This window comes from Oryza brachyantha, chromosome 7 (genome assembly GCF_000231095.2).
Source record: "Oryza brachyantha chromosome 7, ObraRS2, whole genome shotgun sequence".
Lineage (NCBI taxonomy): Eukaryota > Viridiplantae > Streptophyta > Magnoliopsida > Poales > Poaceae > Oryza > Oryza brachyantha.
This window is the reverse complement of record NC_023169.2, coordinates 17,891,400-18,167,421: the sequence shown is the minus strand read 5'-3', so window position 1 is coordinate 18,167,421 and position 276,022 is coordinate 17,891,400. Positions and strand designations below refer to the sequence as shown.

At 40.5% G+C, this 276,022-nt stretch overlaps 39 protein-coding genes, 1 non-coding gene and 4 pseudogenes across 54 annotated transcripts in view; 23 read left to right on the top strand and 21 right to left on the bottom strand.

Annotated features, from left to right (window-relative positions):
• The window catches only part of LOC102702114 (DNA polymerase zeta catalytic subunit), a 15,079-nt gene extending 14,405 nt beyond the window's left edge, over positions 1-674 (bottom strand). For both annotated transcript variants that reach the window (XM_006658024.3, XM_040525762.1), the window contains exons 1-2: positions 512-674; positions 291-373 (exon numbers count right to left, since the gene is read on the bottom strand). In XM_006658024.3, coding sequence (XP_006658087.2) covers positions 291-373; positions 512-653 — 225 coding nt within the window. In that variant the 5' untranslated portion in view covers positions 654-674. The remainder of the gene's footprint in view (positions 1-290; positions 374-511) is intronic.
• A 4,564-nt stretch (positions 675-5,238) lies between these two features.
• Positions 5,239-8,726, top strand: LOC102701840 (probable serine/threonine-protein kinase PBL7). 2 transcript variants are annotated; one of them, XM_006658023.3, is made up of 5 exons: positions 5,239-5,560; positions 6,286-6,482; positions 6,594-6,783; positions 7,172-7,563; positions 7,709-8,726. In XM_006658023.3, exons 1-5 carry the CDS (start codon positions 5,455-5,457, stop codon positions 8,258-8,260), a joined length of 1,437 nt encoding a protein of 478 aa, XP_006658086.2. In that variant the 5' UTR covers positions 5,239-5,454; the 3' UTR covers positions 8,261-8,726. The 2 variants fall into 2 exon arrangements, with proteins under 2 accessions (XP_006658086.2, XP_040382122.1); XM_040526188.1 differs by lacking the exon at positions 5,239-5,560 and adding an exon at positions 5,645-6,044.
• A 330-nt stretch (positions 8,727-9,056) lies between these two features.
• LOC102702584 (BTB/POZ domain-containing protein At3g05675) lies at positions 9,057-11,942 on the bottom strand. Its single transcript, XM_006658884.3, has 2 exons — positions 9,898-11,942; positions 9,057-9,395 (listed from the first exon to the last, which is right to left on the bottom strand). The coding sequence occupies exon 1, from the start codon at positions 11,746-11,748 to the stop codon at positions 10,417-10,419; it is 1,332 nt and encodes a 443-aa protein (XP_006658947.1). The 5' UTR covers positions 11,749-11,942; the 3' UTR covers positions 9,057-9,395; positions 9,898-10,416.
• Positions 11,943-13,092: 1,150 nt separating this feature from the next.
• LOC102701367 (lipase-like) lies at positions 13,093-17,457 on the bottom strand. The gene is made up of 11 exons (XM_006658021.2): positions 17,314-17,457; positions 16,966-17,039; positions 15,693-15,772; positions 15,466-15,531; positions 15,181-15,228; positions 15,002-15,069; positions 14,859-14,931; positions 14,601-14,762; positions 14,222-14,416; positions 13,693-13,769; positions 13,093-13,594 (listed from the first exon to the last, which is right to left on the bottom strand). Exons 1-11 carry the CDS (start codon positions 17,316-17,318, stop codon positions 13,393-13,395), a joined length of 1,050 nt encoding a protein of 349 aa, XP_006658084.1. The 5' UTR covers positions 17,319-17,457; the 3' UTR covers positions 13,093-13,392.
• A 6,534-nt stretch (positions 17,458-23,991) lies between these two features.
• Positions 23,992-24,828, top strand: LOC102702306 (zinc finger CCCH domain-containing protein 10-like). Its single transcript, XM_040526343.1, has one exon. It carries the CDS (start codon positions 23,992-23,994, stop codon positions 24,826-24,828), a length of 837 nt encoding a protein of 278 aa, XP_040382277.1.
• A 1,833-nt stretch (positions 24,829-26,661) lies between these two features.
• On the bottom strand, positions 26,662-30,095 carry LOC102702028 (putative receptor-like protein kinase At4g00960). Its single transcript, XM_006658882.3, has 8 exons — positions 30,012-30,095; positions 29,565-29,594; positions 29,355-29,450; positions 28,572-28,753; positions 27,972-28,185; positions 27,375-27,612; positions 27,062-27,218; positions 26,662-26,964 (listed from the first exon to the last, which is right to left on the bottom strand). The coding sequence occupies exons 1-8, from the start codon at positions 30,088-30,090 to the stop codon at positions 26,662-26,664; spliced, it is 1,299 nt and encodes a 432-aa protein (XP_006658945.3). The 5' UTR covers positions 30,091-30,095.
• Positions 30,096-33,495: 3,400 nt separating this feature from the next.
• Positions 33,496-35,416, top strand: LOC102701091 (GDSL esterase/lipase At2g23540-like). Its single transcript, XM_006658020.3, has 4 exons — positions 33,496-33,898; positions 34,084-34,214; positions 34,323-34,571; positions 34,699-35,416. Exons 1-4 carry the CDS (start codon positions 33,592-33,594, stop codon positions 35,176-35,178), a joined length of 1,167 nt encoding a protein of 388 aa, XP_006658083.2. The 5' UTR covers positions 33,496-33,591; the 3' UTR covers positions 35,179-35,416.
• Positions 35,417-35,953: 537 nt separating this feature from the next.
• On the top strand, positions 35,954-42,195 carry LOC102701746. Its single transcript, XM_006658881.3, has 11 exons — positions 35,954-36,192; positions 37,047-37,160; positions 37,376-37,527; positions 38,388-38,481; positions 38,710-38,780; positions 38,853-38,959; positions 39,099-39,220; positions 40,224-40,312; positions 40,509-40,568; positions 40,874-40,978; positions 41,732-42,195. The coding sequence occupies exons 1-11, from the start codon at positions 35,991-35,993 to the stop codon at positions 41,846-41,848; spliced, it is 1,233 nt and encodes a 410-aa protein (XP_006658944.2). The 5' UTR covers positions 35,954-35,990; the 3' UTR covers positions 41,849-42,195.
• Positions 42,196-43,200: 1,005 nt separating this feature from the next.
• LOC102701469 (protein GAMETE EXPRESSED 1-like) lies at positions 43,201-46,388 on the top strand. Its single transcript, XM_040526342.1, has 7 exons — positions 43,201-43,745; positions 43,853-44,440; positions 45,100-45,226; positions 45,357-45,543; positions 45,646-45,802; positions 45,905-45,984; positions 46,165-46,388. The coding sequence occupies exons 1-7, from the start codon at positions 43,201-43,203 to the stop codon at positions 46,386-46,388; spliced, it is 1,908 nt and encodes a 635-aa protein (XP_040382276.1).
• A 174-nt stretch (positions 46,389-46,562) lies between these two features.
• LOC102701193 (probable serine/threonine-protein kinase At1g54610) lies at positions 46,563-51,172 on the bottom strand. Its single transcript, XM_006658879.3, has 7 exons — positions 50,475-51,172; positions 50,077-50,361; positions 49,668-49,985; positions 48,718-48,945; positions 48,128-48,228; positions 47,296-47,413; positions 46,563-47,167 (listed from the first exon to the last, which is right to left on the bottom strand). Exons 1-7 carry the CDS (start codon positions 50,880-50,882, stop codon positions 46,886-46,888), a joined length of 1,740 nt encoding a protein of 579 aa, XP_006658942.3. The 5' UTR covers positions 50,883-51,172; the 3' UTR covers positions 46,563-46,885.
• A 4,950-nt stretch (positions 51,173-56,122) lies between these two features.
• LOC102700815 lies at positions 56,123-57,925 on the top strand. Its single transcript, XM_006658019.3, has 2 exons — positions 56,123-56,598; positions 56,769-57,925. The coding sequence occupies exons 1-2, from the start codon at positions 56,237-56,239 to the stop codon at positions 57,421-57,423; spliced, it is 1,017 nt and encodes a 338-aa protein (XP_006658082.2). The 5' UTR covers positions 56,123-56,236; the 3' UTR covers positions 57,424-57,925.
• A 2,892-nt stretch (positions 57,926-60,817) lies between these two features.
• Positions 60,818-63,436, top strand: LOC102700917 (zinc finger protein CONSTANS-LIKE 13-like). 2 transcript variants are annotated; one of them, XM_015839514.2, is made up of 4 exons: positions 60,818-61,587; positions 61,838-62,092; positions 62,543-62,832; positions 62,935-63,436. In XM_015839514.2, exons 1-4 carry the CDS (start codon positions 61,024-61,026, stop codon positions 63,020-63,022), a joined length of 1,197 nt encoding a protein of 398 aa, XP_015695000.2. In that variant the 5' UTR covers positions 60,818-61,023; the 3' UTR covers positions 63,023-63,436. The 2 variants fall into 2 exon arrangements, with proteins under 2 accessions (XP_015695000.2, XP_040382073.1); XM_040526139.1 differs by having other exon boundaries at positions 60,819-61,587; positions 61,862-62,092.
• A 2,897-nt stretch (positions 63,437-66,333) lies between these two features.
• On the top strand, positions 66,334-68,494 carry LOC102700639 (inactive beta-amylase 9-like). Its single transcript, XM_006658877.3, has 3 exons — positions 66,334-66,669; positions 66,741-67,235; positions 67,320-68,494. The coding sequence occupies exons 1-3, from the start codon at positions 66,415-66,417 to the stop codon at positions 68,196-68,198; spliced, it is 1,629 nt and encodes a 542-aa protein (XP_006658940.3). The 5' UTR covers positions 66,334-66,414; the 3' UTR covers positions 68,199-68,494.
• A 309-nt stretch (positions 68,495-68,803) lies between these two features.
• On the bottom strand, positions 68,804-71,937 carry LOC102700540 (tubby-like F-box protein 11). The gene is made up of 5 exons (XM_040525998.1): positions 71,206-71,937; positions 70,468-70,555; positions 70,255-70,384; positions 69,980-70,159; positions 68,804-69,664 (listed from the first exon to the last, which is right to left on the bottom strand). The coding sequence occupies exons 1-5, from the start codon at positions 71,566-71,568 to the stop codon at positions 69,196-69,198; spliced, it is 1,230 nt and encodes a 409-aa protein (XP_040381932.1). The 5' UTR covers positions 71,569-71,937; the 3' UTR covers positions 68,804-69,195.
• Positions 71,938-75,288: 3,351 nt separating this feature from the next.
• LOC102700075 (sodium/hydrogen exchanger 2) lies at positions 75,289-80,817 on the bottom strand. 2 transcript variants are annotated; one of them, XM_006658017.3, is made up of 15 exons: positions 80,600-80,817; positions 80,194-80,508; positions 79,962-80,080; positions 78,994-79,091; positions 78,817-78,876; positions 78,669-78,715; positions 78,379-78,573; positions 78,247-78,293; positions 78,100-78,166; positions 77,909-78,009; positions 77,693-77,794; positions 77,461-77,599; positions 77,320-77,382; positions 76,832-76,915; positions 75,289-76,150 (listed from the first exon to the last, which is right to left on the bottom strand). In XM_006658017.3, exons 2-15 carry the CDS (start codon positions 80,368-80,370, stop codon positions 75,836-75,838), a joined length of 1,614 nt encoding a protein of 537 aa, XP_006658080.1. In that variant the 5' UTR covers positions 80,371-80,508; positions 80,600-80,817; the 3' UTR covers positions 75,289-75,835. The 2 variants fall into 2 exon arrangements, with proteins under 2 accessions (XP_006658080.1, XP_006658079.1); XM_006658016.3 differs by having other exon boundaries at positions 80,194-80,817.
• Positions 80,818-93,092: 12,275 nt separating this feature from the next.
• On the top strand, positions 93,093-95,806 carry LOC102699797 (protein NETWORKED 3A-like). 2 transcript variants are annotated; one of them, XM_015839509.2, is made up of 3 exons: positions 93,093-93,402; positions 94,276-94,381; positions 94,740-95,806. In XM_015839509.2, exons 2-3 carry the CDS (start codon positions 94,294-94,296, stop codon positions 95,486-95,488), a joined length of 837 nt encoding a protein of 278 aa, XP_015694995.1. In that variant the 5' UTR covers positions 93,093-93,402; positions 94,276-94,293; the 3' UTR covers positions 95,489-95,806. The 2 variants fall into 2 exon arrangements, with proteins under 2 accessions (XP_015694995.1, XP_006658078.1); XM_006658015.3 differs by lacking the exon at positions 93,093-93,402 and adding an exon at positions 93,494-93,656.
• A 1,289-nt stretch (positions 95,807-97,095) lies between these two features.
• LOC107304638 lies at positions 97,096-103,483 on the top strand. Of its 2 annotated transcripts, none has more exons than XM_015839584.1 (5): positions 97,096-97,249; positions 98,571-99,010; positions 99,099-99,312; positions 99,404-99,459; positions 103,180-103,483. In XM_015839584.1, exons 2-4 carry the CDS (start codon positions 98,580-98,582, stop codon positions 99,449-99,451), a joined length of 693 nt encoding a protein of 230 aa, XP_015695070.1. In that variant the 5' UTR covers positions 97,096-97,249; positions 98,571-98,579; the 3' UTR covers positions 99,452-99,459; positions 103,180-103,483. The 2 variants fall into 2 exon arrangements, with proteins under 2 accessions (XP_015695070.1, XP_015695069.1); XM_015839583.1 differs by having other exon boundaries at positions 99,404-99,481.
• A 1,588-nt stretch (positions 103,484-105,071) lies between these two features.
• On the top strand, positions 105,072-118,435 carry LOC102700360. The gene is made up of 17 exons (XM_040526341.1): positions 105,072-105,277; positions 110,621-110,755; positions 112,629-112,717; positions 112,823-112,960; positions 113,036-113,163; positions 113,257-113,532; positions 113,706-113,833; positions 115,433-115,563; positions 115,804-115,860; positions 115,980-116,051; positions 116,125-116,190; positions 116,280-116,399; positions 116,491-116,618; positions 116,694-116,969; positions 117,326-117,456; positions 117,819-117,860; positions 117,935-118,435. Exons 1-17 carry the CDS (start codon positions 105,072-105,074, stop codon positions 118,017-118,019), a joined length of 2,208 nt encoding a protein of 735 aa, XP_040382275.1. The 3' UTR covers positions 118,020-118,435.
• Positions 118,436-122,402: 3,967 nt separating this feature from the next.
• On the bottom strand, positions 122,403-127,433 carry LOC102722783. 6 transcript variants are annotated; one of them, XM_015839709.2, is made up of 7 exons: positions 127,215-127,433; positions 126,588-126,683; positions 124,535-124,610; positions 123,992-124,413; positions 123,730-123,919; positions 123,590-123,655; positions 122,403-123,051 (listed from the first exon to the last, which is right to left on the bottom strand). In XM_015839709.2, exons 3-6 carry the CDS (start codon positions 124,541-124,543, stop codon positions 123,605-123,607), a joined length of 672 nt encoding a protein of 223 aa, XP_015695195.1. In that variant the 5' UTR covers positions 124,544-124,610; positions 126,588-126,683; positions 127,215-127,433; the 3' UTR covers positions 122,403-123,051; positions 123,590-123,604. The 6 variants fall into 6 exon arrangements, 3 of the variants coding, with proteins under 3 accessions (XP_015695195.1, XP_006658077.1, XP_015695194.1); XR_423680.3 differs by having other exon boundaries at positions 122,409-123,272; positions 123,360-123,655; positions 127,215-127,432; XR_423679.3 differs by having other exon boundaries at positions 122,409-123,272; positions 123,360-123,655; positions 124,535-124,602; positions 127,215-127,432.
• A 9,127-nt stretch (positions 127,434-136,560) lies between these two features.
• LOC102700079 lies at positions 136,561-139,873 on the bottom strand. Its single transcript, XM_015839707.1, has 5 exons — positions 139,865-139,873; positions 137,831-138,231; positions 137,101-137,362; positions 136,966-137,033; positions 136,561-136,875 (listed from the first exon to the last, which is right to left on the bottom strand). Exons 1-5 carry the CDS (start codon positions 139,871-139,873, stop codon positions 136,785-136,787), a joined length of 831 nt encoding a protein of 276 aa, XP_015695193.1. The 3' UTR covers positions 136,561-136,784.
• A 3,853-nt stretch (positions 139,874-143,726) lies between these two features.
• LOC102699801 lies at positions 143,727-151,539 on the top strand. The gene is made up of 16 exons (XM_040526092.1): positions 143,727-143,831; positions 145,737-145,825; positions 145,927-146,064; positions 146,140-146,264; positions 146,358-146,633; positions 146,807-146,934; positions 148,603-148,748; positions 148,989-149,045; positions 149,165-149,236; positions 149,310-149,375; positions 149,465-149,584; positions 149,677-149,804; positions 149,880-150,155; positions 150,512-150,642; positions 151,005-151,046; positions 151,121-151,539. The coding sequence occupies exons 2-16, from the start codon at positions 145,747-145,749 to the stop codon at positions 151,203-151,205; spliced, it is 1,869 nt and encodes a 622-aa protein (XP_040382026.1). The 5' UTR covers positions 143,727-143,831; positions 145,737-145,746; the 3' UTR covers positions 151,206-151,539.
• Positions 151,540-154,282: 2,743 nt separating this feature from the next.
• LOC102722508 (superoxide dismutase [Cu-Zn] 2) lies at positions 154,283-156,571 on the top strand. Of its 2 annotated transcripts, none has more exons than XM_006658012.3 (8): positions 154,283-154,433; positions 154,980-155,067; positions 155,154-155,255; positions 155,348-155,443; positions 155,601-155,632; positions 155,737-155,812; positions 155,988-156,041; positions 156,358-156,571. In XM_006658012.3, exons 1-8 carry the CDS (start codon positions 154,374-154,376, stop codon positions 156,378-156,380), a joined length of 531 nt encoding a protein of 176 aa, XP_006658075.2. In that variant the 5' UTR covers positions 154,283-154,373; the 3' UTR covers positions 156,381-156,571. The 2 variants fall into 2 exon arrangements, with proteins under 2 accessions (XP_006658075.2, XP_015694798.1); XM_015839312.1 differs by lacking the exon at positions 154,283-154,433 and adding an exon at positions 154,489-154,599.
• Positions 156,572-157,888: 1,317 nt separating this feature from the next.
• LOC102699523 (momilactone A synthase-like) lies at positions 157,889-159,440 on the bottom strand. Of its 2 annotated transcripts, none has more exons than XM_040525956.1 (3): positions 159,357-159,440; positions 159,163-159,252; positions 157,889-158,919 (listed from the first exon to the last, which is right to left on the bottom strand). In XM_040525956.1, the coding sequence occupies exons 1-3, from the start codon at positions 159,386-159,388 to the stop codon at positions 158,112-158,114; spliced, it is 930 nt and encodes a 309-aa protein (XP_040381890.1). In that variant the 5' UTR covers positions 159,389-159,440; the 3' UTR covers positions 157,889-158,111. The 2 variants fall into 2 exon arrangements, with proteins under 2 accessions (XP_040381890.1, XP_040381891.1); XM_040525957.1 differs by having other exon boundaries at positions 159,163-159,280; positions 159,357-159,376.
• A 3,148-nt stretch (positions 159,441-162,588) lies between these two features.
• LOC121054928 (momilactone A synthase-like) lies at positions 162,589-164,138 on the bottom strand. The gene is made up of 2 exons (XM_040525955.1): positions 164,070-164,138; positions 162,589-163,922 (listed from the first exon to the last, which is right to left on the bottom strand). The coding sequence occupies exons 1-2, from the start codon at positions 164,099-164,101 to the stop codon at positions 163,025-163,027; spliced, it is 930 nt and encodes a 309-aa protein (XP_040381889.1). The 5' UTR covers positions 164,102-164,138; the 3' UTR covers positions 162,589-163,024.
• Positions 164,139-165,575: 1,437 nt separating this feature from the next.
• Positions 165,576-167,436, top strand: LOC102723072 (momilactone A synthase-like). Its single transcript, XM_040525958.1, has 2 exons — positions 165,576-165,658; positions 166,433-167,436. The coding sequence occupies exons 1-2, from the start codon at positions 165,636-165,638 to the stop codon at positions 167,223-167,225; spliced, it is 816 nt and encodes a 271-aa protein (XP_040381892.1). The 5' UTR covers positions 165,576-165,635; the 3' UTR covers positions 167,226-167,436.
• A 2,440-nt stretch (positions 167,437-169,876) lies between these two features.
• LOC102722788 lies at positions 169,877-171,276 on the top strand (annotated as a pseudogene).
• A 559-nt stretch (positions 171,277-171,835) lies between these two features.
• Positions 171,836-173,868, bottom strand: LOC102722513 (annotated as a pseudogene).
• Positions 173,869-177,154: 3,286 nt separating this feature from the next.
• Positions 177,155-178,278, bottom strand: LOC102722235 (sex determination protein tasselseed-2-like). The gene is made up of 2 exons (XM_040526288.1): positions 178,208-178,278; positions 177,155-178,122 (listed from the first exon to the last, which is right to left on the bottom strand). The coding sequence occupies exons 1-2, from the start codon at positions 178,216-178,218 to the stop codon at positions 177,324-177,326; spliced, it is 810 nt and encodes a 269-aa protein (XP_040382222.1). The 5' UTR covers positions 178,219-178,278; the 3' UTR covers positions 177,155-177,323.
• Positions 178,279-181,224: 2,946 nt separating this feature from the next.
• Positions 181,225-182,509, bottom strand: LOC102721946 (annotated as a pseudogene).
• Positions 182,510-189,772: 7,263 nt separating this feature from the next.
• LOC102721664 (momilactone A synthase-like) lies at positions 189,773-191,114 on the bottom strand. The gene is made up of 3 exons (XM_040526137.1): positions 191,001-191,114; positions 190,845-190,913; positions 189,773-190,763 (listed from the first exon to the last, which is right to left on the bottom strand). The coding sequence occupies exons 1-3, from the start codon at positions 191,030-191,032 to the stop codon at positions 189,956-189,958; spliced, it is 909 nt and encodes a 302-aa protein (XP_040382071.1). The 5' UTR covers positions 191,033-191,114; the 3' UTR covers positions 189,773-189,955.
• A 3,069-nt stretch (positions 191,115-194,183) lies between these two features.
• LOC102721383 (momilactone A synthase-like) lies at positions 194,184-195,410 on the bottom strand. Its single transcript, XM_015839541.1, has 3 exons — positions 195,338-195,410; positions 195,119-195,187; positions 194,184-195,001 (listed from the first exon to the last, which is right to left on the bottom strand). The coding sequence occupies exons 1-3, from the start codon at positions 195,364-195,366 to the stop codon at positions 194,200-194,202; spliced, it is 900 nt and encodes a 299-aa protein (XP_015695027.1). The 5' UTR covers positions 195,367-195,410; the 3' UTR covers positions 194,184-194,199.
• A 2,105-nt stretch (positions 195,411-197,515) lies between these two features.
• On the bottom strand, positions 197,516-197,587 carry TRNAP-UGG. The gene has a single exon. It is a non-coding gene; the product is annotated as a tRNA-Pro (tRNA).
• A 176-nt stretch (positions 197,588-197,763) lies between these two features.
• LOC102721099 lies at positions 197,764-202,621 on the top strand (annotated as a pseudogene). Its single transcript, XR_001550649.2, has 10 exons — positions 197,764-198,283; positions 198,426-198,508; positions 198,790-198,841; positions 198,978-199,103; positions 199,198-199,280; positions 199,469-199,651; positions 200,639-200,851; positions 201,582-201,896; positions 201,986-202,129; positions 202,219-202,621. The product of XR_001550649.2 is annotated as an RNA-binding protein BRN1-like (transcript).
• Positions 202,622-210,521: 7,900 nt separating this feature from the next.
• On the top strand, positions 210,522-212,559 carry LOC102720817. The gene has a single exon (XM_015839641.2). It carries the CDS (start codon positions 210,598-210,600, stop codon positions 211,042-211,044), a length of 447 nt encoding a protein of 148 aa, XP_015695127.1. The 5' UTR covers positions 210,522-210,597; the 3' UTR covers positions 211,045-212,559.
• A 49-nt stretch (positions 212,560-212,608) lies between these two features.
• On the bottom strand, positions 212,609-220,739 carry LOC102722230 (4-alpha-glucanotransferase DPE2). Its single transcript, XM_006658011.3, has 23 exons — positions 220,442-220,739; positions 219,639-219,994; positions 219,289-219,406; positions 218,777-218,829; positions 218,548-218,675; positions 218,284-218,413; positions 217,771-217,967; positions 217,599-217,677; positions 217,423-217,461; positions 216,839-216,958; positions 216,642-216,743; positions 216,421-216,504; positions 216,078-216,320; positions 215,870-215,995; positions 215,708-215,782; positions 215,550-215,621; positions 215,226-215,345; positions 214,990-215,087; positions 214,441-214,600; positions 214,265-214,363; positions 213,930-214,127; positions 213,745-213,838; positions 212,609-213,003 (listed from the first exon to the last, which is right to left on the bottom strand). The coding sequence occupies exons 2-23, from the start codon at positions 219,990-219,992 to the stop codon at positions 212,840-212,842; spliced, it is 2,853 nt and encodes a 950-aa protein (XP_006658074.1). The 5' UTR covers positions 219,993-219,994; positions 220,442-220,739; the 3' UTR covers positions 212,609-212,839.
• Positions 220,740-222,940: 2,201 nt separating this feature from the next.
• LOC102720540 (tyrosine-specific transport protein-like) lies at positions 222,941-228,165 on the top strand. Its single transcript, XM_006658866.3, has 14 exons — positions 222,941-223,290; positions 223,400-223,440; positions 223,855-223,947; positions 224,207-224,281; positions 224,639-224,688; positions 224,871-224,960; positions 225,239-225,295; positions 225,628-225,697; positions 226,160-226,261; positions 226,329-226,381; positions 226,622-226,769; positions 226,849-226,933; positions 227,115-227,243; positions 227,833-228,165. The coding sequence occupies exons 1-14, from the start codon at positions 223,002-223,004 to the stop codon at positions 228,021-228,023; spliced, it is 1,473 nt and encodes a 490-aa protein (XP_006658929.2). The 5' UTR covers positions 222,941-223,001; the 3' UTR covers positions 228,024-228,165.
• Positions 228,166-228,437: 272 nt separating this feature from the next.
• Positions 228,438-230,192, bottom strand: LOC102720258 (putative pentatricopeptide repeat-containing protein At5g40405). The gene has a single exon (XM_040525744.1). The coding sequence runs from the start codon at positions 230,169-230,171 to the stop codon at positions 228,531-228,533; it is 1,641 nt and encodes a 546-aa protein (XP_040381678.1). The 5' UTR covers positions 230,172-230,192; the 3' UTR covers positions 228,438-228,530.
• Positions 230,193-230,976: 784 nt separating this feature from the next.
• On the bottom strand, positions 230,977-233,572 carry LOC102721942 (pre-rRNA-processing protein ESF2). Its single transcript, XM_006658010.3, has 7 exons — positions 233,217-233,572; positions 232,618-232,669; positions 232,327-232,394; positions 232,055-232,144; positions 231,834-231,964; positions 231,435-231,569; positions 230,977-231,355 (listed from the first exon to the last, which is right to left on the bottom strand). Exons 1-7 carry the CDS (start codon positions 233,467-233,469, stop codon positions 231,335-231,337), a joined length of 750 nt encoding a protein of 249 aa, XP_006658073.1. The 5' UTR covers positions 233,470-233,572; the 3' UTR covers positions 230,977-231,334.
• A 1,390-nt stretch (positions 233,573-234,962) lies between these two features.
• Positions 234,963-237,057, bottom strand: LOC102721660 (elongation factor 1-beta). The gene is made up of 6 exons (XM_006658009.3): positions 236,871-237,057; positions 236,471-236,587; positions 236,297-236,378; positions 235,685-235,796; positions 235,469-235,582; positions 234,963-235,376 (listed from the first exon to the last, which is right to left on the bottom strand). Exons 1-6 carry the CDS (start codon positions 236,954-236,956, stop codon positions 235,213-235,215), a joined length of 675 nt encoding a protein of 224 aa, XP_006658072.1. The 5' UTR covers positions 236,957-237,057; the 3' UTR covers positions 234,963-235,212.
• A 213-nt stretch (positions 237,058-237,270) lies between these two features.
• On the top strand, positions 237,271-240,013 carry LOC102719976 (pentatricopeptide repeat-containing protein At1g01970). Its single transcript, XM_040525709.1, has 2 exons — positions 237,271-237,751; positions 238,406-240,013. The coding sequence occupies exons 1-2, from the start codon at positions 237,296-237,298 to the stop codon at positions 239,306-239,308; spliced, it is 1,359 nt and encodes a 452-aa protein (XP_040381643.1). The 5' UTR covers positions 237,271-237,295; the 3' UTR covers positions 239,309-240,013.
• Positions 240,014-240,507: 494 nt separating this feature from the next.
• Positions 240,508-242,266, top strand: LOC102721379. Its single transcript, XM_006658008.3, has 4 exons — positions 240,508-240,680; positions 241,589-241,628; positions 241,716-241,816; positions 241,900-242,266. The coding sequence occupies exons 1-4, from the start codon at positions 240,591-240,593 to the stop codon at positions 241,984-241,986; spliced, it is 318 nt and encodes a 105-aa protein (XP_006658071.1). The 5' UTR covers positions 240,508-240,590; the 3' UTR covers positions 241,987-242,266.
• Positions 242,267-243,720: 1,454 nt separating this feature from the next.
• LOC102721095 (E3 ubiquitin-protein ligase AIRP2-like) lies at positions 243,721-248,323 on the top strand. Its single transcript, XM_006658007.3, has 5 exons — positions 243,721-243,928; positions 244,962-245,112; positions 245,196-245,262; positions 245,346-245,580; positions 247,697-248,323. The coding sequence occupies exons 1-5, from the start codon at positions 243,864-243,866 to the stop codon at positions 247,905-247,907; spliced, it is 729 nt and encodes a 242-aa protein (XP_006658070.1). The 5' UTR covers positions 243,721-243,863; the 3' UTR covers positions 247,908-248,323.
• A 6,388-nt stretch (positions 248,324-254,711) lies between these two features.
• On the top strand, positions 254,712-264,067 carry LOC102719693 (DDT domain-containing protein PTM). Its single transcript, XM_006658863.3, has 10 exons — positions 254,712-255,658; positions 255,743-256,354; positions 257,337-258,201; positions 258,295-258,577; positions 258,666-258,790; positions 258,871-259,334; positions 260,347-260,375; positions 260,810-261,421; positions 261,764-263,196; positions 263,760-264,067. The coding sequence occupies exons 1-9, from the start codon at positions 254,712-254,714 to the stop codon at positions 262,696-262,698; spliced, it is 4,872 nt and encodes a 1,623-aa protein (XP_006658926.2). The 3' UTR covers positions 262,699-263,196; positions 263,760-264,067.
• A 9,421-nt stretch (positions 264,068-273,488) lies between these two features.
• LOC102719410 (protein EARLY RESPONSIVE TO DEHYDRATION 15-like) lies at positions 273,489-274,531 on the top strand. Its single transcript, XM_006658862.3, has 2 exons — positions 273,489-273,573; positions 273,701-274,531. The coding sequence occupies exon 2, from the start codon at positions 273,715-273,717 to the stop codon at positions 274,198-274,200; it is 486 nt and encodes a 161-aa protein (XP_006658925.2). The 5' UTR covers positions 273,489-273,573; positions 273,701-273,714; the 3' UTR covers positions 274,201-274,531.
• Positions 274,532-276,022: the final 1,491 nt, after the last annotated feature.

Here is a 276,022-nt window from a genome sequence, read left to right as displayed (position 1 = left end):
AGCAAAAGACAGGAGCATCATATACTGCAGAATAATACATGAGAATGATTGGTTTTTGCGCATGGCTACCTAATACCAAACACAAATGTGTTACAGCCTCACAACATCATTCACATTTCACACCCACGCTCAATTGCTCAAACACACCGACACACACAAGCACGCGGGCATCCAGGCTCAGCGCGTCAGTAGAAGGCTTGAAGCTAAAACCAAACATGATGACCAACAGTAACTCATGCCAAGCATGAACAGACAAAAAACTCATCAGAGAAAAGGCTGGTCATACGCACCCGATGGATGTGGAGGCAAGTCTTCTGCCCCGCGGGAGTGGAGCCATAGATCCTGATCACCGGCACCTCCTCCACCTCCGCGCCTACATCCACCACACATCAAACTCATCAACCGCTCCACTCGAACCACTTTCCGCGGCCACAGAGGCAGAACAAGGAGCGAAACGGAGCTCGAGAGAGGCAGGGCAGGGGAGGGGAGGGGAGGGGGAGGGAAATGCCACCGTGGAACTGGCTGTAGGAGAAGTCGAATCCGGGGAGGGGCGGCGCCATGTAGTAGTCGAGGGAGACGATTCGCACGCTGAGCACCGGGGAAGCGGTCCCCACCGGCGGCGAGGGCTCCGGCGAGGAGGAGGCGGCGGCCATGGTCGCCGCGGTTTGTGCGAGTTGGAAGCTACACGCGCATGGGCTAGTTGGGCCGCGGCTCCTTGCAGTGCAAGCTTCTGCTTGGTTTGACTCGGTCAACAGAGTGAGGTGGCGTTCGATATGTGGGCCGCCGCTCCTTCCAGAGCAAGCTGCTGCTTAGTTTTGACTCGGTCAGCACAACGGCCCATTAGCGAGAAACCGATTCAAGGTGTAATCTAAGTGTGGGCCCATCATCTCTCGGGAGATCATGGGCTCACAAGGGTACCATCTCCTCATGATATTTTGTCACCGTTTAATCATTTATTTTATTGGAGTAAAAATTTTGTGCAAATATATAATAATGTAAGATATGTTTAAAATATATCTAGTAATAAATATAATTACAACAAAGAAAATAGTAATTACCTAACTTTTTTAAGACAAATGGTCAGACATATATAAAAAATCAACTTATATTATTTATTAAAATACAAAGGGATTAGTTAGATACTTCCCAATTCCATATTATAACATGTTTTTATCTTGCTACAGAGAAATATGAATTATATCCATGCTAATGTTGTTTGGAGTTTGTTTTTTAAGATAAAAATTTAGAATACCGTTTTAAAATAACATGTAGATAAAACAGAAATAATATATTATTAACCTAATTCCTAGAAATAACAGTAAGCAAGATAAACGCGGTCATAAGTGACAATGCCCTGACTTAAACCATGCCCAAAATAATCCCTGCGATGAAACAACAATGGGTGATAACAATGGGTGATTGTTTGGTTTTTTATTAGAAAAAGTCAAACGATGTATTCAGCAATGAAAACTAATTTGTAAATACGTGCTCTTAGCGATCTAAAATTTAAGCCTAAAAATAAACTATAATAAAAAATACGAAAATCAACTCTAAATTTAATGTTAAAATTTTAAATTTTAGTCTATAAGTTTAAGCAGAAGCGAAAAGACGAGTTACTAGTCCGCCGCGAACGACATCGATCGACCATGCATACAAAGTACTCCCTCTATATTTTTTTTTGACGCTGTTGACTTTTTTTATTTACGTTCGATCTTTCATCTTATTAAAAAATTATATAATTATTGATTATTTTATTATAATTTGGTTTATTACTAAACTAATTTTAAGTATAACTTATAATTTTATATATTTGGATAAAATATTTGAACGAGACGAATGGTTAAAGGTAAATCAGTGTCACAGAGAACCGGAGGGATTGTTCCGTAGTACGCAAAAACGACGGTCGCTGGATGTGCCTCGATCGTGCATGATCCGACGACTCGACGGGTGAGTGATGCGAGTTACAATAGATCCTGTCACGTCTCATCCTCTTCCTCTTGATTAACAAAGTCATCCCATGCGACTACTCTAATTGACACATTGATTAATCACAACACAGAGAGCTACCAGCGCCGCATGCCGAATTGCCAATACTATACATATTCGTGATTCGTGATTGAAGAAGAACACACAAGTTAAAATGCAATATTGATTTATATAATCTTATCTGAATTAAAAACACAGACAAAGAGTGGTGAAAACATTTAATAATATTGTAGGAAACCATGGTGAAATCAGCCTGGGGCAGCTAGGACTTGCACATCAGACCTAAGTCCATAGTCTCTTTAAATTTATATAAAGGGGTTAATTTGATCCATGTCATCGTAGCTATGCGCATTCAGATAAATGTCATCATAATTCATCTATTTATAACCGTATCATTTAAATTTTACAAAATTAGAACCATGTCATCGTGTCGTCACTTTTTTCATCTTCTTCCTCATTCGCTCCTGAGACTCACCCATCAGATTCATCTTTTTTTTTTACACCCTGGCTAGAGCGAGCAACAGCTTAGTGAAGGGGTCCAACCTCCTTATCAATATGTCGTCATGCTTATCTACTTTCACATCAGCTCAATGTTAGTTACATTCCCCACGATCACCTCAATGTTAGTGACATACCTCACGATCATGCTCGATCTCACGATAATACGGTTGGACGCATCACCGATGTCCAGCAACCACTCCAAAGATGATGCGGGTCGAAGGTGGAGTGAGAAGTATACGGTTATTTTTGTCTAAAACGATATTATGAGTATAACTTTAGAGATGGATTTTACTTTTATTGAATCTATTTCATTGTAGTAGCATTTGAGCGAAACCCCATTTGGCTATGGTGTGTAACTCTATCTCCCACGGTGACACGTTAAGCATTTTCCTACTACTAATAATTGTCATTAGTAGTGAGCTGTATTGTCCAGACAATAATGGAGACCGCTGTTATAATCATGGCATCGTGATTAGCAGGTAAAGCTCCTATCATCTCGAGCTGTAGTTAGGAAGGTAAGCAAGCCACACAGAGGAAGCGAGCTGTTAGTCAAAGGGGCCTGACCAGGGTGGCAGGAAACGGTCAAACCGATAGGTGGATCTGGATGCCCCCAGAAGAAGGCCATTTCATCCTCTGAAAGAAAGCGGCCTACAGAATCTGGTTAGATTTCGATCATGCAAAATCCTCCGAATATAATTACTTCTAGGATTTGAATTTTATTCATGTTATAAACATTTTCAAATATTCTCACTTAATTCAGCATTGTCTTTTATATTGCTAAGAATAGTTTGATAGGCGGTAGACACACCAGTGATAATCCATAATCGATAGCTAAAAGGGAAATAGATTCTTGGTACCGTAAGAATAATTTACCACTTACCAATTATACTGTTCTAATAGCAGTGCACGGATGCGTGTGCAGAGAATATAACATGGGATATGGCCTTCTTCACATGCTAAAGATGGTCATTCAAAACGTTAAACATCATATTTACAAATAAAAAATAATTTACCAATAAAAAACACACACATATATGAGGGGTGTGCGCGCGTGTTCTTAACGAGCTAAAAGTAAATGCTAAAAAAATAAAAAAAATCTTAAAATTAACAATCTTAAAATTAACTCCATATTTAGAATTAAAAATTTAAATTCAGAAGCGAAAAGATGAGGTGAAAAACTTTGTTTTACTGTAAAATCCAAACAACCTTGCTTTTGACTTTCTGTATATGTTTTTTAATGGTGCCTTTGCAGAGATGTCCTGGGTCTCATATCTTAAACATAAATATCGAACTTATTGATCAAAAGTTCAGAACTACCATGCTTTGACCTTCCACACGTTTGCATGTTTCCTGAACCAATAGATTTCGGAATCAGCCAGGCAGCCAGCTCATCTCAAATCAATAATGATCTAGATTATTATTGGCATCAACTAACATTTTTGCACCTGCAACTTGGCTGAAGCAACTTATTGATAAATTAGACTCCATTAAACTGATAAAATTGACTTCATGTAAGGCCTGGCCATATATTGATTGTGCTGCTTCAATTTAAATCTAACTGAGAGTCCGGAGTGAAGCTGTATAACAACGATCTAATCTCATATTCCACTACCCTATTACATTTTTTGAGTGAAGTGCATCAGAGTTCTCTAAACTTTGTGCGTATGTCATCTAGGTCCCTGAACTCTTAAAATATATTTTTGGGTCCCCGATCTTGTCCGGGGGTGTCATATAGGTCCAAACGGGCTCCGACCCGCTCCATCCACTGACGTGGCATACCACGGTGGCGCCACGAGAAGAGAGAGAAAAGAATAAGGAGGAGAGAGATACTGACATGTGGGATCCACATGACACCACCACCATGTAGGCGCCACCGTGACAAGCCACGTTAGCAGATGGAGCAGGTCGGAGCCCGTTTGGACCTATATGACACCCTAGACAAGTTCGGGGACCCAAAAATACATTTTGAGAGTTCAGAGACCTAGATGACACATGCATACAAGTTTAGAGATCCCTGGTGCACTTCACTCTTTTTTTTTTCATTCACACTCCAATCTAGCACTTTTTTTTTAGCCAAACCATTTAGTTTAGCTCCAGAAAAGATGAACCATATCTCATATCTATAGGCCAGGGGACTTCCAAGCAGGCCCATGAGCAAAATTAAAAAAAAAAGGTTTACACCAAAAAGAAAGTCCCCTTTTCTAGTTACCAAAATATACGTATTTTTAGATTACTTTATATTAATTAAAGTTAAAAATAAAAGTCTAAAATATTCTTTAATAAATGAGGAACGAATGGCAGGAGTTGGGAGGATATACGGAGATAAAATAGAAAGAAATTAAATAGAAAGCGATTGATAAGACAAATATGACTATGAGTAGTAAAATACATTTATATTTTGTATACAAAATTTAAATAATATAATCTTTATAATTTAGAACGGATGGATTATTATATACTAGCATTTGGTTTCTACTTACTTAACAATGCAAGATTATATATATATAAAGTAATTAGTAACTGTTATTATCTTTATATTAATCATATTTTCTAATATACTAGAATATTATATTATACGTGATTAGAAAACAGTAAATAATAAAATATGTGCGTTGGAGCTAAATACATGTACAGTAAAAACAGAACACACGGTGATACCACGATACGTCTATACCAGCGCAGCACTTGCTGCTTCACAAGACAACCCCTTCAGTTGCTGTGCTATAAAATAACTAAAAATTTGCCTCCCAATTACCAACTTCACTAGCATCCGGCTGCCCTTGAGGTGGGAGAGGAGGCCTTGACTTCCCCTCTCCTCTCCTCTGCCCAGCACCCCCAACATTTCCCTAAATTCTGCTGCTTTCGCGGCACAGATCAGTGCGCGAGCGGGAAAGATCGAGCCTTTGAACGGGAATTTCTTGGGGGATCGGTTGGCATTCCCAGTTGCTGTGTCCAGGAACCGCGAGGATGAGCTGCTTCCCGTGCTCGGGGTCGTCGGGGAAGGCCGGGGCTGACGCGCAGTGCGTGGCAGCTCTCTCGCCGTCGCCGCGGCCCGCGGCGAGCGCGGCGCCAGGTGAATTGAAATCCGCATCTTAGCATGTCCAATTTCGGCGTAGGCTGGAAAGATTTGGTCTTTTTGGTGAATCCGCGTGCTGTCCTGCCCAAATCAGCTGTGTCAGTTTTGCTAATCGCGATGAGTGGCTCACTGGCTCGTTCGTTGCGGTAGCCGCGCATTGGTGTATTAAAGCGGTAACAGTGAAAAGGCTCTATTTTGCATAGCTTTGATTGTTTATTGACCTTTCCTTGCAAAAAGAGGTTTTGTTCATTTGGTTGTGGTAAAAAAAAAATCACGGCTTTAGCTTGTAGATATGCAAATGTTAAGTCTCATTTTTTGTTGGGACAGTGGGTTGGAGGGGATGCAAAGCGACTTTCTTGGAAAGAAATTGTAATTGATTGTTCTCGTGAGAAGTGGAGTGGAATGGAGAGAACATCTGAAGTGAAGCTTGCCGGTCTAATAACATTATTTTTTGCAACTTTCAGTCTGAGGCAACCAAACAGTATGTCTGATGTGTTGTTTACTCTTGTTATCTCCAACTTATTCCCTGGTGTGGCTAGTTGCTTGCTTCGAGCTCTACTTGAATTACAGTTCACCCTTTGCATAGTTGTTGTAGTCTGAAGCGAGTACTGTAATTTAATTTTTAGCTACTGCCTTGCTGCGCATACAAGTCTGATATATCATTCACGAGATAATCGAATTGAGGAATAATATGCTAATGTTTGCATGTTGGATGGGTCAAGATCGATCAAATTCAAGGGGTGCAGGCATCAAGAAGGATGATTCTGTTCGAAGAGGAGGGAGCTCTGCTAATGGTGGTCCAGCCCAAATTTTCACTTTCCGAGAATTGGCTGTTGCCACCAAGAATTTCAGAAAAGACTGCCTGTTGGGTGAAGGTGGCTTTGGTCGTGTCTATAAAGGACAGATGGAGAATGGACAGGTTTGCTGTTCCTAACATTCAGTACTGTGTACTCTTGTTCATGAGCTGCAATTTAGAGCATGATTATTTTTAGTGTCTGACACCTTTTCTTTTACCTGTGCCATTTACCAGGTTATTGCTGTGAAGCAACTTGATAGAAATGGTCTGCAAGGAAATCGAGAATTTCTTGTGGAGGTTCTCATGCTAAGTCTCCTGCACCATCCTAATCTGGTCAGATTAATTGGCTACTGTGCAGATGGTGACCAGCGCCTTCTAGTTTATGAGTATATGCTTTTGGGGTCACTAGAAAACCATCTTCACGGTAAGCTTCTCGCTATGTGATGTTACCATTTCGGTTATTTATTTGATTGAGGTTCATCATAACATACAGAAGAAGACTTGTGAATTTCCTGAATTAAAAAAGACGTTTAATGTGAAAAATATATATTTAAGTACAGAAACATCAAATCACACATTCTGAAATGTCAATGCACATTAAATTGATAGTGATCAAGTTACGGTTCCAATGAGAAGATTTGTTTTTGTGCTTTAGTTTCAACATATTAAGTTGATTCCTAACCTATTAGATTTGAAAGAGATCTTCTCAACTACCCTTCACCATCTCACTGTTGTTCACTACTGACACCATTCAATTTTCTTTAGACAATGTCATCTATCATTTTATAACTCATGAGGCACTTTCTTAATAGATCGCCCACCAGGCAAGAAACCTCTAGACTGGAATACAAGGATGAAGATTGCTGTCGGTGCAGCGAAGGGTTTGGAGTACCTGCATGATAAGGCAAATCCGCCAGTCATATATAGAGATTTCAAACCATCAAATATTCTTCTGGGTGAAGACTATTACCCCAAGCTGTCTGATTTTGGGCTTGCAAAACTTGGTCCAGTTGGTGACAAAACTCACGTATCAACAAGAGTTATGGGAACATATGGCTATTGTGCTCCAGAATATGCCATGACAGGACAGTTGACAGTAAAATCTGATGTTTACAGCTTTGGCGTTGTCTTCCTTGAACTCATTACAGGCCGCAAAGCCATTGATCACACCCAGCCTGCAGGGGAGCAAAATCTTGTTGCATGGGTAGGTTCTTTTTTTCTTTTCTTTTTTAAGAAGATAAGGGTAGGTTCAACTGTACTAAATTATCACCCTTACATTGGGTGTAGAGGGAATGTTTTCTATTTCAATTTCATCATGATTTGAAGTGTCTTATCCGTATAATTTGCAGGCTCGCCCACTGTTTAGAGACCGAAGAAAGTTCTGCCAAATGGCTGATCCATCACTGCATGGTGGTTATCCCAAAAGGGGTTTGTACCAGGCTTTAGCTGTTGCATCTATGTGCTTACAGGAGCAAGCAACATCTCGACCCCTCGTTGCGGATATTGTCACTGCACTTTTATATCTAGCTTCAAATCATTATGATCCTAATGCACCTTCCACAAAGAGTTCAAGGACTTGCCCATCCACTCCAAAGGCAAAAGCACATCGACGAACGACCAGTGTTCCTGATGCCCAGCATGCTGCCGATTCACTTAACTGGAACTTCCCAGACTTGGGTAGGAAGGAAACTACTAGAGGGGAATTCGAACAGGATCATAGCGAAGGTTACGGAAGTGGCAGTAGCTCTGGAAGGAATGATGGTATCGATGTTCCAGAGCTGCTGGCATTGCATAATGGACAAAATAACAGTGAAGCTGATATATATCACAAGTCCACTGTTAAGCTTGATGCCCATGAGAAACAGAGATCACGGTCAGGCAAAGGCAGCAGGCAGTTTTGAGCATACAACAGAGCATTGATGCAATTCTTTCAACGATTGCTATCAAATTTCCCAGACATCCTCACTGCTTCTGCTGAAGATTGGATACTCTTTGTTGGCACAGTTGCGCACTCTCATAGTCCAGGTGTTGTATTGTTGAATTTTAGTTGTTTCCAAAGGTATACATGAAGACCATGATCTGGTGGAAGCAAGAAAAGAGAGCATGCATTTGATCGGTGTCAGCTTCATTCATCCTGTAAAAAGATTTTACTCTTAATTAGGTCACATAGTGTATTTGTGTATGCCATACTTATCACTCAGGAATTAGGGTGTTTTATAGGTACAGAACAAAACTGTTTTCAGAACGGCCTGTATTATTTATGTGTTTTTACATGTAACACAACGATTTGCGGACAAAGACATACTGTACAGACTATAGAGTATACGATCATATGGTGTGAAATTTTGATCATGTATACTATACAAATAGAGGGGGGGGGGGGGGGGGGGGGGAGGAACTCATGTTCATTGAATTTTTGCATACTTGTTCCTGGATGTCCTGCTAATCTGTGCTGATGAATGCTGTGGTTTTACTGGAGTGGAGTGAAATGAGAAAACTTCAGAGTGACACAAACAGGTTGAGGATGCCAGGAGCTTTTAGAGTTCCAGGAATCCAAGCACAAAAGAATCTCCCAAATTTCTTGTGATTATGATTGATAGTTAAAATTCTATTGTAATTAACTTATTTTGGGCAGCTGAACCTCTCATGCAGCATAGCAAGGGAGGTCTGGGTTCCGTAATTTTTACTGAATTGGTTTTGGTTGTTATTCTGCCATTAACAATAGCTCAACAGGAAACAAGTAATCTGAAACTCCATGTGCCAATATACAACATTCACTGTCAGAATAACCGTTAAGGTGATGCTCATGTTCAGTTTTCAGATAGGTTACAAAATACAAGAGCTAAGTCGATCTACAGGTGCCAACCAAAGGCTTGCTTCCACAACGCTTGTTCAGTCTTCAGTATTTCCGTCGCCATTTGAATCTTGCGTGACCTATCCCTTTGTTCTTCCCTGAAGGCTGAAGCAGTTGTTCTCCTTTTTTGCACTCTTCAGTTCCTTCAAGAGACTGGACCTTTCAACAAGCACCCAAATCCTCTGTGGAAGCAAAGGCACACGACATTAAAGTTAAAAACTTTATAAAACCAAGCAGCAAAGGAAGATGCATCTGGACGGTTGATTATATGATCAACCTTCCATGTAACTTGTAAGTAGATAAAGCAAGACTTACAAAGCTGAATGAAACACTAGCCACTTATATGAGTACAAGCATAAGTGGACAGAACATAAATTGGTCTCACTGATCATTTATCAAGTGAATATTCCTTTAAAATGGTCGAGTCATTAACAATTAGTACGAAAATTGTAGACGATGAACTGACATGAAGTTTGAGATCACCAGTTAGGGTCACGGATGTTTTTTTTTTTAAAAAAAAGATCATGACAGTTGACAGCACAAGAGTTCTAGAGAATTAGAATTTTTGAATTGATTTGCAAATCCTAGATCCTTTTGTACACAGAGCAATACTCTCTCTCTCTCTGTGAACCCCTTGGATCATAGAACATCATTCTATAACACCATACTGTTCTGAATACATACCTGATTTTTATCAAATGCTCAAGAAACCCGATCGCTATGTTCAGTCGAATCAAATGTACCATGTTCAGTTTTTCCAACAACTTTACCCCATTCTTGATGTTCTGTTTGTCCAAAGGTTATTCTATAAGCAGTGTTTCCAGAGCCTTTGTCCCAGCATTCATCCACCTTAACATCAGAACCCTCATATCTTAAGAAAATACATACAACACAAGATTTAAAGGTACTTCTCCTGCCCAGATAACATGTATTCTCACTGGTGTTTGTCAATCAAGCTGTTATGGCAGTCCGGCACCTTGTATATTTGTCCAAATGGCTACTATATCCCGTCAGCTGTGAACATTGTATTAAATTCATATGGATACCCTCTAGCACTCTGATAGAAACAGTTATAAAAGTAAGGAGTAATTGGAATTTCATGATATTTTATGTCAGTCAAAGGCACTTTGTGCTTCCTATAATAAGAGAGTACAACAGCTAGAGCATGTTCCCTGTGTTTGGTTTTGAAGAACAAGTGAAGAATCAAGATAACCTATTGGCGTGGTCCAAGAAGGAGAGCCTACGTTTAGCAACTTTTGATCTGTAACACCATACTTCAAAAGCCTCTGTCAAGTCCGGATATTTAGCATGCTTTGACAGAAGCCAATCTGATAAAATGTCAGCTTGATTGTTTGACGGTAGCGTTAGCACAATTGAAACAATAGCTGATTCCAGGCTCTGCCAGACCTCATTATCTAGGTTGATTTTAGGTGCTTCAGCATCACCGTCTTCATCGTCACGTTCAGGCTGCTCAACCAAAGGCTTTGCTCTCTGTGCAAAGCCAATCCAAACATTCACAGCATCATAACGTTTCTCGGTTGGGAGAACAATATTGCCAAATGCAATCGCCTCCAGGACCTTTGCAGACACCTCTATTACCTTCAATATAGTCTTCAGGCAGTCAATTCCCACGCACACAACGTCGACAGCTTCGACGACATCGGACGAAACCCCAGTCCAGTAAACAACAACACACTTCATCATCTCGAGCTTGCTCAAGATCTGACAGGCCCAGGAGATATCAGAAACAAAAGAATGCAACTCCTGCTGAAGTCCGCCGTCGTCGCGGCCTAAAGGCGCCTCTTTTGGTTTCATCAGGATTGCACTCATGAAAGCACCGAACCTGTTCAGCAAACCTGAAACGCAATCCTTCACTTGGGACTTGACAATGTCGTCGTCAAAGACTAACAATGGCGCGTCGTCGTCTTCGGTGAGCATATACTCCAGCTGCTCCTGAGCTGCAGATTTGAGCTCCGGCGCCGAGTGCATTGACGTCGCGTGCCGGAACGCCGACAGGAAGATGCTGGTCACCGGCGCCGGATCGATTGGCCGGAGGCGCGCGAGGACGCAGTCGTACTGCGGGCCGAGGCAAGGGATGGTCCTCAGGATCTCCTCCTCGTCGGCCTCGTCCCACGGCGCGGACTCCAGGTAGTCGACGCAAGCGGCGGCGATCCGAGCGCAGCCGAGGTGCACGGCGGCCTGGAGAACCCCGAGCGCGCCGCGCACGCCGAACCGGGAGCACGGCTCCGCGGCGTAGAGGAGGCGGAGCGCGGTGACGTGGGAGCTGAGGTCCAGCTCCTGGCAGTAGACCTCGACGCAGTAGCGCGAGCCGAGGATCTGGCACGTGGGCCAGTCGTCGGAGAGGCGGTCGGCGAAGTACTTGCTCCCGGCGGCGAGCACGGCGGAGTGGCAGTAGAGCCACTCGTCGCGGCCCTCCGGCGTCCGCAGCCGCACCACCACGTCGCTGGTCGCCAGGTCGCCGATCTTGGGCCGCCCTGCTGCCCTCCTCGTGCCACTCGTCTGTGAAGCTTCCATGCCGGCGCCGGCGCCGGAGCTTCTAGTGTCGCCTAGGGTAAAAGGGGAGGCGAGGGCGGCTCAAAATATCATACGTGGATTGGATTTTGCATTGGCTCGTAAACTCGACAAACAGGATAGGTTCGCCGGCTCGCCGCCGTGGGTTCGCCGGAGCTCCGCCGTCGACGGCTCAAGGTGGGGATTGGGTGGTGAGAGAAAATAATGGGATATTAGAGGGACTAGTCTGCAAATATCCATCAACACCAGCTTAAACATTCAATCCGGGGATCGGGGCGTATATCTAGATCCAACGGCTACCGGTAGGCTAAGTATCATAAGTTCATAATTACTCTAGATTTTTTTTATGTTTGACAAAGTTTTATATATGTTTAACTGTTTATTTTATTTATATTTGATAAATATATAGAATTACAAGTCAGGTTTAATGTTTACTTATGATAAAACAAATCATAACAAAATAAATAATTTATATTTATCTATTTAATAATACAAATGGTCACACAAAAAATAAAAAAATGAAGTGATTATTTGACCCCGTTGACCGACACGATTTTATCTTTAACCAATATAAATTTTAAATTATAATGTTTTGATGAATGCAGATACTCTAGTTATATTTAGGATTTTTTAGCATACACTTAAATCATTGTGTGTCGTTGCTTTAATCAAACGGATCTGATTTATTATTCTAGCAGCAGTAGGTATAGTAAAATCTTTACAGAGATAACATTGGAACTAAAATATATAACATTATAATAAATTTATGTGTCATATGTTATATTAAAATAGATGAATTATTAAATATATATTACCAACGTTTTAAATAAAATATTTAATATACTTATTAAAATATATTTACTACGCTGCTATCATTACCGTAACATTGCCCTATATTTAAGCTGCAAAACACATTAATAATATGATATATTTTCAAATATTCATATATTTTTTAGAAAAGAGGAGCAGTCAAAGGTTATATATGGATAGTACAGGCCGTAAATTATACTCCGTAACAAGGAACGGAGTGAGTATAATCATTTCATGCTCCTCTGATGGCCCCCACCTGAATTCTTAACCTGAAACCATCCAACATACTCCGTAGATAGCAGCAGAGGTCTCGAATCCCGTATCTTTTGACCGAACATTTCATTTTGTTCAAGCTCAATATGAAATAAGGAAGTAATCTGAAACCCCATAATTCCATACACCACTGTGCAGCAGTGAGGAACAAACGATTAATTCGGTGACCAATTTCAGTTTCACAAGACTGCAATGAACTCCTATTTCAGTTTCCTGCTAAAAGTCAATAAATAAGTAAATATTTTTCACTCATATAGTGGCAAATACAGGTAATTGTGTGGGCATCTATACATGGGTGGAAATATTCTTGTTTTTTTATTTTATATACAAGATGCATGACCAAAGACAACCGTTCATGCATCAGAAAAGGATAATGAGAAACTAAGACCTATGAACCTACCATTCTTATTTACATCTGTATTCACAAGCTATGGAAAGAACCCTGTACTGTACATCCAAATCTGAATGGATTTCTAACGAAGTCTTCATCTTGAAGAGAAGATGAAGGTTCCATCCTTTGCTCTAAATCGTATAAAAGAAAATCGTAGACTATCCAGAATTGCTTCAATATGTTTGTGAACTAGGCTCTACAATAGTGACATCGACAGAGTGCTTTGAGATGATGATGTTGCTGGCAAGATCCTTTTGGAATTGCTTCACATTTTTAGCTGTGATGATCCTACAAGTGCTCCAGTCATCAGCTTCCATATCAACTCCCAGATATGTGAAATGGTCTTGAATGCTCAAACTCCATGTGGAGATGCACCTGGAAAAAAAATGAGGGAACCGAAGTTACAGAACTGTAGTTAGATAGCTAAAGAGAAACCAAATCTGAGCTGCCAGGGAGTTAAGGACCCTTTGAACCTGCAGCAATTTGGATCTTCGCCGCTGTCATCACATATCCGTTCGGTTATGTTGCCATCAGAATCATTGAGCCATACCTGAAATTTGAACAAGCCTATTATGAGTGTACAGGAACGTAACACCACATCTCCAATAGAATATTTGAATATTTCATTTGGATTGAGTATAACTGGCATGTCTAGGTCTTGATCTTGGCAAGAAATGCAGTAGGATGATATGGATCTAATCATTAGTTTTTAGTATTTTAGGATAAACTTGATTGCTAATTCCACTTTCCAGAATGCTTTACCCAAAAGGCGGAACTTTCCAGAATAGTAGGTTTATACACATTGTCACACAGGTGTGAGAGCATTTAACAACTTGCTACACTAGGCATTAATTTTGTATTAGTGTTAAAAGACATAAAGGTGTTGATGCAAAAGTGCATACATTGTGCTGCATAATAATAAAAATAGATAAAGCCAGGGCCAAGTTAAGTGTAGAAGAAAGCACTCTTAATAAGCTTTATGTGCAAGCTTGTGAAGCATACCTCTCTTGGGAAGTGGTGATAAGTTAGATGGGGAAGAAAGGAGAAATAAGGGGGCAAATGTGGTACAATATCATGTCCATGTGTGACTCGAATCGTGTTTGGTACATATTTAGCGAAGTAAGAGGCAAAAACAGCATTGCCAACACGAGGTTGTCCGAAAGTCATGAGTTGAACATTATCGCTTCCAAGATTGATCTGTGGACAGAGTTGAAGAACAAGAAGACATCAGTTTACACAACAGCTAATGATGACAATTGGAAATTTAATTATGGAAATAATTTGATACAGTGATTACAATCTAGAATGTCTTACAAGAATCTGGAATTTGAACACTGGATGTAGTAGTATTAGTAAAACTTTGGGCCTTGGGGGTACTTACAGCAAGATCAAGCGCACAGAAGGATGCCATGGCTCCTCCCATTGAGTGCCCCGTAACTATAACATTGATATCTCCATATGACTTTCTTGCCTTGTGGACAGCACTTGTGATAGCTAGACGTAAAATTGTGTTATTATAGGAGGAGAAAAATCCACTGTGCACCTTTAAACAGAATAACAAAGATATTTTAGAACAAAAGCATGAACATTTGGTCTTCTTTTAAAAGAGGAGAAAGAAACACTTGTTGGCAATAATAACCTTTGCGTTAGGCATGTTTGGGTAGCTCAGATCAAGCTGTCTCCATATCAAGTCCTTGATCCAATTCTGCACACTGAATAAGCAAATCAAGACACACATCACACGTGAAGAGAGGACAGTAACACACTGCAAAACTAGCGTACCTGTTCTCTTGAGTCCCTCTTATTGCAACAATGATGGCATTCAGATTATGATCAATGCCAACAAATGCCTGTTATATTGCCCACCCACATAGTGCATGCAATATAAATAAGACCTTCAATGTACTCAAATGTCATGGAAAATTTATGATAACTCGATTTGAGATTTTTAAGAGATGAACCTGCAGGCAGTTCTCCACATCCACAATGAGAGATCTCATCTCAAAGCCCTATTTCCAAGGCAGCCACATTAAAACTAGGAACACATTTACTATAAAATAATTTTTCCTAAAGAAAAGGAGAACAAAAGTGCTTCTACGATCCAGTAAGAGAACTGGCAAATCTAAAGAATGAATAATTGAGGAAATTTTGCCCCCAACCATCGGCAACCACCTATGCTTTAATCTGCAGTTAATGAATATCCCTCTAAATATGAATGGAACAGAACAAGCTTGAAGGCTTCTTACTTGAGTCAAGTCATTACACCTTGAGCATGTCCATGTGTACAGAGCTGTTAAATCGGTCATGTACACCTGGAGACAACAAAGAGCCATCAACTAAGTCTCTTTCTCGTCTGTAAGTAGCTAAGTTTATTTTGGAACAAAAGAAGAAAAATGACAGAAAGGTGAATGTCTTATTAAATGCAAATATGGAAAAAATGTTGTTCATGTAATAATAAGGAAAAGTTTCTTACAGCAGAAGCATACTCCACAAGAGTCATGGCAAGAGTGTGGCTATAGTTCAAAGTCTGCTCACAATGCTTGACTGAGAGATCTGTTACAGTGAAAAAAGTTAGCTTCAGTTTTTGATTATGAAAGCGTGAGCACAAACAATGATGATCAACTACATCTACTATATGGAGGCATGCAATAGAAGGACCAACATTGCATTCGGTATTAAACCAAAATTCGACAAATGCAAAGAAAACTGATTAATGATATAGGACCTGTTTGGACATGCTTAAGTGAAGGAAAGTTGATTTCATATTCTCAACTTTAATGGCAGCAAACTTATAGGAGAAGTGGTCCCAGCATCACCTTTCTGGCCTGGTAAGCTAATATCCCCCCACCCCCAACCCACGCACGCACAAAAAATAAGGTGTGGCAAGTGCTAACTAAATCTTGGTGGCAAAATTAAGCCCAATCAAAGTAGGTGTGGTGCAGAAAAAAATGGCTCCATCAGTGAGGTTCTTTATAAAGTAGAACTAAATTAACTCTCACCAAAAGAGGGTCAAGCTTGCATTGGTGAAAGCCAAACTAAAGAATACTGTACAAAGGTTTCAACTATACATATTTCAGGACCCTGAGACCAAGTTTTATGAACGCAAAGAATCCACCAGCTGTAATGAAGTGGAGTTCAAGTTTAAGGAAGCAAGGAAGAAGTTGAGGACTCAATCAATAGATATTAGGTCTAAGGTTCAAAAATGTACTTGGCATAATAGGAATCTCTGTGCATAATCATATATATTATCTTTCTTGCCATAGTCCATCAACTTATCTATTTCCAATGTTGTTTTCTGTCACCCACCAACCCTTGGCTTCCTTTTCAGCAATTAGGACATCAATCAGTAACGATAGGGCAGCAAGAAATTCCAACTGTCACCCACCTACTCTTGCTCATGCATCCCTCAATCACAACGGTTAGTAAATTAGTCAACTAGTCCAGTAACTCCAGCTACTGTTCATTTCATCCCTAACCGACAGCCAAGACCAAAACTTCGTAGTGAGATTGAGGAACAGGACAATCACATACGTCAGCCGCTAGATGCCCCTTTCTCTAGAAAAGTACTCATTTCCAGATATTTGCATAAGCATTGGTCTGGTCTCTCCAATCTAAGTAGTTACTACTATCTTGATTGTTACTGTTCTGCTAAATATTAACCCATTCTCGAAATACATTGAGGCAAACTTAGAACAATAACCCAGCAAGCATCAAAACTGATTAGGGCAAAGAACCACATGAACAACCTCTCCCATGGGAAGCAGTGGACAGCAAGAGCACCAGACCCACCACGCTGACGCATCTCCACCTCTCCATGAACCTACAGAGTACAGACACATCCAAACCAAAGCTCCCGTCAAATCAATCTGACTGAATCATAACGCAGCACAAAAAAAAAAGGAAAGAAAGAACGAAAAAAGAACCCAAATTGGTGAGCTTCGAAATGCAGAGAAAAGAAAAGGGGGCGAAGAATCCCAGGATCGAACTGGACAATCAACCAAAGCTATAGCCTTGCATCGTATGAGCAAATAAGGGAAGAAAAAAAATAACAAATTTAGGGGTGAGAAAGGAAGCTTAAGGGCAAAGAATTTGACCTCATGGGGAGGGAGAAATACCTCCAAGATTGCAAGAACGAGAGAGTCCACTGGGATTGATGGATGAACAGACGAGGAAGCGAGCGAACGGCAAGTTTTAATGCGGAGTGGGAGCCTCGCAGTCGCTTTCCCGGCGCTGTGTTTGGTTTGGAGGGAGAAGGCATGAGAGGAGAGAATATGCGGCTCTCGCTCCTCCGGTTATCCTGCCAATGCCAAGGCCCGAAGACGGTGGGACAAAAAGATAAACGTGGAATCAAGTTTGTTTTCTCAAAAGGATTATGCTTATCATATTATAAGTTAAAATTTAAGATTTTAATATTAAATTTAGAGTTGATTTTATAGTTTTATCCTATATACTTTTTTAATATTTTCTATTAAATTACTAAGGTGGTGTTTGGTTCTTTAGTCCTAGAACTAACAATTAGTAACTAAAATCTTTAGCCACTACTGTTTGGTTAGAGGGACTAAAAGAGACTAAAAGTGTATCATATATAGAAATTTTTATTAGAGGATTGGTGTGAAAGTAAGTTTTAGTCCCAATAAGTACCTATGGAAGAGACTAATAGACTAATATAATTTTAGTCACTCTTGTTTGGGTTTTTAGGGATAGAGAGACTAATAGATTAAACCAAACAGGGCCTAAGAGAACATATATAACAATTTTATTTATAAATTATTTTTTATTTATAAATAGATTGTTTCGTATTTCCCCTACAGAAACAAAACGATGGCCAGCATGAGCTTTTGTTGTCATGTGATTAGTATATTGTATTTTTGCTGCTGAATCCTGATTTGTTCAACGATATCTCGCAAGAAAATCGTGCAACTTTCATTAGAAAACAGAGGACTGAATAACCTGAAGGAGTTGCAAACAAATCCAAACAGCGTGTTTTTCATAAAAACTGCTCATAGTATTGTATTAAAACATCAAATAAATCTTTTTAAATTTGCACTATCTAGTCCTTAACTAATTACTATGTGACAATAGTCATTTTTATTGCGTACAGCTAAATTATGTGGTTTTAAATATATATATATATATATATATAAGTTAAAAAACAAATTAAATATATTTTTATGTTCGTACAATAGTCAGCGAGGCGATCGATCACATGGAGAGGGGGCGGCGCCGGCTGTCCGTCGCTGGCAGCTCCAGCGAGGCTCGATGCGACGCGTGGAGAAAGAAACGCCGGCGATCTCCTCTCCTAATCGGGAACGCCACCCTAGGCAACCAAAACATGGCGACCAAGACCTGCTCGCTGATCGCCATGAGATCAGAGAGGCTTGCAAGAAAGAGATTGCCCCCCGCTACCAACGCCTGGTTTCCCCACGTCTTCTCTCCGCCGATGCTTTCTTATTCGCGAAAATTTCGCCAAAATTTTTAGGTTAGATGCTGTATCAGAGGGTGAAAGATTATTTCAACGACTAATTAAAAAAATTAATTATAGAGGGTCTAATTACATAGGGTATAAGAAAATCACGAGATGAATATTTTAAGCCTAATTAATTTGTTATTGGCACATGGGAGTTACTGTACCAATTATGACTAATTATGGACTAATTACGTTTAAAAGGTTCGCGTCGTAAATTCCTTCTAAACTGCTCTATACATATGTCCAAAGATTCGATGTGAACGGTGAATATGAAATTTTTTTGGAACGAAAAACAGGACCTTATAGTTTTTTCATCCCACGGTAACTTCAATTTCTTTTCTGTCTTCGCGCTTAATTTATCTTCGGTTAGGTTAGCTCGTTTTCTTCAAATATTTTATAAAACAAATTATATATATTATTTTAGAAAAATAAATAAATCTAATTTTTAATTTTTGCAATGATTAATAATTAATTAATTGTATCCTAGTTAAGATTATTATTTCGCGTGCGGCTAATGAGCCGAAACTCACAGCTGATTAGAACGTGGTGTTCATCCTTACTAATTTCATTTGTTATCCAAATGCTTTATTTTAAAGTAATTATTATATCGGAGCATGAGAAAATAGGATACGAGTTCATTAGAGTTTAGAAAAGCAGCGAAGTTTATCGGTGTTTAGAAAAGTGAGACTGCACGAGATAAGTTCAGTGGAATTTACCCTCAGGTATTGTTTTTTCTAACGCATGTACTTATAAATAAATATTTTTCCAACTTAAATTTAAATATAATTTCAGGTTTTTTATAATAGTTTTTTTTCGAACATTTTCTTCTAAACCACTATCGATAAATTATTTTAAATAATCGCAAAATAAGCCCAGCAGAAACAGGAGACTGCACGCAACGAGGCCCGATCCGGTTGGCCCTGCGAGGCCCATATCGGAGGGAACCAGTAGCACAGGCTGATGGGCCCACCCAATGCATGCAGTAAGGCCAGACCATCATCTGGTGGGCCGACCCAGAATATAGAGTACTGAGGAGTGAAGGCCTGTACAGACAGCCCACGTCGTCGTTAGTAACATACTGTAACAGGCTAACGGTAATCACAGAGTTAGTTACTATCATTCGTCTTATTTAAAAATTTAGTACAAATATAAAAAATAACAAATTATGCTTAAAGTTTCTTTTGATAATAAAGTAAGTCACAAGCAAGATAAATGATGTTTTCATAATTTTTTGAATAAGACAAATGATTAAACATTGTAACCAAAAAAGTCGAACATCTTGTATTATGAAACGGAGAGAGGAAGTACCACGAGAGGCCATCGAGGAATAAACTTCAGTTAGTTGCGACGATGGTTCGTAAATGAACGTATTATGACAACATGCATATATATAGTTGATAAAAATAAAAATTTATTTATTTAATTATAGTAGAAAATTATTGTCATGGTAGATCTGAAGACCAGGTAATAATCTAAAACGACAATAATTATTAAATCGGAAAGAGTAGCTATTACAAACTTAAAAAATGATTAATATGATTTTGAAATAATTTTTATACATAATATATTTAAAAACACATGATATATGCATGCACGTAGATTATTACTACTACTACAAGAATGCTGCTTAATTAATTAAAGGCGCTTAATTATGGGGACAAAAAAAATGGAAGCTCATATTATGATATGAAACTGAGTATAATTGCGGGACGGTCACGCACGAAACCCGCGACGACGTCCGTGGCCAGCTAGAAAAGCGGCATGCACCGACTGGCTGCAGCGGTGTGACGCAGCACCGCTAGCTTGAAGCATCGCATGCAGATGCAGCCACCACCGGCTACGTAGCGCTGCCGGATGATGTTGCACGCCGATGATGATCGATGACCTGTCTCCACGCCCAACTGCAAGTTAATTTAATTAATTATCATGAGATGGTATATACTTAGAGTATGTACATGTCCCATATTAACGGTGGGCGGTCAATCTGTCACCTATCACAATCAACTTTCTGACAGATGAGATCGTCCTAGTTAATTGCCGAGACGGTATTTTAGTTTATCCTAACTAGCCTAATAATCATAGCTAGTTAACGCGGGACTCATTAATATAGTAAGATGGCTAAAAAAAACAAATTAGTCGAGCTGTTTCTTTATCCACACCCCTAGAGCGGTGGTACAACACAAATTCAGCCTAGAGCGGTGGTACAACACAAATTCAGCCTAGATTTACGTTTTCAACAGAAACCTATGAAAATTTTGAACAGTTTTTGATGAACTCAAATCTGAAAAATAAAATAAAATTCGACCAAAAACAAATCAAGATTTATCAAAAGTTAGCCAAAGCATATGATATATCACAAAGGGGATTAGAATCTAGCACTCAATCGAAAATGCAAACACGCTCCAATTTCTATCTCGTGTATACCACCTGGACACGCACACGCACACGCACGCTGTCAGCTATGTGCACGCATGCGTGTACACGTACGTTGGATCGGCTGCGCGGCGTGGCAGCGGGGAGCTGGTGAGATTTGTCACCTAGCTTTGCTTTGCTTCAATTCCCCAACCGATCGATAGAAAAAAAAAATTGCCACGTAGACCAACGCCACGCGCGCGCACGCACGTGCAGAGATCGATCACCGATGACGTGGCGCCATGTGTACGAACTCATACCTCAGGATCATAAAAGAAAACGTGCGTTAGCTACCTCGCTAGCTAGCCCGATCGATGAGTCAGCTTGATCAGCTAGCTGCATACGTGGCACCTGCCACGTGGCCTGCACGCGTCGCGTGATATATATATCTATCGAGCTGACCGAATCGATCGGTCGCGCCCCGTTTCCAGTGATCGGTGCAGTTCGTGTGTTTTTTCATTCACAAAAGATAAAATATTATTTAATAATATAAAGGATGAAATTAAATATATAAAGATATGATATGATGATAGATTTTCATATATAAATATTTTATAAAAAAATATGTTGTTTAATAGTTTGAAAAGTTTGGGCGTAAAAGACAAATAATATAGGGGAAAAAGAAGATAGCCGAAGGCCGTTTTCAGCTGCTGGTTAGTTAGTGCATGCATGCACATCTAACTTCACGCAATGCACTTCTAACCCAGCTAGATATCTTCGTAGCTACCAACTTAACGAAAAGAAAGTGCCTTTAATTAGGATGACAAAGCATTTTATAAATGGCTTTACATATCTGCACGCATGAAGCTAGTTAAGTTGTGAGGAATTAAGGTATAATTAATTATTTAATGATACTCTTGTCAAATTACTAAAGATGACATAGGTAGCTAGATTAATCACTTGAAGAAATTCTGGGACTTGAACCTTAAGAAAAAAGTATGATCTTTATTCGTGATGAGTTAATAATATATGCCCCCTTTAGGCAGTGTAAATCGGTTTCATAATGTAAGATTTTTGTTTAGATTCGTATGAATGTTAATATATCTATATATATGTAAAATATATACACTCAATAATATTATGGAACACACATGTGTATAAAGAAATTACCAAAAAGAAAAAGTATTATCTCGATGCGATTATGATACACGCATATAGGTCACTAATGTTATGTTGTAATAATTTATAATGCGACAAATAGCATCACGGGATGCACGCAAAACGTCTACCGAGAGATAAATTGTGTGTTGGGTAGGACTCCCACGCGCCAGTGTTGCGTGCCATTACTACCCACATCCACGCACGACTATAAGTAGTGATGATCTATCATTTCCTCTTGAACGTAAATCGTGCATCGTCGTTATCTTTATGTGCCACAATATATCGATACCACGAGGGTGAACTTGATAATATGCCGCTTTGTTCTTCTGAAGTCGCAATCTTGTAGTATTCCCTTCCTATCTCAATTCATCTTATGTGTTATTTATATCAAAGTTCCACACACATAGATCATGAATAATATGGTTCTCCTAGCTATGTTCCGATTTCCATCTTGTGTTGTTTATTATACATTGAATTTTGTTGACGATTTACACTTTCATTCATCTCATATCTCGTTCTAATTCGTATTGGTATCCTGTCCCAGATGGTATCTATGGATCATGTCTTCGGATAATTGCTGGCCCTTAATTATGATGATTTTACTCCTTCAAGAAAAGGTATGCTGCTGTTTTGAACTACTTACAGCTGCATCAGCCAGCACAAGCGAAAGTACATCCTCATATGTATTATGTTGCAAGTAATTTCCTTAATTTCATTTGCACATGTTCTTAACTATGGGAGTATACCCGGTGAAAACCATCGAGTAAGTGGAAACCATATCTAATTAAAGGTTTTATAAATTCATGAATATATATATATATATATATATATATATATATACCGGTTTTCATTTGTTCGATGGTTTTCACTCTTCAGTATATCAATATTATTTTCTCCTCGATTATTTATATCATGTTTGTAATGCAGAAAAAATGGAGGAATTCCACAAGAATTTCATTCAATCCAGACATGATTCAAGAAAAAATGCCATGTTTAAAACGGGGTGTTATACAACTTGAGTTTCGTATAGTTCATATATATTATGTAGAGTTCTTGAAATAATTCAACTATAGATAATTAATTGTTTTATTTGGCTATTTTATCACTAGGAATAATTTTTATAAAGTGATTTTAACATTAATTATTGAAAACTCAAAAAGAAATGGAAAGTGGGGAAAACTAATGGGCAGCCAAAATTCATGATGAACTTTGATTTGGAAGTACATATGTACCTTTACACGTTGCACGAATAAGACACTGTATAACAACAATACATATACATATACCAAGCCAGTTTAATTTGCTTTAATCACATCAAGAGAGGGGTTTGTACAAAATACACATCGACCTTCCTCATTGCAAAATAATTAATTAAGCCATTGCTTAGCCATCCCCTACCAACCACAACATGGATATACACGCTAATACGTAATCTCTCACACAAAAAATCCTCATGGAATTGAGGAAGGGTGTAGATCGATGTCAGTTTAAAGATGTGCAACAAACATAAAGTTCTTATAGTCTTGAAAGTAAAGCACAAAATGGACAAAAAAATCCTACTCATCCAATGCAAAACTCCAAGCACCACATCCCCTATAAATACACATCCACACACACACCCCACAAAACCAACACACACACAAAAGAAAAGCATCACATACACAAGCATTAGTGAGTTCATTAGAAAATGCATCATCATCAATAACAATGGTTCTAAGTTTCTAACATGCGTCTAGTCTAGTTTGTAGCATTTGGTGTAGAGAGTGTAGTGAGCTTGCATAGATTTGCATCCATGGCGATGCCTGATGTGTTTGCACAGGCTAGCATCGCGAGGGTGGTTCAGAGGCATGATCATCAGGTGTTCGTCGCCGACAGCGCCGGCGCCGGCGCCGGCGGGTGGGGCGCGTGGGCGCACCGCGGCCACCGCCTGTGGGCGTCCATGTCGGAGGAGTTCTGGATGCACGTGTACAAGGTGCAGCGGTGCCCGCGGTCGTCGAGCCACGACTGGACGGCGTGCCCCTACGCCCACAAGGGGGAGCGCGCGCGCCGCCGCGACCCGCGCCGGTTCGCCTACGCCGCCGTGTCGTGCCCGGACTTCCGCGCGCCGCAGCCGGGCGCCGTGCCGAGCTGCGTCCACGGCCTCCGCTGCCGCTTCTCCCACGGCGTCTTCGAGCTCTGGCTGCACCCGGCGCGCTTCCGCACCCGCATGTGCTCCGCCGGCGCGCGGTGCCCGCGCCGCATCTGCTTCTTCGCGCACGGCGCCGCCGAGCTCCGCGACGACCCCAACTCCATAGCGTCCGCCATCCTGACGCCGCTGCTGCCGCTTCCGCCGCCGCGGCCGCCGCTGACGACGACGACGACTCTTCCTCCCATTCTCAAACGAGCTGACCATCCCACTGTTTCTGCTGCCCATGACCATCACCTTGATGTACTCGAAGAGGCCATGAGAACTAGGCTTCACTTGTATTCTTCCAATGCTGCCGCCGCCGCCGCCACCACGCCGGCGGCGAACGGCGAGGGTTCATCTGTCGGGAGGAGGTGCAGCTGCAGCCGCTGCGTGGAGGAGGAAGAGTCGCTGCTGACTGGCTACCCGCATTATGATCTCATCATGGACTTGGTGAACAACTAGAGGTGATCAATCAATCATCGATGAAGTGCTTTGATACATGCATGCATGCATATATTGTTATGTACTCCCTCTATATGCTAATGTATAACATTGGCTAATTTAAAAATGAACTAGCCAAAGTCATAAAAAAAATTTAGAGGGAGTAGTCAATAATTATTTTTGTTTTTTCTCTTGGTGTAGATATGAATGCTACATACATACTCTTGGAAGCCATGAAGATTGCCAAAATGGAGTACCTTGAGCGATTTTGGCTTGCTTAATTAAAAGTTGACACTCTATTCATGTATCATGTTTATGTTAATTTTTACTTGCGAAGTGTAAGCGCATGCATGCGTATAGATATTTATAGTATTATGTTGTGATACAAGTGACTATTATTTTCTTAGTAAATATATATAACCGTCCGTTTTGATATTATAAGATGTTTTGGTCCTTCTAAACGGAAGAGTATTTCTTTGGAACTTATGTAACTTATTTTTAGGCATGTGCAGTTGTAAACACATAAATTTCTCAAATTAAGGAGACCATATGCAATGGCGGGTCATCAACAACGTTATAATAGAACAAAACCCCATAATTTGTATCATATGGATATACGGAGTTGTAAATGCCAGTAATATGGCATACGTACTCTATCTTCGCGGGTAGCCGGAGAGCCGGTCAACTGCCTTGGGGAATGGGGATATATAGAGATACGTCAGTCTTAGCCATTGAGTATGTTTGGAATGCGTACACGTCGGAGAATGCTGTGTCTTTGTCGCTAGTATGAAAATGGTTTGCTTTTTTTACGTTGACTAGTACTACTCCGGTCTCAAATGACTTTATTGTCCTTCACTTGTATTACGTTGGAACATATAAATCGCTTTGTTTGTGAGATATATTATTCATTATCAATGGAACATAAGAAAAACTAGTTCAAGTTAACTACTCCGTCCGTAAAAAAAAACGAATTCTCTGGTTTCCGTGTCCAACATTTGATCATCTGTTTTATTTGAAAAATTTTTAGAAAATTAAAAAAAATTAGTCACACGTAAAGTACTATTCATGATTTATCATCTAATAAAAACAAAAATATCAATCGCAAAAATATTTTGAATATGACGAAGAGTCAAAAATTAAAGGTAAAAAGTGAAAAATTGGTTTATTTTGGGATGGAGGGAGTAGAAGCTAGTCCTAAATCAATTTATGTTTAGTAAGAGTTGAGAAGGATAAGTCCTAAAACAGAGTAATAGAATAGTACATGATTAATTAATTATTAATTATTAAAAAATAAAATAGATTAATATTATTTTTTAAAATAACTTTCCTATAGAAAATTTTTGCAAAAAATACACCGTTTACCAGTTCAGAAAGCGTGCGAGGGGAAAACGAGAGATACAAGTTAATTTAGCCATGCTTGCGAACGCGACCTAAATTGACTTTGTCGACGATTGGGATCGACGATAAACTTATAGGGCGGCTACCGAGCTCGGAATTCGATGGCTAATGATGAAGAGGGGAACGATTTACCCAGGTTTAGGTTCTCGACGTGGTGAGATAATACCTTACTTGGATTTTCGTTGCCCTCAAGTGACTCACTTGTATTTGTATGCACTTACCATTTGTACTTGTCGCATATAGGTGTACCTTTATATATGTGATGCATATATGTCTTCTAGTACAGGACAAATTGCCACATTTTTTTCTTTTTTGGTATAGCAACTGTTAATAGAAATTTCCTACTCTGCACATTCTAATTTTTCAGAGTTATTTAGCATGCAGAAAACCAAATCACAAAAAGGGGAAAAAGAATAATTTTGCAGAACATGTATATATTTACACGGCACTGCAAATTTATCTCGGCGTGATCATGCTAATGCTGATGTTGCACGCCGACGGCGGCGCGCCGCCGCCGCCGCCGCCGCCGCCGGGGCGCACGTTGAAGTAGGCCGAGTGGTTGGGCTCCGGCAGGCTCGCCTGCTCGTTGCTGCCCAGCATCTTCACCACGCCGTCCATGGCCGGCCGGTCTTCCGCGTCCTCCTGAACACACAGGAGCGCCACCTGCATGCACGCCCTGATCGACGCATGGTGCCTGCCGTCTCCCAGGCACTCGTCGACCAGCTCGCGCCACCTGCCGTCCTTCCACAGCAGCCAGGCCTGTCAAAAGATTAATTTCAGAGTGATGATCAGATCCAGACAAGTGATCATAGATATTGCACAGCTGATTAATGGATTCCAGGATGATTATACTGACATATGCGATGAGACAGTATAGCTTTCCGTCGTTGTATCGGTATGAACCTCCAGTCCTCTTCCCACTGATGATCTCCAGAATGAGGACGCCCAAGCTGAAAACATCTGCTTTGCTCGAGCAAACTCCATCTAAGGCATACTCCGGAGCTATGTATCCACTGAAATTAGTGAAAACAAATGGTTGATTAGTAATCTTCAGGTTACAAAAACCAATATGAATTACTGGCACTCGATCTAAATTCAGGTGTTGGGTGTATGCATGGATCACAGCATCAGTAATGCTGATCAAGTAGTAACTTGGGACTGATTCTTACATGGTGCCGACGATTCTGGTAGTACTTGACTGCGCTGCATTTGAGCCGAAAATCCTGGCGATGCCGAAATCTGAAATCTTGGCGTTCAGCTCGGCATCCAGCAGAATGTTGCTCGCTTTCAGGTCCCTGTGGACGACGCAGACTGTCGAGTGCTCGTGAAGATAGAGCAGCCCTTGGGATATCCCGTTGATTATGTGGAGACGTTTAGGCCAGTCTAGCAATTCTCGTTTAAATTTATCTGAAAATTTTGAAATGACAAGTATGATCAATCTGATACTGTATGTACATGAAGCAGAAGTAGTTTTTTTTTTTTTTGGGGGGGGGGGGGGACTTCTCATCGTTTCATGCATGGCATCTAAATAATATCAACAAACTTCAAGGAAAAAAAACTGACCTATGCTATCATATTTGATATTTTGGTTTCAACTTACATAGCCTTGAATGCATTATGTATTAGTCATCTTGTTAAATTTTTAATAGCTTTTTGATGATCTGTAAAAACGAAATAACATTCCCCTCAAGAGAAAAAAAATACTTCCTCATACATGAAGGTATACTCAGTGTGCAAATGAAGAAGAGTGGGCATTGAATCAGTACCAAAGATAAACATGTCTAGGCTTTTGTTCGGCATGTACTCGTACACGAGTATCTTCTCCTCGTCTCCTTCGATGCAACAGCCCAGTAGCCTGACCAGATTCCTGTGCTGAAGCCTTGCTACAAGCTGTATTTCGTTCTTGAATTCTAGTAGACCTTGTCCAGAGCATGCTGCAAGCCTTTTTGCTGCTACTTCAGGTCCACCAGGCAGTTGACCCTGGAGTTATAATTGCTTAACATTAGTGCCAGAGCTAAGAGATTTTTTTTTATTTTAAGAAATGGACAGTGTTCAATTTGGTTGCACGTTTGTTTTTGTTACTTCCTCCGTTTCAAGTTACTTTGGTCAAAGTTAAACCGCTTTAGTTAATTAAGTTTGACTAAGTTTATATAAAAATAATAACATTTACGACTCAAGACACACATATTATGAAAATATATTAAATTATAAATATAATAAAACTAATTTGATGTCGTATATATTATTATATTTATCTATAAATTTAATTAAACTTAAAATAGTTTGAAGTCAAAGTCAACTTATAAGTTGAACGAAACGGGAGAGAGCAGTGAATAGGCATGTTTGACTCTGAAGTCTGAACTTACTTTATAGACGGATCCGAAACCACCTTTTCCGAGCAAACTTTCACTTGAGAAATTATTTGTTGCATCTTTTATTTGAGAGAAGTCATACAGTGAAAAGCCCGAGTTGCCTTCCTCTAACCTCCAGAGAGTTATTACGTTCTGTACTGCCATGGACAGCCTTCGCAGCTCTGATCTTACTCGTGCTGAAACAGTTATATGCAGTTGAAAATGTTAGGTGCAGATGCAAATCATAAGTAAGAAAATAAAAAAGTGGACTCACATTATCCATTGAACATGCAGTTGGTGTTTTACTGACATCTACTCTAAGGCCTTTTGAATCACATCAATGACAAATTGAGTAATAGAAAAAACATAGAATTCTGATAGAAATATAAGTGTAAAACAGAGAATTATAAAACACAGAAAAAATGTAGGAAAAACCGTTTAGTGGATCACAGAAAAAACACAGGAATTTAAGGAGAGATAAAGACTCAAAAGATTTTTTCCATGAGATTCTGCCTCTTGTTAAATTTCCACTGAAACTTATATGGGAAGAGGCATTCCATAGAAATTTTATAGAATTTCATAGGGTTCATTTGATTCAAAGGGTTTTATAAGAAAAAATTTTATAGGAATGAAATCCTTTGAAATTGTTATGAATTTTCTTTGAATCAAAGGGGGCCTAAGAGTTCGCATGGAAATGGCACCTAGTACATATACAGTAATAATACAAAAGAGAGCCCTTGTTTAAAAAAGTGTTGGCAGTACTAATTTTAAACAACAAAAATGTATTATGTATGCTACCTCTTCTTCTCCGTTTCTTGACCTCTCTGAAGAGAAAGATGCAGGAGATGCATACTGCTACACCGGCAACTGCAAGGATGATTGGCCATGTCTTGGCTGCACGTAACGGAACGCAAGCCAGATGATCATCGATTAGTAATGGTCGTTTCTTCAGCGAGTGAAAGTGCTATTTTCCACCAGTAAAATTAAGCTAAGTTCAGTCGATCTTACATTTACCACCAGAATTAGGAGCCGGTTGTTCTGCACCGCAACCAAAATCATCCAGGAATCAAGCAACGTAAAGAAACAAATTAGACAGATACTTCCACTTGGAAAAAAAGTTTGCATTTCTGCAGACTGACATGCTGCATATGCATGGACAGCGAACGGATGCCAATTTCTTGAGGGTATGTCCTCTCTTTTTTAAAAAGTGTGATCCAAATAGTTTTAAGAAAAAAAATTAAATTATGACATGTGATATATTCTACTACCATGCAAATCCAAATTCAACATTTACGGGTCACAACAAAAACAACAACTATTTGTAAAAATAAAATTTGAAATTATGTGTTAGAGTGATTATTAAGAATTAATACGTCTCGTCAAATGTTTTCAAAACTATTTAGACGGCATGCAAAATAACAGAAGATATGCATCGGAGAGACTAGAACACTTTACCAGCTGGAGAACTAAGGTTGGGCTGCTTCTGAAGATGCAGCGTCCTGTTGTCTATGTGGAAGAAGGAGTTCGACGACATCTCGTAGCGCAGGAGGCAGCGAACTCCGAGCACTCTCCCGCCGATCTGGCTCGCGTTCAGCATCCGCGGCATCTCGGCGACGATGCGCTGCAGGCAGGCGCGGCAGCGGCCGGGATCCATGTCGCGGGTGCACTGCACTAGCGCGTACACCATCGAGCCGCCCTCCTGGAACCACGAGTCGCCGGTGCCGTACCTGTCCGGCTGCGCCGCGGCGTCGTCGGCGGTCGCGTTCAGCAGCGCCGCAACGTGCTCCCGGAACCGGCCGGCGACGGGGCCGTCGACCAGGTTGGTGTTGTTCAGCGCCCACTCCGGCTCGTTGCCGTACCCGGAGACGAAGTCCATGCCGGAGAACCGCAGCTGGAAGCGGTCGTAGTAGAGCGTCACGTTCTTGCGGAGCTCGCAGAGCGAGCCGCCGCCCGTCGTCGTGGTGTTCGCGGCCATGGCGGCGTCGAACGTGTCCCTCAGGTAGCCCGTGCAGAGGGGCCCCCTGGAGTCGCCGCGGCAGAGCGCGACGCCGTAGACGACGTCCGGCGCGGCCCCGAACGAGCCGGCGGCCGAGCCGTAGTCCGTCGCGTTCTTGATGAGGTCCGCGGCGAGCGCGGCGAGGTTGGACCGGTAGGTGCTGTTCGGCGCGTACGTCCCGTCCACCGTGCCGGGGCAGTGGTAGTAGAACGGGGCCTCACCGCCGGCCGCCGTCGGCGATGTCGGCGCGTAGCATATGATCAGGAGCAACAGCACGAGCTGGATAGCCATCTTGTTCAACCAGCTGATCGAGAGTGTATCATCAAACTAAACTTAGACTATATATATAGCGTCGTCGTCTCGGGATATACCAAGAACACAGAACACTTGATCGATAGCAGCATCGAGCTAGCAAATTATTGTCACAGAGTTGACCCATGCAACATGCTATAGAGTATATACAAATCTAAGCATATCTAACCCCTGGTTTCTAAATCCTGACCGATGCAGGCAGATAGCACAAATTATTGTCTCGACGAAAGCGACCCCAGGAATTGTACGAGAAATTTCTTGGGATTTGAGCAAACCATGTTAGGAACTTCCCAGTTGACAAACTGAAGCATCAAATACTGCACTAGGCCATTCCCGACTTCCCTACTGATCGAGCATCAAACTGAAGTATCAAATATAAGCATTTTTCCTTAAGAAGATAGTATGAGGTATAACTATTTTCTATATAAAATTTGATATCTAAAATACCGAATTTTATATATAAAATAGTGGTATCTCCGGTTACCTTCTCAAGGACGGTAAAATTACTCATCAAATACTGCATTAGTTCGTCCATGATTTGTGATGCTGAGAACAAGAAGTGGCTGCATCGAATGCGTTTGTTTTAAGTTTTGCAGATAAAGTTGCAACGACGCGCCGTAAGTTATCAGATACCGATATATAGGCAAGTAAATAATTGTGTGTACTGTCATCTTATGATACAATCGAAAGTCCATCGTCGACAAGCCGGTCATGGTTTGGGCTTCTGTTCAAACGACGAAAAATTCAGATAAGCTTTCGTACGTGGTTACGCTACAGAGTAGTAAAAAAAAAGGCTGTAATTGGGTTGCTCTTTGAGTTTGGTTGTTAGTTGGGTCGAGTATTAGTATATTGTGTTTTTTAAATCTTCTTTTGCGGGGGAGTATTAGTGTATTCTCGTCCTAGTCAGACATGTTGAATACTGTCATTTGTATATTTAGCCATATGTCATTGCGAGTAAATTGCCCTAGGCTAGTGATCTAGTGTAGTACTACTACATTGTTATGGACTACCACGGAGTTCTGTGTTATGCATGGACCACGTAATTAAGAAGTTGCAAGTGCTTAACATATGAGGGTGTTAAATTGGGAAAATGAAACTTTTGGATGTCACATCGAAGGTTTGATCGGACGTCGAAAATATTTTTTGACAAGAATGAAAAAAATGAATTTCACGGCTCAGCGGGAAACCACGAGACCTATCTTTTGAACTTAATTAATCCGTCATTAGCATATTTAGGTTAATGTAGCACTTATGGCTAATCATGAACTCATTAGGCTCAAAAGATTCGTCTTACAATTTCTCTTATAGTTATGTAATTAGTTTTTTTATTTCATTTGTGTAGAATGCTTTATTTAAATGTCTGAAGATTTGATGTGATTTTTTTGAAAAAAAATTAAGAACTAAACGGGGCCTATATAGATGAGGAGGAAAGTCCATCAGAAAGTCAACAAGACTTTCTTTCTTTTTGAGGGAATTGGTGGTGGGTTGAGGGGCGGGGTTGACTTTCTCTTGCAGAGCGGATCTCTAGGGATCTCTTCCGCAATGCACCTACTCGCCCAATGTAGAAGGATCTGGACCGTGATGGCAAACCAACGTAGTTACCGCAATTTACAGCCGATCCTTACTATTTTACAGAGAACAAGGTTTTTATATATAGCAAAATTGGACAAAATTAGAGAAAAGTGGAGGCTTCTCATATCTAGAGCCATCTGCAGATTAGATTAATTAATAGGCTACGCAACGTAGCATGGTATGTATTATGTTGTAATCCATGTTTACTGCATACCGTATTACCGTGTATGATCATATCTCGTACATTCATTTATCTCCTAAAATACATATGTGCATATAGTTCTTCATCCTACTAATATCTCCGGTCACCGCGGGCTTCCCGGCTTGCCGCTTGCCGGAGTCGTTGAAGAATGAAGACGAAGCCGATCTTCTTGGGCCGGAACGAGAAAGCCCACGTACTCGATGGCACTATCTGGGCCCGGAGCTGGATTATAGTTGGGCCGGCACGTGAAACTCCAGAGCGTTCGCTCTCATGGGCCTACCTAGGAGGACCCACGTAAACTGAAGCCCGAACGCTCGACGACGCTCCATCCCTGCCTCCGCGTATGTACGCCGCCGTCGCCATCGACGCCGGCGACTCGAAGGACGACGGGCGCGACGCGACGGAGGAGGCTTCAAGCGTAAGCCGAGGAAGAAGGGAAAAAGGGTCGCGGCTCGGTTAGCTCAGTTCGGACCAACTACCTGTTACTACCAGCTTCACCTAACACTCGATCACGCACAGAAAGCCAAAAGAGAAAGTACGAACATCTTGGACGCCAACGCACATCAACCCAGGCTGATTCGCCGTCGCTTTTCCTCAAATGTGCAGCTGATGATGATCGCAGCAGGAGTTGAAAATCGAATGATGATTACACTATTGTTTGCTAAACCACCGTATCTAGCTCGCTGACCAGTGACCATGCACACAGAAGCAACTGTCAAACCAGGTTAACCTGCACGCAAACACGTTGTCAGACACCGGTCGAGTCCATCATTTGATCGATCATCGATCTGATCTGCACATTTTAAGAACTTCATTCTCAGTTCGAGATTGGCAAAGCTGCAATGTGTGTTCTTGCTGCTGCTCGCTTCTTGTCCATGGAGCTCCTCGTCGGGAACTAGCTAGTAGTTGAGAGATCGAGCAGATCACCAGCTAGCTAGGTGAGAAGTGTGTGCATGCTGTTGTTGTTGCTGCCCGCGGCTTGGCCGAGGGGAAGCATGGGGCGGGATGCGGCGGCAATGGCCTTGGCGGTGGTGGTGGTCTGCGCGGCGGCGATGGCGGCGGCGAGTGCGGAGGAGGTGTACGAGTTCGGCAGCGGCGCGTCGTTCATCTTCGGGGACTCGCTCGTCGACGCCGGGAACAACAACTACATCCCCTCGCTGTCCAAGGCCAACATGACTCCCAACGGCATCGACTTCGCCGCCTCCGGCGGGATGCCCACCGGCCGCTTCACCAACGGCCGGACCATCGCCGACATCATCGGTAAACTGGAACACGTATCAATCAACAAACATGAATTCCAGTCTCTTTCTCTAATCACCTAACCTATATCTGAAGATCATGGCCGATCAATTGTGCAAATCTTTTCTTGTTTATTTACTCTTATTGTATTACAGTTGGGGTGATCACTAGCTGAACTGAACTTGTTTTGTCGTGTCCGAATTCAGGAGAAATGTTGGGCCAGACAGACTACTCGCCGCCGTTTCTTGCTCCAAACACGACCGGCGGCGCACTGCTCAACGGCGTGAACTACGCGTCAGGAGGCGCCGGGATTCTCAACGGAACAGGAAGAATTTTTGTGAGTGAATTTCTTCTTCAGACATTTGTTCAGATTAACCGATGTCAATTCTGGCACAAAAAAAGCTCATGTCTTTCGTCAAAAATTGTTTGTTTTCGTCGGTTCCAGGTGAACAGGATCGGGATGGATCTGCAGGTGGACTACTTCAACATCACGAGGAAGCAGCTGGACGATCTGCTGGGCAAGGCGAAAGCCAAGGAGTTCTTGAAGAAGAAGGCCATCTTCTCCGTCACCGTCGGTTCCAACGACTTCCTCAACAACTACCTCATGCCCGTCCTCTCCGCCGGCACCAGGGTCGCCGAGTCGCCCGACGGCTTCATCAACGACCTCATCATCCACCTCCGGGAGCAGCTCACGGTGCGTGCGTACCTACATATCCTAGATTCCTAGCTAGTATTACTTCGTGCCGGAGAGACTGAGATCGAGCGGCGGCGGCGGCAATGGCGGCTCGCCGTCGCCGTTGCCGGCGCCGGCGCCGGTGCAGAGGCTGTACACGCTGGACGCGAGGAAGTTCGTGGTGGCGAACGTGGGGCCGCTGGGGTGCATCCCGTACCAGAAGACGATCAACCGCGTGGGGGAGGGGGAGTGCGTGAAGCTGCCGAACCAGCTGGCGGCGCAGTACAACGGGCGGCTCCGGGAGCTCCTGGCGGAGCTCAACGGCGAGCTCCCGGGGGCCAGGTTCTGCCTGGCCAACGTGTACGACCTGGTGATGGACGTGATCGCCAACTACGAGTCCTACGGCTTCGAGACGGCGAGCATGGCGTGCTGCGGCAACGGCGGGACGTACGACGGCATGGTGCCGTGCGGGCCGGCGTCGAGCATGTGCGGCGACCGGAGGAGCCACGTGTTCTGGGACCCCTACCACCCCAGCGAGGCGGCCAACCTGCTGCTGGCCAAGTACATCGTCGACGGCGACACCAAGTACATCTCCCCCATCAACCTCCGGAAGCTCTTCTCCCTCTAGCCTTCTCTTCGTTGTCACGATGAACATCCCCAGGTCGTCGTCGAGCTTCATTGCGTTTGCAATTTGTATCAGATGTCTTTGATGAACTGTGAATTCAATTTTTTGCACGGAAATGGCGAGGTTTTGGCTTGTAATTTGCAGTGTTTAATGTTCGATCCAGTGGAAAAATTGCAGATTTTCCAGACATGAATTTTTTCCATACCTTGTGCGACTTTGTAAAACTTTTTTAATTTTAAGATTGAGCCATCTCAAAACTTTCATATATGAACATTTTGATCAGGTGATCGCGTCTGACGTAGCCAAATAACATCGTCTCATCAATATGGATGAGGGTGACAACATTATTTGGTACAAACATACCACAACACCAATATGTGAAGTCATGATTGTGTTATTTGGTCACACCAAATGAGATGCACGTTAAAGGTTCAGATTTAAAATTATTATTTTTGGAATAGTTTAGTTTTAAAACTAAATATTAAAAAGGTTCAACAAATAATTAAAAAAAAACCACTTGTTCAGTTCGTATGGAGCTGGATAATCCCAATGTGAATCGTGGACATGTCTCTACCGTTCGATCAAAGATCGGTGTGGGAAGCACAGCTCTGCTATTTTGCACTTTTTAGTATACGGCCCATCAAGGCCCAACCAAATCCACTCACAAGGCCCCCGAATTCACTCACAGAAGGCCCATAAAAGTGGCCCAAATCAATAAGAGGCTTTAATCTCAGCCCAACTCGGTCGCTTCGCTTCCCTTTCCCTTGGCTCTCCCTCCCTCCCCTCTCCGGCCGCCGCAACGAGCAGCCGCCGCCATGCAGGCCGCCGCCGCCGCGCGCGCGCGCCGCCTCCTCACGTCGCCGGTGGCGTCCGGGATCCCCGGCATATTCTCCGCAACTAGGTTTGCCGAGAGCGGCGCTCTTCCCCATCTCGATGGTCTCCCGCCAGCCCCGTCTCCGGCCCCTCCGCGCCAGGCTAGGAGCTTCTCCTCCGCCGCCTCCTCGTCTCTCCTAACCCGTGAGTTCTCTGGGATTTGGTCCATAAATTTTCGTATCTGCTTGTGGTGATCTCGCTTCGCCGCGCTGCTTCCCGGTTTGTCTGGCTCGGCATTTCGTCGAACTGGTGGTGGGCGCGTGGAGCTGCATGTCGTCGAACTGTTGGTGGTTGCGGGGTTGGCGTTCGAGCTGTATGGTTCAGAGGGTTGGTTTATGTTGTTAAGCTCGTTCCTGCTGTAAGACCAAGTGATCACGGTGTGGTATTAGGCGATCTCAAGTGCATACGCGAGGGTTTAAGGACTTTGGCATTGGAAATATTATCTAGTAGTGCATTATTATCTAGAAGATGTCAGATGTGGTGACCTGTTGTCACTTTAATGGGGTAGTATTTCAGTCAAGGTGGCTAATTGTGAAGGAATGTTAGGGATTACGAGGCCCATGATCAATTAACAGGTACTTGCATATTTGTTTGAATCTGGGTTTCATACTTAGACGTTCGCGTGTCGAAGCTGAGACTCACACTGCAATTTCTGTATGGTGAACAGCTTTGCTTCGTTCCTTGCACTGGTTTATGTTCATTTTGTGAGCTGATCACTGTTAATCCATTGCACTCTTCAATTTTTTTCCTGCACTGATTATTGAAACTTTTGTGCATTGAACATTCTGATTATAAAACAATATAATCTATAACCCCCCCCCCCCTTATTGTACTAGTTTGTTTTGCTGATGCTTTTATTAACTGTATACTTGCTGCTTCCACCTGACTTAAGTGATCATTAACCGTTGCAATATAGCAACTCTTGTATTGACTGGTTTGTTTCATTATCCATTGAATTGGTTAAACTTTGCTAACTATGGTTATTTTGCATAAATTAGGTAGCTTGCTATCGCCATGTATATCTTCTCAATGGCAGAATGAGAAATCATTGTTCTATCATATGGCAGCAACTCACTTCTCAACAGAAGCAAGTGACATTGATCAACCTACAGGTTATTTTCAATTCTATGTTCTGCACTGGCCTTGCCATTTTTATTTCCTTTTTACCAACTAGTTCTCTCCCCTCTGATACCCTTGTTGACTTGTTCAATTTAAATTGTTAGCTGCTGCGGTCAATATTAGTGTATTTACTATCCTGTCGGTGATTCATACAATGGCGATTTGTTTGATATCATGTTCCCATTTTGTTATGTCATGGATGCCACAGAGGCTGTAGAGGAGCTGTATCAAAAAATGTTGAAATCTGTTGAAGCCGAGACCATGCCTCCGAATGCCTGGTTGTGGTCATTGATAAGTAGCTGTTCCAATAATGAGGACATCAAACTACTTTTTCAGATTTTGCAGAAGCTAAGAGTATTTGTAAGTGCCTTCATTTTCCTCATAAGTCAAGGCTTCACAACGTTTTTTTTGCCTTCTATCATTGCTCACTATTCTTGGCTGTTCTGTATCCAATGTTTGTTGTTTGGATAGTCAGCTTAGACCACTGTATGATGGATTTTCTTAGGTGGTGTTTAGATTGCAAAATTTTTTGGCAAAAATGTCATATCGGACGTTTGACCGGATGTCGGAAGGGGTTTTCGGATAAGAATGAAAAAACGAATTTCACAGCTTGCCTGGAAACTGCGAGACAATCTTTTGAGTCTAATTAATCCGTCATTAGCACATGTTGGTCACTGTAGCACTTATGGCTAATCACGTACTAATTAGTCTCAAAAGATTCGTCTCACAATTTCCCCCATAATCGTGCAATTAGTTTTTTAGTTCATCTACGTTTAATGCTTCATTTAGATTTCCAAAGATTCGATGTGATGTTTTTGGGAAAAGTTTTTGGGAACTAAACAGGGCCTTATTGTCAGAACATATATACACATTCAATGATAGGGCCATCGATGAATGTGCAGTTTGAATATATCTAATCTCTGGTTACAATTTTTTCCTTTATTTCTATGAATCTAAGATGCTTGGACAGCCGAGTTAGCATAGAGATTCCACTATATGATTTTAACTGAATAACAAATATTTTGGATGGCTAAATAGGAAGATTCTAATTGTTGTTGTAAAGGACCGGTTTTTGTGCCTATCTTTATCCCCCTTATAGTTAGCACTAGTAATGCTATTAATACATGACTGATGTTCCTTTACATGTTCTTTGTATTTCTCTGTTACATTTGTTCTGTCACTAAAAGTGATATTTAAACAAACACAATTCGTTGATGCAGAGACTATCAAATCTTCGCATTGATGCAAACTTCAATGATCATCTTTGCATGAAAGTCGCGGAGGCTTGTGCTCGTGTTGGTGCCCTTGACTATGGTAAATAATGCTAATATAATTAGGCATGTGTGGTACTTCCAATTATGTGGTCATGTTAACTTTCTGCATTATCTGGAAGTTGTGCATCTAATATGTGAGGCGTTGAACTTTATCTTTTCCATTTCCGTTTGGAAATTCTCCATTTTAGCCTCAAAACTTGAGGCTAATGGACCTCAGAAGTCAGAACCCTATTTCCCACTATTAATTCTTTTTGTGGTATATATCCAGGACTGAAGGTTTTGTGGAAGCACAATATTTATGGAATTACGCCTACCATTGGTTCTGCTCATTATCTACTGGTATTCAATGATATAAGAAAAATTCTTATCACCCTCAATCTTGCTTGGTATTGATTTTCCCCCTTTCTCCAGAAACATGCTAAAGAGAAAAATGATACTAAACTAATGGGAAGTATAATGCTAGTCCTTCAGAGAAATTCGATGCAATTGCAACCAGGCACTGCTGATATAGTCTTCAGGTAATTAACCAAAGTGCTCTCATTTATTTTTAGTTTTTTTATTTTGTAGGACACAAAGTTATAATTTTATTTTTTATACATAAATCACCCCCTATCCCAAGGAAGTTGTTGATCCCATTGATTTGTCTGTGTCGTGCAGCATCTGCTATAACGCTGATAGATGGGATCTACTCTCAAAGTATGCAAGAAGATTTGTGAAGTCTGGAGTCAAGCTGCATGGTACTGCATTTGACATTTGGATGGACTTTGCTGCCAAAGTTGGTAAGCAGTTTGATTCTTCTTATGTTTTTCATGTTTAGTGTTTCCTCTGTCCCATAGCCATAATATAAGGGATTTTGTGATCCTGAGGCAACACTTTATTTCTCATTCATTAACTTTTGTACTACTTTATACTACCATTAACTTTTGTACTACCTTATTTTTCTGGCTACCATCTTCTGTGACATGACTTGTACTTTTTCTACTTTCTTATTTTTTGCAAAAAAAGAGCATAATCCCTTATATTATGGGGTGGAGGGAGTATATTCTTAAAACTTAGAGTGAAGTGCACCAATGGTCCCTAAACTTGTGTGCATATGTCATCTAGGTCCCTAAACTCTCAAAATGTATTTTTGGGTCCCCGAACTTGTCCAGGAGTGTCATATAGGTCTAAACGGGCTCTGACCCACTCTATCCGCTAACGTGGCATGCCACGGTAGCGCCTACGTATTGGTGGGGCCATGTGGATCCCACATGTCAGTACCTCTCTCTCATTCTTATTCTTTTCTCTCCCTTCTCGTAGGCGCCACTATGGCATGCCACGTCAGTGGATAGAGTGGGTCAGAGCCTGTTTGGACCTATATGACACCCCTGGACAAGTTCGGGGACTCAAAAATACATTTTGAGAGTTTAGGGACCTAGATGACACATGCACACAAGTTTAGAGACCGCTGGTGCACTTCACTATAAAACTTACAACAAACTTAAGCATGTTTCATTGCTGTTCTGGTCCTCACTGAAGTTACAAGAAATCCTGAGTTATGGATGGGTTAAATATTCTCATTTCTTATTCAACTGGTTTGGCTCACAAGTCACAACTGCAGCACTCACCTTCGTGGTTACAGCCATGAGGAGCAGTGATATTGCAAAAACATATTGTTTGTTTGTGAAACATTTATTTCCAGTTGTTTGATGCTCAAATATCAGTTTTCCTTTTGTACTTTAAACCATTCAACTTTGATATGATGTGATTTGGTTTGCACCTAATAAGCGTTTTCTTCTTCAGGAGACTCCCAATCTATATGGAACATCAACGGCCTGAGAGGCAAGTCAGTCAAACGCTATAGTCGTGCAACAGGTTTTGCATGTGTAAAGGTAATCATTCTTACAAGATGTAGCTTCAATTTCTCATATCTATGATGTTTTTTAGCATTTCACATTTATTGGCCATGGTTCACTGCTATAAGTTTGCCTCTTATTTTAGATAGGTAAGACAGTGCTTTCAGTAAATTGTTTATGATGCACACCTCAGATTTCTAATGTCGGACTCATTATGAATTGTCTTGTGCAGGGTTTTCTGCTTGAACGCAAGCCAGAAAGTGCTGCTGCCATGATTAAACTACTTCACAAGGTTGGGTTCGCTATGCTACTTGCTATTACATCTGTATTCCCAAAATAGAGATCGTTTCATACCATCAGCATGCTCTGGTTTCTATCTAATGCTGGGTCTTTCTTACTGTTAAATGATGTACTATTGTACTGCATCTTTGCTGGTATTTTCAACCCTGTTTGTGTCATGTTTGTTGGTGTTCTGAAAGTGAATATATTTTCCACAAAATATAGTGAAGCTATATGCAAATGTTGGTTAATTGGTGTTAATATAAGCTATTTTTGAAAAGACGTGCTTGCCTGATGAAAGTTTGTGGTTGAATGTAGCATACACCTGATGAGAAGAAACAATTGGTGAAGGATGAGCTCCAGAAGCTGGTTGCTGATTGGCCAACAGAAGTGATCAAAAGGCAGAAGAAAGATGACAGGAAGGTGAGATAAAACGGCCTTCTGATTTGTTTCCTGGCAATTCAGGATCGAATTATTTTCTCCTTGCAACACTAGGTAGGCAGCCTATTATATTGCTGGGACATAAAAGCTCTCACACCATTATTCTAGTATGTAAAAACCAGAGGTATTTCTTATTATTTAAAAAATGAAAAGAAGGGCTGGTTTGGCTGGAGTTTGGGTTATTATTTGTTGGTATTTGGTCGTCAAGGCAAAGCCACTTGTTTTTCCTACTACTATCCCATAACATAGGTACTTCTTTCCTTTTTTGGAGAGATTAAGGAACGGGGTGATGTTAAATGAGAGAAAGTTGTGATAAGAAAGGTGGAGATTATATGGGAGATGGTTGTGATCGGCTGAGAGGAGAAAGTAGATGGGGAAGTACCTAATATTATTGTTACTAACAGCCTTGTCTTTTCGCTTTTGTTTATGTTTATTTGATAAACTTTGAATTTTCAATCTTAAATTGGAATAGATTTTGAGGGTTTTTCATCGTAGTTCGTAGTTCATTTTCCATCCTCGACTTTTAAATCGCTAAGAACATGTATATAAAAGTTATATTCACAAATTATTTTTCATTTATAAATATGTTGTTTCCCCTAAATTTGAATGCTAGAAATAGCTGTACTATGGGACAGAGGTGGGTAGTTATTTTTTTTCTGCTTTTATAATAGCGTATCTGTTGGTTTCATATCATTCTACTGTATCATCTAATAACAACATCTGTGTCTTTATCAGGCGTTGGAGGAAGCTTTGATTACAGATATCCCTAGAATGATCAGTTCCATGGGGAAGTCGGGCCTTGATATTTCTGTGAGTTTGGACAAGCTTAACCCTCAATTTGAAGCAGCTTGAGAAGAAACACCTTTGTCCTGATCGTCTGGCAGCTGAAATATACCTGACTACCCTGAAGGGACTGAGTTAAGCATGAGATGGTTTATCTGTAACGGATGCAGGCAGGCAACCAACGTCTCGCAGTCCCAGCCATTATTTGTGCAACATACATTCAATTTCATGGGTAGCACTAGCCTCCCGGAGGAGAATAACATGTACGACGAGGGACGAGTCTTAGAGCATACGTTCTGTCTGTTGTTGGACTTGACAGCTTGCCATGTGCTTTCCAAGTTTCTGTGATAGTTTTGTAGAAACCCTAGTGAAAATTTCACGCATGAAATTCAAGAATGAATCTCGGACATTTTAAACCTTCGAGTATGGTCTTTTTGGGATGTTCTTTACTAGGAGCACATTAGGCCTTCTAAAATACACTCTGAATGTCGTGAAGGCCAGGCCATGCAATGCATAGGTAGGTTGACGACACGTATTAACTCCACAACTGATCAAACTTTCTTGGCGGGAACGGAAGGCTGATCGATTAATTAGCCGCCAAGACGCCTATCAAATCGCCTGATATTATGCACCTCAAAAGATCTGGTTTACTCCCCCCCCCCCCCCCCCCACAAAATTTTTTTCTGTGACTAATATAATTTGATAATGGAATGCAAGCCTACGGATAAAAGAAGCGGTGTTTTTAAGAAACCACTTTGTTTTTTTGGTTTTTTTTAGACTCTGCTTTTAACTGTTAGCGATAATATATTTTGCTTTCTTACATGAATGCTAATAAATCTAAACACACGTATAAAAACAGATTTACTGATCTATAAATTAATCTATATAGGACCAAACTATCTATATAATTTTTTTGACAAGATAGATTAATACGAGATACACCACCTCATATATATACAAATTCAAATTTAACTTCTATAAGTTAAAAAAAATAAACTAAAACTAATATACACACCTTTACATTTATATTTATTATTTTTGTTACAACTTGTATAAGTTAAATTTAAGTTTATAAATTTGTTGAGTGACATAAATCATATTAACCAATCTTCTCAATTTTTTTATATTTTTAATAATTATTTAGATAACATGAACGAAAAAGAGCTTCCCAATTTGTTAATAGCTAGATGTAGCATCGCGTTTCGATTTGATCAGGCATTCACATGAACGCTTCCAATTCAGCGTGTAAAATGAACACATGGAATAAATAGTTTTCTCCATGCATCATGTTAATGATCGATCAATAACCTTTACGACTTCCTAAGATCTACCCAAATTCAATCCGCGCAAGTGTTAAAATGTTACCAAAAGCATTACTGATTTTGCTTGCAACACTCGTTCATGCAAGATATGAATATATGATGCAGGTAAAAAATTTCTCCAGAATTCAGACCGCGAATTGCAGGATGAGAAGAATCAGATGCCATGCTGTTCTTGCGATCTTGGTGATGATATCTTCACTGTGCTCTTCGACCAATGCTCTCTCGTGGAGCATCTTCTCCTCGTCATCCAAGAAGTCATCAATGGCGCCGCCGCTGGGTCTAGACGGCGACACGGTGGCCGACTTCTCCATCGACGGAGGCGGCGAGGATGTGAGAGGCGAGAAGCTGCTGGAGAACGCGCGGCGCAGGATCGCCGGCGGCGGCGCCGTGCAGGTCACCTGCTGGAACGAGGCGTACCGGAGCCTGTTCGCCAGCTGCGCCGACATCATGGCCGACAAGGAGAGGCAGTCCAGGCTCGCGTGGCACCTCAGCGGCTGCTTCCAGGAGGACTCCGGCCGGCCGCCGCTGCCGGCTTGCGACGCCGGCTCCGAGATGGTGCACTGCCGCGAGCGCCTCTCCGACTCCGAGTCCAAGGTGTTCCTCGCCTTCTTCCTCGAGACCAACACCCTCTGCCACCAGCGGCAGTAAGCTCGTCGTCTTCTTCCTGGATTCCGATCGACTCAACTCCATCTCGACCAGTCCGTCAATGGCGACGTGAGAATTCTTGGGCGGCGCGTTGATGCATGTGCAGGGCGGAGGCGTTCAAGCGCAGCACCGAGAGCCTCGTGAACGAGCTGTCAAGGTCGGCGAGGTCGGCGCACGAGAAGCTGGAGAAGATCGAGGAGAGGTCGGGGCAGCTCATCCGCGAGTCCGACCATCTCCGGCGCTCGCTGTCGTCGATCAGAGCGCAGACGGAGCACCTGGCCATGGCGTCGGACGACATCAAAGCCCGCATCGGCGACGTGCTCGAGCGCTCGGCGGCGATCGTCGAGCAGTCGGAGGCGATCGCGAGCGCGCAGGCGGAGCTGAGGGACGGGCAGGCGGCGATGAGGGACAAGGTCGCCGCCGGCATGGCGCAGGTGGAGGCGTCGTACAGGAGCATCGGCGAGGAGATGGGCAGGCTGAAAGAGGAGGCCATGGGCATCGAGAGGGAGGTCAGGGCCGTCGGCGGCGCCATGGCGGCGAGGATGGAGCGCTTGCAGAGCGCCGCCGATGACGTCGGCCGAGTCGTCGGCAGGTCACTGGAGAATCAGAGGAAGCTCTTGGATGGACAAGCTAAAGCAATGGAGGGGCTCGATGCTCTCCACACCTTCCAAGCACAGGCTCTTCAGGAAAGCAGGTGATTGATTCAGCATAAAGTTACAGTCTTTCATCTCAAATTATTATTCCAAGCGACTTTGGATTTTAAAGTTTGAAGCTTTTAAGAATGATTGTAGGCACCTGTCTTCCTAGCTACTCCCTTTTGGCCAAATATATTCGGGGCCTATTTGCAAACGGAATTGTGAATAAAACGTTTATTCATTTTCTTAACGATCTAAAAGCAAAGGCTAGAAAATAAACTACGTTTAAAAAACCCCAAAATCAAGTTCAAATTTAAGATTAAAAATTAAATTTTTGGCTTATAAGCATAAGCAGAAGCAAAAAAACACAGAGGTGTCGATGTTGATGACAATATTTTGTCAATTTTAAAATTCTTAAAATTACAACAATCGGTTTTATAATATTATGATAGTACATTTCAATGCAATTCTATGTATATTATATCATTTGGTTTTAAACTAGTCATTGAGAAATTATTTTAGGTCAGAATTTTAGAAGTTTATCAGATATTGTTATAAACGTCGAACAATTTTTAACTAAAAGGAATATTACGAAAACAAAGCTAGGAAAGCGATGATAAAAACCACTATAATTAAATCTAAAATCAAAATTTAAAATGATCTTAAGATTATACAGATGAAGTAAGTAATGGCTTCTGTCAATTCGGGCAAATTGCAGGGAAACCATACAGAAGCTGGCGCAATTCGGGCAGCAGCAGCAGGAGGAGCTCCTGTCTCGGCAAGAACAGATCCGGCACGCTCATGATCACCTGATGAAAAATTCAGAATCTATACTGGAAGCTCAGGTTTTTCTTGACTCCTCGTCTGATCATTCACATATGCTACAGGCAGCAAACAAAACAAGCAAAAATTTTGTTTTTTTTCATGGCATTTCTTATGCAAGTTAGCTTGCTTTGCTTCTCGTGAACTACGCAGGAAGAGTTCAGAGCTAAGCAGGCGAGCATCTTCGCGGCGCTGGACAAGCTCTACGTCCTCCACAACGCCATTCTCGTGGAGTCCCGATTCATCAAGGCCTTCTTCTTCTACTGCTGCATCACTTTCCTCGTCTACATGCTCACCAGCGCCAAGCAGACATTCGCCATTAGAGGCCACCTCTACTTCGGTGAGATTCAGGCTTTCGTCAGACTTCACACGAAACGTTGCAGAATTTGCAGAAACTTTGCTGAATCTTCTGAACATTTTTCGTATGTTTGTTTCTTGTTAGGCCTTTGCATCACGCTTGTGCTGGAGATCGTCGTCATCAAGCTCGGCGCCGATGACTTCAGCAGGCAGTTCTTGATCATGTCCAAAGTGATGGTCGTCAGATCAGTGTTCCTCGCCGCCGCTGCAGTTCAGATCCTGAACTGCATTTTCACATACAAGTAGGTCGCTCTGATTGAAGCATCAAGCTGTAATCTTTACACATCTAGCAGAAAAAAAAAGCATTATGGCGATCGATGTGATTGGTTCTTTCTTTGCTGTAGGGATTACGAAGTACTGAACCATCAATTGCTGAAGACATTGATGGAGAAAGTCCGGGCTATTGAAGGCAACGCCGGTGGCGGTGAGCACTTGTACACATTCAGACAACGCAATTAATAGCTAGTTACGCCATTGTGGCAGTACAGTTGTGGCAAAGTCCAAAGCTTTCATCTCCTTGTCCATTGTCCTGAGCTATCAACTGCCATTTAACCGTCATCTCAGTGCAGAATTTGACCAAATTTTATCTGCCTCCATGGTCCAGGAGACAAGATGAATCCATGGAGTACTGGGAGTGATGGCAGCAGCAGCAGCAGCATCGGTGACTGCTCATGGGTCTTCGACGAGCAGCTGCAGGATGAAGTTGACAGCAATGTCGACCCGGATTTCGTGCTGCCGGGAGAAATCTGTGGAAATGGCAGCGTTTTGCCGGGAGAAAATTCAGCCATCGCGAGGTACAATCTCCGACCACGCATCAGACCGCGGTGAACAGCACACAAGTTGAGCATATACAGCAGTTTTGTCAGACATTGTGCTCCAGAAATGAATCAAAGTGGAACCATTTTTAGTATCATTTCCAGCTTGAGCGAAGATAACCACATCAGATGAAACGGTATTCGACAGATTGTAAGTACGGTATATAAGCAATTAAGAGAGTTGCAGTGACATGCTAAGTAGAGATCTGAAAGTTCCATTACTGAATCATAAATCTAACATGACATATAGCTGCTTGCCTGCTTGTAAGAATGGAAAAGAGAACCTAATGTACAGAATTTGACTAATTGAGCTCCCTCTCCGGCCTATACACTGCTGTTCGAAAAAAAAAATCCTTACATGGAATGAATTCATGGATCTAGCGAGAAAAAAAATGCATCGTTGCTTGCCTTGATTGCAATTAAAATATCCCACTTCGCAAGAACTGCTGCGAGTATGTTTTTCCCTTTCAGTATCAAAGACTTGTTATGCACCAGACATCATATAATGAATCATCGAGCACGGGCAGTAGCCGGTTGTTTTGAAGAGCGCCCAGACTTGTGTTTTCGCTTTGGATTGCCTGAAGAAGGATCAGCCAATGGTCCAGACCAAGTAGGCACAGAGCCTTTCTCGTACGGGAATACAGTGCTGAACGAAGATGGATCTGGGGGCTCAAATGCAGGTTCCATGTGATTTGAACAACCCAAAGGATATCCAAGTGCTCCATCCTGATGCGGCGGAGGGAACTTTTCACTCTTGCTCTTTGCATTTGCATGCGTTATCAATCTTCTTTTCTGCAAGTGGTACGATTGAGCTATGAGATTAACCTTGTTCTGAGAGTACGTTTCTGACTGTAGTGGATCATGCAAATGAATAAATAAGCAACTGAAATCAGCAAAGAAAGCAAGTTAATTCCACATACATCAATATTTACTTGAAGTTCAGCATTTGCTTCTGGTGCTGGAACAGCCCTAGGTCTATCCCTTGTTCTTGTCTTCCTAGTTCCCTCACCATTAGCTCTACCACCAGCAGCCCTCAACCTGTTTATCATCAAATGAATGAGCCAATTAGCATTATATAGAGTGCAAAAGCCAATAAACAAGCTGAATAGTCTCTGGTCAGGTTTACGAAATAAACATATTTTACAATTAGGAGAATATTTGAAGAGAAAAGTATTGAAAACACAACAGAAAGGGGAACAACTTGTTGTTTGACTCATGATGATGTCCAAGAATTATAGTACTCAACAAGTTCCCAGAAATCCAGGAATCTTGGCACAACAACCAAGACTTTTGTCTTTTGGTACAAATCAGTAAAATGGCCTTGCAGTGTGCTGAAGCTACTTTTCAGAGAACAGATAATTTTTCGTCTTTATAGTCCACTATGGTGAATGCAATTTTGTCATACCTTGATTGCATTCTTGCCATCAAAGTGAGCAATAATGTTCTCTGTTCTATTGCTGACCTAAGCATACTGAAGACGACGACAGCATATCTACTTCAGCTAGATTTTAGAACTCTACTCCTAATTCAACATGATGGTCTATTCCTTCTAGACCATACAATTTCTCCAGAGACAAACTTTTGTTGCAAGAACTTTACCTGTTTATGCTGTATCAGTTTGCTCGCTACATACAATTTTAGATCAATAACATTGTTGAAATTATAGAGCACTCAGTAAGACAACGCAAAAGCAAATACTCTGAAACAGCACAAGATAAGGGAGTGGACTGGTAGGGCAGTAGAGTGACAAACCGTCTAGCTTCTTCATCTCTTCGTTTTGCGTCCATTTCTTTGCTTGGGGGGTATTGGGGTAGACTTGATGGATCACATGCATGAGGTTCCGTTTTAAAGAACTGTTTCATGATTAAAAACAGTGTTAGTGTTAAAAGTATTTCCATCAAAAAGGTTGTGAATATCTTATGTATACTATCAGGAATAACAAAAAATGGATTCTGCTAACGTATATGCCAAGATAAACATCAAAATCCCATGGTGATTCTAAAATAAATTTGCATTATGAACTTATGACCCTATCTGAACCTTAAAATTGTATTTCTGAACATTGTTGTGGTTTCAATGTGATTGCCATGAAGTCTTATTTTTCTAGCATCACAAGGGGCATAATGGAACATTTTCTAACAAATACAAATAGACAGTAAAGCGGTTTATTGTTGATACTGCTCAGTTTTATCTCACTATACAGCATTGAAGACAATGAACTGTAGCTACTTCTTGGAAGAATGGACAGTGACCAACCAAATAAAGGGGCTAGAGAGATAAATATCCTTATGTATGAATATAGTTTGAATTCATAAGTTCTGGTAAAAACTAGAAACACTTACTTCACTTTCTAATGCAGAAGTTGCTGTTAAACGATCAGCTGGATCAATTGCAAGTAGTGTTTCAATAAGTCGCAGTGCTGATTGAGGGAAATCTTTAAATGTATCAGCTATTCGCCTTTTGTAAGGTTGCTGGGGCTTGAATATAGTTGCATGAGGCAACTTTGATTTTTTCCAATATTCTTCTGTGGGGGAACCACACAACTTAAAAATTTTATGCAGTTGTTCCACCTAAAAGAATAAAAAGTATAAGTAAGAAACAACAGGACAACATTAAAAGCAAGCAATTTTAATATATGTTTTGAAAAAAATATTATCATCCCTATAAACTGTAAGTACATAGCGTAAATCAAAGTTATGTTATAGGACAGGCTTGATCTGAAACAGGTAAAGCAATAAGCCATATTAGGAATGGCTTTGCAGACGCTAGCAAGGTAAGAGTCTGAATTGTAGCCGCTGGCAAGGTAAGGGTTTGAGTCATTGACAACTGAAACATAGCAACTGGTAAGTGGAAACAAGAGTTGACTTGAAGATAGATTATAAGTTCCTTTTTCTTTTCAATTGAGATTGTCATTGATTTGACATGTAGCATGTTTCTGGAATATAGCTATATCCTATATGAAAAATACTACAAAATAATTCAATATTGACTAGGTTGAATAGTCTCAACTATTCTGCTCGGGTAGTTTGAAGAGCAGCAATAAGTGATAACAAAGATTTTATGCTTATACAATGCTTCAGTGTGCCAAATAGACAGTTTGAAAAAAAATGTTAACCTCAGTGGCTAAAAGAAAGCATTTTTTTGAAAATAATGTCCATTTCGAAAGTACTGTTGAAGATGACACTTGAACAGAATCAAGTTTGGACATGCTGAACTGAATTTTTGAAAGATACTTGCTCCAAGGTGTCTCAAGCATAACTATACAGCAATAACAGAGCATTGTGTAGCTAACCTCAGTCCGTCCAGGCATGATAGGTTTCCCAGCGAGCAACTCAGCAAGGATACATCCTGCACTCCATAAATCCACTCCTACTCCATAATCCGTCGCGCCCAACAGCAACTCTGGTGGCCGGTACCAGAGTGTCACCACCCTGCTCGTCATTGGTTGCTTATGGTTTGGGTCGAAGAACGATGCGAGGCCAAAGTCTCCGATCTTCAGCACGCCATTGTTATCTAAAAGCAAATTCGACCCCTTGATGTCACGATGCAGCACTCCCCGGTTGTGGCAGTGCTCCAATCCAGACAGCAACTGGTGCACATAACACTTAACCTGCGCCACAAACAACTCAGTCAGTCTCAATCACGCCGCATTTCGCATAATTCGGACAGGAATGCCGTGTCCCGCAAAATGGGATCTTGACCTGGGGCAGAGTGAACTTGATCTCCGGGCTGGCCGCGAGGCCGGCGAGGTCGTGGACCATGTAATCGAAGACGAGGTAGAGGCTGCAGGACATCCGGGAGGTGACGAGGCCGTCGAGCTTGATGACATTGGGGTGGTCGAGGCGGCGGAGGATGAGGATCTCCCGTGCCATGAACCGCACGCTTTCGGGCTCCAGGTTGTCGAAGCGAACCTTCTTAAGCGCCACGATCTTGCCGCTCAGCGAATCCCGCGCCTTGTACACGTTGCTGTACGTGCCTTGCCCGATCTAGAACGCCAAACGAGTCAGAAACAAAGATGGGAATTTTTTTTTTCTCTTTCTTTCTTGCGGGGAGCTCGCGCGCCATGGATCGCGGAGCTTGTGGGTGGGGGAGCGCGCACCTTGTCGATCTTCTCGAACGAGTCGGCGCGGCGCGGGGTCCAGCCGTCGATGGCCTCGCCGGCGACGGCGGAGAGCCAGGCGGGCCAGCCGGCGGCGACCTGCTCACCGCGCGCCTTGTTCGCGAAGCTCCCCCCGATGCGGACCTCCGCGCGCGCCGCCGCCGCCGCGGAGGCGGCCGACCTCGACGAGCGCGACCGGCGCTCCCTCTTCACCGGCGGGCCGGCGGCGGCGGCGGCCGGCTCATGCTGCTCGCCCTTCTCGGCAGCCGCAGCCGCAGCCGCCCCCGCCTCGGCAGCAGCAGGGACATCCGCCCCCTGCTTCTGCGGCTGCACGGGCGGGTGGTCGCGGCGTCGGGAGGTGTTCGCGGCGGGGCTGGAGGTGGAGGGGCGGCCGTGCACGCAGCCCATGGCGAGGCGGCGGCGGCAGCGCGCGTCACCTGCGGCGGCGGCTCAGCATGAGGACGCGGGGGCCAGAAGCAAGGAGAGCCTAGCCCGGAGCACCAGAGCGAGCGCCGGAGCGGAGTGCGCGATCCGGAGGCGGCGGCGGGGGCAGAGGTAGGAGGCGAGGTGGGGGTAAGTAGTAAAGTTTGCGCCTTTGTGGCTCGAGAGAAAGAGAGAGAGGGAACGGAACGGAACGGAAGGGAGGCGGTGGGAACGGAAGGGATTGACTCCGACAGGTCTGCGCCTTCCGTGTACATCAGGTACATGCTGCAGCCCATTCAGGAAGAGCACCCCTTTTGTTCCGGTCCTGTGCCATGTTTGTTGTGTTGCTTTCAAATTTTAAGTTTGTAATTCGAAATTTAAGTTTTAGTTGGACCGTTCTAAAATGTAGGGGTGATCGATTGTTTTTTACAGAAAAATGCTGAGTTGCATATTTGCAAACGAAAAATAATTTAATCATCAATCCGGTTACAGGGAGTGAAAGACCGAATTTTATTTGGTCAATTCGGTTAGTCTCCTGGTTATTTTCAAAATGATTTCAATGCGGTCATTTGTGTATTTGTTTTTCTTGTAATAAAAAATACGGAGTATAAAAAGATTATCAAAATCCTTTTTAGTTTCTTAAAATTTTTATACAGCCAGAGGTACAAAAGTTCATAGTGTTTTTGGATTTCTCCCGCCATTTTTCTCATGTTATATTGTTTTCGATGATCGTATGTGTCCTGCTGATCAAATGACGTATACGAGTTTTCTCAATTCTCCTCTAAAAGTAAATATGAATATGACATGATGTGTGTATGTGGTCGTAGATATGAACATAAGTACGGCTACGTTCGTTTTATCGTATTATCTTTAGATTTTTTTCTTTGACTTTTATCCGCATGCTTTCTGAACTACTAAACAATATATTTTTTAAAAAGTTCATATACAAAAGCTCTTTTATTTTTTTCCTAAAATAGATTTTTCAACTTTGTAATAGTTAATTCATGCATTCATACTATTAAAAAGCTATAAAAAATCAGATAATCTTTTGTCGTAAAAGAATGTAGCTGTAAATGTACCTGTGATAGTTTTCATGGATGATGAATGAGGGACCGGAGTGAAGAAATTGAAAACACATGTGGACTGAAGATGGTGGCATTTAATCAGGTGAAGGACGGTGATATATGATGCCATGTACAGACAGCGACATCTACTGCTAGCAAATATATTGATAAGATTTCACAGCGTCTTAATATATGTATATATAATATTGCTCTCATGGTAATTAGGATTTTTGTCACCCACGTTCCCTCTACATACTATAGCCGCAGGTTAACATTGACTGTTGAACGAAACATAAACTTTTTCATTTGGATTTCTCTGTTTCCAGGGGTTATTGGATTTTTTTTCCTTTATTAATTTTCTCGGTTTTGGAGTACTAATACTCAGTATTGCAAAGATGGAAATTGGGGGACAGAGTAGGGTCCCTGGAATTATAGGCTGCAGATGCTTTAGGGTTTTTGTCTCATGGAGATTGATGCCAGGGTGTGTCTAATCTTTGGGGTTATCTCATTAGGAAGGGAACACAAACAAGAAATTAGGATGATGATATGATGCATTGAAGGGTGGTTAGGCATAGCTCTTCCTATCCTACCTGTGCAGAGAGCAAATGCTGTGTCCAGTTCAACAAAAGGACATCATCTCTCTTCTTTAGTACTGTAGAAATGCAACTTGGAATACACATCTTTTTTCATCCAGTACTGTATTCCATTTTTCAAATACTTTTGTGTCAGCATGATTGAAAGATTGATTAATGAAATGGCTCAAGAACAAAAGGCATGTAGCACAAAAATCCATCCTGACACGCAAGATTGAGTGTTCTCAGCAATTGTCCGGAAGATGGTAGCATTATTTTTTCTAAGACAAGCAATCAAACAAGTGCATAAAATTGACTTGACAACAAAAATGCTGTCAATGGCTTGTACCCATCAGTAGAAAGGGTTCAAGGAGAAGACGACGAGGAGGAGAACATGCAGGACCATGCCTTCTTCTCCTGCTAAAAATATATTCAGATATCTGAAACTCTGAACATGTGTGTGAATCCCAAAGAGGTTAAAAAGAAGAGAAGGGGTTGGTTGCCTTAGAAGAGACGAACATGTCGTAGTAAGCAGCTTCTTTGCTCTCTTGTGGCGTTGGGCCTTGGAGTACGGAGCCACCCCTTAACGACGGGGGACAGCCACAACTTGCTGTATGTGCAGTGCAGCCAGCCATCCAACTCTGCATCTTGAGTGCATCCTCTTCTTCTTCTACTGCTAAAATTATTCAGTTGCAGTAATACTGATGCCATTACCTCCACAGCTTAGCTGTCTGTACTGATGCCATTACCTCCTGTAAAATTATTCAGTTGCAGTAATACTACTTGTAGATATCATCTGCATATTTTACAAGCAGAAGAGCAATTCAAGACACTGAATTATTGATGTTACCTCCTGTAAAATTATTCAGTTACAGTATGCTAAATCATCTGCTGCATTTTGCAAGCGGTAGAGCGATTCAAGATACTCATGTTACCTCCTGTAAAATCATTCAGTCACAGTATACTATATCATCTGCGCATTTTGCAAGCGGTAGAGCAGTTCAAGATACTGATGTTACCTCCTGTAAAATCATTCAGTTAGAGTATACTAGATCATCTGCACATTTTGCAAGAAGTAAAGCAATTCAAGATACTGATGTGGTCTCCTGTAAAAAAATTTCAGTTACAGTATACTGTGCTAGATCATCTGGATATTTTGCAAGCAGTAGTAAAATTCAAGTGCTTGAAAAACTTTTCTGTCACTCCGATGGTCTGATGATTGATCATCATACGCTCCGTATACCGTATTTCCATCCTGGTCTGGAGCAAGTGAGCATGATGATTCAGCATTATCATGAGCAGTATTAAATATTTTGCCTGACACGTATGAATGATGGATCTGCTCGTCTCTTTCCCTGTCACTCTGATGAAAGTCTGAGTTGAGCTCTCTGGGTATATTCTGTGGCACCTTGCTGACTAGTGCCATGGAGTGGACTGAACTGAACCTGCAGATAATAATACTAGTAACTGATATCTTGAGCCGACACAGGCATGAACTAACTTATTTTTCATAATCTTCTTCATTTCCACAACAATAGTACAGTAAACATAAAGAGCAAGATTGCTTGTCAGCAATTTTCAGCAACTGTAATAGTATTGGAGTACTCCTACAACTTTAGATGAACTGACTTTTCAAGGGAATTTTCAGCTTTCTTTCAGGCCAACTACTACAACTACTCCAATAAAATGATTTGCCAGCTGAACTGTTCTTGGAACAGGGACGTGCTCAGCTACACAGGCCCCTCACTCTCTCAGCATCAGTGATGTACTGAGTTAGTTATATGATTACATCAATGGATTAGTTGCTTCAACATGTGAGAGTGAAATGTGGAAATTAAGTTGATTATTTGCCCAAAGCACTGCTTTTGACTTCCTAGGATCCAACAGCTTTTTTAACAATGGTTTAGGTCAATCCCTGGATGGATAGGTTGAACCTATAAATTATTACTACTCCACAAGAAGTTACTGTACATTTACATTTGACTGCCAGCTTGTCCCCTCTTTTATTTTAATCCATTAATTAATTAAGAATTCTTTGGCTGCTAACCAATGCATACTAAGCACGTGGTCCACCATTAGAATGATCATTCCAGACTAATCAAGATGATAAGAACATATATACTATGGCTCAGCTTTCCAAAGTTTACAATTAACGGAGAATTGAGATAATTACTATCTGTTTCACCGTTTACTTTTCAGCCTAGCCTAGAATTATATGGATGCTAATGAATCTAGACATATATATAAATTATATACATTCATTAATTGATAAATTTAGGTAAGGCTAAAAAGTCTTACAATATAAAACGGAGGTAGTAACGATTTTGGATAATCTATTGTGCAGACAGTACTTTTAATTTTATCGTTTTCTTTCAATCATTTGTTTTAATACTATCACATATATCACAAAGCTGAAAATATTACCTTTTGGTGGGAAAGCTGAAAATATTACTTTTTTTCATCAAGGCTGAAAAAATAGTGCTACCTCGGCCCAATATAAACGCATTGTTGGGTGCGAAAGTGTAAATTCTTCCATCATCTTTTATTTGATTTGACGTAGTTAACTTAGATCTACGTTTAACCATTCATCTTATTATGATTTGATTTATTACCATAGGAATTTTAAACATGACATATACTTTTTTTTAGTATATTTAGATAAGTTTTTTAAATAAGATGAATAGTCAAACATAAATTTAAAAGTCAAATAAGAAATAAAGACGGTAGAAAAGATAGAAAAAAACTAGTTGCCCGCCTATTAAACGAGAGATGGTTGGAAGTAACATGATACTTGGGGGTAAAACACGAAGAAATTTGAATACAAAGTGATTGACATGACTATTAGTTCTCTAGGATTGTACTTATTTTGGACACAATTTAAACCTAGAAACGCACTTATTTAGGGATTAAGGTAGTATTAGTTCTTGCGCGTTGTGATGACGTTTTACTGGTCCGTCGGATGGGCCGTTGATTTCGCAATGGGCTACTTCCAAATGGGCCTTATTGAGTCAAATCCTACCAGGCCGAGAAGAGCCGGACCAACACGAACAGCAGATAACGAGTAGGACGCCGTCCACCGCCAGGCTAATTCTACGCCGCCCCACACTTGCTTACTCTATCTATTGCCATAATTCTTATCGTTTTAGATAAATATCTGGTTAAATGTTAATTTTATTTTTATTAAAGATTTTAAAATATGTAGTTTGAAATTACTAGGATGGATGTATAAATGAGTCATACAATGTACTTTAATAAAAAATAGAAAATAACAGTAACCGTATCCGCAAACCTGCTGAAATCTATATATAATAAAAACTTCTATATTGAAGTTTGTCATATCATATTTTTAAATCTTATTTTAAACTTTATATCAGTTAAATCTATCATTTATACCATTATATAGCTATCACACAAATCAAATAATCTTTCATCCATCCCCCAAAAAAAAAGAACACAGGGTCCAGGGCTTTGATTTCGCAATGGGCTGCTGCCATGTTGGACTGAGCCCATGGGCCGGCCCTGAACAGAAGAAGCCGTCTCTGCCGACGCCGGCGACGTGGTCGAACCGGACCAGATAGCAGAAGCCGCGCCCGCACGTGACGCGACTCGAGCCGAGATCCCACTCCATCACCGGTGGCGTCGGCGCGGCGCGACACGCGATCCCCATCTCGCCGCCGGCGGCGATCCACGGCCGCCGACTCCGATGGCGCTGCCGTCGAGCGGCTCCGCGACGGCGCGGATGCTGACCGTGCCGGCGCTCCTCCTCCTCCTCTCCTCGGCCGCGCTCCTCGTCTTCCTCATCCTCCCTTCCCTCTCCCCCTCCCCCGCCGCCCACCTCTGCGCCTGCTCGCCCCCGACCACCACGCACACCACCACCACCGTCACCACGACGACGACCACCGCCTCCCCGGCCCCCGTCACCACCTCCCCCGCCGACGTCGCCTGGCTCAAGGCTCAGCTCGCCTCCAACTCCCTCCCTCTCCTCGCCTCCCACGACGCCTTTCACCGTCTCCGCAAGGGCATCAACCCGCGTACCCGCGAGCAGCAGCTCTTCGACATCAACAGGTATACACCCCCGCTGATTCGTACTTCAGATCACCGCATTTCGATTTAGATGCTTCGCTAATGCCTATTGGTGATGCAGAACTAGACTGAACTTGTTAGGTTACTATCTAGTTAGTTCCAAGTAATGGCAAGTGAAATTAACATCTTAGTAATGCGTGCCTGCGTTGCAGGCACCATGGGATCTCGCATTACCCGGATGAAGAGGCGGCTAACCGCACTGCTCTGCCTTGCCCCGGGGAGCTCCTGGTTGAAGAGCACCACAGTAACTATGGCGAGCCATGGGCCGGTGGCCGTGACGTCTTCGAATTCCTTGCTAACGCCTCTGCGCTCACACCTAGAGACCAAGTTCTTGAAATTGGGTGTGGGACTCTCCGTGTCGGTCTGCACTTCATTCGGTTTCTGGAGGCTGCCAAGTTCCATTGTCTGGAGCGGGACGAGCTGTCCCTCATGGCTGCGCTTCGCTATGAACTTCCGGCGCAGGGGCTGTTGTACAAGCGGCCAATGATCGTGAGAGGGGAAGATATGGATTTCAGCAGGTTTGGGGATACGGTTATGTATGATCTTATTTATGCAAGTGCGGTTTTCCTTCATATTCCGGATAAACTTGTTTGGACTGGGCTCGAAAGACTTGCTGGGAAGCTAAGGCCACAGAGAGGCAGGATTTTTGTGTCACATAACATTAAGTTCTGCTCAAGATTGGGTGGTGACAAATGCACACAGCGGCTTGCAGAATTGGGGCTTGAATATGTGGGAAAACACACTCATGATAGCTTGCTATTTAACCATTATGAGATATGGTTTGAATTCCGAAGGCCAAAGGTTTAAGTCTTGATGGTTGGAAGATAGGTTGTTGTGGCATCTGTTTTGCAGTTTTGTTGGTGTGAAGTGCGGAACAAGCTACTGGCTTGCCAATGAACTTTGACCCGAGATCAAGATAATTGTTTGATGGGTACTGAGCTCGCTTGGACTGTACACAAAAATCATGATGAAAATGTCCAATCATTCTTGAGCCTTCTGAATTACATCTGGTGAGTGGTGATTCAAGGCTGTAGTTTTCATTAGAACCAATGATTGGATGTAATGTAATGTTGCTAATTTTTTGTAAGAGATGTTTTGGTAGCAGAAGTAGTTATACATGTTTTAGAGCACAGTATGCCTACAAAGTTCAAACTAGAATTGTATCACCACACAAGGATTAGTAATCTGTTACATGGATAACTCTGTTATGCTATACTATCAAGGATTACGCTTTCCTGCAATATGGGTGTCCTGGTAAATTCTTTGACGTGTTACAATGAATCATACTCTGTCCGTCCTAAAAATAATCAACTTATGTGGATGTATCTGGACACCTTATATGTCAAGGTTCATTCCCCAGAATTTGTTTTCTTCTGGGACTAAGAGAGTATATTGATAATTAGTTGGATGCATATGCATACCATGAAACTGTTGATATCGTCAATTGGTACTTTCTTGATGTGGTGACTCAATGTGTGCCAGTCTGATCTGAGCTGGGAATCTTGGGGGATTGTAAAATCGACTCATTAAAAAAAGCATGGTTTATTAGTCATCATTAAACCTATTACTGACCCGAAAGATACTTTTCATTTGAAGAGAATAACCGCCATTTCAGCTTGAGCATATGCCTTTTCCGTTATATTTCTTGGGTTTTGCCTAGCTTGGCTTCTGGTCTACTAAGATGCTGACATGGGACCTGGATGGTCCATCCTTTCAATTTCAAGATTTATTTCTGCTTTGTGGGGCTAAGGATCACTGCTCTTTCGATTCTTCTTTAAAGCACGCGCTGTGCATCAGCGGCCTTCATTACTGATCTTCACCCACTGTGTTTTTGCCTGCACATTTGAGTGTTCATCTTGTTTTTCTCCTCTTTACACAAAGTTAAATCTCCTGATACTTCATTCATGTAATGAGTCCTCAAGAAGCCGTCTTGTTTTCTTATAAAACGAAATGCCAAGTCATTTTCCTTTCAACAAATTCTGTTTCACCAAAGTATGGTATTGTGTTGCTAACTTGCTGTTGCTGAATGCTGATGCTGCTGTTGGACTTTCAAATCGGAGCATATTACATATAGTGATGATACATAGATCAATGGTGGTGCCTTGAATTTATTGCCAACTTTTGTTTTAGCCATTGCAGTGCCTGAATTGATCCAGACTCCAGAAGAAGAAGAAGAAGCAGCAGCTGCAGAGGATGAAGGGTGGCCGTCGCCGTCGATTGGCTGAAGGAATCACTGCCGCCGGGGACCCCATTGGTGGCGTCGTTTTGTAGTATTTAGACGGGTCAGTGTAACCATCTTCGAAAGAGACTCGCATCCTCTTCTTGTGCAAGGTCTACTTGAGGCGTCTCATATTCACTCCGTGCGATCTACCAGTTTCACCAGTAACTCAGATGGTTTTCTCGTCACAGTCACAGGCTTCGGTTTTGCTTAGATTTTTTTGTGTTCTCTGAGCTGACGCGTTTCCTTCAAACTCGGAGCACAGTTCCCATGGACATGTCGTCACACCCCTTCTGAGTTCTGAGCCATTCTAAATTTGAGCCACACGCTGTCTGAGTGTTTGTTTATTAGTTCATCAATAATTGGAATTTTGACTCTTTTAGTTTTTCAGTTGATTTTGAGGGGGGGTTCTCCATCTTAATATACTTTTCAGCGTTGGTTTGATCACTAAGAACAAAGACAAAGTTTTTACGACAAACTATCTATGGTTGTTTTGTTCATACTTTTTCATAGGTTATCCACCATAGAGCAACCAATGAGTGTGCTGAAAACTTAGTAATACAAAAACTTTTAACCGTTTTTGCTCTCTTCGATCCAAAAGACAAAGTCCGTAGTAGCTTCTAGTACGTCTAAAAACTGTGGAACGTGGGTGAGCGTGACACACTGACACTGTGTGTGGGTACACAATGACTGAACTGAGGTGCCACTGCTCACGAGTAAAGTATTCTCTGTCTTCTCCATCGAAAAAATAGGTTTCTGTTTGACCGAGTATACAGGTGCAGTTTGTATCAGAAGCTCAAGTTTATTCTAATTTTCAAATAATCTATATTTTTATTTGGTTTGTAAAAGTATACAATTGTATAACCTAGAAAAACGACAACATTTTCAAATTCTCACTAGTTAGATTTTTAATGGCCATTTCTTAAAATTTCAAGCTCCCTAAGGCCCTGTTTAGTTCTTTAAAATCTTTCAAAAAAACATCACATTAAATCTTTGGACATTTAAATGGAGCATTAAATATAAATAAAAATAAAAAACTAATTGCACAATTATAGGAAAATCGTGAGACGAATCTTTTGAGTCTAATTAGTGCATGATTAGCCGTAAGTGCTACAGTAATCAACATGTGCTAATAATGGATTAATTAGGCTCAAAAGATTCGTCTCACGGTTTCTAGACGAGCTGTAAAATTCGTTTTTTTCATTCGTGTCTAAAAACCTCTTCCGATATTCAATCAAACGTTCATTGTGATATTTTGCCAAAAATGTTTTGCAACTAAAGAAGGAGAACAATGCAAAACTGTTTGCAAATCCAAAGATTAATCTTATGAGATACTGTTCACACATGAAAGGTACTATAACAATACAACTATAGCTGTAGCATCATTAAATCTTTAGCCCGGATGGCCACGATTATATACAGTTTTTCATGTGCAGTTCTATCTATTACCGCCCTGAATCTTAATTGAACAGTGACACAGTATCTATCATTAAGGCCCTTGCTAGTTCATAAAAATTTTTACTATCACCCATCACATCGAATTTTTAAACACATATATAGAGCATTAAATATAATTAAAAAATAATTAATTACCAATTTGGAAGGTAGAAATTTGCTAGACAAATATTTTAAACCTAATTAACGTATGATTAATCATAACTGCTACAGTAACTCACTTATGCTAATAGCGTATTAATTAGACTTAAAAATTTATTTTATGGTTTTTTAACACCTTATATAATTAGTTTTTTAATTAATACCAAAATAGTCTTTTAATATTTAGTCAAACATCCTACCCAAATCTAAAAATTTTCAGAAGTAAACGAGCCTAAGTGAGAGGAGTCTCGTCTCGGTGTAGTGGAACGGAGTTAATTAACACGTGGTGACATGTCACGTGGCTGTGACCAGCCCTACGTGTCCGCCCCCTTACTCTTTCCGGTGCGCACCATCGCCTGCCGTTTCCAGCAACCACTGTTAACTCGATCGTCGTCTCCACTCTCATTAATGCGCACTCTTGTCCTCCTCCTCCTCCTCCGCTTCTTATGCTTCGAGCTTGCTGCTGCTGCTGCTGCGTCGTCGTCGTCGTCGTCGTCTTCCTCGCGCTTCACGCTCGAGTAGCTAGCTAGAGAGATCTCCTCGAGCTGTTAAGTGCGAAGCTTTCTTTCTTGGTTTCTTGGTGGTGAGTATCCATGGCGGGTGACGAGGAGGGCGCCAAGAAAGCCGCCGTGGCCGGTGCGGATGGCGGCGGCGATAGAGCGGCGGCGGTGGGGCGCTGTGACTTCTGCGGCGGCTTGCCGGCGGTGGTGTACTGCCGGGCCGACTCCGCGAGGCTGTGCCTGCCGTGCGACCGCCACGTCCACGGCGCCAACACGGTGTCCACGCGCCACGGCCGCGCGCCGCTCTGCTCCGCCTGCCGCGCCGCGCCCGCCGCCACCCGCCGCCGCGGCGGCGCCGCTGCGCGGGGCCTCTTGCTCTGCTCCAACTGCGACTTCGACGGGCTGCGCGGGGACGCCGGCGCCGGCGAGCCGCCGCGCCACGACCGCGCCGCGGTGGAGGGGTACACCGGGTGCCCGTCGATCGCGGAGCTCGCGGCGATCCTCGGCGTCTTGGGCGATTACGGCGACAAGCTGGCCGGCGACGGCGGCTGGAGGTCCGCCTGGGAGGAGCCCCAGGTGCTGAGCCTTGATGACATCATCGTGCCGACCACCTCCTGCCATGGCTTCCAGCCTCTCCTCACACCATCCTCCCCTGAGGTAGATAGCAACAGTACTGTTACTGTTCACTGTCAAGAAAAAAAAACCTACTTTTCTTTTGATCTGACCTCTCTTTTCTCCTAGGCTTATAAACCCAGAATTTCAATTTTTAATTTAAAGTTAATTTTGAAGTTTTTTTTATCGTACCGTATTTTTCAACTCTAACATCGCATATATAAAAAGTTTTATTGATAGGTTATTTTTCTTTTATAAATATACCGTTGTCTTTTTTTCGTGGGACACCTAAAAGACGACTCCTGTGATGTTGCACAAGACCCGGAGTTCACCGGACGGGGAGCTGGACGGCGAGGTACTCCGGCAGCTGGGGGAGCTTGCCAAGTTGGAGGAGGCGGCGGCGACGGCGCAGGCCGCCTTTGTGGGAGCTGAGGCGGCCGGTGATCAGCTACCTTCATGGGCGTCGCCGGAGTTCACTTCCGGGCATGGTGATTTTGGCACTGAGGCTACTAGCCATGAAGCACCAAGCACTACACTACCTTCTTGTGAGGTTTGATGCTGCCACTTGACAAAAAAAAATCACTATGCTATTAATGCTCTTGTTCTTGAATCCAATCATGTTAATTTGCAATTTGGCTTTGCTGGAAATTTGTATCAATTCAATAGAAAAATTATGCAACAAGCACTAGTCAAAACCCTGGATTTGGTGTACAGTGAGCATGTATAGTGATGTCATTAGCACATAGTAGTACCGTCGTACCAACAGAGACATCGAAAGTACTATTAAATCAAGGTTGTTATATGGGAACCTATCGTCCTATCGTCCTGGTAGTGATATTTATATATTTATATATGCACTATTAATGATATCATTTTAATTCAATCCCAATAAATCCCTTTCAATAAGTGTCACAAGGACATTTCAATAATTCATGATCACCACTCCTCCAGCTGGTTAAAAACAGTTTGTTCTGTCTTTCTCATTATGATTTTGTCACAGCATGAAACATGGATACCAACTGATCACACAGACCCTACTGATGCAAACAAGATGGAGATCTCGTGCGAAGAGGTTGCGCTGAGTTCATCCGCTGAGCCATGCCTCTCCTCATTCGTAGAGGTTTCAGAGATCTTGCCCAGCTTGAGCTGCAGCAGCAATGGCAGCCATGATCCAGCCACCCCAGCTCCGACAACACAAGCTCTTCTGCCCAAGAAGGGCGTCTACGACATCGCCTACCCTGACCGGGGCATGGTGATTTCTCGCTACAAGGAGAAGAGGAAGAACAGAAGGTGACACATTTGGCAATAGAATCCTACTGAATTCTTCATCTCCCTGACCAGATATGCATTCATGGCTGCATGTTCTTATCTTATGCTGTTGCGAAATCGCAGATTCGACAAGCAGATCCGGTACGAATCGCGCAAGGCTCGTGCCGATGGAAGGTTGAGGATCAAGGGGCGATTCGCCAAGTCGAGCTAGGCATAATAATTCTTGGTCGGGTTATGTTATATCAGCTTCTTCTAGCATGGGCACAAAGGGACCTTGCTACACAGTTCATCCATATGTATGTATGATGCATTGATCTGTCGGCAGCATTCTGCTCTGATTATCTTTTCTGTCCCCAGCTTGGTATGGTAGCATTGTTCAGTAGTAATAACTTGTGTTGAGGAGAGTTGATCCAGATCCAAACCCTTCTGTTTCGCTGTAGAAAATGTTCAGTGGTGCCAACCTGCTGCCTTGTCCCAATTCTGGTTTAAGAATTCCTTACTGGTTATTGCAAAAGGCTATATCTATGTTACAGAAATCACTGGATTTGCATGGTTTCGAGCCAATAGATTGGGCCAATGCATGAGAACTTGGCAAACATTTTATTTCGAAAATTTTTCGGAGGTATTACGAGATATCACTATTTTCTATATAAAATTTGGTACATACTAAGAAGTACTAAATTTTATATAGAAAACAATGGTATCTCTTGATACATTCACATGATATCTTTTTCAGGACGGTAAAATTACTCTTTTATTTCATAAGATCACTCTCGGGTTGTCCTCGACCCAAATTTCAGAAAGATCAGTAAAGAAGAATCGAGCACATGAGTGATGTCCTGATGAAAATGGCACTACAGTGTATGACAGGATCTACTCCAGTCTAGTACTTCAGTCTAGTAGATTCCAAAAGATACTTGAAAGCATCCTTGATGGGGATGTGTACTTCCAGAATCTCAGGAGAAGAAGGGGTTTCGAATGATTTGCCATCCTCCTGGATGGCGCATTTTGAAACGTTACTTTCTTCATAAACTTTAACTATTTGTTATTTATTCTATAGGTTTTATTGATTTAATGTTACTTTTATCTAGTTTTGTATGATTATAGCTATATAGGATCTTTTATATTGATAATAATAATTTTCTAATTGTTAATTTGAATTTAAAATTTTATAATTATATTTTTAATATAGAAACCATTTACCTATATTCTAAATTGTACTTGTTCATAAACTCTTTTCTACATAATATTCAATTTATAATTCAAATTCCAGATACTTCTAAATTGTATTTATATATTGAAAATTATTGCAAATAAAACAATTGATATTAAAATTGATATTGAGGGAAGAGTCCATCTATAAATACAATTTGTAAACAACTAAAATTTTAGTGAATCAGATTAGAAATACAATTTAAGATTTAAAAATAAAAAAGGGTCCATGTGTAAATTAAGAGAAAAGGTCAATATATAAATACAATTTACAAGTATCTACAATTTAAATTATAAATTAAATATTATGTAAAAAGACTTTATGAACAAGTATAATTTAGAATATAGATAAATGAGTTCCATGTAAAAACATAATTTAGAAAATTTTAAATTCAAATTAACAACTAAAAGATAATTATTATCAAGATAAAAGATCCTGTATAGCTATAATCTTATAAAACTAGACAAAAGTGACATTGAATCAATAAAATCTATAAGACTAGTGGCAAATAGTTAAAGTTCATGAAGAAAATGACATTTGAAAATACGTCTTCCGGGAGGATGGCAAATCATCCGAAGTCCCGGAGAAGAATCCGAGTTCACACATGCTTGAAAGGTCAGTAATTTTCAGAGGTTTCCTGGATACTGTGGCCCCACCAGTGATCGGTGTATTCAGTGGAGGATCCAGATCCAAACGTTGGGGTAGTTACCTTTTTGATTTTTTTTCTTGCCCATTTATCTTATCCAAAATTATGAAAATATCATTTATTTTGCTTGACTTACTTTATTATGAAAAGAACTTTAAGCACAACTTGTTATTTTTATATTTATACTACATTTTTAAATAAGACGAATGATCAAACATTATAAAAAAAAATCAGACATCTTATATTATAAAACAGAGGCAGTACCAGTAGGATAACAAAACCTATTAATCAATAGTTAATGCCACTTGTATTAATGTAATAATGACATCATAATACTACGTAGAGAGATGGTAGGCATGATACTCATGGAACAAATTCCAATTCACCTAATAAGCAAATATACATATATATTAACTGATGTACTACAAGATTACTACTCCTAAGCTGCATATTATAGGGTATTTTAGTTTTGCTTAAATTTATCTATTAATCAATATATATTACCACATCACCACTGTTATGATAACATAACCTAAAAAATGAATTGTTAATATTACTTATATTAGTGCTAATAATAACAGTATAATACTATGTAGAGACCATTCTAAAAGGATTGGGATCCTATAACGTCATTGTACAGGGTGACATAATGAAATAATCACCCATAGGTCCACGTATATCTCTAACGTTACGTCAGAGAGGTTCGTAAAGATACTCATGGGACAAATCCCAACTCCCGGTACATACGTAAGCTAATGTAATAGAACAATATTATTACTTTCTCCGTTTTTGGTTTATAAGATGTTTTGTTTTCTCTATATTCATCTATAAATCAATGTATCTGTCAAAATTCATCAGTATCTATATGAATTTAGCGAAAATTAAAACATCTTGTAACGTAAAATGAGAGCAATACATGTTATAGATGGCCATAAGGCCCGATGGTCTGGCCCACAACACGATCATTTGACTCGGCCAAGCATGGCACAACACGATGGGGTTGGGTTGTGCCGTCCCGGTTCGCTAGTTGGGCTGATGCCTTGGCACAATAGGTTGGCTCGACATAGCCTAGTTCAATTAGTAAGGATGAGAGCCTAAATTAGACTTAATTTAATCATATAAGGCTTAGCCCAGAGGGACGTATGTAAAATAGATTTATTCTAGTCATACAAAACACAACCCACAGAAAGTGAGGAAAAATAGACTGATTCACGCAGCCCAAATAGGCGAGGGAGGAAATATGGACTTATTTACTAAATAAGCACGATGGACTATCATGCTTTTGGGCCGACCCGATACGGCCTAAGTGTTATTGGGCTGTGTCTAGGTGTTTAGATGCAGCCCGTAGGCCGACACGGCATGACTTGATGTGTTGATTGGGCCATGCCGGCCCGATGAAATTCGGACCGGACGGCCCATGTGGCGATCTATAATACATGCTATAGTGTTTTCTTTTCACTTCAAAAGATTTCAAAAGATGGGCAAGAATTTGCATTTGCATTTGTTTCACCGGCAACCCAATATTAGAGCAAAAGCTTCCCTTCCAACACTAAGCTTAGCCCTCGCTCGCCTCACGCGCGCTCCGTGCTCCGCGGCTCGAAATGCGCGCGCCATTTTCTTCTCCCGGTTTGCCACCTTCCCGCGATAACCGAGCCGACGAGGCACGCATGCCCCAAGCTATAGCTAGCGCGGCACGTCGCCTCCTTCTTCGCTTTCCTCTCGATCGCTTCAAATAAGGTCGCCGATGAGTAGTCCGGCGAGCTATCTGCGAACAGGCGCCATGCAGTCGGTGCTGGTAACTCAGGCGCAGCACGCGGCGACGGCGAGGCGCGCCCCGCGGGGAGGGCGAGTGCTCCGGGAGAGTGCCGGGACTGCGCCGGCGAGGGTCGGGTTTGTACGGGCCCCGCGCGGCGGCGGCGGCGGCGGCAGGAGGGACCTGAGCGCCGCCGGGCTCGGCCGGTTGCTCAGCTATGCCACCGGCGATCACAAGAACCATGAGGTGATTCCAGAATGGTAATGGTGATCGATCGAGCGTTCTTGATGGAAATCAAACTGTGGCGTGGCGTGCAGGTGGATGACGTCGCGCCGGTGAGGCTGTTCGTGGGCTTGCCGATCGACACGGTGACGGATGGCGCGTCGGTGAACAGCGCCAGGGGCGTCGCGGCGGGGATGCGGGCTGTGAAGCTCCTCGGCGCCGACGGCGTCGAGCTGCCGGTGTTCTGGTCGGTGGCGCAGCCGGAGTCGCCGGACCGGTTCAGCTGGGCGGGGTACAGGGCCGTCGCCGACATGGCACGCGACGAGGGGCTCAGCCTCCGTGTCACGCTCCACTTCCACGGCTCCCCCGGCGGCAACGTCCCCTTGCTCCCCGTCTGGGTCACCACCGCCGCCGCCGACGACCCCAACATCCACTTCACCGACCGCTCGGGCGGCCGCCACGAGGACTGTCTCTCCTTCGCCGTCGACGAGCTCCCAGTCCTCCACGGCAAGTCGCCGCTCGAGTGCTACGACGCCTTCTTCCGCAGCTTCGCCGACTCCTTCCAGGACTTGTTCGACTCCACCATCACCGTACGTAAAGCACGACGACAGCTTCACGCTCACGCCATGGACGCGTGCTCGAGTGAGTGACACGTGGCGTTCTTCTCCTTGCAGGATGTGACGGTGGGGCTGGGGCCCAACGGCGAGCTCCGGTACCCGTCGTACCCGCCGGGGAGCGACGGGAGGGGGTTCACCGGCGTCGGCGAGTTCCAGTGCTACGACAAGTACATGCTGGCGCGGCTGAGGCGGCACGGGAAGGAGTCCGGCCAGCCGCTGTGGGGGCTGTCGGGGCCGCACGACGCGCCGCGGTACAGCGAGTCGCCGGACGCGTGCGGCTTCTTCAAGGACCACGGCGGGTCGTGGCAGAGCCCCTACGGCGACTTCTTCCTGTCGTGGTACGCCGGCGAGCTGGTCGGGCACGGCGACCGCGTGCTCGCCGTGGCGAACGGCGTGCTCGGCGACAAGCCGGTGGAGCTGTCGGCGAAGGTGCCGTTCATGCACTGGTGGCACGGCGCGCGGTCGCGGCCGGCGGAGGCGGTCGCCGGGTTCTACAAGAGCAACCAGAAGAACGGGTACAGCCCGGTGGCGAAGATGTTCGCGCGCCACGGCTGCACGGTGATCGTGCCGGGGATGGACGTCTGCATGAACAAGCAGCACCGGATCACTGGCTCCAGCCCCGACAAGCTGCTGGTGCAGATCAAGAACGCCTGCCGCCGCCACGGCGCGCGGATCGCCGGCGAGAACGCGTCGCTCGTCGTCACGCACACCAGCAGCTTCTCCCGCATACGGAGCAACATCCTCACCACCGAGCGCATGCGCCCGGGCCACTTCACCTACCAGCGGATGGGCGTCGAGTTCTTCTCGCCGGAGCACTGGCCGGCGTTCGTCGAGTTCGTGCGCGGCGTCGTGTGCGGCGAGTGGGACGAGGACGAGGAGCGTGACGTGGACGCCACGTCAGGCAATGCCAACGCCATGGAGGCGCAAGCTGTCTAGTCTCTGAACTCTCAAGCCTGAACCATCATCAGTCTGCCTCCTTGGCCTGATGTGCATATGTGCTGATGTGATATCATCAGTTTCATTAAGTAGTAGTTTTGAGATGAGATGATCCAATTATTAGTGGATCAAAGTTGAAGTCTACATGCATGTCATGTAATAATAATGATGCTGTGTATGGGATTGCATCCAAATCAAAGTAAACTAAGTTTGTAATTGCTGTCAGTCAATGGATTTACAGATAACTGTGCTGTAGATAGACTGTACTTCTTGTCTGATAAAAATCCCTATTCTTAACAGTTAACAATCCACTCAAAACAGAACATGTACATCAAGATATATCATTTCAACAAAAACCTCAATGAAACTAAGAACATAGATACAAATCTGCGCTGTCAATTGTGGTTATCAAACACCTAAAAGTAACATGTAAGAAGCACATGATCTTAATGAACAATGAGCATTTCATGATTTTTCAGATGCGAAAAAAGTCCTCGTGTACATTTCATGAATTTTCGAAACACGGACAACGACTTTCCAGTAATAGAAGAATGTAACATAAGTTGTAAGTACATCTATGGATTTCCAATGGGACTAAGAACATAGATACAAATCTGAGCTGTCAATTGTGGTTATTCAACACCTAAAGGTAACTCAAGACTTACAAGTGACTGAAATGGTGCAGGTTGAACATATTTCAAGAAAGCTAAATTGCAGGTTACATCATTATCCCTATCCAACTAAAATATAAAATTTAAGAAAACTTTTATTTATGTCTCTATTCTGCAAGGTTCCAAAAGGTGGAAGCATCCTGTAACTCCATGACCCGCCACTAATACAATGGTTGTAAGGTAGAGTCTCTACCTTTTATGCATCAAAAGAAAATGTGGAAGCAACTAAGCAGAGTCCATGGCCAGCTTGCAATGTGGATCATCAGGAAATAGCTCATTTGCCAAACCAACAGAGAGAAACATGGAAGAAAGAATCACACCTTCACTCATTCGCACGCTATTTTGGTATCAAAGCTGCTCAGGCATATCGCAAACGCCTGAAATGCCGAAATAGGATAACGGTAGTCCATGGTGAAGGTGTCCTTCCCAACTTTGCCAAACTGGAGGATCACATCTTCGTGTTCCTGGTTGGTTGGACCACTCTCATCCGAAGCCACGAGCTGAAAGTTCTTCACCGATGCAACCGTTACCCGTCCATGGAAGTTGAGGCACCAGCACTGCAGATGTTCGTGCCACCTCGGGGACTTGTTCTTCAGAACCAGTTTACTTTCATTTTGAGTGAGTAATGAGGCAGCTGAACTATTCACTCGAAATGACTTTGATTTGAAAAAGGGGATTGATGTGAACGATTCATGGTTACTCGAAGGAAATTCAGTCTGTGTTGGAGCTGTTCCTCCTTGTTCAATTGCCGATACAGGGATAGAATCCATAACACAGTGCATCCTTCTCGGTCCCCTATAATGCAAAAAAACAATTAGTGTCACTCCTTAAATAAAATAGCAGAAGCTCAGTAACTAAATCTGTTTTCTGTTGCATTATCTACATAACCATTTATTATCAACTATCACAATGTGTCCTCAAAAGTGTATATCTAAATTTATAAGATTGTGTATTACTACTTATCTATTTGCTTCTGCAGTAAATTAATGCAAGCTAGTAAATTTACAACAGGTTGTTATTAGCACTTCAAATAGTAGATGCTTATCGTCATGGCGTTCACAAGACAAAAGAAACACCAACAAGTTAGCAGAATAGAAGTGACTAGCATACCTGGAACCCAAAACGTTCAGCGCATATGAAATATGTGAGACTGGATAATTCCCAGCAGTGACCCTGGGGGTTACTTGGTTTGAATCAATCACACGTTCAGACTGACTCTTTGAAACCCCATCTCCAGCATAAGGTGGATGAGCATCATAAACAGTAAACTTCGTCCCCAGGAAGTTAGATCTGTTTAATACAAGAAAACATTAGAGGTTGACCTGTCCATTTGATCTCATGCACAGTACAGAAGTATCTTTCAGACATCAATCTCAAAGACTCACCTTAGTTTGCCAATATAGGTTTCACTCCCCTTTGATATATTGTTCATATCAAGCGAGATTAGGTATTCGGTACACATGGTTCTACGACATTTGCGTGCAGCAAGTAGGAACTTCCCGTCATCAGATATTGCTGTGGAACAAGGAACACTTCCGTCAACAACTAGCACATTCATAATCCCAGATTGCATATTTACAGTCAAGTAAAAGACATACCATCAGTCAGTCCAATGTAAAGGTAATATGTCTGAGTAGTCCGGTTCCTTGAAATGAAACATTTGACAGGAGCATCCCTTGGGCCAGGCTGCATTAGAATGTTGTATAAGTGAAAAGGAATATACCAACAAAGCTTTACAGTTCATGAATAAGTAATCAAACGTCATCGTTAATGAATCAAAAGCAAACAAATATCATGCAAAAGCCATACTCATCATTCCGCACAGGCCATAGTGAACTGTTCTTAGCGAAAATCAATTTGTTTTCTGATGTTGTAAAGTTCACGCTAAACACATACCAGCATTGACCTAACGAATATAATTGCATTTTATCAGCTTCCAATACAAGCTGGGCCATCTGGCCTCAGTCTAAAAGAAATACATTGCACCTAACAAAAGGAGTTTCGTGCTACATAAGTCCCACATTGATCCACTTTTCCTCTAGTTTATACTTTATAAAACTCTAAAATTGAAAGGTAATGTATGACTTTTTAGGTACTTACTACCCAGCAAAATTCTTTACACGTTACTTCCTTTGATGTCTTCCTGCCGCTATTTCAGAAAATAATTAATGCAATTGCCGTCACATCGCCATCCAATTGCCATCTAAAATTACTCCCGTGAGGGAAAGATTTGGTGACATCTCAGGAACGTGGTATGGAAGATGAAAATCTTGTCATGGAGTTGTAGCGGAATCAACAGCATCAGCAACTTCAGAAATGGTCAAAAAAGTGCAGACCTGCTTGAGAGAGATGGGGAAGGTGAGCTTCCCGGACGCCTCCGGGGTGCGGACGATCTCCCTGACGACGCCTCTCCAGCTCCGGCAGACGCCGGCGCACGCCACCACGTCGCGCCGGCCCGGCCACCGCCCCTCCGACTCCTCGACCCTCACCAGCACCTCCCTGAGGAGCTCCGGCGGCAGCTGCGTCCAGCAGCAGCCCTGCCGCCGCCGCAGCAGCAGCAGCGCCTCGTCGTCCGGCGAGTCCGCCGCCGCCGCGACCCGCCGGACGCGCCCCGCCCGGTGCGGCCGCGACCGGAAGCTCCGCCGAGAGATGGCGCCGATCTCTCCCTTCACCTCCTGGATCACGCTCCTGAAAGACATCGCCTTTCTTCTTCTCCTCCTCCTCCCGCCCACCCAAATCGGATCCTACGAACCAATCGGAACCCAGAAAACCACCAAATCGGCACTAAACTCGCGCATCATCACCACAAATTGCGCAACAAAATTCCCCTCTCATCCCTCAAATTCACCCAACAAACCACGGCCTCCTGAATTTAGCCATCTTGGGGCAGCAAACTGCGCAAGAACAAGGATGATGGATCGATGAAAAAAGATGGAATCTTTGTGAGGCAGGCTGCACTGCAGAATGGATGGATGGATGGATGGGGCTACCGGCTACGGATTCGTTGCTGTTTTGTTTATACGCGAGAGGTGGAAACTGTGACTTGTCCTTGTGGCTGGAGTTTGGACAGAGACAAAAGAGGCACCCATGCCGACCAGCCAGGCAATCAGACGCTGCATGCAAAGGGAAAAATCTACCACCGCTCATGACTATTTCTTCTTCCATGTTGCAGTAATCTGCACGTACTTAGGCCTTATTTAGTCCCTAAATTTTTTTTCAAAAACATCACATCGAATTTTTGGATATTTAAATAAAACATTAAACATAGATAAACTAAAAAAACTAATTGCACAGTTATGAAAGAAATCTTTAGACGAATCTTTTGAGCCTAATTAGTCCATGATTAGCCATAAGTGCTACAGTAACCAACATGTGCTAATGACGTATTAATTAGGCTCAAAAGATTCGTCTCGCGGTTTCTAGGCTAGCCGTAAAATTTGTTATTTTATTCGTGTCCGAAAATCCATTCCAACATCTAATCAAACATTTGCCGTGACACTTCTTCCAAAAAAATTTCTTAATCTAAACACCATGACCCAGAAAATTGTACTGTCTCCTGGTTCTGTCAGGAGATTTAAGAGGTGTAAAGTACAGGCACAAAGTTCTGGTTAGGATTGTCCAGAAGAAAGATTCATCGTAATTACTCTTTTCCCTTAAGAATTTTAAGCCAAAGAGTATATTATCCTGGAATAATTGTCAAACAATATATTTGTAAAAAAATATATGTAAATAAAACTTTTATATACATATTATTATCGATCTACAAGCCGAGACCGTAAATTAACTCTAAATTAAAGTTAAAAAACTAAAGTTTGGTTTATAAGCAAGCGAAAAGAGGGGTGGTCATTTTGGAATTTGGAGTAGAAATCTAGCTGGAACAAGAGGACTGCTCTCGCTCCTAGGGTTACTTTGATGAAATTATATAATTTCATAATAGTTATTTAATAGTATAAACGATAAAATTAACTATTATAAAGTTACTATAAAATTAAAATTATATGTGTTATCTTTTAGCTTTTTTATAGAATAGCTAAACGACATGTTAAAAAAATAATTTGTAAATAAATCTTTTATATACACCTTATTAGTAATCTAAAGGCAAAAACTTAAAAATAAACTACGATAAAAAACTTCAAAATAAACTCCAAATTTAAGCTTATAACATAAGAAAAACAAAATGATGAGGTTGCTACTCTACGAAGGTAATCTATACTGCTATCTTGTTTTCTTTATTAACTACTTTATGTCTTTTATATTAAAGAAATAGTCTTTCTACGTGTTATTAATATCGTATTTTATCTCTAGAATACAAACTTACCCTCTCGATAAACCGCCACCGATCGAACCGATCGAACTAGACAGTGTTGTGAATGGGCTATTAATACCCATTTGATCACTGATGGCTACGCCACATCGATCGATCTTTTGGCGAACCAACGAGAGGAAAAGGTGCGGTTGCTACAAACAAATCTATTCCATTGTGATGGGAAGAAAATATACTACAGTAGATATGCGCTACGGTCAGACCGGCCGACTGATAAACCGTGAGGTTGGTCGGGTAATCCGGCGGTTCGACCTTTCGTTTGATCTATGCCATGAACTGAGGGCCCGTTTAGTTCCTAAAAATTTTCATCCAAAAATATCACATCAAATCTCTGTACATCTAAATAGAGTATTAAACATAGATAAATTGAAAAAACTAATTATACAGTTATGTGAGAAATCGTGAGACGAATCTTTTGAGCCTAATTAGTACATGATTAGCCATAAGTGCTACAGTAACCCACATGCGCTAATGACGGATTAATTAGACTCAAAAGATTCGTCTCGTGGTTTCCATGCCAGCTGTGAAATTCGTTTTTTCGTTCTTATTCGAAAACACATTTCGATATCCGGTCAAACGTCTGATGTGACACGCAAAAATTTTCATTTCACCCACTAAACACCCTCTGAAAGTAGTAGCAAAAATTGTCATAGTCCGACCAACAGTCTGAAAAGGTAGAAGCAATAGTAGCAGCAGCACATTTGCTTGGTTGATCTTTTCGTTTATGTTTATATAGTAATTTATTTTCTAGTTTTTACATCTAGATCGTTAAGACCACATATATAAAAATTTATCCACAAATTATTTTGTAGTTGCTCACAAGTCATTTCGCTTATAGTTAAAATAAGCTAAAAGATGAGGCTGTTGTCACCTTGTATGTCAAAAATTTAGCTTGATTCTCTCTACCGGTGCCTCTTCGTTTCAAAGGATTTTTACATGAAAACTGGAGGAATTGAACTGTTTTCTCTGAAATTCCTGTAAAATTCCTGTGAAACGAAGATACCCTTGATAGATAAACGCTGCCTTAGAAATGACTCTTCTCATTAATCTGGCCAAGCATTTGGTGTTCTGGCACAGACCAGGCAACCAACCGCTCTGACCTTCAGAGTTCAGATTGCTCTTAACATTACGGGCAAAATCACCACCTTAACACTTCTTTAGTCTATCAATGTTCTAATATTACCTGATTTCTCTAATCCTATGCCTAAAATACGGGGAATACCTATAATTCTCCATCTAACAAATAAATAAAAAAGTTTTGGCTTAGTTGTAAGGACTTTTTTACCATTTTTAAAAAGTCTCTTAAGATATCTTTTAGTGTAAAATTTTAGTACTTAAGATACATGGTACTTTGAGGTATTAAACTTTTACACTAAAAAGTATGATATCCCAAGATATTCTTTAAGGAGGTTAAAAAACTAAGACAATTGCTCAGTAAGAACCGTGTCAAACAGCAATTTACTCTCTATTGTAAGGTTTTGTTCCACCTTACTCCCTCCGTTAATACTTACTGTAAAATATTTACTTTAGAAACCTAAAGATTATATGCACTTATACAACAATCTTAAAACATCCTTTAACAATAATATATTTATTGATATTTCTGTATATATTATAATGGAAAATAGTGATCAAAGTTATGTTTTAGACCATGTCTTATTCAAAACGGTAGTTATTAAAGAACCGGAAGGGATAGACCTCAGCAAGAGTCTGTCGGTGGCAAACTTTGCTTCAGTTTCGTTGAGAGCATCTTCAACAGAGATGTTATATGCCTCTCCTAACTAAATTTGGTAATTTTAATAAAAAATTAAGCTCTAACAGATTTGTCAACTAGATGTCCCAAGTCATCGGACTAGCCAAACTGCTCCTCTTGCTGGCCAAATTTGGCCACTCAAAATAGTCTTTACCAATCTTAGGCCCCACACATAGTCCCCACACCTATTGTCTAGCCATTAGCATTTCAAGAGTTATAAATGAAGATGCCGTTGGAAACGTGGAAAGAAATCTTTTTAACTATTTGGCCAAATCGACAAATGGAGATGTTGGAGATCCTGAGTGCTAGAACTGAAACAGAAGTAACAGAACATTCTTCAGGCGACCATTACAGCTTAAAAACAGCAGGTAAATTGTTTTCTACAGTAACAGCTTCAGAGCAAAACAACTGGCATATTATTTTGTACCAGAAATGAACACCACGGTAAATTGACTATACATTGGATTATTGGAAGTTCTGGCACCATTATATCAACCAAGAAAAATCATTTTACACACAAACCTATTTAGGAGAACTTCATTTTACATGCCGGTGGGCAACTAGGAAGCACCTGCTAGCTAAAGATGCCTCTAGATACAATGGCTGTTAATCTACAAAATTTACAGGTTGTCGGAGCACATCACCCAGTGTCACTCACTAGGGTTCTTCCTGATGAACGAAACCAATCATCCATCACTCTATCTGAACCATTATCAGAAGGCCCTCTTCGACCTTGGTGAGGCACAATCTGAAAGTTCTGAAGAATATAAGCACTATCAACAACTCAATAGCAGCAGCCAAACTCTACAAACCCCCAGACTTGCATTCTCTTTTTTCAGTGACATTTTAAGGTCTTCTCTTCATCAACCATCTCATATCTTCGCACTGTTCATCGTCCTCCATGGACGCTCTGCTCAGTGGGCGATCCAGGGGAGAAGGGCACGAACCCGCGGCCACCGAACATCGGTCGCATCAGCGCGTCGTCGAACTTGCGCCAGTAGTAGTGGACAGTGTGGGTAGGCTTGCTGAGGAGCATCCGGAGGCTGGAAGGCCTCACAATGTGAGCTGAATTCTCGAGATCAGAACCTTGCATGCTTGTGAGGAGAGGAGAATGCAAGGACTTTGGTGATGAGGGCTCAGAGACGGCGTGGCTTGAGGCCGGCAGCAGCAGCCGTATCAAAGGCTTTGTCATCATTCCAAACACCTAATGAGCATTGTAAATGTCAGTATGCTTCAGAAAAAGAAGACATATTTTCACATTTGAGCCTAAGAGGATTCTGGAAAAAGGTTTAGCTCACACCAGTAATTATTCCAATAAAAAACCAGTGATTATGTTCAAGCTATTGTATGTTCAATTCAGCATGATCCAAGAAAACTAGAAGGCGAAGGTAGTAGCAGGCAACATCTATTAAAATAATTGTGCCATCCATGATCCATGCCATGTGGTATAATATGGACGATGACTGGACAGTACGGCAACCTCCAGAAGGGATAAGAACAGGACAAGATAGAAGGAAACAAAGAATATAATTTTGTATTCCTGTCAGTAGTATGTTTTGGAGGGCATGTTTACTTGCTGCCCTCAAAATCGCGCCTGGCTCAGGCGTCACTCTTAGGCATCCGATTTCGGTCGCCTGTGGCCAGATCAACCTGCCTGAGCAAGGGGCTACACCCTAGGGCAGCTACCAAACACCCTCTTATAACTAGTGGATGTTCAACATTAGAAACTTCTAGATTTACTTTTTGTCACAGCTGAGAATTTCGATTTGACAATCGACTTGGAAGAACTTATTAGGTTAACGTTGAGGATCCGTTTAGGGTGAGGATTCAGACATGTGGCACGCTACTCAGATGACATTACACAGAATGCAGCAAGATGACTCACCATAGTGCTAAACAGGACGACAGTGATGGTGCTTGTGATCATTATTGCATTGCCGTGCAGCTGAGTGTGGCCAGATCTTGTAAACTGCAATTGCAACAAGACAACAGATAAGCTTAAGGAGAAGAAAGAAACAATGGAATACTTCGACAGGGAATTCTCTGTCGAACTCAGGTTCTTTTTTCTTTTCACAAACACAAGAGTAGTAAATGACAAGAGTATGTATTATCATCTCTAGCATGTTATCATTTTTTTTGCCTTTTAAAGTTGGGAACTTAGCCCAAGTAGGAGGAACTAGCCCCTCGAATAACCTAATGTGAAATTCAAGACCTTGGATGCTACTTATGTCACTGCTACCACTAGATTACATGTCCTTTCACTCTAGCATGTTATCATAGTTTCAGTCTGTTATACTTTGAATTTGGGACTAATTAATGGAAAAGATGAAAAAGGGAAATCCAGATGTTGTGAAGCAATAGTCTTGCACTGACCTTGTTGTAAGCAAGAGCAATCGATACAGCTCCCCTCATCAGCCCAGCCCACCAAATTACAATCTAAAGTGAGAAATTCTGTTATTAGCAGATGACAAATCAATTCACATGAAAAATGCCTTATCGTACACCAATACTCACTTGCTGTCTCCAGGTTATTTTTTCATTTGGTGCCTTCTTTGTTAAGTTCGACAAGAAAGAAAGCGGGAAAACAAAAGCAGCCCTTCCAAGCAGAACTAATCCTAGCAAAATTGAGCTTATCCCAACAGATTTCCCAGGGCTGCAAATGGGAAAGAGTAATAAAATTGAATCTCCATGTCGATAAATGGAAATTAGGTATGAAGTTTAGAGTCGAAAAGTACATATATCTGACCTGTCACTGGCAAACTCCCATTTTTCAATATCCAATGCATCCATTCCAACATACAGGAAAAGAAAAGTCTCAGCAATGAAGGACAGAGTTGCAAACGCGTGCCTGAGACAGTGAAAGAACAAAACAGACTTGTCAGTTTTGTTTTTTATGAACTGAAGCTAATCATTAGACAATAGAATGCTTATGAAAAGAACATGGAATGAAAAGTATAATTACTTGGTTGTAACTCTTGAACTCTCTGTGACATTATGCCAAGTGTAATGTGACATCACTATACCACAGAAGAATACAGTGAGAATGCCACTCAAATCTAGCAACTGCAAATATCAAGCGAAGAGAGTTTATCAGAATCAAACAATAAAATAAAACTGTAAACAATTTTTTAAAGAATTAAAGCAGAGGCGCACCTCAGCCAGCATATATGAGAGGTAGGCCATAAGCATCATAAGTGCAACCTCACGGTCAGTAGAATGCCTGGAATCAGTCACCAGCCTCCAAGTTAGCATTGAGTATAATATCATTTATTCATGCGGATTTGTTTGGGCTGAACTAACCTTCCAATGTACAACTTCTTGATTATGTATGCACTGAGTAATCCAGCCTGCGGGTGGGAGATAAATATTAAGTTCACCGTGTCTCAACCGTGCAAATAAGATGTACAGAGTAAAACATAAAAATGAACTTACAAATACTCCAAGGAAGGTGCTTGACAAAAACAAATAAAAGAAGTTCCCCAAGAATTTCAGAACGACAGCCGCATCTATGTGAACAAGATCTAAGTTCTGTAGTGCGTTGAAAAGCACAATTGATGTGGCATCGTTCACAACACCTTCACCAAACACCAGACTGTACAAAAAGGGCGTCTCATCCTGATTGAGGACCTGTTTTGGGATTAAGATCATTATATTAGCAAGCTAAGTCCAGGTTTCTCCCGAGGCACAAACCGATAGGATCATAGAAAACAGTGTTAACTAACCTGCAACGTGCAGACAGAATCTGTTGCAGAAAAGATGGCTCCAATTGCTGCACATTCAACGTAACAGTCAACAAGACGAAATGACGCTCACGTGGTGTCAACAATAGTACCAGCATGGGGATCGTGCGGAATGATAGCCATGGCTTACCAAGAAAATCTCCTACATCCAGCGTTCCAATGTTCATTCTGCTGAATATTGCAATGGCAGCTGAAAGATATTGATAAACGTCAGAGATGTAAAATAGGTTGTACGGTACAATAGAACAAAAACGCCTCTATTTGCACTACGATCTCACAGAAGAATTATGAATCAGAAAGAACGTACCAATAGCTATCGTGAAAAAGGATATCATTGTCCCAACGGCTCCAAACAATGTGATCGTCATGAAATTCCGGAAGAACTGCTTTTTCTTTACCTGGAAACTGATAGAAAATGTTTGTGAGGACCACAATAATGGTTCTGCCCGTAGAATTATTCAGTGGCTGTGTTATTATATGAATAAAAAATAAAAGTACGGGCAAAGCAGAAAATATTTTTTTAGTCGAACCAACAAAAAATTGAACAAGCCTGAAAATCGAAAGGAATTGACCACTTTCCAGAGAGATATTCTACAGTTTTAAAATATGAGATCAAACAGGCCCCACAATATTCAACTTTACTCCTACAACCCTACTTCAGTATAACTGAAATTTATGCTGGATGGCCCAAAAACTTTTTAAAAAGAGGTTTAAATGCTCAACCAAATTCATACTAGCATGGCCAGGTTCATTTCAGAAATTGATCACACAACCACTCATGAAAGGACTATATCCTTCCACGCATTCATGGTGTTCGATGGCCAGTACTAAGCCAGTGTAAATTTAGACAGAAGCTATTGTACAGTCAATCAATATCAAATTATCAATACGCAATTAAAAATTAAAGAAACTCCCCCCAATTTCTCAATGCTCAATGCAATGGTAAAGATTACAGTTACTCCATACTACACCAATCAGCAGTTCCAGCTGGCAAGTCAAGATGTGCCAATGCCAGTGAGACTGAAAGAAACAACCATCTCTGCCTTAAAGAAAAAAAAAAGAACCACACGACATGCACAGTTTGAACCAGCCATGATACTGCTAAGTGCTAACTCGACGGACAGCTAGGCACAGAAGAAAACAAGATCGACCGAAACCAGCCACGCGCGTACAGTGTACCAGCAAACAGATTCCCCCACAAAAACCTTGGACGCCATGTGCCAAGAACTGAAGCAAAATCTAGCCGCAAGAACGCAAGAACGCCATGTTACCTACCCGGCGTTGAAGATGATCGGAGGGAGGAGGTAGATGAAGAAGAGATCCTCGCTGAACACGAATATGTGGGAGCTCTTCCCCTTGGTCGTCAGCAAGATCACCACCCCGGTGCACAGGCCCTGGCCAGGCAAAGCAACAAGCAGCAAGCGAGCCTCAGCAATGGCGGCTCCATGGAAAGCTGGAAACCCAGCAATATTAATGGCGGCGGCGGCGGCGAGCATTTCGCGCTTACGATGATGAGCGCGGTGATGGACTCGTTCACCCAGCGGTTCTCCTCGAGGAGGTGGCCGAGGACGATGCAGGTGCAGAGCAGCGCCACGAACAGGTTGATGGAGGACACCGACGCGTAGTCGGAGGTCGTGTTCAGCAGTCCCAGCCGCACCAGGTGCGCCGCCACGTCGACCCCCATCCCGCCGCCGCCGCCGGTGACTACTCCGGCCACCGCAGAGAGAGACAGAGAGGAGAATTCCGCGGCAAGATGCGAGCTTCAATAATCAATCCACCACCCCGAGCTCCCCTTCTTGATCGTGGGGAATGGCCAATTCGACTAGGAGAAAGAAGAAAAAGAACTCACGCTCCTCTCGAGAAAGTGAGGATTTGATTGCAAATCTGGAATTCGATATGAGCAAAATCCAAACCTTTCCAGGCCGAGAAAAACTCCAGCAAAAATCACAGAAAAACAAAAAGGATTCCAAACAAGAACAGATAAACAAAAAATCTTCCGCGAGAAAGAAACCGAGATCAAATCCCGGGGAGGGGGTGGAATCGATTTGCAGAGTTGGGAAACCACAATTTGGGTTTCTTCTCTCGTCTCGACGTCTCGGTTGGTTTCGCGCGAGCGCTACAGAAAAAAAGCTTCTCTCTTTTTCTCGTAAATTTTGGATGCGCTCGTGAGCGAGCCGTATATAAAAGCGGAGGGGGTGGACACGTGGCGGGATCCTAGAGGGGTCGCGTTGGTGCGCGGTGTTTGGTGGGGGCGCACCGGGTGGGGCCAGCCAGAGCGGTGCAGGCGACAAGCCAGTGCCAATTTGGAGTGTCCAGGTGGATCCGCTGCGTCCACCCGTATTTGTAGCTGGGTATGGGGTGTGTGTTTGCCACCTTTTCGTGTTTGCTTAAATTAATTTGTTTTCTTTGGGAAAAAGTTTCTTTTTAGTGAGCAGGATAATGTGATTATTGTTTTTTTCTGTTTTTTTCTTGTTTTACACATGTGAAATGGGGAGCCATTTTCTGTTTAGAGAAATTGCAAAATTATCACTAGCTTAAATCATTATTAAAAAAATATCCATAGAAAATTACAAAGGTGTCACTAGAGCAGTCATATTTGAGATTAACACAGTTGTAAATTTATTGTACAACTCTCCCTTTCTTATGCTATAGATGTTTTTATTTTTCATTTAAGCTTCTAGATCATGTATATATTTGTTAGTGAAAGACTATATTCTGAAGATATATAATGGAGACAGCTCCATGTGTTTCAGAAACAGAAAAGGACACCATGCAACTGTGTATTTACACCGGTAGCACATGATTTATGCAGATTTGAGATCAATCATTTTGGTCATGGATCCTTAAATTTGGCCCTTGAACGCTGCAGGAGTCGTATTAAATTCAGGATAACCGCATTGTGCATATTTCCATTGATTGATCGATGATTTCAGTTCTGGAGTTTATGTTTGGCTGCAGTTTGCAGATGCATCTTTTCGTGCTGCTCCCGCTCGTGATGATTTATCGATGATTCAATGCATGTAGATATCGATAGTGATCTAGAAAGAGGCAGCCATCCAAAACTCACAAGAAAGTTCCTTGATTAATTACGTTTCAAGCAAGAACTTAATTTTTCCCCCTTTCCTTTTCTTTCAGTGTGCTCATAATCGCCTAAGATTAATTTCATCCACCCAATCATCTGTTCATCGCATCTTGCATTATTATCTATCTTCCTGAAATGATAAACCTTTTTTATTTATTCATTCCACGTTTAATTTGTGGGTGTACATAGCTCTCAATTCTCATTAAGCTCTGAAAAAATGACAACTGTTATTACTGTAGTGCCATTTACTAACCTAAGAGATACATGAGCTGATAATCCAGGGCATGTGGGCACGTGTGCTTGGAATCAAACTAAGAGCCGTATGCTAATTTAATTAAGCTAAGCCATGTTTTGGCTAAGCTACTGATGCTGATCAAAGGTAAGAAGAGGTAGCTAGCAGCTCTGATCTTTCTTGTGTGGACTGTACTGTAGCAGGTAATATGTGTCTTGTTGTGACTGTTCTATAGCAGGTAATATGGCAGAAGAGAGAAGAGACACACTGCCTGCTGGTGCTGCAGATGGATGGTTCTAGAATGACATGGTAGAATTCAAGATTACCCTGCTGCTGAAGGAATAAGTCTTACGCTGTTTGGTTTTGGTCTTGTGGTGTCGTACCTTTGTTTTTCAGCTTTTTAGTTGCTAGGACAGCATAGGACAGGTTGTTAGGATGCTTTAGGACAGGTGGTTAGCATGCTCTAGGACAGGTTGTTGAGATGCTCTAGGACAGCATCTTAAAAAGATTAGTAGGCAGCTATAAATATGTATCCAACCCTCCTCCGGGAAGGGCATGACATTTGGTGATAAGTAAACAGAAAATTGCCTTAAGTTTAAGTGTCATCCTCTCACCAATGAGAGTAACAATAGAGATACTAACAGCTGCCAGGCAGTCAGCCAAACCAGATCGGCTGCTTGGCAAGGACACCAAACTGCATCCAGCGTTCACAGTCTAAACTGATGAAAGCCGACAAACTATATCAAAATTTTAAAATTTAGTTTGAATTCTTTTGGACTTCACCGAAAAACCGAGTGTTATGTGTTATAATATCACTGGTTCTGAAAGTCTGAATGAAATTCATGAAATCCAAACTAGTTTTATATCGGTTTTGTAAACCCTGGCCGTAGGTACCCAGCTGGGCATGCAGCAGATGGGTTTGTTACTAGCATTTAGCAGCTAGCTGAATCGGTGTTGGCCAGAGGGCGGCTGTGTGGTCGGTTAATTGTGCAACATGCAATGTGCAGAGCCCACATGCAGATGCAGATGCAGCCAACTGGTTCTGCACCTGGATGCTTATTTGGTTGATGATCGATCGAGTAGCAAGCACAGCGCAGGGAAGGGAAGCAAGCAGAAATTAATCGGTGGTCCATTGCAGAACATATATTTTGCAGTTATGCACCAGCTCAAATTTGAATGATTGAATTTGTCGAGCTGGATACTATAGCCTGCGTGTCTTGAGATTGAATTACTACATGGGTGATTATTTGGTTTTTTCGAAAAAACTAAATAACATATTCACAAATAAAAATAATTTCTAAATAAAACTTATATATATATATATATATATTCTTATCGATTTAAAAGTCAAAGCTAGAAAATAAAATATGATAAAAATAATCCTAAAAATAACTCTAAAATTAAAGTTGGAAATTCAAATTTTATTTTATAAGCGTAAGCTTAAGCATACGGATCTAGCTATTTGAATGTAGCTAGTATAGCTGGATTAGATTTCTTTCTGGGATTATTAATCTCTGAAGAGAGATCGTTTTCACTGATCAGTGCGACCGTGTGTGGTTGCCAAGTGCTAATTAAGCATAACCACAGGCATGCAGCCAGAAAAATCCTCATAAGAGAGACCAAAGGTAGCTAATTTGACAGCCTATGCCAATATAACCGTCCATGCATCTTTCTTGTCTAAGGAATTGAATCGGCATGTTTATGCCCAGTCCAGCAATGTTGTCATGTTACGCAACGAGTCATGCATATCCGCCGCTAGCCGCAGAATACATCGCCATCAGAAAAATTGATGCCCAACTTCTCTTTCCATACCCATTGGTATCCGTCTCTCCGCGGCTTCTTTGGTCTCATCAGGTCCACCCATGGCCAGATCTAGCACGAAGACGGTGGGGCTCAAGTCAAGCTACCATCGTTAAGATGGATTAAAATTCTATGATGTCGCGTTGCCTATGATGTAGCGGCTGGCATGTGAGCCTCGTAACCGTCAGGCTCACATGCCAGCCAAGTTACGTCAGAGGATACTCGTCCCGTTATCACCACGTGATCCTTCTAAAATTTTATATGAAAAATCAATGAAAAGAGAACTACTAATTTGCTCAGACTACTCTGATATCGTTAGCTCATCAGTCACGGTCTACTAAAACATTCCTGAGACAAAAATCAGGGTCATTTTTTTTTTTGGAAAACACTGAATCATGTCAGAATTTGATCAAATTTTATCAAGTTTTTAAATACAGTCTTTTTGTTAACATGATAAAAAAAATTGAGCAGTTTGTGTTCTTGTGTTGGTCCAAAAAATATGGTTACGTGGTTCTAACATAATTGGATAAAATGAAAAAAAATAGTTGTACATTAAATCTAACTCCACTTTAATTATCTAGCTTCGTGCAAAACTGCGCGAGGTAATCGACTAATTTATACGATGACTGCATATATTTTGAGCTATGCATGCATCACACACAACTAGTACTAAACTACTAATTGATTAAGCTACTCTTGGAGAAAGAAAGAAAAGAAAAACTAACAAAGTGATGAATCACCTGTAACAATGATGCAAGTGCCACCCATGCATGCATTCATGGGGTGCAAAGGGCATCCATGATGCATCCTCGGTTTGAAATTGAAAAAAAAAAATTGGCGTCGTCGTCTCGAGTGATCATTGCCATTGATCATACATGCAACAAGCTCAATGCGCTGTGCTGTACGTGGACACCACCGGAATGCACTACAAACATCTTTTGGTAGGCATTGTGATTGCCGGTGGCCGGCAGCGTCCGTCGCCGCCGCTGTTGCACGGTGGTACCTTTGCTGATCGAAGATGTATCGGTCTCGTCTTTTCGTTTATATTGGCTCTCGTAAATACAATTTAAATTTTTAGTTTTAAATTATGAATTATGAGTTTTTTTATTTAAATTTTTCTTAAATCTGTAGTTAGCTTTAAGGGTTTTTAATGTGATTTATTTTTTAGACTTATCTTTTATATCGCTAATAATACCTATATAAAAGTTATATTTATAAATTACTTTTTTTACAAATATATCATTATTCTTTTAAAGAAAAACTAACAATCGCCCCTATGGCCCTATGTGCTGTTTGCTTTCTCTCTCAAATGAAATCTGTGAGGGACAGGAAGGGAGAGAGACGGCGATGGTTGAGAGCAGCGGACAAGGGGAATCGGTGAGGGGTCCCTTCGCTTGCATTCGGCCGGCTTGACGAGGCAGACACACTTTTCTCTTTTTCTGCCGCTGCTTGCTATTACCTCACGTTTCACAAGTCACGAGATGTTCTGTTCAGGTTGTGTCTAAATTTAAAAGGATGATAATAAATTTAGAATTATGTATAATACATATATTTATTAATCCGTATATGAATTTAGACTGAGGTATAATGACTTGTGATATGGAATGAAGACGACACTAGTCCCAAAATAATTATATTTATAAATTTAAATTCTATTCTAAAATAAGTGCATTCCTATATGGCTGCTTATCACATAATTACTTTCCGTTCAAATTTCTCTCAATCTTGCCTCAACTACCCTCTCGCTCATGACGTCTAGTGGCAGATCGAGGATCCGAAGGTTGGGGGCTGGTTATCTTCTTCCTTCCCTCTTCTTCCCCCTCCACTCCCTCTATTTTTTATAGGGGAACCACCTTGTAGAGTCGATCTTATTTTGTGAAACTGAGAGAGTATATTAGTTATAATAATAATAGTAAAAACATTGAAAAACACCTATTCAATTATATATACCTACTACTAGACTAGAATAATTCTTTTTGGCACCGTAAAAAGCAAGCTGTATATGAATATTCTGTCTGTATTCTGGCCTGGGTATAAATCTCGATATGTAAATTCTTTCTCATAATCAAGAATATTTATGGATGGGGCAGTATAATTACTTTATCTACGGCAGTAGAATAATTTCTCTGAAGTTTTAGGCTGGATGCATCCCAAGCTAGATCTGGGTCGATGTACTCGGATAGAGACCATCCTATAGACCTATATACAGCACAAGTTTTTTGTTTTGGCCTGCTGATCTACCTCCTGCCTTATCACCTATCATGCTGCTGCCTTTGGCACCACTCGCCCGGCCGGCGTACGACACCCGGTCCACAACGCCAGATTCTCCGATCCATGATTCACGCCTCCCAACAGCATCCATCGATCCATGAAACATACATCACAATTAGTGCGTTAATTGCATGATCACGTACCCCTCCTAGATTTTACATTTTCGGTGAAAACCGAGAACTTTTGAGGTTTAATTAATTTCTTTGTGACATAAAGTGTATTTGGGTCGACCTTATGACGTATACATCATGAGATTTGCTTCTGTCAAAAAAAAGTAACAAAAAGTATCTCAAGATATGTATCTCGCGGTACCAAATCATTTCTGATCATTGGATCTAACAACGCACATCCTAATCAACTAGATACAATAGTGAGAAATGATTTGGTATCTCGAGGTACCGATACATCGAGGTATTTTTGTTGGACCAGAGCAAATCTTCGTATATCATCGAGTACAAATGTACAACTATGGATTGCATGCTCGTACATTTGTCTGTACATCTGGTGCATCTATCCATGGATTGAGTCATTGAGATTCCATGGTATTATTATTCACCCTGACAGTGACATATCAACCACACGTTGAGGGATAAACCTAGCTAGTCCAACAGCAAGACATATGCTGGTCTATATAATTTTGCTAAAAAACTAACCCACCATAGTAAAATTTTTTTGTTCAGATTCTTGGACTTTTAATCCTAGAGCCTTGACCATAACCTCATGCTATGAATCTGAACCCAACTCTAACCACCACATCAGAGAAATGTTACGTCATATATATATATATTGTACCATGGATGGATATATATCGTGCATACAGCCTCTGGTACATCCGGACATCTGACAGCAGAGGGCAACGTGCGTACGTCGACGACACCGTGGCGAAGTCGACCACACGTAGATGGACCGTGTGTGTATGTGGCACTGCCTACCTACCGAGCTGGCTGTACGTCCGTGGGATCGCGACCTGAGATATATTCTGCGGCGTCCATGTTAAAATAAATTATTTTTTTAATTATTAGATAGATTGTTTGACTCTTCGTCTTATTTAATTTTTATGTAATTAATATTTTTATTGTTATTAGATAATAAAATATAAATAATAACTTTTCGTGTGTATATTTTTTTTAAGTTCTTAAAACATGAGAGATGGTCAAACTTGACACATATACCAAGACATTCTTTTTTTGGATGGAGCAGTATTCTATTTACAAATTTACGTCTTGGGAGATATATACATACTTATTTTCGCTTTCATTTATATTTATACATCAAAATTTGATCAAACTTAAGTTTGGAGTTAATTTTAGAATTTTTTTTATTATGGTTTATTTTTCAACATTAATTTTTAGACCACTGAGAACATATATATATATATATATAAAAGTTTTATTTATAAGTTATTTTTTATTTGCAATCATATAGCCGTACGATCAGTACCATAAGAACGTGTGGTTTGGAGGGAGCTAGCGTGCGTACGTACGTTTCAAGGTGATAATTCGAGCTACTGATCGATCAGATCTCGATCGACGATCTGATCGTGTGCAGTTCTGATCTCCATCAGCTAGGAAGTATCTGCATCTGCATCTGCACACACATGCGTGCGTGACTAATTAGCTAGCTGTCTCTATTTGCCTCGATCGATCTGGGTTATATAGTGCCAAGAGCTTAATTTAATTTGCATTATTATATATATAGGTCGCCATTTCAATTCAGCTAGCTGGGTGAACTACTAATTATTCTGTTTTGCAGTCGTCAGTGAGTAAATTAAACTAGGGACTATTGGGTCGATTTTTATGTAGTGGCAAAAGCAAATTTTTACTCACTCTAGCTACAAGCTTCAATTGCCTTTTTGCTACGTCAAGTTGGTTCACTTCACGCGAGGCCACCATCTGGTCTGAGTTACCCTCGTACCCTGCAACTTCTGGATGATTCTATCCCGTGTAAGGGTCCTTGTAGTGCCATTTCTAATTAATCAGTTAATTGAGATTAGCTACTTTCATTTTTTGCTGGTATGTTTTTTAAACTGTTAAATATTTTTATTAGGTTTTAGGTATTTTGAAGACGATGATTAATGGGTTTTCACCTATTTGAGCGTTTTCACATGATATTTTCATCAGTTTTTACCTATTTTAAAGATGATGACGAGAGGACTTTTTAATATATTTGATGATTTTCACAGGATATTTTCTTTTGGTGGTATTTTGAAGATGATGATGATGGGTCACCACTTCAGTTATCGATTGGTGGAAGTTGAGTCCTCCTTGCAGCTGGGAGCTACTGACAAATCAAGCCAGGGAGTCATCTTTCGGCTTGGGCAAGAAAAAAACGAAACGATTAAACGAAAAATAGTATTTGAATAAAACTTTTATACACGTGTTCTCAGCGATCTAAAAGCCAATGCTCAAAAATAAAATACGATGAACAAAACTCAAAAATTAACTCTAAATTTAAGTTTTAAAATTTAAATTTTGGTTTATAAGTATACGCAAAAATCAAAAGACGGGGGTGCAGGCTGCAGGCCATTTCCATGCACTAATTAATCTTTCACAGCTAGGCAATCAGTCAGCTGATGCCGGCAGCTTCATGATTCTGCCTTGGGTTAGCTGAACATATGGAGCTTTTTGTGCTGGGCTAAGAGCTCGCTGCACTGCAACTGCAAGGAGGAGTTTGTGGGCGACAACTCGAGCGTTCGTTCTGCCGGCCGGCAAGCCGGTGGACAAGATGATGGCCATCATCTATTTGTCTCCTCATCATGCATCACCTCAGTGCTGCCGGAAATGCCGGTTTAAAGCAGCTCGCAGATGCTACAACCCACTCAGCCCTATTCTTTTCATTTTCACTTTTGCTTATATGTATAAGCTAAAATTTAAAATTATAAACTTAAATTGAGAGTTAATTAATTTTATGACTTTTTTATTAAAGATTATTTTTTGGCATTTACTTTGATATCGCTAGAAACATGTATATATAATTTTTATTCGTAACTTATTTTTCGTTTACAAATATCCTGTTTATTTTTTTTAGAAAAAGCCAAATCTTACTTTGTTGTATCGTACGTGCAGTCGACAGTGCAAGCAAAATCAATCAAACTGATCGAGTCACTTTTCTATCGGGATATTGCATCATGCATTGCTGACATTGGTGACGAACAAGAAAATCTCCGTGGATGCATATATATATACTCCCTTCGTCTCTAAATATTTAACGCCGTTGACTTTTTTATACACGTTCGACCATTCGTCTTATTCAAAAATTTTACTTAATTATTAATTATATTTATATTATTTCGTATATTGTTAAATATTTTTTATGTATATATATAGTTTTACATATTTGATAAATTTTTTAAATAAGACGAATAGACAAATACATATAAAAAATCAATAGTGTTAAATATTTAAGCACGGAGACGGTATATTCGTCAACGCGGGTATATACGGATGCAGTGAAGGGAGGGTACCCTCAAGTGATGGCCGTCAATCGTCATGGAATGGCCGACCACCGATGGTGGCAGCCAAGCCGGCTCATCTGGTCGAGCTCCAGCAAAGGTACCCACGCATGTGCGATGGAGTAGGTCCGTCAAAAAAAAAAAAAGATCGTTTTTCAAAATAAATTTATGTCTGATTAATTATCATATTGTAGTTTATAAAAATAATTATAAATATATTATAGATAGATAATGTAGTAAATAATTATGTTGAGATTTAATAAAGTTAGGAGTACTATTCTATTCTTTTAATCTTTTTGTAAATGATATTTTGGAACGGATGAACAAAAGCATAAGAGGAGATGGATATGGTCTTAACACAACGCGATCCGTTCTCTTATTTTCCACAAAAGTAAAGATTTTCCTTAATGGCAGTGAATGGTCGAAAGTAGATACACGAGAAGCTGAAGAATACCCTCACCATTTTCCTTGCCCTCATGATCATCTGGGGAGTGATAATGGACGCAAGATGCAGCTATACTGTTATGCGAATACACATCAGTTACAAAACGCCTCTTATTATATCTTATTAGAAGATAAATTATTTCTGCTTCGATTTGAATTGATCGACGAGAAAGGAAATTGTTCTTCTTTCCAATAGATAAAATTACGTAATAGATATCATATACTACACTGGATTGCATTTAGCTTGGGCTTGGGCTATTGATGCTTCTTAATCTTCCGTCTTGTCTGGGAACGTGTGTTGGGCCTCCCAAAATGTGGACCTGCAGACACCTCATCTGGGCTAGCCAATAGCAACTACACCTATGGGCCGCGAGACGAGCTGCACCAGTCGAAAACACAACTTTAGGAATAAGTTCATTGGAGGTCCCTCAACTTAACGTCGAGACTGACCGATGTCCATTAATCCCAAAACTAAAAATATATACCCCTGAACTTGCATAAATTATTCAAAAAAGGTCACTCGACAGTATCGACTTAGTTTTATTCGATTTTACTGATGCGACGTACAGTGGGCCCCATATATCAGGTTTTTCTTCGTTTCCCCTCTTTTCTTTCTCTTCCCTATATGTATAACTATCCGGTTTGCATGTGGGGCTCTCAACTTAAGGTAGAGAAAAGAGGGGAAAAAAAAGAAAACCTGATACGTGGAACCCACTACACGTCACGTTAATAAAATCAGATAAAACATGAGTCAATACTGTTGAGGGATATGTCGAGGGATATTTTTTGAATAGTTTATACGAGTTTGGGGTATATATTTTTGGTTTTGGGGTTAAAGAGATCTCAAGCAAACTTGACGTTAAGTTAAGCGACCTCTGATGAAATATTCCTAAACTTTATGGTTGTATGCTTTATATAAGTAAACTTTTTTATATACAATTCTATAGTGTACATATTAGAATATTTTCAATATAAATATTTTTTTCTATTATATGTTTTAGTTCTTTTTTTGTTTTTATGTATAAATGTTTTATATACAAAGACAACTTTATACGGTCGTACTTGTGCATGGGGGTTTGTTCATTAGACCTCGCTTATTTCTATAATCAAGTGAACAAGTAGCAATAATGAAAGAGTGAACGAGAATGCATTTTGGTTTTTTGCATGGGTCTTAATAAAAAATATTGGGGTAATTGATTGGGTTTTTATGGAAAAGGATAAACGACATATTTGCAAGAGAAAAATAATTTATGAATAAAACTTTTATCACGTATTCTTAGTATTCTAAAAGCCAATGATGAAAAATAAGTTTCAATAAAAATATCAAAATCAGCTTCAAAATTAAAGTTAAAAATTTAAAATTTGGTTTATAAGCATAAGCAAAAGCTCACTTAGCGACGCAAGAAGCACTACAGGAGAGAGAGCTCATTGGTGGCGTCTAAATCTTGATCGGGTTAGACAAGAACAGCCCTGACGCTAACCCTGCACTAGGAGCATGTTTGGGAAGCTTCCCTTCCTGTTTGGGGAAAAACTGCTATCCCAAACGGTCCATGGCTTCTGAAAATCTATAGTTACAGATTCTAAAAAATAAACTAAAAATCCAGAAGATAGGTTTAGAAGCTTTTTCATATTCTCAAAAGCTAGCTGCCAAGCAGCCGTTTCTCGTAACCTAAAGCTCCCCCCAAATATGCCATAGGTAACAGGCCAAATTTGTTCCACGTCCCTAAACCCAATCAGCACGATGAGTGCTACGACGAGGGCGATGATGATGGGGGCCGAGCGAACGGCGTCGAGGATGAGGTACGGGCTTGGGCGGCCGGCGTGGAGGAAGAAAGCTTGGAGCTAGTACAACGGTCGGCTACAAGATGTGTTGTGTGCCGGAGCCACGCGCACGCCAACTCATCTTCTTCCTTTTGAGCTCCATCCATCCACCTACCTATGCATGCGTGGGACATGGGAGTTTGCAACGGCTACTTGGAGTTCAAAATAATCTTTCCAAGGCGCCTCCCCCTCTCCTGTCGCTCGTCTCCACGTGCCTCCTCCTTGACCTCGTACACAATAATGCACAAAAGTTAAAACCTTCCTTTCCTTTAATATGCTGACCTGGCTAGTGTTGGAATGTGGATTGGCAAGTTATCTCAATTTTTTGTAAAAAAAAAAGGAAAGATAAGAGAGCAATTTGGGATGTTTTAGTTTCTAATTTGGCAGAGTTTTAGTGCTGTGAAAAATCTGCAAACATATCTGCTCTGCTCCTCCCAGTCCACTCTTGGTTGCTTACCTTTTTCACAACTTTCTTTTTTTTTTCTTTTCTTTTTGAGAGGGAGGGGAGCTTCAAAACTGGAATCAATTGTCCAAACAAATCTGCTGTTTTTAGATCAATATATTTACCATTTGGTTGGTTTCTTCTGAACACGGTAGTGGTAGAAACGGGCCCACATGCCAGATTGATTGCCAGTCAGTCATGAGCAGGGCCCCAAGTCTGATTCAACAGTTGTTACAAGCAACTTTTGATGTACGCCCTGGGAAGTCTGAGCTGGATGGCAGGCAAGGAAAATTTACTGCTAAAAGACCCAATTCAAACTGAAACATGGATAGGTTTGACGCCACACTAACATGGATATGATTTGGGCCACCCAGGTTTAGTATCTAGATTTGACAAGCACGTGATGTTTTAGTCGCGTGTTATAAACGTCTACCGTGTCGTCTCAATTTAACTGTATTTATGAATTTTCGCATATAACATTTGATTGTAAGCAATATTTCTGTTTTATCATCTAATAATAATAAAAATATTATCCATAAAACCTTTTTAAATAAAACAAACATTTAAATGTTCAATATAAACAATATAAAAATGTATTCTTTACGAGACGGATGCAACAACTTTGTATCTTATTTTAAGAAAAATGATCCGGGCCAAAACATCCACGCGACAACAGTCAATCTTCGATTTCGAATTCCAAACACAATCCCGTCAATCTTCTTAAACCCTTTCTGTTTCAGACTCCAGCACAAATTCGACAAGAATTTGGCACGAAGAAATACAATCGGTTACTAGCGGAAAGAAATAAAACTGAAACAGATAGAGCAGTTTTTAGGCCAGCAAAACGGCCCACCAATCCTAACCAAAGAGGAAGGTAGTAATCAGGCGGGGATGTGACGATGATCTCACCGAATTAGAAGCAATTAAAAAAAATACCATCTTTGTGGAGGGCGTCCGCGCAAGAAATCCTCGTCGTCTCGTCGCGGAGCGGCACGGTTTGAATCGCAGCGACATTACGAGAGCGAGTTCTCTTGTCCGCTTCCTTCTTCTTCCTCCTCCTCCTCAATCCGCAATCCGCAATCCGCAATCCGCAAAGCTGCGGCGGATACAAGAGTCCAGGAAAGAGAGAGCAACGGGAGGAAGTCGAGAGCGGCCCGCGGCCACACGACACAGGTGCGGTTTTCCACCGAGTCGCTCCTCTTTTTGCTGCTCTCGTTTGTTTCTCCGGTTGATGGGAGTATGCTTGATCTGAGGAAGGGGAGGGATTCGTTCGGGGGGTTTTGTTTGTTTTTGGTTGGTTGCGTCGAGGAAGAAGAGTAACCGGCGCGTCCTGTGTTGCCCCGACGGGATCGCGTGGATGAATCCGGCGAGGTTTCTTGGATTTGTTCCGGATTCGTTAGTCGATAGACTCATTCACTCTGTTCTTGGTAATGAATTTGCTCTGTTTCTGAAGTTCAGGTTCAGTTTCAATCTTTGATTTTTTTTCTTCTTCTTTTCTTTTTCTCTAGTAATAAAGTTAGTTTCAGTCTTTTATTATTGATTGATGACATCAAGGTGTTAAAAAAATGCTTTTCTTTCGCTAGTACAGGATGCGATGATACTGTTTTCGTCTAATTTAGCTTCGCTGATTACGAGCTATAGCGTCGTATAGCTTCCGTTTTTTAAAGATCTTCTGGCTCTTATCTTGTTTATGCTTTCTTTTAGATGCAGTAAATTATTCAAGTCTTTTAGAAAACACTTCTTCAGATAAAAGTATATGGTTTGTCTCTGTGTAATGAAAAATGCAAGTATGTATGTACTCCGTACAAGATATTGAATATATGTTTGCGAAAGATTTTAAGAAATGCTAGAGATTAAGATAATATTATGTCTTCTTTAACTCCTAATAATCATTTTTTGGAACGAAACTCCGACTAGTTTATCTTTGTCATGGTATTATGCAGCCACATATTAATATACAGGATATCCGATAACTAGTTTAATAAAAAAATGTTGTATTACCAGTAATTTATCTTTGCTTTTTATTGATTTTAATTATTGCTACAGGTAAGTGAGGGAGACAAGATGGTGCAGAAGGAGCTGCCACAGGCATGGTGGTTTGACAGCCATAACCTCGCAAGGACGTCTCCATGGCTAAGCAACACGCTTTCAGGTTAGCTTCAATCAAGTTCCAGTTATGACTGCAGTATTTTACAAGCTGACAATATGCTTCAGTTGTTAGCATGCTTCAGTTCGGTTTCAGCTGTGCTTACCATACAGTAATGATTCCTGCAAAAGCTACTTAATTTGTTTTTCTGTTGTGATAAAAATTTCGCATGGAGTTAAAGTCTGTCATGCTTCATTTGAGGTTTAGCTTGAAAGCTTCTCCATGAACATGATCCAAAATGCCAACCATCTTTCCAATCTATTAAAATCTATATATTTTTCAGAGAACAAATACATTAACTACACTGCTTCTCGCAGGTTATTAGTTCTAAATTGCTTGCTAAAAACCTTCCCTTTGACTGCAGAATTAGATGACAAGACCAAGCAGATGCTCAAGATGATCGACCAAGACGCCGACTCGTTCGCGCAGCGCGCCGAGATGTACTACAAGAAGCGCCCTGTCCTGGTGGACATGCTCGGCGACCTGTACCGAGCACACCGTTCGCTAGCAGAGCAGCTCGACCTTCTCAAGCACGGCAATGGCACACGCCACACGGTGTTCGGGCCGTCCTCCTGTACCCAGACCTGGTCTCAGGCAGCAGCAGCCGCCATGGGTGGCGGCAAGGGAGAAAGGAGCAGCAGGTCTTCGAACTCGGCCTGCTCAGACACCTACGACTCTGAATCTGAAGTCGATGACCCTGAGCAAGACGACGACATGGAGGAGGAGATGTCTGAATCCGAGGCCGTGGAAGAGTCACGAAGGCAATCAGAGCTGATGCGTGCAGAGATCGAGCTGCTCAGGGAGGAGAAGAACGCGGCGCTGCAGAGGGCGGGCGCAGAGATCGAAGTGCTCAGGGGGAAGAACGCGGCGCTGGAGGCGGAGCTCGCCGCGAAGGACGAGGAGAAGAGGGAGGCCATCAGGCAGCTCGCGTCGTCGTTCGACATCGTGAGGGAGGAGAATTCTACCTTGCGCCGCGAGTGCATCAAGAACTCGAAGAACTCCTCCTCCTCCTCTCGTGGATTCGATTTCAAGAAGCTGACCAGAGATCTGTTCTCCGCGAAGCTCTTCACAGCGCACTGCAAGGCTACTACTGGTCCAATGGTTGCTCTATGATCGAGCTCGGTGCAGCTGAATTGTTTGTTCATCCAGAGAAGACGACATGCACCACAGTCCTTCCTGACGTTTTGCTAATGGGAATCTCATTCTTGTAGCTCATTTAGTCTCTGAATATAGATATGATCATGTGCCCCTCCCTGTCTGTTCTGTTCTTTCATTATTCAGGGTTTATTCAGATTTAGCCAGTAGATGACTCGTTTGAACTGTCATTGTGAAAATACCCATGTGCATCAGTATTTACTGCAGTACAAGAATTAACCATATGAATGCTTGTATGATATGATGTCCAGATCACTGATGCTGGGGTGTTCCAACATCTACCCTCAGACTTCATACGAGTAGCTCATATAACTATCAACCAAGACTAGTTTCACCACAGTGGTCTCCCTAATGCAAGATTGGACAAATAAACAACTTAATTAATAGGGCTAGACATATGGTCATACGCTAAACAATAGATAGATGGTGCATGGTCAGTGCAAGCTCCTAGGTGAGTGATGAGATTTCTGCCTATTATAGTTGCAGAATAATATACCTCTCTCCTCTCTTTTTCTTCCTCTCTTTTTTCTTTACTTCTGGCAGAGAGAGAGAGGAGGGAGCAAGGGTGCGGCGGCTGGAAGCGGTGGCACCTGGTTGGCTGGGTCGGTTGGCTAGTTGGGCCAAAGGTCAAAATGAATAGAACCAAAAAAAATTGGCTAAAAAAAGTTCACGAGAGTTCACTGAAATTGAAATGAGTTTTTTTTTGTCATTTAATCAAAATATCAGAAATATGTATCCTAAACTTATAAAGTCCGAAAAAAAATCACTCGGCACTATTGATTATTATTATTATTTTTGACCGATTTTGGTGACATGTGTCGTCTAGTAGGTCCCACATATCAGATTATTTTATTTTTTTTCTCTCTCTTTCTGTTCTCAGTTCCTCCCCACTCCCTCTCTTTTTCCTCTCTCCCGTGCATCTATCATTCTGCTCTCCGGTGGATGGCGGCGGGCGCGGATGGCGAACGACGGCGAGGGCGATGACCGGTGAGCTAGGGTGGCGGCGAGCCGCGGATGGCGCGCGGTGGCCTCGGGCGGCGGCGGCGACGACCGGTGAGCTAGGGTGGGCGACGACCGGCGAGCTAGGGCAGCGATTGGGCGGTGGCCGTGTCGTGGGCGCGGTTCTTGGCGATGGCGCTGCTGCTCGTTGCGTTGGGTTTTGGTGGTGGCCACGGGCGCGTGTGGGAGTAAGCACAGGCACACGAAGGGGTTGCGGACGATGATCACCTTGATTACTCCAAATGCTACGAACGATGATCACCTTGATTATTCCAAATGCTACGAACGATGATCACCTTGATTAATCCACAAATTAACTAGGATAATGTGCATGCAACGGACGAGTACGTCAATTACTAATTGGCTGTAGCTACTCAACCAGTGTTCTTATTTAACAGTAAAATTATCGTAGGGCGCTGTCAGAAGTATCTTCCCCAATCGGAAAGGAGAGGAGAGCTCTTTTCTCGTCGTCAGTCCTTGCATGGCCATGGCAACCCTCCTCCAGCTGCTTCACCAGCAGCCCAGCCTGCCAAAAGCTATTTTACTTTCGTTTGACCGGCCTCTCCTCGTGGTGGTAGATGAGGATGATAGCACTACAGCCAGCCCAGCCCTGTGTCTGCTCATCATTCTTCACTACTCAACGCTCGTCTCCCTGTTTCGTCGCGTGAGCTCGACCGATCAGTTCCGCCGCTCGATCCCCACCGGAGCTGCCCTCCACCGGTGAGCATCTGCTCTCCAATGTCATTCTATTTAAACCCCTTTTTTTTTGTTTTTGAGTTTGAGCCCACACTAATCTCCTCCTTACGGTTGGTTTTGTTTCTTGCCTCGTTAGTACGTTTCCCTTGTATCCATCCATCCTTGATATATAGCTAGCGATGATCATATGTTTGCATTGCATGCTCGGTCTCCGCTGAAACGAAGTTTCCAGACCGAATCATCTCCTGAGATACAGAAACAAATCTATTATATATTATATATAAATATAAAGTAATACGAAATGACCACGTTTGTTCTCGTGGGATAGAAAATTCCACAGTAATCAAGAGAAAATAAGAAAAAAAGGAGTTTTTTTAGAGAAAAAAAGAACGTGATTTTTGATAAAAATATAACTTGGATTTTTATGGAAGGATTGGATCGGACATAAAGAAAAAAAACGTGATGTTTGTGATAAAAAAGAACGTGGAGTTTCTTTTTGGTAGGATTGGATTTTTTTGATAAAAAAGAACGTGGATTTGTTTTGGAATTTGGATCGGATTGGATTTTTGAATCTAGATCGATCCAGGAGTTTTCTTAGGAGAAAAAACGTGATTTTTTTGGAATAAAAAATATGAGGGTTTTTTTAATCGACGATGCTGCCATCTGATCCATACGAGGTTATCGTGGAATATTAAACTAAAAAAATTCTCATATGCCTAAAAATATTTAATTTATTTTATAAGTGAACACCATGTTATTTGAAACATGTTATGGACAATCACAAATAATTAAATATATATGAAAAATATGTGATTGAATAAGATGGAGGAAAAAAGATATTATGCCATAAATTTTATACAATTTTGATATATTATACTATTATTCTTAGATCTGTTATGTTGTTAAGATAATATAAAAAGAGTCATTATTCTAATTTGTGTGGAGCATCAAATATAAAAGTTTGATCTAAGTTAGGCCTAGGTTTAAAACTATATCACCACTTTAATAGTTATATTTTATAATGTAATATAAAACTATATTTGATATTATATAAGAAGTTTCATAACGAAGTTCACCGGCAGTCTACGCAGGATGCTAGTTTGCATAAAAACATTAACAGTATGCCCAAATTTTATTTATAAGAAAATGCGTAAATTTCAGTAATAGGATGGAAAAAAAAACTTAATTTCCAACCCAGCCCCAAATGTTACATTTGCACTGAAATTTTAGTCCTTTATATTCTGTAAATTTTGTATGACTTCACATATAAGAAAAAAAATAGCCGATTGATAAATAGCAGTAACGTAGGTTTGTGCTTTACGTCTCTCTTTTTTTTTTTTTGCAGGTTACCATAATGGCCAATCATAGGACATGTTACTGGTGCAGAGCCATGTTCGATGCTTGTAAATACTCTGTGGCACGCTTGGACTGTGGACAGGGGTTCTGTGGCAATGGCTTTATTGTGTTCGCCGGTAACAACACATGTCTCATGCTGACGTGTGCACATGCTGTGAAGAAGGAGGAGAGCAATGGTAGTACTGTTGTTTCCAATGTGAGCGTGAGCTTTTGTAATGGTAAAACGTTCAATGCTCGAGTCGATTATGTCGACGAACATAGAGATCTAGCGTTACTCAGAGCCGATAATGTTGATGATGCCTCTCTTAGTCCTTTGCGATTCTGGGAGGATGGAGATGTTGTTACGGGGACTGATGTTATTTTACTCTCCTTTTTCACAATGAATGGTATGGTTCTTGTAGAACCAGGAACATTTCCCGGCAAGATATTGTAAGTATCCTCTTAGAGTGACTACGTTTTACGCATCTCCTTTTCTATTCATGTATTGACTCACTAATTATGTTCCTATTTATTGCAGGTCTGAACCAGTTGTGTTTCGAAAAGAAACAGGTAAAGTTGAAGAAATTAGATTAGACTATATATCCATGAATGGCACATCAGGTGCACCTGTTCTCTTACCGAGAGTAAACAAGGTGGTGGGAGTGAACGATGGAGCTTTTGGTACAACCAAGACTGCTAGTACTGTTCGAATGATAGAGGAAGCTTTAAGACAGTGGCTTCAAACTGAAGATGTAAATTAAAGTTCCAAATAAAAAAGTAATTCAAAGATTATACCTTTTTATTCAGCTTGCACACTAAATCATTTTTTTTTATTGCTGTTAGGAAACCATAACAATCTCAGGCATGCTAGAGATGATCGCTGGACAATGAAGTACCAGGTATAATCTTCAACTTGAATAGGTAATGTTTTTCTCCGTTGAAATTTTCAATTTCAACACAACAATTTCCGTCGCAATAGGTGGCTTCTACGTAAAGAGTAAGTTTTTTTTTAGAGGTAATGACAGGAGCTTTGCCCTATTCATTAAAAAAGAGATATGTTTAACTATAAGACCAGTGAGGACTGTAAACTCCCGACTTGTTGAGTACATCAGAAATGCAAGGGTAAATACGTGCAACAATACAGTTATGAGCTTCTAGCTAGACAAGTACATATCACCTAGGAACCATTAATCCTCAATAGTGGGAAAGTAATAGGTTGTAACAAACACTCTGCCAAATTAATATTTCCCCCTCCCGTTCTCCAATATCTTCCAGCGTCACTTTTTTTTATTCACTTACCTCTAAACATGAAGTAATCCTGCTAGGCTGCGTTCGTTGTTGGTGTTGTTAACCGGCGAGAAAAACGCGGTAATAGACTAGTACATGATTAATTAATTATTAATTATAGAAAATAAAAAATATATTAATTTGAATTTTTAAATCAACTTTTCTGTAGAAAATTTTCATAAAAAATAACACCATTTCGAAAAACGTGCGTGCGAAAAACGAAGGAATATTAGTTTAGTTACCGGGAAACGAACACGGTCCTAGTATTGTCTATTGTGTCTAAGCCTGCTAATGGACTTCAATACATCGAAATCCACCTCTTCACCAAATAGTCCATCGAACCAACCCACGTCAATTATTCTTCATTAGGATCCAATCCAAACCAATCAACTTGGACTCTAGTCATTTAGTATGTACAAACTCGAACTTAAAATTTTTAAACTCGTGTTCACACAATAAAAATTATTAAATTTGACTGAAATTTGATGTGGTGATTTATTATGTATAAGAGCAACTTTGTGTAAGTTTTGATCAATTTATACATGTGGGTCTCACATTATCCCTTCTTTTACCCATTGATTACCCAGTTAAAAGAATCAATTTGCCCTCCACATGCCAAATCCATTTGGAAACCAAAATCATCTAACCAAATTCGGTCCATAGCAATCCATTTATCCTATAACTCAATCCAATCCAAACTATTTTAAATAGCAGCCCATTTGCATCCAACTAAATATAATCCAAATTAGAAGCTAGTACATTTAGGCTGCGTTCGGCCAAGGAGTCTAAGTTAACTTATGTGTGTCACGGAAAACATAGTGATAGATTAGTACATAATTAATTAATTATAAATTATTAAAAAATATAAAATAGATTAATATGATTTTTTAAAACAACTTTCCTATAGAAATTTTTTGTAAAAAATATACCGTTTAGTAGTTCGGGAAACGTGCGCGTGAAAAACGAGACGGATAAGTTAACTTATAGGGGCAAGAACGCAGCCTTAATCCATTCCCAATCTAGCACATTAGCAACCTAATTGTGTCTTGCGTAGAAGGGTCAATATTTAGTCAATAGTCCGTATTTATCTCTAATCACCACCCCTCGATTCCCTCAACATCAACAAAATTGTGTACATGACATTTCATGAGCCTACTAATTACTTCTGTGCATGCCAAATTAGGTGTGAGTATGTGCGGTGCCTCCCATAAGGCTGTGTGCCTGTGTTTTCAGAAAATAACATTTTGAGGTACCTCCCGATTAACTAAATCTAGTCATTCGTTCAACAAGAGATTACATGGTCAATATGAGTATATATTATACCATATTCAATCTCTTTTTGAAGGATGCGGCCAAACAGCCGGTGATTACATATGGGTTAAGACCTAGGAGGAAAAGAGAAAGGAAGCAGGGGCTGTTGAAACCGGGGGGCGAGAAGAGAACCTCCGGTCCTGCGCCTATTCGTGCCGGGCGTAAGATCAATGGTTAATTCTCGCTTAGATGTTTAGCTCCATGGATTGACCCAGTGTTTATCTCTTCCTTGATCTTATTCACATTTTGATGAACCTAGAGTTCTTCTCATCGAAAACCCTTCTATTTCTCTCCATCCAAAGTTCCCAGGTGATAAGAATCTGAACCGACTGCATCCCCTTAGATTGCTCTTTGGATTGTCGCAAGGCACACTTACCAGTCTTGAAGATTGTCAGCTGTTTGTATATCTTCAGCAACCTGGATATAACCTATTTTTGGCGCTATGGCCACCCAAATTTGGTATGTAATCGGGCATTCTTTGAATAGATGCTGCACCGTTTCTAGATTCCTATAGCAAAACTGACAAAAAAGAGTTGTTCGGCCATTCCCTTCGTTACATCCTGTCGGCCATCCAAATTTTGTTCTGAAGCAGCAGCCATGTGAAAAATTTGCATCTGGAGGGTGACCGTGTTTTCCAAGTTCGTTTGATCGCCCCTGGCGCTTGAGGGGCCGTAAATTGTTGTTCGTATGCTAACCTTGCAGTGTAAGTGCCTATCCAGCTATCCTGGGCCACTTGCAGGAAATGGTGTCGTCAACCCCGTCCGTCAGATTGACAGGATTTTCGGCTAATTTTAACCAAACATTCATGAATCCCTTGACCAGTTTCTGCATCGAGTTGTGTCTAATGTCCTCAATCTAGCTGCCATTTGCCAGCGCGCCGTGCAGTGTACGGCTCTTGTTTTGGGAATGCTTGAAGAGGTTGCTCCCCTAGCCAGGCGGAATGCCCATTTCCTAGCACCACCCTTGTTGCCTTTGCGAACAGGTTTTTGTCACTCATCACAGGGTTTTCCTAATTTTGTGCATGGCTTATGTATGTGGCTCTACCCATTGAAGCCAAAGCCACCGTAGTCGAGCGACCGGGAAAAGATATGCAGGTTCAGAATACCCAGCCCCCCTAAGCCTTTTGACGAGCAGACTTTTAAGACCCGTTTAGTCTCCAAAAATTTTTTTTAGGGAGGGGTCACATCGACGCGTACGATCGTACATTTAAATTATTAAACATAGTTTAATTATAAAATAAATTTTAGATTTCATCTAGAAATCGCGAGACGAATCTTTTTAGTCTAATTAATCCATCATTAGCATATGTTGGTTACTGTAGCATTTATGACTAATCATGTACTAATTAGGCTCAAAAGATTCGTCTCACGATTTCTCTCATAACTATATAATTAGTTTTAATTTTTATCAATATTTAATGCTTTATTTAGATGTTCAAATATTCGATATGATATTTTTCGGAAATAATTTTGGGAACTAAACAGGGGCTTAGCCAATTCACTTTGCATTTACCGCATGTTAGAGCATCCCCAACAGCTCATTCATCCCATTCTCCATCCTAGAAATAGAGAATGAAGAATAAAAGTAAGCTCCAGCAGAACATCTATCTAATCATCTATTTTTGGATATCATTCATATTAGGAGAGAGAACATCTATATTTAGATGTTCTCTCTCCAATCCTTCAAATAGATATAGAGGATGTCATATATAGATGATCTGCTGGAGTAAAAAAGATATGAAGGATAAAAATGTTTTAGATGATCATCCAAATAAAAATATGGATGATCAAATTTAGATGAGCTGTTGGGGATGCTCTTAGGTTTCGGTCCCCTTCCCATTGGAATCTTCTCCCGGCTTTGTCCATGTCCGTAAGGAAGCTCTTTGGTGGTTTCATATACGTAGTAGTACGGAAACTTTTCACATATGCTGTTTTTCAAAAAGATACTTCAATCATTTACTAGTATTCTTCTGATCGAATATATCCCTAATGTTTATTTATACTTCTTGTTTGTTGAAACAGGATTGATGGACAATGATTCGGTTGGAAGTACGATGCAAGTGTTGTTGAAAATATAAAGGCATGCTTTCACTGAAATGATCCATATGTCTAATGCATTTTAGAACGCTATGTTTCAATCGTATGTGTTCGAAGACCTGGCTTTCCATCGTATGTGCGCTAACACTTGGATTTACATGTACCGTTCATCTTTTTGTTTAGACCAACTGTGTTCATCTTAATGCTACATGCTGTGTGCTGGAGAAAACTTGATCATGCATGAACTTTGTTGGTGACCAAATCATTGCGTATCCAGTTACTCCTGCTTGCGAAACTCTGATTGGTGCCAAAGTAAATTTTTTATTTGAGTGGATTGCATCTGAGGCCACCTTTCTCATATAATTTAACTAGCAGCATGGCCCGCACAATTGTGCGGCTACAACCTAAATTTATAATATGATGCAAAATTATTTTTATTTATTTTAAATGGTTATCTTAAACTCTTCAATTTTTTTAAAAAAACTATTATAGTCATATTTTTATTCAATTTCTTTCTATGTTTTTACATAACCTTTTTTATAGATTTGTAGGAAGAAAATTACATTTTGTGTATATATTCTTAGATCAATCTATACCATTATAATCTAGATCTATCACGATTTCACTTTCAAAATATTTTTCTTTTTTTCCGATTAATACGGTAGTTTCTATGCTAATAGAGTGAATATGATGCTTTCTTTCAAAATTATATATTTATAATAAATCTTAGAAACCTTGTCGGATTTCCCATCCAGTGAATCGAGTAATAATGAGAAAGGTGTTTGTTAAATAATAAATCTAATCTTCGTCTAAACATATGCATGTACAAAGAAAATACGACATAGCATACTAAAACCTCTGGCAAAAAAGAAGAAAGGAAAGAATGAATTGTCATGTTGCTTTGCCAGTTCTAACATGCAAACTCTGCTTGTTTTTTTTATTCACTGATTTTATTGTTGCTAGATGTTGATTGCTTCGTTTAATGGCAGTTGTATTGTAGCGATAAGCTGATTGCTTCTTTGGTGCTCGGTATTTCTCCAAAGATATTAAATGTAACTCACAATATGAATCCGACACAAATTCATATCAGGAAATATTTTGACTGCCATGACATGGACAAATACTATTTCTAGTATCCTATAATTAGGTACTACTGTAAGCTAGCTTACTTTTCAAAAAGATCACGGTGTCAAAGATGGAATATGCTAGCTATTCAGCATGAAGTTTCCACTTTTTATTTGATTTCTAATAGTAATTCTGCCGTATGCGAGGCACGGATGGCCATGCTACATGCCAGATTCTGAATGGTTAAAAGGTTTCATCCTAGAGTCCGCCAGTATGGCATGTATGACCATTAGTTTTTTTAAGGGTTAATTACATCCGTGCCATTACAATTATGCACGATTAGAAAAAATACCATTACAATTTCATGAATCGTATATATGCCATTATAATTTATCCAAAATAAGTTGGATGTCACTGTCTACGCAACTACTCGGTTTTGACATACCGTATATTTGTATGGACATAATAGCCCTCGGCTGAATCGGTTGCGTGGTTGCGTTGTCAGCCGACGCCACGTTCGCCGATCACGCGCGCACCACCGCCGGCGAGACCATCATGTACGGCTACCGCGGCATCTTGCACACGCCTGTACGATTGGTTCCTTGAGCAAATCCTACGGGAACACGAGGTGGCCAAAGCAGCCATCGACGACGACAGCCAGTCTGCGGCGGCGTGTGAAATTGGTCGACGTGCTGCTCCGTCTATCCGCCGAGGAGGGCGTCGCAGACTCGGAGTCAAGGCTCACACGCGACGACATCAAGGCTTTCATCCAGGACATCATCGCTGGCAGCAAGGAGAGCTCCGCGGTGACCATGGAGTTGGCGATGGCAGAGCTCCTCCGCCAGTCCGACGCCATCACCGCCGCCACTGACGAGTTCGACCACGTAGTCGGCCGAACGCGCTGGGTGACGGAGCGTGACCTCGCCGACCTCCCCTACATCGATGCCGTCGTGAAGGAGACGATGCGGCTGCACCCGGTGGCCCCCTCCTCGTCCCGCACCACGCCAGGGAGAGCTAGGTGGTGTCCAGCTACAACGTCCTCGCCGGCACCGCTCGTCGTTGTTGACCCTAGAGCCACCGTGCCGGATGGCTTGGTCCTCCGCCGTCGCAGCCTCTGAGCTCTTCAACGGGGAAAGGGAATTTTTTTGGTGGCCTAGCACACCCTACCACCTCTGCAAAAGTCCATATGGTTAATGCTCGGGGGTATTTTCGACAATAGAAAAAATTGACAGTAAAAAATGGTCAACACAGCCGATTTCAGCGTAGACAGTGGTATCCAACTCATTTCGAACGAATTATAATGGCATATATGCGATTCATGAAGTTGTAATGATATTTTTCTAATCGTGCATAATTACAGTGGCACGGATGCAATTAACCCTTTTTTTTAATCGATTGCCTTACGCTCGGTGGAGTCCAAGATGGCCTGTATGACTGGTTCTTTCTTTTTATCCGTTGACTTGCGCAGATTGCGTGGCTAAATTATATTTATATATAGTCTTTTATCTATTTTTAAAATTGTTAATTATTATTTATTTTCTAAATTATATTTTTGAATGTAACATCATTTACCGGTATTGTAAACTGTACTTGTGCATAAAATCTTTTCTACATAATATTTAATTAGTAATTCAAATTTAGATACTTCTAAATTGTATTTATGTGTTGATTCTTTCTCCTAATTTTACTTATTTTTAACCGTAATTTTAGATGTTTCCAAATTTTATTTATAGATGGACTCTTCCCTCAAAATCAATTATTTTAAAAATTCTAGTTCAAAATTTGGATTTTTCTAAATTATTTACACATGGAATCTTTTTATTATCTTGCTTTATTTATAATTCTGAAATTGTATTTATAGATGCCTCAATATCAATTATTTTAAAAGTTTTAATCCAAAACTAAGATTTTTCTAAACTGTATTTACACATGGACACTTTTTATTGTTTTTCATTTCTAAAATAATATTTCTAATCGGATTCTTCCTTCTGTCCGATTGACTCAAATTTACTACGTAAAACAAATCATAAAACAACGTGATGTTTATTTCGTCGTTGCTATGGCGTGGAGCCCTGTATGGCTGGCACTTTTTTTATCAACTGCCTTTCGATTGGTAAAGTCGAAAAACATAAAACCATACTAATTGGAAATATTGCTTTATTTGTTTATTTTTACAACTCTTAACATAAAATTTTCTATAAAATATGAGATAACCATGATCCAAAGGCATATTTTTTCCTTTTTCTGTGATTAACGTGATGATGCGTCAGGACGTGATGTTTATTTCTCAGATTAGTATGGCGTGTACTCCCTCTGTCTAAAAAACCAATTCTTTCATTTTCTTGTATAACGTTTGACCATCCGTCTTATTTGAAAAATTTTTAAGAAATTAAAAAAAATTAGTCACACGTAAATTACTATTTATGATTTATCATCTGATAAAAATAAAAATGTTAATTGTAAAAAAGTTGAATAAGATGAAGAGTCAAATATTATAGGTAAAAATTGAAAGATTAGTTTATTTTAGGACGGAGGGAGTACCTGTATGGCTAGTACTTTTTTCTATCTGCTGCCTTCCGATTGGAAATAATTCTGTACCTATATCTGCTATTTGATCTTGACCATTAAAATATGAGATCATCGTGATCTAACGGTGTAGATTTTTCTATTTTTCTGTAATTAATGTGGGGATTTGTAGACTTCAGAGTGAATGTGGAGCTTTTTTTTCGGGCTGTATTTATATTATAATCGATCGTTTTTGCAAGAACTAGCTAGCTGTAAACCAAACTCACTTTCGACTAAATGTTTCAGATCGGACTTTATTCTTCTTCCCATACGTCTAGCTTGGATCCCTTTCAGATCTTCTCCGGCCAAGCTCGAGTTCGAGAGCAGAAGACCTGTCAAAAGCTCGAGCACGGGCGGCACATGTGGAGGTTGAGCATGAGCAGTTGAGCACAGGATTCATCTCCTTGGGAGCGGATTTTAAAATATCGAGTGGACACCATATCTATTACATTTTATCTAAATAATTATAAAAAAATTTAATTTTTTATTAAGATAGTTTAATATGAAATATACCACTTCACAAATATTCAAGTTTAAATATAGATTCTATAGTTTTTGTTATAAATTAAACTCTAAACGGTATATGTATACTCACAGCTATTTTTGTTATGGATTATAAATTTATATTTGACCTTGCATATATTTGGAGTTATATATTTAGTATTGATCTATTTTCATAATTTTTTAAATTTTTTTGATAATTATTTAGATAATATGCAATAGGTAAAGGATATCCCCTTAATAGTTCAAAATATTTTCCCTGTCTGCTTCCAAACTCCTCCTCACTGATCAAGCAATTCTACCAGTAAAGTTATTAAATGGTAGTTTGCAATTACAATCATGGACTAGCTAAGGGTTATTGCTGCTGGTAGCAAACTAGCAGCTAGGCAACTAGCATGTGAAGAAGCTAGATTTGCCGTTGGCAGAGACACCTACCTCCTGCCAGTCGATGTACTAACGATAAGGATGACCCAGAATTTTTTTTATTTTTTAAATCTTTTGAATAAATAATTTTATTACTAAACCTCTGGAAAAAACATTTTCACTGCATGAACTTTTTGGCTACGCCATCAATATTAACGTGGCGAAACAGCTTGCTACACCATTGTCGATGGGGTGACAACATTGTCTTGTCACACCATGCCTTATCTTGCCACGCCACTAGCACTTAGCACTGGCATGACCAAAAAATTCAGTTTTAAAAAAAATTTATCTAGTGATTTAATAATAAAATTACTTGCTAAAAAGATTTATTTAATAAAAAAAATTCGATGAGCCAACATGCAGCAGACGGCCTAATGCTCGATTCTCCGGTATTGCCGCTTGGCCTCCGCACTGGAGCTTCCCATAATCACTGCGCCACGCTCGAGCACCGTCTCCGCATGTGCCACCCCTGCCCTCTGCGCTTGATGATGTGATTGTTACACCATCTTGGAGAGATATTTAAAATTGATTTCTAAAACTAAATTTTAAGAATTAAGATGAATAATTAAGATGAATAATGTATCTCTAAAAGATTATCAAATTTTCTTAGAGACGCTCTTAGGAACCCCTTAACTAAAATCATTCAACACACGAACTTTGTGGCACCAAAACAACTGCCCTTTTCTCACTTTATTAACTCAAATTAATTACGTGGGTATTTATAACAACAAAACAATCAGTCAAGAGCTAACCTCATGTTCCACAAACCACAAACTCAACTCCTGGACTCATGCATACACAGACACATCCACAGAACTTAGTCTACAATTATTGCAAACTAATCACCTACTGCTGTGGACGTGCGCACCTCCGCCACACTCCGGCCCCATCTCCATCCACAAGTGGGCCCTCCGCCACCGGCCCCGTCTCCCATCCGTCTCCGCTGGATCGGCCTCCATCCCTAATCCCCATTTAGCGCTGTACCCTTCGAACACTAAATTAAAGTAACGCCACAATAATTTTTAGGCATATTGCCCTTCTACTATACTATTATATGATTTAATCACCACACTATCAACATATCTCAGCCATTGGATTAGCCTTAATGGATAGCTTACATGTACCGGAGGGTACCTTAAAAAAATCCAAAATTTAGAGTTGATTTTAGGGTTTTTCATCGAAGTTTATTTTTCAGTTTTGTCTTTTAGATCACTAAGAATGCATATATAAAAATTTTATTTACAAATTATTTTTCTTTTATAAATATGTTGATGAGCACGTCACTCCTTCGGATATATACGACAATCCTCCATTGATAATTAAGGTCACCGATAATTGAATTTACATGCTAGATTCTTAAAAGGTCACATCATCATAAAATTACAGTCTCATCACGTGTACATGGATTTCAGTCCATTAGATCTACTCATCTTCTTTAGCCTAAAAGTTCACCATGGAGACAAAACCATAGATTTGATTCCAATCCATCCACAATTTCATCGATAGAGATGCCAACAGTTAGATTTAATACTTATATTGTTAGATACATACCTTCTATTTAAATCTAACTTCAGTTATCACTACATTTCTACTATTTGATGTGATTAATAAAATAATGCACCTTATGTATTTACATATTACTCTGAAATTATATCTTTATTTTGTCTTTTATACATCCTTCATTTCATATGATATGTATTTGTTCATTATGCTTGCAATCCATTACAAATTCAAATTCTTAACCGATGTTATGGTTCTCATTACAAATCTAAAACTACATGCATGCGAATCATTCATACTAATATTCAAATTTTTAAAATTTCTAATATGCCCGCAACAACATACGGGGTATCAACTAGTGATTATATTATGGTTAGTAACAATGGAGAGTACAACGAGATACTTAGCGAAAGACTTAGAGGTATGGTTGTTAAAATTTGAAAACAAACATATATGTGGTAGAGCTTATTTTTTAAGTGAACTTTGGTGCAAGAAATATATGAAAAGAACTCAGATTTGGACGCAATTTAAAAAATAAGGGCCCAAGCAGGAAGAGCAGGTACAATAGCAGACTATAAACCAGCTATAAGCATATTTTAAGGTGATAAGAGAGCAGAGAGAAGAGCAGCTGGTTACAGGTTTATAGCCAGCTATAGCGCGAATAATAGCCCGCCGCTACTGTACCTGCTCCAAGTCCCCTCCTCCCCCACGGTAATCATGGCGTTCTGCCCACAAAACGAGAGGGGACTAGGGGAGAGGCAACCAAACATATGAGGTGATTGTTTGACTTCGTGTGAAAAGCCAAATAATATACCTGTAAACTAAAAATAATTTATGAATAATAATTTTATATATGTATTTTCGTGACATAAAAATTAAGGTTGAAAAATAAACTCAGTAAAAAACCCAAAAATTAAACTCAAAATTTAATGTTAAAACTTCAAAGTTATAAACCATTACTCCCTCCTCCCATAATAAATATATTTTTAACTGTTTATGTTGAACATTTGACTGTCCGACTTATTTTTTTAAAAAATATGATTAGTATTTTTTCGAAGAAACATGAATATGTGACTATTACTTTTAAATTTTTAAATAAAATAAATACGTCCAATGTTAGACCTGAAAATTCAAAAAACAGTTATATTGGGACGGCGGTACTACTTCATGCATGTTTTTATATAACATCGTTGACTTTCGATCATTTATCTTATTTTTTCAAAAATTTTATTTGAGTATACAAAACTACAAGTCGTAGTTAAAGTTTCTATAATATCAAATCAAATTATCATAAAATAATTAACAATTATATAATTTTTTAAAATAAAATAAACAGTAAAAAATTAATAAAAATCAACTACGCCTATAAAAGACACGGGAAGATCAACCATTTACACGTCCGTTTTCTCCGTCCCACAAGGAGGCGGCGGCGGAGGCGGCGGACAGCGTGGGAGCAGTGGGCAAAGGCGACGGACGGCCGGGGGAAGCAGGCGGCATCGCACGGAAGGTATGCCTCCAAACCCTAGAAATTATTCCATGCGTTTGCTCGACAAGTTGCTCCTCCTCCCAGATATCCCGATGTTCCTTCCCCTTCTGCATCAATCGTGAGAGATGTGATCCGGATCGTTCCAGGGGGTGCGGCGTTCGAATAGATTTTGTTTTGATTTTTTTTTTGTTTCCGTGGCTCTAGCGTGCTTGCTATGTTCTGCAATTATGCATTGCAACTTCAAAAATTATACCTTGCACAATTGCAAACACACGTGCCAAAATATTATTATTTCCGAACTGTCATTCAAGGTCCAGATTCAAGAGATGACGGCAACCTATGTTTAAACCACAGAAACATTTTTTAGATAACGGATTAGCCGTCCTCTACACCAACAAAGGGTGTACTCAGCCATTATTAAACCACAGAGACATGTACAGAGTAGTGTGTTTCCAGTAGCTTTGTGGTATGTTTTCTCTTTTAACTGGCTCTAGATTTCTTGCTAAGTTCTGAAATTATGCATTGCATCTTACCAAAATAGTAAAGGAAATTAATTAGGAAGAACCAACTAGTTAGCAGTGAAGAGTGAACCATTAAATGATGTGTCATTCTGTTGTGCATTGTTTATTTGCTGGCTTGTAAAAGAGAATTTCCTGGTTGGTAGAGTCATCTTAATTTAACTATGTATATGGAACAATATAAAGCGCAATTATCAGAGATATCTTTTTGCATATTGTAGACTAGTAATTCTGTGAATAGCACAAGGAAATATTATTATTAGTTACCTATAAAGGATGTGCAGCTTTGTTCTTGTCTAACAGTGAGCCCCAAACTCTTGGACGTGAATTCTTATTAGTTTTTCTGACCCAAGACAAGATTGGCATGAGTGGATGGACGGCAGGCTTTGTTGATTGGAATGATCACAGCACTAGGTTAGTGTGTCAGACTTTTGCTGATCAAGATTAGAACATATTGCGAAGAAAAGGTATAAAGAGTAGAACCTGTCCCCAGCCCTGTTCACCAGATTCAACCCTATCATTATATCTGGAATCTGGATGTTCCACCAGTGGCACCTTCCCATGCCCTCACTGTCATGTGCCTTCATCTGCTCACGTTGAACTGTTCGAGACCAATATACCTTGTAAACACGTAGGTTTCGTTTATGATCTAATCTCAGTTACAAGTTCTTAGACTGAGCTCGCAATTCTTCTTCTGGTGTGCTAATATATCGATTGATTCTTGCTCCTGGGCTTTTCTCTTTGTGGGTAACTTCATCTATATTTCTTTGGTGCCCTGGAATGTGTTCTTCAAAGAAAAAAAAATCAACTTGGGGGAAGAAAAGCACAAATTTGATGACTTAAAGTAATGCCATTCAGGGATAGTCTACTTAGTTGATATAAAGCAAGGCAAAGTAAATGAATGAACAAATATATTTATTTTTTCTTTGTCTTAGAACTTAGCTAGTGGTTCCTTGGAATTGCGCTTCTGTTGAATATGGACTGGTGCGTGTAGTGCCTTCCATCTCTCTCAGGCAGACTTGTTATGATGAAGATCGAAGTTGTTTCTTTCTTTTTTGTTTTGTCACCTCACACCTTCAATTCCGTGAATGTTTTGACATTTTGGGTTAGTTTGTTGGAGCTTCAACGTTTGCCAAGTTCACAGGTTATTTTTTGTTTCATTTAAGTGGTTAACTGTTCTTCACATCTGTTCTTGCCTAGTTACCTTTGGGCTTCTCCGTAATGATGTTCTGCTTTTCATAACTATGTTGAAAAGACTCCTAAACATATCTAGGAATAAGTTTACCGATTTGCTGAGTTGCTTATGCAATGCTTTTACAATCATAATTGACTGCTAATGGTAACTCACTGTTACAATTTTATTCTCTGTGGTTCAGGGTTGAAAAGATGACAGGTAATCTAAGAGGTGATTGCTCAACAAGGTCAAAGAAAAGGAAGAAGGCTTGCAAAAATAGTGGAAACACAAGTGAGTAATTGGTTTAAATTTTAACTGGTTGTCCCATTCCTGAACATACTTACACATCTTTGTTAAAACAATCACAATAATGTTATGCAATGTTTCCTTATCTAGGAAAATTGCACGTGGATAAATTTTTTGAAGAGGGGTTTGGCAACTTAAGGAGTTCTGGTCAAGGAGCATGGAGTGAACTGAGTAAAGTAGCTGTGTCAAACTTATCTAAAAGTGTTGTCTCGCTGGCTTCCTTTGATGGTGATTATGCGCGTTGGTTTTTAAAGTTTGTATCAGGCCATCAATCATAATGATGGAAATAATGATTTTGTGCAGGAGCTACGATGCATTGTGCATGCACAGGCATAGTCATCAGAAATGAAAAATTTGGCATGAGTTACCTGACTTCGGCTAGCCTGATTAGATCTTTTGATGATGACAGCAAGATCATGCCATTTGTGGCTGTAAGTTCTGCTATTTTATCTCCTCCCTATCGCTTGCTTATGTTGTGATATGATTATTATTTTGTAAACATTTTTCTTGGTTTATTATTACAGATTGAAGTGCACCTTCCAAAAAATCAAGTTACCTATGGGTGGTTTACAGACTATGATTTGCAATACAATATTGTTGTTATCGAAACCACGTACTACCCTGGTCTTCAAGCTATCAATTTTGAGCATCAGCTGCAATTTGAGTCTCACAACAAGGTAGTTGCTGTGGGCCGCTGCTTCAAGTCAGGCAAATTAATGGCCACAAGTGGGATGCTGACGGATGATCCAAGTGGAGTTTATTGCAAAGAACTCATGATCTCCTCATGTGAAATCACCATGGTGCCCTGCTGATCTCTCTTTACTTTCATGTGTCGTGGAAATGAATATGATTGAATCTGTCATTATATGCACTTAACTCTTTTGGGCATTAAAGTTGCATTTCTCTCTTATAATTCTTGTCTAGTATTCCTTTTTCTGTGCTACGCTCATAGCATCTTCATTTTCTTTTCTAGGTTGGGGTTGGAGGGCCTCTTGTTGATTTGGATGGGAACTTTGTTGGCATGAATTTTTATTCGAAGGAAAGGACACCATTCCTTCCAATGAGTACTATTATCAAATGCCTGGAGAATTTCAAAATTCAGTATGTTTTTTTACTGCCAGCTATGTTTTCTCATTTCCCCTTGTTATGCTTCTGTTCCTATTTCACATCACTGTTTTATACTTGACATTTGGTTGCAGTGCACATGGAATAAGTTTTTTTCGGAAGAAAAAATAAATTAGGATTGCACCAAGTGTTGGCTTTTAAAATGGTCATACTGAACTATCAGCCTCACGTTTTAAATGTTGGCACAGCCACACTGATTACATTTATAAACAAATTGGCTAAGCCCATTCCACCAGCCTCATTAGTTCTGTGAAAAAAAAGGACATGCATGTTCCCTGAGAGGTAAATCATATTGATTAAACGTTGACTTTCCTATAAGTTGACTTTGCTGTAAGTTTCCTGTAAATCATATAGAGCCTTTGTTATACAAGAAAAGCTAGTAAAATATTTAACTTAGCTTCCTGATAAGAATACAATATGTTAGTTACTGGGCTACATATGTTAGAAAAGTGAGTACAACTAGCAAAGAGGTTAGTCCTAGAATACTTTTGTTTCCCTTTTTTGTGCTAACAGTGAACTAGTTCAAGGCTGAACTTCAATGCAATCGAACACCGATCTGTAATCATATGAAATGAAGTAAAGAGCAGTAGTTCATAGCCTCGTAATTATTATATAAAAAGTATATAAATTCCCTCTGGTCACAGATACTTATTGTTTTGGATATATCTTTGGCCCAACTTTTGAAACTCAAGTGTCAATAAATATTTAAGTTTTTAGGTTGGGTATGTGAAAATCATATGCACAGATTCATGTCAAAAAGTACTTTCGTACTACTGCAAATTTGTCGAGTGATAAAAATATATTACAATTACAATTGAAAATTAGTGGTCAAAGTTGTATTTTGAAGACATATATCTGTCCAAATTTCAAAACAATCCGTATTTGTGATAATAGATAATGCACGACATTTTTTTGAGCAGAAAAAAACCTTTTGAGCTACCCCAATATCCTAGCTTGTTACATTTGTTAATTTATTTGCATCAGAGAGCATCCATTGACAACAATCTGGTTCCTTCTGACATCTCTAGCTGAAGAAGTAGCAATTCCATCCATCTAGATCACATGTACTGTCAAGCATGTCTTATGGTTACAGTTGCCTTTTACTAGATTTGGAGTATCGTGGCCATTTTGACAGAAATTTACTGACCACCAGATTTTTTTGTGGTGCCTGGTAAAATACATTGTGGCAAAAGAAAAGGTTATGCCTAAGTTGAATAATGGATTCAAAGGGAAGCGAAACATAGGCACATAGTGCTCAACTGCTCTCGTAGAGGCTGTGTGCTCGCTGGGCTGTCCAGGACCGCTTTCCAAAAGGAAAATCTCTGCTTGCATGATGGGGAGACTAACCCACAACCTAGACTGCATGGAGTTGTTAGCTCTTTGCACCATGCTAACTGTATTATATGTTATCATTTGGTGGTTGATCAATCTTTCACCATTTTGTTATAAAACTTTGAATGACATCATTTGACCATATCATTGACTACAAAATGAATATAGAATGTTAATTGTCCTTATCCGTTTCACCTTTTCTGTGGTAACTAATCTTGATGAGTTTACTATGTTATACTGCAGGGGTAAGATTAAGAAACCTGGTAGCACAAGTGCAAGGAGCACAAATGAGATACCAGAATCTCCTACAAGCGATGGGTCCTTTTTGGGAGACTTGTTAGCAGGACGTTTTGACAATTGCCAGAATCGTTTTGGTGTGCAAAAACTCCTTAAGACTACTCAACTGTGACGTTGCCTGTCGAGTAGGCCATCATCATTGATTTTAAACTATTTATCATTTGTAGTTTTGTCAGCATTTGTGCATGATTGAGTTTATATTCTTTACCTGTCTGTACGAACGTACATAGATGTTCTCAATGAGAATTTAGTATTATGTCCTTTACCTGAGGATTTCAGTTTATCCAATCTGCTCATTCTCATCTTTTCTATTTTAGGTAGCTCCAGAGTGGAAGGTGAGAATAAGCAGCAGGAGTCTTCTAGTGATTCAGAAGGTGAATCAAGCTAGGTCACTTTTAATGCAATTATCTTGCAAAAGCTGTCATCATGTTTTATGTTAATTATTGATCGTTACTAACAAATGTTTATTAATCGTTTCACCTTGTTTCTCCAGAAGAACCACCCATTGAGATTAAACCTTTTGATAAAAGAAGGTCGAGTTTCTTGCCAGTTGCTGATGGTGATGGTGAGTCATTGCCTCTAAATTTGCCTACCATGGTTAACACATGATGATTAATCACTTCAGTTTGTTGCACCAGAATTTAAGAAAGCTTTAATGAGGGATCTAATTGCTCAAAGTTATCCCTTGCCAGATGTCCTTGATGGTGAGTTTGTTGCTGACAACTCCTTTGCATGACACAGTTTGACAGTAATTCCAGCACTCTAATCTGTGGTACTACTTTTCGTTAACCAGGAGGCATGCATTTGGTTAATACTTTTGAACATGAATTTGCCAATGATATCTGGAGTAAACTCACAAAAAAGGTTGCTTCAAGCATGTCCCGTATTGTTGTCTCCCTTGCTTCATTCAATGGTAATCGTATTGTTATAAACTTATAATCTCATTGCATTTTCGTTTGTTTTTTCTATTTCATCACTAACTCTGATCCATTATGATCTTTTAGGAGAAGAACGGATTTTTGCTTGCACAGGAATATTTATAGGCTGCAACGAATCCAACACAAGGATCCTGACCTCAGCAAGTTTGGTTAGAGTTTCTGATGACGAAAACAAAGTGGATGATAACTTGAAGGTTAGTACTGTATTGTACTCCTTGTGCTTATTCATTTGAGATACCGGTCAACGAATCCTCACATTACTTTTGCAGATTGTTGTACACCTTCCAAACAAACAACAAACTATAGGGACATTGCAACACTACAATCTGCATTATAATGTTGCTATTGTCAACATCAGAGGTTTCCGTTGTCTTCGTACAGAAGAATTTCATGATCCAGGGAAAATTGAGCCTGGTAAGGAGGTATTATCCATAGGACGTATCTTCAATTCAGGCAAATTAATGGCCACAGCTGGAGTATTGACCGACAAGCAAAGCAAACTTGACTGCAAGAAACTTATGGTTTCCACATGTAAAATCAGTAAGGTATACTAATCTCCGATTTGAAGTCTTGTTTTTTCCCTTGCAAAAGAAGGCTTTAATTTTCTTATATGGAAACAAGTTGTTGCATTACAATTTACAATATGAACAATTTAAATATAATACTACCAAACATTGCCATGCCTGCTTACCAAACCTAGTCAAAATTGACGTCCACACCTTAGCCAAGGTTTGAGAAATAAATGAGTGCATGGCACTGACACATGGTCTGTAGGACTTGAAAAATGGCAATGAAACGAACAACTGTGTTTGGTAATGCCAAATGGCCCCGCTTTTGCGAAACTCCATGTGTAAGGCATTCAAAACATCTTTTCATATGCGCTACTTTGTTTTTGTGCTAGGCTGGGATTGGAGGGCCCTTGATTGATTTTCATGGGACTTTCATTGGCATGAACTTCTACCGTAGGAAAAGGACTCCTTATTTACCAAGGGATACAATCATGGAATTATTGAGCTATTTTGATGGAAAAGGGTATGTCTCCTATGTCTATGTAGACCTATGTATCTTTTACAATTATGACTTTGTGTGATCATTCGTCTTTTGTAAAATCAGTAGCCAGTTTGGTTGGTTTATCTTGCACACACACCTTAAATAATTTCAGCACTGTGTAGTTTCGTACTATTTGGAGATATGATAATTTGTTTGAACCTTGAACAACTGTTGGTGCAAGATTCTGGTCCCCTTCAAAAGCTTCAAATTTTAGCTACTCTTACTTGGCTGGCTTATCCTAAAACCTCTTAGAATGGATACCAGACCACATTAGACTGCTGTATCAGCTTTAGCCTAAAGTTTAATTATTTTTGGATGCTGAATTGTTTTACATCTTCTTGAAGGGATGTCTCTGCTGAGGCTATGGACAACCAAAACAGAAACAGGTATATGTTTCTTCTATGCAGCGGCTCAATTCTATTTGCTCACATAAGTAATTCAGTGACTTGTTCAACAACAGGTGGCCTGTGCCTGAGATACGCTGGCACTATCCTTCTTTCTCCGAGCCAGAAAAGATAGAGATTCCTAGATATGAAAAATATTAATTTATCGCCATGGCTATCTAGTCTTGAACTGAACCTAAGTTGCTATCATCTTTGGAGTGGCGAGTGGCTTTCGATCTTTGACAGAAGACTATGGTTGGCTGAGTCACTTTATTACATGTTAGAATAAATTTTAGATGACTTACCCATGGAAGTGTGCAAAGATTTTGAAAATATGCCCATCTTCTTCACTCTCCTCTCCTCTCTTGTGTTCTTGCTTGGCTATGTTTTTCACTCTCAAATGGCTGCTCACTTGCTCTCTCAAAGAAGGCTAGGGTTTTCTTCCCATCTCAAAGGATGATGCAATCTCAATCATCCATTCTCACATGAATCAATTGTTCAGATTTACTGGACTATTGGGCTGTAATGAGCTAAGGAAAAGTGGTCCATACGGAAAGAATTAGCCCAACAAATATATGCTCCACACACATTCATGAAACTAAGTAAAGATAACGAAGTAGCATAATTACACGCCAGCGGCATTGAGCTTGGACGGCGTTGCGGCGGCGGCCTCAGGGGTGGGGTTGCTGGCGCGTGTGTGGGCAACTCTCGTGCGGCGGAGGCATCGACAACAACTTTTATATAGAAAATTTTCATAAATAATACACCATTTACTCGTTTGAAAAGCATGAGCGTGAAAAACGAGAGAATACATTGCTAGAAGGATGGATAGCCAAACATGTCCTAAGTGCGACGGCATTGTTTTGTTTTTTCTTCTCGCATCTGTTGTGATCTATAAAAATTATAGTTTTCGGTGAAGTACGGATGGACGTAGCGTTGCTAGCCACGTAATGAAGTACTGTTACACTGTTCATTCATATGTATACTATGAAAATTATAGTATGGATGAAGCGTTGCTAGTCACGTAACGATGTACTGTTCATTCATATGTACAGAAAACAAGCAGCTTATCTCGTAGGGATAACCATGAGCTGAAAGTTAGTTCTAGTACAGAAAATGTACGAATGGATGTACTGTTACACTGTACATTGTCTAACCCTTCAATAAAGCTAGGGTAGCATTCAGGGTCATTTAGTTTTCAATTTTTTTTCAAAAACATAACATCAAATCTTTGGACACGAAAGCTCCTTCCGACATTCAGTCAAATGTTCGACGTGACAACCAAACTTTTTCTTTTCACGAACTAAACTAGTCTTAGTCCTAAAACATAAGGTCTTCTGGTGTTTTTTACAGGGGAGAACATATATATAAAGTAAAATTAAATGATGGGACATGATTATGGTTAATTTAGATAAGAAAGTATGTAGGGAAATTTAATAAAAGATGGTTGTGATCGGTTAAAATAATACAGTAGGTCAAGCAGTAACTGTATTTTGGAGACAAATTGAACGGTAGAATTAGTTATATTTTTGACAAATGGAGCACACATACCCAACTTGAATTAGATAGGAGGAGTGATATATAAATGAAAAATACTTAGTTGTATATTTAGTGATTATTGATTTATTTAATATCATATTTATGCAACAAAATCCATGTTTGGAATATGAAAACAACGAGATTTGAACACAATAAATCTTACGAGCTAAGACGCCGTTTGAAAGTGGTTGTTGGTGCCTTATCATTTTGATGTTCGGTTGATTAACATGATAAGTGAGTATTTTAAAAAATACCCTTCACAAATAGCTTAAAACAAGTGGCTTAAGAAATACAATGCGGTGTAAGAATTTTTTTTAACGTGGAGCAAACAATCCATTTCAAAATCCTAACAAAAAGATGTTAAAAATAAAATAATACGGTCTAAGTAAACACATGAATATGCTCTTGGGAAAACAAATTGTACGCTTAAAAAGATAATAATTATTTTATAAAGATATGTTTTACAAATCCGTGTCATTTGGATGTATATTTCCTGCGGCAACACGAGGCGTTGTCAGCTTTGTATTAACAATTTTTGGTGAGGTAACATTGGCTACAGTATGTTTATTTTGTTGCCTTACCATATTGTCTTGCTAACTATTGATAGGGTTAAAAGTTGTAACAAAGTGGACATTCGCTAGTTCTTTTAGATTTTTGGTTAGCTGTCGCATGCGTGTAATTTTTTTTTTCACATATCTTGATTTTCGCCGTTAATGTTTTTCCGTAGTGATACGTACGATGCGTCGTATATTTCGTTTAATTTTTTGGTTTTCTCACACACGTCGTGTTTTTTTATTTTTTTAGTTGCCACATGTTTTTTTCTTTTTTTTCTCGCATGATTTTTTTCGACTTCGAAGAGAGGGGGCGACGAAATGTCAGAGTTGGTTGAACTAGTAAAACCTTATTTTATGTTATTATTTTAGTATTTTATTCGTTGAAGGATAAAACCATATAAATTGGAGGAATTTTTTTTTAAAAAAAAAGCGGTGTGGAGGAACACGTCGCCCGCATTGCGTTGTCCTCGGTTCTCGAGTCTTCTTCCTCAGAGCATGTAAAATTGACTAGTTAGACTAAGGTTGTTGAGCTGACTTCAACTTGTATTCCATCAAGATGCTACTACCACCCAAATTAACAAATCAAGCAACACTACTTTCAGACCTGACGATTTGAAAATGAATCTACTACTTTTCATATCAACGTTGACTGAGGTTCCCATTGGTTGGCCAAGGGCGGATTATACACCAAACGACATATCAACGACTACAAAATAATTTGTGAGCAAAACTTTTACATTTATGTTCTTAGCAAACTAAGCATAAGAAACTATGATGAAAAAATCTTAGAAACAATTCCAAATTAAGTTATAAAATTCAAATTGACAGCAGCATATGCGTTTTAGGCCAAAAGATGAGACCCTGAGAATGTGGCCATAAGAAGCTCAAGACAACAAATAGCTACCAGCCACATTGCAAAATATCAACCATGCAGATTCACAGCATGACCTGTGTGCAGACTTCTCACAATACTGTTGGGCTGTAAATAGACTAGTGTCTATGTGTGTATCGTGTGTTGGCCCATTAGCTGGCCCATGTACTCATATATATGTAAGAAGGAATGGCAATAGAGAAGAAAAGTGAAGCTTCGAGAGGAAAAGAAACTCTTCAAATACAATGCACCATGGTACGTCTCAGAATGCATGATACAGATATCAAATGCAACAACTACACTCCTGAAATGAGAAAGGTCCCATGAAAGGAACTACAGGGACTCCTATTTGCTCTAGTTAGAAAATGTGGTGTGTATTTCATGAAATTGCAAGACTACACATCCGACGAGGCAACAACGTGCTTTTGATACCAGTTTAGTTAAACTAATCAGTGTACCTTTCTTTGTTATTGATTGGTTTTACAGTACAATTATCATCCATTGATTTTATATCAACCAAAAAAATCAAATTACTATATACTCCGTACTACGTATAAAGGAACAATAAAGAAACCAAGAGATATGAACTGGCCAGACAGGAAGAGTGAATGTATGTCAGTATTAGTTCCACTCTCTTTAAACAACTTTAATTACGATTTTGTATCATGCTATCTGCCCTTGACCAAAATCAGATCATTCTATAGACCCTCTGTTATGACGGTAATTATGCAACTTTGCTCACCTTGCTATGGACATACACTAGAGGCATGGGAACTAACAGATGCTAACATATAGGGTTAGATCCATGGGCTCACACTATAGTGTGGATCCTTTTCTGCTTGCTGTATTTCCAACATGGAAATTGCAGTAGGAAATAATTTTATCATGCTCAGCTATTGAGGACACAAAAAATTGTATGAAGTGCAAGGATGTTGCATCTTATGTGAAAGGGGAAAAGGTGCACATGGCTTTTCAAGAAACAAAATCATCATTCCCAAATTCCCATTACAAGGGTGTTTTGTTGTTCAATGCTCTTGATACTGTTCATGCAAGATTATACTTATAAATCATCATAACAACCAACAAGTAGTACCATAGTGAGGCGTAATTAATATTTTTGGACACGGTAACTGGTTTGTACTTGTCATGGATGTGCTGCGCGATGTTTTTTCCAAAGCTACGGACAGAGGCTTGCTATCGGCGGTTGACAGAGGTTTGCGAGGGCCGGCGATCTCCCTCTACGCAGATGACGCGGTCATCTTTGCACCAACGGAGGAAGACACAATGACAGTGAAGGGGATTCTCTCAGCCTCGGGTCTCACACTAAACCTTGCAAAAAGCTCGATCTCTTCGATCCGATGCCATGACGAAGAAAAAGAAATGGTGGCTAACTATCTCCAATGCAAAATCCAAGATTTTCCTATCATTGAGAAGATTGACGAGAGCTGACTTGCAACCAACAATGGATCGTTTCGCCAAGAAAGTTAGTGGATGGAAGCCGAAGCTGCTATCCACAGGGGACCGACTCACACTGATCAACTCGGTGCTAATGGCCTTACCAGTTCACACTGATCAACTCGGGCATTGCTTAGTTGCATGGGGTGCAGTTTGCATGCCAAAACAGTTGGGAGGACTAGGCATCAAAGACATTAACTGCTTCGGAAAAGCATTGCGGCTGAAATGGGCAGTCCTGGCGAAAATACAGAAAGACAGGCCGTGGGCGGCACTGTGGAAATACCAACATGATCGTCAACTAGATAATTTGTTCTATGCAGCAACAAAAGTGCAAGTGGGAGATGGGAAAGATACAGAATTCTGGGCTACCATGTGGACCCATCAGACAAGCTTTCCCTGCGCTGTTCTATCACGCCTCCAAACCCAGCATGACAGTGCACCAAGGTATGCATAATCGCCACTGGATCAGAACTATCAGAGGAGCACCATCCAACAGAGTACCTGCAATTATGGGACCATCTCGAGGACATACAGTTGGACGCAAATGGGGTCCTATTCTATCATTTGGGGCCGGGAGTCTCATGGTAACTTCACGGCCTCCTCAGCTTACGAGATCTTCTTCCTAGCCAAAGAACGTTGCCGATGGGGTGCTTTGTTGTGGAAGACGAGGGCCCCAACGAAAATCCGCTTCTTCATCTGGCTCGCAGTGAAGGAGCGATGTTTAACAGCGGACAACTTAATGAAGCGAGGATGGCCGATGCAGGTTTCTTGCCCCCTGTGTCAAGCGCCACAGGAAACTTGTCATCATCTGTTCATTAGCTGCCATTTCACAAACCAGGTCTGGAACCGGTGGAGATGCTGGACATCGGTTCCATTCCAACTACCGAGGGAGATTGGCATGGCAATAGACGAATGGTGGTTGACGACACGGAAGTGCTTCAAGAAGAAATTCAGAAAATCCTTTGATTCCGCATGCCTATTGATTTTTTGGCTCATCTGGAAAGAGCGAAATGCCAGAATCTTCGAAAATAAGTCGAGATCAGCAACTCAGGTTTTCAACGAGATCAGGGATGAAATTGTGACCTGGAGGGAAGCGGGTTATTTCAAACATTGTGAGGAGTAGCATACATCTGTGACTTCCTGGCTCTGGCCGGTTTTTTCTTTTCCTAGCCTCAGCAAACTCTGCTGAGAGTGTAAAACCGACCCTGTACATGCTTTCCCCCTTAATGAAATTGGTTAAGCCCAGTCTGGGCTTCCCCACAAAAAAAAAAAAAGAAAAAGAAAGAAAGAAATAAACAACCATGACAACTTACCAAGAAAAATGCCTTTCAATTTGCTTGGATTGTGGCCTTTATATGCTGCAGAATCTCAGAAAGTGACTACAAATGAAAACAAAACATATTAAAGAAATTCATGTATGATTTTCTCGAATTAATACAGAACAACATAATACCTTGTTCGCCATGCCTGGATCAATTCCTGAAAGCAGTTTTTCTATCTCATTCACATCAAATGCTTCAATAACGCCATAATTTTTATGACATATGCCAACAAGCTCACTTTGCTCGTTGAAAACTGGCGATCCATATATAGTAAATGTACCGGGAGTACAATCATGGAAAAATGATCCTTCACCTACATGCCTGCTCTCAATATTTTTAGATCAAATAGAAAAAAGCATTAACAAATATCTCATGGCAGCTTAAGAAACTTACGTTACACGACCACGAACTAACAAGCTTGGCTCCCTCATCCCTTCATAATTAACTGTATAAACTTCCTGATTGTGTGAAACCTGTTGTCCACTGAATTTTACTGGATCTGGCAGTCCTGCAGTTGTACTAACAGAAAATGCTGCCAGATCTCCTTGTATTCTTACATCTTCTGTTATAAGCGGCTCTGCAGTTCCGTCAGGAAAAATGACTTCATGTTGCCAATTGTGTGCATCTTCTTGACAGAACACTCTGCTATGCGATATTATATAGCAAATGCCATTCACTGACACAATAGGTATGCCAGGAACAAAAATATATTTCCTTTTAGCTTGTTCCACCGGTTTATTGGAAACCAATCGTACTAGAGATGTACGAAACTCAACATGGAACGCATGGTTATCTCCATGAACAGCATCAACATTCTGCAGCATGAAAAGGGCATTGTATTTAACAAGTTGATAACTTTAAACATGCATAGTAAGAAAAGGTTTGCATATAAAGTTAAATGTCCTTCCAAAGATAAAGTAGCAACCAAGTGCTTACCTGATCCATGACAGAAAAAAAAAAAACTAAAAGAAAGCCTTGCTTTCTGCGTTATGCCTCAGTTTAACCTGAAAAACTAGTAAACCAATAAGTCAGATTCATTTATACTAAAGCTACCTTAATTCAGGAACTGGCTGTTACCAGACGGTGCTAGAAACTATTTTCAGAAGGAATTACTTACAAGTCCCGTCAGCATTACATAGGCATTACTTGGTCCCCTTAAAAAAAGGAAATGTTTTACATGCATTCAAAATTTTAAACATTACTAATGCTGCTGTTGTATTTTGCCAGGATGTTATTGCAAAAGCATAATTCTGACTTTAAGTGGAATCTGATTGTAATTTATGGGGTAGCGCAGCATGATAAGAAACAGGAATTCCATGCAGAGTTAGCTAATCTTTGTAGCTCAGTTTACCTAGAGTAATGGTCATGATGTCCCACATATGAGAAATTGGACAGAATCTTAACAGATACATAGTATGAAATGGAATTCCCACTCACTTCTATCTTAGCTTTAGAAAGGGTTCTTTCTGATAATGTCCCCCCTAGTATTACATATTGGGGTAGTACCTAAGCAGGCTAGCTGTTTCAGATTTGAAAACAGCTAGCTGCATAAGGAGGATATATATGATATAGTTAAAGAAACTTGAAGTTCTATAGATAAAAGGAACTCTAGGGGTACTGATATTTGGCAAATGAGAATGAGATTATTAAGGAAATAATTGGAAGGCTGACATAGGAATTGACTGGGGAATATATGAAAGGGAAAAGCAAATCGCTTAGACATCTAGATGAACTTGATAAAAAAAGTGTGAAAACAACCTTGTTGTATAGGACTAATAAAAAAATATGGAACTGAAGTCAAGGTATTTACTTAAAATAAGAAGTTCAATGGTTTCACAGAAAGGAAATTGACTTACTTGAAGGAAAAATAGGATAACTTTCCTGATTCAGGAGTAGGGTGTCATTCAAGGGCAAGATAATTTCTTACTGCCTCTGTTTTACAATACAAGACTTTCTAGCATTGCCTAGACTAGGACTCATATAGATGTTAATAAATCTAAACATATGTATAAACAATATACATTGATTAATAGCTAAATCGAGGTATAGCTAAAAAGTCTTACAATATAAAACGGAAGGAGTACCATATATCACTATTTTATTTTACAAAAATCTCTTTGGAGCTGCTGATGTTATTAAGATTAATATAAAGGTGGATGGTGGTTCAAAATTGAATGACCAGGTGGTAGCAGACCATATTAAACCTTTCACTATGCAGGAGCTAAGGTTATTTTTTAAATGAAGTCCAACAAGACTCCTGGCCCTGATGGCTTCCCTGCTGAATTTTTAAAAAACTTTTGGGATAGTACAACTCCTTCATTTGATCAATACATATGCCATATCTCCAAGCATTAGGAATTTCATCACAAGAATAATTCCTATTCTACCTCGAACTTGTCCATATGCAGATGCACAAAAGAGGATGGTGCTTCCTTTGAAATATCCATGGCTTGTACCCATGCTTAAGTCCCTCACATATCATATATTTGATCATAATGTTTGCTTCTAACAAAGAAAATTCAACACATTTCTTGCATGGTTAGAATATTTTTTTTCTTTTTGTTGAATGGGAAAAGGCAAACTCTAAGAAGTTGTAGACCCCTTGTACATAACTAGATGTGTTCCTACAGAATAATTTTACTACATTATTAGAGTTGGCGCAAAGCAAAATAGTGACACTAAATAATTTCATACTAGTATTTGTGTTGTACCTATGCAAGTCTGTCCATCATTATCCATGTTTCCTTTTATTCTGAAATACAAAATTCCAAATGTCTAGAATTCTAGATATAACATGCAACTTAGAAGTAACGAAATGGTAAAAAAAAGAAAAATAGAAGTAGCTGTGGTAGCTCTCACTGTTAAATATGCATTCCAACCAACATATTCAAATGGCAGAACATGTAAAATTACTGAAGTATGCAGAGAAATTCAGTATAGGCATACAATGAAAGAAAGATGTTAAAGAGCAAGGGAAACACAAGCAAACCTTAGAGTTGTGATGAATGCTTTATCGAAGTTTGGGTTTGATTCTAATCTAGTTCAAAGGCGAGGCTCCAATTCTTAGCAAGAGCTGCCGCAATTTCTGCCCAAGAAAAAACTTATCATTGGATACACTGATGGGTTAAATAAATGATGTGATTAGTCTATCTATAGTGCACCGATGATGGGTTAAATAATGCCTCTACATAAACTTTACAGGCAGTTTTCTTAATTTTCTCCTTTTTTATAGGCAGTTTTTAGAAATTGTGAAATTCCTTTGTACATTTGTTTTTCTGATTTTTCCCAAAAAATAAATTGGAATTCTTCCGTGCAATTTTTTTCTGCGAACACTTCGTTAGTAATATTTTCCTACCATGCGTTTTCAAGACTCCTAATCAATTTGTAGATTCCAATCATCGAAAGAGGGAGATTCGGTGGTGTTTGATGGTTAACCCAATCCCTGGACTTGCTCGGTTCGTTAATCCCCCAAATGAAGGGATTCGAGAGGATTGAGGGGATTAATTCCACACCTCTCAATAGGTGTGCATGTAACCCCTTTCAATCCCAGTTCCCTTATCCACGGGATTTGAGAAGAACATGCTAGGGAAGAGGAGGAGGAGAAAAGAGCACGAACCACGGGAGGAACAAGGCGACGCCGTTGGCCTCTCGTGTGACGGCGGCGCCGGCGCTAGTCACATGACGGGGATCAAGGCGACGCGAGGAATCGTCGTGCGAGGACGACGAACTTCTCAAATGGTTTGGAGAAATCAATGGGAAATCTTCTGGCCAACGAGACTTCTCCCCCGTGCCGCCCGTGAGCTGGAGTGGGGTTGGCCAGGGCAACTTTTAGTACACTTTAGAGCAAAGTTCGATAGCACAGTCGACTACCGATTCGTTTTAGTCAATTTAATAACTAATACATACCATATCATTATATAGTTATCTTCAAACATATATTATTATATCACATGTGTCATACACATACTGTATCTTAGTTCGTATTATAGCTGGCTATAAATCTAGTTCACTGTTTTTCTCTCTTATCTCTTATCTCTAAAATATGTTTAGAGCTGACTTATAGTCTGTTATTGTACCTTCTCTTACGAACATGCTCTAAATAACACAACACAAATAATTAATTAATTATTAGTTATGAAAAAATAAAAACAGATTGATATAATTTTAATATTAATTTTTTTATATAATTTTTTTAAAAAATACACCGCCCAGTTACTTGGGAAACTTGGGTAGAAAAAACGAGTTATTAGAAGCGTGTACATGTTAACCTATTTACACAAACAAACTTCTTTTTGAGATTTTCGATATTGGTAAGAACGAGCATCTGAATAAAATGTCTTTTTTACTAATTTGCAGTGTCCATTCCTACCCGTGAGTATATCTGTGTACTTGGGCATAGGTAGCTTAATTTCTGAGTTCTTAACGTAAGGGGAAGCTGCAAAGTGATCTGTGCCCGTGCCAATCCTAACTGGGGACAAATGAAATGCAGTGTTGATGTTTTTTTTTAAGGAAATGCAGTGTTAAAGTTGCAATAGCATTTTCAAGAAATCATTCGTCTTGGATTTTCTGACTGGGCCCACCTCACGTCGTGTCCATCTCCATCCTCCCGGCTGCCAACCGCAGACCGCTTCCGACTGAGATGATTGTGCGGGTGACCAGAAGAGCAGCGGCTGGCGGCGGCCAACGGTTGAGCTCCTGTGGGATATCGGGCGCGTTCGAGAGAGCATGTCGGGTTTTTTTTTTTCACGCGTATGTTTTCTTAACCGATACATCTTTTACTTAAAAATATCTATATAAAAATTGATTAATAGAAATCGTATAACATGCAGCTTAGGAGTAGTAATCTTGTGCTACATCAGTTTACATACGTATGTGTAGATTTGCTTATTAGTTGAATTGGGATTTTGTTCCATATATTCCTTATGTTATCTCTACGTAGTATTATAATGTTATTATTAGAATTAATAGAGGTGACATTAACTATTGATTAATAGGTTTTGCTATTCTATCGATGGTTAAGTTAGTAGTATAAACAAATATGATTCACTAAATTATAAATGATAACCAATTTAGATTAATTGTACTGTCAGGAGGCACCATTAAAAACATTTCTTGTCTCCTCGCTTTACATTATTTTCTCCTACAACAGAATTTGTCTGTTGTTTGATTGCTGGCAGAGGCCGGGACGTACACCATTTCTATTATTAAAAAAAAGGTTTTACACGCTTGCACAAGCATTAGTTGCCTTTTCTTTTCCTAAACAAAATTGTGTTAGTTGTTCAAGCCTTATTGTTTCGATTAAATTGAATATAAACAAAACGACGTACTCCCTTCACTTTTTATTTGATATTGTTAACATTCTCGTCTTATTAAAAAATTTACATAATTATTAATTTGTTTGTTGTGATTTGATTTATTACGAAGACACTTTTAAGCATGACTTATAGTTTTGCATATTTACACGTAAATTTTGAATAAGACGAATTGTCAAACATTGATTCAAAAGTCAACGACGCCAAATAAAAAAACTGGAGAGAGTATTAACGATTAAAAAAATTATGAGTAAAATTATTTTATACGTATTCTTAACGATCTAAAAGACAAAGACTGAAAAATAAAGTACAATGAAAAAACAAAATCAACTCTAAATATAAGTTTTTAAATTCAAATTTAGCTATAAGCATAAGCATAAAAGAACATATTTGAGCCATATATAACCTGTGGCAGTAATGTCTAGCGCAAAGTAGATGTATGCCTCTGCAAAAATAAACAAAATAAAGAGGAAGAAGAAGATTTCTTCCCTCTAAATTTGAAATATATATATGTGTGTATATATATATATATACACTAAAAAAATACTCATGCGTTGCAACGGGAGAATTTAAAGTTAATTCATAATTTCAACGTTAGTTTAAAAAATAATGGAAGTGTCATCACCAAGCGGAGAATTTTACACACTCCTTCATGTGGCACCAAGGGTGGCTTCGTGGACTAAGACAACCAACTCGGATGGGCCAGGGCTAGATCGACCAAAAGTAACTAACTGGGTGAGTTAAGTCTTATTGTCCATGTAAAAACCTTGATGCGAGTTATATCATAGATACATTGAGGCGTTTATTTAAAAAGATGTAACATTTTTTTAGCATTTTCCAGAATAGTTTAAACATAGTGGCTATAGTATGGTACTGTGACACTTAAAAACTATATATTATGGTGCTGTAAAACTTAAAATAAACGAAAGAAAATAATTTACGAATAAAACTTTTATATATTTATTTATAGTGATCTAAAAACTAAGGCTGAAAAATAAACTACGATGAAAAATCTTAAAATTAACTCTAAATTTAAGGTTGAAGATTTAAATTTTCGCTTATAAACATATGCCAAAACCAAAAAAAATAAGTGTGAAATACTATAGTACGGTGCTATAGAAAAGTGTGAAAATCATCCTAAAAAACAGTATGAAAAACTATAGCATGGTAATGTAAAAAAAAAGGATGAAAAAACAGAACAGCATGAACTACGGTACAGTAAAAAAAAGAACGGTTTAAATGTTCGCTTATAAACACATGCAAAAACAAAAAAACAAGTGTGAAATACTATAGTATGGTGCTGTAAAAAAGTATGAATATGAAAATCATCCTAGAAAACAGTATGAAAAACTATAGCATGGTACTGTAAAAAAATAGAATAAAAAAAGAACAGAATGTGTGATTTTCAGCGATTGCTGATTACCACTTGGGCAAAGGCTCTTCTCACCGTCTCTGAGTTGGACTTTATTTTGTGCTGATCACGGACGATGGATGTCACACTCGGAGTTTTATCCTAAGCCTAATTCGTAAAAGTAATTCGTAAATAATAATTGGCTTAATTAATTTAGAAAAAATCTCTCTAAAGGAATTAATTTAATTAAATCAAAGTTCGCAAATCATTAATAGGATTGAAACTCAAATTGAAGAGTATAAAATTTTGCCCAAAAAGTTAATTTAAAATTTGATAAAAGTGGGGCTTTCCTTTTTTTCTCTTTTTCCTTTCTTTTTCCTTTTCTTCTCAAATTGGGCCGACGTCCAATTTTCCTCCCCTTTTTCTTTTTTTCCCTCCTCCTTCCTCTCCCTCCTCCTCCTCTCGGGCCGGCCCGTGGCCGAGCCGGCCCATCCCCTTCCCTCTCCTCCTCCTCCCGCGCGCCCTCCTCTCTCCCCGCCTGGGCCGGCCGCCCGCTTGGCCCGCCAGCTAGCCAGCCCGCTCACCCGTGCCAAGTCCGCGTCGCCTCCCTCCGCGCCGACCGAGTCTGCCTCGCCGCCGAGCTGAACTCCGCGCCGCCGCCGCCGGATTCCCCGCTTGCACCCGACTCGGTCTCCAACCGCCGCCTCCGCCCTAGCCGCGCCGCGCCCCCTATAAAGCGAGTCATCGTGCGCCGCCGCACTCGTTCCCGAGCCACCGCCGCGCCCAAGCTCTGTCGTCGCCGCATCCAATCTCGCGCCTCGCCGCCGGTCGCCACCGCGGAGCGCCGTCACCACCATTGCCCGACGTCGCCGACCTGCTGTCGTCCTCGTCGTCGTCGGCAGGCATCCCTAGCGCCCTCGCTTCCTCTCATCGCCCGGTCACCGCCGCCGCCGATCAGCCTCGCCGCCGGCCGTCACCACCTGTCCCCGGCCCAAGCCGACTTGCCGCCGTCCTCCACATCGCCGGTAAGCGTCTCCCCTTCCTTCTTCGTCCCTCTTTCCCTTTGGCCGTCGTCGCCGATCTCAGACGTCGCCGCCACGCGCATGCGCGTCTTGGATGTCGTCGTCGCCCCTCCGCAAGTCATCTACCTTGCCTCGCGGTCATCGACGAGACCCCGCCGTCGCCGGAGCGCCGCCGCCTGTCGCCGCGATGCGTCGTCGCCACCTCCCTAGCCGAACGCCGTGCCCCATCTCCCTACCTCTCTGCTTTCTCTCTCTGACCGGCGAGACCCACCCGTCGGTCTCCCTCTCTCTCACCTCCCCGTGGCCCCACCTGGCAGTCGCCCGCCACCCCTCCTCTCTCTCCTCCCCTCGGGACCACCTGTCATCCACCCTTTCCCCCTCTCTCTCACCGATAGGTGGACCCCACCTGTCAGCTGCCACCTTACCCCTTCGCTGACGTCAGCGCCTCATTTAATTGCGCAATAAATCAATTTAGGACTTTTCTGTTTAGTTTAAAAACACATTTAAACTTCTAAAATTCATAACTAATTCATCCGGTCTCCGTTTAAGTCCATTTAAATCTCAGTAAATTCATAAAATTGTCAAGAATCCACTAAAAATACTTTCTTTTACTGTTTCAGTAGAGTTTGTGCATGTTTTATTTATTTTTGTGCTTTGTCGCTTAGATTCGGACCCCGCCGAAGCGTCGGTTTATTTCGAGATCGTCGCCGAAGTACCCCAGGGACTAGAGCAAGGTAAGTGGCACTCATCTTGATCATATTGAACCCATTATTGCAAATTCTCCGCTTTATTTATTCAAACATGCATTGTTTTAATTAAAGTATTTACTGTATTTCTTTTTTTCGGGTAGCCCTTATTATGCTGTCGTTTATCCAACTTTACTCATGTCAGACCAGGGGTAATTGGAATAGAGATAGGCCTAGGCTAATGCTTAGCCGTGCATAGAACAAGTAGCTCATGGGATCACATTAATCATGCTTTATTCTGAACAGCTGTTATTATGATTCGTCACCCGGTTCGGATTAATGACAACTAAAATGTTGCTAATGGTGGGTTGTGGGTACATGGTTTTGAGAGTTGCACCATGACAATTAAGAACCGGTTCACGAGAAACCCTGGAAGTAATTTAGTACTAACCACATGCCGAAATGGGTAAAGTGGGATTTGAAGCATGGCTTCGAACTATTTGACGTACCAAGGCAAGGGGACGTGATGGAGTATGGACGGGCAATCGTGGTGTAACGAAAGCCTCTGCTGCTTCTGGATCTACCAAGGCACAAGAGGGGACTGCCTGACTTGGTGTAAAGGAGGGGGTGAAACCTGAAGTGCGGTATACCATGGTGGTATGTCGGCGCACGTTCAAGTACAGTGGAGTCGTGTCTTGTGGGTACAGTAGTACACCTCTAATCAGAGTATAATCTATTCGAATAGTCGTGCCCACGGTTACGGGTGGACTCCCGGTTTCACTGTGATTAGTTGAACCTTTAATGACTTGGGTAAACTGGCTTTCACTTGGGACTACTGCAACATGGTGTAGCGTTGAGTAGTGGTTGGGCCTGTCGCAACGTGGTGTAACGTTGGACAGTGATGTGGTATTTTACAACTGTTATTTATTTGTCCTTTAATTTACTTAATTACCTTTATTTCAGTTTAATCTCTGTTATTTATTTAAATGATGCTTTATTGCAACTAACCCTAGCCCGCCCTTGTTGATCCTTATGCATCATTTATTACTCTCTTGTCCGTGCTGCTTGTTGAGTACGGTGGTTTGTACTCAACCTTGCTCAATTTTTCCCCTTCAGAGTTAGAAGTTGTGTCCAATGGAGGTGACTCTCAGGAGTGAGCTGTTACGTCGTCGAAGCTTTGCCTATGGATTGGATCCGTATCCGCTGGAGCTAGTCTACGTTATATTTCCGCTGCATTTCTCGTTAGAATAAGTGATATTTTCAGTTGTTTCTAAGAACGATGGTTATGTAATCAACATTGTCTTTTTTTACCCTGGTTGGTCCTAGATAGGGATTTTAATATATAATTAAGTTTAGAAATTCGTGTGAGGAATTTTTGGGCGTGACAATGGACGAAAGATTTGGCAGAATCCTTATTATCTTTTAGTAGAAAAAATGTCCGTGCTTTGCACTGGGTCAAGTTAATTTTAATTGTGCATATTAAAATAAAGTATGTGTCGAGTTAGAATAGTAAAGTGTGCTCAACATGCAATTGATATGATAAGTGTATGTTGCATCAGAAAGCTTATAGTTCATAATAGTAAATTATGCTCAACATCATATACACTAATTAAAAAGAGATAGATATTCTTTCGACAATGAAGACATGTAGAGGCACACTATACCCCGTTATGTCATTTTTAACTAATTTCTCTAAGTCATATTTCCTTTGATTTTTTATATTTTTATTGTTAATTATATTTCTACTTGCACTTTATTTAAAAAAATTAAAGGTAAATTGTGTTAGACACTTGCCCGTACTGGCAATTAAAAGAAAAAAAACAAAATTAAATGTGACTTTGCTCAGATTTGAATTATATGACCAATGCCTTAGCCATTAAGGTATAAAGATTTTCTCTATTAAGGTTAAGCGTAAATCCTGTTGAAACAAAAGTTTCGAACGAACATCTGATAAAAAAAAGAAAAAAACACGAAATATGCTCCTGACGACGATTCAACTCACGGTCTTTCGCTTATCTACTAAAAACACTATCACCATGTTACATGTTACGACTCACCTAAGGGGGGCCTAAGGTAGAGGGGCTTTTTAACTTTTTGACACTCTTTAGGGTGGAAGTTTAATCCCTCTCACAAGGCTAGTGAGAGGGAGTGGCAAATTTGATGCTATTCGATATGTAAGAGTGGCGAAAAGTTTAATCTACCTAAGGTAGACCACTCAGGCAGACGAAAGGCCCGCATAGTGCGTGTGACATGGGAGGTGCAACCTGACCGGCTCACCCAGGCAAGGCGGATAGACAACAGAAACACAATTAAGTTTTATAATAGTAGATATAGCCAAAATGTACGTGTGTTGCACTGGGTCAAGTTAATTTTAATTATATAAATTAAAATTGATTTTAAAATAAGTTTTGTAAATAAATTACGTGTCGAGTCAAGAATAGTAAATTATGGATAACATACAATTGATTTGTAAAGCGCATGTTGTATCGAGAAGCTTATCAATGATAAAAGTAAATTGGGTTAAACATCGTAAACAAATTAAATAAAATAGGTAATATTTCAACTGTGAAGGAAGATGGAGGCACACTGAACGCTATTAGCAATTTTTAACCAAGTTCTCTGAGTGTCACACCCTTTGAGTTGTTTATTTGATGTAAATATTCAAGTTTAAACCGTACACGTGGCGGGTAATGAGTACCATTTAATTTCTACTTTTACAAATCTCGTTGTTTTATTCCTTTTGTTTTTCTGTTCTCTTTTTTCCCTTTTCTATCATTTCTAGTTCTTTTATTATTTCTTTTCCAATTCTTCTTTTCCCCTGTCCTCTTTTTGCTTCTTATCCTCCGTGCAAACCCTCATCCTCAAGCAATTCTAGAACAATCGACGCCTAATTTATACAAAAAAGCAAAAAAACAATAAAAAGATGCATCGCCGCTGCAGAGACGGGAAGTTGTCGAACTCAAGACCTCTCGTTTGCTAACAAACACCTTATCCACTTGAGAATTTTTTTTTATTTTTTAAACTTTTTAATAAATAATTTTATTACTAAACCCCCGGTCCGAAAAGGCTTGTCACACCATTCTACGCCGATTTCGCTGCCACGCAGCGTTGTCTTGCCATTGGTGTGGCCAAAAAGTGTAGTTTTGAAAAAAAAATCCACAAAGGTTTAGTAATAAAATTATTTGTTAAAAAGATTTTAAAAAAAATTCTCCACTGGACCATCGGTTTGTGTCGTAATCGGGTTGATCGTTTGATTAGGTTAATGCTTGGGCCACAGCACGGACGACAGAATCAATGTTCCTTATTTAGTTATGATTATGATTGAGATAATAGTAAAGATAATCTTCAGTTTGATTGTTTTTCAATACGGGGCCACTCCCATGTAATAGGATCCGTTCGTTTCTCTTTGGATTATTTAATCTTCTGATGGTATTCGATGATATAAACGAATGTATTAGCTAATGCAAAGTTAAAAGTTTGATGTAGAAGAGTATTTTCAGAATTTTTTTACGAAAGACAGTATTTAGGAACTTGGGAAATATGCTAACGAAAATAAAAGGTCCAGTTACAAAAAACAAGGCCTAAACACTGGTTGTTATCGGTAATCCTATCAAAAGATCATGTGCGCCAAGATTTTTAATCTCGTATATTCTGTGAAGTTTTTTTTTTTCTGTCATCCAGTACGGTAGACTTTTACTTTTAGAATTTAGAGACAGTTACTTTGCTGGGAGCCTGGGATGGACCGTTCATCTTTGTCATTACGTTACTTACCGAAGGCTTTTACAGGGGGCGATTGTTTGGCTTATTTGTAAATAAAAAGTAATTTATGAATAAAATTTTTATATGTGTATTTTAGTGATATAAAAGAAAGCTGAAAAATAAACTACGATTTTCTGTTAAAAAATAAACTGTAATAAAAAAATCTAAATTAACGGTTAAGATTTAAAGTTTAATTTATAAGCATAAACACAAGCGAAACGAAACAATAGGAGGCACGGTGATTCCTGAGTCGATTCGTTTCGTGTGATTATGCCTGTGACAGTAATGACTGGGGAGTAAATACACCGATCACTGGTGGGACCACAGTAGCCAAGAAACCTCTGAAAATTACTGACCTTTCAAGCATGTGTGAACTCGGATTCTTCTCCAGAGATTCTGTAAGTACACATCGCATCAAGGATGCTTTCGAGTATCTTTTGGAAACCAAAGCGCATCCTTGTTTCGCAGAACTAGACTGGATGAAACTCAACGTTGATGGCTCCTTTGCTGGATGAAATCTTGTTTTGACAAAAGATGAGTTTGACCTTTTTTTTGCGGGGCCAACCGTAGAATGGGTGACCAAATTTATTAAGTGGGAGAATTTATATTTTTGTTTCGTTTACAAGAGAGATCAACAAGAAGCTATCGATGCGGGCCTAGTTTGTCACAGCCGACAAACCGGTGAAGGAAAACTAAAGATGAGTTTGACTTTGACAAAACAAAGTTATGGGCACTTCAACTATAGAAACATATAGATCTCGACAAATAACTGCATGAGCCAAAAAAAAAACATTTCTGGATCATACGGACAAAGTCAACATTATAGACTCTACGTAATGACACCAGAACAATATCTGTCACAGTTGGTGAGAAGTTATCATCGGACAATATGTGTAACATTGGAGAAAATTATTGGCTAGAAGGTGTATCATTCACTCAAAACATTGCAATTCATCAACGATCCCAAAACTGAATATAACTTAGCCGGCCAGACCAAAACTGCCACCATCACTTCTAGATGGCATGATGTGAACTCCTTTAGTGATCACCTAATTTTTACCTTGGCGAGCCCCTGCACCATTCTTCCAGTTTGATTGTGTATTTAACACGTTTTCCTGCAGCTATATCAATATCATCTTCACGTGACCTAACATGAAAGATAAAAATTATGTATATGTACATGTATATGTATATGTATTTCAAGAAATAGTAAGAATATGTACAAATCTACACTTACCCTTTACCAGCAACACGTTGAACCTTTGAATGCCTTGAAAGCGTTGTTCCACCTCTTGGAAGTGAAATCTGCAAGCATCACATCACAATTAGAAGGTTGAGGGCAAATTTTGATTTCTTTTTACAAAACAACTACCTTCTTGTTTATATCTTGAATCAAGCGTTCGAGCTCATTTAAAAAACAAGATGAGTGCATGCCAAATTTCAAACCATATACACCAGCAAAGGAATCAATTGTTCCCACAAGTAATCCATCTAAATTGAACACCCCAGCGCCAATTAAATTTTCACTGTCCTTCACATTCCGTAGTCTTCCAGCTGCACAAGTTAGAGCAAACCTCCTCTCACCCCTAGTCACAACTCTTCCTGATCGCAACACTGTTTTGCAGCACGGGGCCCTGTTACAAATGAACAAGACAATAGCATGTTTACATGTCAATTAAACTTTTCAACTTCTGTTAAAGTATAGGAAGCAACAACTTAAACAGTGTTTTAGCAACATTTGGACACTTGGAAGTGGTGCAAAACTACCCCTCGCAATCAATGCTTTTTTTGGCTTACTTGGCGCCCTAGTTAGCATATAGAGCTGATATGACCTTGATGATTCATGTGGAGTAATAAGCCTTATTTGTATAATATTTTTTTTAAGTCGTGCGCTAACTCAGATTTGAAAGCTTAGCAGTAGTTCTGAACGAGCAAAGCTCAGCAATATTTGTCCACATGAATAATACATCAACAAAGATTGGACACTAAGTTATGATAGTCAATCCTTATAACTATTACATATTAGATTAAAAACTGAACAACACTGCCACTTAACAGTTCATATTTACAGCAAGGATATCAGAAATAGAAGAAACACTTACACAACAATACCGGACATCATGCCAAGTTCTCCATCATGTTTGATCTGTGCAATCGTGCATATTTCTTCTCTTGTAACTTTTGCTTCACTGAATGAGACGGGATATCGGTGGCAATTGCCAGGTTCTACTGATAGAACAGCATGCCCGGATGGTGCGCGTCTAATGAACGGATGAGCTTTACAAGAAGTGCCATCACTGAAATATACAAATATTTCTTCACCACTTTTAATTACTGTCTGATGTATGCATACTAGCACTTGAGACCTTGTTGAGTAGATAATAAACCCAGTGCCAAAGTTAACAAGTGCATGGTTCCCGCAGCCAGTGTATCTTTTGAGAGTCACGACAGACTTAGATATTTGTTCATATAAGTTATCCAGCACAACCTGATCGCATGCAATCTGCAAGAAGAAAAGGCTAGCAGTTAATATGTTTCAAGCAATATTATCCTTTTTCTAATGGTATAATGCCAGAGCTGGTTAAGTTGGCTACTCGGGGTAGGGCACGTTTTTGCAATGATCAGTTTGCTGAAATTAGAAAGACAGAGCATAAATCAACACTCAGCATGTATATCATATTAGAACAAATACAAAGGTTAGAACATTCCAAATGGAAGTAAGCACCAATCAGGTAACCACCTGACAGAGGTACTGCAGAAAGCAGTCTTTAAAGTGATTAATAACTCAAAAATGTAAAAATATTTACTCAATTTTAAAACACATCAACCTATTAAGGAGCGTTCCAGAATGACTCAATAGCCAGGATCAAATGTATCAACCAATAAAGTTCTCCAATGTAGGTCAAACATGGTCATTGAAAGGTAAATATTACTGTGCGCTCTGACCCAAGGTGATTCAAGCTGTTGAGGTGTTAAGCATGGAGCAAGAGAGTAGATCTGCTTGTGAATTCACAGTGCACTCTTGATCGACAAGTGAAACAAAACGAAGAAGAAGCGTGCATGTCACTCTGTCCAATCCACAGCCTGGCCGTTGCAAAGACCACCCCATTGACCGACATCAATGGTGTGGTGGGCGATGCGTGTGGGCAGAAAGGGAAGGGATGGCCACGGTGCCATCCACGAGATCATCGCATGGCACACGCTGCATATAGGACCTGGTCTTGGAGGACGCCAGGAGTACGCTCAAGGGCCACAACCTCAATATGTTGTCATCTGTCCATGTTGGCTAATACCAGTATACCAGTATACAGTCCTCAAACAACTGCACCAACTAAAAGTGTGCAGATTGAAGAGATGATTTTCTCATCTCAATCTTAATGAAAATTGCTCGGCCTTTCAAGCCAACCTGGCAAAAAAAAAAAGAAAAGATTGAAGAGATGAGGGAGGTAGTTTATCAGTTATTGTAGTGGAGGGCCAAAAATTAGACCATTGCAATTGTTGAGGGATGGGAAAGTAGATTTTTTTCCAATTGTTTTTACATAAGCTGAAACAACGCAATGTGGTGTTACCGCACATGATTTTCTTCATTTATACATTTTAAATAAACTTAATCTTCTTGGTTTGGAACTTCTGTATATGTCACACAAATTTGAAATTATAGGTTCATTTTCTGTAGTACAAATTGAAATTGATTTAAAACAACGAATTTGTTTTCACATTCTTCTTCTTCAAATTCTGAAAACAGAAAAAAAAAAACTGAACGCAGCAGGGAAGGCTCCTGCTGTTAAAGGAAGGATACTAATTTAAACATTTAATATTGCCATGTGCGGGTATATGGCAGTAACAGAAGAACCAGTAAACAACATATGGTCCCAAATCATCATCAAGAATAAACTCTTGAGATTTATCCTAGGTATTACCCCTCAAGAGGTTAGATGACATGTAATATGACCATTGTACATGTAGCCTCATTCCATCACAGTTTGTCCACAGCTATCATGAGAGTGGTACTGCAAAGATTATTATGGCCACCTTTTGCAGTAGTGAATGGTAGATTCAAATCATAACTTAGAAAAAAAAATATCTTAAAGAGGCAACTGTATCTACTGTGGTAGCAAGATATGAATCTACATTACCGAAGGCATCGCTCTTGTCTTTCAGGGGGGAGATCGCCCACAATGCCTGCTTTCAACAAGATGGTCAAATATAAATTTGAAGCAGAAGTGGACAAGTAGAGACTTGTGATATTGCAAGCTGAAGAAGGAAGCATGCAGAAACAATCAGCTATTCAGCTGCAAATTTATGCCTAGCACTACTAGTATAGAGGTCCCACCATTTTCTTATGTTTGGAAAAAAAAACAGTATTTACACCAGATACCCTGCTTCCCAAAATAAATAGATACGAACTTGATGATCAAAGACGATTGACTAAGCTCAAGAATTGTACGTTATGAACAAGTTAAATGTTGGATTCTACTATTCACATGTCCAGATGTCTGGAACTTCTGACAATGTAAGGATTAAAAAGAAAGCTGACAAACATATTATATGCAGAAAAAAACTGTTCTTGAATTTGCCTAAGAATGGAAAATGCAGAGAAAAATCTTAGCTTTGATTGCAACAACATTAATTTGCTATGAATTCAATACTAATATCTTCAGAAAAATAAAACAAGATAATGCATATATAGCTGACTATAAACAATGTATAAATTTTCCAAAACAATCATCCTTACACTATTCAAGCACAACCAGCAATATTATTAATACATAGAACATCAGAATGCTAAATATGAACATGCTACTAGACAGTGGGAGGCAAAACCACTGGTAAAAGACCTAACCCTGAGAGAATCCCAGCAATGCTTCTCCAAGAAACAAAAAAGGCACATGACCATCGGCAGTGGGCAGTATCACTACAGCCACTGACATGGGGTCCTACCATCATACGGGCCCACACGTCAGCGCCATAATGGCAGATGATGTGAATCCCATGTCCATCCAGTCGAGAACTGCGCATATGGGCAGTTGGGAAGTTGGAACTTGGAAAGATAACCGTGGTGCGCCAAATGCCTGGATTCGATTCTCGACGGTCAGGTACATCGATGGGTGATACTAAAAAAAAAAAAGAAAAGAAAGACCAAAGCACAAGTCTAACGATTGAAACAAATGAACAGATCCAGCAAGAAAATGCATGAAAAAAACTGGGTAGCATAAAGAGAGCTAAGAGAACACATGAAAAAAATAGCCTTTTTTTTTTGTTCTCGACGCACAGGTAGATCAAGGGGTGGTACTAAAAACAAACCCAGACCACAAAGAACATTTTTCTCACGATTGAAACAAATGAACAGATCGAGCAAGAAAACACATGAAAAATACCAGCACCTTTGCTGGATAGTGTAAAGAGATGAACACATAAAAAATAGCGCCTTTGCTTTGCTTTGCTGGCTAGTATCAAGAGAAGAACACATAGCACATTTTTTGTTGGGTTGTGCGAAGTATATTCGAGGGCCGGATTGAGCGGTTGATTACAAACTCACCAGCGGAACCTCTTCTCTTCCCCCTCGGATGGTAGAAGCCGAGCAAAGTGGCGGCGCTGCTGTTGTCTACAGTCCACTGGTACAGTATACTCCAGATTTTAGGGTGCGGCCGCCCGCGATGCTCCCAGCTCGGCGTCCTGGCCGAGGTTGACGCCAGCACGGCCCAAGGCCCACGCCCAGGAAATTGCAGGGTCTGGAGTCGTTTTTCTTTTTCATGAAAAAATGTCTGAATTACCCACCCCTCTATCTGTCCTGGTAGACCGAGTTGCTCCTGAATTCGAAACCTAACCATTTTGCACCCTCAATTATTCATACCGTATGAATAACCCCCTACCTTAATCTAGACTAAAGAGGATTTAGGCCACGTTCGTTTGAGGGAAAATGGGTGTTAGTTATTTGGTGCAAAAAACGTAGTATTAGATTGCTATAATAAATTATTAAAAATATATAATAAATTAATATGATTTTTTAAAGTAATTTTCCTATAATTTTTTTAAAAAATACACTATCTAGCAGTTTGGAATACGTGCGCGCGAAAAACGAGAGAATCTAGGTTTAGTAGATGGGAGGTTGAACGCAACCTTAGTCCTAAATGGTGTATATGTGTCGTCAACATGGCAACCCAATCAAAAATTTTATAAAAAAGCATGGGACTCACTCGTCGTTCTCTCACCCGTCTCTTTATCCCTCTATCAGTGTTGGAGGCTGTTGAAGATGGTGTGCGATAATGAGAAGAGAGCTTCTTTGGGAGGGCTTAAAGGCAACAACTACCGGTGTAGCTCAAGCTCTCTATGGAGAGTTCTAGAGCTAGAGGCTCATCGATCCCCCTCCCCCCTCCTTCGAAGTTCAAGCTTGCCTTAGGAGGTTCGTCATCGTCTTCTCCGCCAGGACCACTGCTGGAATGGTCATGCATGTGTATCTGGTGACATCTTGACCTCCTTCCCAACCTCCGTCATGCATCGCCCTCGCCCTTGTCCCCAACCCTACCTTTATTGTCGCTTCCATCCTCCTCAAGGTCAGCGGCCATCACACGTCTCCTCCCACCCACCATCGCACCGTGACCTTTGGCAACCTCTAATGCAAAGAGGATGTAGAGCTCGCACCGAGGAGGTAGCCACCTTTGCACGTCTCCTCCTCGGCCTCCGATGTGAGGAGGCGATAGACAATATGCTCCCATATTTTTGCTTATAGTTATACTTACAAACTAAAATTTGAATTTTTAATCTTAAATTTGGAGTTGATTTTAGGGCTTTTCATCGAAGTTTATTTTTTAGTTTTGGCTTTTAGATTACTAAGAATACATATATAAAAAAATTATTCATAAATTATTTTTTTTTATAAATATGTTGATGAGCGCATCACTCCATCGGATATACACAACAATTCTCCGTCGATAATTCAAGGTCACTGATAATTGAATTTACATGTGAGCTCATTTCTAAGTTCTTATCTATATGATTTTAAGAATAGATCACTACCTAATAATTATATTATGGTTAGGAACAATGTAGAGTACAAGGAGATGCTTAGCGAGAGACTTGAAGGTATGGTTGTTGAAATTTGAAAACAAACATACATGTGGTAGAGCTTATTTTTTAGTGAACTTTGGTGCAAGAAATATATGAAAAAACTCAAATTTAGATGTAATTTAAAAAATAAGATGAAAAATTCATCGAAAAACTAAAAAGGCCCATCGTGGCCCAAGCAGTAAGTCCCCTCCTCCCCCACAGTAATCATGGCTTTCTGCCCAAAAAAGAGAGGGGAGTAGGGGAGATGCCGTGAACCGTGGGTCCCTGCTACCAAACTCATGGGATGATTGTTTGGCTTCATGTGAAAAGCCAAATAATATACATGTAAACTAAAAATAATTTACGGATAAAAGTTTTACATATGTATTTTAGTGACATAAAAATCGAGGTTGGAAAATAAGCTCGGTGAAAAACCCAAAAATTAAACTCAAAATTTAATGTTAAAACTTCAAAATTATAAACCATTACTCCCTCCGTCCCATAATAAATACATTCTTAATTTAACTGTTTATATTGAACATTTGATCGTGTGACTTATTTTTAAAAAATATGATTAGTATTTTTACTGTTATGAGATGAAATGAGATGAAGAAAGATGAATATGTGACTATTATTTTTAAATTTTTAAATAAGATGAATAAGTCTAACGTTAGATTTGAAAATTCACAAATACAATTATATTAGGATGGTGTAGTACTTCATCCATATTTTTATATGGCATCATTGACTTTTGACCATTCATATTATTTTTTAAAAAAATTTATTTAAGTATACAAAACTACACGTCATAGTTAAAGTTTCTATAATATTAAATCAAATTATTATAAAATAATTACGTAAATTTTTATAATAAAATGAACGGTTAAAAATTAATCCAAAAGTCAGATTATAAGTATAACCAGAGGGAAAAGATACGTCATAACCATTTACACGTCCGTTTTCTCCGTCCCACGGAAGGCGGAGGCGGCGGACAGCGTGGGAGCAGTGGGCAAAGGCGACGGACGGCCGGGGGAAGCAGGCGGCATCGCACGGAAGGTATGCCTCCAAACCCTAGAAATTCTTCCATGCGTTTGCTCGACAAGTTGCTCCTCCTCCCAGATATCCCGATGTTCCTTCCCCTTCCGCATCAATCGTGAGAGATGTGATCCGGATCGTTCCAGGGGGTGCGGCGTTCGAATAGATTTTGTTTTGATTTTTTTTGTTTCCGTGGCTCTAGCGTGCTTGCTATGTTCTGCAATTATGCATTGCAACTTCAAAAATTATACATTGCACAATTGCAAACACACGTGCCAAAATTTTATTATTTCCGAACTGTCATTCAAGGTCCAGATTCAAGAGATGACGGCAACCTATGTTTAAACCACAGAGACATTTTTTAGATAATGGATTAGCCGTCCTCTACACCAACAAAGGGTGTACTCAGCCATTATTAAACCACAGAGACATGTACAGAGTAGTGTGTTTCCAGTAGCTTTGTGGTATGTTTTCTCTTTTAACTGGCTCTAGATTTCTTGCTAAGTTCTGAAATTATGCATTGCATCTTACCAAAGTAGTAAAGGAAATTAATTAGGAAGAACCAACTAGTTAGCAGTGAAGAGTGAACCATTAAATGATGTGTCATTCTGTTGTGCACTGTTTATTTGCTGGCTTGTAAAAGAGAATTTCCTGGTTGGTAGAGTCATCTTAATTTAACTATGTATATGGAACAATATAAAGCGCAATTATCAGAGATATCTTTTTGCATATTGTAGACTAGTAATTCTGTGAATAGCACAAGGAAATATTATTATTAGTTACCTATAAAGGATGTGCAGCTTTGTTCTTGTCTAACAGTGGGCCCCAAACTCTTGGACGTGAATTCTTATTAGTTTTTCTGACCAAGACAAGATTGGCATGAGTGGATGGACGGCAGGCTTTGTTGATTGGAATGATCACAGCACTAGGTTAGTGTGTGAGACTTTTGCTGATCAAGATTAGAACATATTGCGAAGAAAAGGTATAAAGAGTAGAACCTGTCCCCAGCCCTGTTCACCAGATTCAACCCTATCATTATATCTGGAATCTGGATGTTCCACCAGTGGCACCTTCCCATGCCCTCACTGTCATGTGCCTTCATCTGCTCACGTTGAACTGTTCGAGACCAATATACCTTGTAAACACGTAGGTTTCGTTTATGATCTAATCTCAGTTACAAGTTCTTAGACTGAGCTCGCAATTCTTCTTCTGGTGTGCTAATATATCGATTGATTCTTGCTCCTGGGCTTTTCTCTTTGTGGGTAACTTCATCTATATTTCTTTGGTGCCCTGGAATGTGTTCTTCAAAGAAAAAAAAAATCAACTTGGGGGAAGAAAAGCACAAATTTGATGACTTAAAGTAATGCCATTCAGGGATAGTCTACTTAGTTGATATAAAGCAAGGCAAAGTAAATGAATGAACAAATGTATTTATTTTTTCTTTGTCTTAGAACTTAGCTAGTGGTTCCTTGGAATTGCGCTTCTGTTGAATATGGACTGGTCCGTGTAGTGCCTTCCATCTCTCTCAGGCAGACTTGTTATGATGAAGATCGAAGTTGTTTCTTTCTTTTTTGTTTTGTCACCTCACACCTTCAATTCCGTGAATGTTTTGACATTTTGGGTTAGTTTGTTGGAGCTTCAACGTTTGCCAAGTTCACAGGTTATTTTTTGTTTCATTTAAGTGGTTAACTGTTCTTCACATCTGTTCTTGCCTAGTTACCTTTGGGCTTCTCCGTAATGATGTTCTGCTTTTTATATATATGCATGCAGTGGTAGTCAGTTTTATTTATAACTATGTTGAAAAGACTCCTAAACATATCAAGGAATAAGTTTACCGATTTGCTGAGTTGCTTATGCAATGCTTTTACAATCATAATTGACTGCTAATGGTAACTCACTGTTACAATTTTATTCTCTGTGGTTCAGGTTTGAAAAGATGACAGGTAATCTAAGAGGTGATTGCTCAACAAGGTCAAAGAAAAGGAAGAAGGCTTGCAAAAATAGTGGAAAGACGAGTAATTGGTTTAAATTTTAACTGGTTGTCCCTTTCCTGAACATACTTACACATCTTTGTTAAAACAATCACAATAATGTTATGCAATGTTTCCTTATCTAGGAAAATTGCACGTGGATAAATTTTTTGAAGAGGGGTTTGGCAACTTAAGGAGTTCTGGTCAAGGAGCATGGAGTGAACTGAGTAAAGTAGCTGTGTCAAACTTATCTAAAAGTGTTGTCTCGCTGGCTTCCTTTGATGGTGATTATGCGCGTTGGTTTTTAAAGTTTGTATCAGGCCATCAATCATAATGATGGAAATAATGATTTTGTGCAGGAGCTACGATGCATTGTGCATGCACAGGCATAGTCATCAGAAATGAAAATGGCATGAGATGCCTGACTTCGGCTAGCCTGATTAGATCTTTTGATGATGACAGCAAGATCATGCCATTTGTGGCTGTAAGTTCTGCTATTTTATCTCCTCCCTATCGCTTGCTTATGTCATGATATGATTATTATTTTGTAAACATTTTTCTTTGTTTACTATTACAGATTGAACTGCACCTTCCAAAAAATCAAGTTACCTATGGGTGGCTTGCAGACTATGATTTGCAACACAATATTGCTGTTGTCGAAACCAGGTTCTTCCCTGGTCTTCAAGCAATAAATCTTGAGCATCAGCTGCAATTTGAGTCTCACAACAAGGTAGTTGCTGTGGGCCGCTGCTTCAAGTCAGGCAAATTAATGGCTACAAGTGGGATGCTGATGGATGATCCAAGTGGAGTTTATCGCAAAGAACTCATGATCTCCACATGTGAAATCACCATGGTGCCCTGCTGACCTCTCTTTACATTCATGTGTCGTGGAAATGAATATGATTGAATCTGTCATTATATGGACTTAACTCTTTTGGGCATTAAAGTTGCATTTCTCTTTTATAATTCTTGTCTAGTATTGCTTTTTCTGTGCTAGGCTCATAGCATCTTCATTTTCTTTTCTAGGTTGGGGTTGGAGGGCCTCTTGTTGATTTGGATGGGAACTTTGTTGGCATGAACTTTTATTCGAAGGAAAGGACACCATTCCTGCCAATGAGTACTATTATCAAATGCCTGGAGAATTTCAAAATTCAGTATGTTTTTTTACTGCCAGCTATGTTTTCTCATTTCCCCTTGTTATGCTTCTGTTTTCCTATTTCAGCCTTCCTGAAATTGGATGGTCGCCCTTTCGGCCTTCCCGGCAAAAAAAAAAAAAAGCTTCTGTTTTCCTATTTCACATCACTGTTTTATACTTGACATTTGGTTGCAGTGCACATGGAATAAGTTTTTTTCGGAAGAAAAAATAAATTAGGATTGCACCAAGTGTTGGCTTTTAAAAATGGTCATACTGAACTATCAGCCTCATGTTTTAAATGTTGGCACAGCCACACTGATTACATTTATAAACAAATTGGCTAAGCCCATTCCACCAGCCTCATTAGTTCTGTGAAAAAAAAGGACATGCATGTTCCCTGAGAGGTAAATCATATTGATTAAACGTTGACTTTCCTATAAGTTGACTTTGCTGTAAGTTTCCTGTAAATCATATAGAGCCTTTGTTATACAAGAAAAGCTAGTAAAATATTTAACTTAACTTCCTGATAAGAATACAATATGTTAGTTACTGGGCTACATATGTTAGAAAAGTGAGTACAACTAGCAAAGAGGTTAGTCCCAGAATACTTTTGTTTCCCTTTTTTGTGCTAACAGAGAACTAGTTCAAGGCTGAACTTCAATGCAATCGAACACCGATCTGTAATCATATGAAACGAAGTAAAGAGCAGTAGTTCATAGCCTCGTAATTATTATATAAAAAGTATATAAATTCCCTCTGGTCACAGATACTTATTGTTTTGGATATATCTTTGGCCCAACTTTTGAAACTCAAGTGTCAATAAATATTTAAGTTTTTAGGTTGGGTATGTGAAAATCATATGCGCAGATTCATGTCAAAAAGTACTTTCGTACTACTGCAAATTTGTCGAGTGATAAAAATATATTACAATTACAATTGAAAATTAGTGGTCAAAGTTGTATTTTGAAGACATATATCTGTCCAAATTTCAAAACAATCCGTATTTGTGATAATAGATAATGCACGACATTTTTTTGAGCGGAAAAAAACCTTTTGAGCTACCCCAATATCCCAGCTTGTTACATTTGTTAATTTATTTGCATCAGAGAGCATCCATTGACAACAATCTGGTTCCTTCTGACATCTCTAGCTGAAGAAGTAGCAATTCCATCCATCTAGATCACATGTACTGTCAAGCATGTCTTACGGTTACAGTTGCCTTTTACTAGATTTGGAGTATCGTGGCCATTTTGACAGAAATTTACTGACCACCAGATTTTTTTGTGGTGCCTGGTAAAATACATTGTGGCAAAAGAAAAGGTTATGCCTAAGTTGAATAATGGATTCAAAGGGAAGCGAAACATAGGCACATAGTGCTCAACTGCTCTCGTAGAGGCTGTGTGCTCGCTGGGCTGTCCAGGGATCCTCACCGCTTTCCAAAAGGAAAATCTCTGCTTGCATGATGGGGAGACTAACCCACAACCTAGACTGCATGGAGTTGTTAGCTCTTTGCACCATGCTAACTGTATTACATGTTATCATTTGGTGGTTGATCAATCTTTCACCATTTTGTTATAAAACATGAATGACATCATTTGACCATATCATTGACTACAAAATGAATATAGAATGTTAATTGTCCTTATCCGTTTCACCTTTCTGCGGTAACTAATCTTGATGAGTTTAGTATGTTATACTGCAGGGGTAAGATTAAGAAACCTGGTAGCACAAGTGCAAGGAGCACAAATGAGATACCAGAATCTCCTACAAGCGATGGGTCCTTTTTGGGAGACTTGTTAGCAGGACGTTTTGACAATTGCCAGAATCGTTTTGGTGTGCAAAAACTCCTTAAGACTACTCAACTGTGACGTTGCCTGTCGAGTAGGCCATCATCATTGATTTTAAACTATTTATCATTTGTAGTTTTGTCAGCATTTGTGCATGATTGAGTTTATATTCTTTACCTGTCTGTACGAACGTACATAGATGTTCTCAATGAGAATTTAGTATTATGTCCTTTACCTGAGGATTTCAGTTTATCCAATCTGCTCATTCTCATCTTTTCTATTTTAGGTAGCTCCAGAGTGGAAGGTGAGAATAAGCAGCAGGAGTCTTCTAGTGATTCAGAAGGTGAATCAAGCTAGGTCACTTTTAATGCAATTATCTTGCAAAAGCTGTCATCATGTTTTATGTTAATTATTGATCGTTACTAACAAATGTTTATTAATCGTTTCACCTTGTTTCTCCAGAAGAACCACCCATTGAGATTAAACCTTTTGATAAAAGAAGGTCGAGTTTCTTGCCAGTTGCTGATGGTGATGGTGAGTCATTGCTTCTAAATTTGCCTACCATTGTTAACACATGATGATTAATCACTTCAGTTTGTTGCACCAGAATTTAAGAAAGCTTTAATGAGGGATCTAATTGCTCAAAGTTATCCCTTGCCAGATGTCCTTGATGGTGAGTTTGTTGCTGACAACTCCTTTGCATTACACAGTTTGACAGTAATTCCAGCACTCTAATCTGTGGTACTACTTTTCGTTAACCAGGAGGCATGCATTTGGTTAATACTTTTGAACATGAATTTGCCAATGATATCTGGAGTAAACTCACAAAAAAGGTTGCTTCAAGCATGTCCCGTATTGTTGTCTCCCTTGCTTCATTCAATGGTAATCGTATTGTTATAAACTTATAATCTCATTGCATTTTCGTTTGTTTTTTTCTATTTCATCACTAACTCTGATTCATTATGATCTTTTAGGAGAAGAACGGATTTTTGCTTGCACAGGAATATTTATAGGCTGCAACGAATCCAACACAAGGATCCTGACCTCAGCAAGTTTGGTTAGAGTTTCTGATGACGAAAACAAAGTGGATGATAACTTGAAGGTTAGTACTGTATTGTACTCCTTGTGCTTATTGATTTGAGATACCGGTCAACGAATCCTCACATTACTTTTGCAGATTGTTGTACACCTTCCAAACAAACAACAAACTATAGGGACATTGCAACACTACAATCTGCATTATAATGTTGCTATTGTCAACATCAGAGGTTACCGTTGTCTTCGTACAGAAGAATTTCATGATCCAGGGAAAATTGAGCCTGGTAAGGAGGTATTATCCATAGGACGTATCTTCAATTCAGGCAAATTAATGGCCACAGCTGGAGTATTGACCGACAAGCAAAGCAAACTTGACTGCAAAAAACTTATGGTTTCCACATGTAAAATCAGTAAGGTATACTAATCTCCGATTTGAAGTCTTGTTTTTCCCCTTGCAAAAGAAGGCTTTAATTTTCTTATATGGAAACAAGTTGTTGCATTACAATTTACAATATGAACAATTTAAATATAATACTACCAAACATTGCCATGCCTGCTTACCAAACCTAGTCAAAATTGACGTCCACACCTTAGCCAAGGTTTGAGAAATAAATGAGTGCATGGCACTGACACATGGTGTGTAGGACTTGAAAAATGGCAATGAAACGAACAACTGTGTTTGGTAATGCCAAATGGCCCCGCTTTTGCGAAACTCCATGTGTAAGGCATTCAAAACATCTTTTCATATGTGCTACTTTGTTTTTGTGCTAGGCTGGGATTGGAGGGCCCTTGATTGATTTTCATGGGACTTTCATTGGCATGAACTTCTACCGTAGGAAAAGGACTCCTTATTTACCAAGGGATACAATCATGGAATTATTGAGCTATTTTGATGGAAAAGGGTATGTCTCCTATGTCTATGTAGACCTATGTATCTTTTACAATTATGACTTTGTGTGATCATTCGTCTTTTGTAAAATCAATAGCCAGTTTGGTTGGTTTATCTTGCACACACACCTTAAATAATTTCAGCACTGTGTAGTTTCGTACTATTTGGAGATATGATAATTTGTTTGAACCTTGAACAACTGTTGGTGCAAGATTCTGGTCCCCTTCAAAAGCTTCAAATTTTAGCTACTCTTACTTGGCTGGCTTATCCTAAAACCTCTTAGAATGGATACCAGACCACATTAGACTGCTGTATCAGCTTTAGCCTAAAGTTTAATTATTTTTGGATGCTGAATTGTTTTACATCTTCTTGAAGGGATGTCTCTGCTGAGGCTATGGACAACCAAAACAGAAACAGGTATATGTTTCTTCTATGCAGCGGCTCAATTCTATTTGCTCACATAAGTAATTCAGTGACTTGTTCAACAACAGGTGGCCTGTGCCTGAGATACGCTGGCACTATCCTTCTTTCTCCGAGCCAGAAAAGATAGAGATTCCTAGATATGAAAAATATTAATTTATCGCCATGGCTATCTAGTCTTGAACTGAACCTAGTTGCTATCATCTTTGGAGTGGCGAATGGCTTTCGATCTTTGACAGAAGACTATGGTTGGCTGAGTCACTTTATTACATGTTAGAATAAATTTTAGATAAATTTTAGATGACTTACCCATGGAAGTGTGCAAAGATTTTGAAAATATGCCCATCTTCTTCACTCTCCTCTCCTCTCTTGTGTTCTTGCTTGGCTATGTTTTTCACTCTCAAATGGCTGCTCACTTGCTCTCTCAAAGAAGGCTCGGGTTTTCTTCCCATCTCAAAGGATGATGCAATCTCAATCATCCATTCTCACATGAATCAATTGTTCAGATTTACTGGACTATTGGGCTGTAATGAGCTAAGGAAAAGTGGTTCATACGGAAGGAATTAGCCCAACAAATATATGCTCCACACACATTCATCAAACCAAGTAAAGATAACGAAGTAGCATAATTAACGCCAGCGGCATTGAGCTTGGACGGCGTTGCGGCGGCGGCCTCAGGGGTGGGGTTGCTGGTGCGTGTGTGGGCAACTCTCGTGCGGCGGAGGCATCGACAATAACTTTTATATAGAAAATTTTCATAAATAATACACCATTTACTTGTTCGAAAAGCATGAGCGCGAAAAACGAGAGAATATATGGCTAGAAGGATGGATAGCCAAACATGTCCTAAGTGCGACGATATTGTTTTGTTTTTTCTTCTCGCATCTGTCGTGATCTATAAAAATTATAGTTTTCGGTGAAGTACGGATGGACGTAGCGTTGCTAGCCATGTAATGAAGTACTGTTACACTGTTCATTCATATGTATACTATGAAAATTATATTATGGACGAAACGTTGCTAGTCACGTAACGACTTACTGTTACACTGTTCATTCATATGTACAGAAAACAAGCAGCTTATCTCGTAGGGATAACCATGAGCTGAAAGTTAGTTCTAGTACAAAAAATATACGGATGGATGTACTGTTACACTGTACATTGTCTAGCCCTTCAATAAAGCTAGGGTAGCATTCAGGGCCGTTTAGTTTTCAATCTTTTTAAAAAACATAACATCAAATCTTTGGACACCCGAATAAAGCATTAAACATATATGAAAAAAATAATTACACGGTTAGGGAGAAATCGTGAGACGAATATATAGATGAAAAAAAATAATTACATGGTTAGGGGGAAATCGTGATACAAATATTTTGAGCCTAATTAGTCCATAATTAACTATAAGTACAGTAACCAACATGTACTAATAACGGATTAATTAGACTCAAAAATTCGTCTCGCGGTTTTCAGGAAAGCTATGAAATTCGTTTTTTCATTCGTATCCAAAAGCTCCTTCCGACATTCAGTCAAATGTTTGACGTGACAACCAAAATTTTTTCTTTTCACGAACTAAACTAGGTTTTAGTCCTAAAACATAAGGTCTTCTGGTGTTTTTTTACAGGGGAGAACATATATAAAGTAAAATTAAATGATGGGACATGATTATGGTTCATTTAGATAAGAAAGTATATAGGGAAATTTAATAAAAGATGTTGTGATCGGTTAAAATAATACAGTAGGTTAAGCAGTAACTGTATTTTGGGGACAAATTGAACGGTAGAATTAGTTATATTTTTGACAAATGGAGCACACATACCCAACTTGAATTGGATAGGAGGCTATAAACTAGCAGGTATATATAAAAACAGTTTTGAAAAGATACTGTGAACTACCAAAAAGGAACAAACCAGAACCCATTTATATTAGTTGGAAAATTGATATTTTACTTATTACTTGCAAACCCATTTCGATTTTGCGTGTGCCGAAATGAGTCAAATGGTATATTTGCAAACAAAAAATAATTTATAAACAAAATCTTTACATATGTGTTCTTAGCGATCTAATATCCAAAGCTGTAAAATAAATTTCGGTAAAAAATCTTCAAAATCAACTTCCGTCCCTTTTCTTTTGACATCCCCATGCTGCCACACCACACGTTTTCTTTTCCATATCCAAGTTTAGCTCAGACGTAGCTGCCTTCTTTTTGGCGTGAAAGTTTAAGGTTGAAAATTTAAATTTTAGCTTGTAAACATAAGCAGAAGTGAGAAGATGGGGCTATTTGCTTTCGATCTCTGACAGAGGACTATGGTTGGCTGGGTCACTTTATTACATGTTAGAATAGGTTTTAGATGACTTACCCATGAAAGTGTGCAAAGCTTTTGGAAATATGCACACCTCCTCCACTCTCCTCTCCTCTCCTGTGTTCTTGCTTGACTGCTCTCTCTCAAAGGAGGTTAGGGTTTTCTTCCCATCTTGAGACAATCTCAACCACCCATTCGCACATGAATCAATGATTCAGATTTATTGGACTAGTGGGCTGCGGGAAAAGTGGCCCATATGGAGAGAATTAGCCCAATAAATATATGCTCCACACACATTCATGAAACCAAGAAAACGAAGTAGCATAATTACACGCTGGTGGCATTGAGCTTGGATGACGTTGCTGTGGCGGCCTTAGGGGTAGGGTTGCTGGCGCACCTGTGGACAACTCTGGTGCGGCGGAGGCAGCGATAATAACTTTTATATAGAAAATTTTAGTGAAAAATATACTGTTCACTCGTTCGAAAAGTATAAGCGCGAAAAACGAGAGAATATGTGGTTAGATCGATGGATAGCCAAACACATCCTAGGTGCAACGGCATTGTTTTGTTTTTTCTTCTCGCATCTGTCGTGATTCTTTTAGGTTTTTGTTAGCTTTCGAATGCGTGTTATTTTATTTTATTTTTTTTCGCACACATCTGGATTTTCTCTATTAATGTTTTTCCGTAGTGATACATACGATGCGTTGTTTTTTTCGTTTATTTTTTTTGGTTTTCTCACACATGTGTTTTTTTTTTTATTTTTTAGTTGCCACATGTTTTTTCTTTTTTTTTTCTCGCATGATGTTTTTCGAGTTCGAAGAGAGGGGGCGACGAAATGTCAGAGTTTGTTGAACTAGTAAAACCTTATTTTATGTTATTTTAGTATTTTATTTGTTGAAGGATAAAACCATATAAATTGGAGGAAAAAAATAAAATAAAAAAAAGCGGTGCGGAGGAACACGTCGCCGCGTTGCGTTGTCCTCGGTTCTCGAGTCTTCTTCCTCAGAACTCCTCGGAACAGAGTCCATGCTGCAGAGCGCACATCACCTTCTCCTCCTCCTCCTCTCGTCGAAGGGGTCACCTGAGGTACGTACGCATCAATCACCCCCAACTTCTAGGGTTCTAGTCGCCTCTGCTCGCTGGATTCTGGGTGGGTATGGTCCGTCCGATTCCGCCGCTTCTGATTCTGCCGGATCCGTGGACTCCATGCGGATTTAGGTTTGGCGTTCGCTTCGGTTCTGGTGCGGGTTTGGTAGGTTCGGCCATGGCTAAATTTGCGGTTCATGTGTGTGTGCGTGTGTTAGTTCCGTTCTACAGGTTGCCGAGCTCTCCAGGATTGGAGGTTTTGGAGTAGCTCAGTTAGTAATTTCCAGTATGAGCTTCTGGCCTCTCAGGTTGTCACAGTATGACAGTATTGGGAATCTCCTGTTTCTGCGGTGGCAAAGCTAGCCACCCACATGCTGATGAACAAATGGCTAGAATGAATCCTGTGTGGCGTTTAATATTGATTATAGAGTGTGAGAATTGTGCCGATATACTGAGCCCTGAAGTACTGAAAGTCTGAAACATTTGGTTGCAGTTTATGGCACAATCGTACTGAGATATCCTGTGCTTATTTGGGCCTCTTTGCAGAACACAGAGACAATGGTGAAGGCTGTCGCTGTGCTCGCTAGCAGCGAGGGTGTCAAGGGCATCATCTTTTTCTCCCAGGAGGGAGATGGTAATTCACCACCGTGCTTTGCTGCGAGATCTTGTGCTCTATCCATCTGCGTTCTTTGGCCTTAATTTATCGGTTTTCATATTTAGGTGTGACCACCGTAACTGGAAGTGTCTCTGGGCTCAGGCCAGGGCTACATGGCTTCCATGTGCATGCGCTTGGTGACACTACTAATGGCTGCATGTCAACCGGTATGTGCTTTTCTTGCCCCTTTTTGTCTGTCAGGAGAAATGGATTATGGTGTACTTATTACTGGGGAGATTGCTATTTGCTCCTACTGTAGGGCCACACTTCAATCCTACTGGGAAGGTACATGGGGCACCAGAAGATGAGAACCGTCATGGTGGTGATCTTGGAAATGTAACAGCTGGAGCTGATGGTACTATTGTTTGTGCCTCTTATGTGTCTCTTGAATTCCTTGATATTTGGGAAGTACATATTTTGTGCATTGACTGGAAATTTGGTAGCTTATTAGCAAATGTTTTAAGTAACTATCGTGCATACCACCACTGACAGTTCAATTATTCGCTGTCCAGGTGTTGCTAATGTCAATATCTCTGATAGCCAGGTAGGCAACACACATTTCTGCGAACGGTTGTGACCTGGCTCTTTTCTTATCGTTAGGTTTTTAACATAGTTCACTTGACATCAGTAACATTCTTGGAATGGCAGATCCCCCTTACTGGACCACACTCCATCATTGGCCGAGCTGTTGTTGTCCATGCTGATCCTGATGATCTTGGCAAGGGTAATGCACAGTGAACACTTAAATCATACATTTATGTCTTTAGGAATGATTCTTTGTCAGGCGCCTTCTTTTATCTTTTTTTTTTTGGATAGAAACATGAAGCCCATGTTTCTTCAGATTTAAATATTTAATATACAAAATGTTTGTGTAACAATACCTTTTTATTGTTTATCAGGTGGACATGAGCTTAGCAAGACCACTGGAAATGCTGGGGGCCGTGTTGCTTGCGGTGGGTGACTTTGTTCTATCTATGTTTTCATCTTTTCGGTTATGCTTATGCTGCCAAAAATTGAATTTTAAAACTTAAATTTTGAGTTGATTTTGGAGTTTTGTCACCTAAGTTTATTTTCCATCTTTGCTTTTAGAACGCTAAAAACACATATATAAAGGTTTTATCTACAAATTATTTTTTAATCATTAATTAGCTGTTTCACTTATGCTCGTAAGCAAAAGATGGGGCTGTAATTCGTATATACTGTTACACTTGGCGAATTATTTAAACTCGCGTCCATTCCATCTGTTCTTATCATTCTTCTCTGATTCAGGAATCATCGGACTCCAGGGATAGACGTCTCCACTTTCCAACAAGTTGTTTCAGGTTCGATCGTATGGACGTTGAAATAAACACCTGATGTGTGTATGATCAGTGCACAGTTTGCATCCGTTATAGATGATTAGATGCTACACTATTGTCTGAACATTACACAGTACTGTCGTTTGACTTGAGTGCATGTTTTTAAGTACCATTGGTGGATTCGATGCGCTTTACACGCCCATAACCTATAATCAGTATGATGCCTATGAAAACGTTGATTTTTTCAGTAACGTTTTCGACGCACAGAACTTTATCCTTGCAGTGGCACTGACAGGTGGGCCTGGCCCCATATGTCAGCTGCTCTCGTAGTTGGGGCGGTACTGCAGTGTATCTGCGTCCAACTTTCCGTGGTGCTGTGCATGTTTTATCGAGAGTAAATTGTACTTTGGTCCATATTTTATTATTTAAGTGTTACTTCGAATCAACTTTAAATCTAGGTTGTGAAACTTAGGTAATAAAATGTAGCTAGATATATATCCTTCGAATTTGCTCGTTGAGGAGCCGCCGATGAGTTTGGAACAAATCTGAATTTTCAACAGGCAACTCATTTCAGAAAGATAAACACCACCAACAACAACGCCGTGCCGGCCAAACGAAGGGAAATGCAGATTACATATAGCAACAGTGATTGCAAATGCTGAACGTAAGAGAGCCAATGCACCATGGCACACATTTATATTAAGGTATGGATAAGGCTACCATAGACACGTGACAGGTTAAGCTTTGCCTGATAATCTGTATATCCTATATAATTAAAACCAATAATCATTCGTAAATTACAGGAGAGATGTCAACTGGAAGAATATTGATCTCTCTGCACAACTTAATTGAAATCGTTTAATTCTACGGCATTAATAGTTTAATACATTAGCTTCTCATGTATTTGCCATTTGATATAAGCAGCTAGACAACTATGGTTCAAGCTTCAGATATCTATTGTGAATATATCATTTTTTTTATTGGTACCCATACTGTTGTGGGGGAAACTCGAATTTAAACAGAAAATGCATTTCTACGGTGAAGCAAATGTAAATACTACAAGCTAATGATAAATCATCAGCAGATTGTGTCATAATCATCCGTTTCAAAAAAAAAATGTCTTTTTTCTTATGCTTGTGCTTATAAGCCAAAATTTAAATTTTAAAACTTAAATTTGAAATTTATTTTAGGGTTTTTTATTCATAGTTATTTTCTAACCTTTGCTTTTGTTCTTTAAGAATGTTTTGCCCACAAACTAAAATTGACCATCCCTAAGCATTCCAAACAGGTTTGATTGTTTTCGTGTGCATTTGCTCTTATTTTTAATTAATTTATTATTCTATTAAGTTAAAATACTTCATTAATAGCTTCTTAAAATAAGCGCTTAATTAGTTTGGCATGATTGTTATTGGCATAGCGCATATATGAATGGGTTAACGAGTTAGCACAATATCAAAAATATTAATTGAAGTCATCTTAAAGAAAAAACTTATTTTGTTGCCAACTACCAAACATTATTTGCTCAATCATTATTTTCCTTTGGCATGCATATCTTTTCAAATTCATTCACTTGTACATAACCTTCTCGTAGCAACGTGCAGGTATCATCTAATTCGTATACAGTATTTAACAATTTTAATTTCTTAAAGACATTATTTATAACAAACTTTTGTATTGCATGCACCAATATTCGCGTCGTAACGAAGTTTATTTGATCGCTGAGCTTCAAGCAGAGGCAGTAGGATGGCGTATGAGGTCCTTGCCGACCGTGAACCCGCCGTCGACGACGAGGTTGTGGCCGGTGACGAACTTGGCCTCGTCGGACGCCAGGAAGACGGCCGCCCTGGCGACGTCTTCCACCTCCAGCTCCGCCCCTTCCAGCTCCTGCATGCCCCTCGTCACCATCCTCCTCACCTCCTCGGCGCTCGCCGCCGGGAACATCTCGGAGACGCCGCCGACGCTCAGCGCCGTCGGGATGCCGTGCGGCGAGATGGCGTTCACCCGCACGCCGTCGCGCGCCAGCCGCCTCGCCACCGTCCGCACCATGCCGACGACGGCGGCCTTCGACATGCTGTACGCGGGCGCGCCCAGGTTGCCGATCACCGCCGTCGAGCTGGCCGTGCAGAGGATGCAGCCGCGGCGGCGGGGCACCATGACGCGCGCCGCGTGCTTGAGGCACGCCACCATCGACCGCGCGTTGACGGCCATGACGCGGTCGTAGTCGTCCAGGTCGAGCGCGCCGAGCGACGCCGGCGCCTGGGAGCCCGGGATGCCGGCGTTGCTGTGCACGACGTCGAGGCGGCCGTGGCGCGCCACGGCGAGGTCGACGGCCGCGGCCACGTCCTTCTCCACCGTGACGTCGCAGTGCGTGTACGCGGCGGCGTCCGGCCCGAGCTCCGCAGCCACGGCGCGGCCGAGCTCGTCCTGGATGTCGGCAATAATAACCTTGGCGCCGTTCCTGACGAACTCCTCCGCCGTCGCCTTGCCGATGCCGCTCGCTGCGCCGGTGATCACCGCCACTTTGCCCTCCAACCTACACAACGTAAACGCAGATGCAGTTGCGTGGCAATTAACAACCATACGAGGGAAAGGTACTAAACCATTACCATATGATTAATTATTTTTTTTAATAAAAACTTGAAAATTGGATTGATATGTTTTTTAAAATCACTTCGCTATATAATTTTTTTTTCAAAAAACATACTGTTTAACCGTTCGAGAAACGTGAACGTGAAAAACTGAGCGAATCTGGATTAGATAACGGGGCCGAACTAACCTTGGGTTGAGAATAGAGTTTGACGCCGACGTGAAGAAGCGATCGGCGAAGCCGGAGGAAAGAAGCATCTGAGCAGCTCTGCTCTTTCCCCTGCACAGTTTGAGCCAGCGTTTCATTTCTACAGGAGAATTAAGATTAATATTGAGATGAAGAAGAAGAAGAAGAAGATGCATGCAGAATTAATGGATGAGAACCTCAGAAGAAGTTGCCCTGATGCGGTGATCATCCTGCACGTCCTGCTGCTCCTGATCCTCTTCGTTAGGCAGCCGGCAGCGAACGCTTCACACTTGACACCTCTATGTAGAGGAGTGGCACGTAGTTAAATACTCCTCGATCCGTTTCAAAATATAGGTATTTCTATTATTAAAATTTTATACCATAATCTATATTGATTCATATGCTTTCAACCATTTAAATGATTTTAGAACCAATCAGATGCTTAGAAAGTAAATCTAATCAATTCAAAAATTAATCACTGAAATAACTAAATAAAATCTTTTAACATCTAATTAGTCTATATTAAATATTCTAGAAATGTTATTGAGATTAGGGATGAGAAAGAAAAGACTAGGATGACCTTTAATAAACGAGAAATGAATATGAATGAGCATACGAGGGTTAAATAGGAATGATCTTGAAAGGTAAGCGATGGATAAGAAATGTGAATAGTGTCCAGAATGTTTATATTTTGGTACATGATTCAATTTTAGAACAAACATAGTAAAATATAAGCATGTCTAGAATTTATTTTTCTCTAAAATATAAACATTTATAGTACTCACCCTAGCAATTACCCCATTCGAATTTTGTTTTATCTCCAACAATCTCTTATTTAACAATATGCACCACAGTATTTTTAACGTTAATATCTCTAAACAACATACAATCTTATATTTTAAAAAGAATGAAGTATTTTCAAATTTAGTCTAATAATAGATTATTATTGTGCTAAATATAGGTGATCAAGCACATACACAACATGCTCATACCAGGCATCGTTAAGACGCTACCTACTCTCGCTTGTTAGGTGGGCAAGCAAATGTCCCTTCTATAACGCAACTTGAGGATCTAGCTAATTAACTTGAGACGCCAGGAGGGGCAAGCCCGATTACATGAAAAAAAAAATGAAGCATACACGACAAGGTAGATATAGCAATAAATGTTACTTCCTACGTAGTTTACTTTCTGATTTATGTTTGACCCTATGTTTTTTTAAAAAATTTTGTCTAAATATACAAAATTATAAATCACACTTAAAGTTATTTTAGTAATAAATCAAATCATAATAAAATAGTCAATAATTATATAATTTTTTTTAATAAGACGAAGGGTCAAACGTAGATAAAAAGTCAACGGCGTCAAAAAAACGAAGGGAGTATTCAATTTAACATGAGTAGGACTATTATACATTCGGATAAGCTGAATAAAAAAATTATCTCCATGAGTATTGTGAAAAGTTGAGCTATCATAACCTTAATTCCTTAAACACATTTGCTAAACAACCAGTCCCTCACGAACCTCTCTACCATGACTACATAATATCGACAGTTACGTTGTCTATTTATGAATTCATTGAATTTTGCTTATCCGTCAATCACCTTTTTTTTCAACATTTATAAATACTCAATAACTCATACTTATAATTGTTTTCCTTCTTGTTGTGAAAAAAAATATCATTCTAAAATAAACTTACAGAAGGTACACCGTTTTTTCCCCTCACCGATGTGGGGAAAATATGATGCATATAATCCTAAAAATGCTTATATGTTTACTGAATTAACAAAAAAAATAAAGAAAGCAAGAAGTTGCACTCCATTTGTACTAAAGTTGCAGTTGTCTATATTGTGCATGTTGTAATATGTTTATTGCGTATCCCTTGTATTTTCTTCCTCCCATGTCCATTATTATCAGTGTTGTATGTGCCTCGGATGAAGAGTGTATTAGCACTCCAAAGATTTGTGTTGCTATCAAATATGATGGTACCTCTTAACCAAAAAAAATGAGTGTATTAATGATGTCAAAATACAACCAGTACCACACGCTGAAATGCTGAATAGACAAACTAACAACCAATCCTTTCAAATGACATGCAAGTTTTCATTCAACTTATTTCACGTAAACTAGACATGTACAACATGGATTTAATGGACTTTATCAACCTTTATTCAAATTTTGGAAGCCGTCACCCAGGGTTCGCAAAGTTGATGGAAGCCGATCCGTTTTCACAATCTTTTTAAATGTTTTAACATGGCTCGAAATCAATTTATGCTTGGAATTTCAGATCATTTTTGACAAATTTAAATGTCAACAATAAATTTATCAAAAGTTGGTTGGAATCTGTCAAAAATATGATATTCCATCCATTCCACGTTATAAGATTTTTTGATCTTACCTAGATTTATATGTGTGCTAATAAATCTAGACGCATATATTCATTGATGCATGAATAAATCTAGATAAAATCATAAAGTGTTATAATATGCGGCAACGGGGCAAGTCAAGATGGGTCTGTCGATGGGTCATCACACCAAATATAGAGCATCACTTCACTATTGATACCTCTGTGGATCTACTTCTTAGATGGTTTTGATGCGGGTTTGTCCTACGTTTTCATATTTTATTGGTCTTCGAGATAAACATTTTGAAATTATTCATAGTCAAAGTTCTAATAATTTGATTTTAACCTTACCTAAAGCATCAATGATTATGAAACCGTAGAAAGTATCTATGCTTATAGCTTTTGGGGATGAAAATAAACCATCAGAAAAGTGAAAAGTTACGCTTCAAAAGAACTAGGGAAACGAGGACCAATATAAGGCCTTGTTTAGTTCCCAAAAAGTTTTTCCAAAAGCATCCTATCAAATTTTTGGACACCTAAATAAAACATTAAATATAGATGAATCAAAAAACTAATTACACAGTTATGAAGAAATCTTGAGATGAAATTTTTGAGCATAATTACTCCATGATTAGCTATACGTGCTACAGTAATCAACATGTGCTAATGACGGATTAATTAGACTCAAAAGATTCGTCTCGTGGTTTCTAGGCTAGCCGTGAAATTCTTTTTTTTCATTCGTGTCCAAAAACCTCTTCCGATATCCGGTCAAACATTTGACGTGACACTTCTACCAAAAATTTCCTCAATCTAAACACCCCTAAACAATCATCTCGATCCAAATAATTGACGTACATGACGTTGGTTTTTTAAATTGGCATGAAGAGCAACCGATGAGTTTGGAACATAATCTCTCCATTTCGCGCTATAAGATTTTCTAGTCATGTTTATTTTTATTTATATGTTAATAAATCTAAATATATATATATATATATATAATATATACATGGATGAATCTAGACAGACTATAATGTTTTGTAATATAGAACTTATATAACATGTGGATAGTTTCAGTTAAGAAAAGTAGGATAAGACTTAAGAGACATGTCATTACTCCACTAGTCATTGCCTCTTCAGGTGCATGCACCATGCGAGCATGTTCTCCAAAGGTTAAAAAAAAAACAAACCAAAAATCAACTCTGGCCAAGCAAAATATGGATAGCAACAGTTGACAGTGATAAATGATCCAATGGAGCAGTCATCGAAATCAATCATGGCCGAATTTTCAATGCATCGACAAAGACTTAGATAAGCTGATCTATGCTCTTATACAGAGAAGAGGAGCAGTGATAACGGTGGATGATGGTAAATATATCATCTATCTCAACATCAATTACCTATTATTCTTTGAAAAAGCAAAAATAACTAAGACTTATATATCAAATTATTTTATTAACTCTATTTTAATAATATGTTAATAATATATTTTAATAAAATTTTATTGTAACGTATCAGTCGTGGAAATCATGGAGATCCCGGAGGATTTCGGGGGAAGTCCTTGCCGACCGTGAACCCGCCGTCGACGACGAGGTTGTGGCCGGTGACGAACTTGGCCTCGTCGGACGCCAGGAAGACGGCCGCCCTGGCGACGTCTTCCACCTCCAGCTCCGCCCCTTCCAGCTCCTGCATGCCCCTCGTCACCATCCTCCTCACCTCCTCGGCGCTCGCCGCCGGGAACATCTCGGAGATGGTGCTTGTCGCCAGCGCCGTCGGAATGCCGTGCGGCGAGATGGCGTTCACCCGCACGCCGTCGCGCGCCAGCTGCCTCGCCACCGTCCGCACCATGCCGACGACGGCGGCCTTCGACATGCTGTACGCGGGCGCGCCCAGGTTGCCGAGCACCGCCGTCGAGCTGGCCGTACAGAGGATGCAGCCGCGGCGACGGGGCACCATGACGCGCGCCGCGTGCTTGAGGCACGCCACCATCGACCGCGCGTTGACGGCCATGACGCGGTCGTAGTCGTCCAGGTCGAGCGCGCCGAGCGACGCCGGCGGCACGGCGCCCCCGATGCCGGCGTTGCTGTAGACGACGTCGAGGCGGCCGTGGCGCGCCACGGCGAGGTCGACGGCCGCAGCGACGTCCTTCTCCACCGTGACGTCGCAGTGCGTGTACGCGGCGGCGTCCGGCCCGAGCTCGGCCGCCACGGCGCGGCCGAGCTCGTCCTGGATATCGGCAATAATAACCTTGGCGCCGTTCCTGACGAACTCCTTCGCCGTCGCCTCGCCGATGCCGCTCGCCGCGCCGGTGATCACCGCCAACTTTCCCTCCAACCTTTTGGCGATCGACGCCGTGGAGAAGAATCGATCGGCCATGCCGGAGAGAAACATCCGGCGACCAGTTCTGCTCCTCCCCCTGCAACACCTATGTGCACGTACGAAAAATCCAAAAAAAAAGGTTTTTTATTTCTTTTAAATTTATAAATTAAACATCACAAGAATTCATTTGCAGATTTAAACCATTTGATCACAAATAAAACAAAATCCAAGAGGAAGGTGAAGATGGTACTACCTGAGAAGATGCTGCCCAGCTGCGTTGATCATCCTCAACAGCTGCTTCGCTTTCAAAGCTCGAGTCGAGAGTGCCCTGTCTATCTGCACAGGCCACAGAGGGAGTGGTTAAATAGCTTTCAGAAACTGAAAAAAAAAAACCATGATAGAGAACCTATGGTGTATAACTTTCACTCATTTGTTTTAGAAAAAAAAAATCCAGTCTATCTATACAGTGGAAGTGATTTGCATTGATTTGTTCAGAGTGTGCTGAGTATTTTTTTTGGAGGGGGCAAATAGTATTATTATTCAAAAGGTCGTCTTTAATGCTTTGAAAGAAAATGTCAAATGGCATATTTACAAATGGTAAATAATTTACGAATAAAACACTTTTATATACGTGTTCATAGAGTTCTAAAAGTCAAAATTATAACATAAACTTCGGTGAAAAAAAAAACTCAAAGTCATCTCCAAATTTATAGTTGAAAATTTAAAATTTGGGTCATAAGCATAACACAAGACTAAAAGAGGAGAGTGAATAATTAGTGATTTACTGTTAGAACGGTAACAACAATTGGGTACTTATAGTCTATAGAGACGGAGCAAAGGAGGGCTACACCGACCTACAATAGTGTGACATTGTCCACTAGTAACACTTCACCCATTTCTGTATATTCCCTCCGTTTCAGGTTACAAGACTTTCTAATTTTATCTAGATTCACTCATGTCTCAATGTATATGTTTTATATGTGTGTCTAGATTTATTAGCACACGTATAAATCTAGGCAGGATAAAAAGTCTTATAATCTAAAACGAAGGGATACTCCCTCCTATTTTTTTATATGACATTGGTTAGTTCAAATGATTCATATATGATTTTCCTCCTTGTTGGGCCGGTCCTGACGCGAAGCTCTTCCACCTCGTGAGGCCCACGCCGGGCCCAGTATTCACCTACCGGCGGCCCAACAAAGAGTCCGAATTTTCTTGCTCTGGGAGTTCGGCTTATGTGAGGCCCATATTAATTGGGCCGGTTCTGACCTCGGTGGCCTGCCAGGCCCGTTTCCTAGCCAATAAGTCACCTAACGGCCAAGTTGACTTGTAAGTCTTCAGTGCCTCGAGATTAACGCCTCCCGTGAATGTACACTGGGAACAATTCTACACAAGCGGTTTCAACTAATCCTATCTTTTCGTTTTTATTATATTTATAAACCAATATTTATTTTTAACCTTAAATATATAGTTCATTTTAATGTTTTTCACCTAAATATTTTTCAGCCATGGCTTTTAAATCAATATATATATAAGTTTTATCAATAAATTATTTTTTTATTTACAAATATATCGTTTTCAAAAAAAAAATAATCAATTAGTATTTGACTGCTATGTACACATTCTAGAAGCAGGGCCCATATTGACTTGGAATGACTGAGGGACCCAACCCATTCTCATCATGAGAAACGTGGGGACTGGGGAGGCGATGGCATTGGTATTGTCCTATTTAAAGAACGTCGTCGCCGGGGATGGCCATCGCAGAGGCAGAAGAGCTCGCCGCCGGTGATCGACGGAGAGAAGAGCAGCACAAGGCAGGATGTACAGCGCCGCCGTTCAGAGGTGTGCCATGAGATTCCTTCTTTATTTCTTCATTCATTCTCTTGCTAAACTCTGTATATGTGGAATAACCGATACTACTTACGTTTTATAACGTAAAATGTTTAATTTTTTTATAACGTTTGATTATTTGTCTTATTTAAAAATTTAGTATAAATATAAAAAATGACAAAGATATGTTTAAAGTTCTTTTGATAATAAAGTAAGTGGCAAGCAAAATAAATAATATTTTCATAATTTTTTAAATAAGATGAATGGTCAAACATTAGAAGAAAAAAATCAAACATCTTATATTATATATTATAAAACAGAGGAAGTGTTTATGAATACTTAAGTACGTTTAGGATGAATTGCACTTCGATAATCAATGTGGCATCTTTTGAAGTACTCTCTCCGGTCTTTAATATTTGTCGTTAGTATAAACAATTTTAGGCAAAAGATAATTCATTTGATTATAGAAAGTCATGTATTATTAATGGGATGTAGAGAATTTATAGTTCTCGAGGAGGTACCAAAAATTTAGTGTAAAATTTTAGTACTTTTTGGTACCTAAGAGGTACCAAAAGTATCAAAATTTAGTACCAAAATTTAGTGTAAAATTTAGTACCAAATTTTACACTAAAATTTTGATACCTCTTGGTATCTACCCAAAGACTATAAAATTGCTCTTGGATGTAGTACTTCTAATATTACTGCTTAAGAATAAGTTGTTAAAGTTTAAATATGAATACTTTTTGGTGACAAATGATTTCAAAAGACTTGTATTTGCCGGTGTAGGTTGGCTGGAAAGGTGGCCGTCATCACCGGAGGCGCCAGCGGCATCGGCGAGGCGACGGCCAAGGAGTTCATCAAGAATGGCGCCAAGGTCATCATCGCCGACGTCCAGGACGATCTCGGCCACACCGTCGCTGCGGAGCTTGGCCCAAACGCGGCGTACACTCGCTGCGACGTCGCCGACGAGGCCCAGATAGCGGCGGCCGTCGACCTCGCCGTGACGCGCCACGGCCGGCTCGACGTCCTGTACAACAACGCCGGGATCACGAGCACCTCCCTGGGGCACCTCGGCACGCTCGACCTCGCCGACTTCGACCGCGTCATGGCGGTGAACGCCCGCGCGGTGATCGCCGGCGTCAAGCACGCCGCGCGCGTGATGGTGCCACGGCGCAGCGGATCCATCCTCTGCACGGCCAGCGTGGCCGGCGTGATCGGCAGCGAGGTGCCCCACGCGTACAGCATCTCCAAGGCGGCGGCCATCGGCGTGGTCCGGTCCGCCGCCGGCGAGCTGGCGCGCCACGGCGTGCGGGTGAACGCCATCTCGCCGCACGGCATCCCGACGCCGCTGGCGATGCGCGGGTTCGGCGACGTGCTGCCATGGGCGACGGCGGAGAAGGTGAAGCGGGTCATCCAGAAGGACATGAACGAGCTGGAAGGCACGACGCTGGAGGCCGACGACATCGCCATGGCCGCCGTCTACCTGGCCTCCGACGAGGCCAAGTACGTCACCGGCCACAACCTCGTCGTCGACGGCGGCTTCACCGTCGGGAAGCGCCTCAACTTCCCGGCGCCTTGACTTCAAGAAGTCATCTGCATTGCTACAGAAAAAAAATCGAGGATTTGGAGTTTAATTTGTCTCAATTACCATTTTGTGAAATGTAGAATTCTGCTACTATCATCTATCGAACGAATAAATGTATGGATTTGGACGCAGATGACCTGAGTCTGATTAAACGCAGATATCCAAATTAAGCAAGCTTGGTTCACACTAGTGATTGTTGGATTTTTCACCCACATATTTACAAACGAATAATATTTTTATAAATAAAATCTTTTATATACATGTTTTTATAGATCTAAAAGGTCTACAACTAAATTTTGATGAAAAAAACTTCTAAAATCAACTCTAAATCAGAATCATATTTTCATTTCTGATTACGCTTATAAACCCAAAATTTAAATTTTTATAATCTGAAGCGAAAATATATAGGTGTTAAACGTGTCACAACTAACAATCTCCAACCACATAATGCAAGAGAAATTAGCGTTCAGCTCCAGTCCAAATGTCCAATACTGTCTACATCGTCAACAACGTCTAGTGACGGAGCATGGCTTTATAGACGTTAAGGGGACCAACTCCCTCTACGTACGAACCGACAATGATGGTACAGAGAAGGCCTCACAATAAACACAAATACTAATAATTTACCATGTATAAGAAATCATATACTACATTCGTTTCTAAATATTTGACGTCATTGATTTTTTTATACACGTTTGATCATTCGTCTTATTTAATTTTTTTTGCAAAATATGTAAAGTTATATATATGAATAAAAGTATATTAATAATAAAGAAAATAATATAAAAATAATTAATAATTATATAAAATTTTTGAATAGATGAATAGTCAAATGTATATAAAAAAATTAACGGCGTTAAACATTTAGGATGGAGGAGTATAGGGGGACACATTTATATGGCTTCTCTCTCGTAGGTCCTTTGGGACTGCAGAGTTTAGAAGTGTTTGCAAAAGGAGGCCGCTTCTGTCCAAATGATTTTTCCTGTGAAATCTATGTACAGCGCTCTTACTTTGCGTGGGCTTAGCGTGGGCCTAGCCCAACAAGGAAGACTATTATCATTTTTGCCGCTAATACACACAAGGTGAGCAAAGTGTTACTGTGTGTGTGGACAATGTCACATCATTGTAGGTCGGTGTGGACCTCCTTTACTCCATCTCTACCAGTACACAATTGGTACCGTTCTAACAGTAAACCCACTAATTTTTTTTGTCTTTTTATAATAATAATAATAATACTATTTCCTCACTAAAAAAATACTTAGGCGGTGATGGTTTGGGTCAAACGACATACTTACAAACAGAAATAATTTATAAATAAAATTTTATAAACATATTCTTAGTGATCTAAAGGCTAATGCTGAGAAATAAACTTCGAAATAAAAATCTCAAAACCAACGAGTCAATACTGAAAAAAAAAACTTGGGAAAAAAAAACTCAAAACCAACTACAAACTAAAGTTTAAAACTCAAATGTTGATATATAAGCATAAGGAAAAAAAATTGGGTGTTAGCACACTCTGAACAAATCAATGCAAATCACTTCCACTGTATAGATAGAGTGGAATTTTTTTTTCTAAAATAAATGACTGTATAGATAGACTGGAAGTCTTCGCAGGAAGCAGTACACCATATGTTCTCTATCATGTGTTTTTCTTGTCAGTTTCTGAAAGATATTTAACCACTCCCTCTGTGCAGATAAACGGGTACTCTAGATTCGAGTTGAGGATGATCAACGCAACTTCTTCTCAGGCACCATCTTCACCTTCGTCTTGGATTTTGTTCTATTTGTGATCAAATTGTTTAAATCTGCAAATGGATTTGTATAGATTATTATCTATATATATATATATATATATATATATATATATATATATATATATATATATATATTATGTATGTGTATAGATTTCTTACCACACATATAAATCTAGACAATGTTACGTGAAATAGAAGAAATATCATATTTTTGACATATTCTGACTGAATTTTGATTAAATTTATTGTTGACATTTAAAATTTGTCAATGATCTGAAATTCCAAGCATAAATTGATTTCGAGCCATGTTAAAACATCGAAAAACAGTGTAAACGTCATCAACTTTGATTAAAGGTTGATAAAGTCCATTAATTCCATGCTGTACGTGCCTAGTTTACGTGAAATAAAGGGTGTTCCGATAGGGCTAAAATTTTTAAGTCCATGTCACATTGGATGTTTGACACTAATTTAAAGTATTAAATATAGACTAATAAATAAATTAATTTTATAAATGAGAGCTAATCCACGAGACAAATTTTTAAGCCTAATTAATTCATAATTAGCAAATGTTTACTATAGCATCACATAGGCTAATCATGGATTAATTAGACTCAATAGATTCGTCCCGCGAATTAGTCTAAGGTTATGAAATGGGTTTATAACTAGTCTACATTTAATACTTTAAATTAGTGTCCAAAATAGAGACTAAAAAATAAGTCTTTGTTTTCAGACAAACTAAGTTGAATGAAGACTTGCATGTCCGTTGAAAGGATTGGTTGTTAGTTTGTCTATTCAGCATTTCAGCGTGTGGTACTGGTTGGATTTTGGCATCATTAATACACTCATTTTTTTGGTTAAGAGGAACCATCATAATTTGGTAGCAATAAACTCTTCATTGGACCCACATAGAACATTGATAATTCCGATATATATAGTTTGATAAATTCTCTCTCGCTGGCTCACCACCGAGCAGCGAAATCCGATCATCTAGCAACTTACTGTTCCTGATCGGAGAAGGGGAATCACGATGCATCGGAGGTTTGTGTAATTCATTTACGTTTGATTCAGATCATTTGGTGTCGCATGATGTTGCCAAAGGATGCGAAAGTGTGGATCATGGGTGATCGATCGATGCAGGTTGGCCGGGAAGGTGGCCGTCATCACCGGCCCCGCCAGCGGCATCGGCAAGGCGTCAGCGACCGAGTTCATCAACAATGGCGCGTAGGTGATACTCGCCGACGTCCAGGACGATCTCGGCCACGCCGTCGCCGCAGAGCTCGGCCCTGACGCGACGTACACGCGCTGCGACGTCAAGGACGAGGCGCAGGTCGCCGCGGCGGTCGACCTCGCCGTGGCGCGCCACGGGAGGCTCGACGTCTTCTACAGCAACGCCGGCGTCCTCGGCTCCGCCGCGCCGACGCCGCTTGCCTCCCTGGACCTCGGAGAGTTCGACCGCGTCATGGCGGTCAAAGCCCGCGCCGCCGTCGCCGCCGCCAAGCACGCCGCGCGCGCCATGGTGGCGCGCGGGAGCGGGAGCGTGCTGTTCACGGCGAGCATGTCGGCCGTGATGGGCGGCACGGGGCCGACGCCGTACAGCGTGTCGAAGGCGGCGGTGCTCGGCGTGGTGCGCGCCGTGTCCGGGGAGCTGGCGCGCCACGGCGTGCGGGTGAACACCATCTCGCCGTGCGGCGTCGCCACGCCGCTGGCCATGAGGATGGCCGAAGAGGCCAGCCTAGGGATGAGCTTGGAGGAGCTCAAGCGCGCCATGGCGGCTTCCATGGAGCAGGTGGATGCTGGCCCGCTGATCGACCCGGAGGACGTGGCGAAGGCGGCCGTCTTCCTGGCGTCCGACGAGGCCAGGCACGTGAACGGCCATAACCTCGTCGTCGACTGCGGCTTCACGGTGGGCAAGCTCTTCAAAACGCCCAAAGCGTAGAGATGCTCATTCTTGTACACCACTGTGGACATGTGCAAGATGACGCGAGACATCAGATTTGCTCTAGTCCAATAAAAAGTATCTCGAGGTATCGGTACTCCGGATACCAAATCGTTTTTTATCGTTAGATCTATCAATATATATCATGTTCAGCTAGATCCAATAATAGAAAACGATTTACTACCATGATATTCCGATTCTCGAGATACTATTTTGTTGAACCAAATCAAATTTTCATGAGACATACGTCTTTTGCAGATGAGATCAGCTTTTGTACTTTAAATCTATAATAAAAATATCGTTATATATTTGGACAAAGCAGGGAGTATGTTGCAATATGCAAAATAATTGAATAAGGAGGAGTCTATTTTGTGCTGTGATTTTCCATGGTTTATTTATTCTCTAAGCTCTAAAAGGATCCGTGAAATAAAACATATTAGAAGAAAATTTAAAATGGTTTAAATTAATGAATTTTTCACATGTCCCATTGTAATAGGGAAATGGTCATTCTGAAAACCTTAGGAAATTGCTCTTGTCAATGTACTAATTACACTCTAATAACGTGTGTATAATCGATCAAAACACACGGGTGGCTGGTTGGCCAGCAACACAGACATGCACCTCCCAGGTTTTGAGTTTTCATTCCCTGCACGAATCTCAGAGCGTTCTTACGGTCAAAAATTCAAATCTCAGGAGAGAGAAAAAAAATGCATATATACACCAAACAAACACAATCATATGACAAGTAGAAATGATCGCTCTATCTTTCTATTTCTGTTTATATTTATAAGCCAAAATTTTAATTTTCTATTTGATTTTAGGGTTTATTTTACTGAAGTTTATTTTTAGCCTTGAATTTTTTTATCACTAAAATATGTATATAAAAATATTATTTATAAATTAATTTCCGTTTGTAAATACGTCGGCGAAAAAGCCAACAATCACTAGAGTGAACCAAGCTTGCTTAATTTGGATAAATCCTCGATTATTTTTCTGTAGCAATGCAAATGACTTCTTGAAGTCAAGGTGCCGGGAAGTTGAGGCGCTTCCCGACGGTGAAGCCGCCGTCGACGAGGAGGTTATGGCCCGTGACGTACTTGGCCTCGTCGGAGGCCAGGCAGACGGTGGCCCTCGCGATGTCGTCGGTCTCCAGCGTCGTGCCTTCCAGCTCGTTCATGTCCTTCTCGATGATCCGCTTCACCTTCTCCGCGGTCGCCCACGGCAGCACGTCGCCGAACCCGCGCATCGCCAGCGGCGTCGGGATGCCGTGCGGCGAGATGGCGTTCACCCGCACGCCGTGGCGCGCCAGCTCGCCGGCGGCGGACCACACCACACCAATGGCCGCCGCCTTGAAGACGCTGTATGCGTGGGGCACCGCGCTGCCGATCACGCCGGTCACGCTGGCCGTGCAGAGGATGGAGCCGCTGCGCCGTGGCACCATCACGCGCGCGGCGTGCTTTGTTAGCTTTGCCTAGGAGTCACTCCCTCCCCACACACGCGAGGAAGAAGAACAATAGCGACAAACACATGCATGTAGCCATGCATGCAGCCAGCAAACCAACTAACTAATGCTAATGCATGCATACACCCAGCTCTCAGCGCAGCGCCCATGCATGCAACAATTAAACAAGCATGCAGCAAGCAACCTAGCATGCGACACACACACTGACTCTACCACGCCAGGTACACATCCATGGCGTGTTTATTTCCAACATGCTTGACGCCGGCGATCACTGCGCGGGCGCACCGCCATGACGCGGTCGAAGTCAGCGAGGTCGAGCGTGCCGAGGGGCCCCAGGGAGGTGCTCGTGATCCCGGCGTTGTTGTACAGGACGTCGAGCCGGCCGTGGCGCACCACGGTGAGGTCGACGGCCGCCGCGATCTGCGCCTCGTCGGCAACGTCGCCGCGAGTGTACGCCACGTTTGGGCCAAGCTCTGCAGCGACGGCGTGGCCAAGATCGTCGTGGACGTCGGCGATGATGAGCTTGGCGCCATTACGGATGAACTCCTTGGCCGTCGCCTCGCCGATGCCGCTGGCGCCTCCGGTGATGACAGCCACCTTTCCCAGTCAACCTACACCGGCAAATATAAGTTTTCTGATGCTACGAGTACTTCTTAATATATCACCTAAAAGATAGCGCTAACTCAGTATTATTTTTAATTTAAAATCATTGATTTTAAATTTATGTTTTATTTTTCTTCTTCTTTAATTTTGTTACAAATATGTTAATTATAAGTAAAGCTTAAATTTTATTTAGTAATAAATATCTATGACTACTTCCAAGGAGAGATGGCTCCAACTAAAGTAGGAGGCGTTAGGAAAAAGTCCACCACCATAAGTCGCTTAAATTAGAGGCCAGTTTGTATTTTGTCACTTAACTAAAATAACAGAAATGTGTATTACTAAACTCATATAATCCGTTCAAAAAAGTTCCTCAACAGTTTGACTTTTTTTCAATAGTTTTGCTGACATGGCTTTTGATGAGTCCTACATGTCATTTTTAAAAAATTTTTTCTCTCCTCTCCCTTCCTCTCCTCTCTCTTTCTTTTGTCTCTTCTCCCTGCTTATCTAAAGCGCGGCCGGCGGGGGTGGAGGCTGGCGGCGGGCGGCAGTCGGCGCGGGCTTCGACCACGCGACGGTGGCTTGCGGCAACCTGGCTGGGCCGGCGTGGCCGGCAACGACATGAGCCGGCAGGTTGCCATGCGGCCACGCGGAAGCTCGGCTTCTCCGGCCACGCGACCAGCATGCTCCTGACGCTCGACTCGTAGACCGACGCCACACCGTCCAACCCAGCCCCTTGTCCATGATATCGCCGGCGGTGGCCTTCGCGGCGCTCACGACGCCCATGAACTCCTCGTCGGCGACGAGCCTCGCCAGCGCCTCCGGTGTAAGGCACACCTCCAGCTCCATGCTGCCCCTGCCGTCGCATCCCTCGTACACCGTCATCTTCCTTCGGGCAGCGCGGGCGGGCAGCAGCTGGCGTAGGCTTCGGCCAAGCGGCGGTGGCGTGCGGCGACCTGACCACACCTCCGTCGACCACGGCCGCCGGCCGACGACCTCACATGGCGAAGCATGTTTCAAATTGATACTCTACACCGTATGTCGTGTTCGTTCAACTGGTAGCCGGGAGTTCTGACTGAACATTCTTTCTCCTGCTATGGAAAATCTTCGTTGTTGAACTGACAAGGGGTTGAACCTTCAGCTAGAGACCAAACCATGTCCCTTTGGTTACAACAATTGGGTTATCGGACGAAATTTCCAGCGAAGCTTCTTTACCATGAACTCTAGCAAGCAACTTGACAAGCATGAGAACTCAGTGCATGGCTCGTGACGAAGAAAGCTAGCTGAGCTTCCCATGAGAAAAAGCAACAATTCCCGATATGCATGGATGGTGGAAAAAGCTAGCTGAGCTTCCCATGGATGGCCATATGCATCATGCAATTCCCCTTTACTATTACACTTCAGGGATATTCACCTCCCTCGGACGCCTGCGTCGGCAGCCGCCGCCGCGCGGCGAAGCCTGCACCGGCTAAAAAAATGAGTCAAAACTGATAAAAGACCTTTTTTGAACGGGTTATATAAGTTTAAGGATACACATTTCTGGTATTTCGGTTAATAGACGAAAAACAAACTCGTCTCTAATTTAAGGGACCTACAGTGGACTTCTTCCGAGGTGTTAATCTCGAGGCGCTGAAGGGTTAAAAGTTAACTGAGCCTTACAACACAACCGGCCCATTCACCGCTTAACGCAGGCCACGTGCGTCGCAGAACCGGCCCAACTAATATGGGCCTCACGTGAGCCGAAATCCCAGCGCACCTCCCGTTGATGGGCTGACTGGGCCTCGCAAGGTGAAAGAACTCCGCGTCAGGACCGGCCCAACAAGGACGAACTCGCGCCCGGCCGACGGTGAGCACGCCGTCGCCGCTCGCCGACGAGGTGGTTCCTCGTCGGACGCGGCAGGTACGGCGTCGCCCTCGCGGTGTCCTCCGCCTTCCAGCGTCTCGTTCATGTCTTTCCTCTCGCAACGATCCGCTTCACCTTCTCGGCGAGTCGGCGGTCTCCCTCCGGCGTGAACACGCACGTACGCTGGCGAGGCATCGATCGCCGGCGGCGTTGGGTTGGGACGCCGTGCGGCACAGGACGTCGACGTGCGGCCGCCGCGATATTTGCCTCGTGAGTCGGCGACGTCGCAGCGCGCGATCGAGTGTACGTACGCAGCGTGTGGGCCAAGATCGTCATGAGCGTCGGCGGTGATGACCGGACGCGGTTCCTCTAACTTCAGTCAGACGAACGTGGGCCCTACCGCCCATAGGTTCACATGTCAGCATATTTGACTTAAATCAGAGGATCTCGTTTTGGTGATGATTATGGAGTTCGTGGCATCACAGATAATACAACAGTCTAGCAACATGTTTTTTTAAGGAAATTGTCCAAAGTCCCAAAATTGCTATGGCCCATGACCATGAGTCTTCCGGTGGGTAACCTCTCCTTCGCTTATTATTTACGATTTATATTGGTTGCTGAATTTATTATCAATTTGTCTTTATCATTGAGCTTTTATTAACGATTGAACTTATTATTTATGATATATTCTTATATGCTCAATTAAATATGATAATATGATTTTATTATGAATGACATGATGTACGATAGTATGAAACGATATACACTACTATAGTTCGTTTTTTGACATAAATTTTGGCTTCGGATCGATATCGGTGCAATTCCGTTCCAAAGATTCCATTTATAAAATTCTGGAATTACCAATATCGTTATTGGTTCCAACTCTACCATTCTATTTCTATTTCCGATAAAAGCAAAAATAGAAACATGACAGGAAATTTTCTTTCTGTTTTCATCCCAAGAGACACGCACGTTTCAGAATGAGGCGATACATCATGCCCTTTAAGTTGTACTCCCTATGGTCCCTGTTATAATATATTCTGATTTTATATAGATTTATTAATAAATCAATAAATATGATTTACATATTCGTCCAGACATATTACCATCTATGAAAATCAAGAGAATACCAATAGGCAAGTTTGGTGTGTTGTGCCTTGATAAGTCCGAGCACTACAATTGCATAATTGCATATAGAGCCTTGATAAGGGACTAGTCCATAAGTCCTTTCACTTTAGTCTCTTTTAGCCTCTAAAATATCAAACAGGAGGGACTAAAAGGAAATAAAACTATCTAGTTCCATAAGTCTCTAGAAGAGGTGCTAAAAGGGACTAAAGGTCTATAGTATACCTAATCTACTACTCTAAACCTATAGCTATATGTGTATGGTGTGTACTACTGAGTAGGTCATTTAATAAGATTTTAGTCCCTTTTAGTCTCTCCAAACAAACAAGACAAGACAAGACTAAAAGGAACTTATATTTTAATCTTAAGACTAATTTTTAGTCCTACGACTTATAGAAACAAACAACACCATAATGCCTCTAACACACCATTCTTTTTCTCAAAATAGATTATGAGTGATCCCGGACATACTTTCCAAACTACTAAGCAATATATTTCATGTAAAATTACTCTATATAAAATTTACGTACACAATATTTCTAAAGAAATTAAATTTTATAATACTCAATTTAATTCTTTATATTCTCAAATAACTATAAAAAATTCAGAAAATCCAGAAAGTTATGCAAATCTCGTTAGGAAATGACAGGGGCCTAAGTTCTACACGGTCAGGGGGCTCAGGGAGTCCACACTACCACATTTGTCTTGACGAGAATTGGCGTCCGGAGTCAAACTGGTCGCTGTTCCTGAAAGAGGACTGATTTGTTTACCTGGCAGTCAATTTCTCTGCTTAAAAAAAAGGTTAGGTTCAATTCAATCCTGCTAAATAGCCTGGATGATGCGTGTAATTGTCTAACTGGGTCCAAAGTTCAAAGTTGAGAATGGTTGCGGAAAAAAGGGAGTGGATCGTGATTCGTGAAACATTGGATCTTGTGAAAAAATATATAGCGATATTTTTATCACAGATTTAAAGTAGAAAAAGCCGATCTATTAGTTAACTACTAAAGTCAATCTAATAGACAATTTATAATATAGTTACCTATATGGTCTCATATGTCATCCACATATTTCTGTAGCTTACAAATTAGTAACACACTGTCCTCTCTCTCCTTTTTTATTTTTTTAAAATATTCTTATAGCTAGCTTATGGTCTACTACTGTACCTGCTATTAAAGAGGCATGTCTCATACACATGTGCATAAAGATGAGTGAGCGTATATTCTCGACTTTTTCTTATTTCTTCCAACTTACATTATTTATTTTTCAAGACAAATTATCGTAAAACTTATTTTCAAAGCTACGCTGTTTAACCACGCTGGTTTGCTAGGCCAGTATGGGTAAGAACACTGTCACACCGCTTTGAACAAATTCTCTAGTTTTGGGGCATTTTGAAGAGCTTGCCCACCGTGAAGCCGCAGTCGACGACGAGGTTATGGCCGTTCACGTACCTGGCCTCGTCGGACGCCAGGAAGACGGCCGCCCTCGCCACGTCCTCCGGGTCGATCAGCGGGCCAGCGTCCACCTGCTCCATGGAAGCCGCCATGGCGCGCTTGAGCTCCTCCAGGCTCACCCCGGGGCTGGCCTCTTCGGCCAGCCTCGTGGCCATCGGCGTGGCGACGCCGCACGGCGAGATGGCGTTCACCCGCACGCCGTGGCGCGCCAGCTCCCCGGCCACGGCGCGCACCACGCCGAGCACCGCCGCCTTCGAGACGCTGTACGACGTCGGCCCCGTGCCGCCCATCACTGCCGACATGCTCGCCGTGAACAGCACGCTCCCGCTCCCGCGGGGCACCATGGCGCGCGCGGCGTGCTTGGCGACGGCGACGGCGGCGCGGGCGTTGACCGCCATGACGCGGTCGAACTCGCCGAGGTCCAGGGAGGCGAGCGGCGTCGGCGCGACGGACCCGAGGACGCCGGCGTTGCTGTAGAAGACGTCGAGCCTCCCGTGGCGCGCCACGGCAAGGTCGACCGCCGCGGCGACCTGCGCCTCGTCCTTGACGTCGCAGCGCGTGTACGTCGCGTCAGGGCCGAGCTCCGCGGCGACGGCGTGGCCGAGATCGTCCTGGACGTCGGCGAGTATCACCTTCGCGCCATTGTTGATGAACTCGGTCGCCGACGCCTTGCCGATGCCGCTGGCGGCGCCGGTGATGACGGCCACCTTCCCGGCCAACCTGCATCGATCGACACTCTCACATCCATTGGCAACATCACGCGACACCAAATGATCTGAATCAAACGTAAATGAATAAGAGAAACCTCCGATGCATCGTAATTTCCTGCTCCGATCAGGAACAGTAAGTTGCTAGATGATCGGATTTCGCTGCTCGGTGGTGAGCCAGCGATAGAGAATTTATCAAGCTATATACTCACTCCGTACCAAATATTTGACGCAGTTGACTTTTTTATACACGTTTAACTACGTGTCTTATTCATAAAAAAATTAAAATATGTAAAGTTATATATATATATACATAAATGTATATTTAATAATAAATAAAATGATATAAAAATAATAATAATTATATATTTTTAATAAGACTAATAGTTAAATGTGTATTAAAAAATCAACAGCGTTAAATATTTAGAGACGGAGGAAATATGTGGAAATTCACACCCATCAAGTCCAAAGTCAAAACTACTCTACTAATGGAGTTAAAGAGGCATTTAAAATAGTAAAAATATACATATTTATTAGTATATAAAAAGTTAGAATAGAAAAACATCTTGTAATCTAAAATAAAGATAAGAATGTTGTTTTCTCTTTCGCTGACATCGAACAGCATGGCCACAACTAGAAGGTTGGACCTGAATCACAATGTTTGGCAACCATTCTCGATATAAGTTTCATGAACATGATTATTTAGAGTGACATATCATCAAAAAGTTTAAAACTAGAATAAAACACGCCTCTCTCAATGTATGGTTTCATTTATTGTTGTTTTCTAGGTTACATGTAAGACATAAGTTATCTAGGTAACATAGAATGTTTTATCTCCATTAAACTCATTTAATATCTCTTTATTAATACTTTGTTACATCATTAAAAATATCTACATGACATCCTATTTGTTGTCTATAAAATTTCCATTTAGATCGGCCTAAACAGGCGAGTTGATATTGTGCGCTAATTAATCCTACGTGACCACGTGCCTTTTTTTCTCTCCAGCACACGCACACGCGCATCGTATTTCCAACTCTATCTTTTTATTAGGTTTATAACTTAAAATTTAAAATGTTAACCTTAAATTTATAGTTGATTTTAGGATTTTTTGTCAAAATTATTTTTCAGTCTAAGCTTTTAGATCACCAAGAATATATATATATATATATATATATATATATATAAAAGTTTTACTCATAGATTATTTCTTGTTTGTAAATATATTATTTGATTTTTTCCCATAAATACCAAACAATCACGCCTTCGTGACACTATTTTTCTTCCAGAGTATGATTTGACTTAAAAATATCCAGAGGTATGCACCACACCAACACCATCAAGAAAAGTCATGCACTGACTAGTTGGCATGAGAAATATGGCAGATCCTTCCAATATTCAATCATTTTAGTCGTCTGTGCCAAATCATGGGCGTTGTTAGTCTAACCTCTTTTTTTCCAACGCACACCATATGTGATTATTTTTTTCCCAAACGCATGATCTGACTTGAGAATGCAAACCACCCCTAAAAGTTTATTTATTTATTGCAGAAAGAATATGCAGATTTTTTAATAATGAAATAACATTCCGGTTTGGCTCAACGAGCTACGGCCAATTATTACAGAGCCTGTATATAAATAAATTTCACACACATCGATATTATATAGAGAAACTACAGACTACCGACACGAGAGTACGCAGATATGATTAATTTTGACAGAGTAAACAGATATGCATCACATTATTGGGAAGTGTCGTGCACTGTCCGGTATATGTACTTTGCTAGCTCCATCAATTCCAAAATTCAAATACCAGCTCGTACCATGATTATAGCTTACCTGGTACATAAATTTAGGTAGAAATACGTAACTCTCTCAAAAAGGTACCTTCGAAAACAAAGTCGTTACGTATACGCATGGACATTCTAATCATGTTCCTTTATTAGACCTAGCGTATTCATGCATGATGTTTTGCGCTGTACATGGACATATAAATAATATGAGTTTTTTTTTAGAAAAGGTACCTCTAAAACTTACTATCTTTAGTTATAATGTACCATCGTGCTAGGATGTAGGAATATAGACTTAACTTCTTTGGGTTGTATCTTGGATGCTATAATAAATCTATTTTACATATATCTTCTTTGGGTTAAGTTTTATATGATTAAATAAAGTCTATTTTAGATCCTTTAATAATTTTTTTTATCTCTATTAATTAATCTAGGCCATACTAGGCTAGCCCAGCATGCCGAGGGTGTGCCCTAGGCATGGCCCAACATCGGATCATACCAAGCCAGACCCAATAACAATCAGATCGTGTCGTGCTTAGCCCAAGCCACCACCACGCCTTGCTGTGGGCTGGGCCGTCGTCCCATGGGCTTTCTGGCCAACTGCCATGATGCCGGTGAGCGCCGCCCTAGCGTACGTTCAACGATCGCCATCAAGCGATCGAAACTTACCTTTGCCTATGCCCAGCGAACCATGTTACATGTTGAAATATAAAATGACGTGGGAATAGATACTTGTTACTACATCCGTGTTTTATATTGTTAGACTTTTTAGTTTAATCTAGATTTATCCACAATAAATGTATTATATATATATATATATTCATTAGCATTTATATGAATCTAGCCAAAATTAAAAAGTTTTAAATTATGAACCAGGGGAAGTAGGTTATTACCGATACGATGGTCTGTAAGTCCATTGTATGCCATATGTGGTTCCTAAGCGCAAGCATATTTGGCCATACTTTCTTTTCTATAGATTTTAGACTTTTCGTTTGTACAATTCCAAGCACATATATGATGTATTCCGTGAAAAACAAAAGTTCTATTATACTCTCTATTTTCTCTATTTTTTTATTTGACGTGGTTGTTCTACATTTGTTTGTTCATCATCTTTAAAAAATGTATAATTATTAATTATTTTGTTATGGTTTAATTTATTACTTAAAAACTTTAAAATAACTTATAATTTTATATATTTGTACAATATTTTTTAATAAGATGAATGGTTAAACGTAAATCTAAAAGTCAATTGTATTAAATAAATAAAGATTATAAAAGTTCTTCGTCTGACCTTTCTCAAGAAAAAAAAGTATTAGCTTAATTATTTGTCTGCTTAAATTGCTCTTATAAAAACCAGATAATCCAAATCTAAAACATTTGTGACTTCCAAATGCAGCCAAAGAACTGGGAAAATAAAATTGGAGAGTACACACTACGTTATTTCAACGCGACGACATTTCCGCTCCTTTGTGCACCGAGTAGCCGCCGTCGACGACGAGGTTGTGGCCGTTGACGTACTTGGCCTCGTCGGAGGCCAGGTACACCGCCGCCCTCGCGACCTCCACCGGCTCCATCACCGCGATGGCACCCTTGGCGTCCTTCTCCACCGCCCGCTTCAACTCCTCGCTTGAGCCACCGCCGACGAGCCGGAGAATCTCCCGCTGAAAAAGCGGCGTCCACGTGGTCCCCGGCGAGATGGCGTTCACCCGCAGGCCGTGGCGCGCCAGCGGCTCCGCCGCCGCGCGCACGATGGCGATGACGGCGGCCTTGGAGACGGAGTACATGGCGTACGCCGGCACGGGGAGGACGCCGTTGGAGCTGGAGGTGCAGAGGACGCAGCCGGCGCGGCGGGGGGCCATGACGCGCGCGGCGTGTGCTTGATGGCGGCGAGCGCCGGGCGGGCGTTCACCGCCATCACGCGGTCGAAGTTGCCGAGGTCCACGGACAGCATGTCGTCCTGCGGCGTGGCCCCCGAGATGCCGGCGTTGTTGAAGAGGACGTCGAGGCGGCCGTGCCGCTCCACGGCGAGGTCGACGGCGGCGGCGACCTGCGCCTCGTCGGCGGCGTCGCAGCGCGTGTACGCGGCGTCCGGGCCGAGCTCCGCCGCGACGGAGCGGCCGAGCTCGTCCTGCACGTCGGCGATGACCACCCTGGCGCCGTTCTTGATGAACTCCGCCGCCGTCGCTTTGCCGATGCCGCTGGCCCCGCCGGTGATGACAGCCACCTTGCCGGCCAACCTCTGGGAGTGGGAGGCCGTCGAGAAACCCGCAAGTAAAGTCGTTTTCGCGCCAAGAACTCTCCTCGTCACCCTGCAAAACACCCCGGATCACATAGTGATTTTTTCTCTTCTTTTTTTCTTAAATATATACTTCATATGTTTCACTTTTTATATGTTCATATGAATGCTAATAAATTTAAACATATATATATATATGTGTGTGAGAATCAATTGATAAATTTAGATAAAATTTTAAAAATATTACAATGTGAACCAGAGGGGATAATTTTTCGATCAAACTGATGCTACCTGTAGAGTTGGGCTGCTCTGGACATCCTGCTCAAATGCAGGTAGATTATTTGCAAATGCAGAGGTGAATCCAGCGAAGTGAGCGGCCTGAGCTGATGGAGTAATGAGTTAATGACAAGAGTGTACTGCAAGAGGCCTACTTAAAGAAGGCCAGCATGTGCCTGGTTGGCCCACGGGAGAATTCGGTAGAGATGGCCAGTAAAGATCCTGGTTTTTTGGCCGCGAAAATATAGACAATTATCATACTATATATTTCCTCGTTTGCTCGTAAGACTTTGTGTCCTGTCTAGCAAATACATAAAACATATAAAACATATACATTGATACTTAATAAACCTAGATAAACTTAGAAAATTTTATAATATAAAACAGAGAAAGTAACATAAATCAATAGATATGTACATTATATATATACATATATTAATATATTACTGTAAACATTTAAATTATATTAAAATAATGTTTATATAGAAAATTTTGTAAATGTTATCTCAAAAAGTTTGGAGGGCATGCGATCTGGGGACCCAGAATGGCGGCATCGCTCGCCCCTCTAGGGTCGTCCCTTTAGATGGTTTTGCTCGAAAAGGTCCATTTTTTATAAGCATGATTTCCGGATTGTACTTTCTAAAAATAAAACATACAGAAAAGTTTCTTTGAAAAATCAATTTATCTTTAAAAAGAAGACTAAATAATTAATAGTCACTAATGGATCATAACACTTTACGCATCTTTTTCATTACCCGATATCAAATTCAGCATTCGTCAATATCAACGCGGCTTCTCTAACTTAAGTCGGAGGTACGTAGGTGGCTGCCAGTGGGCTCTACCATCCATGGACCCACATGTCAGCCAATATGACAGAGCCTGTTCCCAACAGCGATATGGCGATACAGGGTGATAGATGCTCCCTTCGCTATGAAATACTCGCTCCGTTTCATAAAACTTTCTAACCTTGCCTACATTCTTATGGATACTAATGATTATATATATATATATACATATATATATATAAAGAGCAAGACTAATACGTGCACCCTCTTAGTATAAGCTATTCTACATCATCTCTCTTTCAAGACCTCCCAAGGCCTATCACACCTCCCACCCTTCTCCCAAGGCCCAAAAACCACTCCTGTCTCATTTAAAGGCTGGTCAAAGAATTAATCCCATGGGTCAACCCTTTTATGGGCTTCCCCTCATGTCTATCTAAACTCACTTCTTGCCTCACAGGAATTGTGCAGTAACACGATAACAAAAATGCAGTAACACGACGACTAATTTGCAGTAACAACGTCAAAACATACCCACGAGGGATCTATTTTTTAATACAATATGGTACAAAAGTTCTAAAAAAATAATATATTAGATGAGAGATAAAATTGTTTAAAGTTTGAAATCTTAAGAAATATCTATAATGTAACGATACGCCTTCTATGTAGTAATAACGCTATGCTACTATAAAATATGTGTATTGTTACCGCATAATTACAATAACGTCATGATAGAAGTGCAGTAACATCGTGATATACATGCAGTAACATGTGTGTTGCACAATTGTAGTAACGTCATGATAGAAATACAGTAACATTACGATAAAAGTACAGTAACATTATGACTGGATATTGTTGCGACAGTACAACTAATGCATGTGAGAGAGCTAAAATATTGTATTCCTAATCTTTAAAAAGCAATATCTCATGTGTTTTATATTATTTTTCAAAACCGTTTTCACCACATTGGTTAAAGCAATACCCCCAACGTTTTACCACCTGATCACTTAACCCCATCACCTAACAAACCAGGTATTTAACCTCCTAAACTATCTAATACCGTTTAGATTACCCCCTCAAAGTGGTTTTGGTGTTTTTGCTTCTTGTTTTGCCATGCTGATAGATTTTTTTGAACATGGTTTTTTGATGCCTTGTATGTTGCACTAATTTCGGTGAACATGATTGTATATGGGCTAATTTGGATAGTTTGTATATTACACTAATTTTTTTGATGTCATGCGGAACATGATTGCATATAGACTAGAAAACTGAAAGCTAACAGTTCCATTTGCACTAGAAAACTGAAATCTTTTTGGTTAGATCTTCGGAAACTGAAAATTAACGGTACCATTTAACCAATTTTTTCCTTTATCAACGTCACCATTAAAGCTTGAATGCATACTTGTGCAAGAAATAAGTCACATGTTCAGTACTTCAGTAGCACTAAGAAACATAAATTTGGAGAAAACCCATTAAACATGACACAAATAGGATGCTCCACAATCATTCATGAAACAGAGTAGCAAAAAAAAGTATCGTGCGCAACATTCAGGTCTAACAAATCATAGAGTAGCTAGCAACTCTCACATCCAACTCTCAGTATGCTATATACAGACTATCTGAATTACTCCATATACAATTCTGTTCACCTAAATTAGTGCAAAATATAAGGCATTAAAAAATCATGTTCAAAAAAAATCTGCTAGCATGGCAAAACAAGAAGCAAAACCACCGTGAGGGGGTAATCTAAACGGTATTAGATAGTTTAGGGGGTTAAATAACTGGTTTGTTAGGTGAGGGGGTTAAGTGATCAGGTGCTAAAACGTTAGGAGGTCATGTAGACTTATTCCTTGGTTAAAAAGTGATTTACAAAACTAGATCCGTCATGACTATATTTTGACGTTGTTACTGCATTTTATAAGACCTGTTACTGTATTTTTGTCTTCGTGTTACTGCACTTTTCTAATAGACGGGAGTTAACAATAGTGAGGTATGGAGGAAGGTCAAACGAAGAGTTTGACCAGCGGGAGTGAGCTTTGACCAGGCTAAAAGAGTTGTTTTGGACATTTGGAAGGGGGTGGAAGAGGGTTGGGCCTTTTTGAGAGAGGGGAAATAGAATAGCTTATTCTAAGGGGTGCCATATTAGTTTTGCTATATATATATATATATATATTCAATAATTGATGAATTTAGACAATATTAAAATGTCTTACGATATGAGATGGAGGTATAATAGCAACATTATATCATTGGCACTTTATTAAGAGTGTAGCAACTTCTCTACAATCATGGCATCAGCTCATCTCAACTGATTGTAAACATATATTATTTAACTTACTTATGCTGACTAATCATAATCTATTATTTCTCATTTAATTTTACTGTTATGCTCAAGATGATTGTTTGGATTTTTATGAAAAAAAGCTAAATGATATATTTGCAAAAGATAAATAATTGCAGATATATTTTTATATACATATTCTTAGTGATTAAAAAGTTAAGACTGAAAAATAAACTTTAATGGAAAAAACTCAAAATCAACTCTAATTTAAAATTTAAAATTTTGTTTATAAGTAGGAGTATAAGAAAAACGAAAAAACGTGATGCTTGTTTACAATTTAGGACTATAGAGTACCCCTTACCTTACAACTAGTCCATTAATTAACCACTAGTATATTGATATGATTTGGCAACGCACGTTTGGTCTACCAGATATCAACAGGCCCAACTACTACTACTATTACATGATATCCACGAGCCCAACTACTAGTACAGCTGCTGACTAGTACACCAATTAATATTGGCCCCCGTTTAGTTGGAAAAAAGAAAAAAATTAGCTCGAAAAAAGAAAAATTTAGGTATCATGTCTGATGTTTGACCGGATATCTGTATGGATTTTCGGACACGAATAAAAAAACGAAATTGATAGCTCATTTGGAAACCGCGAGACGGCTCTTTTGGGTCTAATTAATCCGTTGTTAGCACATGCGGGTTAATGTAGTATCTATGGTTAATTATAGACTAGTTAGGCTCAAAAGATCCGTCTTACGATTTCTTCCATAACTATATAATTAGTTTTTCATTTCATCTATATTTAATGCTCTGTGATTTTGTTTGGGGGAAAATTTTTAGAACTAAACAGGGCCCGACTCTTCGTCAAGCGTCGCCCATGGTGGCGGTGCTAACGAAATTGGTAGGATTTCACTCGTTTGTTTTATTACGCTGGGAACTAAAAGTTTAGACCGCTACCTATATCAAAATTTAGATTAAAATGAGTGCATACATAATAAAAATAGATAACAGTAGCTGAAAAATTTCTGGAGTGGGTTTCTAGATACCACTCCTTCACATGGGTGATGTTAAATGACATATTTATAAATAAAAAATATTTTATAAATAAAAATTTTATATATGTATATATAAACTAAGGCTGAAAAATAAACTATGATTTAAAAATTTAAAAAGATGAGGTGGGTGCATATATGATCTGTCCCTGTTCACACGTAGTGCAAGCATACAAGCAATGGTGTTTATTTTGGAACTTGAATTGGAAAGGGGTACGGGGAAACAGCTTACTTGGCTGTGCCGGTATGCATCACAAAATTTAGTACTACCTCTCTTCCTAAATATTTAACACCGTTGGTTTTTTATACATGTTTGACTACTCGTCTTATTCAAAAATTTATATAATTATTAATTATTTTTATATCATTTTATTTATTGTTAAATATATACTTTTATGTATATGTATAATTTTACATATTTGATAATTTTTTTGAATGAAACGAATAGTCAAACGTATATAAAAAAGTCAATGATGTCAAAGATTTAGAGACGGATGTAGTATTTGGTTTCTTCATTTTCTTGACAGGTCTCTCAATTTTACTGTTCAATTATTTCATTTGACGGCACCAAAAGTTGTGGATGTCATACACTTTGTTAAGATTGCTTAGGTAATCATGAGAGATGTACAATGTAATGTCCTACACTTGATGAGTTCAGGTGTCGTTTGAATAAGGGGTATAGAAACTTTACCGTAATTGAACTAGTTACAAAATTCCTAAGTAAGATTATGACTAGAAGGCATCCAAACATGAGTCTAGTAAGAAACTAGATAGTACTCCATGAGCTTTACTAGAATTTATAGTGAGGTGTCTCAAAAAAAAGTAGTGAGGAATTATATATAAGGCCACTGCTATATTTTTAGGTTTTTTATACAATAGTATTAAACATATGCATTTCAAAATATCTTTTTTCTACATATATGGTGCTAAAGTTTTTTATAAAAGTTTTATGGAGTCTAAAAACGTAATACTAAAACATGCTTTTACTGACTTTGCAACTACAAACTATCATCTTTCACATTAAAATCTAACTATTTAAGATGTTAATGATTAATGAGATAACATTTTAAGGTTTAACTGCACGAATTCTATTCATAACGTACGGCAGATGTACATGCACATAGAATGGATGATCTCATGATCAGAGGTTTGTAGAATAGAGTGAAAATTCCTGTGGCGTGCATGTTCAGGCATTGTTCTCCAATTTTTATTAATTTCTGCACCTTTTATTTTATAAATTTTAAACTAAACTCTAACAAATTTTATTTTCATATCTGAATTTCTGATCACACCACACCATCTAACATGGATTACTAACATATATACGAAAAATAAATCTAACTATGCAAAAACGCAAAGAGGAAGGTGAGGGTCAAAAGGTTCAATTCTTTTTTAAAAAAAATATTCTCCTCGTTATGGTATTCATGTTCCGAAAAAAAAATATAAACCATAACCTGTCAATTTTCTCTGCCACTGTCAGTGAAACTTTGTTCGTTCTCGTGATATAGAGACCCTTAGGTCCCATTCTTGTTTAGACATTCATCAGAGTATTTACCCTTCTAAAAACATACCCTCTCTCTGAGATTTTTTAAACTTGTCTAGATTTATATGGATGCTAATAAATCTAGACATATATAAATTAGGTCAGACAAGAAAATCTTACGATATGAAACAGAGGTAGTAGTATTATTTCTTTAAAAACTTTATAACTGCGTATCTTAGTACGCTTGACCTATAACAAAAACAGCTTAGAAGAAATTAGCTCTATGCAGTGGAACAAAGTGGACTTTTGTCGCAGACCCGATCGAGGAGCTCGTTCGGCAGTAGCTAGGCACGGCCCAAGGCTTAGGTGGCCCAATGTCAGCCCACGTCAGCCCTAAACAAATTCGTACGGTACGTAAGTGGGTCATGGGCTTATGGTGGGCCCCCCATGTGCTTGACTATGCAGGGGGATCTAATTTCATGTATATCGCCGGGGCTGGCAACAGGACAGATTGGGGCTGGATTAGGCTAGAACGGTCCTAGCCCCTGACTTTTTCCCTCGGCTCTGACCCTAGAGTAATCACCGTGGCAAAATCCATCCTCGAGCATGACCATGTAAATTCCTATTACCCGACCGACGTGGGACGGTGGGAGATAAGATATTAATCTGGGCGTTGGCGGCTCAAGCGTTGGCATGAAGGAGGAGGCAATGACCTAAGCATCGGCATGGATGAGGAGCTGACGTCCTAGGCTGTTGCCGTGGAGAGCAGACGACAGCGGCCTCGCAAGTGCTATCTTAGAGGCCGCTGAAGAGTGATGGGCAAGGGATGAAAAGGGGGTGTGGAGGAATAAGACGACCATCCTTGACATGTAAGCCCACGTGGGTATTATTTTAATTTTATTTTTTCTGATCGTAACTGCCACCTACACGCTAGATGAGAATATGTCATGTGAGCACCTCGTTAGCTAAAACCTATCTCCATACTGTTTTAGAACTATATTTGCATTGGTATTAGAAGATAAGAGATATGATAATGACTTGTTTTGCAATTGAGTGACGCGGTCGAAACTCAACCCTTTAAAGTGGGTTTGTTTTAACCTCTGATGGACAGCGTTATGCGAGTATTTTTTCATCCTTGAGGATAAAGAGGTTCCAAGAAGTATCAAATTCTAGATCATTGATTCCGACCGATCGGACGACCTAAGATGATTAGTACTAGCTAGTACTGCACCACGTCCATCAGGGACTATGTCTTTTTTACTAAACTTTGGGTCTACAAGCGTAATTTCGCATCAGGCTCATCCCAATCTATCGTGCCCACGGATCGACGACGAAATGGATTGGAGAAGTATCTTACCGCCTTTCTTAGCTGAAGCCTCATACGTATAGCTTGCACAGCGTCCAGCACGGCAGCCTGCCATGCTCGTCCTCGTAGGCAGCAGTCTAGCCGTCATCCCTACACGGCGCTACACCGCATGCGACTGCGACTCCTGTCACCCTAGCTTCGTAGGCTGCAACCCCTCCGCAGCTCCGTCCATTCACGACGCTTCTCTCGCTGCCAGCGACAGCTCAGGCTGAGGTTGCGGAGTCTGCCCTCTGTTTGTTGGCGCGACGATGTTGAATATGGATGGAAGGCCAACCCAATACTAATGAGAGCAACCCTAATAAATCAATTTTTTCTATCCCTATCGTGTGCCTGTAAATTGAATCAATAGATTTTAATGAAGCAATTTTACCATCCTTAATAAAATACGGTAAGATATCTTTTGGTACCTTCCAAGAATTATAAAATTATTCATTTTAATGATATCGGTCCCTCGCACCTTATGGTTTAGTGAATACTGAAGACTTTTTTCCTTCTATTATTTTCCAAGCATAAATGGCATCGTCGTTGTGACCACGTGGCACGCAAACCTGACGGCGACGCACGGACTAGTCAATGGCCTGCGAGCGCCGGCATGTTGGGCGCCTTGCGGACGGTGTAGCCGCCGTCGACGACGAGGTTGTGGCCGTTGACGTACTTGGCCTCGTCGGAGGCGAGGTACACCGCCGCCCTCGCGACGTCCTCCGCCTCCAGCGTCGCCCCTTCCATCTCGTTCATGTCCCTCTCCACGATCCGCCTGTGCTCCTCGGCGCTCGTCCCCGGGTACCACCCCGCCATGGCGCCCATCACCAGCGGCGTCGGGATGTAGTTGGGGGAGATGGCGTTCACGCGCACGCCGGAGCGCGCCATCTCCGCCGCCACGGCGCGCACGATGCCCAGCACCGCCGCCTTGGACACGCTGTAGTGAGGGGTCCCCACGCCGCCCATCACCCCCGCCGTGCTCGCCGTGCAGATGATGCTGCCCCGGCGGCGCGGCGCCATGACGCGCGCGGCGTGCTTGACGCCGGCCAGCACCGCCCGGGCGTTCACCGCCATCACGCGGTCGAAGTCTCCCAGGTCCAGCGCGCTCACGGGGGTCGGCGTGAGGTCCCCGCCGATGCCGGCGTTGTTGAAGACGACGTCGAGCCGGCCGTGCCGCGCGACGGCGAGGTCCACGGCCGCCGCGACCTGCGCCTCGTCGGTGACGTCGCAGCGCGCGTACACAGCCGCGTCCGACCCGAGCTCCGCGGCGACGGCATGTCCCAGGTCGTCCTGCACATCGGCGAGAATGACCTTGGCGCCATTCTTGACAAACTCCTCGGCCGTCGCCCTGCCGATGCCACTGGCGCCGCCGGTGATGACGGCGACCTTCCCGGCCAACCTACAAATCGCCAAATCACATCCAACCCCGATCGATTCGCAACCAAGAACAAGAAATCAGTCGCCATGAGCCAGCAAGAACCTCTTCGAGTCGGCAGCCGCAGCGAAGCCATTGCCGAAGGAAGAGGAAGCTGCAGGTGATCTCCTCCCCCTGCATTACAGCCAACCCATTTCACCATTTCTTTCCAGCATTACCTCCTCATCCCAATCCAAGAAGACGTACAAGAAACTCTCCTACCTGATGAGGACGCGCTGAATCGCTGTGAGCATGATGCCACTAATTAAGCTTGGAGCTCACTGCACTGAATGCCCGAGCAAGCAGAGAGCGAAGAAGATTATATTCTATTTTCTCGGGGCATTTAACTTTTTATCACTCTTACGAATATTCATACTAGATTTGTTATTAGGATCACATATCATAGACTTGTAAAACTTCACGTGTTATAGACAACGAGTAGCAAATTTATTTTGACCTAGTCGAAAAAAGTTAAATTTCTCTATTATCTCTGGCCGATACAGGACGACGAAGCGGTCTCCGCCGGCTTGGATAATTAAAAGGGAACTTCCCCAGCTGAAGATACTTGACCAGACGTCACAAAATTACAAGGACATAAAAAATAATAATTTATAAATACAAATTCTATATACGTATTTTTAGTGATATAAAAGAATAGAAATTAAATTTTTGGTAAAAAAATCTCCAAAATCAGCCCTAAATTTTAAGGTTAAAAAATAAATTTTGATTTATAAGTAAAAACGGAAGTAAAAAAAAGACAAGGTGATATTTAAATCGTGCATCATAAAACTATGAATTTAACGCTAAATTTATCATGTAACCATCTATTTAGGACGAGATAGCACGAAATCATGAATTTAGTATCAAAACTAACATAAATGACAGGTTTAGCACCAATTTAATCACAAAACTTTAATATCTTAGCTGGAACATAACATTAGTGGTTGGGATTCAAACTCTAATATAAGGCCTATAATTCCATAGGTTCTACAGTTTTATCGGATAATACTTTGTAGCTTATGATAATTTAATTCTGAATTTATAGTTTTATAATACAACAGAACTAACAAGTTGGTGATCAGACCGGTCGTCAGAGTACCAGTTTTTCTCCCGTGTGAAATTTTACAAAGATCAAGAACAGCATATTCCGAAGAAGGATAGATAGAGAGATAGGGACTTAGGGAGTATCGATCTTTTCGTCGATGCATGCGTCTTTGTTTTTATGTATTTAACCTACAGCTGTACTAGCTGCTAGCTAGCTTACTGCGCCTGCACGGGGCTGGCCCGTCAACTTGCTTAACCCGTTTAATTAGTCTTGGCGGGTTAGCTCACTTACGCTGCTAGCCTGCACAGCGTCACGTTGGATTATTTATGTCATGCTGATGATGCAAGAATATGATTTTGGATAAGTTCAAAGAAATTTCGTGTTTACCGGTTATATCAAATTTTAAACACATATACAGAGCATTAAATATAGTTAAAATAATAATTAATTGTATAATTTAGAAAAAATTTGCGAGGCAAACCTTTCGATTCTAATTAGTCCATGAATGGCCATAACTGCTACTATACAATACCTCACATTTGCTAATGATAGATTAATTAAGCTTAAAAATTTGTCTCATAATTTCCAGACACTCTGTATAATTTGTTTTTAATTAGTCATCAAAATAGTCATCCAATATCCGATCAAACATCCGATATTCCTCGCCTAAAAATTTTTGCGACCTAAACACGTCGTTAGTCTACTGATAAGACAGGCAAGACCATGCCACCGCTAGAGCTTTTGGATGCTGTGAGTGGTGAAGTCACCTGAACTTACAGTGACCGACGCCTCGCAAACGTAGAATAGTATATTTTTGTTTCTCCCTTCCAAGCAATAACACAAGATGGATACAATAAGGTCTAGATTTTTTTTTGGAAGGTTCGAAGAATAAGAGAAGAATAACAGCAGAGTGATGAATATGGCCTTATTGGGGCAATTGATTTATCGGCTGGAGTTTGACTCAAAGGATATCTGATGTGAGCTTTTGAGGGAGAAAACTATTTTCAGATGATTGTTGGCTCTAAACGGCGTATTTGCAAATCAAAAATAATTTATAAATAAAAATTTTGTATGTGTTTTTAGCGATATAAAAGACAATACTGGAAAGTAAACTATGATGAAAAAACTCCACATTCTTCTTAAAATTTAAAATTTTGATTTATAAATATAAGTAAAAACGAAAAGATACGATTGTTCGTGAATGGAGACGATTTTTTTCCAATCTAATGTTGAGGTATTAATTGAAGAAAAATCTTATGGTCCCTGAGAAATGAGAAAGTACATAAAAGTTTTGAAATTTTAGTATAGGAAGGTGTCAAACTTTTATATCTCGAGTTACCTTCTCAAAAGATGTAAAAAAAACTTTCAATTAAAAGAGAAAATTATGTACATACAACAATAGGGTAAAAAATGCAGATGGTTTGTTTGTTTGAGACAGTCTTTGACCAACCAAAATTTTGGCACTATGGTGTTAGAGTTCGAACTGGTTTGGAAAAGAAAATGGTAACAAAGTAAACATCAATGTGCATTATTAAAGTTGTCGAAAATTTTATAGGGTAAAATTTGGCTCTAAATCAAACATGTCCTAAGGGTATGCTTTGTTGCTACCCTGTTGAAGTTTTGACTGGGCTGCAGCAAGCCGAGCAACATAATGTGTTGTGCCTTTTTTTTTCAAAAAATAAAAAATGTGTTGTGCTTAGTTTCTTCCCGGGAGAGCTACTGTCTCAGGGCAGTGAAAATCCATTTCGCACGTTGTCTAATACTATACAACCCCTTCAGCCCTATGCTGAGCTGTATTAGACCACACATCTACACACAAGAAAACATCCACAAGGCCTGCTTTGGCTTTTTGGCATGGCCGCATCGGCCAAACCTCAGCCACGCCAAACAAATCCAAGGCCCAACTGTTTATAGGCTAAAACCTGAATTTCAAAACTTAATCTTGAAATTGATTTTATGTTTTTTCGTGATAGCTTTTTTTTACCGTGTTTGACCTAAATTTAGAATTTTAAAAGTTGATTTTGTGGTTTTTATCTTAATTTATTTTGTAACGTTTGCTTTTCAAATGACTTTACACATAAATAAAAGTTTTGCCTATAAATTATTTTCTGTTTGTAATAAGCCATTCGTTTTTCTTCCAAAAAAAGGAAACAACGGGAGCCTATGCAAATTGCAAGTTCGCAACCCTCATCATCGGCGCGCCGTTCCAACCTGCCAACCGAAGACATCAACTTTTGTGCTTTTTTCTAGCCAAAGACATGAACTGATGAACTGGATCCCCAAACAATGCGTCGATCGATGCAAAAAACAAGCACGCAATTTTATTCATCAGCAGCAAAACAATGCGTGATCAATTCTCCCAAAGCGTGGAGTTGATTACTGCGGCGGCGCCGGCAGGTTGGGCACCTTGCCGACGGTGTAGCCGCCGTCGACGACGAGGTTGTGGCCGTTCACGTACTTGGCCTCGTCGGAGGCGAGGTACAGCGCCGCCCTGGCGATGTCCTCCGGCTCCAGCGTCAGCCCTGCCATCTCGTTGATGTCCCTCTCCACGATCCGCCGGTGCTCGTCGGCGCTCGTGCCGGGGTACCACTCCGCCATGATGCGCATCACCAGCGGCGTCGGGATGTAGTTGGGCGAGATGGCGTTCACGCGCACGCCGGAGCGCGCCAGCTCGCCGGCGACGGCGCGCACCATGCCGATCACGGCGGACTTGGAGACGCTGTACGGGTGCGGGGTCATGCTGCCGAGCACGCCGGCGACGCTGGCCATGCAGATGATGCTGCCGCTGCGGCGTGGCACCATGACGCGCGCGGCGTGCTTGACCCCCGCGAGGACGCCGCGCGTGTTGATCGCCATGACGGCGTCGAAGTCGGCGAGGTCGAGCGAGCCGAGCGGGCGCTGCGCCAGGGAGCCCACGACGCCGGCGTTGTTGACGATGACGTCGAGGTGGCCGTGCCGCGTCACCGCGAGGTCGACGGCCGCGGCGACCTGTGCCTCGTCCGTGACGTCGCAGCGCGCGTACGACGCCTCCGCGCCGAGCTCCGAGGCGACGACGTGGCCGAGGTCGTCCTGGACGTCGGCAACGATGACCTTGGCGCCGTTCCTGACGAACTCCGCCGCCGTCGCCTTGCCGATGCCGCTGGCCGCGCCGGTGATCACCGCCACCTTCCCGGCCAACCTACAAAACCGATGCTTCTCCATAAATCACAAGCTCACAGCTCACAAGAAACCAAAACACAAACACAAAATAGAATCAAATCAAACACAAATGATGCTTCAAGTAGAAGCTAGCAACCTTTGAGAATTTGAAGCAGTGGAGAAGCGACTGACAAATCCAGATCCAGGTAGAGCTCGCCTCTCCCCCCTGCAACCATCACACACATAAAATAAAAATCACACAGCGACACATCGAATCGAACTGCTGCTGTTCATAATCCAAGAACAACACATGCATCTTGACCGTGATGGAGCTTTTAACTTGGATTTCGTAGGATCAATCACGAATCTGCCATACCTGACGATGACCTGCAATGCTCTGAACATCTTGATCTTGTTCTTCCTTTCACTGTTCGAGCAGTGAAGTGTTTCAAAGCTAGTGTGCCTCGCCGAGGACGAGCAGCCAGTTGCTATTTATAACAAGTGGCCCAGTTGTTACGTTCACGTTGGAATACTATTTCTAATCGAGGAATAAATGATAATTAAACTAATGAAAGGGATCAATCGAGGGATCCGGATCATACTGCAGACGTGCAAATGGGCAGCGCTGTAGTACTGCAGCTACAATATAATGTTGTTAAGGTGTCTTTTCGATCTAACGGTAAAAAAACAACCCAAATACTAGTATAACATAGTGTAGTTCTCTGCAGTAGGTAGGATCCCATTCGTCAATCGAAGCCCTGGTAGATTTGCATTTGAATATAAATCAGGATAACAATGGAAAACTTTGAATGATTAATTAATTTACTGTGATTAATTAATGTAGTAATAGCTTTGAAGTGTTTCTCACGCCAAAGCCAAATAGTATATACTGCCTCGGTTTTTTTTACTCCGTTGACTTTTTAATTTACGTTTGATCTTTTGTCTTATTTTTCAAATATACAAAATTATAAAATATACTTAAAATTATTTTAGTAATAAATCAAATCATAATAAAAAATTAATAATTATATAAATTTTTTAAATAAGACGAAACGAACATAAAAAGTTAACGGAGTTAAAAATAAAATAGAGAAAGTATATAATATTCTATTTGAATACTCCCCATGCATTACACATGGGTTGACCCAGATGATGTCTCGTCGGTCTGATCGCATCTCGATCACCTCGTCGACCGGACACTGGCCGGTGACGGCCGTGTTTCACATGTGAATTCAGGAATACTACTCTAATCTGCTGGGTGTATACCCGTGTATTCAGAACAGTACTCTCTTTATATTTTTTTTATATGTCATTGTTGACTTTTTAAATTTATTTCACCATCTGTCTTATTTAAAATTTATATCTAAATATGCAAAATTATAAAACATACTTAAAGTTTCTATAATAATAAGTCATATTATAACAAAATAATTAATAATCATATTGTTTTAATAAGACGAAAAGTCAAACGTTAACCTAAAAGTCAATAACATTATATAAAAAATATATAGATGGAGTACTAAACTCCTAGCCGACAGTAGAGCGTTTCTCAGGTTTCATTAATTAACGCCAAAATGCTTCCCCATCTGAAAATTTCATCACGGAGGGTTATCTTTCGTATTTTTTTTATAAAAAAGATAAACGTAGCATATCTGTAAATAAAAAATAACTTATGAAAAAAAATATATAAGTGTTCTTAGCAATTGAAAAGACAAGACTGAAAAATAAAATATAATAAAAGAACTTCAAGATTAACTCTAAATTTTGATATATAAACATAATAGAAGAAAATGATCGAGGGTCCTGGTCTGAAAGACTGAAACGTATGCTCTGAAATTGAATGCTCTTTGACGTCTGAACGGAAAATTTTAGATAGCTCGAATGCATGTTCAGCAAAAAAAAGAAAAGCAAGAAAAAACTTCAGTTAAAGGAAGGAGATGTTGCATGTTCAGGAAAAAAAGTATGTTAGATAATTGAACACAGGGATGAAAATGGTCGTGGAAATTATCCACAGACAGAAAACGTCATTTCTGTTTATTCTTCTAATCTAAAATTTAAATTTTCAATTTAGATGACTTTGAAGTTTCTTTCCACTAAAGCTTATTTTTCAACATTGTACATTGCTAAGAATACATATATAAAATGTTTACTCATAAATTATTTTTCATTTGTAAATACGTCGTTTATATTATTTTTATGAAGAAGTCAAACGATCCCTCTATAGCTTTCATTGAACATCGAATAGTTAAACTTAATTATCATTAATCAGTTCGTTATGCCTGCGATATGTATTTGTGTGAAATGCATGGAGTATAAAATTGTGTTATATCCATGCAATCATGCTAGATTGTTGTTAGTTAAATGTGTGATGTTATAGTTGTTTGTTTTATTTACCAGCTCTCGATCGTTATCCTCATGTTTCCGATCAAATGATTACATTAATATTTCTGATATTATTTTTATTTCTGGCTTGTCGTTCAATTTCGTTTCTAAAAGAAAAATAGTATAGACGTGAAAATGATTAGAAAACCTCAGAAAAGCAAACATTAAAGTAGGGGCATTCCGAGAATCGAACTCGGGACCTCTCGCACCCAAAGCGAGAATCATACCACTAGACCAAATGCCCTTTGTTGAAATCCATTTCCATCTAACCCTAATAGCAAATTTTTTTCCATGTGCCATGGCAGAAAGGGGTCCCGCCATGTGTGAGCTCTAGCCCAAACTTGCACGAACTGCAGCGTCCCTTCCTCCTCCTCGCCTCTGCCTGCTTCTTCTCCCCAAGCAAAAGAAAAGAAATGAAGAAACTGCCAAAAAGCTGCAGCAGAAAAGGCGATGAAGACCAGCAAGAAAAAAAACAAAGCTGCTAACGACGTCACTCCATCTCGACCAAACTGGTTCATCACTAGTAGAAGTATCAATGTATCATTTGCCATCAATGCAGCTGCGGCCTTTTCGTTCTATCAAATGATGATGATGATGATCACATTTACTCCTTCTCAAGATCTTGCTGCTACTGGTTAATTAGCTGTGATGCTGATCGGTTAATCAGCCAGTCAGTAGTGGTGGTGGTGGTCGTCGTCGTCCAAGATAGGCAAGAGAGGAGAGGACGGAACGGAGGTTGCGTTCCAGTAGAAAAGGGAGAGCAACGGGCGAGATCGCGGCGGCGGCGATGGGGAGGAGGGCGGCGAGAGGAGGGTGAGGCTGTTCGTCGGCCAGGTGCCGCGCAGCATGGCGGCGGAGGAGATCCTCGCCGTCATCCGCCGGGCGGCGCGAGCCGACGACGCCACCGTCATCCGCAACCGGGCCACCGGCGCCTCCCGCGGTGAGTCTCGCCTCGCCTCACCTCGCCGCCGTCGCCGTTGCGCCCAAGACGATTGATTTGCTATTCGCATGTAATGATGTAAGTAGCTGAGAAGAAAAAGATTGGATTTTTTTTGTTCTTGTTGTTTGGCTCGAGCGTGCAGGTTGCTGCTTCGTGGTGTGCCCGTCGAGGGAGGAGGCCGACAAGGCCATCGCCGCGTACCACAACAAGTGCACCCTCCCTGGAGTACGTCCTCCATCTTGCATTCACCTGCAGCATTAAAAAAAATCACTCCTTTTTGTTTGGAATTGGAGATGTAATCATGGAGATTGGAAAAAAGGCTGTGCATTTTTGTGACTGAAATATGCCTAGTGATTTGTGTGGAATTAGCCAGGAACAGTTTATTTTCATCGAGATTATTTATCAAAAGGGAAATTTTATGAGATGAGATGATATGTGGCCTATGTCAAATTGTCAATTCTGTATTTCTGACAAGAGAAAAATTCTGTTCATGTCTCCTTAATCAGGCGTCCAGGGTAATGCAGGTAAGATACGCAGATGGCGAGCTGGAAAGATTAGGTATGGTTCGTTCAAAAACGCAATGCGTTTTGTATTCATGAGACCTTGGATAAGTACCTTGGATTTAGTTCTTCCTGAGACACTGTTGCAACCATGCTGATGCTGTACTCTCAAATGACTGCTGCTGAACTCGCAGATGCTGAGCAGAAGCTTTTCGTTGGCATGCTTCCGAGGGATGTGAAGGACAACGAAGTTTCTGCATTGTTTTCACAGTATGGAAGTATTAGACAACTGAAGCTACTGAGAAGTCCACAGAAAACAAGTAAAGGCACAACAACTTTGTGTGAAATACTATGATGCTTTTGGTGCTCACATCCTTGATTCGTGTGATTGTTTTAACGAAAAAAATGCTGCAGCCTGTGCTATTCTGGAATACGAAAGCAAAGAACACGCCAGAGCGGCCATTGAAGCTTTGAATGGCATGCGTGTGTTGTTCAATGTAAGCGTTCTTCCAATCTGAATCTTCTCTGTGGCTCTCCAGCCTGCACATTGGTTATGTTCCTGCAAACAAACAACAACTGCCAGTCATATCAAATTTGCTGAAGCAAACGACATTTCCTTTTCTGAACAGGGCATACAACTTCACTGAATTTTATAACAACTTTACTTTGCACGACATACATGCAGGGTTCAGATGCAACTTTGGTTGTCAAGTTGGCTGACACTGAAAAGGAAAGGCAAGCAAGAAGGGCACAGAAAGCTCAGGCTCAACCTTCTAAGCCCTTAGGAGTCAATCTTGTTCCCCAGCTACCCATATTTGGAGCACCAGATATGAGGTTTCTTCCTCCATATGATGTACTATGTTACAAGGTGATCTTTGATCCGAATTATTTCGTCAATTGTAACTGCTCAATGAATAGAAACACCAGAATTCTGGCATAGAAACTTTGGAACTGAAGATCTAGTGAATGCTTGGGCTATATATTTCTGATGTGGCTGTGTATATCCACACGTGGATATAGAGGCCAGATCCCTATCCATTATCTAAAAGATATATTTCTGGTACTGAACTCCCTGATATAGTACTAGCATTATGCATTATAGATAGCTAATGGATTTCCCTGCACAATTCTACGCGGGGCTAGTTGAATTGGATTTAATATACAACTCTTAGTTTCCATCTTTGTATGTGCAATTTTATTTTGTATACAAATAGATCTTAAAAAATACGATTGGATTTGATATGCACTGTAGATTCAATTGTATCTTGTATAGAAACCGTTCCAATAATTTGAACCATCGACGATCTAACGATGTAGATTTTTCCACTTTGATTAACTGGTAATTCTAATCCTCAAGAGTAAACATGGTGTCTTCTTTTATAGTCATCTTTATAATATAATAGATAGATTGATAGAAGTTGGGCATGATAATATAACTTCAGACATATTTCCTTTGTTCTCAAACTTCTCATTTATTACTCTGAGCTATGCTAGTTATCAAATCATGTAGTACATAAACTAAGCCAGGGCATAAGATGTATTCCGTTAAAGTGTAATAGAATATGGGCTGGCAAAAGCGTCACCTCATTGTGCAAAAGTGTGCTTATGGAGTTATGGGAAATCATCAGATTATTGTTGAGCTGATGTGCCTATCAAGATCCTTAGTTACATTCTGTTTAGCTATTGGTTTGTGTGGTGGTTAAGTCAGTACTAGAAACTAAACACAGCTAGAGCTACTATGTTCCTTTCTGAAAACAAAAGGCTGTACTCTACAAAACAAACTTCTCTCCCCCTCCCTCTTTCTGTAGAAATCACACTCTTTCTAATTCTGTCAATCATACATGGTCACTATCAGACTGAAGGAACAACGGATCCAGAATTGAAAGATCTAATGAAGATGACAAACAAACTTGAGATGCTAGTGACTGAGCTCAAGAGAGTGGTGAACTTATTAGAGAATCGAGTTACATATAATGATCCAATACTGCCAAATCAACATTCTCACTTATCTGTAGAGCATGACGAGAAGCAAGATAAGCCTAACGAGTTTGATTCCAAAACATTAGAGGTAACACCCTAACACTGACCCATCTTTTCTGTTATTCCCAATCTTTCCTTCTTTACAGCAGGACTGCCTCAAATGCTACGCTAGGACATTGACTCTTATCTCGTCCACGTTAGTATTAGCTCATTTTATAAGCGCATGTATAAAGATAGAGTCCGGTATGGTTTCTTCATTAATACAACAAAATATATTTTTATTACTCTTATTTTCTTTTAATCTATCCCATGCAACAAAATTTCTTTAAATAAATGCTAAGAGTCGACTATAAGCCTTCTTTTTTCTCTATGTCATCATATTTGCTCATGTGCCAATGAAAAGAGTCAGCTAAATAATCGTCATCGTACATGTTCTCATTTCCAAAAGATTAGAGCTTGTTTCCTGCTAGTAGAACTTTGGCCGTAGTAGTGTTAACTTATTTTCAGAGTTGTTTACTGGATGATAAAATTTTTCATATTGTTATTTGACTTGTGATTCTACTACCAGAATCACAAAGCATGTTACATGGATAATAAGATAAGTATTGATCCTACTTGCTCATTGCAATACAAATTCTTTCGATCAAACATATAGTAATGCTGTAAATTGCTGTAGAGAGCATTCTACAGAACTGACTATTTCTTAGCCCCTGGGCACATCTTTTACGGTGGGTATTTCTCTTCTTTAACTTGTGTAATGTATCATTATATTGTCTCCAGATGAAATTGAGGTTTGCATACAAACTTAACTTTTGCAGGTACCAGGGATTATGTACACACAAAGAACCCATTGTAAAACCAAGCATCCTACAGCACTATGTACCCACATGTCAATCAAGGAAATTTACTTCAGGGACTCAACACAAATATACTTCCAAGAACAGATCCTAAAATATCCAACTTGATTCAATCTGCTGGATACATAAAACCTCCTTTCCCTGATTTGACAGGTCTTCAGTACCCAGTATCATATGAAGGTGCCTTAGTGGGAGATAGACCACAGTATTTGTCTGACTGTTTGATAAACATTCATAGCAATCATACCTCATCTGCAGCAAAGAATAAGATCGAAGGTTAAGAAAATTTAAGCTTACTGTATCATTTAAGATGCAATTTCCAAAGTCGGTTAGCTGATTGATCATTTTACTTGTGCAACCCTCAGGACCTCCTAGGGCTAATTTATTTGTCTATGACATCCCTCAAGAATACGGTGATGAAGATCTGGCAAATCTATTTCATGAATTTGGTAGGATCCTGAGTACAAAAGTTTTCATTGACAAAGCTTCTGGTGTCAGTAAATGTTTTGGTAAAAAGCACTGCCAACTCTGTATTTTGCATAGTTACTACAATAAGAGTCTGTGGTATGTATTCATGATATGTTCCTTTTCTGTGCAGGCTTCGTTAGTTATGACACACCAGTATCAGCTCAGGCTGCTATCAGGAGGATGAATGGCTCACAGATAGGTGGCAAAAAGCTCAAGGTACAGCTCAAGAGGGAAGCATGAATGTGACAGCCCAGTTAACATATTGTGGAACTATGATATCTGGATATTGTAGCTCAGAGAGTACCATCCTGCATAGTGAACAAGGCAATGCAGCAGGATATGGAAAACCATAGAAGTAGCTATGACAAAGTTGTTCATTGTAACTATTTAAGATCGCCAGAATTTATAGGCACAGTTCTCCTGTAGCATATACACAGCTAATGCATATGAACATGTAACTGAATCTGGCATTGAGTTAAGCTTCAGGTAGTTTTAATGCAAAAGAGAAAAGAAGGCATCCAATTGCTTTGCATCATCAACTGCACCATTTGCAAATGGGGTCAATAGTTGGATCTAAATTTTGCTCGGTTAGGTTGAACTGCCATTCTGCTTTCAAAACAAGAAATTTTACGGTTCTTAAAAAAAATATCTGAACATACCAACTTTTGTATAAAATTTTAGTACCTCTAGGTACTTTCTCAAGGATGGTTAAGAAAAAAAACTTTCAAAGCATACCATATAGATCTCTTCGGGAACCTCTGGAAAACATGCCATATTTCTCATGTGCTAAATAGTGTAGCAAGTGTTCTGCATTCCCTACACATGAAGGATGGGAAAACCAAATGAAGGACAAAATTTATCTAGCTAAGATTTTAAGAATGGGAAAACCAAATGAATTCTCTACCACTTGACATACCAAGTGAGCAACAGGGCAAGTGAAAAAACATATGCCCATTTTCTTTTGCAGCAATGAGCAGTAATTATTTCCCTTTTGTTTTCTTGTAATGCAGAAAAATATGATTGTTGGAAGAATTATTTTCTCGCTCAACTAACACAGATAAGTTCTAGTGCTAAGTAAAATTTGAAATATATATCGATACTTGATAGTTGGAAAAGACAGAAAATGAAATGATTTTTTCAGCATGAACTTCAAACCAAAATAGCATAAGAATTTTACTATAGTGGTGATCTGAGGACACCTCTTCAAACTTCAAAAGTTTTAGCTATAGCCACAATTGTACTCAAAGCCATTTTATACAGTGGGCTATTAAAACATTGTTTTAGCAACCAAACATCTCCACTTGACCTGAAAGCAGGCAAAGCTTAGATATCAGGTAATATCAGCTTCACTGCACTACAAAAAACAGATAATAATTATTTGATTCTATAAATTTATTTTAATAAAAAAGTTGGTTGTTGGAATTTTAGAAGTTTGACTAAATCTTATCTTACATAATAAATATTTTTGGCCGGAGTGAGTAGCATCTAAAACAAGTTTAAACAATGATTTGATTTATGTCGTAATCTAGCGAACACATCATCCGTCCATGAACTTCTTTTCCATCAATGCCATCTTTCCGGTGACTCTAGATAGCACCAAATCGAAAGCCAAGATCCTAATGTTTGGTCATTTTTTTTGTCAGGAACTAGCACACGTACCGGAAATCGTCACAGATCGGGTGGCTCCCCCACCGGCACAGATGAGATGACAGGCGCAGCACCAAAGATCGAGATCACCCAGCCATAATCCTCCACCAAAGCAGATCAGATCCATGGCTGGCTGCTTCTTCCTGTGGATTCATCATGCCAATTGCCAGCCACGCAGCCGGCAAGGCGGAGACCAGGAGGCCTCCTCTCCGGCGACCCACGCAAGCAACTGCCCGCCATGGCCGGCGATGGATGGACGATGTCGGTGGATTTGGATGGGGGCGGGGAGGGGAGTTGGTGGCGATGCGAAGCAGCCGTGGTTGTTTCCGGCTCAGCTGGAACCACGGCGTACTCCGGCGGCGGCGACCACGCCGGCGGCGGGGAGGTGTAGCGGTCGGAGCTCGCGCTGACCGTCCGATCGATATTGCACGGCTGCGATCGGCCCAACTACTCACCATAAAAAAAACTCGTAGGAATTAGCTAGTGCATTTCAGGCGCCTTAAAACTTATAAATTTTTGGTCACCTGAAAATCCACACATTGCTAGTTCATTTTAACTGTGGTTTTGTTGTTAAAATGTGGCTTTACTTTATTTTTATTTTGAAAAAAACGTATGAAGTTTTGTAAATTTTGAGTTCTAACTTTACTTATGTAGTTCTATAAAATTTTAGTGGTTAGAATATTTTGTTTTTCGTTCTAAGGACATTGTTTACAGATAACTAACAGGGGAGTACGAACCATTGTATTATCATTTAAGGGATGAGAAATCTATACACTCCCTAGAAACTAATTTTAAGTCATGTTTGCATTTCTCCAACTCCTGATTTTCTTTTTTATAAAATAAAGTTTGTTATCTAAAATAAAATGATCAAGTAATCTAAGTCTAAAGTGTAAACAAGACATCTCACACCAACAACCTTCATTGAGCCCTCAAAAAGTACTTTCGAGTTGGAACCGTATCAAACGGGACCTGAGAAACCGCGTTTTTAATGCTTTTATAACATAAAAACTTTGCAAAACACATTATATTGTATATTGTATATTGTATATATGATTTTCATGTGCCGTTACAAGTTAATCCGGGTTTAACTTGATCAAAGAAAAGTAAGAAATCTGATAGCAACCATCTGTGGAATGAATATGATGTCCATTTCATCATGGAATTAAATGGAATGGATTCTTCTTTGCGCGTTCCGCTTTGCTTGATAGCAGCAGCTAATCTTCAGTAGGATCAGTATGTATAAGAGTAAAGATATCAAGTTGATAGTTGACAGGATCCATCACTCTCCTTTTGAATACAAAGGAGATATTTTATCTCTTTCGAAACCTTAGCAAAATCTGACTCCAACCTTGATGGGTCACTATAATCTTGCCGGCCTTAATCAGGCGATCAAATATGTGATATGAATTGCTGCAGCAATGTAAAGCTGGGTGATTGTTTGAGTTTTTCTTTTCTTTTTTGGAAAAAGGCAGATTGCATATTTGCAAACGAAAAATATTTATTTTATTTATATTCTTAGCGATCCAAAAGTCAAGACTGGAGAATCAACTTCGGTGAAAAAATATTTAAAATTAATTTTAAATTTAAGGTTAAAAATTTAAATTTTACCTTATTGTCATAAATATAAAAAAAAGATAAGGTATGGCATTGCAACATCCTGAAGACAACAGTTAGAAAGGAGATGTACGCTCTTATCTTATGTTTAAACTCTCAACTTAAATTTTGACTTTTTAGCATTAAATTTTGAGTTAATTTTAGAATATTTTAGTTTATCTTTTAGCATTTACTTTCATATTGCTAAAAACACATATATAAAAATTTTATTTATATATTATTTTCTATTTCTAAATACATCGTTTGGTCTTTTCCGTAAAAGTGACAAACCATGACCCCCGTAACTTGACCGGCGCGTGCGTTCACTTTGCTAAATCCACGTATCGAAAGTCAAATGTCATAGGATACAAGTCCGTATTTGACATGCAGATGAATCCACTAACCATGAACGCAGTAGAAGTTGTTTCTGAACTTTTTGCTGCCAACTTTAGCCGCGTGATGGATCCGTCCCAAATCGACAAAAGCCGTCCATCCTTTTCCTGCTTTTAACCCTCCACACGTCCAAGACTTTTCTGCAAGAACTTGTGGTGTAATACTTGTAATTACCGTCAGAAGAAAGCTCTGCTGCCAGCTGCAGATGTGAGTGCCGTCAAACCATTAGCTACTGTCAGAAGATGTCAATTTGTCAAAATCCAAACAAAAGCAGAGCAGTAGCAGCAGATGGATTGAGACGTTCATCAGTTGAAATCAAAATTTTTATTCTTAAATTTAGAGCAGATTTTAGACGTTCTTTTATCATATTTTATTTTTCAGTCTTAGTTATTAGAATATTTATAAATTATTTTTTATTTATAAATATATTGTTAGTTAGTGTGGTGCTGCATCCGTCGGTCGGTCCAAGTCTCAGTACGGCGCTATTGCTGTTTCTTTCTTTGCTGCCACTGACTCGGAGATGATTGACCTGCACTGCCCTAGACGTTGATTGCACGCACACGGCAATACCTGCATCTCGGTCCAGAATTCTATGGATTTGGGTTTCCTACGGTCCTCGTTCAAGTGGAAAACAACCGTGCTCGTTCCGTCCGAAAACAAAAAAAAAAATCCAATTTTTAGATATTCAAGGGGTCATTTTTTATAGAAAAAAGTCATACGGTACATTTGCAAACGAATGTAATTTATACATTAAAAATTATATATATGTATACTTAGTGCTCTAAAGGCAAATAATATGTAAAAAAACATCTAAAATCAATATAAATTTTAAATTTTGGCTTATAAAGGATAACATGACTGCCGGAATCAAAACCAAGAGTTGGGTTTTTCTAACACAAAGAGAGTACCTTTTCCGTCTAAATCAATTTTTAGAATTTAAGTTTTATCTAACATAAACCAAACCCTATATTCTTGCTTGCCCTTGATTCGTAATCAAGAAATTTTATTCCTTCACCATCCCTACTACATATCAATCCATACTAATTTTGCTATTGATGTATATTTGTTTGTTTTGCCACTCTCTTTCTTTTTCTTGGGAAGCTAGATACTCTATTTTTCTCCCTCCTTGCTCTCTCCAGTCCCTCTAAATTTCCTGCATTTAATTTTCTACAAACTATAATAAACATTCTAACTTATTTTATTTATTAATAAGTAATTCGGGTTCACAATCAGCATAAGCGAAATGATAAGCATGATACCTCAACTCTGAACAAGAGTACAATACTATTAATGTTATACTAATCTAATGTTCCATATTTGCAGAGAAAAAGAAAGAAGCGTTGAGCGGCCAACCACATCCAAAATCTCTACTCCTATAAAAAGGAGCAGTGGTGGTGGGACGGTGAATTTATTGTCTACCTATCATCAACTCCTTCCTATTTTTTAAAAGAAAAAATAACTAATTTTAATAACATGCTAATAATATGTTTTAATAAAATTCCATGGTAACGTAAGGACGATATGCGAGTGGAGCCAAAAGTTCAAAAGAGTGGACGTCATTTGGCTTCTAGAAGGGAATAGCGCACGTCAAAGCTTCTAGAAGGGCTAGAGCAAAGCAGCAGACAGCAAAGGCCGCGTGTTTCGCAATGCAGCTTATTCCTTCTAGAAGCTCCTTAACCCACCAGGACATGAGAAAATGATACGCGCCATAATTCCATTCACCTAATCTCTTCATGTCGATCTTTTCATATAAAATGAAATTAATTCTGGGATTTGCCTTAGATAAGCTATGGATAATTATTTGATTAAACATGATTTGATTTGATTAAACACAAGATGACTAACTTAAATAGCGATTGTTTCGCCTTTTTATATAAAAAACCAAACAACATATTCGTAAACGAAAATAATTTATAAATAAAAATTTTATTTATGTATTCTTAGCACTCTAAAAGCTAAGACTAAAAAATTAAACTTTGATAAAAGAAAACTTAAATCAACTCTAATTTAAAGTTAAAAATTAAAATTTTAGTTTATAAGTATAAACAGCAGCGAAAAAACGAGGGTGATGGACTGATAACACCTGTTGCTAAAAAGGTTGGCGAGAATTTGCATCCGATGTTTCTACCCAATAGCTTACAAGCTGTATATAATCTCCTGCTAATTAAGTACATGGACTTTTAAAATGTTTCGCGGTACAACTTATTCCTTCTAGAAACTCTTAATCCACCAGGACAAGGGAAAATCATAGTATGCTCCATAATTCTATATCACCTAATCTCTCCGTGTCGATAGATCTTCAGCTCCCGCTATTAAGGACATGTTGAACGTAGAGTCGACGAGGAACTTTTATCTGATCCACGTCAGCAAGAAGATCATATTTTATAAACGTAAATTGTATAGTTGGGTATGATTTCGTTATTAATACAATAAACTTTTTATTACTCTTATTTTCTTTTAATTTATCTCATACAACAAAATTTACTTAAATAAATGCTAAAAGTCGACTTTAAGCCATTGTCATGTATAACGACTTTTCTCTCCGCTTCTCTATATTTCCTCAGCATCAGTAAATTTGCTTATGTGACTAATAGTAGAGTCAGCTAATAAACACATTTATACGTGTACTTAGATGTACTTTAATATTTCCATGAAAAAAGAAGTATTCAAACGACTAATTCCTGACTAGATTTTCTTGATTTTGACTGAAATTTAGCGGTACAGCACGTACATAGCATGACTTTTTTTTCAAGGTGATCGAAGACTTCGTCGGAGATTAGCAGTCTGAAACAAGCACATTAATTGACTAATTAATTTACCGGTCAAACGAGGTGTTTCTAGAATTGGTGGACTCGTAGTGATTTGTTACATGGCACGATGGCAATAATTTTGGGCACGAATTAAACTGATTAATTTAATTTCCGCGTGAATGTTGCCGATTTGGCTGGTTAAATTACATTGGTCGTGCACTGTTTTGTTTTCAAATTATTGACTGGACCATAATTTCGTGTGGAGGTAATCAGGTATAAACTGAGAAATGCAAAACATGAATTTACCTACCGTATTAAAATGTTACGCTGAAATAAAAATACCTTCACCGATTAACAATATTTAATATTGAGATTATTAAGATTAGTACTCCCAATGTTAGATAGGTTATTTAACATAGACTAAAAGATGTCAAAAGCTTTTATTTTAGTTGCGTCGGTGGGTAATTTTTGAATTTTAAATTAATTAGATTCTTTTTTAAGCATCCGATTGGCTCTGAAATTATTATAATAATTAAAATCATAAAAATTAGTGCATAAATGTTTTTAGTATTATTTATCGTAGGGAGTGTATATATGTGTGTTTTAAAAGCGAATGCAGTTATATGTCATTTCATACGTATTTCTTGTAACGGAGAAAAGAAACACTAATTTGTTTGCCTAGCAGATCTTTAAAATGATAGAAAGTGTTGAATTCCCCGTCTATATGGAAGCACATGGTTTGATTCCATCCATCAGGATTTATCTTATGCTTATGAGTTATGAGTATTACGCACATCTAAACTAGACAGACTTCTAATTAATAAGGTTTTAGTAAGACTAGATATTTGGCATTGATCTCTATTTCTTTAACTGAATTTGTGATTGTGATATGCACAGTGGTGGTGTGTAGGCGTGTATCTTAATCCATGTAATCAAAAAGATGCACTCAGCTTAACAATTCAAATATGATGATAAAATAAAATAAACGGGACAAATCTTAATCTTACTAAAATATCAAACTCTAGAAGATTAACATTGATCAGCTGGCTTAGCAGCATCGGAACAGCAGACAGAAACATCAGCATATATAAAATTTCAAATTAATTTGAGATACTTGCAAAATATTACTCCTCATTTCTACTACACTTTGTGTACGCGAGGAGTTTGGCTATAAATACCAGCGTTTACGAAACCGTAGATGAAGCCGTTACCGCCAGTGGCACGGTTATCACGCGGTAACAGTAAAAACCACGATAAAATTACTTTAAATGAATTGAATTCAAACTACATGATCTCCGAGCCTTGTGCATAATTTTAGACACCAAAATCATACGATTTTGGACGATTACCATGTGGTTTGTGTCCAAAACCATAGTCTATTTGGTCTGAGGAAAATAAAATTGAGGAAATCCTAAAAAGTTTTACTTTTTGAAAAAATATAAATAAATACTATGATATATTTGGTACATGGAGTACGTATTAGTCAGTAAATAGAAAAATTCGGCATGACGTGTGCTAACTGATTTCCTAAATGATAATTCCATTGACCAATATACAACACACTTAAAATCTAAATTCATACATGTACCATAATACGATATAATTAATAGAAGGTTTATATTGTATACTATATAAATATTATTGTGTCCATGAAGAATCATAAAATAATACTACAACTAAATATTATTCATGACACCGATAGAGAGATATAAAGGGTCACAAATATATGTGAGAATATGGCGCGCATGCTTGTGGTCTCCTATAATGTCTGAAAAACTATAGAAAAATAGGAAGTAGGTATTATGGAGAAAAATATGATATGGTCTTCCTCAAATATTTATTTATTTCCCCTTGCTTAGTTGGTTCTGGTTTAGAATTTGATCGAATTATTATTTTAAGAAAATGTTGGTGCCAAATTGCTTTACAAATACATATCTATTCCCAGAAATTTTCATGATTTTTTTCCTACAATTTTTTTTCAAAATTTCAAATTTGGTCAAATTTATAAGGATGCTAAACCGATAGCATGCTCTCGCCGAGACACCGGCCGGTTGCCGCGGTAACGAAACCCTGATAAATACCAACTGCTTCCATCAATGTGACCCGCCTCCTCCCCCTCGCCTCCGATGGCCACCGTGCACCCGCCGCCGCTGATCCCTCCGCCGCCGCAGTTCGCCCCCCTCCCGAGACCCCGCGCCGACGACGACGACAGCGACGGCGAGAGCGTCGCCGAGTCGTGCCCGTACCCGTGTCCCCGCCGCCCGGCGGCGTCGGTGGAGATGGAGGAGGACGACGACGACGGATGCAGCAGCTGCGTAGAAGGAGACGGATCCTGCGAGCTGCGGCTCCAGGGAGACGACGACGGCGGCGGCGGCGAGGAGGAGGCCATCAGCGAAGGTGGCGTCTGGTGGACGCAGCTCACGGCTCGTGATCGCGAGCTGCTGCGGCGGAAAGGGACGGTGGAGGTGGTGGTGGAGGCGGAGGCGGCGGAGGAGGACCCGAAGCGCGCGGCGGCGAGGCGGGAGGAGGACCGCAAGTTCTGGGAGGACTGTCTCGCGTCAGGGTATCCATGAACGCGACTGCGCGAGCTCGACGAAGACGACGACGAGCTTGTGAGCAGCACAAAGCGTATGCCTCCTCTGCTTTTTTTTTTCCTTCGAATTTCCTTGTACAGCCATTGAAATCTTAAACATTTGCTGTTCTATCTGAAATCAGTAGAGCACGCTTATCAATTTCAAATTCAAAATTTTCAGCTTTATGGTGGTGTTTCTTTTTATGAAATTTTAGAAACATTATTTTTGCATTAGATGAGAAGCTTTTATGTATAATTGTTTTTGCATGAAACATGCGAGCTTGAAAATCGTGCCAAATCCATAATCAGAAGAGAAGGCTCACCTTAAACAATTGTTTATTCTTCATAAATGAAATCCCCTCATTTTTAAAAAAAATTAAATGTACAAATCACAAAAGAATAAAAAAGGGTACAATTGATACTGATTATTTCAAAAAAAGAACTCTTTGCAAGGCAGTGGGATGCCAACACATCAGGTGAAACTCCCTTTCGATGTCCATCTAGCAATTTAATGGCGAAAAGGACTTACTTTTTTAGTGGAAGCTTCGCCAAATGCACTAATTAATCACATAGTGATTAGTGAGTGTGTGGCTGCCTGTGCCTGGTAGTTAAGCTACTAGGTTGACTGGAAGCTTTTCTGGTCAAAGATTTCCAGTAACTGCAGTAACCAACTTATGCAAATACTAATTCGTATCAAATTATCACTATGAAACTTACTGTGAAGTAATCCCTGTTCAGATCTGGGTTTGGTGTGGAAAGCGACCTAATCAAAGGTTAAATGTGTAAAGTGGTTGCTTGTCCAGAAAAGCGAAGGTTTATTTATCAATTAGAATCTGCATCTACATCTTTTTAATTATTTTTCTTCTCCTAAATTAGTGGCCAGCAATGGAGTACTAGAGGTAGCTGTTGAGGTTCTTTCTGAGCTTTACAGATATAATAATGGCTTGTGATTCACACATGTGAGCATCATCGGTGCAAAACCCAAACCCGAAATGGCATAACAGACGAAACTCACATTTGACAATGACAAAATAGCAAATTTCTCCATCAGTGCTTGTGGTACAGAACAGCTGCATTAGACATTCAGAGCTTGCAAAATTCAGCACTAAATTGCCAAGGTTTCCTGACACCGTCTCATTTTTCATTATATTGCTAGTACAATGTAAGCAGTAAGGATTATAGAAGGTTAGATGTGATCTAAAGGCAAAAGGCAAGAGGGCACTGTCCAATTCTGAATTTGATGGCACCCTTCTCATTGCTGCTTTGTAATTAGCAGACACAGGTCAGCATTTCATCAAAGGAAAGTGTCCTCTGAGCCTGATTGAGCATCTAGGACCACATTGAGGAGCAGATAGACAGCTACTGATGTAATATTAATTGTCATCTGGTACAACCAAAACTCCAAAAGCAACAGGCGTTTTTGTTTCCGTCTTGAGATTCTTTTGCTCAATACCAAAAGAAATACAGAACAGGATGGTTTTGGTTCAGCAAGAGAAGCCAGTTTTCTCATCGGCAGAAATCAGACTGAATTAAAAAAAAAAACTAGACATAGTACAGATGTTCAGTAGCAAGAAAAGATTTTATTACCAAAACAACAACAGGTGATAAATTATTTCACATGCCGACTTGATGAATGATATGTTACTAATTATTTCAGTGTTAAATGGAATTAGTTGGCGTAAAAAAATTTCTAGCTGAAACAACACCAGCTGAACTGGCATGCCAATTGGCAGTACGCTGCCTTATTGTATTTACTTGTGATCGTGATACCTTTCAGCTGTTCTTGAGATTATTTTCTATGGTTTACCATTCAACTGGACTTTAGCTAGCTTCTCCCCACTTTCTTCGGCGCCTTCCACCTTCTTGCCAGGAAATGACCTCCCACTACTTGTGACAAGGTCCTTGATGGCTGCCTGAATATCCTTATCGTCCAACAGCGACTCCAATGTCACATGTACCCCTAAAAAATAGAGGGGGGAAGTTAGATGCAAGCAAAAATAAACACCTTTATGGGTGGCTAAATTTACGATGTGGAACGTGCAAATTTCATGTGGGATTTGGGATACGTCGCTTTAGCATTGAAAGATATGCCATGGACCATATGAAAATGGTAGTATCCTACAAGTTTGTCCTCCGAGGTATTTTTTATTCATCTGTAGCTAGGAAGATAGCATATCATTTGGTCATGTAGACTATCAGCATGAAAGAAAAAAAAGAATGGTCTTGTTGACAACAAAATAGAAAAACATGCTGAACTGGTGCATGTTTAAGCTTTCAACATCATGAAATTGGTCTAAAAGGCCTATTGCTCAAACCAGACAACAAATTAAACAGGCCTATTGTCTTTTTATGGTGAGCATATTGCTTTATTCTAATTAATAGTATGGATTTTGCTCATCAGAAGGCATCATCCAATAATAGCTAATTCTCTTTCTAAGTTTTTATACACTTATTAATACCTAATTTTAGTGAAGAGGGAAATAATAATGATATTTTTTTATTTTTTTTATAGAGAAGGGTTTTTTTTTACCCGGCCCCCAAATCCACTCGGATATATGCAGCCATTTTGTACCTAATCTGAAATTCATGCTCCTATGGAAATTTAAACCCAAGACCTTGGGTGCTATTCAAGTCACTGCAACTACTAGACTACATGCTTTTTTACTGAGGGAAATAATAATGATATGAAAATTCAACTTACGGAATCTCCAATAATGCTTTGGGTTAGTTGGATCATTGATTGTTTCCTCTGGTGCTGGTCTTGTGGTGTACTTGTCTTTAAGTGCAAGCAGGTCCTGACAAATAAAACACCCCAAGAATATTCATCTACTTTATTCTGTATTGATCTATGATACTCCATATAAGTTAATAAGCGAAGTTATGTACCTGCAATGGGAAGATTGCCCACATTGACGGTGCATCAAAATGCTGCTGAACAATGAAGTGTACTACTTCTGGGGTGCAGCGAGAGGGTGGCTCATCATCGCTGCCAACTACAGTCTTGTAGAAGCGGCTTCTTCTCCCTGCATCTTCTTCCCACCAAGCACGTAATGTGGAACAATCATGACATGATGGAGCACAAACCTGAAATGTTATCGCACGAAATTGACATCTAACTGAATAGCTTCTCCAAACTATTTTCATTGTGCCATATACAACCTAAGTATATGTGCATCTGAAGATATGAACATAATATTACAACTAACAAGAGGGAAACACACCGTCATGTAGCTATACTGAGATGGAATACCAAATTCCAAGTTTGATTCACTAGGCATTCTCTGGATACGCAATCCAATCAATCCAAGTTCTTGCATAACCTGGATAAAAAAAATGTTATTTATGAGCATAAAACAAACAGTAGCTGTTTATTAGCATGTCCAGGAAGACGTCATACAGGGTGAACACAGGCAGGGATAAGGCCAAGATCTTCTCCACATGCCAACATATCTGATGAGTTCAACAGCACAGGCAGAGTCTTCAATGCATTTTCACGCCAGAGATTCTCCTGGCGAGCAAAGTAGTAGTCGTAGTACAATCTTCTGAGGACATTTTTGCTGTAAAACAATGCTTGGTTAGTGCTCATTGCCTCAAAAGTTGGGTGCTACAGTAGTTCATACTTTTCTTGAGAAGGAACTGCCTACTATATAATAGTACCATTTCTCTCAATAAAGAACTGCCTACTAGAGAAGAACAGATGCAAAACAATAATAATGTGGTAGTGGCGATAGAGTAGAACTAAGACGATTCTGGACAGAGAGGAGCAGTATATAGCAAAGTATAACATCGGAATGATTCTGAGCTGTTAGCCTGTTGGACTAAATACTTCATTAGCACTAACTAGCCTGAAGAATTTAAAGAGTAAATCGCAAGAATGTAGATCAAGGCCTTCTCAGACATGAACATAGAGATAGAAACAATTGTAGTTAAAGAAAATCAACATTACCTATGTTCATCTAGATCCCTAAAACTTGAAGTATCTTCCAGGTTGAAACGGGGATAAAATTTCGTATTGTCCTCTGGATCTCTAATGAGGACTATATTCTGCAGAATTAAAAAATATATTTTTAAATGATTTCAAATATTTTGGTTCAGAATTTGAAATAATATTTTTTTTATATATATTAAGAACGATAGGGTTAGGTTAGGGACAGTTGTGGCATGGACTACTATATGAATTACCTGTATTAGATCGAACAAACCACGCCGAATATTGTCTTCTTTCTCTAGCCAGAGTGATTTTTCAGAGCTGGTCTTAAGCTTTGAGATTATCTTTTTCTCTGTGTTGCAGTCCTCTTTGAACTATGCACGTGTGAAAAAATAAATTACAAGAAAAATTGAAGGTGATGTAATGGGAAAACGGCAGTGAAGACTGAAGAGAACACACGGCTGATATGAAAAGGAGAATTATGTACTAAAGCCTAAACTAATAACAATTTACTGACGCCATGCAGTCTTGAGTAGGAGATACCTTTTATGAAAAGTGAATATAACTGATTGCATTACCTCATAACATTGTTTCTTGTACTCGTTTAGAAAGTTGGCTGCAATTACTGTCCAAAAGGATCCAAATATCTCCTGAAACAGAATAGAAATTTCATGCCGGTGCCCAGTTTTTTTTCCCTGAAAAGAAACGTATGGCACATCGTTTTAGAAAAACAAACCTCCAGTATTTCCTGACGAATATAAGGGCGGCTCATTCTATCAAAATCCCATAGGCCTTCATTAAGAAGCTCTTCCTGAAAGTCAACATAGGAACAGGTCAGATAAACTACTCAGGCTCCCTGGACCCTTTTATGTTTTGTTTAACAGATACAAAAACTAACCTGACTGAGAGGAATTGAAGGTCTAAATTTCCCAGCTAGACCTGTGGCTGCATGATCTGGAAGCTCCCATATCCTAAAAAAACCCAAGATATGGTCTATCCTATATGCAGTGAAGTATTTTGCCATCTGCATCATGGTAACTGGAAATAAATAATGACAACAAAAGATGGCCCAGTCACTCAGGAGAAAATCAGTGCTATCAAATAACCTGTGTCAGCCGAGCTCTCCACCACCCATAATTATCCTTTGACATCTCCTCCCAGTTATATGTAGGAAAACCCCAATTTTGTCCATTTTTGTCAAAATAATCTGGAGGCGCACCAGTAGCTGTATTCATGCGAAATAAAGTGGGGTATACCCAAGTATCCACACTATTCCTGTCAACACCAATAGGTAAATCTCCCTTCAGAATAACTTTTTTCTTCCTTGCATATGCAGCTGCCTCTGACAACTAACATGAAGGGAATAATATCAAATGTCAGTGAATACATTCTCAAGAAAAAAAAACTTTGAATGCAGATCAGAGTGACAAAGACAACGAGGATACTTACTTGCATGTATAGATGGTACTGGATGTAGTAATGAAAACATATAACGTCATGGTGCAATGTACCTTCAGAAACAAGCTTGTCAAGCTGAAAGAAATTACAGAAAAAGCCATGACTTAGTACTTGAATATTTTCCCATATGTGGTCTCACCTATTAGAAAAAAAACTAAACCAAATGATGGGACTTTCATTAAAAAAATATTAGCGTGTTATACTGATCACACCTTCTCCTTAGAAAACTGAGAAAAACGGCCCCACTGGCTGTGGTCTGATGTCTCAAAGAAGTCCCGTAGAAAACAAAATGCAGCATATGGTTTCAACCACTCCTATTGGAACATGGAAGGAAGGCAGTCACAGTAAGTCTTGAAGAATGTATCAAGTACATTGACTAAACAAAATGTTCACAAACAACTAAATATACCTCATTTTCAGATAAGAACTGCTTGAACGAACTGGAATTTAGTACTTTGTCTTTCTCTAATTTGAATATTTTTCTTGCTATCGAGAGCTTTGTGGCCATCGCTGCCTCATAGTCAACGTCCTGTTTAAACATAATTTTCGAACAACGGGATGTTAGATTTATGCAAACAACAGAAGCACTAGCTGCAGTATATTAATTGCATAGTCATCTGATTTTAAGATTAAGAGCTTTTTTAACATCCTTGAAAAAGTATCTTAAGGTACCACATTTTTACACTGAAAAATATGATACCTTGAGGTAACAAAATTCTGCACTAAAATTTTTGAGATTTGCTCCGGTCCAACAAAAAGTACCTCGAGGTACCAAATCATTTCTCACCATTGGATCGAAACAAATCTCAAAATTTTTGGTACCTCAAGGTATTTTTTAAGGATGATAAAAAAATCCTAAGATTAAACATAGCTAAATAGCAGGGCAGGAGGTGCATGTAATCCAACAGCAGGCCAGCAACTGCATTTGGACTTTTTACCCTACCAGTTACATAGGGTAAATTAATGATGCTATGCATTTGATAATATCTCTACCTTTTTGTCCAACTGCTGCTTTGCCCGTGCAATCTCGTCCTGGAAAAAATAAAGAAACCATGAGTACCAGATCAAGTGAGAATGAACTCATTCAAAAGCAAGTGAAATTTTGAAATGAGAAGGTAACATAGACAACGACAACAATGAGTTAATATGAAGGTGTAACAAAGGTATACCTTAATATCCCCTGGAATTGCATCTGAAAGCGCTTGTACTCTCAGGTATAACGGGTGCAACGCAAACACAGAGAGCGAGCTGTAAACCAACATGTAGGGCATTATTTCTGTTCAGATATTGTTCTTTTTATTTGAAGCCAAAGCACGGGGAATCAGTCCATATTACTGGTACCTGTAAGGATATGAATCCCACCACATCCCATGAACTGAAGTATCATTGATAGGAAGAAGCTGAACAAGATGAAAGCCTGAATTGACTGCCCAGTCAACAAGAAGTTTAAGATCAAGGAATTCTCCAACACCAAGGTCCTCACTTGACCTGATTGAGAACATAGGTACAGCAACACCTGCACCCCTCCATGGTGATTCCTGGTAAAACCAAGTGATGAATTAGTCCTACTCATCGTTTTCTTATCATCAATTGGGAATCCTCAGATCTTACCAAAGCATCAGATACAGTGGTTCTTTCTACCAAGTATTCAATAGCGTTACTTTTTTAGATAATAGATTCAATAGTATTACTGCAAGGTGAATATGACTGATTGCCTAAAGCGTCATAGCAAAGCTAACGAGTGCCAGAAAAAGAAAATGTCGCTAAGTTCCCGGTCCCGGCAGGCTCAATGGCAACAAATGTATGCAATTATAAGCATATTTTCAGTGTACTAACTGCAGTTGCATACATTACCCGGAGAGCACCATCAGACAAGAGGATGTATCTGGACGGCTTGGGTGATGATAGATCCACATCAACCTCCCTGTTTGGACCAAACTCCAATGAAGAGACTCCTGCTTCACTAATTTTACAGTATTTATATGTGAGATATTGTTAAGGGCAAGACAATGGTCAACAGCTGAAATGGTGACTCCTTCAGAAATAACAGTATGAATATCTATACGATAAATCTATATGAAAATTGGAAATTAGGGGTACACATTTGCGCAAGGATATTTTACTGGGAACTCAGATTTTCGCAACAGACAATTTGCTTTCCAGATGGAATCTCCAACATATTTAAGCTTGAGGCCATCTTGAGTTCGCCAATTTCCTAATTGAGGATTACTTCCTGTGACCACGACCTAAAGTTTGATGTCAGCAATAGTTACGGAGTATAGAAGTATAACTATTAGTCACAATGCGATAAAGATCACCAAATATAAACTGTACAAATAACACTCACCGTAGAGCCAGCTCCAAGCCGGGGACAGCTAATAATAAATTGAACAACAATATCTGTTGAGGAAAAATTTAGGGACGATGAGTTAAAAAAGTGAAATGTTGTCCATGCTTGGGTTGATATGTAAATCCATGTGCATGTGAGAAAACAATCAGCACACCTAGACCGAAATGTAACTAATTGATTATGCTACATTGATTCTCTATTAGTGGAATACTCAGTCTGTTCAAAAAAAAAATCAGTTTTGACCTTGAGATTCTAAGTTTTGACCTACAACAATTTTAGAATAATCAAATTATCGAAGGTGTACCATTACATTTGCAATTGAATGTACTTCAATAGTATCACATATTTAAACATATCCACATTGATGTTGTGTAGAAAATAACAGCCAAATTTCATCTATTCTCGATCAAAACCGACAAATTTTCCTGATAGGGAGTGTCAAGAGGAAGTATCAGATATATGTAGATTGACGACTTGACTTTATTCCATCTGTGTTACATTTTTCTTACCTTCAGAATCCAAACTTTTGTTGAGGGATGTAGACTGCAATTCTCTCTTAGCATTTTCAGTTCCACTGAAAATGACATTCTTGAATGCACTTCGAAGGAAAAGAGCTTCAGAAGCATCCTGAATTCAAACCACAACTATTATTAAACCATGGTACATAACATGAAGACTGTACGACTTACAACTTACAAGCAACCACACCAGATGACCATACAGTAGAAAGATAACACATTCAGCTAAAATTGTAATGACAGATAGTGCTGCTGCTGCTACTAATGTTTCTACAATGCACCAACATACCCTAACAAGTAAGACGAAAAATTCAATAAGTACAGGAAATTCTTAATTGTACCTGCCACCAGTCACGTATCTCAACGACGTCTCCATCCTGAATACCCTCTGGAAGCACTAATTTCCTTTTCTCCCCAGACTCCGATCTCAGAACGTTCTTGTTGTCATCCACTACATAATAATTGTATTGACAGCTGAAGCCAGTAATGACAGAAACACGGCCACACCAGATTAGCTCATTTCCCTGATGAACAGGACTGAGAGACAATCCTTGCTTGACATTCCAAGATCCAAGTGCGGGCTCCGATCCGGCGACGAGAAGACTCTGCCCCCATTGCGTGTAGTACGGTAATTTGAAGATCAAAGTCACTGTATTCAGAGATTTCTTCCCGGACGATGACCCCAGATTAGCCATTTCTTCCAAACAGACAGAAACGGGCAGGGAAGTGAGTAAGCTGAATCATGAATGAACAAAGACGAAAGATTTTCACAAGCATCATCTCCCTAAAAAAATCAATAGACCATGCAGAAAATGAGTGGTTCCAGGATGCATGCCTGTGAGGCCAATCCATATCAATTACTGTTCATGCTTCTACCCCACCCCTTCCCCATTTCTCCAATAAGACAAAGTGCTCAAGATTCAAGTATCAGTATCCCTTTCCATTTTGCCATGAAAAAAAAGGTAGAACAGATTCGAAGAATCCAAGAAATTCCCCCACATTCCCGTGTCTCCCGCACTCTCCAACTTTTCCCGTGGGCAATGTCACACAACCCAACAAGAACTAAACAAGCAGCAACAGCTCAGCATCCAATCCCATGGCAACGCATCCGCGGGAAAGAAACCGATAAGGCATCGGGAGTTACCTCACGCCGCGGCCAAGAACGGCGGCAATGGCGGCGACAAACGAAGGAGAGAGCAAGCACGAGGAGGGGAGGCAATCAGCAACGGGTGGAAGAAGAAGAAGAAGAGGACACCGAGCAGAAAAGGGCGGGGCCCCGTGGGATGAGGACAGCGATGGCGAGGTCGAAGGCGACGTCTACGACGGGCAGCGAGCGGAGTGGCGAGCCTCGGAAAGCGCCACCTTTCGATGCAACTGCAGCGCGAGAGCCGCCTAAAAAAAGGGAGCCTTTTTTTTCTTCTCACCTCCTCCTCCTCTCTCGGTCGATCGATCCGGAGCTCCGCACGGAACGCTTCCAAATTCCTAAATTTGAGCCCAGCCCCCGTTCGATTGTGCGGCTGGGAGAAGACGAAGCCGAAGACGAAGACGATGACGGAGCCTCTCGCTGACACCGCTGAGGCCGTGAACACGGCGACACGTGATGACGCAGCGAGCGGCCGCGACAGCAACGCTATGCCGTCTCGACGCAACGCAGTGCAACTTGCAGGAGATTCAGATCTCTGCGTCGAGTGGCATTGCAGACGGTGTGGGTGACGGAGAGAGAGGGAAAGGCGAGATTTTTTTTGTGTCTCCCGGTGAGATTTCCAGCTTGTGCGGTGCAGGGACAGCGATCGCATCAGAAAGATCTGAGCTGAGAGAGTGATTAGCACGGCCAGAACCACGGAACTTTTTTTTGAGCCTAGTTAATCCGTCGTTAGCATATGTTGGTTACCGTAGTACTTATAGTTAATCATGTATTAATTAGGCTTAAAAATTCGTCTCAAGATTTCTTCCATAACTGGATAATTAATTTTTTATTTATCTATATTTAATACTTTATTTAGATGTCCAAAGATTTAATGTGATATTTTTGGAAAAAAATTAAGAAACTAAACCAGGCCTCATGAGAGTGATTGTGGTGTGCGACAAATCTGGGCTGTAATTCTGAGCTGAGCATTGATTTGGAGGCTCAAGATGCAGATTAATTTAGTTTAGTTTTTTTTGCCATAAACAGCAAAACTGAAACTTGGACAGTGCGGATTCCGGGAAATGAATGCACGTGTTTGGGGGTAATACTCTATGTTATCCTTGGCGGCAAGAGTGCTTGGAGAGATCCGTGTGTAGGTCTGGACAAATTTGGTTGCGTCGTTGTCATCGTCATCGTCCCCATGGCTATTCAGAACTGGAGTCTAATCAAGTATTACATCCGTTACAAAATACAGTTATTTTAGCCATTTTATTTTATTCTAAAATAAATTTGTTTTAATTGTTTTAAAGTTTGTAAAAGAAAAGGTAAATACATTGATAATAGGTAAAGTAGATTATAATTTTACAAAGATTTAATAAAGTAGATGATGTTTTAGTCTTTTATAGTAGTTTTTATATCGTTAAAAGAAGTTATTTCGTGACGAAGTCAGCAGTCTGCTCTGCTCCATCCAGTCGTTTTTACCTAGTAATAATAATGGCAGTTTGGAAGTTTGGATTCGAATTCGCCATTGTTTTGGAAATTCACGGCGCAGCAGTCTTGTGTACTGGGGCATTTAACTTTTTGTCACTCTTAGAAGTAACACGTAACATATTTATCACTTGTTGTCTATAGCACGTGGGTCCTCATGTGTCTATGATATGTAGGTTCAATAGTAAATATTGTTAGTGTTATTTCTAAAAATGATAAAAAGTTAATTTTTCCTGTGCGTACTACGTTTGATGTATGTGTGGTACACCTGCACGGGGAGAGCGAGCGGTGCGGTGGTCGTGCGTGAATTAATTGGGCTGGGCTGGGCTGGGCTGGGCCGTGCGCGGCGAGGGTTTGTTTGGCGATCAGCCCACTGTGCGTACGCGCAAGTGCTAGGCCCAACGGCCTGTTGTTGTTACTCCTTGCATGGAAAACGAGCACATAAAAACACAGACCCACACACACACAAAAAAAAAATGTCTATTTTACTCTCCAAACTAATTGATTGGAACACAGTCTCTCAAACTGTTTTTTTGGCTTACTTTACTCTAAACTATTAAAAATAGTTCACTTCACTGCTTAATAACATTTTTCATTGTTGCAACTGTTAATACAGGTTGCATTCAAAGCTGAATTTTTTAAGCCATATCATTATCAAAGTTTAAAAATATTTTTAATCTTGTCCTAACTATTTGAATCTAAGGTGCTTCCAACCTATATAAATAGTTTAAAAATTTCTAAAAGATTAGTGACACGTAAATTGCAATGCATCTATCACTCTACCAAAATTTCAGTGCAAACTATGACTAATTTCAGTGTAAAATGAGCCCAAAAAAATAGTTTACGGGGCTCAGTGCTCCAATAAAACAATTTGGCGAGTAAAATGGACTTCTTAAAAAAAATAAAAGGAATTTGGACAGGTTCTGCTTCCTTCCTTCCACACACGGCTGATCCACAGGGCACACGCAGTTGCTGGACTGCTACACTGCCACAGCAGCAACCCAACCGTGTGACATGACTGGAGAAAGCATCGCCACTTTTCAGCCTGGACACATGAGCCACACAAGTGGCCAGCAGCAGCAGCCTGAAGATGAGCTGCAGACCAAGAACACCAGCGATGGCGTTAGCTGCTTCTGCTCGCTGCTGCCCTCCTCTACTGAGCTCATCAGCATCAGCATCGATCTCATTTCCGTCTTCTGCAAGAGCACCGGCGCTTCAGAGAACAAGAGGAGGGCCAGGACCAAGGAGGAGGCTGCAGCGATGCTTGTGCTCGCAGCAGTTCGCCGAGAGGCAGACGTCCGGCGCACAGCAGCAGCAGCAACAGCAGCTGGAGCGCCTCTTCTCCAACCTCAACCAGGCAACCATGAAGCATGAACCTGGTACAGTGCCGCGGCTTGCATCTCTGAACTTACCAGGGCATATGTAGTTTGTTTGGTCTTTGAGATGCACCCTAATGGAATTGTTGCTCTGTTTTCATTTGGGTGTCAGGGAGTGTCACCAGTGCGATCTTCCTTGTGGCCGGCACAACGGTAATGTTCGTCTCATCCTTCTTGTTGCAAGAGATGAAACATTGGGTTAGGATTTAGGAATAGTGCAATGGTTTTCTCATTCCTAGCAATTGACGATGAGGCTGCAGGTAGCATTCATGTTCAAATGAAAATGTACCGAAAAATTGCCAGAATGGGAAATCATAGAACAGTTGATGAGATGATAAAGCATTGAACTCTTGACACATCACACACTGCTTTAAGAAACTAGCACTGCAAACCAGAGATAAATTCATGAGAAATGGAGCACACCTTCAAATTTGCCAATGACCTTTGAAATAAGTAATAAATATATATCCCTATAACTTCTCTGAGTAACTCACAAAAAACACTGAGTATTTAGAGGATCATTATACATACATATAGATTTATCTTTTCCCATAATCGATGCCATAGGTAGGGGCAGGTATCCTTGCAATCCCTGCAGTCACACAAGAAGCTGGATTCTTGGCCTCAGCAGTTACATGCATCTTCTGCTGGATTTATATGGTAATAGAACGTCACTGACTGGGTAGATTATCGAAACCGACCTGTTAGAGGTTACATGCACTCAGAGAAGCTTCTCAAAGGTAAATTTCTTTCACATTTTGCATTCCTGCATAAATTCATTTCATAAAGAAAGTGTTTCTAATTTTTGTCTGTTATGTCACCTTGATACAGGACGGTTTTGATGATATGACCCAATACTCTGTCTAGTTCGTTAACTTGTTTGTACTCCAACGGTTTATGTTTGCATCTCATTTTCCAGGTTGTAACAGGATTGTTAGTTGCTGAAGTAAATGTCAATACTATGTGTGAACTAGGATCTGGAGGTGTCTCCCTGGTAATTACTGCATCGCTAAAATTCTACTTTTAAACCAAAATTTCTATTAGGAACAATCAAGATGAATCTACAATAATTAAATTCAGATGAAGAGTAGCATACTACTCCCAAGAGGTGTTGATAGAACACCATTTGGACATACCAAGTGAGACTCAAAAGTATCACAAATTACTGTGACAGTGTGCTTGCACTTTTACAAGGTTAATATGTAGTGGACAAACTCCTCACAACCTCTTGTTAAAAAAAGTTCTGGCAATCAGATTAGTGAATAATTGGTTAGAATTTCCCTGTATACATTTACATCTGCACAATCGGAGAGTAGCAACTGTTTTCTCTAAACACTAGTTTTTCTTCCAGGTTTCAATGGCTATGCGCACTCTAGGGACATCCGGAGTAAGAACAGCTTGGTATGAAGGAATTACGAGTAATAAGGCATTGGAATTTAATTAAATAAAATTATAACATGGAACTCCTAATCATGACCTAGATTGATCTAATCATAAGAGTTCTTATCCTCTCTGCAATCAACCTGCATGTGCATCATTTCATGAACAGAGAGATTCTAACACTGTTTTCGATGTGCCTGCAGTGTTTCGTATTTGTTTATCCATTATGCACTTCTTGTTGCATATGTGGCACGCTCTTCAGAAATCATAACAAACTCATTGGGCATTCCATTGTATGACTTCTCTTCGTTTTCACTTTTAGTTCATCTTCCAGCTAAAACATTTGTTCACATCTTTTGTTTTAAAAGTATTTACCCCATCTGATCTTAATAAACAAATGATATGGAATTTACAGAAGTTACTACTTCCTCAAAAATTCTGTTCACGTGCGGGCTCTAGAATTCTTAATAGATATTTAACAGTCAGAGCATCACTAGCCACCACATCGTAATTTTATCAGCATTCCGTGATACCTTCTCTTTAGCCTTTGATGATGCTTTTAGTATTACAGATGGGAGAGTGCTACCCTATTTTCACTGGTTTTTGGTGGGCTATGCTACTTTGGAAGGTAAATGTCAAATGTGCTGCTTCATACATGATGATACACTTCCTGACATAGCAAGATTGTCAAAGTGTTGGCAGATATCCATTTTTTATCTAAGATTCTTAATGTTCTAATTAGATTTGAGGGTTCATCACATTTCTTTTAGATGAGTCATGAGTGTATGGTTCATCATATCATATAGGAATGCTAATATCTCCAAAGGTAGAAGGTTTGCTAACAAAGTAAATGTCTTGATAGGAAACTATGTGCTTAGATACTTAGGTAATCTATCATCTTAAATGTTACACCTTCCCAGAGGTGATAAGCACTAAAATTATTTGTATTGATGACTGCAGCCAGCGAGTCATTGGTGCGGTTAATGGTTTTTTGGTGTTCAGCATCCTAGCATCCTTCACAGCTCTTGTTGTAAGTGTGCCTAGATATGCTGAAGGTTATTTACATAATTTTGTAAACTTTTTAGTGGTTTTCATACAGAATACTTCATTCACCTGTCATAAATATTAGGAACATCAGTCTTCGATGATTCTAGCTATCAGTCAAGAGAATGAAATATGATCAAATTTCCTAAAAATATTGATGTATTAGTGCCTATCACTATCAATATTCTTTGCACAATATACTATCAGATATAATTGAAACTTGCAACCTAAGGATCCACATATAAAAGGGACAACATGGATGTCACAGCGCGTAGACCTATCCACTATTCTTACAGAAGTATTAGTTTATCTATTGACAGGAAATATGGCATCTGTGCAGTAATATAGTGATTCCTCTAGGCTCTAGTTATATAGTTCCAATATCAAAAATGACAAAGCTAAAATACGATACAAAGTACAGATGATAAATAGGGTGCTACCTTTGTAGGTGGTAGCAAGTGGGAACTTACAGTGGAGTTCTCTTCTTGAAGCAAATTTTGCTGCAGCCCCACAAAGTATACCAATAATTGCACTTTCATTTGTATACCAGGTAATCCTACTCACCATGTTAAATGAATTAATATTCTTGGTACTAGACTGAGTATTCTCATTAACAGAATGTAGTTCCTGTTCTCTGTACAAATTTGGAGGGAGACCTATCAAAAGTAAGGTAAGGCTATAAAGAAAAAAGTGTATGTAAAATCTGATTAAGTACAGAAGTTGTAAACAGTTCATTCAAACTTGTGACAACAGAGCAATATTTACCTTGTTCAGCACAAAAATGTTCAAAAACAAATGAGTTTCATTAATATGGGACGCAAATAGCATGAATTTCCAGTTAGTGGCCATATTACCATATCCTAAGGTGAGGGTTCAAAAGGAATATGCATATCCTTGTTGAATATTGCAGGAAGGCCATTGTAGTAGGTACCGCCATACCCCTTGCTCTGTTTCTCACATGGGATGCAGTACTCCTGGGGACAATTCCAGGCCTTGCAGGGGACGGCACTATTATTGATCCATTAGAACAACTTAGATCAAGTAATGGAACAGTGGGGGTAAGTATTTTCAAGTTGTTCATACAATGTTCCATGTTTCACAAAACTGAGTAAATTTCAAAATGTCTTTGGTTTGCAGCCTATCGTTGAGGCATTCTCATTTCTTGCAATTGGCACATCATACATTGGATTTGTTCTAGGACTCTCAGACTTCATAGCAGACTGTAAGTTATCTTCTTCAGCCTAGAGCAATCACATTTTTCAACTAATATGAGGTATAAAGGAGAAAGTGCCCAATTTTATGAGATACTTGAAGATAAAAAATAATGTCAATATTCTGGGACTAGCTGCTGCTATTAATCCATCATCCCTCTTTTTTTTCTCTACTTCTTTATAACATTGCAGTGCTTAAACTACCAAGTGGACAGAACAAACCTCTGCCATACGTTGTAACTTTGGTGCCTCCGCTTGTTCTGTCCTTACTTGATCCAGAGATATTTTTCAAGGCACTGGACTTCGCAGGAACTTATGGAGGCAAGGATCCTTTATATTATTTCCAACCATGAATAGATGTACAGAAGAAATATGTAGAGGCATATGCTGTTTTAAAACTTATTTTACTAAAATACTTGCGGTAGAATGAAACCAACCAATTAAGACATTTCAGTCACCCTAGTATATTCCGTATGTGATAACTAAGAACTTAGCACCTCATTTATATGTTTTCTTCCAAATCCATAAAAGGAAAAAAAATTACGGATTTATTGGTGACAGGTACATGAAAATCCTAAGTGCATGATGTAGGATTGTAGGTTCAAATCTCTGCAAAGATGGGGTTGAAAGGAAACTCTTTAAATCAACAGAAATAGATTGTTTGAATGGAAAAATAGAAGACCTTTACTTTTGCAAACATGAAAAAGTATATGTTAATTAAGAATAGAAGTGTAGAACATTCATATGGCATGGGATCATCTACACAATCAACAGAATAGAAATACAGAGCTTTCATATGATTATTGATCAGCAAAGATCAGATTTGCTCTTGAGTAGATTAAATTGATTGATAGCTTATTCGTGAGGGAAAAAGGAAAATGAACTGATATCTTGAATGTATTCCTTTCAGTTCTAGTACTTTTTGGAGTTTTTCCTGCAGCTATGTCTTGGTCGGAGAGGTACTCAGATGACCTGGAAGCTCCAGTACCCCCAATAGTCCCAGGAGGAAAGTTTACCCTCGCATTTGTCATGGGGGGTGCATTGCTCGTAATATTTTCAGAGATTTTCAAGGACATAATGCAGTTACAAGGACTACACTGACACTTAGAGCTCCAAAAACCGATGCTTCAGCAGATTTTTTTCTTCCTTTTGCAAGACCGCTAATAGCCTCCTAATATTGTACATAAAATTAACTGAGCCAGCTTTTTTTTAATTAATTCTTGCACAGGTTCATCAAGCTATTCTACTGAGGCAGGTTGTATATATGCATGGAGTCTTTTCCTTTTATTAATATTTTATGTGGGTTTTCTTTTATTATTGAAGGCACACTGGAAATAAATACTTCCATGGTTTCAAGGAAGCCTAAAAAATTCGTAAATATTGTATTCAGCATTGCTTTTTCAAGCTATTTGTGTTTATCATCAAGATGCATATGCTCATCTCAGCAGATTATGCACACTGACTGATACAGTTCAGCAAGACTATCCTACTAAAATGCATTAATACCTTGATGCATTAAAAAGGAAAAGAAATAAACCTCGCAAGAAAAAGAAGTGAGACGAGAAAAACATACTTCATGCCACAATCCCAGTCTTCCAGAGTTTTCTACTACCAAAAATCATTGCAAGAACAGGTTCCCTCTACAAAATGGTGGAATCTGACTCTATCACGAACCACAATCTCCCGATGATAGATCTGGGATACTAACTTGGCAAAATTGTGGCAATCTGCACAAAAGCGAAGATTTTTCACGATTCTGATTGCTACATTTGGAGTGCCTCCAATGAGGCCAAATGCAATTGCAAGCTTCTCGCTGTGATGACCGAGTGCCTGCTCTTTCTCTTCCTCTTCAACATCGTGGAACACTTCTGCAGTCTCTGTGACATAACCTTGCAGTTGCATCCTTGAGCCAATCTCAACCAACTTCGCGTGAATCTCACTATATGATGGGTGTGACTTGTCACCTGACATAAACTCATGGATGGAGCCATTAATCTCAATCGAGCTGCATCCAGGAATTTTCTCGATCCCTTTGCTTCTCATGGTCCTCCGGACATCTTCAACACCACTCCATCTCCCAACTGCAGCATAGAGATTTGACAGGAGAACATGGTCGCCACTACAAGCTGCTTCCATCTCAGATACTGCAGTTTCAGCCATCTTGACATCCCTGTGGAGTCGGCATCCACTGAGCAATGCCCTCCAAATGACACGATCTGGTTTCATCGGCATTTCTGTAATGATCTTGTGGGCTTCTTGCAGATGACCAGAGCGAGCAAGGAGATCAACCATACATGCATAATGCTCAATGACTAACCCTATGCCGTACTTCTTCTCAATCATATAGAAATACTCCCTCCCTACATCCACAAATCCACCATGACTGCAAGCCAGTAGGACTCCTAAAAAGGTCACTTCATCCGGCACAACTGTTCCATCAAGTTCCATTTGGCGAAACATGTCCAATGCTTTTGTTGAGTAGCCATTCATGGCCAAGCCATTGATCATGGCGTTCCATGTGTGTGTGTCCCTCGACCTCAACTTGGTGAAGACATCCAGAGCAAGCTCCACGGCACCGCACTTGGCATACATGTCGAGCAGCGCGGTGCCGAGGATTTCATCCCACCACCGGAAGAGCTTCTTCTTCTCAACGAAGGCGTGGATCCACTTCCCTGTCTCCAACCCGCCGGCACCCACGCACGCCGACAGCGCACCCAGGACCGTCCCACGGTTTGGCACGAAGCCTTCCGCCAGCATCCGGCGGAAGAGATCGAGCGCCTCCACGGGCTGGTGGTTCCCGACGAGCCCAGATATCATGGCGTTCCAAGAAACCACGTCCCTTCCAGGCATCTCCTCGAAGAAGCGCCTCGCCAACGCGACGTCCCCGGCGCGGCAGAGCCCCGCGACCATCGACGTCCACGTGACGGGGGTCGGCGCCGGGACCCTCTCGAACACCTCTCGCGCCGACGCGACGTCGCCGGACGTGGCGTAGCCGTGGATCATGGAGTTGAACGAGACGGTGTCCCGGCGGGACATTCCGTCGAACACCCTGCGCGCGTCCGCGACGAGGCCCGCCGCGCCGTAGGCCTGGATGAGAGCATTGTGCACGCGCTCGTACGGCTGCAGCCCGAGCTTGACGAGGAGCGCGTGGAGGGGAGGGAGGCGGCGCCGCGGGGCGGCGGAGGCGGTGGCCTCTCTGAGGAGGAAAAGGAAGCGGAAGCAGTCCTCGTTCGGACGAGATGGCTTCATGCGCAAGAGCAGGACTGCAGGAGTGTGTGGCGAAGAACTGCTCGTTTACTCGCTCCTTTTTTTTATTTATTTAACCTTGTTGACTTTCAGAACTCTGTCTGTACATCCTATCTAAATTTTTATGCAAATATACAAAACTATAAATCACTCTTAAATTTCTCTGTTAATAAATCAAATTATAATAAAATAATTAATAATTATATAATTTTTCGAATAAAACAAATTATTAGACTTTAAAGTCACTAACGTCAAATAAAAAAAAGCTAATTGTTATTGAATAAATAATGCGGTAGTTTAATTTTAGAAAGTTTTAAGACTAAAGAAAGTTTAAGACCATTGATTTCTCAATATTCCTACTAACAGCATAGGTATATATTCAAATATATGTCTCAGTATCATGTGCATGCACCTTGAAATATAAATCTAATGGTACAAGATTCATACACTAAATTTACTTATTTGTTAACTAATTATTGGTCAAAACCTTTCAAGTATTGAGTACCTAAAATCAAACTGTGCCTCTTACCTTTCAACTATTGACTGCCTAAAATCAAAATGTACCTTAAAAAGAGGGAGGAGGGTACACTGATGAAGTGATGGTCCTCAAATTGTGTGGGTGTTATTTCGAAATTGACTTTGAAATGCATCGTCATAGATCCAAAACTGTGATCTGCGATAAGAAAATATGTAGCTAGTCCAGGGTTACTCTTTTTATTAGAGGCAGCTATCAACCAAGGTTTTTCTTTACTGAAACATTTACTTCAACATGATGAACATTTTCTTGGATCATAGAACCATGAGATCAATGACACAAAAGAGACCAGCTGGTACCAGCCTTGTATTACTGTATTGCCTCAAGTTAGAAGCCTACAGCAGTGTAGTTCTGTTTCAGCATTACAGCATGGTTGCCGAGAAAACAGGGGAGAATTCACATGACACTGAAAATAGCCCAATCATTCTTGCATCGTCAGGTCCCAAAACCTCCCCTAGGCCCTAGCACAGCATAAATATGAAAAGATGCTCAAAGTAGAAGGTAGGAATCTAAGAGCATGACCTAATCTACAAAAGTGAAGCAGACAATGAAGAACATGATTATCTCAGTGCAACTCCATTCAGTTTGCTATACTCCGATCCAAGGTAATGGGTGAAAGGCAATCATGAATTCACGATGGACCACCAAATACCTGCAAATACGATGAATCGAAGTCAAAGAACTGATGGATAATACGCTTAGACTAAATCTGATTAAGGCTGCAAAATTACTCCGGCTAAAATATCCTTTGGAAGCTTTGGTTTCATTTTGGCATCTGTCTCCTCAACTGGTTTCTTTTGAGGAATTGGGCGCGCATTTTTTTCTTCTCGAACTTCATTGAATTCTGCTCCTTCCGTCTTCTGCTTCTGCTTTCAGGATCTCAGCAAATTTAAAGGCATAAAAATAAAATACAAAAACTGCCTAAAGCACAAAGCAGTGTGTATTATGTACACAAACATCAGAGCTTCTTGTATCAATTGATAATTTATTACTTTATGGATTCAGAAAACATGAAGCAAAAAAGAGAATCCTTTTTATAAGGATTATACGACCAAGAGTTTATGGAATTGTGCTACCACCAACCAGATAAACATCAATGCAAACAATGTTATAAAAAACATAGTACAGACCTTTTTCCTGCGTTCCTGAATATGTTTCAAAGTACGAGATTTCTCGACATTCGACAGGTAGTGATCACGTTGTTTCTTTGCAGCTGCTATCTCCAAGCTTAGTTTCTGCTCCCTGATATGAGTCTTCTCAGCTACAGTACATTCAAAGGATTAGGAAACCGAATACATTCTTTCATTGAGCAGAAATTGCATAGACCTTTTAATTTTGACTTTCCACGTACCTATTTCACCAACAAGATCATCCCATTTGAATTTCTTGAGATACCTTATGTTCCAAATGTCATAAAAAAAGGGAGACCTCTTCTTCCCACCTAACAAGATACATCAGTAACTCAGGTTAGTTTAAGCTTTAAACAACGCAACAAAAGAGAAGTTCTGTTCTATGACACGCATACAACAGTTGAAGTTTCTACTAATATGGAACCACCCCTGAGCTACAACCAATGGTAACATAGAGGGGGGGAATTCATGTATCGCAGAACTAAGAACATACCTATTTGTTCACCGTTAAGTAAATTAGCCACCCTCTTGGCAACACTTTTCTTGGAAAATTCAATCCACCTAGAATAATTACGGACATTAGAAAATAATTTATGAAATATAGCATATTTTCTACCATACGTTTACATAACTGCTCTAAATGAAAATAGTACTTATCAAGAAAACTGAATAAACCAAAGCATTGATAGCCGTATGCCACATGTTTAGATATCAAGCGAAAATTTTGATATGATAAGCACAAATGTTCTTCTCCAAAGCAGCACAGTTCCATTTTTAAACATACCCTTCAGTGTACGCCTTAGCTCGAACAGTAGTGTGCTTGCGATGACCCTGACCTGGAGGATATACATAAATCGTTGTGTATGAAATCAGATCAATTTTTGTTAGAAAGTAAAACAAATAATGAATAGCTATTGGCTAATACAATGCTATGTAAGCAACATAAAGAGTGGATCCAACTAAAATGGAGTTAGTGAATGTCACCGGATGTTATATTAATATAGAAACAGTGTAACAGTGTAGGCCGTCCAATTCCCTTATGAAGAATGGTTTTCACTTATTTGGAAGAATGATTTTCAGAAATACATCACTATAAGATTTCTGCTCACAGTTTTTCATCGAACAACATAAGCACTGATGATACAAGATCATTAAGCACTGAACTTTAATATGTATTGCTCTAGCTTGCAGAACTTTAATATGTATTGCTCTAGCTTGAATTACATCGTTCTTCACATGCTCATTTAGATAAAGCCTGCAGCTTCCAGCATGTCCAAATGAAAGGATATCCCAAACTGAACAGAGTACAGCTTAATTTCTGAAGGCATAAGATAGACTAGAACAATATGAGAGTAGAGCTTCAATTTCCGGGTAACGGATTACCTTGAGGAACGAGGTAAATCCTCTGCACCTCGCCGTACTTGGAGAGCATCTGGCGGACGTGGGACGGGTTCATGTTTGGGGGGACGCGGCTGAGGTAGCACACCCCGCGCTTGGCGAGGCCGTCCAGACTCTTGAGCGCCCGCTCCCTCGCCTCCTCCTCGTCCTCGCTCGCGAGACCATCATCCTCCCATCCCAGGTCATCCCCCTCCTCCTCCTCTTCCGAGTAGTACTCGCTCTCGCTGCTCCCCGCCATAGGAGGAGTGAGGAGCACACTTGAGCCGCGTCTTCCGGCGTCGGTCGCCGGCGGGGCGGGTAGGATGGGGGGCGGCGGCGGATTCCGGGATAGGAGAGTAGGAGAGGAGAGGAGGGTTTTGGTCTCTCCTCGCGACGGGCGAGTAAACTCACGCAAAAGGCCCAAACACAAGCACGGCCCAATCCAAATCCCACGGAGGCCCATCACCAAGACAGCAATTTTTAGAAGAGAATGCACATGATCGCGAGCTTTAGGGCACTACCAAACGCCGCAGTCTCTTGGGGCATGTTTGGTATGTCATATCTAACCTTTATTGGATAGAGTTTGATTTATGCCGTAGCTCTCTAACTTGGCTAACTTTTAGCCACGTGGTTACTCTATTTTCTCGTCTAACTTTGTTTAAGCTTAGTATGGCTAATTTATTGGTTTGAGTATAGTTACATTTGATTTACTACTAGTATGGGACCAAATTTTATACTACACTAAAGAAAATTATAAAATTACAGAGTTGTACCAAATTGATTAGAGGTATTAGCAGCTATTTGGCTTCAAACCCGCCAACATATTTACCACTTAACTACCAAAAATTAATAAGGGACATGAACCAAATAAATCCTAGATGTCATCGGCTCGTGGCTCATAGTCGTAGAGTAGGCACCAAGACATCATGGCTATAGTCGTAGAGTAGGCACCAAGACATCATGGCTACCATGAGATCCTCCTCTAGGTTCGCCTATCGAGTGTGTACCTTATATTATATGCTAAATTTTAAATTATAACTTTAAATTTAAAGTTAATTATAGGGTTTTTCACTAAATTTACTTTCCAACCGCTTTCTATCGCTAAAATACGTTTATAAAAATTTTATTTACAAATTATTTTTCACTTGGAAATACATCATTTGGCTTTTTTCAGACTTTTAATTCTTTTTCTGCATTTTTGCTGATTAGACCACCATTTTTTATTTCTTTATCTATATTTTCACTAATTGAAGTGGCATAATTGCCTCTGATAGAAATGGCCTGTAAATGAATACGCCACATACACCACGTTGGAACAGGGTTTGAATGGCCGATGTCTGGCTCGAACCCCGCTAAACACCCTAATCCCGTTCACGATTAGAGAGGCATATCTAGCCAGTTTTGCACAGTATAAGGTTTACAGAAAGAAATTGGAATAACGATAAGAGCAAAATCAAGAATCCTTTTCCCCAAATGCAGTTTGGCAAGATCACAATAGTCCTTGCATCAGCAGTTTGCTCAACCTATCTTGGACTAAAACAGTGATTCAAGTTCAGCCTTTTCCTGTTACCAAGTTACATGTGGAATATTACGGATTCACTTAAATTCCAACAAAACGGGCGTCCACTTCATAAATCTTTGACAAATGGACGACTCAACATCAAGCAAAAAAGACAGGAAATCACTTGCCACTTACCAGGGAATGTGACGAAATCCTGTAGGAATCATCGAGCGACTAAATCACTCAGGAAACACCTCATACTCATCAAAACTTGCACAAGAAAAAAAGGACAGATGTACTTTGACATAGCATATGTTTCGCCATTACAAGCCCCTCTGCAGTTCAAACTATTTCAAGAAAACAGGCACTAATGACAGGCATCACTCAAAATAAACTGATACTTGGATTTCTGTGAAGGATAATAAGATGGGATGAAAAATGCTTCAAGATCGACCAATCCCAGTTTTTGGATAAGTAGTAACATGTTAACCGATTGATCTTTTAAATCTTGTTGAATGCAACAATGTCACAGCTCTGAACATACTCGTTGATCGGCTCTTCAGTGAGATGTTCCTCAATCAGACTGTCCACAGACACCAAATCATCAACTATGGTCAACATGATTTGCAATTTCTTGATTCCATAACCCACAGGCACAAGCTTTGCTGCAATTCAGTAACAATGTTGTTAATTTTGCATAACTAGAAATGAATGTTTAGAAAATAAATAGCTCAGAAGGAATGAAAAAATTCCTTACATGCTCCCCAGGTGAGACCCTCCATCTGAACGCTGCGCACAGCCTCCTCCAATTTCTTCATATCTGTCTCATCATCCCATGGTTTGACATCCAACAGGACGGAAGATTTTCCACCTACAAATCTCATGTTAGTGAATTTGAAAGGTATAGAAACAAATCCATATACAACGTGGCAATAAAATAAAGTGATTCTCGTTCACCAAAAATTATGCTTACTTTCTTTCTTCTTTGCAGAGGCCTTCGATGCTGCACGCTCGTCTGCTGCTTTCTTGTCTTCCTCAGTCTCATCACCAAAAAGATCCAAGTCATCATCATCTTCATCAGCATCCTGTAGGGGGCAAAGGAGTATTACAAAACAAAGCTAAGGTCTCAGAACCATGCAATTCCAGTGTTGACTAGAGTAAATTTTTACTATTGTTTCTACTGGTTAACAGAATTTCATTAAAGGAATGATATGGCAAGCAAACATCAATCTAAAACAATCTCCTATCATGGCTCACAGCCCTGTTCTGATTACAGATGAAACAGACATATTGAGTTTGTTCACTCTACTACGAATTCTAAAATCTTCCTCAAAAAATGGGAAATGTAACAAACCAAATAAGTTACATATATCAACTTTACCAAATATTGCAAATGCCAAAATTTGGTAGGATTGATTTAGGTTAAAAGTGAACAGCCCGATTATTCCTATCTATACAGATGGTTGCGCTCACAGCAAAATTTGCATTCTAAGTTTTCCCAACCCATATCCTAAAACTGCTCAATAAACCAACAAATTAATGTACTGAATGGAAATAACAGGGGTAGCAAGAGAAATGAGCAAACCTTAGCAGCTGGGGCAGCCGCCGCAGCAGTCGATGCCGCACCTGCTCCAGGCAGATTCACTCCAACTGACTTGCCAGGGAACCTGCGACCAGTGCACACATTATACAGCAATACATCCAACTCATTCCCTTCGATACTAGCATCTACCAAGCGACAGCAGGACTAATGGATTACCTTGAAGCAAGGGCCGCGGCGACGGTATCATACCAGCGAGCAGCGTTGGGGAACTCGGCTCCAGGCTTTGATGGCACGGCCGCGAACACCTTGACGTCGTCCTTGCTGATCGTATCTCTGCTCAAGCATAGCACAGGTAACAAGTGAGCACAGACGCACGCAGAATGCCATAACAACCCTAACAATTCAGCACAGACGCGCCCCCAAATCAACACGAACGAATACTACTCCTACCCAAGCGAGCACACCCGCATCGCAGATCACTCAGATTCACCGAAATGGGATCGAGCGCCGCAAGACCCTATCCCTCGAATCCAAGTAACCCGCCGCAAACCCGCCACCGACGAACAGATCTAACCACCCGGATCGCAAAAGCAAGACAGCGCGGAATCGGGCTCACCCGGAGACGTAGGTCTTGCCGGCGAGGTGCTGCTCGAGGGCCTTGAGCCCCTCGGCGGTGTGGAGGTCGGCGAACGTCACGGCCATCGGAGATCCGGCGAGGCGTGCAGGCTGGGGCTCGTCGAAGGCGCGAACAAATGCGGCGGCGGCGGCTAAAATCCCAAACCCTAGAGGAGGGGAGCGAGTGGCGAGCCCCCGCCTATTTATACTCGGCGGCGCCACGATGGAACCGCCCGCCCGTGGGATGAGGCATACGGTGAGGATATTCCCGCGGACGACGGCGGGCGCCTCCTGGCCGTCGGATCAGATCTCGAGGCATCGTACGGCCCAGATTCTAGATAGAGCCTTCTCGCTGTGGAGTGTGTCAGTGTCACTTCTCCCTCGTCGCTGGTTGGTTCGTCGTCTTCTCCGGCGAGCTCGCCGGCGATGACCTCGCTGCTGGTGGCTGTGCCGGCGATGTACTCGCTGGCTCCGCGGGCTCCTAGTGCCGCCGCCGCCGCGCGCGCGAGGGCGTCTTCGCAGTGTGGGTGCGTGCCGGCCCGGCAAGGCGCGGGGCAGCCTCTGGCGACCGCGGAGGCTGAGCAGGCGGCGGCGGCGGCGGCGGAAGAGACGCCGTGGTTCAGCTGGGACGCGTTCGGGTCGGGCACGTCGGAGTCTGAGAAGGAGGCGATTCGGGGGATTTCTCCCAAGCTGCCGAATCGCTGCAAGGCTCTGATGGCGCGCATCGTGTGCCTGCCTCCTCCTCCTCCTCGTCGGGATGAGGATGGGGAGACTCTCGCCGCGATGCTTGCGTTCTGGGTGAAGGCCATGAGGCCCAGGAGGGCGGATTGGTTGCTGGTGCTGAAGGAGCTCACCGCTATGGAGAGCCCTCTTCTTGCTGAGGTCAGTGACAGTGAGCATTTCACAGTCTTGAGGCTCGATCTTGGAAGCAAAAATGGCAATCTTCTGCTGTTTTGTGCTCTTCTCGATTTAGTCAGGGTGCTTTCTCAAGTACTTGAACACCTAGAAAACACTCATCTAGTAACTTTTATGCTTTGAAATTAGTATTTAAGATGAACTGTTCTGATCTTTATGTGTCATCTCCTGTTATGTGCCTGGTTAAAATGACTGTTAGAAATGATCATTGTTGGCATCAAGATTGCCTTAAGGTTTGATGAAGTTCTGAAGTTCTAAATTGGAACCTTTTTCTAGACATTGCAATCTTGTGTTGGTCTATGCTGTTCTGGATTCACTATTCAGGGTTAAACAACTAAAAGATATTCATTCAGTAATTTTTATGCTTTGAAATTAGTATTTAAGATGAACTATTCTGATGTTTATGTATCCTCTCCTGTTATGTGCCTGGTTAAAATGATTGTTAGAAATGACCCTTGTTGGCATCAAGATTGCCTTAAGTTTTGATGAATTTCTTAACTTCTGAAATTGGAACCTTTGCTAGACATTGAATTTGGATCTCTGAACTTCTGTCCTGCGTTTGTGGTAATTGGCATTAAGCTTGTGTCCTAACAAGTAACAGATATTGTAAATGTCTAGTAGGTGCTGGAGCATGCATTGCTGGAGGATTCTTTTGAAGCAAATGTCCGTGACTACACCAAATTGATCCACATATATGGCAAGCAAAAGCTGTTGCAGAAAGCTGAGGATGCATTCCATGCCATGAAAGCCAGAGGGTTACCTTGTGATCAAGTTATGTTGACTGCGCTGATGGACATGTACAGTAAGGCCGGAGATCTCACTCGTGCAAAGGAAATTTTCGAAGAGATTGGATTGCTTGGCCTGCCGATGGATAAGCGTGTATACGGCTCAATGATCATGGCTTATATCAGGGCTGACATGTTAGACAAAGCAGAAGACATGATCAGTAAAATGGGGGATCAACAAATTGTTGCAGGAAAGGAAGTTTACAAAGCATTGCTGAGAGCCTACTCTTACAAAGGCGACTCAGATGGGGCGCAACGAGTTTTTGACGCCATACAGTTTGCAGGGATAGTACCTGATACAAAGCTGTGTGCACTTCTGGTGAATGCTTACTGCCTCGCAAATCGAATCGACGAAGCGATGATCGTAACACGGAATATGAGAAGTGTGGGGATGACACCGTGCGACAAATGCATCGCTTTGATATTGGGCACCTATGAGAAGGTGAACAGGCTAGAAGGGGCACTGGCATTTTTGACAGAGCTAGAGGAGAACGGCGTTGTCATTGGCCAAGAGCCATCTCAGCTGCTTGCAGGATGGTTCAGAAGGCTTGGAGTTGTCCAAGAAGTTGAGCAGGTCCTGAAGGACCTCGCAGAAGATAAGAAGAACACCCTTGAACCTGAAGCAGACAGGAAGAACAACCTCGCAGCAGACAGGAAGATCAAGAGGAAGAACAAGAGCAAGAACAAGAGCAAGAGCAAGAGCAAACGCAGCTTTGCATCATCTCTACAACACAAGTGATTTGCTAGCCTTGAGGCTGCTACACAAACCTGCAACATTGAGTCACAGCAGTATAATGTAAACTTGTAGACATGTCAGGAATTTCACAAGCGGTGCTACGGTAGGATGGTAGTGAAGTTGTCTGCAAAAACAAAGGAACCCCTAGGCCCTGGCCAGAATTTTGACATCCAGAAGAACACCAGCAATGTTACAAGGAAGCTCTGATAAGAGCAGCAATGTTAAATTTGGCGTAACTCACCATCAACAAATGTGGGATGGGGCAAAAATTGATGACACCACACATGAATCAAGGCTTAAACAGTTGAGGCCCGATCCTATCAATTGTTGTACATGAATTAGTTCCTACTCCTACATAATATTTCATCAAGCAACACTCGAGTAACAGTGATCAATAACTACACATCATCCTCCTCAGTTTTGTACTTTTTCTTCTTTCCTTCAGTGGCTGTCTTAGACTCAACACTGAAGCCTCCCGGTTTGTCTTTTTCTTCTTGTTGGGAGTTTCCTCTTGTTCAACATTGCCATTGTTTGCCATCTCTTGATCCATTGGCTCCACTAGCTTGTGCTTCTTTTTCTTTTTTTTTTTTCTTCTCAGCTTCAGGTTCAGTTTCTTCTGCAGCAACCTTGGTAGGCTGATCAAGCTCTATTCCTTCACCACCAGACTCAGCTTTAGACTTCTTTTTCTTGCTTTTCTTAGCAGATGCATCACCCTTATCTTTGCCTGCAGAAGAAATTTTGGGGCAAGTGTAAATTTAAAACTAATATGCTTACACATGTGAGCGCCTGCGTCTGACGGTGTTTCGACAAAGAGACAAAAACATACTCTCTTCGATTTTTTATACACATTTAACTATTCGTCTTATTAAAAAAAATTGTAAAATATGTAAAGTTATATATATACGTAAAGTATATTTAACAATAGATTAAATGATATAAAAATAATTAATAATTATGTAAATTTTTTAAATAAGACGAATAACTAAACATTAACGGCGTCATTCAGACAGATGGAGTACTCCAGCTAACTTTATTAGAAAGGAGATAAGTTAGTGCAATTTTGGATCCATACAAACAACAAGGCCTTCATAGGCCTGTACTTTATGCTCGACCGCTGCCTGAAGGCTTTAGGCCCAATCTGAGCCCATCCGGTTTTTCCCCCAAATACTCCACTAATCAACCTCGATTTTTTTTTCAAAAAAAATAATCAAAAGTCTCCTTTTCCATTGCTCTTGCTCGACGACCACGAGACTAGTCCAAGGGGCTCAGTCGGCCGGCGGCGAACATGGCGGCGGCGGCGGCGGGCGGTGGCCGCGCGGCGGAGGGTCTGGGGGGAGCCCTCCGGCCCTTCCACGACAGGGCCTCCGACGCCGAGGTTCGCGCTCTCGTCGTCTCTTGAGCCCCCCCCTGACGGCCTGACCTCGTTTCGCTGTGGTTAGGTTAGGGCCAGTTAGGTTCTTAAATTCGCTGTGGTTGAGCCGATGCGCTAAGGGTTGCAGTAAATGGATTGCTAAGCGTGCTAATTCTCCAGAAATTAGAACATAGATTGGCCAGTTCGTCTGCTGTTCCTAGTTTGCAGCAAGGTCAAATCTGTGTGGATTATTGTGCAAATGAACCATCTCGCAATTAACCCTATTTTCTAGATGCACTTGCCCGTTGGCCCTTGATGATGTTGCTTTGCTGCAGTGATTAGCTCATAATACCTCCAATCGAAAATTTTGGTATGAAAGAACACGAGCGAACTTTTAAAAACATAGTAATACCATTTACACCGTATATCACAAGCCCTAATCTGTTTGTGTTTGATGTTTTAGGGCGAGGCTGGCGTGGTACTACCACATAAAGTTCTTGCCTCCGGTCTGCTTTAATAGAGACAATCTAATTGCTTTAATTGAGAGTGTAATTCCAGCTGCTAATAAAATCTAGTGAATGTCTCAGACTTGTATATCGCAATCCTTTTCAGTATAGCTTTCCCCCCTGCCACGGCAAACGGCAAGTGCCTAAACTAGAGCGAGAATTTGGCTTGTTGCTCTATTACCTAATACCTACCAACAGATAATGGATAGCTCCTGGCATTAGTTGTCCCAGGAGGTATGCTTCATAGCTATGTTTTTTTTTCCTATTGGCAGTCAACATGAATGGATGTTTTTGACCAGCCACGCATGGAAAGCAATAGCATTCTCATCTGGCTTGGTTGCTGTGGTTACACGAATGCTTAATAGGTACAGGTGGTCTTCTCAATGTTTTATTCCCGTATTTTACGTTGTTTCTTTCATCTTGTAGACACGTTTAGCAAAGCTGGAAGCCTTATTATTGAACAAAGGTAAAGTTATATATGGTTGTAGTATTTCACAGGTTCTTGTTAGTGAGGGAAATAGATCTGTACTTATGTCCATGGTTGATTTATCAGATGTCCTGACAAGTGGTTCCGAGACGAATTCATCTGCCATGAAAGATCTTCAGTCAAAGCTTGATGCAGCTAACACAGAATGTCTTACTGAAAAGGAGAAGGTATTATTCATCTTGCTTGAAAGTGTCGCCATCGTTACAGCTGTTTGATATAATATAACCATATCTATGAACGAACTATGTAGAATAAGAAGCTAATCATAGAGAACGAGAAGCTCCAGTATCGTATCGCCCATCTTATCCGTGCATTGAAAGAAGCAGATTCAAGATAGAGGCCTGCTAAGGACAAGGTGGATTTACTAAACTGGTTTTGTGTCTTCTGAACTGTGCTGCATGTTCTTAGCACCATCCTTGAATTTAGCCCGAATTATTCTGGCAATCTGATTAAAGCTATGTATTGATTTCAAATGTTGGAAACATAATTTGAACTGTTTGTATTTTCACCATTAAACCAAATTGCGTGTGACTGCCTGCCATCCTCCCATCTACAAGATTGCTTTTCAGTGTTGAACAGTGAAAAACTACTGCTATTCAACTCACTGTACGGTTGACAACTTGAAATAAAATAAAATCTTTTGGAGCACCCAATAATAGGGTGATTAAACCAGATATTTTGATCTTTTGGAGGAAAGTGGGGGTGTTATTGCTCCAACAACTTTCATGCAAGAAGGCAAAAAGGTCATCACTTTACTTGTAACTCACATTGTCTCACTCTCACATACGTGCACCATGGCATCCTATTTTTCACCAAGGAAAAAGAAACAAATATCCTCCGACCACTTGTTCAGGCTAAAAGCATCCTCCAATCATTTCATCCATTTTGCATTAGCACCTGATCCTGCTAAAATTACTGTTCTCGATGATCCTCAGTTTCTCAAACTGCTCATCTGACCAAGTGACCATCCACTTGATCAGTGGAAAACTATCATTAACCTCGTGACAAGGGCGGCACAGAACTAATGAACAGGGTTCCGTCTGCGTGCAAGCAGGTTAATCGCACAAAATGGCACCAAACTCGACAGCGAAAGGAGGGGATTAACACTCTCTCATTGTGCATAAGTCATGGTGTGTTCGTTAATTTATCGGTCACAGTCAAATTTTAAGTTTTAGCTTAATATTAGTGTTATTTTTTGTTTCTTCTGTCATAGTCTATTTTATTATCATGGACTCTAGAACCACTAATAACACACACACACACACACACACACACACACACATATATATATATATATATATATATATATATATATATATATATATATATAAAAGTTATTTGGGGTTCCTTTTCTTTTCACAAGTAAAGCCTAAAACAGCACAATTTGCACCATGATATCCCTATATCTTACTCCCTCCGAACTTTTTATTTGGAACCATTGATTTTTAAATTCATATTTAGTCATTCGTCTAATCAAGATATTATATAATTATTTATTACTTTCTTATGATTTGATGTTTTACTGAAGAAACTTTACTTTTAAGTATGACTTATAATTTTACATATTTATCTTCGTGCCTTAACGGTGATGTTTGAATCGGATTGTACTTAAGTAAAAACGGAACAAGTACTTAAGTAAACACTGGAATTTTCCTTCTGACTGTTTGAATCGGATTGGATCAGAAAAGTCCAAAAGAAAATGGGTTTAGCTAGCGAACCCATCGCACCTTCCAGAAGCGAACGTGGCAACCTTCCTGGCCCCCGTGGCCCCCAGCCCACTCGGCACCACGCCCCACGTCACTGACGGGTGGGCCCTACGCGGCTGCCCTACCCCACCCACCGTCACCGACGGGTGGGCCCATGGCGTCGGTCCCCACAGGTCAGTGACTCCTTGCGCCGGGCCTCCCTCCCGCGCACGCAAGGCACCCCCCGGAGGAGGAGGAAAGCGAGAGGCTTTAAATGGCCTCGCCAATCGCCACTGACCACCGTCGCCGCCGCGCTTGAGCTGACCCAACCTGACCCGCACCGAGGACGACGCCGGCGAGCGAGATCGGGTGGAGGTTGTGGGGTTTTGGAGGCGGGGGTTTGGGGGCGGAGCAGCGAGCGGGGGGAGGATGTGTTGAGAGGAGGGAGGATTTGGTGGGTGGATGGTCGCGGCGGCGGCGGCGGCGCGGTCGTGGAGTGGAGGAGCAGCGCGCTACGTCGTCGTCGTTCATGGGCAGGTCGTTCAGGGACTCGCTCAAGGTGCTCGAGGCCGACATCCAGCACGCCAACTCGCTGTGAGTGCACCCCCGTTTCTTCTTCCTCCTCCTCCCGCTTGGCTTGGCTTGGCTGCCGCTCTGCTGCTGCGGTGATGAGACCGTTGGTTGATGGTTTGGCTGGTGTTGCTTCGCCTTTTCGTGCCGTGCTACCGAACTTTGTTGAGCTGCACGGATTTGTTGCTTTGATTTTTGAGGCCTGGAGTGTGTGGGGGTGGATTAGGATTACTCCAGTATCTTAGTGCCTTAATGGTGATGTTTGAGGTTGAACACAGCCAACCTGGGGGGAGATGTACTGTTTGCAAGGTATCAATCAAGTTTACACTTAGTCACCTCGATTGGTGGTTAGACATTTAATAAGCATGTTTGGTAGCTGAGAGGCTTGGATGATGTTCCCTTGTTAGTTGCTTCAGTACTAGTACTACTGAATGTTTCTGCTGGTAGCTCCTTTCATTGCCACACTGAGACACCTGTTAACAGATATAGTGCTGCTCATACCACTTTGGAGATGTTATCATGAAATTCCTTTTGGCGGCGGTGTGGCACACGTTTCTACTGCTGCTGCTTCATCACTCCCATCATGGGATTCTGAAAGCCATATTAGAAATTGCTGTGCACATCGTAGGCAACTAACTACTGATGATGAATTTTATTATGATTAACTCTTTGTTTCTATCCTAGTCAAATGAGTGTTGGTTGACTTAGGTCAATTCATTATTCGTTAGTTAAGGTTTCCCTACAGCTTTTAGTACCTTGTCAGAAAATAGTTAAGGATGTCTTCTTACTATACTACCTTGTGGGATTGCTTGAATTTCCATGAGGCTCCAATTGATTGAATAGGTGATTATCAGATAACCTCAAAAGGACACATAACAAAATTTAGGTATAAGAACATTGTTTTGCAGTAGTTAGATTATTATAATTATCTTCAAGTTTGTGATGTGGAGTGGACCTACGATGCTGAGATTGCAGAATATTTTACAAAGAATGTTCTAGTTTATTATTCTCTTCTATTGTGAAGTTTATTGTTGGTTATTTTGTTTGTGAAATGCAGTGCTGCTGAATTTAGAAGGGAATATGATGGTGCCTGTCTTCAGATGAGGATGTCATACTGTCCAGCTGCACACTTCTTCCTTTTTCTTGTGCAATGGACAGATTGCAACCTTGCTGGTGCACTTGGGCTATTGAGGATTCTTATTTATAAGGTTTAAAATACTTCTAATTTAGTGAAGTCTCTTTCTAACATCTCCCTGGTTTTTTGGAGCCATGGCTAATCTTAACTATACAGGTTTATGCTGATGGGACAACCACCATGTCTACTCATGAAAGGAAAGCAAGCATTAGGGAATTCTATGGTATAGCTCCTGTCCTTTGGGTATGTGATTTTTTTCACGCAAACATTTTCTTGAACTGATTTGTTCTCCTCTTTTTTGTGCAGCTGTCATATTTCCTTCTTTGATGCAACTAAATGAAGGGATCAATGAAGTGGAAGACAAAAAACAAAAGGCAATCTGTATAGAGAGGTATAGGAGACGAGATGAAGATCAGAAAATGGTGATTTCAGAGATTGATGATAACATAGAGGAGGAATGTGGTATATGTATGGAGATAAATAACAAAGCCGTTCTTCCAACTTGTAGCCATGCTATGTGCATCAAATGCTACCGTGACTGGTACACATCTTCATTTTTTTTTCTGTGTCATTTGTATTAAGGTATTAAGTTCAGATAATATATCTTATGTTTCTATAGCATTAGCACTTCTGCATGATAAAAATGAACGTTGGCCCTTCAGTTTAATGGCATCAATGGGATTCTTCCTGACCATCATGCTGTAACCAGTAATATTCTGATTAATTTAATTAAGTTGCTTGCTTCATCAACTCCTATTTTTTAAAAAATAAATAAATGAAAGAATCCCCCTGTTCATATGGTGCTTGCAATAAATAATAGGGTCCTTTTGTGCCTCCATGAACTCTTCGTTGCTTGCAATAAATCGTTTATCATTATAAACTATTGACGCTAAAGCATGATCCCTGTTGAGCCCAGTCAAGTGAAAGACTTGTTCAAGGAAAGCTTGAGGGTTTGTTGTCCCATGCTTTCTAATGGTGAACCTCCTACTGCTTCTAATTCTGAAATAGGACTTGGCCTGTTGATTTTGTCATTGAAGGTCCTTCAACCATACCCTAGTAGATGATATTCTAAAACATAGAGGATCGTGAGATGATTAAAAAAATAGGTACAAAAATTGGTAAGATAGAAGCATGTATTTATTATAGATTTTTAAATAAGTTACTCCAGGATTATTTAGGCTGCCGTATCTTACATTTACCCAATTCTCCCTCTTAAAAAAGGGAATAAATGATTTTTGCACTTGCTATTTACAACATTACCTTCTATAAGGCACATTATAAGTGAAATAATCTCACTTTCCATATTCTAAAATTCAAACTACATTGCAGAGATGTAAATATTTCAATGCTGCCATATCCTAAAATTCAAACTACAATGCACAGATGTAAATATTTCATTGTTAAATGGTATTAGCTTCAGCATGAATGTATTTCAAATTCTAAAACCAAATACCGTCAGAAAATTCTAACTTTGATATTTAAATACCACTATTTAGACTATGCATCAATTATCATTCAATAAATGACTTCAAGTTGTGAAAACTAAGTAATTTGTATATACAAATCACTTTTAATTTTCTGTTTTATATGACCATTCCTTGCTTATTTCAAGCACAAAACATGTTGGTCGTATTTCACATTTGCATTAATATAACATATGTTGAGAATTTTGGCAGACCATGATTACTTGCATGCATGCATGGCTAAGCTGGGAAGTACAGTAATGCGCATCAATGCTTTCTGTTTTCTGTCATTTATTAATTCAGAGGACAAAATATATTTTTTTGTAAGAAGAAAATAAATACTAATAACCAAGGTCAAGATTTGTCATGAGTCCTGCCACAATAGTAAACGGTGTTCGTTTTTGGGTGCCCTTTTGCTCCCAGTAGATTGCCTTTAGCTTGCTACTACTGTGCCGCTAGGTCATATGTTTTGGAAACTTGCTCCCAGTGGATTGGCAACAAATTGTAATGGAGCAACCTCATTTCAGATCTTATTGAATGGGTGGCTGCTTTAGGTGGCCATTTTGCTCTTGTACATGAAGTAAAAATAGTAATTGATCAGTATGAAATGGTGGAGATGATACTTAATCCAGAAAATTGCCCCTCCTAAATTTCAAAATCTACAGTTATCTATGTGCATAGTTTCCTGAGACAATAATTCAGAAATGAATCTGGTTGACTTGGATAATAACACGTTAATGTAACCTCACTTGAAAAGGCAATACTGATGTTGTCAAAGCCCAGGGCAGCCAAAAGGTTAGCCTGAATTATTTAGCTAGTAGCTGACATAACTATAGCCAATTGCTACCGGTTATCTATCGTCATGTTAAGTGATTTAAACCTGCTTTCCTGGGTACCATGGCACATAACTATCAGTTTATTTTCTTCTGGTGATAGTTTATTGAAAAAGAATTCCTCTTTTGGCTGATAATTAAGTAGCTTGATCACTGCTTTTCTCCACCAAGTTTGGACTAGCAGTTGGTTGCATATACTGACATACTGTTGCAGCCCAAATAACGGCTGAAGTTACTGGAAGCAATATATTTTCTATTGTTCATAATTGCAGCCCTGGCATGCAATTTTGAATAATCCTAACAGCAACTGACTACAAAATATTTCTAGTTCTTATAATTTATCGTATACTGTTCATTGCAGGAGATCAAGATCCCAGTCTTGCCCATTCTGCCGCGACAGTCTCAAGAGAGTAAACTCTGCCGACCTGTGGATATATACAGATACCAGGGACATAGTGGACATGGCAACGGTAAGAAAAGAGAACCTTAGGCGGCTCTACATGTACATAGACAAGCTGCCTACGGTCATCCCTGAAACTGTTTTTGATGTTTACGATTCCGATGTAAAATGACTGAACAGAACTCATGCACCGATTCTTACTGGTGTGCTACTGCTAGTGCTGTAGAAATTATGGAACCCTTGGCGTTCATGCTGCCCTCTTGTAATGCGTAGCAGCTCTGTCGAGGAGGCTCGCTATAGTAAGGTATATATATGTAAATTGTTCTTGGCTGTATGCCTGTATCATGTGTGCCTTTGTTAGGAAAATCTGATGGCGTCAGTTTGTAAGTAACAAACCAGCAGCAACCATTGACTTTGTTTCTTGTAATTCTAAGCAATTTCACCCCCCATGAAACCGTGAAGAAGGCCTTTCAGAGTTCTGACGTCTTCATCATGTTGTATTCGTTCTTATTGAAATATGGAACATAAAAGATTTAATCTTTTGTGATTTTTGTGATATCTATTTAATAGTATACATAATGAAATAAAAAATACAGAGTTAAAAAATCTAAGGTGATGGAACTTTATGTGAAAACGTACCGTTTATCAGTTGAGAAAGCTCGTGTGTCAAAGAAAAACTGCGAAAAGAACGCAGCGTTGTTCTTCGTTGTGAATGTAGAGTTTTCAGCTGCAGAAGGAAGAATCAAGAAATGGATGCCCACTGCTTTGACCCGGCACAGAAGTGAGACAAAAGTGTGAACTGGTACAGTACCCCAAATAAATAATAATTTCCTGAACCGTTGCACGTGCGTCCTCCATCTCTGTAGTCTGTAAGACTGTAATGCTTTACACGTTCCGAAAATGGAGAATTTCCGATGTACGGGGAGCTCTGAAGTTTATCTTCCTTGTGTGCCCAATAGTCCTGTCATTTGTGCGCTGCTGAATTGGTTTTCTTTTCTCCTCCTGTTTTCTGATGATGACATTGGCATCTAGCAACAGTTCGGTTTATCACGCCGATCTTTTCTTTTTAACTTGTGTTTATAAGCCAAATTTTAAATTAAAATCTTAAATTTGAAAATGATTTATGGGAGTTTCGACGTAGTTTATTTTTCAGTATTAGTTTTTAGATCATCAAGAAGACATATATAAAGGGTTTTATCTATAAATTAATGTTTATTTGTAAATATACCGTTTGACTTTTTCATTCAAAAATGAAAAGATAACCCCTCGTATCCCGCAGTAAATCTGGGAGTCATTTACTTCAGTGGGTAGGCCTGGGCATTCGGTCTTTGGTCTCCAGAGAAAATTCGGTCTTCTAGAACTTAGACCCGATCGATCTTGAAAAAACGCAAGACCGAGAAATTCGGTCTCAGTCTTGTTCGGTCTCGGTCTCGGTCCTGACCGAAATTCCTGAAATATTAGGCAGTGGCCGGTGGGAGGAGGCAGAGGGAAGGCGGCAGCTGGTGGGAGGACGACGGAGGGAAGGCGACGGCCGGCGGGAGGACGCGGAGGGGAGGCGGCGGCCGGCGGGAGGAGGCAGGAGGAGGCGGAGGAGACGCGGCGGCCGACGGGAGGAGGCGGAGAAAACGCAGTCGTCGGCGGGAGGACGACGGAGGGAAGGCGGTGGCCGGCGGGAGGACGCGGAGGGGAGGAGGCGGAGGGGAGGCAGCGGCCGGCGGGAAGAGGCAGAGGAGACGTGGCAGCCGGCGGGAGGAGGCGGAGGGGAGGCAGCGGCCGGCGGGAGGAGGCAGAGGAGACTGGCGGGAGGAGGCGGAGGAGAGGCGGCAGCCGGCGGGAGGAGGCGGTGGCCGATGGGAGGAGGCGGGGAGGCGGGCGGAGAGGTGGAGGGGAGGAGGTGGGCGGGAGGAGGCAGAGGGAAGAGTGCGGTTCGGTCTGTTCAGTCCTATTCGGTTACCCGAGCCTTGTACCCGAAGACCGGACCGAATTTTTCGAACTTTCACCTCTTCAACCCGAGACCAGGACCGAATTTTTCGGTCTCGGTCTTTTCGGTCTTGGTCTCGATCTATTCGGTTCGGTCTCTCGATCTCGGTCTTTTTTGTGCCCAGGCCTATCAGTGGGCACAGCTTCAGAGCACTTTCCAGTCAAATTTTACATGTGCAATCCGGGACTCCCGGCATGGTCCTGCAGCAGAGTGAAAAACGCATGTCGGAGCGCGTGACACGGCTCAAAGCTATCAAAAGCATTCCTGAATGAACCATGGCCAAAAGGGACGGCTGCAACCGTTTTCGGCCAGCACATTTTTTGTGCTTTTGCATCCGCATTTTGCGAGGCTTTTCTGACGATGGTTTATAAAGCCACGGCCGTTTTGGGTATGTAGCTGCGGCAAAAAAAAAAAAATTCCCCCTAGTTGCGGCTTGTAATCCGAAAAAAAAAAGCTATCACAAGCATGCTTCTAATGATATCAATTGTAGATTTATCATATTTATCTATCTATCATTTAAAGGCGAGTTGTCCGTCCACTGTCTCGTTATATTCTACGGTCACCTGCTTCTTAAAAAAAGCGGCAACAAAAATAAGCAAATAGTTTAATGAAAAAAACGTTAGATATAGTCATTTATGTTCGATCCACGGTATGGGTCCTGCGGTCCGCTGCAGGAATGTTACTAGTTTCTATATTGAGAAAATTCAGTTTATCATATTTTACTTTAATCGTAAAATTTTGGTCCCTCTTAAGCACATAAGGTACTCCACCCATATAAAAAAACTAGTACTAAATGGGATATATCCTAGATCTACCGAATATGTCACATCTAGTACTAAGGGGTTGATTGTCTTGGCATATTTGCAAATAAAAAATAATTTATGAATAAAAAATTTATATGAGTATTGTTAGTGATCTAAAAGTTAAGACTGAAAAATAAACTTCAGTGAAAAAACTCTAATTTTAATGTTAAAAAATAATCAAATTTTGGCTTGTAAGCAAAGACAAATGTGAAAAGATGGGTGTGTAAAGTCTTTTATACTTTGAGACATATGTATTCCATCCGTTCCATATTTGTTTTGATCCAACCTACATTCATCCATGTATCAACAATTATGTTTTATATATGCCTTCAGATTCATTAATATCCACATAAATCTAGATGACCAAAATATCTTATAACATGAACCAGATGTAATAGTGCCAAATTTTACTTTTTTAAAAATAGTATGTCCTAAGAACTATATAATCACTCTTTTATAAATATAGCGCAGTTTTGCTCGCTAATGATAGAACTATGATAAATCCATTCTGTTTAGTAATTGGGCCCTAATCTATCTTATTGGCAGCCTAGCTCGTTAACAAAGAGAGTGTATTCTAGGTTCAAACGGAAACTCCCACCCAGACCGGACTCAGCACCGTGTTCACTCTGTATTCTACTCCTGTTTTTGAACCTGCAACGGCTACTATGCTCCAGTGAGCAAACAAACCCTACCCGAGAAGTACAACGCCTGTGCTCTCCCGACCGAAGCAATCAATCAATCGGTCGGTGCTCTACGCTTTGTGTATAATATATTCTTCCTGTTCTACGTTATAATACATATGCGTGTGAATGAATATAGACATATATATATATATACAAAACATATAAAATTATACATTGATGAATCTAGACATACATGAAAAGTCTTATAACGTATAACGGATGGAGTGATAATTAATTATAGTATGTTCATACTACATTGTATAGAGCTTTTTTTTTTAAAAAAAAGGGTGTTTTGTCCTGCTATGCCTTGGGATGTATAGATGAATGTCGAAATGCATCACTGGTTATCCTTACAAATATGATGGTATAATTATGGTACATGGTATTGTAATCCTAGGTTGCTCTTATAAATATAACCACAATGACCACAAATATGTTGCATAGTCAGTGAAGAATGTAGTGTTTTGGCAATGAACCATAGGGTAGCTAGAGTGCTAGGTTGATCGAAAGTTTTTAGTTGTGAGTAACAAGACATTGGCTTTGTCTAAGGCTCCAGATGTTTTCATTTAAGATTATTGTAATATAGATTATTAGAAGTAATTTGAAACTTAACAAATACATTATTATAATCAAGAGTTTGGATTACTATTACCCGAAAAATTCCTCAAAGGGTGTCTTTTCATATTATTGTGCGGCTAAAGACCCACTATCATTGGGTGCCTCTAAGTAATTACCCACCTTAGCATCTGTTATCCTAAATAGTTAAGGGTATTTTGGACTTTAGCCTTGCAAATCCAAAGAGATAAATAACTCGTACATTATTCTACTCAAATGTATAGTAATGCTAAGTGGATATAAATATGGCCTAGATGTTGTCACATAGTTTCATATATCTTTGTTCTTGGTGTGCATGTATTGACTTGTCAATATTTTTGTAAGTCGGTTGCTAAATCTTCTTTTTGGATATATTTCTCTAACAACAAACATAGGTGAGCAGAGAAAAATCAAACTCTACATGATTTTTCTAGATTACGAAAAAAGGCATTTGGTTTTCATAGAGATGTTGATATTACGAAGTCATTGCAGGCTTTGAAAGCTATCGTGGAATATAACATTTCAAGTGTTAGATGCAGGTAATCACAATAAATACAATACGATAAATGTCCTAGCTCACAACATGTTTGGAGGGTAGCATGATGCTAAATAGGCCTACCTCAATATTTTACTTTATTTAATTTTTCAAATAGATTTATCTCCGCATTAGCTAGAGGTTATTAATAAACCAGGTGGCATTTTAGGCCCGTTGATGATGTCTCGAGATTCGTGCAACTACCAAACCCTATTATATTTAAGGCCTCCTCGCCCCCCTTCTTCTCCCCCTCTACCTCCCCCGCCGCCATAGGCATCTTCTTCGTAGATAGCAATCGCCCTAAACAAATTGAGCCTACCACAATCAACCTTGCACCATGGGCCACCTTCCACATCAACCACCACTGTTGTCACCGTCGCCATCGCGTTGCCTTCGCCTCCGACGATTTCTTCCCCCCCTTGAGTTCTAAAATCATGGAGTTGTGTCCCGTAAGGCGGGTCTTGCCTCTTGATGATTGTGCAAGTGATGGGTCTTTTTGTTGCCTGTTTCGTTATTGTTGGCTACCGCTCATCACTAGGTGCACCCGTTGGCAAGATATTAGTGGCGCATGCAGATCTTGGAGAAGATCAAAGGAAAAAACCCGTGATCTATTTGGGAAAACAGGTACGTGATTCTTAACGAATCGCTCCTCTTTTGCGCTTCAAATCATTTTAGGCCCATTAATCATGTCTTGAGATTCGTGCAACTACCAAACCCTATTGTATTTAAGGCCTCCTCACCCCCTTCTTCTCCCCATCTGCCTCCCCCACGCCATAGGCATCTTCTTCCTAGATAGCAATCGCCATAAACAAATCGAAGCCTACCACAATCAGCCTTCCACCATGGGGCACCTTCCACATCAATCGCCACAGGTGTCACCGTCACCACCATGTTTCCTTCACCTTCGACAGTTCCATCGCCATCGAGTTTTAAAATCGTGAAGTTATGTCCCGTCAGGCGGGTCCTTTCCTCTTGATGATCTTGCAAGTGATAGGTCTTTTTGTTGCCTTGTTGCACTGTTGTTGGCTACCGCTCATCACTGGGTGCACTCAATGGCAAGATATTACTTGTACATGCGGATCTTGGAGAAGATCAAAGGAAAAAACCCGTGATTTATTCGGGAAAATAGGTATGTGTTTCTTAACAAATCGCTCCTCTTTTGTGCTTCAAATCATTTTTGTTCTAATTAGGTAGAAGCTTTCTCGACAAAACCACCAAGTTTTTTAGTGGATTTGTCAAATCTATCAGTAGATCTGAATTTTAGATGTACACACATATATGTTATCGACTCTTATATAACTACCGGGTTCCGTCCCAACCGAGGGAGGAGTACGATGATGTTTCGCTAATAATTGGCATGGAACGATTACATGAAACTAACCCTTTTTACTGAGATGTTTTTTGTTCTATTGTAGGAATTGTGTTAAGGCTGTATGAATCATCCGATGTCATCGAAGTTTTTCGTGTGTACCAACACAATGTTAAAAGAAGTGACATATAGGAAATTAGGTGTGTTATACGATGAATCCTTTTCATAGTTAAATGCTTAGAATTTTCTATTACTAGATGAAACCATGACAACATTCAAAATACATATCACCAAATTAGCTACCGATAAAAATAACACACGACAAACCTATACTACTTTTTACCTGTTCACACTCTATTTATGCACACTTATCCATGTCTCCACGGTACAAATCTAACCAGCTCTACAAAACTCCAACCAAGCCATATAACCTCAGCAACACCATAAAAAAGCACCAAAATGAGCCATCCAACCATATCTCCACCAAAGATAATTATGCACAACACTCATTATCCTCTATTCCAAAAACAAAGAAGATAAACACCAATGCTATCAATGCCATCCCCCATTAGCCAGAGGCATCATTTCAGCCCAAACCAAAAATGGACCATTACCATACACAAAAAAACCCTCCTCCCCCTCCCATATTTATTTTCCCCTGCACTGCATTTCAAATCGAACGCCGAGAGCCGAGCCGACCCGACCCGCGCCGGAGTCGCAACCCAATTTTTCCCATTTCCCTCCCAAAATCCCCCGACCCATCGGCCATCGCGCACTCGCACGCATCGTCCCGGCGGCTCGAACCCGAAACTGCCAGGCGCCCAGAGGAGGAGCTCGCTGTTCTTACCACGATATTAACCCACGCCTCCTCCTCCTCATCTCGCCCTCGCCCTCCCCTCGCACGCGCAGACCCAAAATTCCTCCCAATCCCCCCCAAACCCTCGCCCGCGCACCCCCGATCCGCCGCCCGATCCGCGCGCCGCCCCCCGATCCGCCGCCGCCACGGCTACCCCGCCCCGCGAACCCTAGGAATTCCCGGCCGGGGGCGTGGGCTCGCCCGGCCGGCCACCGATGGAGGGGCTGGTGGGGAGGGCGGTGCGGAAGGAGTTCCCGGGGTTCGGGGTGTTCGGCGGGGTGGTGGAGTCGTACGACGCCGAGGCGGGGTACTTCCGGGTGATGTACGAGGACGGGGACTCGGAGGAGGTGGAGGTTGGGGAGGTGGCCGGGATGCTGGTCGGGGAGAAGGTGGTGGTGCCCCCGTTGCCCGAGACGCCGCCCCCCGGGGTGGGCGGGCGGCGGCCGAGGAAGCGGCGCCGTGGGGATGAGGAGGAGGGTTCCGTCGTGCTGGCTGTCCCCGCGGGGGGTGGGGCGCTGGATGGCGGCGCGGAGCCCGCGTCGCCGGTGGTGGAGGAGGGGAGTAGGGGTGAGGCTTTAGCGGACGGGGATGTGGTGACGGAAATGGTGGAGAGGAAGCGGAGGGTGGTGAGTCCTGGCCCTGAGTCCGGGAGGCCCCTCCGGCGGAGCGCGCGGCAAGCGAAGGCGGCCGCGCTGGCGGCCGAAATGGAGGCCGCCGCTGCTGTGGCCGCGGCTGCTGAGGCCGAAGCCGATGCTGCCGAGGCGGCTGCGACCGAGGCCGAGGCTTCTGTTACGCCAACGCAGTCCGGGAGGAAGCGTCGCCGTGCAAACGGGACTGGCAGGTATCGATCTGTCGCGAGGGACTTGGAGGACGCTGCGGTGGAGAGGTTGCCTCCAAAGCCCGAGCTTCCGCCGTCGTCGCAGAGTCTTGATTTGGAAGGTCTCCCTGCTCTTGACGTCTTTCAAGTGTACTCCTGCTTGAGATCATTTAGTAGGCAGTTATTCCTGAGCCCGTTCCCACTGGAGACATTTGTGGCTGCACTGCGGTGTATATATGTGAACCCTTTGATTGACTGGGTGCATTTCGCTCTGCTCCGAGCGATGAATAGTCATCTCGAAGGTCTCGCCAACGAAGGAGACCCTTCTGCAGTGCATTGCATCAGGTGAAACTCCTTGAATCCTTGTCGTTGCTACGTAAGCTTATAAAACTAGATCTATCTTTTAATCATTTGTTGTTCAATGTATAGGAATCTTAACTGGGAGCTTTTAGACCTGGCGACTTGGCCAATCTATCTTGCTGAGTACCTACTGGCTCGTGGTTCAGAACTGAGGTATGGCATGAAGCTTACTGACCTAAAGCTATTGAATACAGAGTACTATATTCAGCCAGCAACGGTGAAGCTAGAGCTGTTGCGCTTGCTCTGTGATGATGTTCTGGAAGTTGAGGCTATACGTTCTGAAGTTATTTCAAGGATGTCTGAGTTGGATGGGAATGACGAGCTTTGTAAAAGCACTCGTGTAAGAAGAAAGAGGAGGGTTTCTGTAGTCAGTGACCTAGTAAATTCTTCTCCGACTCCAGAAGATTCCAGTGACACTGAAGATGGTAACAGTGATGAATGTTATCTCTGTGGCATGGATGGTAACTTGTTATGTTGTGATGGCTGTCCTGCTGCGTTTCACTCTAAATGTGTGGGAGTGGTGGAGGACCTATTGCCTGAAGGTGATTGGTTCTGTCCGGAGTGTTTGATACAGAAGAAAGATGGATTAAAAAATATCGTAAAGCTAGGAAGAGGAGCTGAGGTTCTGGGAATTGATCCACATGGTCGGCTATACTTTGGCAGCTGTGGTTATATTTTGGTGTAAGTCAATAGATACCTTTCCTTTTGTTCGATATGCAAAATTTCGGTCTTTTGACTACTGTGTGAATGGGAATAATCCTTCTATATCTATTAGTGACTTGCATTATTCTAAATCTCAGTATAACAAAAACACAAATTCATGACTTTACTGTTGAGATCATTGAGTTGATGTAGCACTTTCTCCTGTCTATGTACTGTGCCGAGTATGTGGTGCCACCTGACCATAGAACACGGAAGCCTCAGTTAGGATTTGAATGTGTGTATTAGCTACATGTGACATGTGAGTCTAGACTCTAGATATATGCGATGGACTCATAGACCTAAGTAGCACATTTAATTTCACAGCTTTTGATTTTTAATTTTATTTTCGAGATAGAGGTTTTCAAAGAGTGAGTTCACCAGCTAAGCTTATCCTGTTAAAATTTAAACCTACGTATGCCTTCTCATTTTATAAAAATTCTCCTGTGTTTAGTTTAGTTACAACAACCGAAAGGCGATGTGATAGTAGAAAGAGTAATGCAAGGCAGCTATTTATATTTTTAAGTGACTAGTCAAAGTATTTGTCAAATTGTATGCCTTTTAATGAGTGCCCACCAATTGTTGCACTTATTCCTTAAATATCCCATTGCAATATTTATGCCATTTGCCCCATTTATGCATTCAGTTGTGTGATCATTAACAGTCATTAGCAGAAATGAGAATTAATGGATAGTAGCTTTTCATAAATAGGAAACCAATATTAATATTTTCTAAAATACAAAAGGGAGTATCTCTAATATAGTAATACACTGATTAAGCTGTGGCTTTGCTTTGTGTGATCATTGGTCATGTCATAGCAGAAATGAGAATTATATATAAAAATTATATTACAGAGATGCAGTATGAGACGTTCCCCTTGGAAAATGTCCTATTTTGTATGTACTGGAGTAGAATTGTTACTTGTTGCTGCATCAATAAACAAAACATCATTTTGAACTTGCAGGGTTGAGCCAACTGCTGTGGACTCTCTGGACTCTCCATGTCATTACTATGGCCATTTTGATCACCGTTCCATTTTTAGTGTGCTAATTCCATGCCATCCCTCGTACAGTTCAATCATTAATGCTATATCTTTGTTTTGGGGCACTGCAATTGAGTCTTTTGATTTCAATTGTCAACATGAGCTTTTGTTGCCATCGAAGCAACAGACAGAACATGGGCAGCTCAAGTCACAAAAGAATGGCTCCTGTGAACAATTGGCTTCTGGAAAAGCTTGTGCCTCAGATCCAGATCAGCTGGGTCCTGATGTTTGTTCTTATGCTAATGGGTTGCTTGTGGAGAATCTGAAAGATCACTCACCTCACAAAAAGATAAGTGATTGCTGTATCTATTCAGACCCTGCTATGTATATAAACTACTATAGCTTTGGTCAAATAGCAGCATCAGCTGCTGAAGAGTTAAAGGACAGGCTGTTGGAAAACAAAGAAGGAAAGAAAGCTGGTCAGGATGCAGCTTCATTCCAGCTAAAAACAATATGTAAGAAATATGCTAATATTTTTGCTCTGACTGATCAAAAGCTATCTGTAGAACTGAGAAAGGAAAAATGTGGCTGGTGCAACTCCTGCCAAATCAGTGGCGGTGTTGATTGCATTTTCAGAGTCACCGATGGCAAGTGCATGAAAGGTCTTCGGTTAGAAAAGAATAAGAAAAGTCATATTAATCTTGCCATGCATATCATCTTGTCAATTGAAGAACGGGTAAATGGTTTGCTGATTGGTCCATGGAAAAATCCCCAATTTAGCATGTATTGGCGTAAGACAGTTCTGAAGGCTTCAGATGTATCATCATTGAAGCGCCCTCTCCTTATGGTATAACTCTTAAATGCACTGTTCTTACTGAAAAGCCTTTTATCCTGTGTGTACTAAAATTATTTCATGATTGTCTGCTAATAATACCTGCAGTTGGAGTCCAGTCTGCGACATGTTGCCTTTTCAGTCGAATGGCAAAAACCAGCAGACTCTGTTGAAGTTGTTGGGTCTGCAGCTCATGTCTTGGTTCGTACATCTAATAAATCTTCAAGACATGGAAGCGCTAGAAAGCCAGGGAGAAAGCCATCTAATGTTGAACTCAAAGTTGACTCTCGTGATGTTGGTATTTATTGGCGGAGGGGTGGGATATTGTCTCGTCAAGTGTTTCACTGGAAGAGGTTGCCTCAGTCCTTGGCACATAAAGCTGCTCGGCAAGGTTACATTTTCAATCTTCTCTCAGTTTACATATATGCATTACTTGCCATTACATTCATACTAAGCCTTTGCGGTCTTGTATGTATCAGCGGGACGAATTAAAATTCCAACCATATTATATAACGATGGTTCAGAGTTTGCCAGGAGGTTCAAATACATAGCTTGGCGAGCTGCTGTGGAAATGGCAGAAAACATGGCCCAGCTCATTTTGCAGGTAATATATTCTTACTATTTTATAATAAAGCAGCAACTAAACTTTTGGTCACTGAATTGCTCTGCTTCATATGCCTTCAGATCAAAGAGCTTGAATTTAATATCAAGTGGTCTGAGATATTGAGCACTCTCCCTGCTAGCCTTGCAACAAAAGAAACCCAGAAAATAGCACGCCTTTTCAAGAAAGTTATAGTTCGCAGAAAGCGTGTAGAAGGAACAAATGTGGAATATCTACTTGATTTTGGGAAGAGGGAGAATATTCCTCCAGTTGTTGCTAAACATGGAATAAAACTTGCCGAGCCCTCTAGTGAGAGGAACAGATACTGGTTAAGCGAAGGGCATGTCCCTCTGAGTCTTTTGAAGTCATATGAAGCTAAAGCATCAACCCGCTTACTGAAAAAGAAAGATATTGATCACATTCCAAAGAAGATGATTGATTTAGAACCCCCAAAGCCAAAAAAATCAGGATTTGATTATCTCCTAGAAAAAGCAAAAAAACAAGTCCTTGGGCTCTGTGGTCATTGTGACAAAGAAGTAAATACCAGGTATGTTGAAACCACTTTATTTATTTATTACTCACTTAGTCACTTAAACAGTTCATCGTGTTTCAGTGTTTCCTCAACAAGAAAATTGTCGCTAAATTAATTATTGGTATGAACTAGCAAAAGCTTATGTATTGCATCAAAGTCTTTGTGTAAACTTGAGAGTCATAGAGTAAGTGTTTGTGACATTCAGAGTACCATTTCTTGACACTCTTATCTACTTGCTACTATTAAATAAACAGAAAAAGTTTGATTAGCTGTTTTATCTTCTGTCAGAATAATGGTTAAGTCAATGTGTTTTTGGTGGGCATGGACTTTAGAACAATTTTTTTTTATCACATTTGGAAAGTGATCGTAGGCATATGTATGACTTTCCAATAATCAAGTACTTAAAAAGTGAGAATAGGCATTTATATGACTTTCCAATAATCACGTACTTAAAAATAATGGATGTTCTTTTCTCCTATCTTCTCTCATGTGGTGTCTTGCAAATCTTAACAATCTTCTAGCTATTCGTATAGCATGCTCGTTTGGTGATTAGGTCCTTTCTTTTAGCTGCCTTATGGCTTCAGATGCAGCCATTCAGCAATTCAGCTAGTAGTTCTGTAACAATGGTTATCAGAAGATTACTATAGATGCTTGTATGATTGGACTCTGCTAGTTTACATACAATTGCATTTGTCCCAAAAAGTCCAGGGTTTTTTCTACTTTCATATTCCTCATTTCATGGTACGTTCCAAGCTGTCAGTTCAACTGATGGTGCTATTTTTGTACAAGTCACAGTTAATTGTGTTAGTTTTATCTGGTTAATGTTTTGTTAAAGCCATCTAAGGTTTTATAGGAAGTGGACCTCATCATTTTGCTCTTCAGATTATTAGATAGGTCACTACTTTATTACCAAGTACAATCATGTATCACTTCTGCATCTTGCTCCCATTTTTACAAATACTTTGTATTTCTTTAGCACGATAAACTATTCTTGCAAGTTATTTGACGCTTTCTTTTTTTGAAACAGTGATGCTGTGAACTGCCAGTATTGTGCAGGTATGTATTAAACAACATTTCTCTTTGCATTTACATCATGTGGCCTGCCTTGTATTGCTATGTACTCCGTTTATTCCAAAAACATTTCTAAGTTGTTTAGTAGATTAAGGTTAAGGAGAAAAACCTTTGGTGACCCTCAATAAATGTGGATGAATGGAGGCAGGAATGGCAAGTGATTGATGAGACACATAGTATTGTGAATAGTGAAAAATGCTTATATTGTGGAACAAGATTTGAATCCTAGAAATACTAATATTTTGGAACAGAGGTAGTATCACATGTTTATTTTGTTTTGTATATCATGCGATAAGAAAACTATTAGCTACACATTTCTTATAATCATCAAGTTTTTCCTTGGTACTTTGGCATGGATGCTTGTTATCTTGGGACCTGCATTTTTTGGTACTTACCTAATATTCTTATCTTCTATGCAGCACTTTTCCATAAAAAGCACTTCAAGGTACCTAGAGGTGCTACTGATGCTTATTATGTTTGCAACAAGTGCCTAGCTGAGAAAGTCTTGAAGGTGAAGTCTCTACAGAAAAAGGCTGTATCAAAGAAGACCTCTCCGAAAAAGAAGCCAAAGAAGCAATCACGTAAGATTGTAACAAGAAGAAAACAATTAGTCTTCAAATTCAAGAAGATGGGGAAGAATAAGGGCAAGCGTGGCCGACCTAGAAAGTACCCGTTGAATGAGTCAAAGAATGAGTTGCCAGAGTTGCCTGTGAATGAACTAGCCAATGTGCCCAATAATGAGCCAACAAAGCGTATATCAAAACGATTATATAATAAGTATATGAAAGGCAATTCAAATATATCTGAGCATGCAGCAAAGAAGAGGAGGACTGCTTCTCATTATTCATACTGGCTAGATGGCCTTCGGTTGACACAAAACCCAAATGATGACCGGGCAATATCTTTTAGAGAAGAAAGAGTTGTTTTTCCATGTGAAGATGCTGAACTATCTGAAGTTTCTCCAGTGTGCCGTCTATGCCAGAAATGCTACAATGGAGAGTCTATTTATATTTCTTGTGAAGACTGTGAGGGTAACTCTTTTTACCTGCATGCTCTGTATAGATCAACTGTATTTGTCCCTAAGAAATGCAGGAATATGACATCTCGAATTCTCGATTTTGATCTTGGACCTCTTTCAACACTTCTAAACAAAATTTAACATCCTTTTCCTCTGGATTATATCTTTGCTACTTTATTTTGGTCTGGACATGCCAAGAAGTGTCAGTTTTGAGTTGTGTTGCTTGAGTTTTGTGTCAGCAAGGCAATCAACCATTCTTGAGTTTTTGTTGCTTGTGTATTAACTTTTGTTCCTCTTCATGCCATGGCAAACTTTTGTGTTTTGCAAATTCTAATTCTAATTGTTTGTTTTGTAGATTGGTTCCATGGAGACATCTATTCTGTTACCCTTGAGAATGTCAATAATCTCATAGGGTTTAAGTGCCATAGATGCCGTTTGAGAGATGTACCTATTTGTCCGCATGTACAGACAGATGAAATTCTTATGGCTCAATCAGACAAGGAAGATGACATTAGCATATCTGCAGAGGACAAGGAAGACATGTGTCCAACAGATCTGGGTGCCCATGATAGTCTGAAAGAGTCCTGTGGTCATTTCATCGAGAAAGAGGTCGATGATCATAGTATTGAAAAGGAGGATGACGATCATAGTAGTTTGCAGGTGCTAGAAGATCACAATGAAAAGAAAGAGCTCGACAGTCATAACACTGAGAAAGAGCTCGATGATCATGATTATCTAACAGCGCTAGATGATCATAACAAGATGAAAGAGCTTGATGGCAATATGGAGGTGCTCTTTAATTATAACAGTACAGAGGTGCTTGATAGTACTGAAGATAGCAAACTTGTAGATGGAGAAGAACAATGTCTACATGAGCTGAACAATCATAACAGTCTGAAAGAGTCTGACAACCATGTCAGTTTGAAAGAACTTGATAATCATGACCACCAAAAAGAATGCAATAATCAAAATAGTCCAAAAGAGTTTGATAATGACGGAAGTTCACAAGAGCTTGATAATCATAAAAGTCCAGAAGAGCTTGATAATCATATAAGTCCGAAAGAGTTTGGTTGTACCGAAGGCAATGAACGCTCTGCTGCAGTGACACAGATGGATGATTTTCTTGATGAACATTTCAACATTAGGATATCTGGCAAAGAAGAACTGACCATATCATCAGAAAGTGGTCCAATAAAGGAATCTATTGCTTTGCAGTCCAAGAAGAATTCTGAGGATAATCCTGTTCCTGACGAGCATGACATTGATCTTCATGTGGTGGTGACTTTATAGGGTATAAGGACATCCAAAAGAAAACTATATCTCTGGCATGTGCAATGACTTTCCCTCTTCTACTCAACCTTTTGCTGCTGTTCTGGTACAAAGTTCTGCTGACTAGTGGTGTGGGTTGTCAATCTGCCTCACAACTTATATTATTTGTGCTATAGGATGTTACATTAGTCGTGCAACCCAATAATAATCTACAAAAAGGGTAAATGCTACTTTTGTGGATTATTCAATTTTTTTGTGGTTTTCTTTTGGATTTATGCTGATCTGACATGCCAAGCGGTGAAATTATTGAGTATGACATGCAATAAGGATATATCCGGTACAACATTCTCGGTAGGGCTGACATAGAGAATATTTGGGGTGCATTTACCTTGCTATGCTTCACTCTTCTGGTCAGAATTTGGATTCCATCTGCACTTTACTGGGATTCTTGCATTAATTGAGATATCTTCCAATTGAACCGGCCAGTTTTCCATTGCTGTGTGCTAACATATGTCTAAGGTAAGTAGCTATTTTTGTTTGTTGAATTCCTATTCCTTTGGATGAGTACTGCACATATTTATCTTTTTTACAATGTGATCATATATGGTTAGGACTACAACATGATTCCAGTGCCTATTTCTGTTTTTTTTGGTCAGAAAATTTCACATTACCTCGCTATTTTAGCTGCTGTTTTCTCAACAGGCCAAAAATAATTAATTATTTTTTCTTGAAGTACTTCATACCAGAGTCACATAAATAGGTTTTATTGCAAAAACACTTCTTAAGGTCTTCTAGGAGAGTACAGAGTAGTACTACATAATACTGAGGTATAACATGTGGAACCTTCGTGTTATTTCTTGCCTTCTTTTTTTACAGCAAAAACTAGCTTTGAGCATCACAAACCTAACATGTGCCTCTGCCCATTTGTTTTCTTTTCATGCTCAACAGTAGCTGTGTACCATTGTGAAATCGACATAGGCATTATTTGTTCTCCATGTATGACTTTGCTTACGCAGGAGCTTATGTTCTGTTCAGTTGGCATTCAGCTGTGTCTCAGCTTTGTTCATATTCCCTGTTGACAGGAAGTAGATGGATGATGAAGCCACCGCTGTTGATGTGGAGCATTGAGGAGGCGTTCCCTTTCACCATGGTTTCCCTTGGCCGTTCGTAGATAGAGTACCAGCATTGAATAGGCTTACAGGCATCTCTGATGATTTATTCGTTCTGATTGCTAGTAACAGTCCGTTGCAAACAGTAGTTGTATATGCTGCAAAAGGAATTTATCTTTCTTCGATTTTGTATAGGGTTCCATTAGGGCAACCAAAAAAAAAAAATTATAGGAACAAACTTCACCAGTTGCACCAGATGTATACAATGCAGTTTTACCGTACTTCCTGGGTGTACTGTATTTTACCTGGTTATATCTGCTTTGCGATGTCCTATGCAGGGTCACAGGGAGGGGGGCATCATGAGCAGTGATCAGATCTTGACCTGGTCCCAGATCAAGACAGGAGTTTGGGGTTCGTTTAGCCCAGTATTTACTATTATTGAGTATAATTGACTTTGGTAGTCGTCCAGACCGGCTTCTGAGGGGGTTCTCTGGTGCTGTCGCCGGACGGGAAGCTGAGCTTGATCGTCGCGGCGGAGTACCTAGTGGTATTGCTGTGGACGACGTCGTCGACGGCGAGGTGGAGCAGGACACTTGTGGTGATCAACAGGGCAGCAGGTGAGGTGCAAAGAAGAATCGTCCATAGTTTTGCGAATTTGCGCTCCCATTTTTCTCTTCTCCTTACGTTTATAATCTATAATTTGAATTTCCAATCTTAAATTTAGAGTTGATTTTATTGTTTTTCACTGAAGTTTATTTTCAAGGCTTTTAGATCACTAATAAATATATAAGAGTTTTATTCACAAATTATTTTTCGTTTGCAAATATGTTGTTTGATTTTTGTCATGAAAAAAAACAAACAATCACGTCATCTTTTTCAAAATATAATAATTTATACATGTTCTTTTAATAAGAAATCCCTGCATATATTTTTTTCAATATGTTTCTGGTCAAATCGAATTTGAAAAACTACAGAAATGCTTGTCTTAGAATGGAGGTAGGGAGGTAGTAGCTCATAACGAGTAGGCAAAACAAAGCCTGGAGCAGCCTGGCTACTCAACAACAAAGTTTGGCATTCCAGCACGATCTCGCTGCGCAACTCGCTGACGTTCCGCAACAAAGCGACGATGATTTGGGTTGCCATCAACACTGAAGTTGATCAGAACTAATTGGCGCTCAGCCAGTGTGAGAAGCTTCGGCTTCGACCCTCCTGCTAGCTTCAACTGGTGCTCTTGTTGGTTTCCTGGGTGAGAGCGCGAGACCCAAATAGCAGTGGCTGACACAGTATTTTAACGACGGGGGTACAGAGTTGCTAAAGTTTGATCCAATTTTGTTGAAAGGCTTCTTAACAGCGAAAATCAAGCGGTACTTTTGACACTAGTGCAAATAAAGATCATCTGCACAGAAAAAAGTTATAAAACAGCAAAGAGAAAATTATACGAAGGATGATTTTGGGCTTATCAATGCTTATTTTGGCACAACCAATAGCATATTTGCATATTATACCCGTCAAATCACATGTTCTTTTCCAAACAATAGTCTCTCCATTCCAAAGTAATTTCATTCTTCTGGATCAAATTTAAACTAAAGCTACTAAGATAAAATTATTTTATGATGGATGAAGTAGGTGACAGGAAGCATTTCTCTAAATCCCTAGCAAATTATTGTATGTGCCTCTATTGCACTCGGAGCACTTCTCTAAATCCCTAGCCACTGCAATTTGATCTACTGTACAATGGATCGGCGATAAGGCACTTCGCTGAATCTGTCTTTCAGCCCAGCTGCTTGGCCAAAGAGCTGAGGCACGAACTGAATATGGCTTCCAGCTTTCCACGATATCGCAGTCTTTGGTGGCAATTCGATGATTCAGAAAGAAAAGGCGTGTTAAGACAAAATTATCATTATGACAGGAAAAAAACTCCGATTCAACGAAAAATGTAGAATTCATCGCTCTGAACTTTCTCCACTCTGAAAGCTTTGGGCTTTTTTTTTAGCTTTAACGATGCCCTTCTAGGCTCCCAAAAGGCCACCAATTTGGTGTTCTTTAATTTTGCACTTCACCGGGCTGATGTTTTCTGATGACTCTAGCAAGCAGATTACAGCAATATATATATATATATATATTCCTCTGGTCTGGTTCATCAGCACACAGATTTCAAGTCATTTCTGCAGCATTCGACGACACTGCCGTTCCATGATAGGTGTCGTACCCTCGTACCGATTAAAAAGCTAGTAATCCACTATCAATCAGACTTAAAACTCGATCAATCAATCAATCAATCATAGCCGGCCAGCACTCACGTAGCATGTACCATCACCTCATCTTCCCACTTATAATTATGCTTATAAACAAAATTTATATCTGCAAACTTAAATTTTAGGTTGATTTTATGATTTTTTCATTAAATTTTATTTTCAAGCCTTTGTTTACATCGCTAAGAATACATATATGAAAATATTAGCCATAAATTATTTTTTATTTATAAATATTTCATTTAATTCAAAAAAGCTAAATAATCAGCCGCAACTGCTACCGCTATCTATCTTCCGAAAGCGACACGCCAATAATATAGCTGGTGTGTCAGTCGATTACCAGTGACGAGGATATCATGGATGATGCGTTCATTCGAGCCTTGATCGATCACTAAACGTAGAGTACTGCTTTATAAACAAAGCAACTCCTCGATCTCTTTCTCAAAAGCCGGAGATCATAAAAAGAAAGACCTACTGCCCCACTAGCTAAATACTTTGCATGAGCACCGAGAGCTTTTATCATGCAACTTCGCCCATTCGCTTTTAGTTCTACTTATAAACTAAAATTTAAATTTTAAATTTAAACTAGATTTTGGATTTTTATCTTAACTTATCTTCTAGCATTCGTGAAACACACATTTATAAATGTTTTATTTATAAATTATTTTTAATTTACGAATAGATTGTTTGATTTTTTTTTCTTAAATAAGCTAACTACGATCGCACATACTCTGCATTCTTATAGCTCGATCGATGGCCAGCTGCAATGCATCCGCTGATGCTGTTACCAGCTGTAGGGCTGTAGCTGATCAATCAACGGCCATGGCCGTTGCAGCTGCAGTGTTGTGAAAGCAACGTGACAGCTCTGCTGTCTTCAACACCTCCTGCTCGTCGAGAAGTACTCCTACTCCGATCCACCGAAGATCAGTAATGCCGTACATCCCGTACCTACGCCGGTGAAGTACTCCAAATAATTGTAGCGTCGATCGAGAAGTTAAAGCTCAGCGTCATCGGGTCTGGCCCTAAGATTTTAGTTTATTTTCAATATAAGTTTTTGACACGTCTATTTTTAAATAAGATTTTTGAAAAAAAAGTTCAAATTGTCAAATTTTTAGCGGAGAGAGAGAGAGAGAGAGTACAGGTAAGCGTGGTGCATGCACTAGGGGAAAGAAGGATGAGCTGGTGGCATCAGCTGCAAGCCAGTGTGCAGCGCACCGGCCGGGGTAGGTCACCGTCAGTCACCACCATGCCATGGCATGCAGTGCAGTGCAGTGCACGCCGGTGGCGGCCGGAGCGAGTGATGATGCAAGCGCGTGCAGTGCAGGCGGCGGACGCGGCCGCGAAAGGGACGCCGTACGTGTCGCCGTCGATCGACAGGTCGGCCTCGATGGATGCGCCTTAATTTGGGCGTACGCACCGCACGCACGTCGCCGGCGACAAGTCGGCAACCCCTGCACGCGGCCACTAGCGAGCCAGCTAGGTCGGCCACGACGACGACGACGACGACGACGGTGAGCAGACGATCCCGTGTGGTCGTGTACTCGCGACCGCGACCGGCGAGACGGGACTTGACCGGACTGGTGTGGTGGCCCCTCCCAGACGCGCGCAGGCGGGATGTGATTCCTTTCCTTTCGTCGTTTTTCTTTGGGTACGTGCGTGCATCACGCGTTCATCTCGCAACGTGTTACATGTGGACGGACACTTCACGATAGGAGGATTTTTTTTAGAAATATTATTATTTTAATAAAAAATCATAAAATTAAAGGCCGTGTGTGAAAAATCATAAATTTAGCTACACGTTGAACTGTCGTAGTTTGATAGGTCACATGCTGAACGACTAGCAGTCGATAGGGGAGGAGATCAGATGGCTACGAGTTCGACAGGGCCTGTCGAACTTCCCCCATTCGACCGGTCCTGGAGCAGTTTGATAGGGGTGACGAGAGGGCCGTATCGGCCGGTAGTAGTTCGACAGATTCGCGGCGTCAGGTGATGGGCCCAGTTGAATGTTGGGTGTTCGATCGGAGCTGTCGAACAACAATTCGACATGGCCCAATCGATTATTCTCTGTCCAACAGGGAACTAAATTTGCGTTTCCCGTAACGGCCTCTAATTTTACGATTTTTATTAAAATAATAGTATTTCTCAAAAAAAATTCCGAGAGGAGACTAGCAGCGGTGGTGAGCAGAGCTTCAGTTCACTCCGTGCCTTGCAGAGTTTCAATGTGCTACTGTATTACAGACTTGCAGTATTACTTCGTCCGTGTTTTGTATTACTTCGTCCGTGTTTTTAAGTTGACGCGGTTGAATTCTTGGTGTAACGTACGTTTTACCATTTGTCTTATTAAAAATATATATAATATAATACTAATTATGTTGCTATTATTTAATTTATGACTAGAGGAACTTTAATCCCAACTTATAATGTTGCATATTTTCATAAATTTTTTTAAATAAGACGAACGATCAAACAAGATTCAAAAGTAAACTTATAATTTTGTATATTTATATAAATATTTCTAACTACTAATTTTGGTTCTAAAATATTTGCACCATTATCTTTTCGCTTTTGCTTATGGTTATAAGCTAAAATTTAAATTTTTAATCTTAAATTAAAAGGTGATTTTAAAGTTCTTTTAATTATAGTTTATTTTTAGCCTTTTCTTTTAGATTGCTACATATATAAAATTTTTATTCATGAATTATTTTCATTTGCAAATATATCATTTGACTTTTCCAAAAAAAAAAACCAAAAATGGCAGCCTTGACCACAAACCAACATAAAAAAGAAGAGAAAGTAGGTACAAACCATAGTGATTATTTCTATTTCAGTATGAATTGTCACCCCTTCATCGATGAAAACGCTAAAAGAATTGGAATGGCATTAATAAAGATTGCTTTTGTCATAAAGATGATACAATTTAATTTACACTTTATCTTATGACTGCCACGCTATATGGTGCATTAGTCAAGTACTCAAGTGGCTGCAGGTTTATTCTCACTTTGTGATGTATTCTATATTTTCGATAATTAGCTACGGGGTATTATGAAGGACATGAAGCCACTTATTCTGTTAGAGGAGCCCCCCTGTTTATTAGGCGTTATGGCTTTGCGGAATGATATAATTTTTGGCAAATACAAAATCTTCTCCCCATCACAGGTTACCTTTTTAGCTACCCAGTGACTGTATTTGGGCTATTCTTCAAAAGCCTAGCTCATGGGATTTAGTTGCAGCTGCGTGTTTTACCGAAGGGCTGTTTTTACTATTCTTATCCTTAAAGAAGTATTTTCAGATACCAAAAAATTTAATATAAAATTCTAGTACCTCGAGTTACAAATATACTTCGAGGTCCTACACTTTTATACTAAAAATTATGATATATTGAGATACTTATTCAATGATGTTAAAAAGGCTCTTTACAGAAAGATAATGGTGACGGTCTAGTATGCAAATTGGTGCTCCCTGGTTTTTACCATTTTTAACATGCAACAAACTATTATGTGTATCTTAGCTATGCAGAGGCTGGAGGTGTTTTCAAATATAAACTTTGTCACCTTAATGTATTTGTTCTGAGACAATAAAATTTCCTTTATCTTAAAAATACCTCTACTCAATGTTCTGAGCAGACTTGTACACCACAAGACGCTCTAAAAAAATTGATTAGATGACCTGTCAAGAGGCAACAAAATCTACTCTTCCTTCCGTTCCAAAATATAAAAATTTTTAGGATTTAAATTTTATACCACAGTTAATGCATTTATGCACTGATTCATATGATTTATCCTGAAACCAATTAAATGTTTAGAAAGTGAATCTAATCAATTCAAAAATTAAAAATTGATCATGACTAAAAAAAATCTTTTGACATACCCTTAATCTATGATAAATAATTTACAAAATATTTATATTTTAAGACAGAGATGGTAATAATTACTCCCTACATCCCAAAATCAGCAGAATCCAATATAGTTCATTTAAAATAGAATGTTGTATTTATTTTGGGACAGGGTCAGTAGTAAACTGGTGTTGGAGCCTGGAATCAAGTATGTGATTCGATTGCTAACCCAAACCATAATAAAAACCCATCCCACTAGCCTCATTTTCAAAGAGAGTGATGTCGGCTTAACCCATAAAGAAAAAAAAAAGAAAGGAGAGTGGAATATCGCATTGCCCCTACGCTAGCTGCCAGATCCTGGAGATTAGTTTATCTTAACCCTAAACATGTTTATCATAGCTCCGCCGATTGCGACGGCGAAACCGATATGATCAATATTCAATCAGATTGTCTGTTCCTCACTTGTCGTTTTGTAATTTTTTTCTTTAATTCTCTCCAAACCCAACGTTGAAATTAGCGACCGATGTGGCCCAGGATTATTTGTATAAAGAGTCGAATGGGGTCAGCAGGTGCGGTCCAGTTCAAATCCATCGAAATCATGTCAGCCAAATAATTTTGTACTTTTATATAGTCAAGTACGTAATTAGTGTACTGTATTAGATTAGAGTAATCCGAAGCTTAAAGAAATCATGGAGACACAATCATTCGAGCAGTGATCAAGAGTATAGCTAGCTAGTGACACTGATCTTTTAAGGAACTAGATGACGAACAGCAGAGCATCACAGCTCATGGCATCTTCTGAAATTATAAACTGGTCAGATGTGAATTCTGATTGAACTCGTATCTGATCTGAATTCTAATTAAACTTGTGTTTTTCGGAATTCTAAACTCGTGTCGAAGCAGATCTTAGCCAATGATTGATTGTCGGTTTGGCGTGCACGCTCGCGACCACATGGGGTCGATGATGGGACGACGCTGGAATGATCACCGTTTGTCTTTTTTTTTAATAATGGAATTCATTTATATCTTTAGTTTTAAAAAAAGCTGAGCCAAATTTTATATTAGTTATAGGTTGAATGACCACGAATTATGAAATTATAAACTGATTCATAACCATAAAACTACTTGAAATTGTTGCCATTTGGTGATCTAAATTGGGAGGCGATTAACTCCCTACCCGCTATAAGCTGAGAGCATCCACTGTAAAGCTCTTTTTACTCGCAAGATTAAACATAGGATTTTAATAAAAATATAAATGTAAAATAGATACTTGCAAAATAAATACAGAAAGGACCATTTGATTGGATTACATGAGAAACACATGAATTAAGAAGATATAATGACTCAAATGAATATTTGTAAAGGTTAGACCACACACTAACCTCCTCAATATATATTATCATTCCATTGGAATTTCATAGAATACTTTAAATCCAAATTCTTTGTTTGAAATGACTAAACATAATTTTTTCTATAGAATCAAAATTCTATTAATTTCATTTTTTCCTGTGAATCAAAGGCGCCCTAATGTCTCGTTCTAGTAGGACCTTTTTCCTCTGAATTTATTGGTCCTAAGAATAATATGTAGTTCAATGGAACTTCTACCGAAGTTCTAGCAATTTGTTGTCCTAGAAATTTATACGCTTAATTTATCTGTTCGTCGTCCATCTTGAAAATACTACGGAAATTGCCTGAAACTTTTCGGTCCAAACAGGACATAAACATACAGTAGCTATCAGCATTTCACCGAGTCAAAAGAGCAGTCTAAACCAAAGTCTACCAGAGACGACTTGAGGGGAGCGGTTGACCGGCGATTTTGACTTTGACCTGGTAAAACTAAAACAGATGTAATTTTTTATCTGTTTTTTTAATTTTCTTCGAAGTGAAACTTTACTGGGACAGAGTGCCACAGTGACAGTGTCAAGTGTGCCATGACACATAGCAATCAAATTCAGTTAACTTTCCTGATAATTGAGCTTACGGTTAATTGCGTGGAAAGCAAAGGGAGTGCATGCGCCGATTGATCATGTCCAAATCCCCAATCAAATCCTAATAAGTTTTTTTCTTGATGTCACCACCCAACTAGGCATAAAAGAACGTTTCACCAAATCAAATTTTTGCAATTTAGTGCATGATTTATAAGACGGTGCCGGTTTTGGATGGCGACGTGTTCTGTTCCTATCTGTTAAATAATTAATGATCCCATGTTGGGTTTAGTTAATCTGTGGTTTAGTTACTGATGCCGTCAGCCAAAGCCCTATCCTTGATGAGTTAATTAATTCGGCGGTTCAGTTTTGTTTTACATCTTCTATGCCCAGTTACTTTGTTCACTGAAAAAAATTGCTTCGGTTTTTTTCCACGTAACCATGGGTCAAACGATATATTTATAAACGAAAAATAATTTATGAATATGATTTGTACATACATGATGCCGTGTTATAAACCTAAAAAATATTTTAGAATAACTAAAATGTGAGTATTTACTTTTAATTATGGATTAATATTATGAAGAAAATGCTTTAATATTGTTTAATAAATTTGGAATGCATAGAGGTGTAATGGTGGCTGAGGGTAAGGTGAGAGAAAAAAATAAAAAGTGATAGATGGACTCTAAATAGAGTTAGAAATGATTATGTTATGAAATATAATTTGAATTATAGTTTGCATAGGTCCATTCTCCATATTCCGTTCTGCGTGCATCACCAACTCGCACAAAACTCAGAAATTAGCGGTTAACTACAATCCACAGTAAACCTAATATTTATTGTTGTCTAAGTTACACAAAACCATGTATGTTTTAACATATGACACATAATCCTGGGTGGATGGTTGCATATTACACATAATCAAATTATCGAAACGTTTAAAAAAAATCACGATGTTAAGAAATTTAATATAGTACTGTAGCAAAATTAAAATGTTTAATTTTATATAGGCCATGATACATGTGGTTATACACAACTTATTTGTGATGTGTGAAAGAACTTATGTATAATATGTGGAAGAAGTTATAATATGTGGAAGAAGTTATAAATCCGACGTAATTTTACTTATAGTTTTACAATGGATAAAAAAACTACTAGTTAATAGTATGGCCTATGAAACTTCATGATCATAGTATATCTATACCAAAAACTATATGGTTTTATAAAACTTAGCTAATAATATACCCCATTTAGTGAAATTTATTTCTTAATTACTACTATATGGTTTCTTTACTATACACGAGCATGTTGAAATTAACAACTTATCTCTAAATAAAATTTATGGCAGAACTTATCTGAGCCGATAAGTACAACCTAATCATAACCACGTACACGTTACACACATCGCCTGGAAGCTTCCACCAAATTATCATCATGATTCATTCATGAATCCTCCCATTCCGCCTGCCCACAGAAAATCCGGCCCAACCGGTTCATCCCCCGATTGGCGGTGGGAAACGAAAAAGAAAAGCGAAAAAAAAAACCCGGAAACACCCAAACAGACCGGTCACCATCCACGCCACCCACCCACACCCAATCCTGCACTCTCGGGCCCACCCGTCAGCCGCACGCGGCCCCACGCCTCGTCCCGCCTATAAACGCGCGCCCCACCCCAACCCCCACCCGCCCACCGCGCACGCAGACGCAGCCCACCGGAGCCCGAATCCGTCGCACGAGCACGAGATATTTCCCCCTTCCGCGCGTCGCCGCCAAGAAAGGTAGGGGGAGTAATCGAGGGCACGAGGCCTTGATCATCTTTCAAGCTTGCAGATTGCGGATTTTCCTTTCTTTTTCCAGATCAAGAAGTGGCGAGCCTAAAGGTGGAATTTTTTTTGGTGGTTGCAGTGATCAGAGGGAGGATGAGCGCTATGGCGATGGCGTCGGCGTCGTCGCTGAACCCGAACGCGCCGCTGTACATCCCGGCGGCGTACAGGCAGGTGGAGGACTTCTCGCCGGAGTGGTGGGAGCTCGTGAAGACCACGGCGTGGTTCCGGGACCACTGGTTCAGGCAGCACCAGATGTACGAGGAGGCGGAGGAGCAGCAGCAGCAGCAGCAGCAGCACGACGTCGCCGCGCTCCTCCCCGACGACTCGCTCGACCTCCTCGACATGGTCGACACCGACGACCTCTTCTACACCCCCGAGCCCCTCCACCACCACCACCACCACTACCACAAGGCGTTCGACGCCGGCGACGTGCTCAGGACGCTCAGCCTCAACTCCCCGACAGTCGCGCCGGCCCGCGGCGGGATCAGGGAGCAGCAGCACCAGCACCAGCAGCCGAAGCCGGCGCAGTTCGCCGGCGCCAAGGCCGGCAACCGCCGCGTCATCCACCAGCCTCGCTAGAGCCGACGCCATGGTGAGTCATGCTGATGGGTGCACGGCTAAAGGAGCTGCCTTTCTGTGCTGCTGCTGCTGCTGCTGCCGCCGTCGTCTAGTGTAACCTTCGAGTTCTTTAGAGTTTAGCATCCTGCTTTTCTTGTGTATAAAACTGAAAAAAAGATGAGGGGAAAAAACGCATCCCTGGTTGTAGTGGCAGCTTCTGTCCAGGTGCATCTAAAATGTGTTAGAAAAAGCAAAAATAGAGTGATGTAGAATCATGTGTACTGTTACTACCCTTGTTAATGTTGGATATGTAATTAAGATGGCAAGCAGTCTAATGTTTAGAATCTTTCAACCTTTAGTTTCTTTTTTTGCTCTCTTCAGAATTCGGAAACATGCTCTTATGTCGTCTGTGCTTTCTTGGATCTCGAAAGTTTCGTGGTTGGTTGCCAATTATCATCATGTTGCGATGATGATGGTGATTCTGCTTCACATTTACTGGCGTCATCAGTAGCTTAAATGGAAGTGACTGATTCGACAAAGATGATGCATTTGGTGGCTCTAAAATAAGGTGGTGTTTAGTTACCAAAATTTTTTGACAAAAACATCACATTGAACGTTTAACCGGATGTCGGAAGGAGTTTTCGGACACGAATGAAAAAACGACTTTCACGGCTAACCTAGAATCCGGGAGACGAATTTTTTGAGCCTAATTAATATCATTATCACATGTTTGTTACTACAGCACTTATGGCTAATCATGGATTAATTAGACTTAAAAGATTCGTCTCTTGATTTCTTTCATAACTGTGCAATTAGTTTTTTTGGTTCAATTAGTTTTTTGGTTTATTTATATTTAATACTTTATTTATTTAGATGTTCAAAAATTCGATGTGATGTTTTTAGAAAAAAAATTTGGAAATTAAACAAGGCCTAAGATGGAGGTATCAAGCCTCTGAAATCAGTGTGGAACTGTGACAAATGAGGACTGAAATCTCCATTGAATTCATCGTGATCCAGTAACTTTAGAAAATGAAAGCAACGTTAGTTGCCATTGGAGGAGCAACATCTATGTACAAGGTGTCAGTGTCACAGGTAAATGCTAGACAGTGAAAATCATTCAGTTCAGATTGATTTCTGCAGCCGGCTGTTACGGTTTCAGTGATATCCATTGATAGACATTCAGTAGGTCATTAGCTGATTTGTTCTTGAGGTTGTCTTCTTTTCAGTTTTAGGAGTGTCTTAGATAGGCTTGCCAGCTTTGCACAAACAAGCATACAGCTCAGCCATGTCAAACTGTCATTAAATTAATTGAGAAGTTAATATGCAATGCGAGACAACATGCAAAAGAATGTCTTGATTTAGGTAGCAAATTATGAAAGGCCATGTTGATTCAGCAGAATTATTTGGTCAAAGTGATGTAGGGAGAAGAACATTAATTCAGAAGTAATTGGTCAAAAGTGAAAGTGGAAAAAATGGAACGTATAATTCAGATGTAATTGGTCATATTGATAGTGGCCTGCATGAATTCAGAAGTAAACTGGTCAAATATAACGCTCAATGATAATATATTGCGATTTGACCGGTTGACAATACTACAAAGGAACGTATCAACGCAACCAACAGTTAATTAGTTAAATGCTACTCCCTCTTCCTAAAAAAACCAATTCTTTGTTTCCGTGTCCAACGTTTGATCATTCGTCTTATTTAAAAAAAATTTAAAAAATTAAAGAAAATCAAGCATAAAGTATTATTCATGATTTATCATCTAATAAAAACAAAAATATCAATCGCAAAAAATTTTTAAATAAGACGAAGAATAAAAAATTATAGATAAAAAGTAAAA

Bases quoted from the DNA above. Each gene is read 5' to 3' on its own strand.
- LOC102701840 (XM_006658023.3), top strand. From the start codon at position 5,455: ATGAGCTGCTTCCCGTGCTCGGGGTCGTCGGGGAAGGCCGGGGCTGAC. The intron at 5,561-6,285 runs GTGAATTGAAAT...GGATGGGTCAAG, and splicing joins CGCGGCGAGCGCGGCGCCAG to ATCGATCAAATTCAAGGGGT. The intron at 6,483-6,593 runs GTTTGCTGTTCC...GCCATTTACCAG, and splicing joins GACAGATGGAGAATGGACAG to GTTATTGCTGTGAAGCAACT.
- LOC102702584 (XM_006658884.3), bottom strand. From the start codon at position 11,748: ATGGAAGCTTCACAGACGAGTGGCACGAGGAGGGCAGCAGGGCGGCCC.
- LOC102701367 (XM_006658021.2), bottom strand. The intron at 15,070-15,180 runs GTTCATCTCTTA...GCAATATAACAG, and splicing joins ATGTGGAGAACTGCCTGCAG to GCATTTGTTGGCATTGATCA. The intron at 14,763-14,858 runs GTTATTATTGCC...TTCTGTTTAAAG, and splicing joins CAAACATGCCTAACGCAAAG to GTGCACAGTGGATTTTTCTC.
- LOC102702306 (XM_040526343.1), top strand. From the start codon at position 23,992: ATGGCGATGCCTGATGTGTTTGCACAGGCTAGCATCGCGAGGGTGGTT.
- LOC102702028 (XM_006658882.3), bottom strand. From the start codon at position 30,090: ATGTCGTCGAACTCCTTCTTCCACATAGACAACAGGACGCTGCATCTT. The intron at 28,754-29,354 runs GTAGCATACATA...TAACTGTTTCAG, and splicing joins CAAGAAACGGAGAAGAAGAG to CACGAGTAAGATCAGAGCTG. The intron at 27,613-27,971 runs GTACTGATTCAA...CAAAATTTTCAG, and splicing joins CCTAGACATGTTTATCTTTG to ATAAATTTAAACGAGAATTG.
- LOC102701091 (XM_006658020.3), top strand. From the start codon at position 33,592: ATGCTGTTGTTGTTGCTGCCCGCGGCTTGGCCGAGGGGAAGCATGGGG. The intron at 33,899-34,083 runs GTAAACTGGAAC...GTCCGAATTCAG, and splicing joins GACCATCGCCGACATCATCG to GAGAAATGTTGGGCCAGACA. The intron at 34,215-34,322 runs GTGAGTGAATTT...CGTCGGTTCCAG, and splicing joins ACGGAACAGGAAGAATTTTT to GTGAACAGGATCGGGATGGA.
- LOC102701746 (XM_006658881.3), top strand. From the start codon at position 35,991: ATGCAGGCCGCCGCCGCCGCGCGCGCGCGCCGCCTCCTCACGTCGCCG. The intron at 37,161-37,375 runs GTTATTTTCAAT...TGGATGCCACAG, and splicing joins TGACATTGATCAACCTACAG to AGGCTGTAGAGGAGCTGTAT. The intron at 37,528-38,387 runs GTAAGTGCCTTC...TCGTTGATGCAG, and splicing joins TGCAGAAGCTAAGAGTATTT to AGACTATCAAATCTTCGCAT.
- LOC102701469 (XM_040526342.1), top strand. From the start codon at position 43,201: ATGCAGGTAAAAAATTTCTCCAGAATTCAGACCGCGAATTGCAGGATG. The intron at 45,227-45,356 runs GTTTTTCTTGAC...TGAACTACGCAG, and splicing joins AATCTATACTGGAAGCTCAG to GAAGAGTTCAGAGCTAAGCA. The intron at 45,544-45,645 runs GTGAGATTCAGG...GTTTCTTGTTAG, and splicing joins TAGAGGCCACCTCTACTTCG to GCCTTTGCATCACGCTTGTG.
- LOC102701193 (XM_006658879.3), bottom strand. From the start codon at position 50,882: ATGGGCTGCGTGCACGGCCGCCCCTCCACCTCCAGCCCCGCCGCGAAC. The intron at 50,362-50,474 runs GTGCGCGCTCCC...TTGGCGTTCTAG, and splicing joins CGTTCGAGAAGATCGACAAG to ATCGGGCAAGGCACGTACAG. The intron at 49,986-50,076 runs GTCAAGATCCCA...TTTGTGGCGCAG, and splicing joins TCAAGTTCACTCTGCCCCAG to GTTAAGTGTTATGTGCACCA.
- LOC102700815 (XM_006658019.3), top strand. From the start codon at position 56,237: ATGGCGCTGCCGTCGAGCGGCTCCGCGACGGCGCGGATGCTGACCGTG. The intron at 56,599-56,768 runs GTATACACCCCC...CCTGCGTTGCAG, and splicing joins CAGCTCTTCGACATCAACAG to GCACCATGGGATCTCGCATT.
- LOC102700917 (XM_015839514.2), top strand. From the start codon at position 61,024: ATGGCGGGTGACGAGGAGGGCGCCAAGAAAGCCGCCGTGGCCGGTGCG. The intron at 61,588-61,837 runs GTAGATAGCAAC...GACACCTAAAAG, and splicing joins TCACACCATCCTCCCCTGAG to ACGACTCCTGTGATGTTGCA. The intron at 62,833-62,934 runs GTGACACATTTG...GCGAAATCGCAG, and splicing joins GAGAAGAGGAAGAACAGAAG to ATTCGACAAGCAGATCCGGT.
- LOC102700639 (XM_006658877.3), top strand. From the start codon at position 66,415: ATGAGTAGTCCGGCGAGCTATCTGCGAACAGGCGCCATGCAGTCGGTG. The intron at 66,670-66,740 runs GTGATTCCAGAA...CGTGGCGTGCAG, and splicing joins GCGATCACAAGAACCATGAG to GTGGATGACGTCGCGCCGGT. The intron at 67,236-67,319 runs GTACGTAAAGCA...TTCTCCTTGCAG, and splicing joins TGTTCGACTCCACCATCACC to GATGTGACGGTGGGGCTGGG.
- LOC102700540 (XM_040525998.1), bottom strand. From the start codon at position 71,568: ATGTCTTTCAGGAGCGTGATCCAGGAGGTGAAGGGAGAGATCGGCGCC. The intron at 70,385-70,467 runs GTATGTCTTTTA...CTTGTTCCACAG, and splicing joins TTACATTGGACTGACTGATG to CAATATCTGATGACGGGAAG. The intron at 70,160-70,254 runs GTGAGTCTTTGA...TGTATTAAACAG, and splicing joins ACCTATATTGGCAAACTAAG to ATCTAACTTCCTGGGGACGA.
- LOC102700075 (XM_006658016.3), bottom strand. From the start codon at position 80,370: ATGGGGGTCGACGTGGCGGCGCACCTGGTGCGGCTGGGACTGCTGAAC. The intron at 78,716-78,816 runs GTAAGCCATGGC...TTGAATGTGCAG, and splicing joins GGATGTAGGAGATTTTCTTG to CAATTGGAGCCATCTTTTCT. The intron at 76,916-77,319 runs GTCAGTGCAAGA...TTGCAATTGCAG, and splicing joins TTGCTCTTGCTTACAACAAG to TTTACAAGATCTGGCCACAC.
- LOC102699797 (XM_015839509.2), top strand. From the start codon at position 94,294: ATGGTGCAGAAGGAGCTGCCACAGGCATGGTGGTTTGACAGCCATAAC. The intron at 94,382-94,739 runs GTTAGCTTCAAT...CTTTGACTGCAG, and splicing joins GCTAAGCAACACGCTTTCAG to AATTAGATGACAAGACCAAG.
- LOC107304638 (XM_015839584.1), top strand. From the start codon at position 98,580: ATGGCCAATCATAGGACATGTTACTGGTGCAGAGCCATGTTCGATGCT. The intron at 99,011-99,098 runs GTAAGTATCCTC...TATTTATTGCAG, and splicing joins ACATTTCCCGGCAAGATATT to GTCTGAACCAGTTGTGTTTC. The intron at 99,313-99,403 runs GTAAATTAAAGT...TATTGCTGTTAG, and splicing joins AGTGGCTTCAAACTGAAGAT to GAAACCATAACAATCTCAGG.
- LOC102700360 (XM_040526341.1), top strand. From the start codon at position 105,072: ATGGAGTTGGCGATGGCAGAGCTCCTCCGCCAGTCCGACGCCATCACC. The intron at 112,961-113,035 runs GTGATTATGCGC...GATTTTGTGCAG, and splicing joins CTCGCTGGCTTCCTTTGATG to GAGCTACGATGCATTGTGCA. The intron at 116,052-116,124 runs GTGAGTCATTGC...TTGTTGCACCAG, and splicing joins GCCAGTTGCTGATGGTGATG to AATTTAAGAAAGCTTTAATG.
- LOC102722783 (XM_015839709.2), bottom strand. The intron at 123,920-123,991 runs GTAAGTTTCTTA...TATTGAGAGCAG, and splicing joins TTAGTTCGTGGTCGTGTAAC to GCATGTAGGTGAAGGATCAT. The intron at 123,656-123,729 runs GTATTATGTTGT...TTTCATTTGTAG, and splicing joins ATCCAGGCATGGCGAACAAG to TCACTTTCTGAGATTCTGCA.
- LOC102700079 (XM_015839707.1), bottom strand. The intron at 137,363-137,830 runs GTAAGTGTTTCT...CATTTGTAACAG, and splicing joins ATGATGTCCGGTATTGTTGT to GGCCCCGTGCTGCAAAACAG. The intron at 137,034-137,100 runs GTAGTTGTTTTG...TGATGCTTGCAG, and splicing joins TTCAAGATATAAACAAGAAG to ATTTCACTTCCAAGAGGTGG.
- LOC102699801 (XM_040526092.1), top strand. From the start codon at position 145,747: ATGACAGGTAATCTAAGAGGTGATTGCTCAACAAGGTCAAAGAAAAGG. The intron at 146,265-146,357 runs GTAAGTTCTGCT...TTACTATTACAG, and splicing joins AGATCATGCCATTTGTGGCT to ATTGAACTGCACCTTCCAAA. The intron at 148,749-148,988 runs GTGTGCAAAAAC...TTTCTATTTTAG, and splicing joins CAATTGCCAGAATCGTTTTG to GTAGCTCCAGAGTGGAAGGT.
- LOC102722508 (XM_015839312.1), top strand. From the start codon at position 154,504: ATGGTCCGTCCGATTCCGCCGCTTCTGATTCTGCCGGATCCGTGGACT. The intron at 155,633-155,736 runs GTAGGCAACACA...TTGGAATGGCAG, and splicing joins TCAATATCTCTGATAGCCAG to ATCCCCCTTACTGGACCACA. The intron at 156,042-156,357 runs GTGGGTGACTTT...TCTCTGATTCAG, and splicing joins TGGGGGCCGTGTTGCTTGCG to GAATCATCGGACTCCAGGGA.
- LOC102699523 (XM_040525956.1), bottom strand. From the start codon at position 159,388: ATGATCACCGCATCAGGGCAACTTCTTCTGAG. The intron at 159,253-159,356 runs GTTCTCATCCAT...CAAACTGTGCAG, and splicing joins TCAGGGCAACTTCTTCTGAG to GGGAAAGAGCAGAGCTGCTC. The intron at 158,920-159,162 runs GTTAGTTCGGCC...TACGTTGTGTAG, and splicing joins AACTCTATTCTCAACCCAAG to GTTGGAGGGCAAAGTGGCGG.
- LOC121054928 (XM_040525955.1), bottom strand. From the start codon at position 164,101: ATGATCAACGCAGCTGGGCAGCATCTTCTCAG. The intron at 163,923-164,069 runs GTAGTACCATCT...ACGTGCACATAG, and splicing joins GCTGGGCAGCATCTTCTCAG to GTGTTGCAGGGGGAGGAGCA.
- LOC102723072 (XM_040525958.1), top strand. From the start codon at position 165,636: ATGTACAGCGCCGCCGTTCAGAG. The intron at 165,659-166,432 runs GTGTGCCATGAG...TTGCCGGTGTAG, and splicing joins TACAGCGCCGCCGTTCAGAG to GTTGGCTGGAAAGGTGGCCG.
- LOC102721664 (XM_040526137.1), bottom strand. From the start codon at position 191,032: ATGCTCACAGCGATTCAGCGCGTCCTCATCAG. The intron at 190,914-191,000 runs GTAGGAGAGTTT...GCTGTAATGCAG, and splicing joins ATTCAGCGCGTCCTCATCAG to GGGGAGGAGATCACCTGCAG. The intron at 190,764-190,844 runs GTTCTTGCTGGC...GGCGATTTGTAG, and splicing joins GCGGCTGCCGACTCGAAGAG to GTTGGCCGGGAAGGTCGCCG.
- LOC102721383 (XM_015839541.1), bottom strand. From the start codon at position 195,366: ATGTTCAGAGCATTGCAGGTCATCGTCAG. The intron at 195,188-195,337 runs GTATGGCAGATT...TGATGGTTGCAG, and splicing joins GCATTGCAGGTCATCGTCAG to GGGGGAGAGGCGAGCTCTAC. The intron at 195,002-195,118 runs GTTGCTAGCTTC...TCGGTTTTGTAG, and splicing joins ACTGCTTCAAATTCTCAAAG to GTTGGCCGGGAAGGTGGCGG.
- LOC102720817 (XM_015839641.2), top strand. From the start codon at position 210,598: ATGGCCACCGTGCACCCGCCGCCGCTGATCCCTCCGCCGCCGCAGTTC.
- LOC102722230 (XM_006658011.3), bottom strand. From the start codon at position 219,992: ATGGCTAATCTGGGGTCATCGTCCGGGAAGAAATCTCTGAATACAGTG. The intron at 219,407-219,638 runs GTACAATTAAGA...GTTTGAATTCAG, and splicing joins AGATACGTGACTGGTGGCAG to GATGCTTCTGAAGCTCTTTT. The intron at 215,088-215,225 runs GTAATTCATATA...TTAATTCTGCAG, and splicing joins GTTTGTTCGATCTAATACAG to AATATAGTCCTCATTAGAGA.
- LOC102720540 (XM_006658866.3), top strand. From the start codon at position 223,002: ATGAGCTGCAGACCAAGAACACCAGCGATGGCGTTAGCTGCTTCTGCT. The intron at 226,262-226,328 runs GTAATCCTACTC...TCTCATTAACAG, and splicing joins CACTTTCATTTGTATACCAG to AATGTAGTTCCTGTTCTCTG. The intron at 226,382-226,621 runs GTAAGGCTATAA...TGAATATTGCAG, and splicing joins GGAGACCTATCAAAAGTAAG to GAAGGCCATTGTAGTAGGTA.
- LOC102720258 (XM_040525744.1), bottom strand. From the start codon at position 230,171: ATGAAGCCATCTCGTCCGAACGAGGACTGCTTCCGCTTCCTTTTCCTC.
- LOC102721942 (XM_006658010.3), bottom strand. From the start codon at position 233,469: ATGGCGGGGAGCAGCGAGAGCGAGTACTACTCGGAAGAGGAGGAGGAG. The intron at 232,145-232,326 runs GTATGTTCTTAG...GTATCTTGTTAG, and splicing joins ACTTAACGGTGAACAAATAG to GTGGGAAGAAGAGGTCTCCC. The intron at 231,356-231,434 runs GTAATTTTGCAG...TCGTATTTGCAG, and splicing joins CAAAGGATATTTTAGCCGGA to GTATTTGGTGGTCCATCGTG.
- LOC102721660 (XM_006658009.3), bottom strand. From the start codon at position 236,956: ATGGCCGTGACGTTCGCCGACCTCCACACCGCCGAGGGGCTCAAGGCC. The intron at 235,797-236,296 runs GTTTGCTCATTT...TGCCCCCTACAG, and splicing joins CGGCTGCCCCAGCTGCTAAG to GATGCTGATGAAGATGATGA. The intron at 235,583-235,684 runs GTAAGCATAATT...TGAGATTTGTAG, and splicing joins CTCTGCAAAGAAGAAAGAAA to GTGGAAAATCTTCCGTCCTG.
- LOC102719976 (XM_040525709.1), top strand. From the start codon at position 237,296: ATGACCTCGCTGCTGGTGGCTGTGCCGGCGATGTACTCGCTGGCTCCG. The intron at 237,752-238,405 runs GTCAGTGACAGT...AATGTCTAGTAG, and splicing joins AGAGCCCTCTTCTTGCTGAG to GTGCTGGAGCATGCATTGCT.
- LOC102721379 (XM_006658008.3), top strand. From the start codon at position 240,591: ATGGCGGCGGCGGCGGCGGGCGGTGGCCGCGCGGCGGAGGGTCTGGGG. The intron at 240,681-241,588 runs GTTCGCGCTCTC...TTCATCTTGTAG, and splicing joins ACAGGGCCTCCGACGCCGAG to ACACGTTTAGCAAAGCTGGA. The intron at 241,817-241,899 runs GTATTATTCATC...CGAACTATGTAG, and splicing joins GTCTTACTGAAAAGGAGAAG to AATAAGAAGCTAATCATAGA.
- LOC102721095 (XM_006658007.3), top strand. From the start codon at position 243,864: ATGGGCAGGTCGTTCAGGGACTCGCTCAAGGTGCTCGAGGCCGACATC. The intron at 245,113-245,195 runs GTTTAAAATACT...TTAACTATACAG, and splicing joins TGAGGATTCTTATTTATAAG to GTTTATGCTGATGGGACAAC. The intron at 245,581-247,696 runs GTACACATCTTC...TGTTCATTGCAG, and splicing joins ATCAAATGCTACCGTGACTG to GAGATCAAGATCCCAGTCTT.
- LOC102719693 (XM_006658863.3), top strand. From the start codon at position 254,712: ATGGAGGGGCTGGTGGGGAGGGCGGTGCGGAAGGAGTTCCCGGGGTTC. The intron at 258,791-258,870 runs GTAATATATTCT...ATATGCCTTCAG, and splicing joins TGGCCCAGCTCATTTTGCAG to ATCAAAGAGCTTGAATTTAA. The intron at 259,335-260,346 runs GTATGTTGAAAC...TTTTTGAAACAG, and splicing joins GACAAAGAAGTAAATACCAG to TGATGCTGTGAACTGCCAGT.
- LOC102719410 (XM_006658862.3), top strand. From the start codon at position 273,715: ATGAGCGCTATGGCGATGGCGTCGGCGTCGTCGCTGAACCCGAACGCG.